This window comes from Pteronotus mesoamericanus, unplaced genomic scaffold (genome assembly GCF_021234165.1).
Source record: "Pteronotus mesoamericanus isolate MK-2021 breed Mesoamerican mustached bat unplaced genomic scaffold, CSHL_Meso_final contig_90, whole genome shotgun sequence".
In the NCBI taxonomy this organism is placed as follows: domain Eukaryota; kingdom Metazoa; phylum Chordata; class Mammalia; order Chiroptera; family Mormoopidae; genus Pteronotus; species Pteronotus mesoamericanus.
This window is the reverse complement of record NW_026555277.1, coordinates 41388434-41634548: the sequence shown is the minus strand read 5'-3', so window position 1 is coordinate 41634548 and position 246115 is coordinate 41388434. Positions and strand designations below refer to the sequence as shown.

The 246115-nt window shown below is 42.5% G+C and overlaps 6 protein-coding genes and 2 pseudogenes across 6 annotated transcripts; 2 read left to right on the top strand and 6 right to left on the bottom strand.

Annotated features, from left to right (window-relative positions):
* Positions 1-7506: 7506 nt before the first annotated feature.
* Positions 7507-22768, bottom strand: LOC129080512 (mas-related G-protein coupled receptor member X2-like). Its single transcript, XM_054586004.1, is given in 4 exon segments — positions 7507-7741; positions 7743-8694; positions 12416-12635; positions 22711-22768. Coding segments are annotated over 3 exon segments (1071 nt in total). The 5' UTR covers positions 12439-12635; positions 22711-22768; the 3' UTR covers positions 7507-7645.
* A 6219-nt stretch (positions 22769-28987) lies between these two features.
* Positions 28988-29866, bottom strand: LOC129080680 (mas-related G-protein coupled receptor member X1-like; annotated as a pseudogene).
* A 3335-nt stretch (positions 29867-33201) lies between these two features.
* On the bottom strand, positions 33202-34254 carry LOC129080756 (mas-related G-protein coupled receptor member X2-like). Its single transcript, XM_054586259.1, has one exon. The coding sequence runs from the start codon at positions 34252-34254 to the stop codon at positions 33202-33204; it is 1053 nt and encodes a 350-aa protein (XP_054442234.1).
* A 26176-nt stretch (positions 34255-60430) lies between these two features.
* On the bottom strand, positions 60431-61438 carry LOC129080755 (mas-related G-protein coupled receptor member X2-like). The gene has a single exon (XM_054586258.1). The coding sequence runs from the start codon at positions 61421-61423 to the stop codon at positions 60431-60433; it is 993 nt and encodes a 330-aa protein (XP_054442233.1). The 5' UTR covers positions 61424-61438.
* Positions 61439-109129: 47691 nt separating this feature from the next.
* Positions 109130-155139, top strand: ZDHHC13 (zinc finger DHHC-type palmitoyltransferase 13). The gene is made up of 17 exons (XM_054586257.1): positions 109130-109184; positions 123458-123603; positions 126340-126462; positions 127704-127781; positions 129009-129153; positions 130548-130612; positions 131982-132144; positions 132424-132549; positions 135632-135765; positions 138791-138891; positions 141432-141556; positions 142381-142443; positions 143146-143239; positions 144127-144210; positions 149970-150127; positions 152327-152424; positions 154765-155139. The coding sequence occupies exons 1-17, from the start codon at positions 109158-109160 to the stop codon at positions 154901-154903; spliced, it is 1869 nt and encodes a 622-aa protein (XP_054442232.1). The 5' UTR covers positions 109130-109157; the 3' UTR covers positions 154904-155139.
* On the top strand, positions 113599-114660 carry LOC129080753 (CD2 antigen cytoplasmic tail-binding protein 2-like; annotated as a pseudogene).
* Positions 155140-162358: 7219 nt separating the features above from the next.
* CSRP3 (cysteine and glycine rich protein 3) lies at positions 162359-181035 on the bottom strand. The gene is made up of 6 exons (XM_054586255.1): positions 181002-181035; positions 171537-171676; positions 167332-167500; positions 165561-165693; positions 164322-164415; positions 162359-162663 (listed from the first exon to the last, which is right to left on the bottom strand). Exons 2-6 carry the CDS (start codon positions 171646-171648, stop codon positions 162587-162589), a joined length of 585 nt encoding a protein of 194 aa, XP_054442230.1. The 5' UTR covers positions 171649-171676; positions 181002-181035; the 3' UTR covers positions 162359-162586.
* A 17505-nt stretch (positions 181036-198540) lies between these two features.
* On the bottom strand, positions 198541-213192 carry E2F8 (E2F transcription factor 8). Its single transcript, XM_054586254.1, has 12 exons — positions 213178-213192; positions 211137-211415; positions 210630-210786; positions 208277-208591; positions 207915-208076; positions 206079-206216; positions 204321-204524; positions 203921-204008; positions 203118-203649; positions 199614-199746; positions 199101-199495; positions 198541-198723 (listed from the first exon to the last, which is right to left on the bottom strand). The coding sequence occupies exons 1-12, from the start codon at positions 213190-213192 to the stop codon at positions 198541-198543; spliced, it is 2601 nt and encodes an 866-aa protein (XP_054442229.1).
* Positions 213193-246115: the final 32923 nt, after the last annotated feature.

Sequence of the window (246115 nt, the reverse complement as noted above, 5' to 3'; positions counted from 1 at the left end):
AACAATAATGGGATTTGGGTCCCTGAGTCTCTGTGTCAGCTCAGATTCTGTACACAACAGCCCTTAAAGTATCTAGGTATTCCCTTTTCCCCAAATACTGGTACTACAGTTACCCAAAATCTGGAGGATTCACTACTATATATATTGTGGTATTTCAGGGTACTTCTCCAAGGGGACTCAGCCTTTCTTTCTTTAAAACAATAAAAATATAGGCTATTTATTTTTAAAACAATTTTTAAAATATTTTATTTGTTGATTTTTAGAGGGGAAGGGAGGGTAGAGGAGAGGGAGAGCAACATCCTGTGTGGTTGCCTCTCACGTGCCTTCTACCGGGGACCTGGCCTGCAACACAGGCACGTGCCCTGACGGGGAGTCCAACCAGTGATCCTTCGGTTCCCAGGCCAGCCTTCAAGTCACTGAGCCACACCAGCCAGGGCTAGTTTTGTTTTGTTTTAAAAGGTTATATTTTGAAACATTTTCAAACTTACAGGAAAGTTGCAAGAATAGTTTGAAGAAATCTTGTCTACCCCTCCCAGGAGTCCGATGCAAATCTCATCAAGAATGTCCTTCATAGCAAAAGGATCCAGTCAAGGACCCCATGTTGTATTTGCGTGTCTTGCCTCTACGGCCTCCTTCAACCTGCAACAGCTCCTCTGTCCTGACTCAGACATTTTTTTGATTACAGGTCAGTCATTTGGTGGAATGACCATCAACATGATGTGCTCAGCATTTCCACAGGGTTAGACCTAGGTTATACATTTCAGCCAGAACACCATGGAAATGGTGCTGTGTCCTTCTCTTTGCTGTATCATGTGGATTTGTCCTGTCGCTGTGGTCTTAATTTGATCAAACTCATGCCCACCATATATTTATGTCTTTGTGGACTCATTGATTCCTATTATTCATTGAGTTATAATTTGGTACTCTCCTTATTTATTTTGATGCTCATATAGTCCCAGTTTTTTACAGCAAGAGTCCTTTTAAGCTGGTTTCTGTGTTTGTTTTACATCTCCACCATTCTCTGAGCACCTCCTTACTTTCTAGAATAATAAGATGTTTTCAGGATCACCTTGTTCTTTTCTTACCCTAGTCCTGAAATCAGCCATTTTTTTAAGTAGTCTTACTTCCTTTAAATGGAGACTGGTATTTAGAAACTATTATTGTTTTTTCGAGCCCCACCCCTATATATCTGTGTGCATATGCATGTACATACAGATAAATGTGAATATTTCTGTATTTATGAATATGTTGAAAACCATTAGCTTACTCTTATACCTGTAATTCCAATTTAACACTAATTCAACAGGATCCACAGCTTTTCCTGTATTTGTTTGTATTTGCCTTTCCCAGCTGGGAGAAATGGGGCTCCCATTATCCTCCCTATATTCAATGATTTGCTGAATCCCCTTGAATAGGACCAATAACCTGACCCCACTAGGCCAGCACTCTGCTTGGACACGCCCCTCCTGCAGGCCCCGTTCCAGCCGCTCTGTGTCGCCCCCCTGCTGTGAAGTCCTTGCATGGGCTCGTCGGCCTCCCTTTCAGCTGATGGGTTCTGGGTCTGAGACCCGGCTCAGGTCTGGAAACTGGGTAAAGCATCTTGACACTCTGTGGAGGTGGCTGACCTCAATCTTCTGCTCATTCATTCTTGATTTCTTTTCATCATTCATCTTAATTGATCCCTTGCATGCCTGTAAATCTTTATTGTCCTGAGGAATACTGTGCTCTATTTTCCATTTTCGCAGAGTCCTCATAGTCGGGACCCCAGGCTGCTGTTGACTTTGCTGCCCATTGTGCTAATTAAGGTCACCCTGGCTCTGATGATTAATTTGGTCCCATCTACCCCAGAATTCTATCATCTCTGTTGAAACCAGGGAGCCCAGCTCTGTAACAGCACCTCTTCCTGCCAGCTCCCGCCTGCAGAGGATACCACCACTGAGTTTCCCAACTGTTTCTTTGCATCTGGGTAGAGGTAGCATCCTCTAGGCTGTTCTGAGGAACAGAGCCTGCACTGAGGATTCCTGTGCAAGTGATTAGTTAATGGAGTGTCCAGCAGAAACCTGTGAGAAAGTGAGGGAAGCCGAAGGGGCGGAGCTAAGCATGGGAATGGTTTCAGGTAAAGTCAAGTTTCATTTTGGTCTTGAGTATCCACTGTATTATGGAGCCTGTCCCATCTTGACGCAAGAAAGCAGGGTTTTTGTAACTTCCCTCTTGGCCAAGCATCTCAGGGTGAGGTGGCTCCATTCACCCAAATACAAGCCTTTGGAGGAGGTTGCAGATTTGAGCCATTATCGGTGCCACCTGGTAGATGGGTAAATGGAATAAAAACAACAAAAGGAGTCTCAGGGGGTCTGGACAGGTCACCAGCAGTGTTTGCTATAACAAGACAGACCTGAACCCTAGTTGACTCTGAATCTTCTTATTTTGTGTCTGAAACCTGAGAGCTGACCATAGCTGGAGAAGGAATCCAAAATATGGTGTCACTTTAAAAATGACCAACAGCTTCTACAAATATACAGTAGAATATTGGCCTTGAAAAAGAATGAAATCTTACCATTCGTGACAGCATGGATGGACTAGAGAGTATTATGTTAAGTGAAATAAATCAGACAGAAGAAGACAAATACCATATAATGTTACATGTATGTGCAATTAAAGAGCAAAATAAATGAATATTTATTTTCTACTCCAAATAAAATAGACTAATAGATATAGAGAACAGACTGATGGTTAGCAGGGCAGGGTGAAGAAGATGAAGGGATGGGAACTACAAATTGGTAGTCACAAAATGGTCCTGGAGATGTAGAGTATAGCATATGGAATATAGTCAATAATATTGTAATAACTATATATGGTGTCAGAGAGGTACTTGAAATATTGAGGGGGCCACTTTGTAAAGTATATAACCTCTATGTTGTGCTCCTGAAACGCATACAAAATAATATTGAATGTACACTGTAACTGAAAAATAAAATAAAATAAATGATCAACAGCTTCAAGTGAATCCTTAGTGCTGCCAGGCAGCTATGGTGCATTCCCTAATCTATTCATCTCTTGTTCTCCTATGACTATTCTATGACTTCCTCTTTCCTTAAGCCTCCGACTCCTCCATCATCCCCACTGTCAACTGATGACCTTAACTGGTACAATGGAAACAATTAGAAGAGAAATTCCTCAAAGCTCCACCTCTATACCTATTACCTACCAATAAGCAACTTTAACCACGTACCTTCTCTTCCTTACTGTTACTGTAGGTGAACTATCGCTCTTCCTACTGTTCACCTCATGCAGTATGAGAGAGGAGAGTTGGAGGGCGAGGCCCACCCAGATGGCACTGTCAGCTCAGCAAGGGCCACTCTTACCCAAGTCTAGGGATGGTACTACCCAGAGCTGGGAGACAGCAAAGGAAGAAATATCTTGGCCACTCTTTCCTGCTGGCACCTCCCATTGGCTGAACCAAGGAAGCCCATAAATTTAGTCAGTAGGAGGTAGTTTTCTGGGGCACGGAGAAAAGCAGAAAAGGGTGGAATATTGATGAGCAACATTGGGCAATAACCAGCACAAGTGGAATCTATATACTGATGATTCCCACATTTTTATCTCCACAAGAGATAAAACCTCTTAATTCCAGACTCATATATCTACTTGCCAATTGTATTAAGTAGTCTGTTGTTACTAACAAATTACCATGGATTTGGGGATTACCATGAATACAGGATTCTGGGGCGTTCTGCCCTGTGCTTAGGGAGGACCCCAGGAGACACAAGGGAAAAGAGGCTTTCCTTCCCGCCCTCCCCCATGTCTCCGCCCCTGTGCGCCTGCAGCCGTCCTCTGACTGCGGGACAAGTATGATCATTCTTCACAGATTTGCTGTGATGCTGAACCTCAGGTTTTCCAGAAGGGGGAGCTGAGAGAATAAGTGTATAGACGAACAAGGGGAGTACAGTGGTTACGGAGAGGATCCTGATTTTTCATTTTACTTCTTAGGGTCACAGGGGTCTCACACATCCGGGTGGACAGGTCCCACAATTTGGCTTAACCCAAATTAAGAGAATTTCCCCACCCCCCCGACAACTGGAGAAAACAATGTCTAATCAACTCAACCTTTCAGATCCTCTGAATTTTACTTACCTTTCCATCCTCAGTTACTATTTCTTGTCTCCTATTTTCGGGCATCATTCTCCCAAACCCCAACCATGGAAGATATGGGGAATGGGAATGGATCCCAGGATCTTGCCACACGGAGTCTGGCTGGAGCCGAGGATTCCTATGAAGGCAGCACTCCACAGAATTTATCTGCCAATTGGTGTTAACCAGAGAGGAAACCTCCACATGGTTCAATGCTTTCTAAGTAGTTCTTGTGCTTTTCTTAAAATCACCCTGTGTCTGCTTGCTTTCCCTGTTGCCATCCCTTGGGGTTGAGAATTGTATCTCAAACTTGGGCACCTCCTAGGATTGTTATGAGCATCAAAAGATAAGAAAAATAGCTGTTAAGAACTGGCTTTGTAAACAAAGGGCTATGTAAAGGTATGAGCTTCTGCTCTCAAATGTCAGCCCTTTCCTGAAGCTGCCCCAAGTTTGCACCTCCACCATCTAGGGCCCTAATGGAGCTCGGCCTCTGTGCTCAGCTAGCTGAGGCAGTGGTCCCTGGCAGCCAACATCTCTGCTCTCAGAAGAATCCCCTCTACTGCTATACCTTGTCCATTTCTGCATCTCTCAAAGGGTCAGTCAGAGTACTTTACCAATATTGATACCCTATACTTATTTATCACCTGTTGACGGGATAGAAATGGTTGTCCACTCGGCAGAATGGGCCATGTGATATCAGCCCAAATTCCAAGCCGGCTCTGAATAACAGAGGACAGGGCAGCATAGGTCTGAACAAAAGCATCACGTATCTGGCACTAGTTTGTGTGGCTGACTGGCCCACAAATCCTCCATTGTTCATGTTCATAACTACGAGCCTTCCCTTTTTGCTGGTGACAGATGCTGCTTTCCTGAAAAGGAATATTGGTTTTTGAGTAAATGATTTGAGAATGCCCCTACACCTGTCTCTCATGACTGGTCCAGTGGGGTCACGTGATCCTAGCAGGACCAATGTGCATGCCCATTGAGATTTTTCTAACTGGAGGTGGCAAAGAAGTTTCCTTTTCACTCTAGGAAACATTAGGGGAGAATGTTGTACCTGCAGTGATCAAGATTGTGAGAGCTACTCCTATCTGCTCCCGGGGGCTCTTTAAAAAAAAATACCATGGCCTTTAATATAATATCGAATGTCAACTGTAATTAAAAATAAAAAAAACTTTAAAAAATCTTTTATTTATTTTAAAATGAGTTGACTGTTTTCTTGTTATTAAGTTGTGAGCTCATATATTCTGGATATATCATTTAATAAATCTATGTTTACAAAATAAACAAAAAAATGCTGTGGCCAATGGAATTTATGTTTCTGAAATAACCTGTTTTGAGGTGGGCTGTAGGCACACCTAGGGGAGAAAATGTGAAGCCTTGTACCTGGCTTAAGTTGCCTGACCTATAGAAGTCACTCTGCTTGCTTCTGGATTTGTCTCAGAGGGAAGTAACCCTCTTTGGGAGGAGGGCATGTTAGGAGGAGCCTCCTATCCAGCCATCTTGCTCTCAATTATATTTCTATATTCTATCAATGAACAATTGGAAAACTAAGTAAGAAATACTGTGTACAATAGTATAACAAAACACAAAATACTAATTTGGCAAAAGGTGTTCAAGATTTATAGAGTAGAAACTACAAAAAGTTGCTGAGAAAAATTAAGGAAGACCTCAATAAATAGCTATATATACCACATTTATGAATTCAAATTCTCTTTATCTTCAAGATGTCAATTATCTGCAAATGAATTAATAGATTCAAAATAATCGTAGTCAAAATTTCATGAGGATTTTGATAGATGTTAGAGAAGTTTTTTCCTAAAACTTGTAGAGAAATGTAAAAAGACTTAGCTAGCTAAAATAATCCTGAAGAAGAAAAACAAAATTAGAGGATATATACAACCCGATAGACTTACCACAAAGCTACAGCCATCATAACAGCGGGTGTCGGTGTACAAATACACCAGAGGCCAGCAAACATTTTGTAAAAGGCTAGATAGAAAATATTTTAGTTTCTGTAATAGCTACTAAACTCTATTGTTCTAGAATGAAAGTAGCCACAGACAATACATAAACAAATGGGCATGGTTATTTCCCAATAAAACTTTATTTAAAAAAACAGGCAGTGAGCTGGATTTAGCCTATAGGCTGACTCCTGGGATAGATTGATAGAACAGATCAGAATGTCCAGAAATATTTCCATGTTTATAAGGATAGTTTATAAGGATAAGGACACAGGAGCTAAATGGCTCAATTGGGGGTGGGGAGATGTTTTTCAACAAGTGTGCTGGACACCTGGACAACTGTATGGGGAAAAAAGGAGATTTGACTCCTACCTCAAACTCTGCACAAAAATGCATTTGACATGGTTCATGCATCTAAAAGTAATTTTGCTCTTTTCTAGAAAGCAAAAATTATAATAGTGTTAGAAGAAAACATTGGAGAATACCTTTGCTTCCTTGGGAGTAGGCAAGGGTTTCCTAGAACGCATAAAGCAATAACCATAAAAGAAAAAAAAATTAGGTTTCATAAAAAGCAAAAACTCCTGCCCATGAAAAGATACTTTCAAAATGAATAGGCAAGTCCCAGACTGGGAAAAAGTATTTGCAATGCATAAATCTGACAAAGGATTTTTATTGAGAATACATGAAGAATTCCAACAAATCAACATAACAAGACTAACAACCCAGTAAAAATGGATAGCAAACCTGAACAGGCACTTCAAAAAAAGATATACAAATGGTCCAACGCACAGGAACAGATGTATCCTCTTTTAGGGGAAAAGTTGGGATGTTTCGGGTATAGGTGTAATACGTACATCATGTTAAGGAGAAGGGTGACTTTGCTTAATTCGCTTTATTTGGAATTATTTATAGTTTAAGGAGGTGTATACGGGTGCAAAGTTGACAAGGGGTAGACTGTGATGTGTTTGAAAGTGTCATCTTGTCAACTTGGCTAGGCTGAACTATGTTTCCTAGAATTCCTTTCCCTTCTGTGTATGCTCCTGGTTAAGGGGCACATCAAGAGACAATTTATACACGACTTGGTGGTTGGAAATGAAGCAGCAGCCATATTGTTTTCATGCACGGAAGGCTCATGCAACGGCACGCTCATCGCCTTGGTGTGAGGCAGCAGATGGGTCCGCAGCTGCTCCGCCTTCCCTTGGATCCTCCTTTAGTGTCTCTGACTCTGGACCAGGTGTGTGTTTAGCTCCATGAGGAAGGCAACCGACTTCTCCTGAAGAACTCTCATAGCATCAAAATGCAGGCACAGAGAGAGACTGACATGAATTCTGGTTGGTTATCCCGGGTTTTAACTCATGCTCCTGGGTCCTCATTTGCCCTGCCGACTTCAGGCTCTAGCATCAGACAAGCAGCAGCCTTGCAAACAGAGACAAGCAGCAGCTCAGCAAACAGAGACAGTTAAACCACATTTGAGTATATATGTATGTACGTATATCATCTCCTTACACTATATAAATGTCTTACATAATTATATATGTAAACTTCTATAAGTATTACTTCTCTGACGGAACCCTGCTTGATGGAGAATCACTACGTGAAACTGCTTCCTGAACTCTCTTTGGTTTCCTGCGGAAGGCTTCCTCCACTTTCTTCCACCTCAGCCATGTCCTCCAGAGCCCTCTGGAGAACCCGCTTGAGGGTCTGCTGCAGCTGCCACTGCTGCCTAAAGGAGCCAACAAAAAAGTAAATGATGGGGTTGGCACTGCTGTTAAGGCCAGACAGGACAAACCCAGTCACTGTCAGAAAGTATGAAAACGTTTTACTGCAAAGTTTCTCAACCCAGTAACACAGAAACCACTTGAAGCCAAAAGGCAGGCCACAGAGGAGGAAGACCAGGACTACCAGCAGGATGACCACATAGAGCCTGGTGGGCTGCAGCCGCCGGGAGCCGCACAGCCTGCTCAGCAGGGCCAGGCTGCACCCAGAGAGGAGCACACATAACAAAATCAGCCAGGCGAAAATGATGAAATCAAATGTCTGACACCAAGTCTGGTCACGATTCCTCATCAGGAAGCCACAGTAGCTTCCTTCCAGGACACTCAGCAGTAGGGACAGGGTCCAGAGCAGGGCACACATGACAGCTGACATGTGCTTCGGGCGGCGGCAGCGGTACCAGATGGGCCACAGGATGGACAGGCAGCGCTCTGTGCTAATGGCACAGAGAAAGCTCAGGCCTGAGATGTAGGCGAAGATGGACACACTGATGAAAAAGTAGGGGATGGATCCGGAGATGGAACAGGAGTGCTTGATGAATGATTGCAGGGAATGCACAATCTGGCAGCAGAGGAAGAGGAAGTCGGCTCCCGCCAGGTTGAGGATGTAGACAGAGAAGGCGTTCCTCTTCATGCGGAATCCCAGGAGCCAGAACACAACAGCATTTCCTGCCAGCCCGACCAGGGCAATGAGGAAGGCCAGCACATTTAGGGCCAGGGTTGCCTTGCCACATTTAGAGGGGGCCTGGTCACTTCCATTCTTTGCTGTGAGTCCAGTCCCCCAGGCTGTGACATCTGTACCTTTGCTCAGAAAATCTGCAGTGGTGACCCTCGGGGGGAAAAGAAAACAAAGAAGATTTGAGCCCCTGGTGTGATCACTGAGTCTCAAAGTCACCATGCCATGCGGCTATTACTGTCCCATGTTACAGGGGAGGGAAACGGAGGCTTGTAGAGGTCAAGACACTTATGGAAAGCCACACAGCCCTGAAGTCCGGGAACCTCGCTTCAAACCAGGTTCTCTCCAACTTGGAGCCGGGGCTCTTTCTATTGCAACACAGGCCGTCTACGGATGTGAGAAAACTCTGTAGTCCCATCATGCCCACCCCTCCTCCAGCTCCCACTCACTGTCCAGAGGTAATGTCATGTCCCCAGAATTTTCTGAAGAAGGAGGTCAAGGTCTGAGAGAATCAGAGAGACCAGAAGAGAGCTATGGACCTAAGTATTACTTCTGTCCTCAACTGGGATCTCCCCCTCAGCTGCATGAAGTCAGAAAGACACAGAGATGACCAGAGTCCACCCTCATGGCTGCTGGGCCCATTCACCACAGAGAAAGGCCATGCTTTAGGGACATGAAAGGAATGCGATTTGCTATGACAGGTGTGAGCATGGCTGGGACAGGTGGGCTCAAAATGGCTCAGTGTGTCAGCTCTGTGAAGACAGAAGCACTTTTTATCCCTAATGCCCTAGCTGTATGTGGCACATAGTGTGTTCTCAAGAGATATTTATTCGATGAAAGAATAAATGAATGAGGAGCATAATGACAATGGAAGATCTGAGTTAAATGTTAAAAAAAAAAAAAGAAAACGCAATTAAAGGTATTAAAACATCCATGTGTAATGGGTGAAGAAAATTTCACTCATCATGATTCTTTTTGTGGAGGGTCTGTGCGTATTTAGAAGAGTTACCTATGTATGCCCAGAAAACTTACCCACTGACAACTGATATGCATTTGAAGTAAGGACTCTACATGGCTTTGCTGAGCACCCGGAGTCATTTTGGTGCTCAAAAGAGAATGAGATTTGGGGCTGGGCTGAGCTGAGTACAGGGGAGCAAGTGAGCGTGAGGCCTGAGTGCCACCGAAAAGAGGCACTTGAAGTTTAGAAATAACTATGGGGGGCTATGAAGTGGGGTGCTGTGGAGCACACAATGGAAACCTACTCTGCTCCTTCTCCCAGGAGATATTTTGTGGGGTTTGCCTGGCTGAGTCAAGCGTTTCTGTGAGAGGCGTCTATGAGGGAAAATGGGACAGTGCAGGACTGTGGATGTAAAGAGAGATGCTCAAGCAAATGCGCAGTGGACCAAGAGAACCAGCTCACCTCTGAGGGCGTAAGAGCAGCTAGTTGGGAGTAAATCAGGTATCATCTCTGTAATCCTCTCAAGGCCCCTTTGGGGCGAGAACTAGTATTATTCCCATTTTACAGAGGATGGAATTGATTCACAAAAAAGATGAGTGTTGTGTTCCTGGTCTCACAGAGTGTGGATGTGAACCCGGCAGGGCTCCCTCAGGGTCTACACTTTTGACCAGCCCCATAGACCCACCACCCCCGTAGTATCGATTACTCCTGGACAGGGAAAAGGCAGAGAAGTAATTCTCAGGTTAAATTCAGGATGGCCGTCAACACTGTCGATTAAAAAAAAACAACAAAAAACAACAACTAACATAATCAAACTCCAGAAATACGGAGAGGAAAAGCAGTGAAATAGGGAAGAAGGAGAGGTGGGCAGACGCCAATTAGGAACAGACAGCAGAATCCAGGAGCCCTTTTCTGCCTCAGAAAGGCAGCCATTGCTCCAAAGTCCAGAGGACTCACATGGACAGGAGGCTTCCACATGGAAAGAAGAGACATCTTCTGGGCACAGGGAAGAATCAAGTACAAAATCATCCATTGTGTGTTCTCTTAGAAGGACAAGCTCCCAGAGCCCTGGTTGGTTAGAAAAGGATGTGGGAGGAAAACTAGGGCCTCTGCTATTCCCACTCAGAAAACTGAACAGTCAGTAAATCCGTTCTCTAGTGTGTCATAGGAGGCATCCTAATCAAACCGGAAACTTCCTAAGGACTGGGTTGAGCCTGTTGTTCACTCTTGCATCTCCAGCATTTTAGCACATGTCCTGTAGAGACCATCTGTTGTAATATCTTCATTCAAAACAGGGAGAAGATGAGGCCTAAAACGTCAAAGGGGTTCTCCTGAGGTCTCACCTTGAAGAGGGCCCTCCCCACCAGTCCTAGTCTCCTGGAGCCCTGCCTCTGGCTTTCCCACTCTTCTCTGCTGCATTGTTCATGATCTCTGAGGAGCTCCCGAAAAATCTTTATATGAACTCAGAATGTGAAGAGCAAACAGGGGGTGCAGAGATTGCCCCTGATGTTCATTCTCCTCATCCTTCACATAATGATTCTGAGAGTTTAAGACCAGAGAAAGGACCCTATTTCCTAACTTCTTGTTACTGCTGGCATCGTGTGACTAGGCACTGGCCAATGGGTGACGAGCAGAAGTGATATACACAATCCCCGGGCCAGGCTTCCTCTTCCCTTCTTTCTCTGTTGAGTGGCTGAATGCTGATGTGTCTGGGGGTCAGGGAGGACCATGAGGATGAGGGCACCTGTCTAGGGATAGGGAGATGCAAGCTGGAAGGAATGCCTTGGAGCCTCCAGTCCAGGTTGAATAAACTTTCTCTCTTGTTTAAGTATTTATTACCACAGGTTGCTATTAGAGGAACAATCTTAGACCCATAAAAGATGTGTTTTTCTTTTAAAACTACATACCAATGGCAAGGCAATTTTTTTTTTATGAATGTGGGTGATTGCTTTTTAAAAGTGAAACTGGAGAAAGAAGGTGCAAACAGAAGGACAAATGAACTGATGGAGATGAGATGAGAAATGATTTGATGATATTGAGAGAGAGGAAAAACCAGGAAGTAAAAAAACTGTAAGGAGGTCAAGGAGCTGTGAGGGATAGTGTACATTTGCTCTGAGGATCTCCTTTTCAACTTCTCTACCCCGTTTGGCATTCCAAGAAGGCGGCTTTTATGTACCTTATCAGTAGGCTGCTGTCCTTGTTCTGGTTAAACTGAGCTGCTAGGAGACTGAAGGGCAGAGAAGGAGAGATCTGGGCTTTTCATCTCTGGGCTCTGTCCCTGCAAAGGCTTCTCTACCACGCTGGTGGTCCTCTACTGTTGCTATGATTACGGCTCTGCTCTCTGTGTGTACTTGCTCCTTCCCTGGTCCCTTTAAGCCTCAGGGTGGGAACAGTGCTCCACTACTGCTTGCCTCAGGTGCTCCACCTGATGCATTGCCACATTCCCTTAAACCTGCTCCGTGGTCCCTCCTGAAAACTCCCCATTTATCCCAGTTTGGGCTGTTTACTCCTGGGACTCTGCCAGATCCACAAGAGAAAAAAAATTGAAAGCAATGAAATCTGGGTTATAGAAGTTTTGCCTTGGGAAGCAATGCTTGCATTTTATCTTGCTCCCTAAATTAATGTGAGTGGGAACTCTCTTTCCATGACAATAGATTTGAATTGTTGGAATGAAGGGCGGGCTATGGGGAGATATATCAGAAGAGAGAAAGGTTCCGGTTGACCCCATCTGCATCCCTGACAGTTGGAACTGCTGCACTCACAGATGCTAGAGGAGAGCTTTGTGTCTCCTGCCTTTCCTGAAGGATGCACCACAGTTCCTGCATGTAGCGCCCAAAGTGGAACCACGCGGATAGAACCTTAGAGCAAAAACTGTAACTGTCTTTGGACCTAAGTCAGTTGTGGATAATATTCTTACCTTTCTTCCATTCTTCTGGTCATAGGTGGAGAGCTGACTTGTGCTGAAGGGGAGAGTCTTTCTGGGGTAGAGTGATGCCAGAAGACACTTCTCTGTGCTCTAAATCAGGAGGCTTGTGCAGGAAATGGAGTGGAAGCTGATGACCAAACAAGGTTATCAAGATACTGGACAGACTTTGTAATTTCCTGTGCAGAGACTGTGGGCCAGGCAGAGGTCAGAGCTGTTTGAGACAAGATCCCTTACCGAGATGTTTCTCATCATTTGCCCCACCCACGTCCACTCACATGTCAGCCACTCCCATGCTACCCCATCTGGTCATTCTCTCGGTAAGTAATCACTGTTGTGAACCTGTAATTGACAACTGTGAGCCTGGGGAGCAATGTCAAGCAATGTAAGTTGGCATTGAGACACTTTAAGACTAAAGATTAAAGTATATCATAGAGTGAAAGTTCACTGTGGCCTAAACCACTTCCTTGTTTGTTTGTTTTAATTCTCACAGCAGTATGCATATATGTGTATAATTTATTCCCAAGTGATGGAGAAATACATACAAGGTAACAGTCTCTCCGAATCTCATTCTCCAGGGCCACCCATTTTTATTTCACTTATTATTATTAGCTCTGAACTCTAAACTTACAATTATATTTTCAATTTATCAGCACTGAGAAGTGGATCAGTTGACTTCCCTTATAAAATGTAAGCAGTTCAGCGTACATAACATATTCTTCTTTCCTCTTCCACTTCATGTAATTTCAAAATTTATTTTTATTTGGTGTAAATATTAAAAATTTGTCTTATCTCCTATGTTTTCCTTTCATGTGCTTCATGCTACAGTCAAATTAAGTTACTTGTTATTTTTTTTAAATGTCATTTGAATTAGAAACTATTTCCCTGGCTGATGTGGCTCTGTGGATTGAGTGCTGGCTTGAGTGCCCAAAGGGTCGCTGGTTCCATTCCCAGTCAGGGCACATGCCTGGGTTGTGGGCCAGGTCCCCAGTAGGGGGTGTGTGAGAGGCAACTACACATTGATGTTTCTCTTCCTCTCTTTCTCCCTCCCTTCCCCTCTCTTTAAAAATAAAATAAATAAAATTTAAAAAAGAGAAACTACTTCAAATATTCAAAAAGTTCTTCAATGGGCTGAATTGTCTCCCCCTAAATCTATATGCTGAAGTCATAGCTTCCAGAATCTCATAAATATGACTATTTGGAGACAGTCTTTGAAGAGATAATTAAGTTAAAATGAGGTAGTTACGGTGGGCATTTATCTAAAAAGACTGGTGTCCTTATAAGAAGAGAAGATTAGGACATAGACACATGCACAGGAGGAGACCATGTAAAGACACATGAAGATACCATCTATAAGCCAAGAAGAGAGGCTTCAAAACATAACAACACTTGATCTCAGGATTCTAGTCTCCAGAACTTGAGAAAATAAATTCCTGTTGTTGAAGCCACCCAGTCTCTGCTACTTTGTTATGGTAGCCCTCGAAAACGAATATAGACCTATGGTGTCCCAGGCATTATTTCAGGCAATGGAATATCAGTGTGAACAATAACCATAAACTAGAGCATGGCCTTTTGGCACTTATCCTTAAAGGTCTGGAAGAGCTTCCTCAGGTGGTAAATACAGACTGAAAAGAAGAGGATGTATGAAGGAGTCTTCATTTGTTAGAAGTCCAGAGGAGGAGTTGGATTCAGAAAGCCATATGTAGGGAAATTGATCAATGAGACATAAGTCTCAGAATCAGACCCAAATGCATATAGGAATTTAGTATATGACAAAATAATGTATGTTAAAGTAGTAGATGCAACATGAACTATTCTGTGACTGGAATTGAGATAACTGGAGGTCATCTAAAATAAAATAAAGTTGAAAACATACTTTATATGTGATGTTAGGATAAATCTATATGTAACCCAAATACTTAAAAATAAATAATGAAAATATACTAGTTCCTGGAGAAACCATAGGGAAATTCTTTTTTTACTCAATGTTGGGAAAGAATTTCAAAGTGTAACATGAAATTCAGGAGGCATTAAAGAAAAAGTTAATAAAGGCAACGACATACAGAATTATTTTTGTATGACATGAACCATCATGTTCAAAAGGTAAAAAACGAGTTGGGAAAATATTGGCAATGCATATCAAATTTCTCCATTTGTAAAACTTCCTGGAAAATGATATTCAAAATCCAACAAGCCAATAAGAAAATGGTTATATACTTCTGGCCAAGATGGAGGGGTAGGTAGATATGCTTTGCCTACTTGCACAACCAAAAGAAGAAGAGCAACAAATTTAAAAACAAAAACAACTAGAACTGTCATAAAATTGAACTGTATGGAAGTCTGACATCCAATGAGTTAAAGAAGAAACAGTCATCCAGACTGGTAGGAGGGGTGGAGATGGGCAGCTGGGGTGGAGAGGATGCGTGGCAAGGTGGCGGTTGGAGGACCAGGCAGGCGAGGCAGCTGGTGGACTGGGCAGGTGAGGTGGTGGCTGGTGGTCCCACATTCACATGTGGATAAACCAAGAGGATCAACTGGGCAGTGAGACAAGCCATGCAACCCAGGGTTCCAGCCCAGGAAAGGAAAGCCTCAAAACCTCTAGCTGTAAAAACCTGTGGGGGTTGCAGCAGTAGGAGAAATTGCTAGTCTCACAGGAGAGTCTGTTGGAGAGACCCACAGAGTCCTGGAACATACACAAGCCCACCCACCCAGGAATGAGCACCAGAAGGGCCCAATTTGCTTGTGGGTAACAGGAGAAGTGACTGAAAGCCAGCCTAGAGCCAATCAAGGGCATTGTTCCCTTTGGGACCACTCCCCCACACATAGCATCACAACCCAGCAATGTGAGTTGCCCTGCCCTGGTGAATACCTAAGTCTCCACCCCTTCCAAAGAAACAGGTGTGCCCAGACAAAGAAATATGGCATAAATGAAAGAACAGATCAAAACTCCAAAAATAGAACCAAGTGATGAAGAGATAGGCAACCTTTCAGATGCATAGTTCAAAACACTGGTAATCAGGATGCTCACAGAACTGGTAGAGTATGGTTCCAAAATAGAGGAAAAAGTGAAGGCTATGCAAAGTGAAATAAAGAAAAATATACAGGGAATGAACAGTGAAGGGAAGGAAACTGGGACTCAAATCAATGATTTGGAGCAGAAGGAAGAAATAAACATTCAACCAGAAAAGAATGAACAAACAAAAATTCAAAAAAAAAAATTAGGAGAGGCTAAGGAACCTCTGGGACAACTTTAAATGTTCCAACATCTGAATCATTGAGGTGCCAGAAGGAGAAGAGGAAGAGCAAGAAACTGAAAACTTATTTCAAAAAATAGTGGAAGAAAACTTACTCAATTTGGCAAAGGAAATAGATAGACTTCAAGGAAGTCAGGGAAGATCAGCGTCTCAAAGAGGTTGGACCCAAGGAAGCACACACCAAGGCACATCATAATTAAATTACCCAAGATTAAAGATAAGGAGAGAATCTTAAAAGCAGCAAGAGAAAAGGAGACAAAGTAGTCTCCTTACCTGCAAAGGAGTTACCATAAGACTATCAGCTGATTTCTCAAAAGAAACCTTAAAGGCAAGACTGGGCTGGAAAGAAGTATTCAAAGTCATGAAAAGTAAAGACCTACAACCAAGTTTACTCTATCCAGCAAAGCTACCATTTAGAATGGAAGGGCAGATAAAGTGCTTCCCAGAGAAGGTAAAGCTAGAGGAGTTCATCATCACCACGCTCTTATCATATGAAATGTTAAAGGGATTTATCTAAGAAAAAAAGATCAAAACTATGAACAGTAAAATGACAACAAACTCACAATCAACAACCGAACCTAAAAAACAAAAACAATCTAAGCAAACAACTAGAACAGGAATAGAATCACAGAAATGGAGATCACATGGAGGATTATCAATGTGGGTAGGAGGAGGATGGGGGAAAAGTTACAGGGAACAAGAAGCATAATTGGTAGGTACAAAATAGACAGGGGGAGGTTAAGAATAGTATAGGAAATGGAGAAGCCAAAGAACTTATATGTATGAGCCCCAGACAGGAACTAAGGGGGTGGGAATGCTGGTGGGAGGGAGGGTGCAGGATGGGGGGAATAAAGGGGAGACAAGAAATGGGACAACTGTAATAGCACAATCAATAAAATATATTAAAAAAAGGGTAAAAAGAAAATGATTTTAGGTAGGTCATAAATCCACAATTTCTCAAAATAAAAATGGCTGTTAAACATATGGAAAAATGTGAAAACAAAGTATTAATAAGATAGATAAAAATTAAAATTAGGCAGACATATTTTACTCACTGAAATGTAAAAGACCAAAAACTTTGGCAATGTACTCTGTTAGAGATGGTGTGGGACAATGCACTTTCACACATTTCTTGTGGGCATGAAGGTTGATTGAGTCCCCAGGGAGGGCTATTTTGTAACGTATACAAACATACAAATTGTCATAACTTTGTATATATATCTCTTGCACATGGAACCTTTAGGATAAATTCCAAGATGAGGAATTATAGGAAGGAAAAGTATGACAATTTGTATGTTTGTATATGTTACAAAATAGCCCTCCCTGGGGGCTCAATCAACCTTCATGCCCACAATTTTACAATTATTACAATTATTTTAATAATTGTAAAATAATTGGCAATAAAAATATTGGTAACGGTCAAAATGACCCTCAATACTGTACAAATTATAGTCCATCCATGCAATGGAATACTGTGTAGCTATATAAAAAGAGGAACAAATCTAATATGGAAGGACCTCCAAGATGTATTAAGTTAATTAAAAAACACAGAGTGCAGAACAATGTGCTTTTGTATGAGACGGAATAAATAAACATTCATATACATTACATGTATAATACATAATATAACATATATAATATATTCCTTTGCATACAAACATATCTATATATGCTTGCCTTAGTATTAAATAATTCTAGAAAGAACCTGAGAAACAAATAACTGTAATAATTGTAATTTTTTTGAGGAGAAGGCATAGGAAAGGGCCTGGAAAGGGAATGACAATATTCTCTTTTTAAAAAAAATTATGTTTTATTGAGTATACTATTACAGTTGTCCTGATTTTTCCCCTTTACTCCCATCAACCCAACAAGCCCACTCCCTCAGGCAATCCCCCCACCATTGTTTATGTTCAAGGGTCTTGTATATAAGTTCTTTGGCTACTCCATTTCCATACTGTACTTTACATCCCCATGGTTATTTTGTAACTACGTATTTGTATTTCTTAATCCCCTCACCTCCTCACCCATTTCCCCCCTCATCTGGCAACCTTCCAGTAACTAACTCTTCTCTTGCTTTTAACAGCCTCTCTCTATTTTTAACCTTTGGCCTTTTAATAATAATGTGTCTTGGAGTGGGCCTCCTTGCATCCATCATAACTGGGACTCTCTCTGCTTCCTGGACTTGCATGTCTACTTCCTTCACCAAATTAGGGAAGTTTCTTTCACTATTTCTTCAGATAGGTTTCCAATTTCTTGCTCTTTCTTTTTTCCTTCTGGCATCCCTCTGAGGCGAATGCTGGACCTCTTAAAATTGTCCCAGAGGCTGTTTATACTATTCTTAATTTTTGGGTTCTTTTTTCTTCTTGTTGTTCTGTGTGGCTGGGTTTTTTTTTTATTTTTTTGTTATTTTTTAATTTAATTTTATTTTTTTGCTTCCTTATGTTCCAAACCATTGATTTGCTTCTTGGCTTCATCCATTCTACTGTTGTTTCCCTGTAAATTGTTCTTTATTTCAATTAGTGTATCCATCATTTCTGACTGGGTCTTTTTTATGCTGGTGGGGTCCTCACTAAGTTCCCTGGTCATCCTTACAGGCAGTATTTCAAACTCTGCATCTGATAGATTGCGTATCTCCATTTTGTTTAGCTCTTTTCCTAAGATTTTAATCTCTTCTTTATTTCAGGCCATGTTTCTTTGGTTCCTTGTCTTGGCAGCCTCCCTGTGTTTGTTTCTATGTATTAGGTAGAGCTGCTTTGAGTCCATGTCTTGGTAGTGTGGTCTTATGCAGTAGGTGTCCTGTAGGGTGCAGTGGCACAGCCTTCCCTGTCACCCAAGCTGGGTACTCAAGGTGCACCCTTTGTGTGGGCAGAGAACACCCTCCTCTTGTAGTTGAGCCTTGGTTACTGTGGGCAGCTCAATGGAAGGGATTTACCCAGGCCAGTCAGCTGCAAGGACTGCTTGTGACCATTGACCACCAACCACTGCCCTCCATGGAGGATCAGCTGTGCAGGGGCTGGATGGTGGTGCTTTGATGTGGTTTATAGCTGTCCACTGGGTGTATTGGCCTGGTGTTTCCTGGGTGGTACAGGCCAAGGTCATCCCCTGCCTGTGTTTTGCCCAGGGGCCACCCTGCCTGAGCTGTAAAGCATCTTGAGATGGCTGCTACTTGTGCAGTACTTGGAGATTCCCAGGTGAAGCCAAGCTGTGAAATCTGGCTGCTACTAGGGCTCACTAAATTCAGCTGATGCTTGTTTGATAAGATTTAGGAGCCAAGATGAGCCATTTTTATGGAAAAGCAGCTTGGGTGGGCCTGTAAGTTGGGTAGGGTAGAACTTCCGTGGATCTCCAAGGTGGGTCACACAGTGTTAGGCAGGATGATGGAGTCTCAAATATGGCACAAGCCTACCGGCTCTGTGGAGTGAGGGCTCAGGAAAGGGACAATGGCCTCTGCTCGCCCAGATGCCAGACACTTCAGTCTCTCTCTGTGTACCACTGGTGCCCTTCAAACTGCCACTCCAGTGCTGGAGCTCAGAGGGAACGAGTCTGAGTAGGTGAGTCCATGCGTGGGTTTCCCAAGAGGAACTGCTTGGGGCTCCAGCACCCTTCTCCACCAACTCAGTCCCCGCTGGTTTTTGCAGCTAGAAGTTGTGGGGACTTATCTTCTTGGCACTGGAATCCTGGGCTTGGGGGCCTGGTGTGGGTCTGGGACTCCTCACCCCTGAGATATCCCTCCTGAATTTTTATCCACATGGGTGTGGGACCAGCCCATTCCACTTCTGCGCCCCTCCTACCAGTCTGGATGGATATGGTTTCTTCAATTCTGTAGTGGTCAGACTTCCATTCAACTTGACTTTGTAGTTGTAAGACTTCTGTTCAAATTGATTTCTGATGCTCCTGAGTGATGGTTGTTCTTTATTTTAGCTGTAATTTTGATGTGGTTGTGTGAAGAGGCGAGCCTTGTCTGCCTATGTTGCCACCTTGACCAGAAGCTGGGAATGACAATTTTCAATGTGTGCATCAAAAGTATTTTTTAAACCTGTGAATGTATTGCATTTTTAAAACAAAGAAAATACATTTAATGATATAACCAAGAAAAGGAAATAGAGATATAAAAAGGTGAGAAAGAAAGAGGGAGGGGCAGGGAGAATGACTGGAGAAAGATACAGACATAGAAGGGGGAGGCCTGGGGGAGGAGAAGGAGGAGAGACACAGATAGATATAGAAATAGAAAAGGGGAAAGGGATTGGAGAGGAGTGGGGATGGGGAGGGAGAGAGAACATGAGCAAGCATGCAAGAGAGAGAGAAAAGAGAGGGAGGGTGGAGAGAGAGCCTGGGAGGTAAGGAAATGAGGATAATGAGTATAGAAAACTCATTTAAGGAGGCTTGCTGTGAAAGAGAGAAATCAAGTTGTGGGTGGAGGGGAATGTAGACTTGGGTGGTGTTTTATGCCAGGACATAGGATAGCGTGTTGTGTATGATGTTGGGATGATCCAATAGGAAATGCAACATTGAAGATGTAGGTGGGAGAGGTAATAATTGTATAAAGTGTTTCTGTGTAGGGGCGGGGTGGAACCTGCACACAGGTGGAAAGGATGGTTTAGGGCAGCAGCATGCAGCTATTTCCTGGTGTGAGGGAAAGGCAGAGAAATGAGCTCAGAGGCAGGTGGAGAGATGGGGACATTCTCAGGAGGGCAACATCTGAGAGTGATAAAAGAGTAAAGAGAGGGTTTCAGGAGAGAGATGGTGTGAAGTGTTTTCCTTGAAGAGTGAGAGAGTAATTATGGAAAAGGTACATGATCACTCAGCTGAGCTAAGTGGATACTTGTGGTTTGAGGACATAAATTGAAAGTGAAACCATTGGATATGATGTGTGTTGTTCTCTAGCTCCCTGGGAACAGGCACGGAGTTAGTGGAGAGTTGGATTCAACCACAACAAAAGATTTGAACAGACATTTCACCAAAGAAAATATATGGAAGGCAAATAAGTACACAAAAGATGATTCATATCCCTAGCTATGAGGGAAATACAGAATTAAAACCATGATGAACTACCATTACACACTTCTTAGGATGGCTACAATTTAAAAATACCAATGATTTCCAAATATTGGCAAGGCTTTAGAAAAACTGGATCTTTCATACATTGCTGGCAGGAAGGTAAAATGGTACAGCTATGCTGGAAAACTTTTTGCATTTTCTTAAAAAGTTGAACATACACTTACCATACAACCCAGCAATCTACACCTGGCACTTATTTTAGAGAATGGCAAACTTACATTCATATGAAAACCTTTATACAAATATTCATAGCAGCTATATTTATAATAATTAAACTGGAAAAAACCCAAATGTCCTTCCACTTGTGAATGAAGATAATGAGTATAGAAAACTCATTTAAGGAGGCTTGCTGTGAAGGAGAGAAATCAAGTTGTAGGTGGAAGGGAATGTAGACTTTGGTGGTGTTTTATGCCAGGACATAGAATAGCGTGTTGTGTATGGTGTTGGGATGATCCAATAGGAAATGCAACATTGAAGATGTAGGTGGGAGAGGTAATAACTGTATAAAGTGTTTCTGTATAATAATTGTAATAAAGTAAAACAAAAGGTGGTATACATCCATACCACGAAATGCAACATAGCAATTTAAAAAATCAGCAACAATCTATTGATATGTGCAACAACCTGGATGGATCTTGAGGTCATTCTGTTAAATGAAAAAACTCAAAATGCTGAATACTATATGATTTCATTTATACAACATTTTGAAATGACAAAATGATAGAGATGAAGAACAGGTAAGTGGTTACCAGGGATTTGGAAGGGGTACAGGTCGGGTATGACTACAAAGAGTTGCCCAAGGGAGTTCTTTTGTGATAAAGAAACAGTTCCATATCTTGAATGTGGCTGTGATTACATGAGTGAATACAAATAGTACAATGTCCTAGAATTATACATAATATAAATGTGTGCATGCAAAAACGGGTGAGATCTGAGGAAGATGTATAGTGTAAACAATTTTATACTGTCCGGGTCAATTTCTTGATTTTGATAATGTTCTATATTTGTGTAAGATGTCACCATTGGCAGAGGCTGGGTGATGGGCATACAGGAACTCTCTGCACTAATTTTGCAACTCCTTCCTGGTTTATAATTAATTCAGAATGGAAAGTTTGTTGGACGACTACCTACATGGATATTGCAGTAATCAAGAATGAGGACAAGGTTTGTGCTGGAGAGCAGTTTGTGAACCAGGCACATAGGCCATGTTTACATAATAGGAATGTTTACATAATAAACATTCACAAAACCACCATTAAAATTAAACATATATTAACATTTTGTTATATTTGCTTCTCGTATGTCTTTAAAAATGAATAAATAAAATTTTACGGACACAAGTAAAGCCTCAATTTTCACTCACTGATCTCTTCAGAGCACCTGAAGTTGATGTGTATTATTCTCTCATAAGTGTAACAAGATGTTAAAAATAGTTTGATCGAAATATCAAGATACTAGCCCTGGCTGGTGTGGCTCAGTGGATTGAGCATCGGCCTGCAAACCAGGGATGCTGGTTTGATTCCCAGTTTAGGGCACATGCCTGGGTTGCGGACCAGATCCCCAGCAGGGTGTGCGTGAGATGCAACCACACATTGATGTTTCTCTCCCTCTCTTCTTCCTTCCTTTCTCCCCTCTAAACATAAATAAATAAAATCTTTTTTAAAAAATGAAGATACAAGAGATACTACATTTCAAAAGAGGTAGGAAATGACATGCAGAATTTAAACACAAGATTTCTGGTAACTGAAATCAAGATAGCAGAGGAGTGACTAGAAGTCACACTGACCTCCTCCTAGGACCAATCTGGAATTACAGCTAAACTGTGGAGAAATCACCTGGAACAAACAGCTGAACAATAGGGAGAGAGGAGCCTTAAAACCTCCGACAGACAGAAGAATCGGCTTTAGCACAACTTAACTGGTACAGAGTGCAGCAGAGACTTGAGAAGGTGGGTGGGACACCCATGGGCAGCAGTACCAGAAGGATATTGAAGCAGCCAGTTGGATCCCTCTGAGAAGCGCGGGGTCTAAACCATTAGCAGGGATCTCCAGCCTACAGCACCAGAGCCCAAAAAGTACACAGATAACAACGTGCTGTGAAAAGCCGCAGGGTTGCTCTCTGCCAGAGACAGGCAGCTGGAGATGCAAAGAGCCTTTTAAAGGGCCAAAACATAAATTTTTATTTGCAGCCACTTACCCTGTGATCTGGCAAAGGCAGGGCAGAGTGGGCTAGAGACACCTGAGGAAAGACTGGGAAAGGAGGCTTTGAGGAGAAAACTGAGAGAGTAGCCAGTGGGATCCTGATGCTGAATCCTCCCTCATACAGCAGCAGCCATCTTGCTCAGGCAGGCCACTCCCCTGAGGGGGCAGCAGCCTGAGAAGACACAATAACCATGCCTGTAGGAGGGACTCTGCCCTCCCCCAGGTGGTGTCTAAGCCAGCCTGCTGAGTGCAGAGTGACTAGATTAACAGCTGAGGGTGACAGCCACGGACAGTAGATTCTGAGAAGTCTCGAACAGACTGCCTAAGGTCAGAGAGGGTCCAAATCTGACATCATCAGAGGCAGATCCAGAAAGAAAAAACAGCAGTCTCCTGCCATAGAAGTTCACACCACAAAGTCAAGAAATCAAGACAGATCAATTTAAGAAGCAAAAGCAAAAAAGAAGAGTCTCATAAATAATGGGAAGACAAAGAAACAACCCCCCCTCCCAAGTCAAAGGGAAAGGAGGAATCCTCAGAAAGAGAGCTAAATGAAATAGAGGCAAGTAAACTCTTAGAAATTGAGTTCAAAACAACAGTTCTAAGGAAGTTCAATGAGCTCAGGGAGCTTAGAGAGAATTACAAAACACTACAGTGAAACAATGAGGAACTTACTGCAAACTATATCAGCATGAAAAAGAACATAGAAACGATCAATAAGAGAGAGTAGGAAATGAAGAATACAATTTCTGAATTGAAGAACACAGTAGAAAGAATAAGATGCAGGCTAGATGAAGTGGAGGATCAAATCAATGAGCTGGAGGATAAGGTAGGAAAAAGCTCCCAGAAAGAGCAAGAAAATGAAAAAAGACTCAAAAGGAATGAAGAGGCATTTAGGGAAATTCAGGACAAACTGAAATGTAATAATATCCATATAATAGGGTTACCAGAAGGAGAAGAAGAGGATGAAGTGTTAAAGAACCTGTTTAAAAAAGTAATGATGGAAAAATTCCCTAATTGGAGGAGAGAAAAAGTCACACAAGTCCAGAAAGCACAGAGGGTCCCATTCAAGAGGAACCCAATGAGGACCACTCCAAGACACATCATAATTAAAATGGCAAATATCAAAGACAAACAGAATCTTAAAGGCAGCAAGGGAGAAACAGGTAGTAACATATAGGAAGCTGTGATACAGCTAGCAGCTGACTTTTCAACAGAAACACTGCAAGTCAGAAGGGAGTGGCAAGAAATATTCCAAGTAATGAAAAGCATAGGCCTGCAACCAAGACTGCTCTACCCAGCAAGGCTCTCCATTAAAATGGAAGGTGAAATAAGGAGTTTCCCAGACAAAAGGCTAAAAGAATACACCTCCACCAAAACAGCATTGCAAGATATGCTAAAGGGACTGCTTTAAGAAAATGAAGAAAGAGTCTGTGAATACCCAGTTCCTTTCATAGCCACAGATAGTTGATAATACCAATATTTTAATACCTATTAATCTGATTGTTACAATGATGTGCTATTTTAATTGTTACTTTATTATTGGTTGAAACTAAACCTGTTTTTGTAGATTTTCTGCTTATTTCTATTGTTTTTAAAAAGCTTTAAATAACTTTTTGGTATTCTTTAACCATTTTTTGATTAAATGTTTGTAGAATTTTTTTCCCTAAAAAAACTATTAACCCATTTTTATATATGTTGCAAATACTTCCCTATTCTATTACTTGTCCTTTAATTTTTTTATATGTATATTACTGTGTAGTCTTAAGTGTTTAATATAATCATATTGTCAATATTTTACCTTATGGTTTCTGGGTTTGAATATTTCCTTCAGGGTAAGAAAAATATTATTTTGTATTTTCTTCTAAAACTCCTTAGATTTTACATATTGATTTTTAATTCACCTCAATATTTTTTGTATAATGTATGAAATAGGTCTCTATATTTGTTTTATTTCAAGTAATAGTGGTCCTTGCACCTTATTTGTTGAATAAGCCTTATTTTCCCAATTGATTTGAACTAGCAGTTTCATCATATATTACATTGTTAGATAATATGTTTATTTCTAGAATGCTCATTTTATTTCATTAATCTACTTGATTATTTCTGTGCTGGTGTCATGTTGTTTTAATTGCTGAGACTTTATTATGCATTTAATTTTTTAAATATTTTATAATGGATTTTGAGATTTAAAAATTAATAAATAAAATCAATCTACATTAAAAAAAAGAAAGAAGGAACTCCTACCTTTTGTGACAACATGGATGGAACTGGAGAATATTATGCTAAGTGAAATAAACCAGCTGGTGAAAAAGAAATTGATCTCACTTATAAGTAGAATCTAACCAACAAAATAAACTAATGAACAAAACAAACCACAGACTGAAAGTGACCAGAGGGGATGGGGAAGGACAATGGTGGAAAGAAGGGGAAGGGATTAGACAAAGAACATGCATGAATGACCCATGAACATGAACAACAGAGTGGGAATTGACTGTGGGAGTGGGGGTGTGGGTGGGATGGGTGGAGGAGGGTGAAGGGGGAAAAATTGAGACAATTGTAATAGAATAAACATGACTTAAAAAGTAAATAAGAAAACTTAAAACAATAATTCTGGCTCACTAGGGGAAGGGGGAAAGATTTGTGATAACTGGTTATCAAGTCTTATGCCATTATCTGTATCATAGCTATAAACAATTAGAGTTGAATTTTTATGTGAGGTGTAAAACATTTAGTTTAATTTAAAGATGAACCATCTCTCCTGCTCCCAAAGTGAACTTTTGCAGGCAAAAAGACTTGAGCTCAGAAGAAGCATTCTTTTGTTTCTCCTTCCCCATGTCCCCTTACCCTTGTCCTTGTTCCATCTGTTCATTGTTTCTAGATGTGGTTTCTGACCCTGTAGTTTTGGACACATCTCAGAGTCAGTATCAGGAGGCCAGGAATTTTCCTTTTTGCTTGTCCTGCTTCAGTGACCTTGCTGACTATGTCTGAACTTGACAGTATTGTAGAGTTGACTCCAACTCATTTTGCAAAACTTACGCCATCCTCTGTGACTTCAAGGCCATGACAGATATAGCTCATTGCTCACCACACTTCAGCCTATGATCCTTCTTAGTGGGAATCTAACAACCATGACCATATATTTAGTGTCATAAGAAATGAAACTTATTTGTATACTGATCACCATTTTCTCTTTTTTTTAATTAAACAAAAAAAAATTAATCCTCATTTGAGAACATTTTTTCATTGCTTTTAGAGAGAGAGAGGAAGAAGGGGGGGGGAGAGATGAAGAAACATTGATATGAGAGAGAAGCATAGATTGGTTGCCTCCTGTACACTCTGACCAGGGACAGAACCTGCAACCTTGGTATGTGCCCTGACCAGGAATTGAACTTCCAAAGTTTCTGTGTACAGGACGACATTCCAACCAACTGAGCCACACCTGGGAAGACTTGATCAATATTTTCTAAACAACCTTTGTACTTTTATTAACAATGCAACTATGAATTGCCTCTTTGCCAATTTTCATTTGTCCAGTTCCTTTTTATCTTTCTTTGTCTGTCTCAAAGTGTTGGTGTGGCTGACCAAAATGACATGGAGCACTTGCTTGGTAAACTGTAGAGACATCAGATGCTAAAGTGGGCAGGGTGGAGACAGGGTTCAAGTTCCAAGTATTTCAAGAAGCCTTTCCTGATCTACTTGCCACGACATACACACTTAGTAATGAGACCTTCTCCCTCTCCACTCCCATCTTTGTGTTTGTATCCTGGAAGGGTTCAGAACCAATTTACCAATATGATAGGCATGTGTAAGGAGATCTCCTCTTCCACACTCTACTGTAAGCTTTTGGAGAATAGGAACCAAATTTCATCTGTTTTTATAACATTGACAATCCGGTGCCCAACATATATTTTACTATCACACAGAAAGAGCATCAGACAACCTCTGTGAATTCCAGATAGCTGCCAAATAGAACTTCAGGTGAGAAAGGTATATGCTTATTATTATAGTCAGATGTAGAGGTATGAACTTCTGAGTCTCCCTGACATGCAACAGAATATACTTCCAGTTTACATCTCTAGTAAAGTCAAACCCCACCACCTTGTTCTGAAAACTGGTACCTGACCACAAATGGCATGCAATTCAGACCAGGATAATCTCATAATCTCACTATCTTCTTGGATTGCCTAGATTGGCCTTGTGATCCAGGATGCTGATGGAGTCAGCATGAGGCTCTAGGTTCCCTGACTCCAGATCCAGTACTCCAAATCTAGCACTGGCAAGTACTGCATTTCTGCTTATTCCAGGATTTCTGGATGCTAAAGTGGGCTGGGTGGAGACAGGGCTTCCTCTGCTGGAACACAGGGCTTGGAGATAAGTAATGGCCAACACCTGCATTCTAAGCACCTGTCGGCACTCTTCTTGAAAAATGTTTTTATGAATTGTGTATTGGTCGATGTCAGAGTGCAGCCAATGTGACGAGGAATGCCACTGACATCAAAATGACCAGTTGCCCAGGTAAATGCTAACAGCCTTTGGTTCAAAAGTGAGACAAAATTTCCCTACAGTGTTCCTCAAAGCAGTTCAATTGAAAGAATCATAAGACTCACAGGACTGAATCACACAAGAACCCTCAGTCTAAGTTGGTGTCATCACATCAAAGCATGCTGCCTGGTGCACAGGCGTCATGCACTGTTTTCCTTCCTTTTTCCACCACCCTGCAGTCCAGCAGAGGAAGCTCTTCCCTACAGCCAAGTTCTATTCCAGCATTTGGAAATGAAGGGGTGCATGTAGAATATAAAACCAGTCAAGTGCTGAACAGGGAAGAACATTGAATCAAGTGTTAGGCCACCTAGTTCTGATGGATATATTTGGGTTAAAAAATTGAAAACTGTAGTTAGTATCATTTTTCATAGCTACCTATAGTGTTGCCTGAGCACTCAGCCTTCATTTGTGAGTTCTCTCTGAATGTAAATGTGTGGGGCATCCTCACTCTCTGTGAAGATAGCCCTCTGGGTTGTCACACATAGTCATAGTGGATGCTCTCCATTTGCCTGCATTCTCTGAGGAATGAGTAACTGGTATCAGAGAAGAGTCCAGAGTTCTGTAATGAACCTAAGTTTCTATCAATGCACTGACATGACTATGAAAGGGTAATATGTTTTCACCCCTGCTCCTTGAGGGGACTGGCCATAAAACTGACTAAAAGTCACAGCCAGAAAAATTAGTACAAAACCTTGAAACTTACAGAGTGTTCCAAAACTATCTGTATGTGAATAAAAATGGTTTCCAAGATTTCTATTTTAAAATTGACACTGACATTGCAATGGCCAAATTGGAATTGATAGGACATTGTTCTAGACTCTATACTGGTCAAGATGAGAACTATAAACCATTCACCATTTCTCAAAGGTAAAGACCATGGTTTTCTTTACTGCAACCCAAGGCCAATTTGTCACCATGTTGTGGACAAATGCCACCAGAGGACTTTTCATAAACCTACTTTCCTGGACTGTTCTCATGCAGGTAAAGACTCTATCTCTAGCGATATCATTTTCCTAAAATCCAGAGAACCCAATGAGATTAGAGGATGGTCAACTAATTTATTCAAGCTTTTTACTTGTAGATTGCCCCCAATCACAGGATTAAACATGAAACCTAAGGGACTATATAGTCTGAAAAAAATAAGGAATTTTTTTTTTCTATTTGATCAGGCAGAAAACGATTCTGAATAAGGGTTGATGGTTTTGAACAGGGATTCTTTCCACTGCAATGAACATTGTAAAGAAAAAGTATTCAATACAGAGATTCATAGGAAGATCACATGACAAATGTATTGGTAATGTCCAGAAAGTAGGAGAGGTATAACTTTCAGACTAATGTTTCTTTTCTGAGAAAACTAGAAAATCCAGATTTAAAATAACCTACTTGAAGATACAGGGAAATAAATGAAGCATTCTGAGGCATGAGGCTGAGAGAAGGCTAGATAATTTGCAAGCCTGGCAGGGCAGCACTGAGTCCCAAAGCCACTTCTGACTGATCAGGGCAGAGGCTCTTCATTGCTGCCTTAATCTGCTCCCCGACATCTCCAGGGGCTCCTGAGGAAGGCTCCCTCCATGCTCATCCACCTCAGGGGTGTCCTACGGAGCCCTCTGGAGAACCAGCCTCAGGGTCTGTCGCCGTTTCCACCATCACTGCCTCCAGGAGCCCACGAAGAAGTAAGTGACAGGGTTGGCACAGCTGTGGACACAGGATAAAAGAATGACAATCAGGTGAAGATGAACGAATGCATGAATATCTTCTTGAAACCAGAATAAGAGGAACCAGTGGATTTCAAAGGGCAGGCTACAGAGGAGGAAGACCAGCACTGTGAGTACGACAGTAACAAAGAGCCTGGTCAACTGCTCTCACGGGGAGCCACACAGCAGCCTGGTCAGCAGGACCAGGCTGGACCCAAACAGAAACACAAATAACAAAATTAGCCAGGCGACAGTGATGCAATCCAATGCTGGACACCAAAAGTGATGTAAATCCCTATTCAGGAGGCCACAGTAGTTCCCTCTGAGGATGCTCAGCAGCAGTGACAGGGCCCAGAGCAGAGTACACATGACAGCTGACATGTGTTTGGGGTGGTGGCAGCGGTACCAGATGGGCCAAAGGATGGACAGACAACACTCTGTGCTTCTTCATCACAGGGACAGCCCCAGTGGGGTGGTTAGCTGGAGCTGCAGTGCACCTAGGCTGAGGTTACCACAGGTGTGTAGCTCTGGGGCCACCTCAGCAGGTCAGGTAGTTGGACAGCTGGTGGCAGCTGAGTGGGTGGGGGGCAACCCGGCATCAGGTGAGCTCTGGTGGGACAGATTAGAACTGGAGTTGGCACGGGCTGAAGTGTAAATTGTCCAGGGCACACAGGTCTTGGGCAAACGTTGTACCATGGCTGGCTACAGCAGGTGTGGGCCAGGGACCTCAGGCATGCTGGGATTGTCTTGCACGTTGGCTAGAGTGTTTAAACTGAGCTCCCAATCACCTGTGCAAGGGGAGTGGGAACATAAACAACGGTTCTCTCTGGTGCCTTAGATCCTGGAGCATGTCAGAACTGCCCACATGTTTAGCAGATACTTTAAGGTTAGTGAGTGTATTTCCTTATTGGGTAGGCTCAGTGCCTTTAAACTGCTGTTTGTTCACTGTGCCCCAGGGCAAGCAATACTACACATGGGCCCCTTGGAAAACCCTGTCCTTCTGCAAGTCCCCATGTCTAGCGTAGGGTTTCCACCTTTACTATGTGGTCCCTCTGTTATTTGTTGTGGAGAAGCCGTTCAACTGGCACTTACTTCTTCAGCAGGAATGGCTCTAGATGGGGCTGCATATTTAGTGTGTGTGTGGGAAGAGGGGAGTTCAGGGTGTTTCTATGCTGCCACCTTAGACCCACTTCAACCTCCAGGCTTTTTCTTTAGCACAGGAATAACACATACAGTTTTACATTGTCATCCCAATGGACATAATAGTGTATCAAATTAATGGTCAAAGTGTTCCTGAACCCTACTATCTGAAATCAATGACTTGCTTCAGTTTTTCTTCAAAATTCTTTTATTAACTATAATTATAGTCTTGAATGACACACTTATATTGTGTTTTTAATTTTTCATTACTATCAATTAATTTCCCATATAAGATGTAAAAAAATTAAGATTGGCTGATAATGATCAGACTGGCAATATATGTAACTGTGATTAATATGTTGAGAAGTTTAATGAGAAATCTGGACAATATGCAAGAGCAGATGGACAATATGAGCAGAAAGATGAAACCTCTAAAATAGCAGAAATGCTAGAAATCAAAACATTATGACCAAAATGAAGAATGCCTTTGAAGAGCTCATCAGCAGACTAGATAGAGGCTTTGTAGACTCAGTGACCCTCAAGATATGTTAATAGGAACTTGACAACTGAAAGGGGAAAAGAATACAATACTGAAAAAACCAGACCAGAATGTTCAAGAGCTTGAGATAATCACAAAATGTGTTACATGCATGTAATGGGAATATCACAGGAGGAAGAAAGAGGACTAGGAAGAGAAGAAATATCTGAAGTAATAATGGATGAGAATTTTCTCATTTATTGAGAAACACCAAACCACAGATTTAGGGAGCTTGAGAACAATAAGAAGGATAAATACAACAAACAAACAAACACGCCTATGTTTTCATTTCATTTTTGGGACAGAGAAATTGTTCTATATGATATTATAATGGCAGACACATGACATTTTGCATTTGTCAAATCCACTGATCTTTGCAACACAAAGAGTGAATGCTAATAGAAAATAGAAACTTCAGTTTATAATAATGTATCCATATGGGAGCATCAATTTAAACAGATGAGCCACATTAATGGAAGATGCTAGTAATAAGAGAAACTGTGTGGGAAATTGAGGATGGGGAAAGGGATTGTATAGAAAACGTTTGTATTTCCTGTGCATTTTTTTCTTTAAATCTAAAAGTGCTCAAAAATATAAAATCTATTAAAATGAATAGGCAAATCTACAAATTGATAAATATTTACAATGCAAATAACTAACAAAGGACTCATTCTCCATATATAAGAGTCCTACAAATAAATAATGAAAAAAGACAACACAATAAAAATGGGAAAACTTAAACAGACACTTCAAAATATCGAAGTAACCTATAGTCTCATGAAAAGATGCTCAATCACTAGTCATTTAAGAAAGGCAAACTGAACCACAGGCAGATACCACTTTGATTCCATCTGAATGAGTAAGAGTCACAGACTGGCAATGCCATGTTTTGGGGGAGAATGTGGGGCAGCTGGAACTTGTGTTTGTTGCTGGCAGGGATGTAAAGCAGCACAACTGCTCAGGAAAAGTATTGGGCAATTTCTCATAGAGTTTATGATATATCTTTGTATGACCCAATGATTTCTTTTCAGGTTGTATATCCAAGAGAAATGAAAATATATGTCCAGAAAAAGACTTGATGAAGTATGTTCACAGCAGCTGTATTCACAATAGCCCAGAATGGGACGCTACCTATGTATCTGTCCAGATAAAGACAACCTGTGGTGCACACGTGCAATGAAATGGTACTCAGATTTGTGAAAGGACAGACAACTGATATATGCAAAGCAATGATATGAGTAAATCCCAGAATACTATTCTGAAAGAAGAAAGGAACAAAAAGTACATTGTTTTTTCCATCTTAACCATATGAAGTCAAAGATCAGGGAAATGAACGTTTGGCGGCAGCAGTAGGAGCAAATGTTGTCTCTGGGGCAGGAGGAATGACTGGGAGGGACATGAGGGAAACTCTCAGAGGTGATGCAACTATCCCTTGATGGGGGTTTGAGTCACATGGGTGTACCCATTGCCAAAATTCACAGAATCATGATCTGCACAGTCACCCCTTTCTTAATTATACCTCGATTAAAAATGTTTAGAGGATTCAACATTTAAACTTAATATATTTATTTATAGAATACGTGACTTAAGAATTTTTCTGTAAGCAGATTAATTGATGCTGAGAGCTCTTTGGATAAAAGGAAAATCTGACCTAGATCCTGTCCCAGGAGAAGAACATGGAGTCAAATAACACCCCTTGCAAACCGGCCATGAGGGATTAGAGAGCATCCGGAGAGGGAGAGTCAGGGCAAGGGCAAAGGACAGGACGAGAGGGAGTGTGTGGGATTCTCAGAGAGCGTGTGAAGGGAAACACGGGTAGACAACATACCTCAGATCTTAAATACGCCCTGACGCTTATTTATCTAGTTATAAGCTAACTTCACACTGCAGAGTTTGAAAATGGTAAACCAATAAACTTAAAGCTGGTGCCTCAAGTCAGGCAAATGGAGATTTAGCACAGACTTGACTTGAAAATCATTGTCTGCTCTTACATTAGTTTATCAGCCAACATTTAATGTGCTAGGGAGCTAGTCTAAGGCCTGCGAAAATGAAGGAAGACCGCTGCATTAGTGCTCAACTGAACTTTAATTCTTTCAATTTATAGAGACAGACTGCAGGGGAGGGGAGTGACCACAGAAATTTGTCAAAAATGTCATTTGCTTGTTGCTTCTATGAGTACACTGGTGAAAGAAATTTAGAGTTTCCTGCACTGCTTTCATCTGGTGCAGGATTATTAGGTTAAGTGTTTTAATTCTGGGGCTAGAGGACAGACATGTTAAGAAAAACTTCCAAACTGATACAGAGAAAGTCATATCTCATATTCACACCTCACTGAGCAAAGCACGACTCTGAATCAGGACGCCAGACTGCTTCCCGACATCTCCAGGGGCTCCTGAGGAAGGCTCCCTCCATGCTCATCCACCTCAGCGGTGTCCTGCAGAGCCTTCTGGAGAACCAGGCTCAGGGTCTGTTGCCGCTTCCACCATCGCTGCCTAAAGGAGCCCACGAAGAAGTAAATGACAGGGTTGGCACAGCTGTTTACACAGGACAGAAGAATGGATATCTGGTAAAGATGAACAAATGCATGAATATCTTCTTGAAACCAGAATAAGAGGAACCAGTGGATGCCATAGGGCAGGCCACAGAGGAGGAAGACCAGCACTGTGAACATGATGGTCACATAGAGCCTTGTGGGCTGCAGTCGCTGGGAGCCACACAGCAGCCTGGTCAACAGGGCCAGGCTGGACCCAGACAGAAGCACAAATAACAAAATTAGCCAGGCTACAGTGATGCAATCCAATGCTGGACACCAAAAGCGATGTAAATCCCTATTCAGGAGGCCACAGTAGTTCCCTTCCAGGATGCTCAGCAACAGAGACAAGGCCCAGAGCAGGACACACATGACAGCTGACATGTGCTTGGGGCGGCGGCAGCGGTACCAGATGGGCCACAGGACAGACAGACAACGCTCTGTGCTGATGATGCTGAGAAAGCTCAGGCCTGTGATGTAGGCAAAGACGGACACAGTGATGAAAAAGTAGGGGATGAATGTGGAGATGGAACCAAGCAACTTGATGAGTTTCTCCAGGGCATGCAAAATACTGCAACAAAGTAAGGTGAAGTCAGCTCCTGCCAGGTTGAGAATGTAGACGGAGAAGGCATTCCTCCTCATGCGGAAGCCCAGGAGCCAGAGCACAATGGTGTTTCCTGCCAGCCCGACCAGGGCAAAGATGATGATCAATAAGTTCAGGATTATGATCTTCATATTGGAAGTTAGAGGATGGGGCTGTTCACCTGCACTTATTGGTGTGAGTTCTGTGCTCCTGGCTGTGACAGATGTATTCATGCTCGGAAACTCTCCACTGGTGCTACTGGAATAGAAACAACACTTGAGCACCAGGTGCATGAGCACCCCACTACTGGGGATCACTGTCTGAGCTAAAGAGGAGGGGGATGGAGCTTTTAGTAGTGGTTAAGACACTGAAGATTTCACAGCCTTGGAGTCCTGGGACCTCAATCAAAGCCAGTTTTCTCTGTTTCTAGATACTGGGTTCTTTCTAGTGCAACACAGATCCTCTACTGATATGGGAATAATCTATGGTCCAAACACCTTCATGCACAGTCCTTGGCCACATCACATCTGCAGGAGGCAGGAGGAGAAATATCTGCACAGGTGCCTGAGATAACAAGAGTCTGATCTCACATTATTCTGCCCTGGGACTGAGATATCCTTTAAAGGGCTGGAAGTTGGAATCCGCAGGCATGACCTCTGGGCTTTATCAGTGACTACAATGTCTATCCCCCAGGATGAAGATCAGGAGTTAGGGCTATAAGTGGAACACATCCTCTTGCTCTGAGGGGTGTTAGTGTGGCCAGGCCTCTTGTGCTAGAGATGGCCGAGTGTGTCATTTTTATGAAGACAGGAAGCACTTTTCTCCTGTTGAGTGGTGGTCCAGCTATGTGTGGGACACAGTTGAAGTCATTCTTATAATTGGTTTCTTTCTGGAGTAGCAAAAATCATAAACATATAAAACTTATCAACCATATTGTATCACCACCTTTTTAAACGTAAACTACATTGAATTCTCAGGACACTTGTGATGATAGTGTGAGATTATTCCAAAGAACTGATATCCAATAGAGGTGCAGACACAAACAGTCCGAGGAGATACAGTGAGATCTTGAGACAATCAGAGAGACAGAGAGAGAAAGACAGAGAGAGAGACAGAGAGAGAGAAGGCGGGGGGAGAGAGAGAGAGAGAGAAAGAGAGAGAGAGAGAGAGAACAAGGAAAACCAAGAGTTAGGAGATGAAGGGAAGAGATGTATTTTTTTCCCATTTGCTACTAAATCTCATTCCGATCTTCTCTACCCTCATCTGAGTGATGGGGTTCCACTCTGTTTGCCTCACTAGTAGGCTTCCTTTCCCTCTGGCTCCTGGCTGCTCTCAGGAAAGAGAGACACTGACAGGTGATGGGAGGACAGGAGGAGGGTGACTAGGGTTGTAACTTTCTTGCTCTCAGCTTTAGGCTGTGAGTTGGCCAAAGTGGTGTTATTTTACCTAACATAGTCCCTATCTGGTGGCTTTTCTTAGAGTCACAGTGGCAACCATAGCTACAGACACAGCCCTTCTTGAGTTTTGGTAATGTAACTTTCCCTTTAACCTTCAGGATGTGCAATGACAACAGCTCTTACTATGATCTATATTGGAGTCCCCTGCATCCCTTATTAATTTCCCTTAGCCTTGCTCACACCTTTATACACAGTCCCTTCACTACACTCTTCTCATTAACCTAATTCATTGAATTGTGCCCTGTAGATTCTCCTGGGACAAATGAGATAGAGGGATACAAAATAAATGATGAAAAACTCCCAAATCTCTGAACAGTAAACTAATCAGTGAAACTCTGAGGTTATTAACAATAATTTAGTTTTGAAAAAAAATGTCAGTGAAACAGAGGGAACCTGGTGGGCCCCGTGCGGATCTCCCGTGGTCTATGATAATAGCACCCAAAGCTTCCCTGAGGGGTCTTCCTGTCTCTGGATTCCTGCTAATGGATCCCATGGCTCCCTGCATCCCCCACCCAGGATGCAATTGTGTCCCTCTGGACTCAGAGGGACAAAACAAAACTGCTATTGGAAGAAGATAGCTCTGAGCCAACTCTTACCTTACTACCACCTTGAAGTTGAAGGGTGAGAGCAGACAAGGGAGAGCTTCCCAGGGAGTGCTGAAAACCAGTGGATGCTCTTCCAGCCCCTGGATTGGAGGTGACTGCAGGAGCAGGAATGAACCCTGAAGACCAGAAGAGGCTTATCAAGATGCTGGACAGCCCCTGTGATTTCCTGCACCAGAGGGGCAGTGGCACATAGATTCAGGAAATGTGAGACAAGGGCCTCACGAGATGTTTCTCAGTTGCCCAACTCCAATGACTTATCTCTTCCTCTCTGCTTCTTACACCTCCTGCTGCCCCTCCCTGTGAGCAATGGCTGTCCTGGAGCCAGCTGCTGTCCACTGTGGTTCTCTGCAGGAAGCCCAGCCACCAGGCAGTGTGTCCTCCATAGTTGAAGAGAAGTTTGCTTAGCATTCAGAGCCCTGAATGGCCTGGCTCATCTGACTTTTTTCATTTACTCACAGATGTACTGTACACACATTAGTTTATTTCAGAGGACACCAGAGTGTGTGAAATGAAATGTAAAGGTTTTCTTAATCTTGTTCACTAGAGCAACTGATGTGTACAATTCCCATTTCTAACTCTTTTCCAAGTCATTTTAGAGCTTAGCATAATAAAACTACATTTCTAGTTTTGATTTGTCAAAATCAACAAATCTGTATATTATGTTTCCTTATAATAGATAAGGAATTTAGCAAACTGCATGCACACTACTCATACATTTCTCTACTCATGTTTGTTAGCTATATTATTTTCAGATGATTTAGGGACAACCAGGATTTTCACCCCTAAACTCTGATGACTTCCTTTCATGTGCCCATGCTGCAGCCAAATTGAATTATATGGCATTTCCTTTAATGACTTAACTATAAAGCATTGAAAACAATCAGAAAAACATATTCACTCATTTCTGCATCTACCCAACTCTTCTGTGTGCCTATGCTGTGCCCAGTACTGCTGCAGGCAGGGAAGATGCAGGGATGAATCTCACAAAGGACTATGCTCCTACATTCCAGATGAGCTCGGTGAGCTCACCCTGGGAGCAAGTGTTGCTGGAGAAGATATTGAATCTCAGCATTAGGGTCTCTGCCCTCTAAACCCCTGTAGAGGAGGAAGACCCAGCCAATGCAGTCATAAGAAGCACCTAATGAAGGAGGGGGTAAAGGAGGAGATAACAGTATCCTGAAACTGAACTGTGATAGTAATTCGAGAAGTTGGCACTAGCCTCTGTCTGACTTCATAGACTGAGTAAGATGAAGAATAAGAATTAGACTCAGGATATGCAATGTAGAGTCATTGCTGATTGTGACAAGGCCAAAAGTGGGTTTAGGAGAGAATGGCAGGTGGTGTGATTGTCTTTCTGGAAAACCCACATGATCAACTGATAATCCCTACAGTGAGAGACAGCTCAGAAAGATGACTGGAAACAAAATTCCTTTACGGAAGTCAATAGCTTTCTTATTTATTAAAAATATTAGAACATAGAGTAAAACAAAACCTCAACCAATTCTGGAGGAAATAGAATGAAATCAGAATTGAGCAACTCTGATAGATATTAGAGGCTATTGTAAAGCAACAGTGAAAAGAACAATCAGGTGCTAACATACAGACAGGCAGAGATATCGATGGAGCTGGGTAGAAAGTCTCAGAAATCAAAATATGTGCATAGGGAACTTAAACTATTGTGAAGGGCCAACTTTAGAGTGGGAGACCTGGAGACGAAATATTTAATAAATGTTATGGGAAGCTGAGAAGCCATCTAGAGTTAAACATATCAAGCATTACACCTCACATCTTCCACCCTGTTAAATTTCAAAGGAGCATATATTTAAATATGAATAAGAAAATCATATAAAATTTAAAGATAATAAGAAAAAAATTTAACCTTGGATTGGAGAAGGTCGTCCATTTTTTAAACAACTAAAAAATTTTTTTGAATTTTTTTGAATTTTTTCAAATATATTTGTCTCTGCCGACCCCCCACCACTTTCCCTTGCCCCCTCCCTCCTTCCCTCCCTCAGCTCTTCCCCTTTGGTTTTGTCCATGAGTCCTTGCTATATGTTCCTTGACTTTTAATTGTATTTTAGAGTGAGGGGAAGGGTGGGATAAAGCAAAGGAGAGAAACATTGATGTGAGAGAGAAACATCGATTGGCTGACTTCAGCCTTCTGCAAGTGCCCCAGTGGGGACAGAGCACAGAGCCTGCAACCCAGGCCTGTGCCCTGACCAGGAATCGAACCGGCAGCCTTTCAATTTGTAGAATGATATACAACCAAGCAGCCATGCCAGTCAGGGCAGGAGAAGGTCTTTCTAACCATGGAACAAAACTCAGAAACTTGTAAGTGAAAATACTGATTTAAACACTATGAAAAATTAAAAAAAAAATATTTTTTTTTTTTTGCGTGGGAAAGGCCCCATTAGCTAGTCAAATAACAAACTGAAAAAATATTTATAATGCATATCTTGGATGAATTAATAATATAATGTGTAGTGTATCTATCTATATCTATATCTGTATCTTCTGGACGTTATTTAAAAAGATCCCTAATAACAAATAAGAAAATGACCATGTTGTATCCTAGGTAATCTATGTTTCTTAAACATGACAAAAAATGCTAAAACATATACATGATGACAAAGGGTAATTGAAACTCAACTTAGATATTTTCCCCTGCAGATTTTCATATCTCCCATAGGCCTCGTACCCTGTGCTTCGGAAGAGCATGAAGAGAGTGGCACTGTCCTGCCATCGGCCGCCCCAAGCAAAACTGTGCCTGAAAGGGAAGCTGCTCACGTGAGACTTTTTCCACAGACCCACACTGGTAAAGATGCTGCCACAGTGCTGCAAGTTTCGTTAGGAGGGTGTAAAATCTTCGTCTCACCAGAAACAGGACTCTAATCTTCCTATTTTTAGAAGATTTCATCAAAAAAATTGGAACAGAGGAGAAACTTCTTTGATACTGCCCAGATACGTGACCAATTCTCTCTTTTATGCCTTTAAGCATGTTAAGCAAGGCAATATTATAATTCTCTACCTGATAATTGCATTGCTAATGCCTATGCATGTTCGATTTTATGACCTTTTTTTTTTATCACTTTGATACAGTGCCTCATTTCTTTGTGTATTTGTGATTTTTGATTGTGAACTGTTTGCTTTTCTCGGGACTTTATTTGTGGGAATTCTTTGAGTCCTAACTTATAGCTGAGTTCCTCCAGACAAGACTTGTGTTTCCTTTTGCTAAATGGATTTCCCGGCATGGCTTTCATCTACCAGGCTGTATCTAGAAAACATAGCTGTCATTTTTAGTTATAAGGAAACCACAGGTTTAATGAATTGGGACAGAGTGTGATACTGACTTGAAGCTACACATTCTCAAGAGAGAATTTTTCTTCATCCACAGCCAAGCTCGATCAAGGAATTTCTTGAAGGGTTTTTTTCCCCCTCAATAGTGATAAAGTCACTAAAGGTTTAGTCTTTTTAGGTCATAACTTCTAATGGAGCACTCCTGTTAGAGTTTTCACCTTCAGGTTGTTCTAAAACTCTATCTTTTGTCCCTGCCAGACCATACAGGGCTTGTACAGGATAAGAAATATGAATCTCCATGGGAAAGCCAAGGGAATCCATAAGAGGAATTTAATAAGGTAGAAACTTGTTCATCTTTGTGCTTCAGAATCGTCCCTGAGGCTGCTAAATAGATAATACAGAGAATACAGATGAAGCTATAAATATCTATGTATACATCTACATAAAAATAATTGCATGGATATTTTGACATATGAACACAAGTATTACAACTATTTATGGTGCTTTGTAATAAGTAGTATATTTTCAATTAGATAATTATTAATCGTGGAAATTGTTAGCTTCAGTTTCTCATCAGCAAAATGTGTTGTGTTTTTAAAAATTATTATTGTTATTGACCTTAGAGAGAGAGTGATGGGGAGAGAGATGGATTTGTTTTTCCAGTTATTTCTGCATTCACTGTTTGATTCTTGTATGTGCCCTAACTAGGGATTGAACCCATAATGTTGACACATTGGGATGAGCTCTAAGCAACTGGGGCCAGAGGTGCATTTTTATTTGTGATGAAACTAAATCTAAGAAATCACTTGTGCCAGGGAGGTTTCTCTCCCTTACTACCTGATCACTCCCCTTGGAGCTGTTTTGTACCAAAGAAAATGGAGACCTCAAATAAGGCTCCCTCTGTGGCTGAACTTGATTCCAGGACGGCTATCAGTGATCAGGTCCTTAATGGTTTCAAAACCTCCCATTTTCATCACTATGATGCACTCATCAGTCTAGGTCTCACTCCAGGGCCCAAACACTTGTGTTATGAATGCTTTCCATTAGGTTTGAGAATGCAGGGCAGGGTCATTCAGAAAGTCCCCATAAAGAACTGCTCTGTCTGTGGAGTGAGTGTGAAGTGCGCATGTGAGAGTGTGTGTGAGTGAGTGTTTATGTGTCTGTGTGCGTAGCAGATTTTACTACCCAACCTTGCACCGATCCATTTTGGGGAGAGTGCTGCTCATCCCTGTGTCTGGGCCTCTTCTCATTCCACTCCATGCGGCCATCAGCAGCCCCTGAAAGTGCAGCAGATGCAATGAAACCAAGAGAAAGAGTCTATCTGAATGATGTTGTTTGATCTCAGGATTCCACTATGCTTGAAGCCAGCTTCCTTTGTTTATTTGTTCACATTTTTCAATTTAAATCCTTATTTATTTTCAATTATATTTGAAATACAATAGTAGTTTCAAGTGTACACACTAGTGATTAGATTATATAACTTGTTAAGTGATCATCCTGCTAATTCAATACCTATCTAACATCATACATAGTTATTAAAATATTCTTGACTATATTCCCTATGAAGCCAGCCTTTTTTGCAGACTCATTTATTTGAAATAATGTTTCATAACTGTTAAAATGAATTTGGGCCTGTCCTTGGCTCACACAGCCACAAGCCTATCCATATGAAAGCATTTATCACATAGCACTTTAAACGTCTCAGGATATATTTCTCTCCCTTTGCTTGGAGGGTGCTTTGATAATAATGAACACGTCTTTGCATCCAGTGCCTGGGAGAGTGCCTGGCCCAATGATCAGCAATTTTTTTTAAGTGCATGCATTTGTATCTTCAAACATGAGTGAGCTAATGAGTGGATAGGTGATGTGGAGAGAAGTGGGGTGGGAAGTCATTCTGGGCAGAGAACTCTTAGATCTTAACTGTGAAAAACCTCTGTCACTAGAGGAGCAAAACAAAATGAACAAAGAATACTCCACAGGGTAAAGTCCACTGTAAACTTGCCCAGCATGTAAGAAGCTCAGCCCTTGAAGGAAATGGAATGCATCTGTAGTGGCCTTGGATGAGTTCTCACTTCCTGTACTATTTGGGAAGCAGTGTGATGAAGGAATGGGGGAGCGGGTCACGGGGACACAGAGGGTCACTGGGGAGTTTGGGAAAGTGGAAGCAGCATATGCTGGGGTTGGGGGTGGGGACAGAATAGTCTCTGGGTTACAGGATCCCTTCTGTAAAAACACCTTTGGGGAGTGGTTTTGCAATCTCTTGTCTCTCCTTGGTCAGGCTGGAAGACAAAGTCTGTGTGATCAGAATGATGGTTGACAGCCTGTGGCCCAGCCACGGGGACTGGAGCAAGTGGACCAAGGTTGGCCTGAGATGGGTGGACGGACGGAGGGAAGAACAGTCAGGGAGAGAAAGAGGAGTCAAGCTGGGGCGAGCCGAGGAAGGCAGGACGTAGGATCACCCTCGTGAGAGCACTGTGCCTCTTATCACCGACTTATGGTCCTCTGCAGTCCTTGCAGAGGATATCATATGGCTTCTCAGGTTCTTGATGACACCAGATAAGGCAGCAACTTCTCTAGGGCTCTCCCTGCTATAGGACCAGAAGTTCACTTCAGAGTCAGGAGCTCCAGGAAAAACCCCTTTTTTCAAGGCAGCTCCGACCTGACTTTCCCCTCGAGTAGAGGAGAAAGAAGGTAAAGACTGATTGAATTATTTTCTTTCCATTCCTTCATTTTTTAGGTAAAGTGCTCTTGTTTAGACAACATCCAGCTCTCAGAGAATCAATGGATCATGGAGACAGGAGTTCTAGGGCTTGTATCCATTGTGTGGTGAGGGAGGCCTGAAGCCATGTTTGAGGATGGAGGAGAATCAGCTCCTTTCTCTCTCTGGTCTTTGCTGTCTTTGTTCTTTCATTCTGTGTCCTTCCATCTGTCATCCATTCTGATCTGCTGTCAGAGAACATGAGCTGTGGTCCTAGAAAGATTCTAAAACTGAAAAGCTTGAAAAACCAATACCGTAATTTTACCTGTTGGAATGTCTTTTTTCTCCAAGTATCATGTAAGTCCATTTAACATGTGTGCGTGTGTGTGTGTGTGTTGTGTGTAATGTCTATTTTGTGCCAGGCACTATTGTAGGCACTGGGGAATAAGGAGTGAACATTACAGACAAAAGTCCCAGTGTCTGTTGAAATTACATTCTGGTGGTTTGTGTAGGGATATTTCATAGAGTTGGTTTGATTGAGTGAAAGTCTAGTTGATAAGTTTTGTTTGATATGATTTTACTCAATTATTACCAAACTCTGTAGTGGAAGGCATGCATCCCTTGGTGTTCTGTTCTTTCTTGAAGCTCTCAGCATTATGCTGACAGATATTAGTTTCTTTCATTCCATCAGTATCTCTACAGAGCTCATAGGTATCAAGATTTTATAGGTGGAGGGAGGCCTTAGTTGCTACATTAGAGATGGAAAATCTGAGAGTCAGCAATGGCACGTGCATGGTCAGGTCACCCACCCGTCAGACACAGAGCAGGAAAACTAAGTGTGGACTCCTCCCCAGTGTGTGCCTTGCCCTTTTCACCACAAAGCATCTCCCTTTGACTCCTTTTCCACTGGGTGATTTTGTTGGGGGTGGGAACTGCACTGATAATCGTCTCACCTCTTTCTGAAAAGGAAATATGTTTCCAGGGGAGGCTGGGGCACAGGCTGAGGCTGACCAGCGGAGACATAGAACCAGCCCTCTGATAGACAGTATGAGCCAAGCTGCTGCTTTGACTGACCATAGAGGACGCATGACCAAGAAGCCTCTCTGTCACTATCGCAGTGCTGGCTCTCTGGCCACACCATTCCCCTTGGATGGGGTTCTCCCTGTGCTCTGTCCGCCTGTGTCTGCATCTTCCTGCCTCTGACTCTCTCTGTTTTTCTCGGCCTTCATCTCCCCTCTGTTCATCTCTGCCTGGCTCTCTTTGTGCTTTTCCTTTTTGTGTCCTTGGTTTTGTATGTCACGCCTATCTTTCTATGCCCCCACTCCCAAGCCTTCATATCACCTTCAACAGTTGGAGGGATTTTTCTCAAGAAAGGCCTTATTTAGACTTCATTTATTTTTAAATAGCTCAGTCTGGGGGGTTCAGATGTGTGTGGGCTTTGTTTATTGTTGTTCCTCCAGTTCTTGTAGATGTAGGGTTGTTAGCTAAAATGTTTCTCTTTTTTAGGTAGGTCTGTATTGCTATGAACATCCCTCTTAGGACTGCCTTTGATGTGTCCCATAGCTTTTGGACTGTTGTGTGTTCATTTTCACTTGTTCCCAGAAACTTTTTAATTTCTTCCTTCATTTCCTTATTGACCCATTCGTTGTTTAATAGCATGCTCTTCAGTCTCCACGAGTTGAAATGTTTTTGAGGTTTTTCCTTGAGGTTGGATTCTAGTTTTAAGCCCCTGAGGTCCAAGAAAATGCTTGATAAGATTTCAATGTTCTTGAATTTGGGGGGTTTGTTTTGTGTCCTCTCATATCTTTTAAAGTGTTCCATGTGCATTTGAAAAGAGTATGTATTTTTCTTCTTTGGGATGAAAGGTTATATATAACCAGTTAAGGTCATTTGATCTAGTGCATCATTCAGTTCCACAATATCCTTGTTGATATTTTGTTTGGAAGATATGTTCATTGTTGACAGAGGATGTTAAAATATCTTACTATAAGTGTGTTTCTGTCTATATCTTTCTTGAAGTCCTCCAAGATTTTCCTTAATATCTGGGTACTCCTATGTTGGGTGCATATATGTTTACAATATTTATGTCTTCTTGATGGATTCTTCCCTTGAGTATTATGAAGTGTCCTTCTGTGTCTCTTTTTATGGTCTTCATTTCGAAGTCTATTTTGTCTGATATAAGTATTGCTACCCTGACTTTTTTTTTCCTGTCCATTTGGTTGGAATAATTTTTTCTAACCCTTTACCTTCAGTCTGTATAGGTCGTTCTTTTCTTCTGAAGTGGGTCTCTTGTAGGCATATGTATGGGTCATGTTTTCTATTCATTCAGCTACCCTATGTCTTTTGATTGGAGCATTTAATCCATTTACATTTAAGGTTATTATTTATAGGTACTTATTCATTTTTTCCCTTTGTACCTGTGTTCCTCTCTTTCTCACTCTTTTTTTTTTCATCTTCTTAAAGCAGTCTCTTTAGCATATCTTGCAGTGCTGGTTTGGTGGAGTGTATTCTTTTAGCCTTCTTTTTTTTCTGGAAAACTCCTTATTTCACCTTCCACTTTAATAGAGTGCCTTGCTGTGTAAAGCAGTCTTGGTTGCAGGCCTTTGCTTTTCATTACTTGGAATATTTCTTGCCATTCCCTGCTGGCTTGTAGTGTTTCTGTTGAGAAGTCAGCTGCCAGCCTTATTGGGGATCCCTTGTATGTTACTTCCTGTTTCTCCCTTGCTGCCTTTAAGATTGTCTCTTTGCCTTTGAATTTTGCCATTTTAATTAGGATGTGTCTTGAAGTGGGCCTCTTTGGATTCCTCTTGATTGGGGCCCTCTGTGCTTCCTGAACTTGTGTGACTTTTTCTCTCCTCCAATTAAGGTAGCTTTCCATCATTAGATTTTCAAACAGAATCTCTATTCCTTGCTCCTCTTCTTCTGGTATCCCTATTACATGGATATTACCACATTTCATGTTGTCCTGCAGTTCCCTTAACCCCTCTTCATTCTTTTTGAGTCTTTTTTCCTTTTCTTGCTCTTTCTGGGAGTTTCTTTCTACCTTAGTCTGCAGCTCACTGATTTGATCCTCTGCTCCACCCAGCCTGCTTTTGATTCCTTCTACTGTGTTCTTCAATTTAGAAATTGTATTCTTCAATTGCTCTCATCTCTTATTGATAGTTTCTATGTCCTTTTTCATGCCGGTGTAGTTCACAATAAGTTCCTTGTAGCTTCCCTGTAGTTTTTTGTAATTCTCCCTGAGCTCATTGAGCTTCCTTAGAACCATTGTTTTAAATTCAATATCTGATAGTTTACTTGCCTCTATTTCATTTAGCACTCATTCTGAGGATTCCTCCTTTCCTTTCAATTGGGGGTTGTTTCTTTGTTTTTCCATTTTGGGGAGACTCTTCTTGCTTCTTAAGTTGATCTGTTTTGACCCCCTGTCTTTGTGGTGTCAAATTCTATGGTAAGAGACCTGTGAGAGTCAGTGGTGCAGTCTCCTTGATCTCCTGAACTTGATGCTCTTGTGATGCCCTTTATGCTATCTCTGTTGGATCTCTGGAAGTAATTCGGTTTTGATTGTTGTTGGGTCATTCTTTGGTGGGTTCTTCCCTCCAGCTGGTTGACTGAAAGTCACTCTACCCACCACGTCTTGTATGCTGTCATGCAGATACTGCCAGAACAAAACCACAAAGCCCAGAAAACAAACCCACACCCGCAAAAAATAACTCCCACCTGCAATCCCACTATCAACAGCAAATGGACCAGACTTACTAAGGGTGTAAAGAAATCAAGACTATTATAAGAGAGGAGGGCAAATTATGAGATGACCTACTGAAAGAAAAATGGTTGTGAGAGGGTAGAGGGAGGAGCACTAGTAAGAGTTGGAAATTGAAGCAATGCAAAGAGAGAAAGTAAAATTTATGTGATAGATAAAAACAGGAATGAAGAGGGCAGAATGGAGTAATAGAAGGGAAGTATATAGTATTAGGTTTAAACAGAAAATAAAATAAAATAAAATAAAATGAGAGAGAGAGAAAAAAAGATAAAGAGAAAAAGTAAATAAATAGGAACCAAATTGAAAAGAAAGATCCACCACAACAATATCAATAACAAATGAGTTCAAATTAATTTAGGTTGGATGGGAATAAGAGCTAAAAAAGAAAGAAAGAAAAGCTTAAGCGATGTCTACAGGAAAGGGAAGTGATTTTGAGATGTTAGAAGGAGAGGGAATACTTAAAGTAAGGAATGAAAACCAGGCTAAGAGAGGGAAAAATTAAAATTTGAGATGAAAAGAAAGTAAAAAAAGGAGAGAAAAAAGGGCAGGATGAAAGAGAAAAAAAAAAGAGAAAGAAAAAAACCAGGCTAAGACAGGACAAAGTTAAAATTTGAGCCCCCCCCCCCAAAAAAAAAGATTGGGAGAGGGAAATGGTAAAATTTGAGATTTGAAATATAAAATTAGTGAAGATGTAGAGATAAAATTGAAAAAATGCAATAACAGCTACTCTATCCACAACCAACGAGCAGAGATTGCTAAAGGTGGAGAAAGAATGTGGGTATTTTAAGAGTGAGAAAATGAACGTGAGATGACTATTGACAAAAAAATTGGCTTTGAGAGTCTGAGTCTGGATGGGGACGAAATAGTAATAGTAGGGAATGGAAACAAGTTGTAGCAAGAGAGAAAACAAAATTTAAAATGAAAATCATAAGAGGAAAGAAGAAGGTAAAATGGGATAAGAGAAGGGAGGGGCAAAAATATGTGAATTGAAATAAACTATAGTATGAAATCTAGTGACTTGATGTGCACAAACTTGATGGACAAGAAAAAATATCACAAATCATGGAGAAGACCACGGTGGATTTTGCCTTGGTAACATCTAGTATTTACCACTGTTTTTTCTCTCTGGATCTGCTTCTGGTGGTGTCAGAAGGTGACCCTGTCTGACCTTAGGCAGCCTGTCTAAGACTTCCAGGGATATACTGTCTGTGGATGACTCCTTCAGTTGTTAATCTAGTCACCCTGCACTCAGCAGTCTGGCTTAAGTACCACAGGGCAGGGCAGAATCCCTCCTGGGGTTGGGGCTATTGTTTCTCCTCAGGCTGCTGCTGGTCAGGAGGAGTGGTCTGCCCAAGCCAAATGGCTGCTGTCATATGGGAGATGACTCAGCTCCAGGATACCCATGTCTACTCTCTCGGTTCTCTCCCCAACGTCTTTGTCTGCAGTCTCTCCTCAAATGTCTCTAGTCCATACTAACACCCACCCCCTGTTTGCTGGAGCCCAGGGTAAGTGGCTGCAAATAAAAATATAGTAAAAAAAAAGTCCTTTAAAGGACTTTGTGTTCCAGCCATCCACCTCTGGCACAGAGCAATCCTGCTGCTTTTTGCCACTGGATGTTATCTGTGTACTTTTCAGGCTCTGATGCTCTAGTTGGGGGATCTCAGCTTAGGGTTTAGACCCCACACTTCTCCGGGGGTTCCAACCAGCTGCTTAATTATATCTCTGGCACTTCAGCTGCTGCCTTGGGCCACCTAGCCAGCCCTCTCACATCTCCAGCACACTCCCTACCAGTCAGGTTGTGCTGAAGCTGATTCTTCCGTCTGGGTAGAAGGTTATATGGCTTCTCTCTCGCTATTATTCAGTTATTTGTTCTGGGTGATTTCTCCACAACTTAGTGGTAATTCCAGGTTGGTCCTGGGAGGAGGTTAGTGTGCCTTCCATTCACTCCTCCACCATCTTGGATGCAGTTTTATTTTTCTTTAATTTTTTTTAAATCACTTTTTTATTTTCATTCCTCCACCATCTTGGATGCAGTTTTTTAATAAAATTTTTTAAATCATTTTTTAATTTTCAATTACAGTTTACATCCATTATTGTATTAGTTTCAGGGGTACACCCAGTGGTTGGACATTACATAAGCAATCATCCTGCTAAATCTCACACTCATCTAACACCATATGTAGTTATTAGGTTTTTTCAGACTATATTCACTATGGTGTTCTTTACATCCCCATGACTATTCTGCAACGACAAATTTGAATTTCTTAATCCCTTCACCTTTCACCCAGCTCCCCCAAACACCTTTCCATCTAGTAACCATCAAACTGTTCTCTGTACCTATGACTTTGTTTCTATTGTGCTTGTTCATTTATTTTATTTTTTAAGTTCAATTGTTGATAGATAAGTATTTATTGTCATTTTGTTGTTCATATTTTTGATCTTCCTGTTCTTGTTCTACTTCTTAAAGAAAACCCTTTAATATTTTATCAGCACTGGTTTGGTTGTGATGAACTCCTTTAGCCTTTTCTTGTCTGGGAAGCTCTTTTTCTGTTCTTTGATTCAAGTGATAGCTTTGTCAGGTAGAGCTACTTTGGCTGTAGGTCCTGGTTTTTCATTGCTTTGGATATTTCTTACCACTCCCTCTGGCCTGCAAACTTTCTTTTGAGACATCAACTGACAATCTTATGGGAGTTCCCTTCTGGGTAACTAACTGCTATTCTCTTGCTGCTTTTAAGATTATCTCTTTGTCTTTAATCTTTGGCATTTTAATTATGCTGTGTCTTGGTGTAGGCCTCTTTGAGTTCATCTTGTTTGGGATTTTTCTGCACTTCCTGGACTTGTATGTCTATTTCCTTCAGGGTCATGACGTTTTTCTTAATTTTTTCTTTCAAATAAGTTTTCAATTTCTTGCTCTCCCTCCTCCTTCTGGCACTCCTGTGATGCCAATGTCGGCACACTTGAAGTTGTCCTAGAGGCTCCTTACACTCTCCTCACTCTTTTGGATTCTTTTTTTCTTCTTGCTCTTCTGATTGGTTATTTTTCTTCCTTGTATTCCAAATGGCTAATTTGAGTCTTGGCTTTGTTCACTCTACTATTGAGTCTCTGTAAATTATTTATTTCAACTATTGTATCCTTTATTTTTGTCTGGTTCTATTTATGATGTTGAGGTCCACACTATGTTCATCAAGCATTTTAATAACCAGTGTTTTGAACTGTGCATTTAGTAGATTGCTTGTCTCCATTATGTTTAGTTCTTTTTCAGGAGTTTTTTTCTATTTTTTTATTTGCTTCATATTTCTTTGTCTCTTCATTTTGGCAGACTCCGTGTGTTTGTTTCTATATATTATGTACAGCTGCTACATCTCCTAGGTATGGTAGAATGGTCTAATGTTAGGTAGGGTCCTGTGGCACAGCTTCCCCTATCACCCATGCTGGGTACTTGAGGTCTGTCCCTGTGTGGGCTGTATACCCTCCTCTTGTAGTTTTGCCTTGATTACTGTTGGCACATCAATGAGAGGACACTACCCAGGCTGATCAGCTGCAAGAACTGTCTGTGACCATTTTGACCACTGAACTCTAACCACCTTGGAGGATCAACTGGACAGAGTTTATTCCCAGAACAGAACCTCCTTCAGCAGGGCTCTGGTGCCCACTGAGTCCACCCCTTGAGTGTGTTGCTTGTGGAGGTAGCTTGGTAGTAGTGCTTCAATGTGGCCTGAAGCTGTCCACTGAGAGCGCTGGCTTTGGGGCCGCCTGGGAGGAGCAGGCTAAGGTCAGCCACCTGGCATAAGCTACAACATGGTCTTCAGATGACTGCTACTTGTAGTGGTCTTAGAGGTGCCCACGAGAAGCCAAACTGTGAACTAAGACATGCTATTGCTTGTGCTGGGACTGGGGCCACTAGTGAGAGTAGAGGCATGGGATTCACTCAGGTCAGATGCTGCTTGTTTAAGAAAATTTATAAAAGTTGAAAGTATGGGCCAAGACAAGCCATTTGTATGGGAAAGCCACCAGAAACAACATGGGTAGGCCCAAAATTTGGTGAGGCCTCAGAGAATCAACAGCATGGGGCAATCAGTGTAAACAAAGTTGATGAAGTCTCACATATGGTGCCCACCTGCTGGCTCTGTTGGGGAGGGCTCAGCAAAGGGATAATGGCCTCTGGCAGCACTTCTGTCTGGGAGAAAACTGCATCTCCAGCTCACACCCTAATGCCAGACAATTCAGTTTCTCTTTCTATGTTACTGGTGCCTTTCAACCTGCTGTCCCAGTTCTGGAACTCAGAGAAAGTGAGTCCAAGAGTGAGTCCAAGTACATCGATGTGTGGGCCATTTAGAAGGAACCGCCTAGGACTCCAGAAGCCTCTCTCTTCTTAAGCCTCTATTTATACTGGCTTTTACAGCCAGAAGTTATGGTGACTTCTTTTCCTAGCACTGGAACCTTGGGCTGCAGGGCCTGGTGTTCATGCTCCTCAAGGAGGAGGGGTCCTTTGAGGTCAAGGTATCCCTGTCCATTTTTATCCACCACATGTGGGTGTGGGACCAACTCATTCCACATCTCTGCCCCTCTTACCAGTCTTGATGTGATTTCTTTTTTAATTTTGTAGCTGTAGGATGTCAATTCAGCTCATTTCCTTGTGGTTCCGAATGATGATTGTTCTGCGGTTTAGTTGTAATTTTGATATGGTTGTATGAGGAAGTGAATACTATGTTACCTATGCTGCCATCTTGACCAGAAGTGACAGTAGGCTTTTAGTAAAGTTTCAGAGATAAAAAGGTATATGCAGATTTTTAACTGCCCACAGGATTGGTGCCCCTACGTTGTGCTGCACAACAGCTAGACAGGGCATATCGCCACTCACCCCTGCCTGGGCAGCAACCACCGTGCCAGGGGTGGGGGTGGGGCGGAAGGAACACACCACAGGGAGCATAGTGCTCCCTGAATCTGAGGGAAACTGTCAGGGGCCAGCTGAGATGGGAGCAGGGCTCTGAATCCCACAGAACCATCCTGGGGTTGTCACGGATGAGGGCAATAAACACAAATTGTCGCAAACAATTCTCTGTTTGCCAGGAGAGCAGACAGGGGCACTTCCCTCTTAGTGCCCATGGCACTAAGAAGAAGCCCATGGCACATCCCTCTAGTGGAGAAGACCCCGTTGCCCTTTGTTCCAAGGCTTTTATTGAAAATCTTATCAGTCGGGCTAGGTAACAGGAATGCATACATTATCTCATTACTTTAGTATGTTAAGTTTCACAGAGAATATATGATGTTTTTAAGAAGACAAGTGACAGGAATACACTGATTTACATGGGTATGAGAGGAGACTAATATCAATAAGAGAGACTAAAGATAAAGGAAAAGTAGACATAAAGGCACTTAAAGATATAGGGTAAGGGGTATAAATAATGTAAATGTCCTTTGCAGCATGAGCTCATGAGCTGGCCAGAGATCTGAGAGAAGAACAAAACACACTTCAGAGAATTTACTTTTAGGCCTGATTTTCCCAGGAACCATCAGATCTGATTTAGGGCTGATTCCTGAACTGTTTCAAGCCTGAGCCAGGTGTGGAGACGGAACCACCAAAAGATAAGGAGACTGCTTTTTGGCTGTAATGAGGACTCCGGCCATGTCCAAGCCAAGCCAAGAGATGTGGGCCTTTTTGCCCTTTCTCTGTGTCTCCCAATTTCTTGTCTGCTGCCTATACCAGTTGATGTCTGGCTTGGTTGCCCCTCCCCCATGGGGTCTTACCCATCATTGACAAGGACCATCACAAGGCAAAGCAGAGAGGCAGGAGCTACACCCCTGCTCAGCGGGACAGGTTATGTCTCCTCAGGAGCCTGTCTTTCCAAGGCCTCTTGATTATTTCCAGCCTTGGGGCCCTCCAGCCTGTTGGCGGGGTTACAGTTCCTGAAACCAGGCAGGGCATTTCCCAACACCCCTAACTCCTGATTTGTTCAAAACTCAACTGTAAATTCCTCTACATACAATACTTTGTGGTGATGGTTACAAGGACATTCTGATGCATATTGACATCTTTCATGTTCTAAGGGGTGTCCAGGGATAGATAGAAGGTTTCTGACGCAGCCACTTTGGACTCCCTGATTGCCCTGACCTTATTATGAGGACTCCATTTGATAACTTTTCACTGGTCTGCAGCCTGGACTTTGCTGAATTGGCTCATTGCCCTCTGTGCTCAGGTGGTAAAGGATGGGCTTCTCAAACTCTGTCCTCCACTGACAGCATCTCTTTTCCCTTTATTTTCTTCTCCATTTAACCATGAACTCTTCGGTGGAAGCTGTTCTCATTGTGCCTCATGTTGTTATCCATGCCACCTTTTTCTCCTATGCTCTTTAATGTTTCAGTTAACACCAATGTTTCCTTATTGATTTTCTGTCTAGATCATCCATCTGTTAATATAAGTGAGACATTTTAATACTCTACTATTATTGTATACTGTCATTTTCTCCCTTTACATTTGTTAATATTTTCTTGACATATTTGGATGCCTCTATGTTAGGTGTGTAAATATTTATGTACATTATATTCTCTTTTTGGACTGACATCATTATCATTATGCAATGTTCTTTGTCTTTTGTTACAGTCTGTGTTTTAAAGTCTGTTTGATCTCATATGAGTATTGCTACTCAAACTTCCTTTTCATTTATATTGCATGAAAATATATTTTTTCTCTCTTCACTTTCAGTCTGTGTATGTGTTTTCATCTGAAATGAATCTGTTATGGGCAGAATATAGATGGGTCTTCTTTCCCCCATTCATTCAGCCACTATATATCTTTGACTGGAACATTTAGTCCACTTACATTTAAAGTAAGTATTGATAAGTATGTATTTATTGTCATTTTGTGCATTGTTTTTTGGCTGTTTTGTAGGTGTTTTTGTTCCTTTCTTCTTCTCTTGGTATTTTCCTTTGTGGTTTAATGTTTATTTTTTTTTACTGTTATGTTTTTTTCTCTTTATATTTTTATGTTATGTTCTTTTCTCCTTATTTTTTGTGTTTATTGTATGTTTTTGGTTTATGTTATGACAATGAAATTTGAATATATTGACATAAATTGACATATAAATATGTCAATTGAAATATATATATGCATTTAAGTTCCAGCACATTCTAAAATCATTACATTTCAACCTCTCCCCATGTTTGATGTTTTTGAGGTCATAGTTCAGATATTTTTGTTTTATGTATCCCCTTACTGCTCATTTTAGTTATCATTGACTTTGTTATTTATGTTTTTTAGCTTTCATACTAGTTCTTTTGGTTTTGATTCACTGCCTTCACTCTATTTTCCTTTACAGTGAGTTTATCTTTCATATGTTGTTTTTATGGTTATGGCCTTTTCTTTTTCGGTTAACAAAGACACTTTGCCATTTCTTTTAAGTATATTTTATTGATTATGCTATTACAGTTGTCCCATTTATTCTTCCCTTTATCCCCCCTGCCTTGTACCCTGCCTCCCTCCAGCATCTCCCCTCCCCTTAGTTTATGTCCGTGGGTCATACATGTAAGTTCTTTGGCTTCTCCATTTCCTATACTATTCTTAACCTCCCCCTGTCTATTTTGTGCCTACCAATTATGCTTTTATTCCCTGTACCTTCCCCCCAGTTCTCCCCTCTCCCTCACCATTGATAACCCTCTGTGTGATCTCCATTTCTGTGATTCTGTTCCTGTTCTAGTTGTTTGCTTAGTTTTTGTTTTCAGGTTCAGTTGTCAGTAGCTGTCAGTTTGTTGTCATTTTACTGTTCATAGCTTTGATTTTCTTTTCTTAAATAAGTCCCTTTAACATTTCACATAGTAAGGGCTTGGTGATGGTGAACTCCTTTAACTTTATCTTTTTTGGGGAAGCACTTTCTCTGACCTTCCATTCTAAATGATGGCTTTTCTGGACAGAATAATCTTGGACGTAGGTCCTTGCTTTTCATCACTTTGAATACTTCATCCCAGCTCCTTCTTGCCTGTAAGTGTTCTTTTGAGAAATCAGCTGATAGTCTTATGGGAACTCCTTTGTAGGTAACTGTCTCTTTTTCTCTTGCTGCTTTAAGATTCTCTCCTTATCTTTAATCATGGGTAATTTAATTATGATGTGTCTCAGTGTATTCCTCTTTGGGACTAAGCTTCCTGGACTGTATATTTATTTCCTTTGCCAGATGGGGGAAGTTTTCTTTCATCATTTTTTTTTCAAGTAAGTTTTCAGTTTCTTGCTCTTCCTCTTCTCCTTCTGGCACCCCTATGATTCAGATGTTGGAACATTTAAAGTTTTCCTAGAGGTTCCTTAGCCTCTCCTCATTTTCTTGAATTCTTGATTCTTCATTCTGTTCTGACTGGATGTTTTTTTCCTTTTGTTCCAAATCATTGATTTGAGTCCTGATTTCCTTCCTTTTACTGTTGGTTCCTTGTATATTTTCCTTTATTTTACTCTGTATAACCTTCACTTTTTCCCCCATTTTGCAACCATACTCAACCATTTCTGTGACTATCCTGATAACCAGTATTTTGAACTTTGCATCTGGTAGGTTGTCTATCTCTTCATCACTTAGTTCTATTTTTGGAGCTTTGATCTGTTCTTTCATTTGACTCATATTTCTTTGTCTTGGTGTACCTGTTACATTGTAAGGGGTGGAGTCTCAGGTATTTGTCAGTGCCTGGCAACCACTTCACTGCTGTTTTGGTGCTGTTTGTGGGGGAGAGATCAGAGAGGAAACAATGCCACTTACTCAGCTCTTGCCCACTTTCCCTCACTTCCCACAAGCTTATTGTGCCCTTTCAAGTGCTAATTCCCAGATGGGTGGGCTTGTGTATGTCCTAGGGTCCCATGAATCTCTCCAATGGACTCTCCTGTGAGATTGGGAGTTTCTCCTGCTGCTGAAACCCCTACAGATATTTACAGCCAGAGATTTTGAAGCTTTCTTTTCCTGTACTGGAACCCTGGAACAATCTGGTTTATCCACATGCAGGTGTGGGACCTCCTGGTCCACCAGCTGCTGCCCCACCCACCAGGTTCTGCAGCTGTCACCTTGGTGCACATCCTCTCTGCCCCTTCTACAGGTCTGAATGAATGCTTCTTCTTAAGCTCCTTGGTTGTTGGACTTCCATACAGTTCGATTTTCTAGCAGTTCTGGTTGTTTTTTGTTTTTAAATTTGTTGTTGCCCTTCTTTTGGTTGTGCAGGGAGGCAAAGTATATCTACCTATGCGTCCATCTTGGCAGGAACCCCCTTTGCTGTTTCTTATGAGGTCAACTTAATGATGATACACTCTAGGTTAGCTTGTCTGTGAAACTCTTTATCTCTCTATCTATCCTGAATGATAATCTGTTGGGTAGTGTATTGTAGGTGGTAAGTATTTTTTTCTTAGCACTTCAAATATATTCTGCCATTTCCTCTTGCACTGAAAATTTTCTGCTGAAAAATCAGCTGATAGATTTATGGGGTTTCCCTTCTATGTGACTTGTTTTCCTCTTGCTGCCTTTACTTTAAGATCTCTTTTCATCTTTAGTTTTGTAATTTTAATTATAAAATGACCTTGTGTGAATCTCTTTGTGTTCCCATTGCTTGAGACTGTCTGTGCTCCCTGGCCCTGGATGACTTTTTCCTTCCTGAAGTTAGGGAAGTTTTTAGCCTTACTTCTTCAAATACATTTTCTTCCCCTTCTCTCTCTCTTCTCCTTCTGGGAATCCTATGATATGGGGAACTTCAACCCGTAAAGTCCCCCAGTTTGCTGTGTATGAAATAATGAGTCATTTCAGACACTGTTTGCCTGTCAAGGAAAGGGGAAGGCAATTCTCTCTAAGGGAGAATGCTCTGAGCTCCATGCTCAATGGCTTTTGTTGCGAGGGTTACAAGTTGGGGATAGGTAGCAGGAATGTGCAGGTAATCTAATTACATCACTAACTTAAGCTTACAGAGAATAGGTGATGTTTAAAGAAGACAGTGGCAGGAACACAATAAATTGCTTGGGTCCAAGATGAACAAATATTATGGCGTGGGGTAGGATTTGGGACAGGGTCCAGGAATTTTGTAAATTTCTTTCCCAGCCTCGAGCTGGTTATCTGGTATAAGATTAACAGAGCTTGAGGGGGAAACAAAACATGCCTCTAGGAGTGTAATTTACTTCCAGGTCTGATTTCCCCCAGGGGCCCTTGGAGTTATTATCGGGTCTTGCCCATCAACCACATTACCAGGGTTCCGGCCAGGTCTTAAGGGTCCTCTCCCAGGCCACAGCTTGCATGGGACTACAGTTCCCGATACCGTTCAAAGCAGCTCCCTACACTATATGTGAGTGAGAGTATGCTTGATGTCTGAGAGGTCCCTTAAACTATCCCAAATTTTTAAATATTCTTTTTGCCGTTCTCATTGGGTGATTTCCACTGTTCTGTCTCCAGATCACTAATCCTAATACAGTTCTTCTATGTCCTCTAATCAGCTGTTGATTCCCTGTGCTGTTGTTTTTACTTCAGTTATTGTATTTTATAGATCTGATTAGCTCTTTCTTATATTTTCTATTACTTTCTTGGAGTTCTCATTGTGTCTTTTATTCTCCTGAGTTTGTTGAGCATTTTTATGATCAATAATATGAACTCTTTCTTAGATAAATTACTTATCTTCATTTCATTAGAAATTTGATTATGAGGTTTCTGTTTTGTTTCTTTCATTTGGAACATATTTATTTGTCTCAATCTATTTGACTTTCTGTGCTTGTTTGAAGTAACTACCTCTCTTGGTCTTGAAAGTGTGGCTTTGTGTAGGAGCAAGCCCTGTGTAGAGTGTGTGTGCCTGTAGTTTTCACAGGCCACCTGGAGCTGGGGTGGGTGTGGGCTGAGGAGTCCCAGGGCATGTGGCCCCAGTAGGGTGGTTAGCTGCAACTAGAGTGTGCCTGGGCTGATGTGACATAAGGTGTGTAGTTCCAGGGCCACCCTAGCTGGGCAACTAGTTGTGCAGCTGGCTGAAGCTAAGTAGATGGCAGACAAACTGGGTTCAGGTATGCTCTGGTGGAGCAGTGTTTGAAATGGAGTGGGCAAAGACTGTGGTTTTCTAGGACACGCGGCTCTGAGGATAACCTGTCACCATGGCCAACTGGAGCTGGTTTGATCCAGAGACCTGGGGCATGCAAGGGCTGACTTGGAGGCTGGCTTGAATGTTTGGCCTAAGACCTCTACCATTCTGTCCAGGAAGAGTGGGAACATAAACAATGATGCTTCGTGGTGCATTAGATCCAGCAACATGCCAGCAGTTGCCCACATTTTTTGGCAGATACTTTAGGGTTAGTGAATGGGTTTCCTTCATGAATATTCTCAGTGCCCTTTAAATTGCAATTTGTTTACTGTGCCCCAGGGCAAGCAAGACTGCACATGGGTCCCTTTGAAAGCACATCCCTTGTAAGTCCCTGTGTCTAGTATAGAATTTCCATCTTTATTAAGTTTATGTATCTTCAACCTTCTCTATGTGGTCCCTCTGTCACTTTTGCACAGAAGCTGTTCAGCTGTTTATTCAGCATTTACTTATTCTTCAGGAGGAATTGCTGCACATTTAGTGTGTTTCTGGGAAGAGGCAAAATTGGGGTGTTCCTATGCTGTCATCTTAGACCAGCCTCATCCTCTACAATTTTTCATTAGCACAGTAATAATGTATGCAGGTAATGTATACAGTAATAATGTACATATTTTCCAGTTGACATAAAATTCTATCAAATTAATGGACAAAGTCTTCCTGAATCCTGTTCTCCAGAAGTACAGCTTGTTTCAGTTTTTCTTCTGAATTCTTTTAATAGCTATTATAGTCTTGACTAATAATCTTACATTCTATTTTAAATTTTCAGTATTGGCAACAAGAACAATTAATTCCCCATATAAGATGTAAGAAATTTAGGATATGGCTAACCATTTGGAATGATCAGACTGGCAATTTATATAACTGTGATTAATATGCTAAGGATTCTGATGGGAAATATGGACAACATACAAGAGCAGATGGACAATATAAGCAGAAAGATGAAAACTCTAAGAAAGCAGAAATGGTAGAAATAAAAACATTATGACAATTGCAGAATGCCTTTGATGAGCTTATCATAAGTTAGATACAGACTTTGTAGGATCATTGAACCTCATGATATGCAAATAGAAGCTTGCTTACTGGAATAAAAAAGATTGAATACAAAAAAAAAACCCCCAAAACCCAACAAACCAAACCCAGAACAGAATGGTCAAGAACTTGGGATAATCACAAAAGATATGACAGATATATAATTCAAATATCATAGGAGGAAGAGAGAAATAGGAAGAGAAGAAATATCTGATGTGATAATGACTGAGAGTTTTCTAAATTATTGACAGTCACCAGACCACAGATCCAGGGAGCTCAGAGAACACCAAGCTACATAAATGCATTTAAAAAAACCCATATCAAGGTATTCAATTAATTTTTGGGACAAAGAGACTATTCTATATGATACTATAATGGTAGATGTATGATATTCTGCATTTGTCAAGTTCATCGAACTATACAACAAAAAGTGAAATGCTAATATAAACTATAAACTTATGTTTTTATAATAATGTGTCCCTGTGGATGGATCAATTTCAATAGATGTGCCTGATTAATGGAAGATGTTAGAAATAAGAGAAACTGTATGGGAAATTGGGGATGGGGAGAGGGAGTGTATAGAAAACCTCCTTACTTTCTTTGCTGTATTTCCTTAAATCTAAAAGTGAACTAAAATATAAAATCTGCTAAAGTGAATAGGTAAGCCAGAAACTGGAATAATATTTACAATACACGTAACTACCCATGGACATATTCAGCATATATAAGAACTCTTACAAATAAATAATGAAAAAAGTCAACACAATAAAAATGGGCAAAAGTTAAACAGACATTTAGAAAAACAGAGCTAACCAATAAGTATGAAAAGATGCTCAATTTCATTAGTTTTTTTTTTATTTTGGAAATGGCAAATTAAAACACAAGGAGATGCCATTTCATGCTCATCAGAATGAGTAAGATGAACAGACCGACAATGGCACATTTGAGGGGAGCGCCTGGAGCAGCTAGAGCTTGCACATGTTGATGGTGGCACTGTGAAATAGCACAAGTACTTTGGAAGAGAGTTTGGCGAGTTCTCGTAGAGTTTATGATACATCCTTGTGTGACGCAATAATTCCTCTTTAGTTTATTCATCCAGAAGAAATAAAGCACGTGTTCATAAAAAGACCCAATTAGGAATGTTCACACCAGCTTCATTCGCAATACTGCAGAATGGAATGCTACCTATGTATCTATCAACATAAAAATAACTTGTAGCATACACATGCAATGAAATGGTACTCAACTTTATAAAAGGGAGAGACTGCTGATACATGGAATGCAATGATATGAGTAAATCCCAAAAATGTTATGCAGAGTGAAAGAAGTTTGGAACAAAAAGTGCATTTTATCATCCTCACCATATGAAGTCAGAGGTCATGCAATTGAACCCTTGGTGACAGACGTAGGAACAAATGCTTTCTCTGGGGCAGAAGGAATGACTGGGAGGAAACTCTCAGAGGTGATGAAACTATATCTTGATTGGGTTTTGACTCACATGGCTGCATTCACTGCCAAAATTCATAGAACTCATGATCTGCACAGTCACCCCTTTCTTAATTATACCTCGATTAAAAATGTTTAGAGGATTCAACATTTAAACTTAATATATTTATTTATAGAATACGTGACTTAAGAATTTTCCTGTAATCAGATTAATAGATGCTGAGAGCTCTTTGGATAAAAGGCAAATCTGACCTAGATCCTGTCCCAGGAGAACATGGAGTCAAATAACACTCCTTGCAAACCGGCCATGAAGGATTAGAGAGCATCCGGAGAGGGAGAGTCAGGGCAAGGGCAAAGGACAGGATGAGAGGGAGTGTGTGGGATTCTCTCAGAGAGCGTGTGAAGGGAAACACGGGTAGACAACATACCTCAGATCTTAAATACACCCTGACGCTTATTTATCTAGTTATAAGCTAACTTCACACTGCAGAGTTTGAAAATGGTAAACCAATAAACTTAAAGCTGGTGCCTGAAGTCAGGCAAATGGAGATTTAGCACAGACTTGACTTGAAAATCATCGTCTGCTCTTTCATTAGTTTGTTTATTCAGCCAACATTTAGTATGTTAGGGAGCTAGTCTAAGGCCTGCGAAAATGAAGGAAGACCGCTGCATTAGTGCTCAACTGAACTTTAATTCTTTCAATTTATAGAGACAGACTGCAGGGGGGGGCGGGGGGAGTGACCACAGACATTTGTCAAAAATGTCATTTGCTTGTTGCTTCTATGAGTACACTGGTGAAAGAAATTTAGAGTTTCCTGCACTGCTTTCATCAGGTGCTGGAGGTGGGATTCTGCAGAGGAGGGAATAGTCCCGCGCTCAGAGTTGGCAAAGCCCCCATGGGGATGGGGCGAGGGCCCTGGGGGAGGCGGTCCTGCAGGCAGTGCTCTCAGTGTTTGCGTAAAGGGACTGTCTTAAACCTCAGGAGCAGGATTATTAGGTTAAATGTATTAATTCGGGGGCTAGAGGACAGACACGTTAAGAAAACCTTCCAAACCAGTGGGGAGAAAGTCATATCTCATATTCACACCTCACTGAGCAAAGCAAGACTCTGAATCAGGATGCCAGACTGCTCCCCGACATCTCCAGGGGCTCCTGAGGAAGGCTCCCTCCATGCTCGTCCACCTCAGGGGTGTCCTGCAGAGCCCTCTGGAGAACCAGCTTCAGGGTCTGTCGCCGTTCCCACCATCGCTGCCTAAAGGAGCCCACGAAGAAGTAAATGACAGGGTTGGCACAGCTGTTGACACAAGACATAAGAACCACAACCAGGTAAAGATGAAATAAGACATCACCATCATTTAGAAACCAGAATAAAAAGAACCAGTAGATGCCAAAGGGCAGGCCACAGAGGAGGAAGACCAGCACTGTGAGCATGACGGTCACACAGAGCCTTGTGGGCTGTAGGCGCTGGGAGCCACACAGCAGTCTGGTCAGCAGGGCCAGGCTGGACCCAGACAGAAGCACAAATAACAAAATTAGCCAGGCTACAGTGATGCAATCCAATGCTGGACACCGATAGTCATGCAAATCCCAGTTCAGGAGGCCACAGCAGTTCCCTTCCAGGATGCTCAGCAACAGGGACAGGGCCCAGAGCAGGGCACACATGACAGCTGACATGTGCCTGGGGCAGCGGCAGTGGTGCCTGATGGGCCACAGGATGGACAGACAACATTCTGCGCTGATGATACTGAGAAAGCTCAGTCCAGAGATGTAGGCAAAGACGGACATAATGAAGAAGAAGTCCACCATGAGGGTTGAGACAGAACACAAGGACATGATGAAATTGTACAGGCAATCCATAATCTGGCAGCAGAGGAAGAGGAAGTCAGCTCCAGCCAGGTTGAGGATGTAGATGGAGAAGGCGTTCCTCCTCATGTGGAAGCCCAGGAGCCAGAGAACAACGGCATTTCCTGCCAGCCCGACCAGGGCAATGATGACGGTTAGGAAGATCAGGATTATGACCTTCATATCGGAAGTTAGTGGATGGGGCTGTTCACCTGCACTTATTGGTGTGAGTTCTGTGCTCCAGGCTGTGAGTGATGGAGTCATGCTCAGAAACCTTCCACTGGTGCCACTGGAACAGAAACAAGATTTGAGCCCCTGGTACGTGAGCAATGAGTCTCATGGCCACCTCGCTACGTGGGAATCACTGTCTGAGCTAAAGAGGAGGGGGATGGAGGCTTGCCAAGATTAAGACCCTGAAGATTCCACAGCCGTGGAGTGCCAGAACCTGGATTCAGACCCAGTTGTCTCTGCCTCCAGATACTGGGCTCTTTCTACTGCGACACTGACCCTCTACTGATATGGGAATAATTTATGGTCCAAACACCTCCGTGCACAGTCCTTGGCCACGTTACATCTCTAGGGGGCAGGAGGAGAAAAATCTGCACAGGTACCTGAGATAACAACAGGAGTCTGATCTCAGCATTATTCTGCCCTGGGACTGAGATATCCTTTAAAGGGTTGGAAGTTGGAAGCTGCAGGCATGACCTCTGGGCTTTATCAGTGACTGCAATGTCCAGCCCCCAGAAGGAGATCAGGAGTTAGGCTTATAAGTGGAACACATCCTCTTGCTCTGAGGGGTGTTAGTTTGGCCAGGCCTCTTGTGCTAGAGATGGCTGAGTGTGTCATCTTTATGAAGACAGGACGCACTTTTCTCCTGTTCGGCGATGTGTCTAGCTAATGTGGGACACATTTTACGTCCCTATTTCAATGGGTTTCTTCCTTGAGTAGTGAAAATCATAAACATAAAATACTTATCAATCACTTTATACTCCCACTTTTTTTTCTAAAAAAAACAAACAAACCCCTAACAACGTACATTTTATTCTCAAGGCATTTATGATGATAGTGAGAAATTATTCCAAAGAAGTGCCACCCAAAAAGGAGGTGCAAAGAGTCAAACAGAGGAGATACAATGAGAAATTGATCCAGTCACACTGAGAGAGACAGCTCAAGGAAAATGAAGTGTCAGGAGACCTTAAGAAGAGATGAATTTTCTTAATCTGCCAACAAATCTCATTTCAACTTTCTCTACTCTTCTCTGAGTCCTGGGAGGATTGGTCTGTCTGCCTCACCACGGGGCTCCCTTTCCCTCTGGCTCCTGACTGCTCTCAGGAAAGGGAGACACTGACAGGTGACTGGAGGGCCGGAGGAAGGGGATTAGGGTTGGAACTCCCTGGCTCTCAGCTTTAGGCTGTGAGTTAGCCAAGGTAGTCCTTACTCTACCTAAGGACATAGTCCCTGTCTGCTGGCTTTCCTTATGATCACAGTGACAAGCACAGCTATAGCCACAGGTCTCCCTGAGTTTTGGTAACTTATCTTTCCCTCTATCCTTCAGGATGTGTAATGACAATAGCTCTTTATTATGACTTGTGATTGTGGCCTTCAGGACACTTTATCAATTTCCCTGAGCCCTGCTCATTCTTTTATACACAGTCCTTTCGTTAAGCTTTTCTCAATAACCTCATTTGGATAATACCCTATGTTTTCTGCTGGGGCAAACCAGACACAAGGATACAAAAAAAAAAAAAATTTAAACACACACACACACACACACACACACACACACACACACACGAAAACAAGCCCATGGAAGAATAAACTAATCTGTGAAATCTGAGGTTATTAACAATAGTTTAGTTTTGAAAACGATGTCAGTGAAGCAGAGGAGACCTGGGTGGCCCTGTCTGGATCTCCTATGGTCTACACTACCAGCACCCAAAGCTTCCCTGAGGGGTCTTACTATCTCTGGATTCTCGCTGATGGACCCTATGGCTGCCTGCATCCCCCACCCAGTGTGCAATTGTGAGCATGTAGACTCAGAGGGACAAAACAAAATAGCCATTGAGAGAAGATAGTTCTGAGCCAACTCTTACCTTACTACCACCTTGAAGTTGAAGGGTGAGAGCAGACAAGGGAGAGCTTCCCAGGGAGTGCTGAAAACCAGAGGATGCTCTTCCAGCCCCTGGATAGGAGGTGCCTGCAAAAGCAGGAATGAGCTCTCGAGACCAGAAGAGTCTTATCAAGATGTTGGTCAGCCCCTGTGCTTTTCTGTACCAGAAGGGCACTAGCAGATGAGATTCTGGAGATTGAGACAACGGCATCACGAGATGTTTCTCATTGCCCCAACTCCAGTGACTTATCTTTTCCTCTCTGCATATTCCCCATTCTGGTCCCCCTCGTGAGAGGAATGGCTGTCCTGGAGCCAGCTGCTGTCCACTGTGGGTCTCTGCAGGAAGCCCCGCCACCAGGCAGGGTGGACTTCCATACCTCAAGAAGAGTGCTTGGCATTCGGGGCTCTGCATGGCCTGGCTCATCTGATCTTCATTTACTCACAGAATGTTGAGCACACGTTAGTATATTTCAGAGGATACTGGAGTGTATGAAATGAAATGTAATGTCTCTCCTAATCTCATTCCCCTATCTCAACCAATGTTTACAGTTCCACTTTTAATTATTTTATGAAACTTTGCCTGAAAAGGGAAGCTGCTCACATGAAGGTCCTGCAGAGAGCCACACTGGTAAGAGGTGCTGACACACACTTGAAGGTAAGTTTGTAGCCATTGAAGTCTTCATCTTGCCAGAAACAGGTCTTTAATTTTTCCATTTTTAGTAATTTTCATAAAAAAATGATGTTATTTTATAGCTTTGCATAATAAATTATATTTCTAGTGTTGATTTATCAGTATCAACAACTCTGTGTTTCCTTATAAAAGATAAGGAATTTAGCACACCACACACACAGCACACACACCTTTCTCTCTCTACTCATGATATTTCTTAGCTAGATTATTTTCAGATGATCTGGGGACAACCACAATTTTCCGTTTTAGCTCTGATAATTTCCTTTCACATGCCCATGCCGCAGCCAAATGGAATTATGTGGCACTTCTTTTAATAACTTAACTATGAAGCATTGAAAACAATCAGAAAAACTCATTTACTCATTTCTGCTTTTCCCAGCTCTTCTCTGTGCCTATGCTGTGTGCCCGGTACTGTTGCAGGCAGTGGAGATGCAGGGATGAATTTCACACAGGACTATGCCTCTACATTCCAGATGAGCTGGGTGAGCTCACCCTGGGAGTGAGTGTTGCTGGAGAAGAGATTGATTCTCAGCATTAGGGCCTCCACCCTCTAGACCCCTGGTAGAAGAGGAAGACCCAGCCAATGCAGTCATAAGAAGCACCTAAGGAAGGAGGGGGTAAAGAAGGAGAGCACGGTATCCTGAAACTGAACTGTGGTAGTAATTTGAGAAGTTGGGAGTGTGCACTAGCCTCAATCTGACTTGAGAGACTGAGTTACATAAGAGTAACTTAGATTCAGGATATGCAATGTAGAGTCATTGCCAATCATGACAGGCATGGATTCAGTGGATGGTGGGGCTGGAAGATTGAATAAGTGGGTTTAGGAGAGAATGGCATGTGGTGTGATTGTCCTTCTGGAAAACCCACACAATCAACTGACAATCACCACAGTGAAAGACAGCTCAGAAAGATGGCTGGGAGCAAAGTTTCTCTATAGAAATCAATAGCTTTTTTACGTATTAAAAATTAGAGCCTATAAAAAAATAGAACCTTAACTACTTCTGAAGAAAATAGAAGGGAGTGAGAATTGAATGTTCTAACAGATATTAGAAGCTATTCTAAAGCAACAGTGAAACAATGAGGTGCTAACATATAAAAAATAGAAAGATCAATGGAGCAGGGTTGAAAGTCTCAGGAATCAAAATAAGTGAATAGGGAGTTCAGTTTATGACGAAGGGTTATTTTATTTTATTTTTAACTTTATTCTTTTTGTTAACACTATTAGATGTCTCCAATTTCTCCCCCTTTGCCCATCCCTGCCGATCTCCCACTCCCTTTTCTCTTTTGATATCACCACACTGTAGTCTGTGTCTATGCGTTATACATATATGTTGTTTGTTTCAACCCTTCACCTTCTTTCATCCAATTCTCCCTTCCCCCTTTACTCTAACAGCTGTCAGTCTGTTCCATGTTCTATGCCTATTTTCCTATTTGTTTATCTGTTCATTAGAGTCTGCATATAAGTGAGATTTTATGGGATTTGTCTTCCTCTGACTGGCTTATTTCACTTAGCATAATAATCTCCAGGTCCATCCATGTTGTTGCAAAAAATAAGATTTTCTTCTTTATATGGCCATCTAGTATTCCATTGTGTAAATGTAATGCAGCTTTTTTTAATCCATTCACCTTCTGATGGGCACTTGGGCTGTTTACATATCTGGCTAATGCTGCTATGACATTGGGGCACATATACTATTTAAAATTTGTGTTTCTGGATTCTTAAGGTATATTCCCAGAAGTAGGGTCTCCGGGTCAAAAGGCAGTTTAATTTTTAATTTTTAATTTTTTAAGGAAACTCCATAACATTTTCCACAGTGACCAAACCAGCCTGCATTCTCACCAACAGTGCACTGTGGTTTAATTTTCTTCACATCCTCGCCAGCACTTGCTGTTTCTTAATTTATTGATGGTAGTCATTCTGGCAGGTGTGAAGTGATATCTCAATGTGGTTTTAATATGCATCTCTCTGATGACTAGTGACACCGAGCATTTTTCATAAGTCTATTGGCCATCCATATGTCCTCTTTGGAGAAGTGTCTATTCAGGTCCTTTGCTCCTTTTTTATTGGCTTGTTTGTCTTTCTTGTCTTGAGTTGTAAAAGTTCTTTATATATTTTGGGAATTGACCACTTAACAGGTGTATCATTGGCAAATATTTTCTCCCATACAGTGATTCTCCCTTGTCATTTTGTTGATGATTTCTTTTGCTGTGCAAAAGCTTTTAGTTTTATGTAGTCCCATTTGTTTACTTTTTACTTCATTTCCTTTTCCTAGGAGACATATTGATAAAAACATTGCTACATGAGGTGTCTGAGTTTTATTGCCTGTGTTTTTTTCTATGATTTTTGTGGTTTTGTGACTTACATTTGTCTTTTATCCATTTTAAGTTTATTCTCGTGTATGGTGTATGTTGGTGGTCTAGTTTCATTTTTTTGCATGTACCTGTCCAATTTTCCACAACCATTTATTTATTCAAGTGATTGCCTTTATTCCATCATATGCTCTTGCCTCCTTTGTCAAATATTAATTGACCATAAAAGAATGGGTTGATCGGTGGCCTCTCCACTCTGTTCCTTTGATCTATGTGTCTGTTTTTATGCCAGTATCAAGCTGTTTTGATTACAGTGGCCTTGTAGTATAATTTGATATTGGGTATTGTGATACCCCCAATTGGTTCTTTTTTCTCAAGATTGCTGAGTCTATTTGAGGTCTATTTTGGTTCCATATAAATTTTTGGAATATTTGTTCTAGATCTGTGAAATGTGCTCTTGGTATTTTAATAGGAATTGCATTAAATCTATAGATTGCTTTGGGTAGTGTGCACATTTTAATGATATTAATTCTTCCAATCCATGAACACTGTACATGCTTTCATTTATATCTTCCTCAGTTTCTTTCTTCAGTGTCCTATAGCTTTCCTAATACAGGTTTTTACCTCCTTGGTTAAATTTATTCCTAGATACCTCATTTTTTTTGTTCCTGCAATAGTAAATGTGATTATTTCTAGTTTCTCTTTCTGATAGTTCATTATTGAGTATCTGAGTATTAATTTTGTACCCTGTTACTTTGCTGAATTCATTTATTAGGTCTAATAGTTTTTTGGTGGATCCTTTAGGGTCTCTATATACAACATCATGTTGTCTGTGAATAATGACAGTTTTACTTACCTCTTTCCAGTTTGGACATCTTTTATTCCTTCATCTTCTCTGATCGCTGTGGCTTGGACTTCCAGTACTATAGTGGACATACCTGTCTTGTTCCTGATCTTAGAGGAAATGCTTTTAGTTTTTGCCCATTGAGTATGATGTTGGCTGTAGGTTTTTCATATATTGCCTTTATTATTTTGATCTATGACCCCTCTATTTCTTCTTTGCTGAGAGTTTTTTTATCATAAATGGGCACTGGATATTATCAAATACTTTTCTTGCATCTATTGATATGATCATGTGATTTTTATCTTTTATTTTCTTTATGTGATGTAGCACATTTATTGATTTATGAATATTGTACCAGCCTTGTATCCCTACGATAAATCCCATTTGATCATGGCACATGCTCTTTTTAATGTATTGCTGTATCCAGTTTGCTAATATTTTTTTAAGATTTTAGCATCGATGCTCATCAGGGATATTTGTCTATAGTTTTCTTTTTTGTGTCTTTACTTAGTTTTGAAATTAGGACAATATTGGTCTTGTAAAAAGAGCTCAGAAGCCCTCCCTCTTCTTGCATTTTTTTGGACTAGTTTGAGAAGTGTTAGTTCTTCTTTGAATAATTGGTAAAATTCACCTGGGAAGCCATCTGGATCTATAGCTTCCCAGTCCAGGACTTTTGGTTGCTTGGAGTTTTTGATTACTGCCTCAGTTTCACCTGAATAGACTGAATTATTGGTCTATTCAGGTGTTATGCTCCTTCTTGATTCATTTTTGGGAGATTGTATGATTCTAGTAATTTATCCATTTTGCCCAGGTTGTCCAATTTCTTGGTATATAGTTGTTCATAGTATTTTTTTACAATCTTTTGTATTTCTGTTGTACCTGTTGTTATTCCCCCTGTTACTGATTTATTAACTTGGGTTCTCTTTTTTCTTGATGAGTCTGGTTAAAGGTTTGTCAGTTTTGCTTATCTTTTCAAATAACCAGCTTCTGAATTCATTGGTTTTTGAATTGTTTTTTTAGTCTCTATGTCATTTTATTCCACTCTGGTCTTGATTGTTTCTTTCCTTCTACTCCCTTTGGGCTTTTTGTTGCTGTTTTTCTGTTTTTGGGTTTTTTTTTTGTTTTTTGTTTTTGTTTTTTTTTAGGTCTAGGGTTAGACTGTTTATTTGGGATTTTTCTATTTTCTTGAGCAAGGCCTATAATGTTATGAACTTCCCTTTCAGGACTGCTTTCGCTGTGTCCCATAGGTTTTGGGTTGTTGTGTGTTTATTTTCATTTGTTTCTGGATACTTTATAATTTCTTTCTTATCATTGATGACCCATTCATTATTGAATAACATACTATTTAGCTTCCATGAATTTGAATAATTTTGAGGTTGTTGTTTTTTTCTTTTTTTACTGAGGTTGATTTCTACTTTCATGCTGTTGTGATCCAAGAAAATGCTTGATATGATTTTAATTTTCTTGAATTTGTTCAGACTTATTTTGTGTTCTACCACATGGTCTATCTTTGAGAATGATCCATGTGCACTTGGGAAGAATGCGTATTCCAATGCTTTGAGATGACATGTTCTGTAATATCAATTAAGTCCATTAAATTTTGTGTTCATTAAAGGTCGCTGTTTCCTTGCTGATTTTTTGTCTGGAAGATCTATTCAATGGTGACAGTGGGGTGTTAAAATCCTGTATAATGACTGTACTGTTGTCTATCTCTTCCTTAAATTTCACCAAGATTTTCTTTATATATTTAGGTGCTCCTACATTGGGTGCATATATGTTTATAAGGGTTATACCCTCTTGTTGGATTGATCCATTTAGCATTATGTAGGGACCTTCTTTGTCTCTTTTGATGGCCTTTGTTTTGAAGTCTGTTTTGTCAGACATAAGTATTGCTATCCCAGCTTTTTTTTTTTTTCCATCTCCATTTGCATGGAGTATTTTTTCTATCCCTTCACTTTCGGCCTGTGTAAATCTTTTGTTCTGATGCAAGTCTCCTGTAAGCAACATATATATGGGTTACGTTTTCTTATCCATTCAGATACCCTGTCTTTATATTGAAGCATTTAATCCATTTACATTTAAAGTTATTATTGATAGGTACTTGTCCATTGCCATTTTATTTTTTTATACCTATATTCCTTTCTCTTCCTGTTACTTCTTCTTAAAGCAGTCCCTTAAACATCTCTTGCAATGCTGGTTTGCTGTTAATGAACTCTTTTAGCCTTTTTTTTTTTTTTAAACCTGGGAAACTCTTTATTTCACCTTCAACTTTAAACAATAGCCTTGCTGGATAGAGTAGTCTTGGTTGCAGTCCTTGTTTTTCATAACCTTGAATACTTCATGCCAATCCCTGTGGCCTGAAGTGTTTCTATTGAGAGGTCAGCTGACAATCTTATTGCAGCGCCCTCATAGGTAACTGATTTTTTCTTTCTTTCTGCCTTTAAGATTCTCTCTTTATCCTTAAACTTTGCCATTTTAATTATGATGAGTTTTGGCATGGGTCTCTTTTGGTTCCTCTTGGTTGAGATTTTCCATGCTTCCCGAACTTGTGTGACTTTTTCCTGTATCATGTTAGGGAAATTTTCTGTCATTTTTTTATTCAAAAACGTTTTCTATACCTTGCTCACTTTCTTCTCCATCTGGTATCCCTATGATGCAAATATTATGTTTCATGTTTTCCCAATGTTCCCTTAAACCACCCTCATTCTTTTTAAATCTTTTTATTTTTGTTGCTCTGATTCGGTGGTGTTTTTTTCCTATCTTGTCTTTCAAATCATGGATTGAATCTTCTGCTTCATCTAATTTACTTGAATTGCTTCTAGTGTATTCTTCATTTCAGATATGGCATTCTTCATTACCAACTGGTTCTTACCCATGGTTTTTATGTCCTTTTGAAAGCTGACGTAGTTCCCACTATGTTTCTTGTAGTTCTCACTAAGTTCCTTTTGCATCTTTATAACCATTACTTTGAACTGTATATCTGATAAATTATTTGCCTCAGTTTCATTTAGCTCTTTTTCTTGGGATTCCTCCTTTCCTTTCATTTGGGTGGCCTTATGTGGTAGGAGTCCTGTGGGACTCAGTGAAAAGTCTCCTTGATGCTTTAGGAATGCCTCTTATGAGGTTTATATGGGCTCTCCTGTTATATTTGGGTCTTCATTATTGTTGGCCTGTTCATTGGTGGGTTCTCCCCTGTGGCTGGCTAACTGTGAGGCTCAACCCTCACCACATCTTGTATGCTGTTGTACAGATGCTGACAGAACAAAACAAAACAACTCCAAAAACAAACCCCACACAAGCAAAAATACCCGCCCAACAACAACAGTAAAATCAATGACAAAAAAAGCAAAGAATAATAAAGGTGGGATGTGGATAAGAATATTACAAGAAAAAAAAGAATAGGAGATGACCAAAAAAGAAAAAGATTATGAGAGGATAGAGGTAGGAGAAACAATAAGAGTAGGGTATAGTAACAGGGAATCCCCACAAAAGATCAAAGAAAGGGAAAATATAAAATTTACAAAATAAAAGGAAGGAAGAAGGCAAAATAAAGTAAGGGAAGGGTAAAATAAGAGATTTTAAAGAAAAAATAGGAAAAAATAAGAAAAAAACTGAAGAAAAAGGAAAAAATGATAAAAAGCTATTCAAAAGGAAAAGATAATGAAATGATGAAAAGGAACGAAACAGAATTCATCTCAGTAGAGGTTAGTGCTTGCCTGCTGGGTTCTCCCTCTGGATATGACTCTGAGGTTGTCTGAAGCTGGTGTAAGCCAAAGTCAGTTGTTGTCCAGTTCTAGCTGTAGGCAGTCTGTTTGAATCTACAAGTGACCCACAATTTGTGGCTGTCTCAGGCTTGGCTGTGTCCAGGATGGATCTTGCTGCTCTGCAAGGCTGGCTTTTTATCAGCAGAGTCCAGGGGTGGGTCAATTAACAACCAAAGGCACCACAGGAACTGCCGCCACCTGCCTCTGCCTGCAGTGCTGTCATTAGCCTTAGTTTAGCCACTGACCCATCTATTTCTCAGGGGGTTTCTGGTGGAATTGGAGGGACGAGGCCCCTGGATCTCCCATGGGAAGTGATGTTCAGACTTCAGAGAAGATGGTGGGTGTGTTCCCTGCCCCTGCTCCACACATCTGAGTCTGTCCCAGATTATTTCCCTGACTTCAGCAAGGTGAAGGCCCTAGTAGGAAAGAAGTGGGGCCTCCGAGTCCAGAGTTTGGGTCTGCCAAGAACAGCGAGGGCGCTCCTAGGCTGTCTCCTAAAGGGGAAGCGCCAGTTGGTTTCCAGGGAAAGTGCATGGAATGGCCATGCCCTAAAGTCCACCTCTAACACCGCTGCTTCTGCCTATGTGGCTCTCTCCTGAGCAGGGATATGAAGAAGGTTAGGGGATAGTGAGAAGGAAAACATTTTTTAAAAAAGATGCAAGGTGGAGTGAGTAGGATTTCACAGGCTATGGCGAGAGGGATTATAGAGGGTGTGGCTAGCAGGATTCCAGAGGGTGGGGCAAGCAGTTTCCCACAGGGTGGGGTAATTGTTTTTCTCTTGGAAGGGGCTTACTCTTCTAAAGAAAAATGGCTGCTGCGTTATGGAGGTATGTCCTAGCACCTGGAACTGGAACTGGAACCGAGCAGCCTTTCCCTGTGTCCTTTCCCTGACACCTCCCACTCCAGACACTCCTCCCACGACTCCAGACTGCACTGTCCTCCATTGGCTCGAGCCCAAGGTGCATGGCTGTGAACATGCCTCTTGTGCATTGGCCTCTAGAAAAAAAGGAAAGAAAAGAAAAAGAAAAAACGTGGCTTGGTCTCTGAGAGGCTCTGTCTCTCTCCAGGAGATAAAACCCTGCAGCCGTTCACCACTGGACGCTGCGTGGGTGGGTGGTCCGGCGCTGTCGTTCTGTGCTTCGCAGCCCAGTTTGGAGTCCAGGCTTTCCCCACTTCAGGGAGGAGCTCCCACAGCCACGACACGCCACAACCTCGGCCTTCTGCTGAGAAAGCAGTGCTGGCCCCTTTTGCATCCCTGCTCTTTCTACACACCTTGAGGTGTTTTCTGTCCATCCTTGGTTAAGTGTTTCCTCTTCAGGTAGTCTTCAGTTGTTTGTTTTTGGTGGATGTTCACCTTTTTATTTTTATTTTCAGTTTATTCTGGGAGGCATTGTGAGACAAATCCTTCCATGCTGCTCTCATATTGCCTCCTGTTTATATTTTTTAAATTTAAATCCTTTTAAAAAATTTCAATTACAATTCACATACTATATTATATTAGTTTCAGGTGTACAATATAGTGATTAGACATTATATACCTAACTAGATGATCATTCCAATAAATCTTGTACCCATCTGACACTGTACATAGGTATTAGAATATTGACTCTATTCCCTGTAAAGAGAGATTCTTTTGCAGATTGTTTAATTTGAACTAAAAATGTTTCATTTCAGTTAAAATTAATTTAATTTGGGCCTGTCCTTAGCTCACACGGCCACAAGCCTATCCACATGAAAGCATTTATCACATAGCACTTTAAACGTCTCAGGATATATTTCTCTCCCTTTGCTTGGAGGGTGCTTTGATAATAATGAACACGTCTTTGCATCCAGTGCCTGGGAGAGTGCCTGGCCCAATGATCAGCAATTTTTTTTAAGTGCATGCATTTGTATCTTCAAACATGAGTGTGTTAATGAGTGGATAGGTGATGTGGAGAGAAGTGGGGTGGGAAGTCATTCTGGGCAGAGAACTCTTAGATCTTAACTGTGAAAAACCTCTGTCACTAGAGGAGCAAAACAAAATGGACAAAGAATACTCCACAGGGTAAAGTCCACTGTAAATTTGCCCAGCATGTAAGAAGCTCAGCCCTTGAAGGAAATGGAATGCATCTGTAGTGGCCTTGGATGAGTTCTCACTTCCTGTACTATTCGGGAAGCAGTGTGATGAAGGAATGGGGGAGCGGGTCACGGGGACACAGAGGGTCACTGGGGAGTTTGGGAAAGTGGAAGCAGCATATGCTGGGGTTGGGGGTGAGGACAGAATAGTCTCTGGGTTATAGGATCCCTTCTGTAAAAACACCTTTGGGGAGTGGTTTTGCAATCTCTTGTCTCTCCTTGGTCAGGCTGGAAGACAAAGTCTGTGTGATCAGAATGATGGTTGACAGCCTGTGGCCCAGCCACGGGGACTGGAGCAAGTGGATCAAGTTTGGCCTGAGATGGGTGGACGGACGGAGGGAAGAACAGTCAGGGAGAGAAAGAGGAGTCAAGCTGGGGCGAGCCGAGGAAGGCAGGACGTAGGATCACCCTCGTGAGAGCACTGTGCCTCTTATCACCGACTTATGGTCCTCTGCAGTCCTTGCAGAGGATATCATATGGCTTCTCAGGTTCTTGATGACACCAGATAAGGCAGCAACTTCTCTAGGGCTCTCCCTGCTACAGGACCAGAAGTTCACTTCAGAGTCAGGAGCCCCAAAGAGAACCATCTGCTTCAAGGCAGCTCTGAGCTGACTTTCCCCTGCAGCAGAGGAGAAGGAAGGTAAAGGCTGACTGAATTCTTTTCTTTCCATTCCTTTGCCTTTTTTGGTCAAAGTGTCCCTGTTTAGACACAGCGCATTTCTCAGAGAGGCAGTGGATCACAGGGACAGGAGTTCTGGGGCTTCTAGCAGCTGTGTGGAGGAGGAAGCCTGTAGCCAGGTTCATCTGAGGGGATGATCCAGCTCCTGTCTCTCTCTGGTCCTTGCTCTCTTTTTCTTTCATTCTGTGTCCTTCTGCGTGTCATCCATTCTGATCTCTCTGGGAACATGAGGTGTGGTCCTGGGAGATTCTAGAACCAAAAATCCTTGAAAATCTAATACTGTAGTTTTCCTGGTTGGAATTTCTTTTCCTTCCAAGTACCACGTAAGTGCCTTTAACCCATATTTATTGAATGTCTACTTTTTACCAGCCCCACTTTAGGCACTGGGGATCAGGAATGGCCGTCAGAAACAAGAATCCCAATGTCTGTTGAAGTTGCATTCTGAGGTTTGTGTAAGCATAGTTCATAGGGTCGGTTTGATTGAGTGAACGTCTGGTTGATATGTCTCCTTTGACATGATGGTACTCAATTATTAGCAAGCTCTTCCATGGAAGACCTATGGCCCTGTACCTTGGTGTTCTGTTCTTTCCTGAAGCTCCCAGCATTGTGCTGACCCGTATTAGTTTCTTTCACTCCATCAGCATCTCTCCAAAGCTCATAGAAGCCCAGATCCTAGAGGTGGAGGGGACCTAATTCACCACATTGCAGGGGGAAAATCTGAATGTCAGTGAGGGTATATGCACGGTCAGGTCACACACGTGTCATACACAGAGCAGGAAACATTAATCTGGGGTCCTCTTTAGTGTATGCCTGGTCCCCTCCCTCTCCACTGGGTGATTTTGTTGGGGGTGGGAACTGCACTGATAATCGTCTCACCTCTTTCTGAAAAGGAAATATGTTTCCAGGGGAGGCTGGGGCACAGGCTGAGGCTGACCAGCGGAGACATAGAACCAGCCCTTTGATAGACAGTACGAGCCAAGCTGCTGCTTTGACTGACCGTAGAAGACGCATGGCCAAGAAGCCTCTCTGTCACTATCGCAGTGCTGGCTCTCTGGCCACACCATTCCCCTTGGATGGGGTTCTCCCTGTGCTCTGTCCGCCTGTGTCTGCATCTTCCTGCCTCTGACTCTCTCTGTTTTTCTCGGCCTTCGTCTCCCCTCTGTTCATCTCTGCCCGGCTCTCTTTGTGCTTTTCCTTTTTGTGTCCTTGGGATTGTATGTCACGCCTATCTTTCTATGCCCCCACTCCCAAGCCTTCATATCACCTTCAACAGTTGGAGGGATTTTTCTCAAGAAAGGGCTCATTTAGACCTCAATTATTTTTAACACCTCAGGATGGGGGGTTCAGATGTGTGTTGGGACCATGAGAGATGCAGGAGGGTCAGGGCTTTAAAGGTCTCTTGATAGTTCCTGCTGGAGCCAGAGCTGGAGACAGCATGAGGCAGTTGCTGAAATTGCTGTCGGCTCCAGGTGTACCTTCAGGACAACATAAACTAACAAACTATAGAGCGTCTACCGTGTGCCATGACCTAGGTGGGAAACTGAACATGTAGGAGTGAAACATCTGGGTGTTTTTTGGTAGCAACAGTGTGAGGGCAAAGAGGAAAAAGATTGGGGAAAGTAGTCCTGCTGACTTTGAAGGAAGAAATCCTTGGAGTTGAGCCAAGGACACCTGTTGGGATCAAGGTTTTATGAGCAAAGTATGTTAGTAAGTCTTATGTTTATAAAACTTCTACACTCTTTGTAAAGATGGGTAGGTACAAGGAAGTTCTGGTGCTTTTTCACATCTTTTGTGTTCTAAGGGATGTTTAGGAATGAATAGAAGGTCCCTGACCATGGACCCAGCCACTGCAGACTCCCTGGCCACGCTGATCCTATTATACGGACCCCTTCTGATAACTTTCCAGGGGTCGCAAGCCTAGGCTTTGCTGACACTGCTCATTGCCCTGCTGTGGTCAGGTGGCAACAGGGCGTGGACTTCTCCAGCTCCATCCTCCAGTGACAACAGCTGCCCTTTTTTGTATTATGTTCTTCATTTAACCATGGCCTCTTGGATGGAGACTGTTCTCATGGTGCCTCATGTTGTCATCCATGCCGCCTGCTTCTCCTGTCCTGTCTGTCGGCAATGAGTGCTGCCTCAGTGTCATCTTTCTTCTCTGGCAACCATGTCACTCATCCCCGGAACTCATGCTGTGTGCTTATCCCCTGCCGGTGGCTCCCTTCAAAGGGGCAGCTCAAATCTACATCTCCTTTGCTTCTGGGCACTCAGAGCCGGAGCTGTGTGTGTGTGTGTGTCCAGCCTCAGCCTGATCATTGAGGAGCAGCACGGCGCCCAGCGGTGGCCATCTGGCCAGCTCCCTATGGTTATCTTGCTCTGTCCTCATCTTACCCCTCAGTGGCCCACCTCTCAGCCTGGTTAGGCCCCTCATAGGATGGATGGATGTTTACTCTAGTGAGAGCCGGATCTTCTGTTTTGGGACCATCTGTCCTGTGTGAACAGCAATTCCCCTCCCCCCACCCATGCTTCCTACTGGCTCTCTTAGGTTGTGAATGCAATATATTGTGATCCAGTGATAGGCTTTATGTGAGATATTAATTTAAAACATAAAGATAAAAAAAAGGCTAAAAGTAAAGGAATGGAGAAAGATTCATCAGATGTACACTAACCAAGAGAGAGATGAAGTAGTTATATTATATTATTATTAGGACACAGAAGTGATTTTTATTATTATAAAATGTTAATTACACTTTATATATTAGTAGGAATATGTTTAAAACATAATTTAAAAAGATATCCATTTATAACATCAAAATGTAATTAAGAATAAATCTATAAAATATGTAGAATCCTATTACAAATTTTTTGAATGACATTAAAGATACCTCGATAATGAAGAGATAACACATGTTCATGCATACAAACTTTTAACATTGTAAAGATATGAATTCTTTTTAATTCCTCCATTGTATATTCCATGCAATTCATATGAAAATCTGAATAGGATTATTTAAATCTTTAATAAGCTGATTTTTAAATGTTAAAAGAAACATCAAAACTAGATAATATGCTTTTGAAAAAGAAGCATAAAGAGGAAGGACCTGTGCTTTATTATGAAGCTGCAGTATTTACCAGTAGATTAGAAAAGATAGCTCAGAAACAGATTCACTCAAACACCAAATTTTGAAATATGGTAGAGCTGGCATGGGAGATAAGTGTGTAAAAAAGGAACCCAAGGAACTGTTGTTGTTGTGGCAGAGGTGATTAGTTTTAGACAAAAAACAAATAAAATGTCTAGTCAAGATCACACTTTAAGTATATGATGCTCAAGAGTACAACCCTTAATTTCTATGCAATGTGGTCAAGAAACTGCTTAACTCTCCTGGGTATCCAATTTTTTACTGCTAAAATAGAAATAACATCTGCCTGTAGTTATTCCTAGGGATGCTGAAGCAGAGAGAAGCAAAGAGCAAGCTTTTAACATGTTGGCTTCTGTAAGTATCACATCAGATGAATACAAAGATGTGACATTTCACATGATGCCACTAGGTGGCAGTCAATGATTATGGTGGGGGATCATGTAACACCGTTGACTGGGGAGAAGGGTGCCCATGGCAATGAAGTTTGAGAAGAGGTCCAATTTAAGGTAGGATAGTGAATGGAACCCCTGTTTTTTTTTCTAGATGGTTATTCATTTTCTAGATGGCAGTGAGGACAGCTATTTCTGCCAGTGCGGGGCACTGTCTATGAAATTAATCTCTGGAATGGTCATTCTCCACCTCAAATCCTAGATTTCACAGGATTGCTAATTAATTTAACTTTACTAACAGTTACATTGCATACCCTCAGTCACCAGCTCCCAGTTTCCTCATTTGTGAAATGGTGATGCCTGCATATAGTGTTGTGAGTCACTCAAAGACTCACTGAGTGCTTAGCACATGGTAAAAATCCTATGATTGGCAAGAACCTGTTCGTCTTCATCATGACCACCTTTACTATCCTATTCCTCTCCCAGACTTCCACAAGTCCTCTGAAGCTTGATCCTGAAATCCAGGACCCCAAGGCCTGTGGGATCTGAAGCTATGTGGCACACGTCAGCCACGTGAGTCTTTGGGGTGGGCGATGGGCTGGATGTAGCTCTTCCAGTGCCACCATGACTGAGAACCCCCGTTTCCACTTCTGCTGTTGGATCACCATTAGAATAGATACTGTGTGGAAACACGCGCTGTAAACTGTGAATCCTTCTGCAGATCACTGTGGTTGGTATAACTCTCTCAGCTCTCACAGGGACACTTGCTGAGGAGCTGAGAGTGAGACTCACGGCCCCGTAGGTCCCAGCAGACAGCAGCTCCTCTCTGCGGCTTTGTGGCTTCAGGGATCCCTAGTGACCGTCCTGTCATTCTCTTCTCCTGGGTTCTTTAAGGCCTGGCTGCTGCCCGGTGAGGCTCACCAGGCTGGTTTTCTCCAGCTTCCTCTGCTAGTGTTTGGCCAGGGCAGGGCAGGGCAGGGAGGGTGTGTGTGAGCACCGCCGTGGCAGGTTGAGGAGCCAAGCAGGAGGGCAGAGGCCCAGGCCTGGCCCTGGGTTTGGCTTCAACCTGCAGCTTCCTGAGGGTTTGCTGGACGCAGGCCTCATTGTGGTTGCTGTCTAGGGGAGGTCTGCGGGGCCTGGGGGCCGACGGGTCCCTATACTACACCAGCTGCTTGTATGGGGCTGGACTTGAGAAAACCAGTGTTGCAGGGTTGGGCTCATGCCCAATCTACAGATAACTGTGCAGCATGGAGTTACCCTCTGGGAGAATGACGGGGAAGGGCTTACCAGAGCACAGTATGTTCCAGAACTGAAGGATCCGTACAGTATCAAACAATCTTCTCCTATGCCTCTCAGATGCTAAGCTGTCCCTGCCTCTAATCCTGTGTGTACACAGGCCTCACGCTCCGTGCTCTTCGCTCCTCTTGGAATCCCCTTTATCCTTTCCACCCAACTGAGTTCCCGTTTGGAATACATCCCAGTCACAGGGGTACTTTCCTCAGTGGTAGCCCCTGTGCTCTATCCTATAGGTTTGAAACAGCACATGCTGCTCTGTCCTGGTTTTTATTTGTCTGTCCTCCTGGTTGGAAACTCCATGAAATCAGGGACCATGTTGTTCATTCATTGGTTCCTTTATCTACTTGTTAATCAAATATTGATTGTGAGCCATTGCCTGGGAGGCTGTTTTGGGTGCTAGAATTTGTGAAGAAAGCCAGGCCTGAAATCCATCTCCTGACCCCTGACCCAGTGTATTCTTTACAGCAGACCTTCTCCCTCCTGCTCCCCTCACCCTGAACCCGGCCCCTGGTTGTACATCAGGGAAGCTGTGCCCAAGGCCCACCTTCCTCTCAGAGCCCCGACAGGTGATACCCTGCAGTCTTTGTGGGTGGGTACAGGGGGCTGGGAGGCACCTCTCTGCCACCTCTGTCTTATTCCTCCACAATATCGGTCAGGTAACAATAGGGACACACGCTTTCCTTTCCCACCTTGGCAGCCTCCTATGGGACCCAGGGAGCAGGCTCACTGGGCCTGGCTGGAGCCATGGTCAGCCACTCCTGGCCATGTGACCTTGGGCAAGTCCCATGAGTTCTGTAAGCCTTCATTTCCTCATTTCTAAAAAGGACATAGCAAGAGCATCTTCTCCCTGAGGTGTGATGAGAATCCTCTGTGATTCTGCTCCTTTGATAAATGGTAGTTCCTGTCCTCCCCGCCCATGCCTGCCGCACAGGCCCGAGGGCTGAAGTCAGCTCCCGTCCATGGCAGATCAGGCCCCAACTCCGCAGACTCAGAGCTAGGAAGCCTGATGTCCCTCCCCTAGTACCACATCCTAGACAGAATAATAATAATAATGATAATAATAACATTATAGTAATAATAGCGCCATTCATCTTTTTGATAGTATTTATTCTGCACCAGGCACTCTCAAAAATATTTTACATTTATTAAATCATAATCTCCACTACAACCATAGGAACTGAGTACCATTCTCATCCCTCTTTTCCAGGGGATGAAATTAGACACAGAGAGGTTAAGAAATTTGCCCAAGACCACACAGCTAATGAGTAGTTGTCAGAAAGCAAGAGATATTCTGTGCAGCTGTGGTATAGTCGGTTGCCACAGCACACAGTGAAATGAAAAGGGTGAGCCTAGGATTTGTGAAGTGGGACATAAAAATGTCCCGCACCTCTAGGAACCTTCCCAGGGTGCCCAGGCACCCTGTGCACCAGACCTCTGCCGACTCATCCTCCCACCAGGCTGTGCTGCGTGGCACCAGAAGGCGATGCATCAATGATCTTGGAGAGGAAAAGGGGGTGGGAATGGGGGCTGTGGGAACAGGGGTAGTTCATGCCGCCTCCTCAGGACACACAAGGCTTCCAGGAATTCTTCCAGATGTCCGGAGCCCATGTGGCACAACCGCTTGCTCTGCTTTGAAGTGAAAACCACGGGGCTCACACATGGCCCTGAAGTGAATCATCAGGTTTTCATTTCCTCGTGGAACTTTTCTCCAACACACTGAACTCTAAGCAACTCCTAAACTGCTTATGACAATTCAAAATGTCATTTTCCTGTAGATCAGAGTAAGGCAGCCAGAGAAATGCCAGGCTGAAGGGCACAGCCCGCTGGACTGTGAGAATCCCGTGGAGGCTCTGGCAGCTGAAGAGTGTCTGCCCATGTGAGGGAGGGAAGGCTCGTCACTGGGGGCGTTAGGCGACGGTCTCTCCAGATGGTCCAAAGCCTGGCAGAGGGCAACTTGCAAGCTTCCTTTGGCTCTGATAGTCTGAGGCATTGTCATTCTCTTGGTCAACCTTGGAAATCTCTGGAAAGGATGACTCAGAGTTAACCATTTTGAGTATTCAGAAGAGTACAGTCCTGGTTATTCTAGTTCCTAGGAGGTATTTGGGAAAGTCTTGATTGGTGAGGAAATTGATGAGTGATTAACGACTCTCAGAGAAGCTTCTTTCCTGCTGTCAGGCCTCACCCAGAGGCCGGTCATGGGGGCCTGGTGTCTTCTACTCACACGGAAGAAGAGAATGTGGCCCAGCTGGTTTCCATCTTGGGTCTCAGCTGGGAAAAAAATTAAAACCGGAAATAAATGGAATCCATTATGTTTACAGTTGAATTGCAAAGGGTTGGTCCCCTAAAATGCCCTTTTCCAACCAAATAATCTGAGCTCAGAGCTATGACTACTCAGAACTGCCCTCTGAAGACAAGTAATGTGTACTGTCCCCTGCCTGCCACGTGTGTTGAGTCAGTCTTCCCAAAGTTCACCAGCCTGGGACTTCAGCCACCTTTTTTATCACACAGAAAATCTTCTAAGCAGTAACAGTAAAAATAAGGATTTACATTTATTCAGAAGATTGCAATCGATAAAGTACTTCCGTGTTCATTCCCATTAGATCCTCAGAAGGCCCCCTGGAAGAGGGGAAGTGGGAAGTGTCACTCCCTTATGCAGATGAGGAACAGGAAACTCGGAAGACTTGTTCAAGACTTGTTCCCCAGCTTAGGGGACTTGAGCAAGGGTACTTGGTTTCTAAGGAGCAGATGCAGGATCTGAATCTAGATTTCTTGATTCCAAATTCAGCAACTGCTATTGACTGCCCTTTTTAGGGGAGATCAGATTAATCTTATAAAAGGAGAAGAGTTTAATTTTCATAACCTTGAAAGCAAAAATGATTCAGTGGATCATCTTAGGCTACAACTGGTCACTGCCCCCTCCATGACTCCTCTCCTGTATCTCAGCAGGAAATTCTGAGGTGGCTTCATTGTGGTTACATTAAAGTTCATGCCTCTTTTCCTGAAGGAAGAAGACAGCGTGCACAGTGGCAGAGAGCATGGGTGTGTCTCGCCTCCTCCTCAGCTGTGTACCCTCGGACAAGTTAGCAAATCCCTGAACCTCTATTTCACATGGCCGACCTCATGAGGATGTGATGACGATAAATGAGCTAAAGTACTGGAGAGCTTAGCACAGTATTCACACATAATAGGTGCCCATTAAGTATAGAGTGAACATAACTATATGAAGCAAAGACTGTAGCTTGGGCACTAGCACTGCCCAGACTCACTCTTGCAGCGTTCATTAGAGCGGCATTGACAGAACACATGTTCTATGCCAGGTGCTTCTGTGCGCATCACTCACTGGCTCTGCCCAGCAACTTTGCAATGCAAGTGTTACTATGCCCATTTTACATACAAGGAGACGAAGCTTACTTGCCAGCTACCGCCTTTCATACATGTCAGGACTAGGATTTGAATTCAGCTGTCTCTTTTCATTTTTTTATCCTCACCTGAGGACTTTTTTTTTTTTTTCATTACTTCTTGAGAGAGAGAGAGGCATTGATTGGCTGCCTCCTATATGCACCCTGACCGGGGGTATCAAATCCACAACCTAGACATGTGCCCTGACCAGGGATTGAACTCACAGCCTTCTGGTTCAAGGGACAATGCTCCAACTGAGCCACACCAGCCAGCTGTCTCTTATTCCAATGTTTTACTGTGCCATAGAAGGTCACCTGTACGTAGAGATTGGAAAGGCTGTGTTATTGATTAGGAGTGGTTACAGGAGCCCCTGAATTGGGGTGTCCAGCGGCTGGACCTTTAGAGTTGCTGCTCTCTCACACTTGTTGTGCAACTTTGAGCCAACCACTTCACCTCTCTGGGCCTCACGGGCTTTATCTGCAAACCCAGGAGGCTAGACAGATCATCTCAAAAATCCTTTCTGACTGTGGCCTGATGCGACGCTCCTCAGATGTCAGCGGTGACTCCAGTACATGATCTTCGAGTGGAGGAAGCATAACAGTGGTCTCTGAAATCTCATGTCAGTTTTGCTGTGTGAACCCATGTGTTTCTGCACAAATTCAGAATCTGCCAGAGGAAAACTCTCTAATTACCCTACAGGGACTAGCCCAGCTAGTAATTACTCCTATTATTTTTAATTGTATTTTATAAGGTGCCTTTCATCCAAGATCTCAAAGGGTTTCTCAAACATTCATTAGTGGAGCCCCACCCCCTCCTGTACGGATATGAAAGACAAAGACTGATTTTAATATAAGAAAGAAGGGCTTGGGGGAGAGAGCAAGGGGCTGAGATCCTGGGAGTTATTTCACCTCTGAGTTCAAAGGAGAGAAGAGCAGACATATGCCAGGGAAATGCTTACCTTTATAAGGAGTTCCAGTGAAGAGCAGACTGATCAGAAAATGTTCTTCCTTTTTAAAAAAGTCAACTTCTGTGCGGAAGTGCTTAGGTGAGGGCCACTCGGTTTGCCTTGCTTCACTCACTTTAGACTTATCCATCAGTTGCCCTTTGAGCTGGTGTCCAGCACACAGGCTGATGCTAGGTGACATGAAAGATGTAAGGGAAGCGAGGGTTTCAGAGTATGCCCACTGCAGAAATGGGCACATTGGTGTTAGCCCAGGAACCTCCCAGGAGAGCCCCGATGGGTGTCTTAAAGGGATGGCCGAAATCAAAGCCAAGATGCTCCAGCTTGTGGCCAGTGGCTGCCCCAACACCTCCCTGGCAGTAGGTGAAGAGAGTGAGTTTGAGTTCACTGCTAAGTCCAGGGACACGATTGACAAATTTTGAGTTGCTAATCATAAGGGCCACTCCTCTCCTTCCTTCCCCACTTCCCTGTACCACAACCAAGCCACTTGGGGTACTGGTACCAGGCTCCTTCCATCCCTGCTCCAGTGAATGAATAAAAGCGATCACTGTGAAGCACGAGGAGGTTCACTCTCCCAGGGCTGGGTGCGGGGCCAGCAGTCTTTCCTGCTGGCCTGTGAGCTCCTGAAGGACAAGACTCTGCCTGCCTCTTTACTACTTTCCCTGGTACAGGTCGGGGCACAGGGTGGTGGGTGCTCTGATGTTTGTTGACTAAAGGACATATCCCGAAGCTGCCACTCTGTTTCTGGTCTTGCAATATGATGTGATATGAGCCATAGAAGGATCCTTTTCCTCCTTAGCTTGGAGATGGCTAGATCTAAGGGAAGCCACAAAGCTCCAATGACTTCGGAAGCCAAAGATGAAAGTCACTGTTAAGCCAGGGGTGAGGATACCAATGTTGTGGTGACTGAGGGCCGCAGGATGAGATGGTGTTGGAAGCAAAGCTCATGTGGTGAGGCAGCAGAGAGGACTGTCCTGGCTGCTGGGAGCAAGGGGGTCCTTAAAGGAAGAAGTCTGAGATAACCTGACTTCTTTGGGAAGGGATCCCAACCATTTCAGTGATGCAGCCTCTAAGGGACAAGTGGCTTGTTTTGGAGATGAGATTTGCACACAAAGCAATTAGAAAACAATGCAAGATTTGTCACTAACTGCATTGGGAGTTTTCTGTGTAGAGAGAGCAGGTCTTATTCATTGTAGTATTTCTTGTTGGGTCTGACAAGAGTCAAGGCACTATTTCTGCTCCAGATATATTTGATGATTAGTCATCTAATGGGTAGCCTGAAAAGGTAAGTGGCCTAGGTCAGAAAAGGGAGGAATCTGGAGACCAAGACATTGGGGAGGGCTTTGAGAAGGAGGAGGAGCCACAGTGTTGCTAATAAATGACCAGTGAGAAGAATAACCCCACCTTGTTAAAGGGCTTTCCCATCATAAGAAGCCTGTGCAGTGAGGACAACCAGGAGAAGAAGCAGAGGTTCCAAGTGGCAAAGAGATTGCCCACGGTTCCCAGAGAGAGGACAGCCTCCCTGCCCTCACTCCCAGTCCATAGGGTTCATTGGAGCTGACATTACCTCTAGATTGTGCGGGAGGGCCCAGCCAATCAGAGTGCTGCACTTTCGTGTCCATCGGATTTGTCCAAGGATGAGCACATGACCCAAGCTGTGCCAATGAGAACTGTCTGGAGAACTTTTCCTAGAACTCCTGGGGAAAAGGACTTTTTCCTTTGGGGTTCCAAAGCTGGATGAATGTAAGCGTGGAACTGCTGGCTGTGAACCTGGCCGCTGGGTAGGGGGAAGACTGTCTAAAGATGAGACTAACACAGAAGAAACCAGAGGTGCTAAGATAAGAATAGACTTTTGTAAACTCTTAATAATTTTTCAATTATATGTCAATACATTTTTTAATTCCTTCTTAAGTCACTTAGATTTAGGTTTCTGTCACTTGTAACTGAAAACATCCAGCTGGTGAGTGATATTGTGAACCAGATCCTGGGTTTCTTCATCCATCATCCATCCACCTATCCATCCATCCAAATACACATACATTTAATGTAGATAGCAGTTGCTCAATGCACATTTTTAAATGAATTAGTGAATGCCTAATTGGCATGACATTTAATGACAAAGGTCTACCTCCATTTAATCCTAGTGGAGATTGGTCGACAAAGAGCAAACCAAGTTCTAAACTCAGAACTTGGACCTCAGTCAAAAACTCAGTCCCCAAGGCAATATTGGGTTTCATCAGAGTCATCAGCCCACAGCCAGACATGATCTGTCCTTTGCCAAATGTGATTCATTTGGCCATGCTGGTGCCGCAGCCCAAATGGGAGGGTCCAGAATGCCATTCACAAGCATGTGGGTTTTCCTGTTGGGGAAGATGCCAATACTGTGAGCTCTGTGGTGACATGAATGTGAATTGCCAAGGAGGACTTATTCCCTTTACGGGTCCTGTTTTGTGCCTTGTACCACGGTAACCACCGTGTAGGCCCATGTAAGAAACATAGAAGCAAGTGCCAGATCTTTCAGGATGACTCTGTAACTCTCATGAGTCAGAGCACATGGAAGTAAATCAATCACCTATCTCAAAATTGTGCTTGTCCAATAAACACTGTGAATCACAGAGCAGAAGGGATGTACGTATCCTAGGGCACATAGAGAATTACAAGGAGAGACTAGATCCAGACTTCTGACTCTGAATCTGATACTTTTCCTACTATGCCTCTTTCCTCCTTGGGCCACATTGCAAAACAGGTGGAATTCGGCTCATTTCCTCTTTCATCAGGGGCTGGTGTTGGGAGTGATGGAATGCTGCTGCACTGGACTGTATTTCAAAGATGTTCTTTACGTTGTCTGCCATCATTAGCTTGTGGGCCACATGGCATCATAAGAATGGATGGACACAGTGGTCATAGACCCAGGGGAAGGGGACCTTAAAAGTCACCTTGCCCAACCCCCTTCTGATGTTTGGATTTCCTCTATAGCACCTGGTGATACACTTGTCAGATTTGCAGGTGGCAGAGAGTGGGGGGAAAAGACCTGTGCTCTTGGTCTCCCCTTTTTCTCCTGACTCCTCCAGGGCATAAACCCATTAATTCCCTCCTCTCTTATTCCCTAAAATCATCTGTGCCTTCCTCCCTCCCTTCTTCCTCTTAAGTAACAAATATTTTGAGTTTCCTCTTAAAGCAAACAAAGTGATAAACAAACAGTGATTCTTCTTTCAATTTTTGCCTCACGCCTAGTGACCTTCTTATCTTTCTTTTTTCTTCCACCAAATTTCTTGACCCACTTACACCTGCTGTCCATACTCCTTCATAAACCATCCACTCCTTGACTTTTGGTAGCCTGACTTCTCTCAAAAGTCACTAATGATCCCTTAATTAGGAATTGTGTTTTTTTTTAAGCCTTCAATTTTCTTGTTTCCTTTGTATTATTTGAGATGTTGATCACCCAGTACTCAATCTCTCTTGGTATGATGTTTTCCAGATTCTCTTTCTTCCCCATGGGGCCTCGCTTCTAATTACAACTCTGTTTTTACTTCCTTGGCTCATTTGTTTTAAGCCTCTTCCCCAGAGACCTGGTTCATCCATTGATGGCTCTGTCCATCTAACACTTAATTGAGTGCAAAGCGCATAGCCAGGAACTGGAGAGGCAGAGATGGATCACATCATCCCTAACCTCAGTGAACTTACTTTCCATTGGTAGAGCCAAATAAATCCATCTCAACACCATGTAATGACCAAATGCTACGCTGGTTACTTCATACATTCAAGGAAATGCAGAACTGAGAGTTGTCAAGGACGTTGGTGATCACCTTGTCTATTTTTCACATTTTATGGAAGAGGAAACCGAGGCATAGAGAGAGGAAGTCAGTTGTCTGTGGTTCCACAGAGAGTTGGCAGCATAGCTAAGAGCAGACCTTAAGTCTCTCCCAATACATCCTTGTTAGAGAATGGCCAGAGAGGACTTCTCTAGTGAAGTATAAAGGTATTGGGATGCAAAAGAGTACTTGGAGTTTGCTCTGATATACAAATACATTTCACAGACTTCTTCCTGCAACCAAAGACCCATCTTTGGAAGCTGTGTTTTCCTTCAAATACTTCATCAAAAGGTCAGATAGCAGAGATCCTAAAATTGGGCTTTTTTACAGAAAGGGAGAGAAGCAATATTTACTGAACACTTCGTATGAGCCATAAAATTGAGTCCCAGAAGTTAAGTGACTTACATCAATTTTGAAGCAAAACCAGGGGTGGAACTCAGGTTTCCTATCCTTAGTTTATTGGTCTTTTCATGAAGCCAAGAGCCATTAGCAGACTGCCTGAGCTGGAATGCTGGGCTGTTGCCTGCCCAGGGCAGAGAGGGAAATGACTGGCTGCAAGCTTGAGTGTGGGAGTCTCCTGCGAACCCCCTGCGTGCCTTCTTCTTTACCCCAAGACAGAGCTGGCATCATGGGCACAGGACTCTGAGCTTAAGGGGCCCCATGTATGGTTTAATGTTGCCATCTTGAAATTCTTAATAATTTGTGAACAAGGGGCCCACAAGATATGTAGTCAGTTCTCCCAGATTATAACTTTTGTTGTTTTCACTCAAAGTACTTCCCAGGTCACTCACTTGAATAATTCGCCCTCTCCCTGTCCTTATCCCCCTAGGGAGGGTTATTGGGAAGGTCTCCTCAGGTGCGCTGGAACTAAGCCAGCTAGTGCTTTTCTGGATTCCCCGGGCCACTTCCTGAAGGGCCTTATCCTCCCCAGACATCATGGAGCTCTGCTCTCCTGGGTCGCCACAGAGTATAGGATTCATCCATCTAGCTTCACCAGACTCAGGAACTAAACTACCCACCACTTGAATAACCCCCTTCTCTGGTTCAGAAGCCCTTGGTGCTTCCTGCCTAGAGCAGAGTCTAGCCTCTATAGCTGAATATATTCCAACCTGCCTTTGCCACATGTCCTCTCAATGTTCACGTATATAGAGTCTCTGTTCTGACCACAGTATCTTTTTTTCTTTTCCTTTGCTAAGCCTACCTTAGATACTCTGTCCTCTATACCTTTCCTTTTGCACCCTCGTGCACCACCTTTTTCTTTTCACCTGTCCTTTGAGGCCTAGCTGCAACCCCATCTCCTCCGTAGAGGGCCTTCTCTGACCACCCACTCTCTGTTCTTTCTCTCAAAAGGCTGCATGGTTCCTGAAGATGGAGCCAGCGCCCCAGCTCTGTTTTCCTCACAAACCCCACCCACTACATTGGTCAGTGAATAGTTGCTGGTGTCTTGGTTCTCAGCAGAAAAAAAGGCAGGAAATCCATGTCCAGCTGAGACTGGGTCATGGGCTCCCAGACCCAGCTTACCTACTGCAGGAGACGTGCCAGTGAGCCCCTTGTCAAACCTGTTTCCCCAGCCCAAGCTCTGGGCCCGGTACTGTCACAGGTCTCGCTAGGGGATGTTGGCTCAGAATGTTCAGGGAAGGGAGGCAACTTTCCCCGACAAGGGCAGAAGTGTGGTGTAGAATGTCCAGGCGTTGGAAGTGGGGCTTACTGTTCTCTGACTGAACAGGCTCTATCCAGGTTTTGGGCACCACATGATTAAATTAAAGACAAGAGGTGGAGGACTACCTGGAGGAGGAGAGATTGGGAACCATGCCAAGTGGGAAGTGATTGTAGGAAGTAGGTATGAGTAAGTTGGAGAAAAGAAAGCTTGAGAGAACTTGACCTGCGTATTTAAAATGGTCCAAGTGCTGCTTGCTGTGAACTAGCAGAGGTGGACTAGTGCTGTGCGTTCCCTCAGGGCCAAAGCTGGACCAAGGCAAGGAAGTCACAGGGAAGCAGGGGTCTGCTCAGGCAGGATTGTCAAATGCGGAAGGGTCACAGGAGGGAGAAATAAGCTAGCTCTTCCTCAGGAGGAGTGTCTACACAACAGTTCCAACCACAACTGGTCCTTCAACTCACTTCTATTTCTCTACGCAGCTCTGTCCCCATTTCTTAAAGGGATATTTAAACCTCATCTTTTCTCCTTAAGCCTCAGATGCATCAACTATTCTCCACAGTCCCCATTCTGGTCCCACCACTCTTGCAATAATTTGCTAACCAACACCCTTGCCAGCCACCTAGATTCCCACCAATCTGTCTCCATGTTGCCAGAGAGATTTCTAAACTATAAGTGTGGATCTGTTACTCTCCTGCTCAGAATCCTCCAGTGGATTCCTGGTGTCCTCATAAGATGGCTGAATTCCTTGGCCATGACTTTCCTTTGGCCACAATTTCCACCTTAACTTTCAAGGCCCTTCGTGGTCTGACCTGTACTCTACTCCTCTCCCTCCACCAGAGGGCAGGGACCACATTTGTTTTGTTTACTGAGTCTTTCATTGCCTAGTTCCTGACATATAGTAGCTGCTCAGTATATGTTTGTTGAATGAAAGATTGTTCTCCTTTGTAAAGAGGCTGTAGGGAGATTGCTGGTTTGGGCCCTTGTCACCTCTGAAACCATGCTTCTATAAGACATGCCTTCCCTGCCCTTAAATGATATGTTATCATGTGCAACAGGAATTTCCAATGTTCACTTCCTGCTTCAAACAGAAATTCACTCTAGACTGTGATGCAAGAGGCCACAGGAGCCTCCTCAGGGATCTAGTATGAACAGAATTTAGTTGCACAATATGACTGCAGGAAAAAAGACTCACTGATGACATGTTTGGTTTCCATAGCATCAAGCTTATGCTAGATACACATGTAGGATGATTACTTTTCTGCAAGGGACTGTTCAGGCACCCAGCACTCTGACTCCCGCAGACCCTGGTGCTCTTCCCTCACTTGACAGAAACAAATGGACAGGACATCAGTAGCCAATAAAATGAACCTTGACCTATACATCTCACACCTTATACAAAAATAAACTAAAAATGGATCAGATTTCTAAATACAAATGTAAAACCATAAAAATTTGGAAGAGAACATAGTAGAAAATCTTCATGATCTAAAATTAGGAAAAGAATTCTTGGACGTGGTACCAAAATCACAATTCATAAAAAAAAAAATTAACTAATTGGACTTTATTAAATTAAAAGTTTTGCTCTGTGAAAAAGTTGGTTAAGAGGATAAAATGATAAATATGGGCTAGGAAAAAAGATTTGCAAATTACATATCTGACAAAAGAGTTGTTTTCAGAATTAAGAACCCTCTAAACTCAACAGCAATAAAACAACCCAATTAGAGAATAGAAAAATATCTACACACTCCACTAAAGAAGATACGCAGATGCCAAACAAATACTTGAAAAGATGATCAACGTCACTAGTTATCAGAGAAATGCAAATTAAAACCACAGTGAGATACCACTATTAGAATGGCTAAAGTAAATATCAATAAAACAAATCCTGGCGAGGATGTGGAGAAACTGGACATCTTATATGTCTTGGTTGACATGTAAAATGGTACAGCCACTCTGGACACCTGTCTGCCTATTTCTTAAAAAGTTAAACATACACTTATTCTATGACTCATGAATCTCAATCCTGGGCATTTATTTCAGAGAAGTGAAAACTTAGGTTTACACAAAATCTTCATAGCACATTTTTCCCACATGAGCTTATTTCACACAAAATATGCCTAGCACATAGTACACCAAAAATGTCCTGTATGCAAGTGTTCATAGCAGCTTTATTTGTAGTAGCTCCAAAGTGGAAACAACCAAGTGTTCTTCGGTGGGCAAGGATTAAACAAATGGTAGCACATCCATACCATGAAACACTACCCAGAAATAAAAGGAATGAATTATTGATACATGCAACAAGTCGGATGTGCCTTAAGGGCATTATGCTAAGTGAAAAAGTGAATCTTAAAAGGTTAGATACTGTATGATTTCATTTATAAAACATTCTCAAATTGAAAAAATTATAGAGGTGGAGAAAAGATAAGTGGTTGCCAAGGTTGGGGAAGCGGGGGAGGGATAGAAGTCTAAGGGGGCAGCACTGGACAGCTGCTTTGTGGTGATGGACAGTTCTGTGCCTTGACTGTGGCAGTGGTCACACGCATCTACATGTACGAAGACATACAAAAAAAAAGTGAGTGCATGTGCAGAAACTGACAAAACTGCATGGAGCATCAGTAATAGATTATATGCACGGAAAATATCACCATGGCAGGGAGCTCAGTGATGGGCACATGGAACCTTTCTATGCTATTTTTGTAACTTCTTGTGTGTCTGTTCATTATTTCAGAATAAAAAGTTTAAAAAAAACAGTGAAAGAGGAGGTGAAGGAACCTCATGCTTATTAAACATCTAGTTTGTGCTAGGTGCTCTTAGTTTGCTCATTAATTTAATGCATTTATTGAATGCCTTCTCTATATCAAGAACTGTGTCCAAGAATAGAAAAATAAACAAACATTTACTGTCGTTTTGATACTTACAGTTTAGCTCAAAAATGTTAAATAACTTGCCTAAGACCACACAGTGGTTAAGTGATGGACTTAAACCTATGGCTCCTGATCTCAAAACCAATGTTGCATCTAGAATTTTTTTTAAGTACCATGTGGCCATTGTATGTTTAGGTGACTGGTTTTGTCACTTAAAAATAAAACTATCTACAAAGCAATTGTATTGGGAGGTGATTATTAATTACATCTCTAGAGGCTAGTTTTGCTGTTACAGGACTTGCTATAGGGTTTCTTTATTTTAAATAGCATTGAGATATTGATAAAGTAATCAGTGTCTCATCCTTTTTGTTTTCATGGACTCGGTAACAGAGAAAGAGGAAGAAAGAAAGTAAAAATAAAAGAAAAGAAAGGTGAATTTCCCCTTTCTCCTCCCAGAAAATTCATTCAGGTGTTCAGTTATTAGTTCTGGGTGCCCCCACAACCTGGCTGGTTGTGGGAGGTGACGGCTTCCCTGTTTTAGCTGCAGGATGGGGGAGTAAGGTAGAAGTGTCCATGAGAGAGGAAATAGAGGTTTCAAGGGGGCAAAGCCTAACTCGGCAGAACTGGGACGGAGGGAGAGGGAAGATGGAGAATTGAGAAGCCCCGGCACCCACCTCTCCCCACGCCCCTGGAGGGAGCAGGAATTCTGGGGGGAGAGGAGGGCTATGGGGCCGCGTGTTGGACTAAACACAACGCACATGGCCCTGGAGCCACACGAAGGCCCAGCAGCCAATTGTGCCTGAGGTGGAGTGATTACCCCCACCAGTGGAGGCACCACCCTGAAACCAATGACACTCACTGGCTTGGCCATCGGCATCTGCATGGTTGTCTGAGGATCTAGGACCCTCCTCAGGATTTCTGGACCATGCAAGTTCTAAATTCATGTAGAGTCACAAGGGACAACAGCAGCCCTCCAAATGACTGAGACCATATCTCCTGGCTCTGCTCACCAGGCAGCAGGTGAGGGCTGAGCAAGATTTGCATTGATTTAGAAAAATGTGAAAAATGATGTACTTTTTTTATTTGAGTCTTCTAGGTTACATTGATTTGTGTGTAAGTATAAATATGGGGGAGAGAGAGAGATGGAAAAGAGGGAGAAAGAGAAAGAGAGAGAGAAGAGGGGAGGAGAGGGAAGGAGAGCAAAGCGGGGGAGGAGAGGAGGGAGAATGTGCCCTCATGCACTTCATGTAGCACTTGCTTTACATGCCAACTCGCGGGAACATGTTGATCAAATTTTAGCACATGCCTCCTGGCATGCCCTCTGGTTTAAATTGGTTTAAAAATCCATGTTAAAGAACTCATACGTGCTAGAGTGAGGATGTGAATCCAGATCTACCTGACTCCAAAGCCTATCACTCGGCATGACAGGGAAGTTAATTTACCAAATCCTGCCCAGAATGAGATTCATTGCTCTTCAGACTCTATCTAACCTCAGAGAGATGCCTGCCATTGTCTCCACAGCAAACTGGAAGGGAAGGTGGAATCCAGCCTTCTCTCTGCTCCTCTGCAGGTCCCCACATTCCAGCCTGACCAATGACTGTTCCTTAAGTCGAGTCCCTGTCCCAGTCATAGCTAGACTATGTGCAATGATGACTTCCATTTGCTTTCATAAGTGGTGCCATACCTTGAGTATTCATTTCAAGAAGAGCTCCAAGTCTTTTCTACTTGAGTTGCCACAAATTCCATCTCCCTACAATGTCCTTGCATAATTAATAATCCTATTTTCAGGGGCAGGACTTCAATTTGTCAGGGTTGGTTTGTTTGTATGTTTGTTTTTTCATGTCTGATTGTCCTAGCCTTTCCAGCACTGAAGCAGAGTGTACTGTAGGAAGGCATTGGAATAAGAACACATTTTTGTTTCCTTTTTTTTTTTTAATGTAAGACTTTGAATAACTTTATTATAATTTTAGATTAGTTATTATGGTCAAAAGTTAATTTTCAACAGATATTTTTATAAGCCAAGAATGAATTATTATTTACAAATTTCTATGGAAAGATTTATATTTATAAAAAATAAAGATTGTGGCTCTATTTATACAGGAGAGTCAAGCCCCTCTTCCTGCAAGGGGACCTCTTGCTAAGCACATGACTTTATCAACTCACTGTGACCTCTGTGAATGAAAGGAACCTGATGTGCTCAGAACTGTTCTCTCTGTTTTGCATCCTGGTTCTGCCCTGGCTCCCTCAGGGTCCCCTCTGCTTGTACCACCTGGGAATGCCTGTCTCTCCTCCCCAGCACCCGCTCTGGCTGAGCCCTTGCACCCTCTTCCCATGGAAATGATGTGTGTTGAGATGTCTCAGTGCTGACATCACCTGAGTTTTAGGATGGGGCAGAACCAAGGAGCCAAACTCACTATTAGGATTTATAAAAACATAATCCAAACAGCTCCAGTCATCAGGGGAAGACAGGCAGGGTTACTCCAGGACACCTCACTATCATCAGCATGTCATTTCCTTAATCCTGAAGTTTCTCTTTCTGTTTTCCTGTCCAAAAATGATGATGACTTTGCAGTATTTTATGATTATGAAAGTAATATACACTCTTACTTTTAAATGTGTAGAAAGCTACAAAGAGGAGAGTAAAAATCAACCCGAATCTCACCATATCCTTCCAGAGGTATCAGTGTACTCTTTCTTTTTCTAGACTTAATGTAGAAGTCTTCTTATATGATAGTATTGAGACCAGTATTTAGTACATTAAGCAAAAAAAGTTGAAATAAGGAATAATAATGATAACAACATATTTTAAATCTTTAATTTTAATAAAATATATCAGTGTTTTAATATAGTCTTTCCTGTCACTGCACTCTGCTGAAGGGAGTTCACCTTTGTCTTTCTTATAGAGACACTGTAATATCGTGTCTCCAAATTCTTGTTTTGGCTTTTTTGAAGTAGAGAGAAAACTAAAAAGCGTTTGTAAAGCAGTCTGAGAGAGAGTCTTGAAATGTTATGAACCTATGTTACCTATTCCAAGTAAAATAGCAATTAAATTCTTCAAAGAATTTCACTTAGTTTTTTTAGGTAGCTTTTGCCTTTCATTCATTTATTTCATTATTTATTTTCAATTTATAGACTATTTAACCACAAAATTACAATAACCAGTAAAGTGGAATAAAGAAGTCAGAGAACTACGTAACGGAATCCTGCACAACACATGAGCTATCTGGTGGGAGCAGACGTGGGTGGGTGCAACTGAGGTTACTAGTTTCCAGTGGCTTCTATAACAAATTAACATAAGCTTGGTGGCTTAAGAAAACAGAAATTTATTCTCTCATAGTTCTGGAGGCCAGAAATTCAAAATCAGTATCACTAGGCCGATACCAAGGTGTGGGCAAAGCTCCCTCCAGAGGCTCTAGAAAAAAATTAATTCCTTGTCATTTCCAACTTCTGGTGGCCACCAGCATTCCTTGACATCTCCAAATCTCTCTCTTCTTTATCTTTGTATCACCTTCTGCTCTGTGTGTTTGAAATCTTTCTCTGCCTTCCTCTTATAAGTGTACGCATGATTGCATTTAGGGCCCAGGCAGATAATCCAGAATAATCTCCCCACCTTGAGATTCTTAACTTAGTCACATCTGTAAAGATTCCTCCCCCGCTTCGCCATATAAGGTACCATTCACAGATTCTAGGCATTAGGACACAGGTATCTTTTGGAGGGCCACTTTCTCCCTGCCACACTGAGCAATTACACTGTGCCATTTCTTAGTGCTGTGCTCAACGAGCAATGCCTGCCCTGAGCCAGGAGAGGACTGGTGGCAGCCCCGCTGCTGAGTTACAGGACTCATGTTCCTCATTCCCAGCCCAAAGTTTCTTCCTACTGCACGTTGCTCACAGACGGCTTGTGGGAAGAGATGCAGGTATGCGGGCACAAGTAGGAAATCAGCAACGAAGGCTTGAAAATAACTCCGCTAAGCATGTAAATCTTGTGCGAGTGTTTCCTTGGCTCACAATAGCCATCTGGTATGTGTCAGCCTGAAGTCAGAACTATACACTTTCCAGGTATCGAAGCACCACCAGCTCTGTCTGTTCAAATTATATGAACACTTCAAGGACTATTGAAAATGCACCTGGAAGACTAGGAAGTCTTCCTTGATATGACAGGAGGTGCTCCTTCCTGACTCCTATGCATTTTGTTACATGCATTTGAAGGCTCCCTTAGATAGGGACAGGAACGAGTCACCCCCATTTCCACAGAGGTTTCATGGGCTCTTACCAAAAAGGCTTTAAGTGAATTCCCTAAACCCCCACTCCAAGATTTCAAAGTGTCTCCTCTTTTCCTTCCCACTTTTGAAGTCAGAAGACTACTCCTCAGCATTTCAGCAATCTCTTTGGATGACAGCCTTAGCTGGGCTGCTTCTACCGGGATCTGGTTCTAGGTTTGGTTCTGCTATGGACCAGCACTGTGACCTTGACAGTCTCTGAGGCTCAGCTGTTCCTCTATAAAATGGGAAAGGGGTTGAACACCTGCCTTCTCTGCCTCTCTGCGTTGTTGGCAATGACAGAGAAGACAGATCTGGTTGCCTATAGACTGGTTCAGTTCCCAGTTCATTCACATTCTAGCTGCATGACCTTGGGGAAGCTGCTAAGCCTTGCTCAGCCAATGTTTTTCACCTGTAAAATGGGAATACTAATGCCTACCTTCCAGGACTGTGAATAGGAATAATACACGCATAATGCTTAGGACAGTAGTGGATCTCTAGTAAGTGCTCAGTATATGTTAGTAAGAGTTGTTATCCTTTTTTTAAAAAAAACTGCATTAGTGAAAGAACTGGAATTGTCACACTGGAGGAGGTACAGCTAGGCAAGACGGAGGCAGCTGGGACCACACAGGGAACCATGGAGTAGGCAGGTCTAGGAAGGGGTGGTCTTGCAGTCTGAAGTTCAAGATCAGGCAGGTTGTGTTGGAATAATACTAACAATAATAATTGGCACACATGAGGGAATTGTCCTAAGTAAAACTGTTTAACTCCTGAGCAATCCTGTTGGTAAGGTATTATTATCTTCCTTTAACAGATGAAGCAAAAGAGGTTCAAAGATATCATATGACTTGCTGAGGTCACATAGAAGATCAGTGTTTTAGACACAGGTCCATCTGTTATTATAGCCCTCGCTGTGACCTGCAAGGTAAAAATGACATGTGTAAGGGGCCTAGCCATGCTGGGCACAGAACCGGTGTTTGACACTTGTGATTCCTCTGTCCCTAGGGGGAAGAGCAAGAGCATTGCTGGTACCATCCTGGGCAAAGCCGCGCCTGACCTCAGGAGGAGAACCTCGGCGGGGTGGGGAGTGGATGTTCCACAGAATGGACAGGAGTGAACATTTAAAAAATAAGATCCTCTGACCCTTTTGAGCTAGAGAGGAAATTCAAAGTGAAGCCATTTGAATTTATCTGGAATTAGCTATATTTAAAAACCCTTGCTGAGAATAAAAACCTCCAAGTGTCCCATATTCAAAGTTGAAAGCCAGCCCTTCCCCACACCCCCAGTGCTGATTGAGAGGAACCAGGCACGCAGAACCAGCTTCACCCCCTCTCCTGCCATCACCAGCCCCTAACTTAGGCAAGATGAGAGGAGGCTTAGGAATAAGGATAGGGCTGGCTTTTGGAGAATGAGTGTTTGAAAAGAGAAGTTATCCCCATTTGCTCACCTTCACGTGGGGAAGTGGGCAGGGCTCTTGACTGGTTTCTGTCTCTGCAGAAGAGTCCTCATTTTATTGGCTGGGAATGCATTTGGGTGCAAGTAACAGAAAATATGACCCGAAGAGCCTTGAGCTGGTGGTTGCTATATTAGTTCATATGGGGCATGGTCAACAATGCCATCAATCATACAGGCTATTTCTTTTTGTTCCACCATCCATGTGTTGGTTTTTGTCCTCTAGCTTGTCACTTTATAGTTGCAAAAATATTTTTTCACTTCCATGTTTTCTAGTGTCCACGGCAGGAGGAAGGGGGAAGAGCAAAGGACACTCTCCTCACAGGTGTGGCCTTTGGCCCCTGCTTCATCAGTCAGAGCTGGATCACTTGCCTGCCCTAAAACCCATCATTGGCCAAGGGGCAAGAGAGTACCAGCTTTGATGAATCAAGATTCATCTCTTATACCTAGAACAGGGGTCTATCCTCCTGATAACATGGGATCTCTGCCCCACTACCTGTGGAAAGTACGGAAAGGGAGGAGGAAGGCTAGTGGACAGTATGTGTTCCACCTTGAGAGACTCGATAGCAATTTTGGTGTCCCCAAAAAGGGGACACTGACCCCCCATTCCCTGACTGGACACTTGACAGGTCCCAGTCTCACTTGCCTGCCCCAGTACCATCAAATTTGGACAAGACGACACTGGAGAGAGCTGGCTGGGCAGGCAGAAAGGGGGCACTCCCTGGACTTCTGGATTATTGAGAAAGGAGGGCAAGGACTCTCACCCATGCCAAGTACCTAAGGGGCAGGGACCAAAGGGGATAGATGACATTGGGACAGTGGGCTTGTTGGGACCATCACTGATGCAGCAAAGAGCCATCCAGGGCATGCAGCATAAATTGAGGCTGCACAAAGATGTTACAGTTTGTGGAGGAAGAAGCAATTTTAAAAGGCTCCACCCTCTGTGTCCTCTGGCACAGTTTCACATCATTTTCTTCAATGCCTTTCCCTCACATTTTTAACAACCATCATGTTGACACAGCACCTTTGTATTCAGGGAGCACCTATCTCTCTTCCTGTTTCCCTCGCCCTCCACTCCAGTCTCCAGCTACTTCAGGACCCAGCCTGATGGGAATTGAGAACATGGGTAATGTCATTATTAAGTACCCCAACCGCAGTAGCAAGCAAGGGCTTGTTCTTAGAAGTTAACAAGACCCAGGTTATAAACACGGAAGTCCAAGGTCAGCTCCTTCCCTGCTGAGGGTCAGGCTGCAACAAGTCTAGCTGTATGTAATGCAGAGCAGACTGAGATGATAATGCTATTTTATAGAAGAAGAAACTGAGGCTCAGATAGGTTAAATGACTTGCCTAGAGGTCATAGAATCTGTAAGTGACAGAGCTACCTACCATGCCCAGGTCTTTTGGGGTCTCATCCCTGGCTCTCTCTGCCACACCATGCTGCCCCAAGATTCTGGGAAAGGAAGAGGCGGTCCCTCTCCCCTCTCCACCTTGCCCCAGCATTTTCTGTCTCTAATGGATTTACCACTCTTCAGCTCATTTAGCATCTCTGTGGGGAAGCTTCAGCTGACTCTTCAAACCTTTTCCTCCCAAGAGTCCTTATTGCTCACCAGGAACCTAAGGAAAAGGAAGCAGCCATGAGGCCAATAGAAAAATTTGGGAGTTACATACTGGAGGTATATAAATTGGTAAACATTTTCTGGAGAGTTGGTAGCAATGTATATCAAAAGTCTTAATAATAGAGGTATGCTTTGATTCAGCAATTCCTCCAAAAATTTTTCCTGAGGAAATAAAAAAAAGTATAAAAATACAACAAAATGCAAAAAAAGAAAAAAGAAAAAGAAAAAAGAAAAATAAAGCAAAGTCTAAAAGATTCTAGTAAAAGATTAAGATAAAAATATCCATATAATGCAATACCATGCAATCAAAGTGATGATGTCAGTCTATATTCATTGTTATGTAAATAAACATGATGAACAAAAAAATAGGCCATATGTATAGTAGGTATGGTATGATCTCATCTTTTGTAAATATATGGTATTGTGTGGTGTGTGTGTGTGTGTATGTTTCCATACAGTGTGAACTCTTCTAACTGATATCCAGCCACTTAGCTGACTCACCAGTTGAACCAGACCTCCCCTTCCACCTGGAAAACCTCCCAGCCGGTGCTCGAGCCCACTGAAATTTCCAGAGGGAAGGCCAGGGGCCTTTGTAAGTATTAATTTTCCTCTCTTCACAATCTATTGAGCTCTGAAAAAAATACACATACACATATATATAACAAATAATACATGTTCCATCTATATTATTTCATTGCCAATAAGAAAGATCTCCATTATGAGTAGAAATATTTAAAGCAGAGTCTAATGTCTAGAAAGACCATGCGTAGATGTTTACTATACAGGGATGCTTATTCTACATGGATGCTAATTAAGAATTAATGAGTCTGCTCCATTTCCCACAAGAACATTATTTGTCTCATGTTTTCTTCAGTCCATCTTCAGCAGTGCATAGATATGATAACAGGGTTTTGAAAAAAATGTGACCCCTTCGTTCTAAGGAAATGTTTGTCTCTACATAGTTTTTGTTTTGTTTTGAAGGTGCTAGGGCTGCAATTTTTCCTCCTGTGGGAAGATGCTGATAAAGAAACAGAAGTTCAGCCTGCCATAAAATTAGTATACAGGCAGAGTTAGTATCCAAGGCCAGCCAACTGAAAGCAATAAATCATGTCATCTCGGCGCATTGCTCATGGAGCCTAAATTAGAAAAAAAAATCCATTATGAGAAATGAAATTCTTAATAATGAAATCTCATTCATGGATGGAAGTGCGTTGGGTGGTTATGAAATATGACTCGGGAGACATTTGGAATGTTAATATCTGAGGATTCAGAAGATGGATGTCACAGATAATCACAATGCAAATATTAAATTGTGAGTCACTGTGCCACTTATTTTTTCTTAATATTCTACACATGCCACACACAGGGGAAAACACCTGCTGCAAGAAGATGCAGAAGACATGGAGCGATCAGAAAAATTATTGTCAAAAGATTTCCACCAGGCTGGACCTCCCTGGTGGCCGACCTGTAGTTCCGGGTGCTCTGCTTGGGCGGAAGGCCCCGTCCGTCTCATTTCACAGACGAGGAGCCTGAGGCTGGAGGACCTAAGTTCAGGGGTCTACGGCATGTTAATGTGTGGCAGAAACCTTACTCCTAGGCCTCTGCCCCTTCCCATGGCCATGGTGCCTCCCAGGACAAACACTGCTCACCTTGTCAAAGCCACTGCCTCACCTCCTGCCTGCCTTATGCACTTGCTGAATCAAGGTAATGTTTAACAGGCATTTACTGGCAGGGATTAAGAACCTGGCCATTTCATACTTGGCTAGGTAAGAAAAAAGTACTGTTTAGAGCACATTGATCTGGCTCATTAGACCCGACTCCAGTTACCCTTGGGAATCAAGGTTCACGTTGTGTTTGGGCACCAGAAAACCTGGGAATGAGCGAGACTTCAGTAGCCTTTCAGTTGGGCCATGGCTTAACTGAACTGTGGCCTAACTTTACCTCTGATCACTGCTGTCTTTCTATGCAGAAACTCTAGAGGAACCCCACTGGAGCTGATGCATCGTGCACCTTAACTACCGCCCAACACTACCAAACTCCTCCATCCTGAGCAAATGCAATATTTTATCTAGCAAGGGGGCGAGTATCCTCTTTTTGAGACTGGGTAACTTAGTTACTGCAAAGTCTCGGAAAAAAAAATGGAATACTACTTCCTCAGTGTGATAAACCCTGGGGAGACATAGCCAATGAAATCCATGCCAGCTGGGTACAGAGAAACTGCTTAGGAAGAATGTCCTGAAGTCAAATCAGCAGTTGAGGTGTACCTCAGAAAGTTGTCAGCATACTGTTGTCCATTGTCCCCTCTGCACTTTGGGCCCTGGTGGCAGGCCTGGTGATGATGGGTATTTATAGCAGAGGGTCTCTACCCTGCAGCAGCTCCACACTCCCCAACACATGGTCAAACAGTAGATGAAGAATAAAGAGCCCTAGTAACATTTATTCATTGATTCATTCACCTAACCAATCCTTTTGGAAATTTTCCTTTCTCCTGGCCTATGTTTTCAGGTGGAGGGAGGTTAAAGTAACACTTCTGGTTTCTCTCTGTTCCTCCCCTTCCTTTTCCCTCCCCCAACTCAAAGGGAGGAGGAGCGACTTGTTTAACAAGAGTTGGGAACCAAGCTTTGCACACTCAGCTCAGGCTATTGTTCTTCCCTTTGGGGTCTGCCTGCCTTTGAGAAGCGCCCCATCTGCTCTACTCCAAGTGCCCAGACACTCCAACGCTTGCAGTGCTCCAGGACCACCAGGAATTGTGATGGGGTAAGTCTCTCAGTAAGGGGGCGATGTATTAGAAGCCCAGTGGCTAGCAGACCTAAACCCCTTTCTCTCATATTAGTTTTTGCTACTAAGAAAGTTGAAATTTTTATCTCTGTGTGTCTGACTTCTGTGTATGTCTCTCATAATTTGTTCTGAACTCAGGTGAAGGAAAAAAAGGCATAATTTCTTGTCCCAAACAAATCCAAAAAACAATTAAGCACCTGCTTTGTGTATTCAACTGTGCAGGACACTGACCCTTGACTCAGAGTCACAAACTGAAGGCAGAGGTGGACGAGTAAATAGGTGGTTACAATACAGTGAGACAAGCGCCATGCCGGAGTACTGCGGGTGCAGAGGTGGCAGCCCTAGGGTCATGGGAGGCTTTGCACAGAAGAATTTTCTTCTTCTTCTTACTCCTCCTCCCCCAGCCTTCCTCTTGCTTCTTCCTCTCTCTCCCCCCTCTTACTAAAACCTCCTGACTATCATTTACTAGACACTGTCTTAGGTGTTATGGGAGTTGACTCTGGATTCCTATGACCCCTTCCCCCCGTCTCAGTGGGACCTGGGCCAAGGTTTGTGAAATAAGTGAAGTCTATATTTTCTCACTTCCTGATGCTTTCTTCTCCCAACCACCCAGTAACCCAATTCCCTGCACTGTCTCCTGATTGTCCAAAGTCCCTCATGATCCCACCCTACCCTGTCCTCTCCCTAGAGGAAGTGCCTCTAATCTCAGAATTACCTTTAGTTCATGTCTGCCTACTCCCAAATCAAAACTGTTGTTTTCTCAGGACCACACAGACAGATGCACCAGGTTTAAACTAATGCTCCTCAGTGTCCTTAGTCTATGTTGTGGGTTGTATTGTCCTCTCAAAAGTTGTGTTGAAGTCCTAATCCCTGGTACCTGTGAATGTGATCTTACTTGAAAATGGGGTCTTTGAAGATGTAATCGACTTAAGATGAGAACATATTGGATCGGGGTGAGCCCTAATCCAATGACTGTCTTTATAAGAAGAGGGAGCTTTCCAACAGAGAGACGCACAGGGAGGACACCGTGAAGGAGGCAGAGGATGGAGTGATGTGTCCACAAACCAAGGAACAACAAGGGTTGCCATCAAATACCAGATGCTAGGAGGAGGCAAGGAAGGATCCTTCCCCAGAGGCTTCAGAGAGAGTGTGGCCCTGCCAACACCTTCTTTTAGGATCTCTAGCCTGCAGAACTGTGAGAGAATAAACTCCTGTTCTTTTAAGTCACATAGTTAGATATGTTGTTATGGTGGCCCTAGGAAACATACATCCTGCTGTATGTGTTTACTTGTAACGACAAATGAATCTCTGATTCATGGCATTTCAGGATGATGTAGGTCCCCTTATCTGTGAATTGTCCCCACCTGCAGTCCCTTGGTGATAATGGCAAAATCAAGCTACTCCATCACAGGTGACTGGTCAGGGTAGATAAGTGAGTAGGGCCATCTATGCCATTAAATAATGGCAACCCAGTGGACTCCCTCTTTCAATAGTCTGAATGAAGAGGCCCAGAAACACTGACAAGCAGTGGGTACTGGGCCTTTAAAATCTTATGGAGTCAAGGCTGGAGTCAATGTCATGGGCAAGCAGAAGTTGTGAGGAAGCAGAAACCACGAGTAAGCAGAAGGCCTCACATTGCAGAGAGAACAGAACAGATGTGCAGAGGCATAGGGACAAGAGAGAGAAAATAGTGACCATGGCTACCTTGGTTTTTGAGGGTGTCTCATTGCTCAACCCCAGTCCCACAAAGAACTTTAGCAGGCAGTAGGGAGCCACAGAAGGTTGAAAGGAGCGGCAGAATTTCAATCTATCATTTTATTCAATGTTCTGCCTCTTCTGCCATTGCAACTGCTGCCATTACGGACCATACACCTCCAGGGTAGTCAGATTCATTAGGAACTCAGTTACCTTGGGAATGACCTCCACGTCTTCAGCTTGGGAAATCCAGATCTTGCCTGGATTTGCCATCTATCCAGGGCACAGTGTGGATTTCTTTCATTTAGAAACTGAGGACACAGTTAAGCAGTTTCGCCTCCCATGGACCTTTCTTTGGTATTCTTGGACAGCTTGCACCACAGCGAGCCAGGACGGCCAGTTATCACAGACATCACTCTATCACTATAATTGGAACCAACAGGCTTAGTAACTAGTGGCAGATTTAACCAGTGTCTTATCCTCTGGTGATGGCAAAGCAGAGGGGCATCAGCACAAATAATTTAGTGTGAAGAGCAGGGTGATGGTGGAAAGAGGAGAACAATAATTCTTTTTAAATGTCACAAATCATGTCCTCGATGAAATTTGGAATAAATTTTGGCCAGTGGAACCTTAGTCATTATATTTCCTATAAGGTCATGAATATCCCAGAGTTGGGTCCTGATCAAGGTTAAAGCTGAGTTTCCCTAATATTTTTTAGTTTTTCTCAGTTGCCTTTGTACCTAGTAATATTTATACAGCACTAATTGTATCCACATTAGATGCATTCATTCATTTAATCCTTACAACTATTACTTTATGAAGTAGGTTCTATTGCTATTCCCATTTTACAGATAAGAGCCAGGAGGCTTAAAGTGGAAAGGTCTCTTGTTAAGAATACTCAGAAAGTGAACTTCGAAGACTCATGTCCCAGCTTGATTCCCTTAAGTAGGTAGGAATCTGAAAATACCTTTGAAAAAATACCTGCATGAAATTTTGAAAGGCCTTGAACCTGTAGCTGGTTCCTAGGCCCTGAATTTAATTCTTGTCAATGACTATTGGGAAAGAAGGCCACAGCCTTGTCACACAGGAGACAGTCCTGCCCTGGTCATCAGATATTCTGGGCCTGGGCTCTTCCACTGTCCAGCCTGATGCCCTGGGGCAACTGCCGAAGCTTCCCTGAACCACAGTCTATAAAGTGAGATGCCAATCCATGCTCTGCTTACTTCACAAAGATGTTATGAATCTCAATCTAAATGAAGTGAAAGTGTTTTTGCAAACTGTATAGAACCACAGATGGGATTCTTTAACTCAAGTCAACATTTTTTTGAGCACTTAACCTGGGCTGGGAAATGTGCCAGGCACTAAGGATATAAATAAAAATGAATACCATAGGGTTGTTTATTCATTCAACAACTGAATATTGAGTGGTTCCATAGGTCAGGTACCGGCTGTGCATTGGGAATTAATCTGTGTCTGAGACAGAGGGGGATATTCTGTGCTAATGGTATATAAAGAAGATAGATATTCAAAACATGAATTCAGTCATTCTTTTATGGTGCTGTTAGAAGAATCACAGGTGCTATCGGAGCACTTGCCAGGGGTCCTAACCTGGTCTAGGAGTCTAGGAAGGCTTTGCTGAGGAAGTAATAGTTAAGTGTCTTATAGAAGCATAGAGGGCAGGGGGAGATGAATATGTAAACTAATAAATTCAGAGCTATATTAGATGGACACAGAAGGTAGAGAGGGTAGTCTTGGATACCTATATTAGAGCCAAGGTAGATTTATTACCTAGTCTGGAGTGTTGCTGTCACAATGTGGACACATCCAGAAAATGTCCATAGGAGTTGGTATCTAACTATGTGACTCCAAATAAGTAACTAAGACACAAAATAGCAGCCAGCAAAAAAGTAGTAGGAATACTTCTTGCTTTACCTTCCCTCTCCCTCTCCTTCTGCCTCACCCCACTGCCTCACACACCCTTGAGAATCTGATTAATCTGGTAAGTAAACTACAAGGAGGTGTACACCATGATCTTTGTACCCAGACCATATTAACTGTGGTTCCTAAACTATCCCATTACCAGATCCTGGTGATTCGTATATAAAATGAAGGGAAAGACTCACTTCCACTTTGTAACTGTGAAGCTTTTTGTAGATCATAGATAAGAGATGGTGCAAGACTTCCAAGCAATCTCTGACCTGTCCTGCAACCCCTAGCCATGAGAGTCTGTGAGGGTGGTTATAGTTAGAAAGCTGAGGCTGCCCGAGGGCTGGTGGGATAGCAACAAGGTAGGTCAGAAGTGTTGTCCTAATCCTATCTTCACTGCTAACTGGTAGGGTGATCTTGGACAAGTCACTTCCCTCTTTGAGCCTGTTTCCCCACTTATAAATAGAGGAAATCAGAAACATCCTTTTGAACTAGTGTTATGAATTACGAAAAGGATTCTGTACCCTACCATACCCTTCCAGGCTAATGTGGGCCCCTGTGTTATGTTCTTGGTACTTTTCCTTGTCAGCACTTATCATTGTCTCTATTTCTTCTATTTAAAACAAAAACAAAAACAAAAAACCTACCTATTTGTCAGTATTTGCCCTCCCCAAAAGACTTGAACTCCAAAAAGATTGTACTTACATGTTTTTGCCTGTGCCTGGTACATAGTAGGAGCCCAATAAACATTTGCTACCTAAAGGGTTCCCAGCGAGCGCCCCTCCACTTATCCCAGCCCCAGCCCTGCTGGCTTGGTACCAGAGAGGATGGGGCTTCCTAACCTGTGTCTGTGAAAAGCTCTGTGCTGACAGATGTGTGGGTTTGTTTTTTGTTTTTTGCATTTTTTTACATTGCAAATGGTCATTTTGGTGCCAATGTTGACATAATTATAACCAAAGCCCTTGTTTCATTAAAACGTCCCTGTTCTTTCCAGGGCTGTGGAAGAAACAAGACTGGAATCAAAAGTTCAGTCAAAATGAAGGTGGTTGCTGCCCATAGTGTGATAGTGGGGGTTAGCAAACCCTAACGTGGAAATTTCTTTTTCAAAGCCAAGAATTGTTCAGCACTGTGGTCAGTGCTTCTTAGAGTAATTTACGGAGCTGGACCACCTTTGATGTCCTTTTGTAAACCACTACTTTAGCTGTATTCATTCGTTTGTTCGGACAGCACTTTTAGGTTTTAGCACAAGCCAGATCTTGTGCAAAGCATGGTGAGGGACCTCGAGATGGATGTGTGCCAGGAGACCAGGGCCAAGTAGAGGAAAGAGGATCTACCCAAAAACGACAGGGCTGACTCTAAGAGGTCAGTATTTGTGTTTGTTTAATTAAAGTTCATCACTTGCTGCTAGACAGTAACCCCAGGAAGTCAGTGAGTAGGTGTTTTTGTCTTGCTCCATATTGAATCCCAAGTGCTGAATGGTGCTTGGTACATAGTAGGAACTCAATCTCATACATTTGCAGAATGAAAGAAATAGTGACATTGAAAAGAGATGAAGAATGTAGTACTGTGGGGACTGGAGAGGTAGAGCTTCATCTGAGCTGGGAAATCACATGACTGAAGCTGAGAGGGACTGTCCAGGTTAATGTTTTTGCTGCTACTCTCAGTCCCATTTTACAAATGAGGAAACTATCACAGAAAGAAAAAGTGATTGGCCCAGGGTCACATAGTATTACCAAAATTCATATCAACATATGAATTTTACTCCTCCAAATTCATATGTTGAAACCTTAACAGCCAGTACTTCAGAATGTGACTGTATTCCGAAGTAGGCTCTTTAAAGAGATAAGTTCAAATGAGGTCATATGGGAGGGTCCTAATCCATTATAACTTGTCTCCTTATTAGAAGAGGAGATTAGAATACAAATGCCATGCATGGAGGGAAGACAAGTGAAGACACAGGGGAAAGATCTGCAAGCCAAGGAGAGAAGCCTCAGAAGAAACCACCCTGCGGATGCCATGATACTCGACTTCCGGATTCCAGAATTGTGAGAAAATAAATTTCTGTCGTAAGCCACCCAGTCTGCAGTACTTTGTTATGACAGCCCTAACAGACATATACATACAGGAAGTGAGGGCAAAGTTAGGACAGGAAGCCAGGTCTGCTCAATCTCCACCCTGAGCTCTTTGCATGGCACTATTCAGCTGGTCCAATCAGTGCTCTCCCCAACACTTGCTACCGATGGGGTCGATGACAGTGATGATAAAAGCTAACCCATATATAGTGCCTATCATATACCAGGCACTCTTCTAAGTATAGATGAGGAAACTGAAAGACAAACAGATTGAGCAACTTGCCCAAGAACGTACAGCTACTCAGTGCTGGACCTGGGATTCTGGCCCATTCGGTCTTCTCCAGGAACATGGTTCACTTACCATGCTATTCTAGTGATATGTCTACAAGCCAAAGACATTTTCAAAGATGAGAGATAATCATGGCACTTCAGGCCTCACTGGGTTTGCTTTCGTATAGCCATTAGTTCTGCATACACTTATCCCAATCTGAAGTAGCTCAGTGGAAGCATAAAACAAGCAGAGGGAAGTGTTAAGATTTATTTGTTCCAGAAACTCCTGATGTGTTAGACTATCAATGCAGAAGCATTGAAATAGCAGATTTGAAGCCTCCCTCAAGTTCAAAAACATCTTTTAATTCAGTCCCTGAAACTGAACAACCAAACCACTTCAGTCAAAGCACTTTGCCATAGGAGAACTGGATTTGAACCTTCTTCCCACCACTTACCAGCTGAGTGACTTGGGGTTTATGATATCAGTCTGAACCTTAGTTTGTTTGTTTTTTTCTGGGAGATGGGAAAAATAACACATATCTTACAGATTAGACACAGTGTATGTAAAAACACTGTCACAGGTGCTAATGCACAGGAAGTGATCAATAAACAGAGCTCTTATTAGCTAAGCAAGATGGCCATCCCCAAAGGCTCTCTCCTGTGTGATGCCTTGCCCTATGTCTCATCCTAACCTGTCCAACTTAATTATCTTGCTCCTCTGGCTCTCCAAGGAAGTTGCTTACACTTCTATTTGTCACTCAATTTGTCCTTCCTTATATCACAGAAGGTGATGACACACCTATCCATTCACCTATCCACTCAACAAAATTGTGCTGAGCGTTTTCCATGTCCCTGTGCTGTGCTGGGCACTGCGAGTTCAGAGAGGGATGTGATGTGGTTCCCAACCTCAAGGGGGTTGATGGGCTTTTGGGGCAACTCATGGTTGGTGTGTCCAATAGGCAGGAGTGCTGTAATAATAAATTAACAATTTTATTTTATTATAGCACTTATCATGGGAAAAAAACATCACTTTGCTAGATTTCCAAACACATAGTATGATTTAGTATTAATTTTATAGACTAAGGGAATCATGATGTTTTCAGTTATTCTACAATTTAACTTCTAAAGGTCTTAATCTGAGTCAGCTTGACAATAGACATATTAAGGAATCACTAAGTGTTATCGCTGGGTTAGAAAAGATTCCGTTTTCTGGGGACTCAGTAGGAGAGCCCCACTCCACTGGAGCTCCCCAAGGGCAGGGACCAAGCCTTATCCTGTCTTCATAGCTGTCCTTTGAGCTGAACAGAATTTAGATGCTAGCTCCTTCAGTGCATACCTGAAAGGGGCGAGAAGAGGGCAGGTGGGGGGTCTCTTGCCTAATCCTCTAGTCTGAGCTGTGGAACTTATTATTTTCTCTTTTGTAAGAAGAAAATAGACCCCCTCCCTCCAACCTCCGACGGTGGAATTTACTCTCCGAAGATCGGAGAAGCGGAGAGTGGCAAACGTTTTAATAGTTAACATTTGTTGACTCCTTATTAGATGTCAGACATTGGCTGGGGGAGGGGGGCTTTACAGGGTGGAGCGTGAAGGTCGGGAGGACACCTACCTAGGCAAGCAATGCAGTCTAGACCAGAGGCTGGAACTGGACCGCGGGGACGGGCTGGGGGCGGGGCTTCCGCCTGCCAGCCTCCCGGGAGGCGAGAAAATCCCGCCCCCGGCCGACCGGAGAGCAGGGATTGGCTTTCCCGAGGCCGATTGATGGTAAAGGCGCGAGCGGAGGCTGCGGCAAAGGCTGGGCCGGGAGCAGGAAGTGGGGTACGGTCAACTGGAAGCGGGCTGGGGAGCGGGGTGGAGAGCTGGCTGCCTCCCTCGCTCAGCTGAGTTGCCACCGTCACTGGGGAGATGGAGGGGCCGGGTCTGGGCTCGCAGGTGAGTGTGGCCGGCGCCGCCTGTCCTGGGAGCCTGGAGAGAGGTGGCGGCTGTAGGGAAACGAGGGCGTGGGTTGATGAAGCTCCCAGAGGGGCCTCCGGAGGCGGCGGAGCCTTGGGCGGGGTAGGGGGAAGCCTGGAAACACCGGGAGTAATGCTGGGAATTCTCTCTGAGGCGACCGGGAAGGAGAGGCCAGGGCAGAGGATTGAGTGCCGTCTCCAACCTTCCTGTCTCTTTCCGCGGGCCAGGGCACCTCCAGGGACCGGTACCCTCTTGTGCCTGGCAGGGACCGCTGTGAAGCCTGGGAAGGAAGGATAGCCGTTCCTGGGAGAGGTGTCAGGTGACACACCTGAGCTGGACCAGCCCGTCTTGACCTTGGGTTGGAGTCTGTGCGATTCTGTAGATTACTTGTTCGCTGGAGGTGCCTGGGCACCCACCCGCCTTTGCCCCACCTAGCCGTGTTTTTAGCGCATGTTCCCACACCCTTGCTTACTCCTTGGAAGAATTCAGTCTGGTTAGGCTGGAGAAAGGGGGGCAGGAGGTGCAGTGACAGCTATCCGCAAAAACCCAAAAGACTCTATTCTGTGGGGGAGGTATTACCACAAGCCAGATGCAATTCCAAAGAACAGAACAGGCTAGTGTTGGGGGCGGGGCGGGGGGGGGATTACAGAAGGTACGTGTTAGCTACAGCAGAACGAGACTTTTGTCTTTTTCTTTTTTAATGGCTCTTTCCCAATGCTTAGAGTGGCATATTGTAGCTGTTCACTTAATATTTACTGAATAAATGAAGAATATCCAGATTCGGCCTTTTAGTGAGTGTTTAGGATGTGCCATATGCTTTTATATGTATTATTTTATTCCAGAATTGAAACATCCTTAAGGAGATGGCATTATCCCTATATACAGATGAGAAAACTGAAGCTGTCTCCAGCTGGGGTGAGCTAGGCAGTAGATTTTCTGTTGCTAGTGGGATTCAAGCAGTTTGAGATGATTGGATCACTTGGCTTCTAAAAATGCCTTTCCAATCTTGAGAGTGTTTCTCATGCTCTCCCTTCCCCTTCCTCCTTTCAACAGTCTGATGTAGCTTTAAGTGAGGAACAAGACATGTGGGCAGTTGTCAAGGCATTCTTATTAGCTGTTCTTGGATTTTGACAGAAAAAAAAAAGAGATTTGCAAGCTGACTGGATTTTACAAAAGGGTGTAGAATCCTCCAATGGGAATTACGTCTCATTTTTTTTTTCCCTCAGAGTTTCAAGGAAAAGTTGGTAGGAGTAATTATCATCTTAATTACTGCCACTCATGTACAAAAACCTTTAAGTGCTCAAAGTTTACTCCCTCATGCTGATGGGAAAACAGCCCTGCCCCTAGTTCCATGACAGATGAAGGGAGAGAATGATTCAGAGGTTAAAAATAATGGGGCAAGGTGGAGACATTATTGTTGTTAATAACAATTGCTATTACAATAATAGCATAAAGATCTTACCTATATATGGTGCTCTACAGTTTGCAAAAATATTTTACCATTCGTGCTCCTCACAGTGACCCTGTGAGGTGGGAGGGATTATTATTCTAGTTCTAGAGATTAGACCAGAGGCTCAAAAAATGCTGTTAAAAGTCTAATGGGTGCTAAGTAACAGAGCCAAGACTTCATTCATTCTACTAGGGGTTAGGCAATTACAGTTGCTGGAGATAAATCAGTGAACAAAACAGACAAAAACATTCCTGTTCTAGTTAATTTTGGTCCTTCTGGTTCCAACTTCAGAGATAATGGGTTTTTGCCAGAATTTGCCAATACAGGTGTACTTGTTTTATTGTATTTCCCTTTATTGTGCTTTGTAGATACTGTGTTTTTATAAATTGAAGGTAAGACCCTCCACCAGCAAAAAGATTATGACTCATTGAAGGCTTAGGTGATGGTTAGCATTAGTTAGCAATAAAGAATTTTTAAGTGAAGGTATGTACATTGTTAAGACATAGCCCTGGCTGGTGTGGCTTAGTGGACTGAGCGCCAGCTTGTGAACCAAAAGGTTGCCAGTTTGATTACCAGTGTAGGGACACATGCCTGGGTTGCAGGCCAGGTCTCCAACAAGGGGCGTGCGAAATGCAACCACACATCAATGTTTCTCTCCCTTTCTTTCTCCCTCCCTTGCCCTCTGTAAAAATAAATAAATAAATCTTTTTTAAAAAAAGACATAATGTTATTGCACGCTTAATAGACTACAGTATAGTGTAAACATACCGTTTACAAAAAAAATCATCACTTGCTTTATTGAGGTATTCACTTTATTGCTGTGGTCTGGAACTGAACTCCCGGTATCTGCAAGGTATGACCGTACCATCTGGTTCCCAGTTTCCTCTCTGACCTCATTTTTTAGTACTTTCTTTTTGAAAAAAGATTTTATTTATTTTTAGAGAGAGGGGAAGGGAGGGAGAAAAAGAGGGAGAAAAACATTGATGTGTGAGAGAAACATCGATGGGTTGGTTGCCTTTTGCATGACGCCAGCTGTGGACCTGGCTGGAAACCCAGGCCTGTGCCCTGACTGGGAATGGAACCAGTGACCCTTAGGACCGCAGGGGCGATACCCAGCCCACTGAGCTGTACCAGTCAGGGCTTTATTACTTTCTTGCATGCTCAGTCAACCCCAGCCATACTGGCCTCTAGGTCTTTGTACTTACTATTTTCTCTGTCTGGAATACTCTTTCCTCATATACCCACATGGTTTATTTCCCCACCTCTTTAAGGTCTTGACACAAATGTCACCTCAGTGTGGCAAGCCCTCCTCATTATCACCACTACCAGCAACATTCCCTAGTCCCCTTCCTTGCTTTATATTTCTTCTCAGCATGTAACACCATTTAACATACTCCTTTGTCTTGTTTGTTCTTTTTCCTTCACTGAATTAAGGCCTATGAGGATGGTGATGTTTATCTGTTTTGTTCACTGCTGTGTGCCTAGTACTGGTGGGTGTGCTGTAAATAATTGTCCAATGAATGAACTTGGAAGCTGAACTCTGGTGCTTCTGTTAATATCTTGGGAAATGTTAAAGGTTATCCATCAGCTCTGTCTTTCTCTCTGTTTTATTTGATAACCTTGCAGAACAGTGACCCTCATCAGAGCTTGAATGTGATTCTGTAGATTTTGGTTTTCTTTTAAATTAATGCCCGTTGTAACTTTAAAAGTATTTACTTACTATTTAGAAAAATACTAATTTGATTACTAATCAAATTAAAAGTACTAATGAGATATCATGAAAAATACATGATCCCTTATATCTTGGAGATGTTTCTCTTATCTATTGCTGTGTAACAAGCCACCCTAAAACAGTGGCGTGAACCAGCTATTGCCATACTCATGGACTGTGTGTCAGAAATTTGGACAGGGCATAGCAGGGATGGTTTGTTTTTGCTCCACCATATCTGGGGCCTCCACTCAAAAGACTCGTAAACTGGGATGATTCAATACCGAGGGCTGGTATCAGCTGGTGTTGTCTTCATTCACGTGTCTGGCAGTTGATGCTGACTTTCTGTAGGCCCAGTAGACCTTCATGTGGCCTGGGCCTCTGCACAGCAAGGTGGCTGAGTTCCAAGAGTGAGCATCTTGAGAGAGAAAGAGAAAGCTGCTTGTTTCTGAGGTCCGGGCCTGCAAACTAGCAGAGTATCACGTCTGCAGTATTTACTAGCAAAGCACCACAGAGCTCATATTTGAGAGGAAGGACATAGACCCTCTCCTCTTGGTGGAGAAGTGTCTAAGAAGTTGGGAGCTTTGCTATAAAAATCACCACAAATGTATCCATAGCTCTCATGTAATTTTCACAATATCCTGTTATCCTCTGTGTAGATTATTCAGCTATCTTCATGTCTCTTCCTTGATATTCCTTTTTTTGGCGGGGGGGAAGGGGGTGGACCTTATCTGTTGTGTTTACTGCCATATTCCTGTGTCTAGAACAGTGCCTGTCACATAGTAGGCATTTAGTAAATACCTGATGAATGACTGAATGGACCGTAGTAGGAGTCGTGTCTCCTTCATCTTTAACCCTAGTTACCCAGTACTGTGATTGGTACGTAGTAGGTGTTCTTGACTTTTCCCTGAATGAAAGGTTAATGAAAACTCAGGAGTTTGCCGACATCCTGAGAATTTGCTTAGTCTATTGTTACCTTATTAACATTGTAGGCAGCCATGTAACAGTTAAGCTTCCACTGCCAAAAAAGGGTGTGTGTTTATGCAGTGAAGTCTTTACCAGTGCACATTTCATTAATGACTCTTGCAACAGTTCCTCTTAGAACCATGCAACGTGGAGTTGGAAGGAACTTTATAGCTATATTGAGTTGCTTCTTCCATTTTACAAATGTAGAAACTGAAGCCAAAAATAGGGTAGTTAGCCATTTATAGCTTACCCTGGGTTCTTAGCTCAGTTTGGGGAGACCCTCTGTCCAGTCATGCTAAAGAGGAAAGTGACCTTCCAAAGCACAGGAAGTGAGGATGATGAGGATGAAATCAGTGTCCCCAAGAAGAGGCTGGTGGACCCTGTGGCTGGGGCAGGAGGTCCTGGAAGCCATTTCTAAAGCAAACACACTGGACAAACACTGTTTCAAAGGACAGTGATGATGATGAGGAGGACGAGGGGTCCAGCAAATGTGGCATCCTGGCCTCAGAGGATGTGGAAGGTCAGGAAGAAGCCATACTCCTCAGTGAGGGAGGTGTGTGGATCACACCCTTCAACCTACAGGAAGAGATGGGAGAAGGCCACTGCGATGCTGATGGCAGCTACTTCCTGAACTGGGATGCTCAGATCCGAGACAGCTGGCTGGACAGCATTGACTGGGCGAAGATCAGGGAGCAGCCACCTGGTCAGCGCTCACCTGAGTGGACTCAGAGGCGGGTCAGACTCAGAGGAGGAGGACAGCAGGAGTCAGACACCGATGGGGGCCCAAGCCCTCCTCGAGGGCCTTCTGGAGCTTCTGTTGCCGAGAGAGATGTGGCTGGGGCACTTAGGCATCTGGCCCCCAGACAAAGCGGGTAGCGAGGGGCCTGGATGGCCCATTTCCCCCAGCACTTGGACGGGCTGTCTGGGTTAGCCAACCAGATGGTGGCTCGGGGCAACCTTGGCGTTTATCAGGAGAGAAGAGAATGGTTGGCCATGGAGCTGAAGGGGCTGGGGTGCCCGACCTGGGGACACCCTGACCCCATCCTTGTCTGGACATGTTTGCTGAGGAGGTGGCAGAGGGAGAGCTGGAGACCCCAACCCCCGGCCAGAGATGAGAGGCAGGGTTGCCAGGAGATGGTCTGGTGGCCATAATGTGGGAATGGAAGTGGGAGAGCTCGGGAAAGTGAGCTGTATGGGCCCTTCACCAGCACCCAGGTGCGGAAGAGGCTGAATGAAGCCTTCTTGCCTGATGGTGTTTATTGACGGAAGCTGAATCCCCTGGTGGACAGTTCTACAACTCCAAAAATATTGACCTTGATCTCTACACTTGAGCCTCCTGAGGACCAATTTGGAGGCTGCTTCTTTCCTGGACTCTGGAGGGAGCCCCAGCTGCCTCAGGCAATGAGGATATTGAAGGCCACTTTTCAGTCAATTTTTCTTTCCCAAGAAAAGCCTTTTGTTGTGTATTAGGTCCTTGGCTGTGCTGATGACCAGAAGCTAGGGACCTCCATAGCGCCATGGGGAAAAAAATAGGGTAGATAATTAGCCACCGTCATACAGCCAACGTGAAATCTGAGACTTTGGCCTTGTTCACATTTCAAAATGGTAAGAATGAAACAACTAGAGAATACCATAAAAATATTTTTTTGATAACTGGGGAGTAACTTGTAAGAAGGATTTAGTATGAAGAGATAAACTTTGCTTTAATCTTTGGGATGAAAAGGTATGGTTGTTTTCCTTAAACATCTTTATGGGACCATCTCCATCCCCAGTCAAAGTCAGCCTCCCCCAAAGCAGGTCATCTCCTTACTCATCTGTAGCTCTCGTGGAAAATTTTGGGAAGGAGCAAATCTTTGGGCTCTAAACCTTTTTGATCATGCACTCCTGTCAGGAAAACAATTTTGAGCTTGCACCCCCTAGAGTAAAACCCTACTATAATGTGAAAAGTAGGATCCAAAGTTTTCATTTTTGTCAAATATTATGTATTATGAGCTGAATGGAATGATGAATGGAGCCTGCACTGCAAGCTGCCTGGGAGCTCAGAGCTCCAGCTGCACGTCCAGGCCCTACAGGCTCTGACTGCACTTTATTGAGTGACGGTGGATAAACTAACTTCCGCACTGATGGGGGTGAATCTCTGTTATGCGGTTGGCTGGAACTTAAAAAGTTCAGCATCCCTCTGTTTGATGTACAGATGTTAAGTAATAACTCAATATATACGTACTCATGGTAAGGTTTTGAATTAAAGATATAAATTGGCTTCAAATCAGTCTTTTTGATAATTTTAATACTTTTGGAGGGAAGCTGGCCTTTTATTAGATTGGGTTGTTTGTTTTGCCTTTGTGTGACTAATGATGAGTACCTGACAGGGAGAGACGTGTCAGCTCTGCCATGTTCTTGTTTACATGTGCTTATGCTGTTATTATGATCTCAATTCATGGTTTCTTTGTAGTTTCGCTCACTTGCTCATTTTGGGAGGGCAGCTTAGTTAAAATTAGATGATGTAACTTGAAAATTACTTAACCTGGTGTATACTGCAGCACGCTGATGGCCTGTCCCCCTGTCCACCCCTCTGGGTTGTGAAGCTTTTGCTGTACCCCAGCTTCCTTGTCCATAGACTGCTTGATACACAGATCAAGTGAGGCTGCCAACAATAAATTAGTAAAACTTAAAACCAAATTTATAAATTTTTTGGCTTTCCCTTTAAAAAAGAAATCAAAGGCATTGTAGTGGAGTAGAAGCTTTGACATCTTTTCCCATTACCTAATGGGTCACTGCATATGCAGAGTACACTTGCCTCACTTTGGAGGTCATTGACTCTGAAAGCAGGCTTTGAGTTTATATAGTCATGTTTAGGTTTTACTCTGATCTTGATTTAGGCAAAAAAGAAAAAAAGACATGAACAGAACTCCTCTTCTCTAGTCTCTAACCGCCCCCCACCCCCAGCTTTTTTGCCATTTAATCACATATTGTCTTCTGTTATCACTTACTCTGTCTCAGACTTATCTGCCCTATTAGACTTAAACCCCTGGAGGATAGATGCCCACACCTTCTCTGCTCCTAGCATAATGCTTTGCACATCATAAGCACACAGTAACTAATTGCTGAATAAATAAATGCTCTTAATTGTGTATATTCTTTACATTGAAATGTGTAATCCTTGTGACTTTCTACGTGAAAAATGAAGCTGATGTCCTTAATGACTTATTAGAGGCAACAAATTTGTATCTGTGGAATGAGTGAATTTACTGTGATGAAAAACCTGTATATAAACAGTTATTCTTTCTAACATACAAATGGAAAAAGATACACTAGAAAAACAGTAGACTGTGAAAAGGCAGCCCACCAAAGAGAAAATGAGAGCCAATCAATCAGTATAACAAACAAACTCAGATTTAGCAACTAGGGGCATGCAAATGAAAAACAAGATGACATTTTTTAGCTATCAGATTGGCAAGAGTGTAAAAGGACTGATTAATACAGCCCTGGCTGGGTAGTTCAGTTGGTTAGGTCATCCTCCCAATACACCAAGGTTGTGGGTTTGATTCCAGGTCAGAGCACATGCAAGAATCAACCAATGAATGCATAAATAAGTGGAACAACAAATCAATATTCTCTCTTTCTTTCTCAAATCAACAAATAAGAAAAGAATTTTAAAAAATAAGAAGACTGATAATATTCAGTTATGGGTAGGTTTGTAGGGAGAGGGACAACACATATTTGATGTTGAGAGTGTGAATTGGGGTACGTAGTTGGTCAGTATCTATTTATATTTAAAAATGCATATATTTTTTCACCCAACAGTCCTACTTTGGGGAATCAGTCCTATAGAATGTACAGACGTTAATTATGGGATTATTCATAGAAGTGAAGACTGAAATCAGCCTACATCCCTAAGGATAGGGAAATGGTTGAGTAAATTATACTAGATTTCTACAGTGGAATCACACTCAACTCTTACTGACTTGCAGAGCCGTATATGATACATTGTTAGGTAGACAAGCAAGTTGAATGCAATTCATTGTAACCTTGTTTTTTCCTAAAATGTGAGAATATGATAAAAAACCTATATGTATATATACTTTATGTGTAATGTTATGTATGTTAGAGTATATACACAATGAGGAAGGATACACCAAACTGTTAAAAATAGCATCTTTGGTAGTGTAAGATTTGAAGGGAAAGTCTATTCACTTTTGTATTGCTAGCTCTTTAAAATGAATGTGAATCATAATTTTAAAAATGAGGTTTCACATAAAAAGTAGACTAATTTCTCTTTCATTTTTAGCTACATCTGCTATCTATTACCTCTCCAGAAATTCTGAGCATACTTCAACTCTTTACTTACCCCTTGTCTTCTTCTGATTGGATATAATTATAATTACTATGATATGATATGATATGATATGATATGATGAAAAGGATTCTAAAGTAATATTCTTATTTATGTCTTAATCTAACAATCTATATGTTTATTTTTAGCTGTGTGAGAGTGTAAAATAAGAGCATCAAGTACTAAGGTTGAACTTACCAGATAAATCAAAATTTAGGTAGTCAAAAGAGTGTTTGTTGTTCTGGTTGTAGGTAAGATAGAGTCAGCAGGCTCCACCCTGTCTGTCCCACTGAATGTACTGGGCAGAAAGCAACTAGCAGCTATCTACGGACTCTGAAAAATAAAGTGTAGCTGGTAGATTAGGGGAAAGGAGAAGAGTTAAAACAAAACAAAACACTGAACTAGGAGGTAATTTACCTTTTTTTTTCCATCTTGAACCCCTTCCTTTCCCTTCCTTTGCTTCCTGCCTGAACTTGGACGCTGGAGGTGAACATCAACGTAGATGTAGAATGAGAGTACTGCAGGAGAAGACCTCTAATTCAGTTTCAAAGAGGAAGAAAGCTCTCTTGGTAGCATAGGCACCTGAAAATCTGAGGGAGAACTTCTCTAAACAGAGGAGTTGTGGTCTGAAGACAGTTGTTCTTAGATGTGACATCAAAAGCATGATCCATAACATAACAAAAAGATGATAGACTGGACTTCATCAAAATTAAAAATTTTTGCTCTATAAGAGACTTTTACGAAATAGGAAGATAAGATACTGGGAGAGAATATTTGCAATCACATATCTGACAGGACTTTTGTCTAACAGGGTGTCCAACCTTTTGACATCTCTGGGCAACACTGGAAGAAGAGTTGTCTTGGGCCACACATTAAATACACAAATACTAATGAAAACAGATGAGCAGAAAAAAAATGGTTTTAAGTAAATTTATGATTTTATGTTGGACCATATTCATAGCCATCTGGGGCCACATGTGGCTTGCAGGCCGCAGGTTAGACACCCCTGACAAAATATATGATATAAAGAGCTTTCAAAACTGTAAGAAAATGAACAGCTCAATTAAAAAAAAAAAGGTAAAAGGCTTTAAAAATTCACCAAAGAAGACACACATATGGCAAATAAGCACATGAAAGATGTTCAGCTTCATTAGCCATTGGCCGACATGCAAATTAAAACCATGATTAGATACTACTACACATCTACAGTACCAACCATATTAAGTGCCAGAGAGGATGCAAAGCCATTGGAACTCTCATGTTGCTCGTGGCCACTCTGGAAAATAGTTTGGCAATTTCTTATAAATTTAACATACACTTAACAGATGGTCAAGCAATCTCGCCATTAGAGAAACAAAAACATATGTTCACACGGAAGCACATACATGAATGTTTATAACAGATCTATTTATGATTGCCAAAAGTTAGACACTTTTTTTGAATGGATAGACTGTGATACAATCATGTGATGGAATACTGTACAGCCAGGAAGGAACTATTAATAACATGCAACAACTTCTATGAATCTGAAAAGCATTATACTGAGTGAAAGAAGCCAGTCTTAGAAGATTATATACTGCATAATTCCAGTAGATGACATTCTGGGAAAGATAAAACTGGTGATGAAGAATGTATCAGTAGTTGCCAGGAGGTGTGGAGAGGGTATGATGACAAAGGAATATCCCAAGAGAGTTTTTTGAAGTTTTGGAACTGGTCTGTCCTGACTGGGGTGGTGGTTACACAACTCTATACATGTGTTAAAAGTTATAGAACTATATACCAAAAAGTCAGCTTTACTCTAAGTTAACTTAAATTTTAAAAGAAGCATTTGTATCTTCAGAGTAACCTGTTGAGGGGTGGTAATGGACTTATTTCAGTAAAAGTGTCATTTTGTAAACCCTTTTTGGACTCCTGCAGAATTGACAGACACATTACATCAAGTATCTTTAGTTTTCTATTTTTAATGGGTATTCATCCTTGCAGGTTTTTTTTTTTTTTTTTTAATGAAACAGTGAAATTTATTCAGAGAGACAGGTCTGGTGAATGAGATGGGTAAAAGCTAGGCAACAGCCATGGTAAAGTACAAGGCAGGGTTACACAATAAGCCAGTTTTGATTCCTAGAAATGGTTTGCTAGATATTTGATGTGAACCTTCACCTGCATGCAACGAAAAATGTGAGATATAGTACAAAATCACTTTAAGTATTTAAAAATCACTTTTGATGCCATTGTAAATTTTTAAAAAAGATTTCTTAGGGTCTATGTGTATAATTATTTATTAGCAAATAAAACTTGCTTTGCTTTGTTTCTTATCTGAGTGCATTTTATTTCTTTTCCTCACCCTATTACTGTCTTGGACTTCAGTACATTGTTGATTAGAAGTGGTGGTTGGTAGCAGGCACGGTTGCTTTGTTCTCACTCTTTAAAGCATTCAGTCTTTCACCATTAAGTGTGTGGTAGCTGTAGATTCCTTATAAATAAATGGTTTTTATCAAGTTGAGAAAATTCCCTTCTTTTCCTAGTGTTCCAAGAGGTTTTGGTTTTTTTTTTGTTTGTTTGTTTTAAAATCATAGATGGGTGTTGAATTTTGTCACATGCTTTATTTTACTGAAATGAGTATTTTTTCCTTTATTCTGTTAATATAGTAAATTTCATTAATTTATTTTGAAATGTTGCTTTGTTGTAATATATATTGCCCTTTTATATAGTACTGGATACAATTTGCTATTATTTTGTTTAGGCTCTTTCCATATGTTAGTGAGGAATATTGGGTCTGTAGTTTTCCTTACCTGTTATATGTGTTGGTTTTAGTATTGGGAAAATGATGCCTCCTAAAATGAGCTGAAAAGCATTCCCTCTATTTTCTGAAGTAGTTGGTATCATTTCTTCAGTAAGTATTGTGATAGAGTTTTCCAGTTAAAAGTTGTGTGGGCCTTGAGTTGTTTTGTTTTTTTAATGGGAAGTTTTTAAATTATCAATTCAATTTCTTTTATAGAGACAGTGCTACTCATTTCTTTTAAAGTCCATTTAGATAACTTGCGTCTTTTGAAGTATTTGTGTATTTCATCTAGGTTGCTGAATTTATTGACATAAATATGTTCACAGTATTCCCTTAATAGTATTTTAGTGTGTGTAGAATCTTATACTGATGTTCCCTTTTTTAAAACTTGTGTTTGTGATTGACGTCTTCTGTTTTCTTGATCATTCTGAGAAGTTTACCGGTTTTACTGATTTATTCTTTCCCCAAAAACTAGTTTTTGGTTTCAATGATTTTCTGTGTAGTTTTTCTTTTTACATTCATGAATTTCTTCTATCTTTGTTGTTTCCTTCATTCTCTTTACTTTGGGTTCAATTTTCTTTCTCTAGATTTTTTTTTAAATCCTCATCCAAAGATATGTTTATTAATTTTTTTTTTAAGAGAGAGGAAGGGAGAGAAAAAGAAACATCAATGTGAGGAACAAACATCAATTGGTTATCTCCCTTATGGGCCCAACTGGGGATCAAACCCGCAACCTTTTTGATGTATGAGACAACGCTCCAACTGCCTGAGCCACTGGCCAGGACCCCTCTAGATTTTTAAGCTGAAAGCTTAGATCATTTATTTTACACTCTTCTTTTTTTCCTTTTATAAGTATTTAAAGCTAAAAATTCAGTTTAAAAACTATTTAGGTAGCATCCTGCACATTTTGATGTTTTCATTTTCATTCAATTCAAAATATTTTCTAATTTTTCTTTGTTTACTTTTATGACCTATGTGTTATTTAGAAATGTATTGCTTGGTTTCCCAATATTTAAGAATATCTCATATCCTTTGGTTATTGCTTTTTAATTTAATTACATTGTGAACAGAGAACATACTCTGTGAATTCAAACCACTTGTTTGTTTTATGGCCCAATATGTTGTTTATTATGGTGTGTATTCCATGTGTACTTGAAAAAAAATCTATTATTAGTGGAGTTTTATAAGAATGATAATGAGATCAAGTTGATAGATAGTGTTCTTTAAATCTTCTCTATCCTTTTTTGATTCCTATCCTTTCTATCCAATACGGTTTTCTGTTAACTTGTTCTGTCAGTTACTGAAAGAAGTATTGAATTATCCAACTATAATTGTGAGTCTTTCTGTTTTTCTTTTCAGTTCCATCAGTTTTTGCTTCATGAATTTTAAAGTTCATTTTGGGTGCATGCACATTTTTTATTATGTCTTGATGGCCTCCTTAATATTATGAAATGTCCTTCCTCATCTCTGGTAATATTTATTGTACTCGTATCTACTTTGTCTCATATAATTATAGTTACTACATTCTTTATGCTTAATGTTTTTGCATGGCATATCTTTTTCTATACTTTTAATATACACACACCCATGCACACTTATATTTAAAGTGGGTTTATTGTAGACAGCACACAGTTATGGGGGTTTTTTAATCCAATTTAACAATATCCTTTTCTAAAAAAAACTATTCACAGGTATAAAGAGATCATCTTTTATGTCATTCTTTTTCTTCTTTGTCGTTTGTTCATTTTTTCTGCTTGCTTTTTTTTAGTGATGAGTGTCTTTTAAGTATTTTGTCTCTGCTATTTGCTTATTACTTATACTTCTTTGTTTTATTTATTTAGAAGTTGCTCTTGGGTTAACACTATGCAGTTTAACTTGTCACTTTCTACCTGCATATACTATTAAAGCATCTCTTAAAACAGTATAATTTCATTTCTCTACTATCATAAGGAAATTTAAAAATGAGAAAAAGTCTGTTATGTTTACCCACATAATTACACATATTTATCCACGTAGTTCTGACACTCTATTCCTTTGTATTGGTTCCATCTGGTATTTTTTAATTGAATTTATTGGGTTGACATTGGTTCACAAAACCATACAGTTTTCAACCATACAACTCAATAAAACATCATCTGCACACTGCATCGCGTGCCCATTGCCCAAAGCAAAGTAGGACGCAGGCCCATTGCACCAAGCAAAGTAGGACTAACTTCCTTTATCATTTCTTGTAGGATAAGTTTGCTGGCAATTTTCTTAACTTTTGTTGTCTGCAAAAGTATGTATTTCACCCCCATTTTTGCTGGTGTTTCCAGGCTTACAGTATTTACCTTCAGCTCTTTAAAACTATTGTGATTTTGTCTTTTGTCTTGCACTTACTGATGAGAAGTCTGAATTCATTCTTATCTTTCTTTTTTTAATATAATGTGTCTTTTTTCTTAGGCTGCTCTTAAGATTATCTCTTTATTTTTGTTTTTTAGTGATTTGATTATGATATGCCTTGGTATAAGAATTCTTTTTAGCTTCTAGGAGCTGTGGGTATATAATTTTCACCAAATTTGGAAGACTTTTGGCTATTTAGTCATATACTTAAAAATATGTCTCTCTCATCTCCTGGGACTCATGTTATAAATATTCAAGAGCTTGATTATTGGGGGATGCCTTTAGGGTGTGTTTGCCACAACTCCCAGAGCGGGGGCCTGGTGACCTTCCTACCTGCAATGTCAACAGCCGTGACTTTCCATTTTCTACAAATATCAAGATCTCTTTGTGCCTTTGCAGATAAGTTTTGCTTTATGACAAAACATATATATAATTTAGAATTTTCTAATATTAAACATCTAATCCTAGTAAAGAGAATTAAGATGGACATCTTCCTTTGGATACAACTCTAAGTCTCAAAAAAATTCTAATCTAATAACATAGAGATTGTTGATAGTAGTAAATTCTTCATTATGTAATTGAATGTGACATTAATTCTCTTCCTGTGCTTTGTCCAATGACTCCTACTCTCCAGTGCAGGAATCACAGCCACGGCCCCCACCCTTCAGGATTTGGTCGACTTGGAGTCTGTGTACATGAAAACAAAGAAAGTGCCAAGGCGAAAGAAGCTCTTCCTCTTATAGAGGACTCTAGTAACTGTGATATTGTAAAAGCTACTCAGTAAGTCTTCCCAGTTCTTTGTTTTATCCTTATGTTCTGTTGAATTATAATATGTATGTGCAGTTCATGATACTCCAGTGTATAACCAACTCACTTCATATTCCCGTGCTAGTGTGCTTGTCCTACCAGCTTCAGACCGCTTAACACAGTGCACTTTAACTGTTTATTCCTAGTCTCTTCCATTAGATTGCAAGCAGCTTCTTAGCAAAGCATGTCTTTTTCATCTTTGTGGCCCCCGTGCGTTTGCACCATTCCTGTCTTATATTAGGTGCCCAGTAAATGTTTGCTGAGGGAACGAATAACTTTAAGTGACACCAAAACTGAGTTTGGAATACAAATCTGAATCTTTTAAAATGTACTGCAACCTAAATATGTAGGTGGGAAGGAAAAATATCAGTGCACACATTTATGGATGATTTAAACATTTATTTATGGAGTACTGCGTACCTATTATGTTGGGTACACTAGAAGAAAGTCAATAAAGTAGAAATAGATTTTCTAACAACTTGAAACAGAGTGGGTTGTTTCACTTGCACCAAAAATGAATATATGTTTTGAAAGTTTCCCCTTAAGATCTCCAGATGTATATGCGTAAAATCATTTCCAACGTTTTTACCCTTATGAATTTCATTGATTATTAACAGCCACCCACCTCTTGCCATTAAACGTATTTTGAAATATTTTGTCTATCAAGCTACATTGATTCATAATCCATTTTATTTTTTACATTTATTTCTTTTTTTAATTTTTCACATACATTTGTCTCCATCTACCCACTACCACTTTCACCTGCCCTCCCGCCACAACCTCCCCCCCAATATAATCCATTTTCTTAATAATCAAATATAAATCTGACCATCAGAGTATCTAATCAGCATGAAAGGAACTAATGTCACCCCACTAACTAGATACAGTTTCTGTCAAAAGCAAAGAAGGTTGGTGACAAATTAGCCTGTTCGGCCTTCACGTAGACTAATGTATTATTTATGTCAGTTAAAAAATAATCGACAGTTACTTAGGTATTGTAATTATTAATTTATGTGAATTCTAGGGGCTTTGGGAACCACTACACTAGGTGAATATCGTTTGATATTGTTTATATTATTATATTTATGTGAAGATGAGTGTTAAGGCAAATATTTGCTTTAATTAGAATGGAAACATTTAAATGTTTCTCTGCTATTGGTAAAGTTCTATAAGATAATTGTGAAAAATCTGGCTACACTCACTGGGAATCAAAAATTTACATTTTATATCTTTCTTAAAATTTCCTATAAGGTCTTAGATCTTCTTAAATGGTTGTGGGAACATCTTTAGATAGATGTGTGTATGTGTTTTCTAAACCACCAAACCCTCATTAATATATTCTATTATATTTCTCACATAAAGGGAGTATTTTCCAGTAAAATGTTAAAGTTGGCTTTTAAAAGATGAAAAATATAAATATATGTATCATTATCAATAATTTACTCTTATTAATATTTTCATTTAGCATTGTCAGACAGTTATCTCTATCCTAAGAATGCTATAAAGACAGACAGATAGGGACACACACATCTTTTGGTGAGACAGAAATGATTTAATTTTACAGCACAGGAAACACATTTCTATGATTTGGTTTGATTTTGACCCTTGAGGGCCTATGGAAGATTTCAGGTCCCTAAATAGAAATGTTTCAAAGAAAGTGCTAAGTAGTTTGTATTGAAAAGAAATACTGCTAATGAATTATTTTAAAAGTAATTGTAGCATTAGATAGAGGTGTTTCTCTCCTGTTTCTCATTCTGATAGTCAATTAAATAACTCTCTTAAATATTTCCTGAGTCCACCCCTCCTTTTCCCTTCCTATTGCCTCTCTTGTTTTAGGCTCTCATTGCTTCTTACCTGTATTTATGACAAAAGCCTGTAAACTGATCTCTTACTCTCTGCCTCACCCTCTTCAGATTAGTTTTTGTGCTGCCGGCTAATGTGATCTTTCTTAAAACTGAGGGTCTTAGTTCTTTCCCCTTTAAAACTTTCATTGGTTTCCCTTTGAATGATAGATGAAGTATAAACTGCAAAGCATGGCATAGAAGGCCCATTCAGTCTTTGCCTATCTTTTCTAGCCTCATCTCTTGCCCTTCTCTTTGTTATGCTTTACCCTTCCTCAGTGTTAAATTGCTTATATTTCTCTGAACATCTATGCGGTTTCCCATCTCTGATTTTTGTACATGCTATATACCCTGTGCCTGAAATGCTGTCCCTTCGGCCTGTAAAACATAATTCATATACCATATTTCATTCCCTTCAGGACAGCTAATCATTTCTTCCTTTGTTATTCCTTATGTTTATATTTTATTATTGAATTTATCCCATTCCAAGTTTTAGTCTCTTCCCTAATTATGAGGTTATTGCATGGGTGTGGTTTGATTCAAGGATGAAATTATAGTCAAGAATCAGTACCATCCATTCCTGGCATGTAGTGGAAGGCCAGATGAAATTTATTGAAGGAGGGCAAATGTGAATGTTCAAGTTTATTAAGCAAATCAAATTCAACTCCAAATAGATTAATCTCATCAGTTGATAAACCAGGTTTACTTTCGTTGTGTGGCTTTACAATACGCCTCGTTGTGTATATTTTTGTTAATGCATTTCTCTGTTGACTGAAAGATTGGATAAAGACATGGTAAAAGGAAGACACTTTGATATTTGAAATTATTTTTAATGGTATCAATTATGTCCTTTTCTTTCTTATTTGAGATACGGGATTTTTGAACGATGTAAAGAGTTGGTAGAAGCAGGATATGATGTCAGGCAACCAGACAGAGAAAATGTGTCGCTTCTTCATTGGGCTGCTATCAACAACAGGCTGGATCTTGTAAAGTAAGATGGGATATATGTGTATTAATTGTGTATTTATACTTCTAGACCTCTCCTTCTTTCATCTTTTTCTTCAACTGCACCTATGAATGTTGAACAATTTGTGGTCCTTTATTGTAAACGAATACCTGAATCTTTGTGCCATATGCATCATTTATCAGGGTGTTGAAAAGGACCTTGACTGTCCTCCAGTCTAGGATTGTCATTGGCCCAGAAAGGAAATAGGCAATGAAACTGAACATTTTTTGGTATAAAATAAAAGTGTAAGATAAACTTTATCAGGATAGAACAGAGAGATTCATGTAGTTTAGATGAAATATTGAAATATTTTACATTGTAATAATACCATTAGGAATGTTGGGTAGGGGAATAATTTAACCTTTTTAGAAACTAAATATGTAGTATATTTTTAAGTAGGCATGTATGGGATTGTGGAAAATATTTTTTCTTTATAAAGCACTACTGCCTACTCATTGTTTTTGTTTCGTTGTTTTATACCTTAGCATGTAAAATGTATGTGTGTATATGAATTATATATATTTTGTGTTATACATATTTTAATCTTTGAGGTTTAACAAAATAAAAATATACTAAAGTTTAAAATAAACATGCATACCCATAGGCAAACCTCTTTGTGAAAATAAACTGGTGTATTGTTTCAATATGACTTAGAAATAATGAGACTAAGTCCTCTAAACCACAGAAGAAAATAAGTCTCTTTACCTTAGAGATTCACTTAATACAGTGTATCATATGTGTGCACCTTAAATGGAGAGCAGCACACTCAAAATGTCTAACTTTTCTGGAAGGATTTTGAATTAATTTTTCACTACTTTTAGAATTTATTTCCATATAAGAAATTCTAATTTTAAACTGTTTAAAGTGACATGATTTCTTGCAAGTTAAGTCTGTGTGATTCCAAACCTTTTGAATATAAACTGTTTCAAGAGTATCGTGGTAATTAGAATATGCAGAGTAGTTATCATGTGCTTGGTATGTACGTTTTAATGGAATGCTCATGACAGCAGGAGTGGTTACTTATATGCTGTGAATATTTCACTGGGGATCTGCTTGAGGCTGTCGTGCGAATCTTTCAGACTTCTGTGTATCTGAGTGTTTTAGGCGGGTTCCTATTATAATTTCTGTTTTCCTATACATTTATTACTAAGAAAAGTTAATGTGTTCTTTCTCAGTATGAATTTTAAATTATAAATCTTATTTTTATCTATGTCTGTTTTGAACAGGTATTATATTTCAAAAGGTGCTGTGGTCGATCAGTTGGGTGGAGATTTAAATTCAACTCCTCTTCACTGGGCCATCAGGTAAAGGCCGCCTGTACACTGAAATTCCTATTCAAAGTCAAGCGATTTAAGATTATTTTCTGAACAATAACAATCAGCATTTTCGGAGACAATTTCCTGTGATAATGAAAGTGTTCTATTCTGTGCTATCTAATATGGTAGCCACTACTTATATGTGAAATGTGAGATGGGGCTAATGTAAGTAAAGATTTGAATTTTAAATTACATTTAATTTTCATTAATTTGAATTTAAATAGCCACATGTATGGTTAGTATCCACCGTATTGGGAACTGCAGTTACAGACCATTCGAAAGGCTTCCTTTCCGGTTTTTCCCCCTTCACTAACTAAATAAATGAATGGATGAATGAATGAATAAATAAATGCAGCTTTAAAGTGTTTCCAGAGACAGAACTTAAGACTTCACTATGATGCTCAGACTCAAATGTGTGTCTTATACTTCTGTTTTAATCAAAATAAATATCTATTATATTTGATCACCTGAGTAAAAGCGATAGTTCAGTGAACTATAAACTCAAATCAGTTCTTTTCTCTGGTATGTATTAGCCATCTGAAGCTAAAGTTAATAAGTGCCTTTCTTGATACTTAACAATTTCTTTATTTTTCATTTTAAATCCATTCTCTGTGGTTGATGGCGTGACATGAACCTGAAACTAAAATGACTAATTGTTTATTTAAGACAAGGAATTGAATATTTTCTCCATAGCCAAGAATTTTGAAGAATCTAGGGTTAACTCATTCCTTTTAAGCCACTGAGATACAGTGCCTTATGTGGAAAATGAGCCACGTTCATGTGTGCTAATCCTAGTTCCTAAGAATAATATTATTAAAGTATACCTGCAGTCTGAATGTTATATTGCAGCATATCTGGCTCGTGATTAATTTAAAGTAGCAGCAGTGAGGTCTAAGTGGTCTTAAAGTTTACGTTTTTAGCATTAGTCATGTAAAATTATTATTTGTACAGGGTGGCAATATAAGGTTTAAGGTACATTAGGAGGTTATTAAGGTTATTACCTGCACTCAAGGAGGACTGTCCACGTCTAAGTTTGGAGAATCTAAATAAAAGACATTTACAGACTCTCCAGGGTTTTTAAAATCTTATTGTTAGGAAATACTTTTTATATCTAACTAAATCCTTCATATCTTAGGGATATCAATTTCTCCCTGAATTTATTTTATTTTTCTGCATGCCATAGAATACAGTGTAATTATTACTCTCTATTTACAGACAAGGACATTTACCTATGGTCATATTATTACTACAGTATGGCGCAGACCCCGCTCTCATTGATGGAGAAGGATTCAGCAGCATCCACCTAGCAGTGTTATTTCAACACATGCCCATTATAGCGTATCTCATCTCAAAGGGACAGGTATATTTTGAAACATATCTTATACTCCAGCTATGGCAGGTTTGAAGAGATTGGGAAGATGGTTAGTAGTCTGTTCTCATTTTTAAAGTAGAAGTTACAGATATCCAGATATTCAAATATTAGCCTCAGTAAGTCTGGTATTGAATACTCCCCTCTGGCTTTGTTGGAGCGTAAAGGATAGGTCATTTAACTCAGTAACATATAATAGATATTTCTGAAACTTGTAAGCCTGTAATAGTTTTTCTTAAGACCCTAGTAATTTGCAGAGATTTTCAAAAACATGACTTCAAAGCCTGTATTTTTTTATCTGGTTGAATGTAGAAATGGTAGTCAGATCACTGAATTAACCTATCATTGCTTTCATTGTTTGAATCTAAATGGGAGACCAATTTGAATGTATGCTTCTTATTGTTCTCTAAAGTAATTCCGTGAAAAATGACTTGCTTTAAGAAGCATCCATTTATGGCACAGGTTAAATTATAGGTTATTGGCAGTGGGAGTTTCACTCTCAGCTATATTTGTCTGGGATATGCTTTCTCATAGCAAAGTAGTTTATGTATTAGCAGACCCACCTGTAACAGGCATGGAAACATGTTTGCACAAATGCTGTTGGAATGATTGTGTTCTCTTTAAATAAGCACTTTCTCTCAGACTCAGCCAACTACTGTAGAATAATTATAACCTTCTGGGGCTCACTGTGGAAAGATGTTCGAGGGGGAATCCTTTCTGCTTCTCTTTGAGTTCCTTACCATGTTGTATTCCTCCAGGGCCCATAAGAATCTTCAATAACTGAAATTCTTTTTTCGGCTTTGTTGGAACCATTATTGTATACCTTGAGTCTGAGCCCATTTTATGAAAAGGACATATGATTTCCTTTTTTAAAAAAATATAACAATAGAAAATAAATTTTCATGTGTTACCTTTTAAAATAGATGATAAATCGAAAAAATATAGTGAGTTGCTTCAGAAGATAGGGAGTTTATTATTCCTGGAAATGGTATTAAGTAGAAACTGGATGAGTTTGTGTAAGATGAGAGTATGAATTAATGTCTCAGTTAAGATCATAACTAGATGACTTCTAAGGTCACTACTCCTAAAGTCTCTTACATTTGATGGTGATTATCATTTTTCTCTCTTTCTTAGCTCTCTTCCATTCACATTATATAACACTTTAAATCATATATTCAGATATTCCCTGTAAAAAATTTTTAAAAATCAATGGATTTTTATATTATGGCTGTGAAGCAGAACATTCTTTTATTCTAATGATATTTGAACCCTCCTTGTAGACACAATGATAGTGTTAATACATTAAAGAGATACATCCATTAAGAGAAGAAAGAGAATTTTGACCTGGTCTGCAGTTAAGTTTATTGACTCTTCTTTTTGAACAGAGTGTGAATATGACAGATTTGAATGGGCAGACACCTCTCATGTTATCAGCTCACAAAATACTTGGGTGAGTGAGTTCAGTTGAATTAGCTTATTCTGATTCTTGGTTCTGACAGTTTCTTTTTGTGTGTATAATTTGAAGTATCTTAATCTTTATAAAATGATACTACATTCTGAAGAATAAAATAAGATTTTCCACCCTATGACTGTGACATGGACTTTTTATGTAGTTTTATTTAGAAAACCACCATTGAAATAAACTTCCCCTTTTCTTACAGCTTATGGAAAAAGTTAGAAAACTACTGTAAGGAAATAATTTTCTTACAAAACAGGTAGAGATTTCATAGCATGTACTTACTTATTAACATGACTTACATTTCTTAATTTGCATTGAAAAAGGCAAGTTTAAATGTTCTTATAACGTTTAAATCTAGATGATAAATCTGCTTTCCAGAAAACAGTCGATGTTGAGGTTCTCTGACATTGCTGGCTACTCTGAAAATATTAATTATAACCCACCTATGAAAATAGTTTATCTGTTCACATCAAGCACTTGCATATTTAAGTTTTTCTGTGCATTGTGTTTAATGACTACCATATAGTCCAACTTCTGATTTTCTTCTCTTCAAATATATGCAGTAGTTTTCCCTTTATCTGTTTGTTTCCAATGTTATGCTCAATTTCTGATTCTGCTTTTAGTTTGGATTTCTCTCCTAGGAACTGAGTTAGTTCTGATGCCATTTCCTCCTCATTCATGGAGTGGTGGGTTAGGGGTAGAATTTTATTAGAAAGCACTTTGTCTTCTTTGCTGATAACTCTGAAGTCAGGTATAGTGCGTAAAGATCTTGCTAGAATAAGTAAAGTAGATTATTAAAAGACTTTCAAGTAGTCATGAAGGAAGGGAAGGTATTGATGATAAAGCAAAAATATTTTGTTGAATTTGGCCTTCTAGTCCATAATTTTCTAAGATAAACACGTATTTTAGGGCATTATTTATACGTGCTTTATTTAATAATGAATTAAAGGGAGAATGTGAAGTTACCTTTGGGTTTATCTCCTCAAATGTAATATTTTACAGTTTTTAATTAGATAAATAACAGAGAATTTAATATTAGCCACAGTTAAATGTACAATTTAAAAGAAAATGTTAACCTATAGAACAATGTGAGAGTAAAACAAAACAAGAGCAGTAGTGATGTGAAAACTGTTACCCACATAGTAGACTGTCATATAATATGTATCTTTGAGGGCAGCGGGGAGTGTGCATCTCTCCTGTTAGCATCACAATAGAACTCTGCACAAAGAAGTTCCTCAGTTTTCAGAATACCTACTGATTTGTTCATTGATATAGTAGTTTAAAAGATTGATTATTTACATTTATCCTTCAAATCATTCCTCTCGCTCATACCCCGTGGTATTTTATTATTTTGAAACAGGCCAGAACCAACTGGATTTCTTTTAAAGTTTAATCCTTCTCTCAATGTAGTGGATAAAATACACCAAAACACCCCACTTCACTGGGCAGTGGCAGCAGGAAATGTTACTGCAGTTGATAAACTTTTGGAAGCTGGTTCTAGCCTGGATATCCGAAATGCTAAGGTATGACCAGGTATTTATCTCCCTTAGTTTACTATAACTTCAGTTGGAGGATTGATATATTAACATAAAGGTAAGCTGTATGTATGACTTAAGACCATTGGATAGCTGTAAACAGTAATAGCTGGCTACCCCCAGAATAAATATGTTTAGTCTGTGATTCTGGTGAGTTTTTTAAAAAAAAGTCTAGTATCCATACTATATCAAAAATGTAATTGAATTTCTTTCTTTCTTTCTTTCTTTCTTTCTTTCTTTCTTTCTTTCTTTCTTTCTTTCTTTCAGGGAGAAACACCTCTTGAGATGGCTCTACAAAATAAAAATCAGCTCATTATTCACATGCTAAAAACAGAAGCCAAAATGAGAGCTAACAAAAAGTTCACACTTTGGAGGTGGCTGCAGAAATGCGAGGTATTTTCATATGGGCCCTAGTCTATAAGAACTGTTTTGTTTATTTCCTTTTGTTTTGTAAGGCATCCGGAAACTAGAGAATGCTACATTTCTTCTGATTATATCTCTCACACACATTCCGTAACCCAAAGTTGGAAATTTGACACTTTCATTGGCAATTCACTGTTGTCCTCAACTAGATGGCTCTAAATAAGATGACGTGTTACCTTGTGAACATACATCATGGTGTACTTCCACATTTATTTAATCAGTGAATTGAAATGCAAATGGTTTTGATGTTTTGGAAGCAAATGGAAAGATAGTTTGTTGCAAGAAACTTTATGGAAACTTTTGTTAAAGAACTTGTTCCTTATTAACATCTTTTTCAAAAAGAAAATAGTAACATTCCAAAATGTTTTGTTAGAATCATGAGGAGTTAGATTTTTAAACTAGCGATGTTGCAACAAACTTCAAGCAATGATGTCACTTCATAAAGGAAAAATAATCTGAAATTTCAAGAGATGAAATCCACATTTTATTCCTTTTTTTATAATTTGGCAATTCTTTTGAGTGGTGCTCTTCTAAACTTAAAAGTGAACTGAATAATAGAAAAACAAAGTTCAACTTGTTCTTATAAATGTCCAGCAATACTAAGTCATAGAAGTGAACATACTTCAAATTGTTAAAATGGGATTTTGAATTGATTCCTCTGGTTTTAATGGACTATATGGTAGATAGCATCATCTTATCTAAAAATAATTAGGAACTATACTTTCAGAATGATTCTAAATCAGTAGACACCAGATTTCTATGGAGAGGGTCATGAATGCTATACCTGTTTTGCCGTTAGATATTTAGAGGGAGAGAGAAAGAAATAATGGTTACTCTTCAATCTCCTTTGCCAGTTCTTCTGCTTCTCCCTGACCCCATATGGTAGGATGTCCTGGATTTTGTCCTTGGACTTCTTTTATATGTATTCATTCCCTTAGTGATTTCATGCACTTCCATGGATTTAAATGCCGCCTACATATTGATAACTCCCTAAGTCGTTGCTAGTTTAGACCTTGCCAGACTTGTATCTCCCAGTTACCTGCGCGACTCATCCAGTTCAGTGTCTGATAGGCATCTCCATTATAACACACTCAGAACGGAACTCCTGATGTTCTCCACACTCCACCAAACTATTCCACCCATAGCCTCCCACGTCTCAGCACGGGGGACTCCGGCTTTCCGGTTGCCTGTGTGTTTTCTCAGTCACAGCGTGCATCTAGGCCATTAAATAACATTTTAGCTAGTTCTTCCCTGAGTATATATGCAGAAACTAGCCCCTTCTTACCAGCCCACCAATGGCATTTTGGTCCAGCCACCATCATCTTCCATGTGACTTACTGTAGTTGTCTGACATCTCCCTGCTCCCACTCACCTCTAGTCTGTTCTCAGCAGAGCATCCAGGTGAATCGTTTAAAATGTGAGAGCCTATCATTCATCTACTCAGAATTCTATGTCTGCCGCCTTCTCCCAGAATAAAAGCCGAAGTCCTTACAATGGTTTACGGGGTCCTGTTGGTCCAGCTTTTTATATACTATAAAGTTCACTAGTACATTTGACTGTCTTCCCCTACTAGAATTTAAGCTTCAAGAGAGAAAGACCTGAAATTCATTGATGTTTCCCCAGTGCCTAGAACAGTGCCTGCACATATACAGCGTGGGGCAAAAGTAGGTTTACGGTGTGAGTGCATGAAACAAGAGTTTATTCTTGTATTTTTATTTATTTATTATTGCATTATTTTCCATGGAAACAACTGTATACCTACTTTTGCCCCATCTGGTATATGCACTGGAATAACTGTTGAATGAGTGAATAGTGTGACTTGTCTCTGAACGTTATAACTGGGGTTGAAATTTTGAGATGCATATTTAATTTGTGTTCTGAAATTACATTGCTGTAGATTCTAAGTTTACCTTTTACAAAAGAATCTAAATGTGCTCATTTTGTGTTCTGCAATCTGAGTTGGAAGTATTTTAAAGAGCTGGTGTCATGTGAAATATGGCTCAGAGAAGTAAAAATCGAAGACGATAGGGCAGGATATCATCTCTCACTTTGCTGTTGAAAAAGCCCCGCTTGCTTCCAAGGTCATGCGTGTGTCGCGGTTAATGGGCTGCGGTGTGGAACTGTGGTGCCCACCTCCCATGCCGGCAGTCACACTGTCGGTTCATAGGCTTTAGTCCTTCTTTACTTTGCCAGGACGTGTTTTCATCTTTGGCATCTATGTGACTGACACCAAGAGCTACTCCCTTCTTGAAATCCTCCTCCCTGGCTTCTGTGGAGCCTTTCTTTCTCCTGGTTCTCACGCTGCCTTTCTGATCACGCTGGCCACTCTTTCTCAGCTACCTCTGAGGACTTAGCTTTTGCTCCTTAAATTGGTGTTGGCCAAGATTCTGCCTTTTTGTATCTGCCCACAGTCCTTGGGATGTTGTTCATTTATAGCTTTACCTCCTATATGCTGATGAATTCCAAGTTTCCTCCTGAGTGGTAGGCCTGCTTTTCTGACTGCCTCCAGGGAATCCTGTAGATGTCCGTAGGCATCTAACATTCCCCATGCGCTACACTACAGGCATCTTTTCTGTGAACTTGTTCCTTCTAACCTTCTTTATTAGGGGATGGCACCATCTGGGGCCCAGACTGGAACTCTTATGCTGTCCTCATTAAATCTTGGGTGTATTGATTTTGGGGTGGCCTGTTTTTCATGCCTTATGCTTTCTGGCATATACTACTATTTGAAAGAAATTATTTTTTTTTTAAATGCCGGCTATCGTTAACACTCTTCTAAACAACCACCATTTCTTAGAGGGAAGGAAAGCAAAACGAAGGATGTGTCAGCAACATTTTAGAAAATGTAAGACTTGTAAAAGATTGGTACCAGATTTGTAATTTTCCAAACTTCAAATTTATCAGTCAGAAATTTTGAAGGAAAACTTTGTGTTCTGCTGTTGTATTACTTGTTATTATATGTTTAGGAAGTAGTTCTTCTAATGAACTAATTATTATTAGATACTTCAGAGGTAAAATCCATACAATTCTAAAATTCTGAATCTCTTAATAGCTCTTCCTGCTGATGACGCTTTCTGTGATTACCATGTGGGCTGTTGGATCCATATTGGACTTCAATTCAGATTCTTGGCTTTTAAAAGGATGTCTTCTAGTAACATTGTTTTTTCTGACATCTTTGTTTCCAAGGTGTGTATATTAGTGTTTGCAAGGCTGATTATTGCATTCTAATTTGATTGCTTATTTCTGTTGTTGATGAGCTGGAATCACAGATTTTCTATTGAGCTGTGTTACTTATCACATAGAAACATACTCAGGGTTGGTGGGAGGGAAGGGCTTTCGTAGCATATGATTGGACTGAAAGCTAATTGATCAACCCAATGATTTAATGGAATGGACAATTAGTGGAAAATAAATATCCTAGCTTACTTTTTGAAATGTTAATTTTGATGAATAATGGGGAGATCTTTGTAACTAATTTGCATCTTGAAGCATTTTTGCTCATTTTTCAGAAATTTTGCTCTTTCCTCTTTTAAATCTAAATTCATTTTAAGCTAGTTATTTTTGTTCTTAATGTTATTTAGTTGAAACAACCTGATTAAATCATGGGAGATTATAAATAGCAATATGGTATGATTCTATTTTTAGGAAAATATTTATACATGGTTACATATAGTCATTGATTAAGAGTCAGATTGCCTGGATTCAAGTCAAGCTTTACCATATAGCAGGCAACCTTGAACAACGTGCTTTACCTTTCATTGCTTCAGTTTCCTTGTGCATAAAATGAGGGTAATAATTTTAACCGTGCTCACCTCATGGTTAATACGCATACAATGGTTAGAACGATGGCTGAGACAATACTTAATAATCTTGTCATGCCCCAATCTCTTCTTCCCTTTCCCAGTAAAAGGGCATCTAGTTCCTCACGCGAATTATGGGTGTCATCCTTGGATTACTGTCTTCCTCGATTCTTCTCCTCACTTCCCACACCCAGCTCATTACCAAGTCCTTGCTCGGCCTCCAGTGGGCCTGCTCTCTCCATCTCCGCAGTGGCACCCCCGACCCAACCTGCTAACTGGCCTCTGGACTCCAGCCCCTGGCCCCTTCCAGGTCATCCCCACTTAGCAATCAAGGCAGTCTTTTAAAAAGGCAAATCAGTTTGTGTCTTTTTCCGCTGCTTAAACCCTCCAGCAGGTTCTCCGTATACACAGAATAAAATCCAAACTCCTTGTCTAGCAGGTGTTATGTGATTTATTCCTTTCCCTCTGACTTCATCTCTTTCCTCCTTGTTCTCCAACTTTCTTTCTGTTTCTCGAACACATCAAGCTCATCCTACCCAGGCCCTTGATTTGCACTCGTGTCTTTGTATGACATATTCTGATTGTTGCACGGCTGCAGATATCACATTCAGGCCTGAGTTCCAATACCACCTCCTTAGTGAGGCCTTCCCTGACTCCCTGATTTGGTGTCTTTGTAGCACTTAATCACTTTCCTGGAATGTAAGGCCAATACAAGCAGGACACTTCTCTCCTGAATGAAAGAAAACTGTAATGATGATCCATAGAAAAATACCTAAAAGGAAATAGTGTTGCTCCGTTAGGATGTGATTATGAGATTCCTGTGCCCTCCTTATGCTTGCCAACGTTTTCTGGAATAAGCATGTGCATACTTTATTCATAAGAAAAAACAAAGTATTAGAGGACTACCATTTGGTCTCTCAAGAGCAGGGCAGTTGGCTGGAAATGAATAAGAATTTAAATGTAAAATAAAAGCTCAAATTTCTGAAAAATAGCAAAGTGTCTAGATTGCCTGCTACACAGACGCTTGTGACTTAGAGATAGTCATTCATTTCCCACTAATTGGATTGGCTCAGTCTCCAAAAAAATTTTAATCCAAATCATTAGGTATCATAATCATTACTCCCCCTCCCCAACCCCAGAAAGATAGCAAGGGCAGTATTTACTAACCTTGGATAGGGGCATTTGAGATTTTGTTTATTATAGTAAAAGCCTACATTATAAAAAAATATATATGAAAGCTTTCATTTTTGATGACTTTGAGTTGAGGGCGTGACATACGAGGGTTGGCATATGGTCACAATTCAAATGGGAGACACATGAATATAGCACCTTTATCTATGCTGCTTTTACTTCTCCCACACTCCTCTGTAGAGTCCCAATATCATGGAGTTAAGCAGCTGAAAACTTCTACCATTGTTAGGCTCCGGGGCAGTTGCTTATTGATAAGGCTGCTACGTGACCCCTGTCAGAAGTAGACAGTCTCTTACAAATGAGGTAGTTCACTCTACTACTTAATTAGTTCCAACACATTTTTGCTGCAAAATCTCAGACAGGTCATACCCTGGAGGTTACACGGGCTCTATATGGCCTATTCTGGTGGCATATTGGGTTTGGGGTTTTAATTCTTCTCAAATATATTATCATAATATGCTAATGATCTTGATAGCTTACCTTTTTCATGCCCATCATCAACTCTTGGTTTTCCCTGATACAAATTTTAAAATAGATCCAGGTAAACTATATTCATGCATAGATTTACTGTATGAAGTACTTAATATGACAGACAGATTTTTTTCTTTTAAAACTATGATATTACCATTTGAGTACATCATTTGTGGATTTCCAGGCTCCTTGTTACTCAAGTGTGAGAGGGTTAGGGTTCTGACGACCAGTGCCACTTTTAGCCTTTCTGTACCTTCTTAGGTCCAGGGCCTGCTTCCCAAGCTGGTTGTGGGATTTAAAGGTTTAAGTCTGTGTGCATCTGAGTGTTTCAAAAATAGCACTATCCTCTAGGAGAAATCTATATAGATGTGAAGGTGAATCTCCAAGTATTTAAAGTTTTGCATTTTGGAGTATTTGAACATATATGATATGTCCCCCCAAAAGAAATACAAATATGATATGTCTCAATGGAAATAAGAAAGATTCATTGAAAATATAAAGTGATTGGGAATGAAGTAATGTATAAATTAGCTGTAAGAACTAGAACATTGACTTGAGAGTCCTTGTACTTCAGTTTTTCTCATGTGGAAAGTGGTACATAGTAAGCATCAGCAAGTGAAAGCTGTTGTTAGTATTTAAGGGAATCATTTTTATTACTATTTTTATTATTTAAGGGAATTTAGAACTAAAATTAATATGAGCCATACTTGTTTCCACTAATACCTTGTGTTTATCCTTTTTTCTTTTAGGTTCTTGGTCGGGTATAAGAGCCTTGTATACTTACCAATGGTCTTTCTGCTAAGTTCCATTTTTTGGATGTTTGTAACTTGGTTCATCTCATTCTTTCCTCATATCCTTCAAGCTTAAATTTAAATGCCTCTTTGTTTTTTAAAAACAGTAATACCATTGTTAGAAATTTAGATATTAGAAGCGATCCAGGGAATGCAATTCACATTTGTATTTATTTCATGATTTTGGTTGAAGATGTTTAAGGTTGAAAATCTGCTCAACTTTGGAAATAATCTCAAAGCACACAATGGAAATGGTAGGTGTCTGGTATTTATTACTCATTGGAAGGACATGGTATAATGAAATATTGTTTCACCTGGATCCATAAAAATTTCTTGTATTGCCTTGAGTTTCTCTTACATGTCAGATGGTTCTTCTAACTTGGTCAGCAGTTATAGTTTATTAATAAATCTTATGGGTACCAAGCTGGCCTACATGGGAGGGATTTGGGGGAAATATGCCGTGTGCGATTCTCAGTCCACAGTAAAAATATTGATAAATTTACATTGCTGCCCAAAACATACGTGAAACAAATATTTCAGAAAATAGACTCCTAATGTGTGCTTTCTGTTTTACTTTATCCTGTTGTATTTCTTTTTTTTAAAAAAATGCTGGTTACTACCCACCTCATTCTTTTGTGGCCTCCCAATGGTTGGCAGCCGTGGTTTAAAACAAAACTCCCCTAAGGAGTAGGATGGTCGCTGGGAGAGCAGGGCTCAGGCCAAGGCCGGCTTGGGGCTGTGCCGCGCTTTTAAGCTGGCCAAGTTGGCCACGCAGAAGCGAGGAGAGGGGTTACTCCTTAGTTTATATCTATAGCTCCTAGAAGGAGGGAAACATTTTCTCCAATTTTTGATCTTCCCACCTCTTTCCGGGGTCTTTTTTCACGTTCCATGGACTCTAGAAAGCCGTTACAAACTTGTTTTCCTTACACGTAGGAGAAGAAGGAATATGGTGGATAGAAATGTACCCTTAAGCATTTCACTATGTGAGATGAAAATAATTAAATTTACAAGTAACCATGAGCACATAAAGTAACAGCACAATATACCTCAAAATCATCTGTGCAGGTGCCAAGGCTGGTAAATTTGAGGGTATTGACCTGAAACCGAGAAGGGACGGCTGATGTTTTTGTTTACCAACCCATGTGGCAGTGGAGTAAATACAGTTTTAAAAATGTGTTTCTTGATGAATTTTTAAAATGTGAGCTACCCACATTATTTCAAATATTGCACAAAAAATGATATAGTTATTATATTGAATTATTTCAAATGTACAGAATCAATATTAACAACACTAAGTCCACTGTAGTTTGAAAACCTCCATTGCAGAACTTAAAGTATTCATTATTTGTGAAGATGCCGTTACATCAGGAGAATTGATTTCCACAGCTAGATGGAATCTTAAGATGTTGGAGTTGACAAGATGGGATACTTTACTCATACGTACAGCATAAAGCCATTTGATCCAGCACCCTTATGAGCCTGTTACTGGTGAGGGAATGTCAGTCAGTAGGTGGCACACTTCGCCATCGGATTCCGTGTTTTTCCAGCCAAATGTTAAATGCTGTTTGAACAGCCCTGGCTATGAACTGCAGTGCTACCCTGAACCAGATGTGGTTGTGCTGATTTTCGTGAGTTAGAGCAGATTCTGGCTACAGATCTGGGGTGAGGTCTGAAGTTATGCCTCTCTACAAGCTTCCAGGTGAAGCCATTGCTGTGTGTCCTTGGACCACACTTTGAACAGCAAGGGTCTAGAGTCTTATTTAATGGCTACCTTTTCTACTCTCAAGTTTGGCACCAGGCATCTTAGCAACACCTTGGAAGGCAAATATAGTTACTGTGTCAATCATGATTTAAATTGGGCAAGGAAGATTTGTTTATTATTGTATATTGGTTTATTACTGCACAAAATTTTACTGGAGCAAAATTTAACTTTTTAAACAAAGAATTTGTACCAGTTCAAAAACATTTCAAAGTGGGAGCCATTTATCCATAAAACACGTTTTATCTCACTTTATAACACCTGCCTTTCCCAAATAGTATTTGATTTATAATCACTTTGCACGAAGAGTAATTTCTTTTGTTTCTAAATTAACTCAGCCTAAATCAGTTACAATTAGGTATTATGCAGTAGGAAATTTTTGCAAACATTTATCTAATATATAAAAAAATATTTTTCATCAGAATCTCTGAACCAAATGGCTTGGGTTTAGTTTTTTTTATGATTTTGTTAGAATGAGAGAAAATATTTTTCTGGATGCTCTCAGGAGAACCACATTATACCATTAGAGGTTAATTTATTTGGATCTTGAATGTTTTTTAGTCTTCAGGATGTTCTTCATATATTGCAACTCTTCCTATCAATATTTCATGTGAGTTTCAACTTTTGAGGAGGGATTAATTTGTCAACTATGACCAAATTTTCATAGGATTAGAACAGAGAATGGGGCTAGGTTTGTGAGCAAGGATGTGTTAGATAAGGGAAGGTAAGGATAGAATGCAGAGGAGAGAGATTCTTAGGTACCAGTGATGAAATTTGCTTACATCATAATTATTGCTATTCTTAAGGGAAGGCTGATATGTTCCTTAACCTGGCATTAACATCTAGCAGCCACTCCTTTCTATTTTGCTTTTATTCTCAGCATAATAGGCTTCCTCTACTTTTTCTACAAAACTTGGGCAACAGATCCAGGCTTCACTAAGGCTTCTGAAGAAGAAAGGAAAACGGTGAGCTTTCTTTGTAATGTTACTTTTTTTTTTTAACAGTGGGGTATGTAAACTTCAGAAGATCATAGCCATGTTGGTTTTTGCCCTGAATGCATCTCTAGTGCCTGGCACCTAATAGATGCAACATAAGTATGGAATGAATAAATCATCAAAATGAGATTTTCCCGCTGTCATAGTTTGTCATTTGCTTATATGAAAGTTTTAAAAAAATATTTTAAATTTCTGTTATAGTAATACCTCACCAAAACTTTTTCATATGTAATTTCTGTTAGCAGATATGGTCTTCTACTTTATAGTAGATACTTAGATAATGATCATAGAGCTTAAATTCCGTCCACCTAATACATGGAGTAGGCAGGAGCCGGGGGAGTCTCCCTCCTTACTGACTGAAGAGATGCCCCTTCTCTTCCTCAGCTGTGAAGTGGGCAGTTGACATGGCATTGCTCGTGAATGTTTTCAGATTGGGGAAAGTGTCATCTTTGTTACCTAAGGCCAGTGGTCCTCAAAGACAGCCCTCGGTACTTATAATGATCAGTTCTTTTGTATACTTAAAGTTTTTGTTTCTTTTTAAGAGTGTCTGTGTTTGTTTTTCTCTGGCAGATTATACCTGGGAGATCATTGCTATTGATGGAGAAAAGGGGATATAATTTTTGTGCATTCTAATCTATTGGCTATGGTTGAGGCACAGAATGATTTGTTGGCAAGCCTTACAAATTGCTTTTTAGCTACCTCAGTTCAGAGAGAGCTGTGATTATGGAATATAGCCATGCATTTTGCATGCCCCTGTATAGCACAAACGTAAGGTCAAACTCCATGTCTTTCAGAACATCATCACCCTCGCAGAGACTGGCTGTCTGGACCTCAGGACATTTTGTGCATCATGTCTTGTGAGTGAGTCTTTTCTTTATAATTTTTTTCCCATTGTAAAAGCAAATTCTTGGTTACATTGCCCATGTAAGCATTTATTAAATCTTCATGGTATATTTATTCACATTTGTTTCTACTAGGCTCTAATTTTGCATTACTGTCAGAATAATTTTCTGTCTTGAACATCTGGGAGAATGATACTTATGATCTTTCGAAGTTGCCCCTGATTAAAAATCTCTTCGTATGTTTTGTTTCCTTTTTCCTGCCACGAAGCAAATGTCAGAACTAACTTGGAGTCAGAGGCTCATGATTGGCCCTAGGAACCACTTAGTAAACTTCTCATTTTGCAGTTATGGAATCATGGCCTACAGGGAGGAAGTAACTTTCCCTAAAAGATTGACAGAGCCAGAAATGTAACTCACGTTTCTTTTTTCTTAGTCTGATGCTCATTGTGCTACTTGGCACTGCCTTATTTCCCTTTAGATAGTGTCAATAGGCTCTGGAATTCCAATCTTCTTTAGTGATGGCTTCAACAAAATAGACGTAGAGAAGTAAATACTGTGTTAATAAGCCATTCCAGAGCCTCTTTGTGAATTGATGGTCTAGTATTTAGGATTGTTTGTGCCAGTATTTTTATGACTTAAGAATAATATTTTGTGTGTGATTTGCTACCACTTTGTGACACTGATTTATGCTTGGGTCTCTCTTAATTGCCAACTTAGGTAAGGAAGCCATTAAGGTCACTCCATTGCCCTGTGTGCAACTCCTGTGTTGCTCGGTATGATCAACACTGCCTGTGGACTGGACGCTGCATAGGTGACAGACTGAATTTTTCAATTACCTCTATGAAGTTAAGCTTATATTTGGCTGTATGTGTAACTCCTAGAAGAAGCGGAAGGAAAACCATTTTGTTGCTCTTCCTTATCAGAGAATCATCTCTATGGTATAACACTTTGGAAGGCTGATTTTTGGTGTTAATAATGATATAATTTTATAGTATTTTAGCTTTTATAATGTACTCTCATATATTGTATCCTACTCAATCATCAGATACCACTCCTATGAGGTTGCTATTGTTATCTCCATTTTAGAGTTGAAAACATAAAAGGTAAAAAAATTATTTGCTTGAAATCACTTTAGCAGTATCAGTCTTCTAATCCAAATACCATGTTTTGTGTCTTGTCCCTTGTTTACATTCTCCACTTGCCTTCTTCAAGGCTCAGGTAGGAGCTAGAACCAGAGACGGCAGAGACCTGGGGATTGCCTTCTGCCCAGGGAATATTTCTTGTCCTGATCTGCAGCCCTGGGTTTTCCATCACAGTAAAAGCCAGGAGTTTATTGTTAGGAACTATGCTCACGGGTCTTCAGGAGAAGATATGCTTTTATGATCTTGATGAGCAAAATGCTGCCTTAGCTCAGTTAGGTTTCCTTGGTACATTTTGATATTCTTTACTTTTCCTAGAGAACAGCTGAAATAACTTCTTTTAAATATGTAATGAATAACTATTAGTTCAGTTAACATGGACAACTGACCAGGACATATCAGAGCTGTTTGGTTTTGGTGTAATGATATTTAAAAGCAAAGCAACATCTTATTTCTTTACTTTGGTGAAGACTTAGAGCAGGAAAGTGGTTAATAAGGTCTTAATCTGGAAAATCATTGTAAGCAATTATTAACTATGTTGATTTTCTTTTTGATGTAGGTTTTGGCAACCATCGCTATTACATATTCTTCTTAATTTTCCTTTCCATTGTGTGTAACTGGATTATGTATGAATCTTTCATGTGTAAGTACAGATTTTTCTTACAGTAAGCTCATGCACCCACACCCACATAGACTTTTCCTTGAAAGCTCTTTCATATCACATTCTGGCAGGGCAGCTATAACCTATACCCCTAATAAATGTGAAACGGATGCCTGTAAACTCTGAGCATTGGAAAGCGGCAAGAAATGCCAGAAGAGGTTCGTTGTCAGTACCTTTGAAGGAATTTACTCTAAAATGCCCTTGATAAATTAGAAGAGTACTCAGAACTACAGAATCATTTAAGGCAAGTGCAAATTTATTCCCCAGTGAAAGGAGGAAAAATCAGCTGCTCAGGTGCGAAGCAAGAGATGTGATAAGTAATAAAACGGGGATGCGGGGGAGGTGGGTGGTGGAGAGGTTGGGGGAGTCGGACGGTCACCACAGTAATTAAGGAACAAAACTGAAAGCGCATGTTCTTTGATAAATCTCAGGTCACAACTGATGGAAAAAATTGTAACAGTCATTAAAAGCCTGGAAATCATAACTTGGAAGAAAATATTCGCTCACTTAATCTGCATCCCTGAGAAAACAACTTTTTAGTAACAGTATAAAGGCCACCTCTAGGGGACTCATGTAGGTCGTGACATCTAACTGTTCCAAGGTGATTCAAAGAACAGGGTTTAAATGGAAGTGAGAAGGATATTGGTCGCTGCAAAGAACTGCATGACTGTGCTCTTGAAACCTTGGACTAGGTTACCTAACTGGAAAAACCTATAGTGCTTGTAGTTAACTTGGACTTTGTTTAACAATTATTTATTTATTTTGAATACTTTGGGAGAATTTGGCTCTAGAGGCAGAGAGGCTTCACTGCTGATCTGCTTCCAGCCTTCCTCCTGTCATATTTACGCTCAAGTCTTGTATTTTGCCAGTGAAATACTAATTTGCTGCTTGAGCAAAAATCTGGAGTGTTACAAGAAGATGTTAGGAAAGTTTTTTTCCTCCGTTTTTTCCCTTTTTCCTTTATCATCCCAAACTCCACCCTTCCTCACCCCTCCCACCCTGCCTTTCTGGCTTTCCTTAGTTTAAATTTTGTTTGGTTTTTGAAAGATAATCCCTTCTACACTGTCCCCCAGCTTCCCAGCTTCCCTCCCCAGAGACATCCAGTATTACAAGTTTTGTTTGGTTTGGGGTTTCATTTTTAGCCATTGTCAATACGTACGTGAAATGGTTTCTTTTTTTCCCTGCTGTAGGCATGGAGGGGGCTTTCGTTACCTTGCCAGCCCCTTTCCCACCCAACACCTTGGGTGTCTGATCACTAGGGAATGCCTTTGTGGCTCAGTATAACTGTCGCCATCTCAAGTAGATCTCATAGTCAGAAGGTTGTGTTCCCTGATCTCATTCCTTGTCAAAGTCCATCAGTAATCCTGAACATTGGGATTTAAAACCTCTTATTAGGTCCTGTGGTGAAAGAAAGAAAATGACTTTTGGATAGTGCTTCTTTCTGTTGAAAGAGCTGCCCTTTGAAGGCCTGACATTAAAGCATATTCCTGGAAAACCTTTTTAAGCTGGCCCGTGGACCAGCTTGTGCCTTGGACTTGATCCTGGGAAAAAGGAGCCAGATTTTACACCACTCTTGTCTCTCCCCCCTTGTCTCTCTCTACTAAAAATAGTCCCCTTTGTCTGGTGCCTATGTCCAGCATAAGACTGTATTGATAAGGACAGAAGTGATTTTCCATCACATTCATTCTTTCCAAGTTGCTTTCTTATTATATGCTTTGGTTCTTCCCTCCTCTTTGTCTGTATTCTCTGGCTCCAAACCAATTTTTATATTATGTTTTTTCTTAGTAACAGTCCCACCTTTACATTCCTTTACAATTGTGTTGACTAGCTGAACATATTTTATTACTTTATCCAATTTATATTTTGACAACTTTTTTTGTACAGTGAATGAGGACATTGGGTCATTTATCATTATTTCACAGATAGGAAAAATGAACTTTAAAAATAAAAGTGCCCCGTTTTTCTCATGAGTCCTCACTGTCATCCCCCCTTCTCTGTGTAACGATGAACTCTCCTGTTGCTGTTGCCCTGCTGTGCGCCCTCCCCCCGTGGCATCCAGTTGCAGCTACTTCTGCTTCTGTACCCATTTCATCTCGTGAGGTCTTTTTTTCAGGATGGACAGTAAGTAACTGAAAGTTCCCCATCATACAGGTTACAGGGAGAAAGATCTTACATCGTTGCTAGAAAGAACATTGTAACTGTCAGAGCTATCTAAAGACGAAAGGGATTGATTTGGAACAACAGGAGTTCCCTGTCATTAGCCAATGACTACCTTTGAAGAATGTATCAGTACATAGTGAAGGGTTGTATTGTATAAGATAATACATATGGCCATTTACAGCCGTATTTTTTATATTAAATCTGAAATCAGTTCTACGGAAACTTCAATTTGAGGTCGTGCTGTGTTAGCAGAAAAGTTCCCAGAAGAGAACAGAAGAAATCCATAAGGGGAAAGAAAGTAGATAGTCTTTCCTACTCAGCTGTTTTCTCTGCCCACTGTTAGGAATTACATTCTTTTACGTCCATACCAGGTGCTTGGAATGTGCCTTTCTTTGGGGTCCTGATGATAAGCTCTAAAGAGTGTAATCTGCCTTGTTACCTTGATTGCTACTCTGTGATGATTGCTGTTAGGATGCTTCTGGCATATATTCATGAAAGAATGCTGGGAATTAAATGATACTCAAAAAAAAAAATAGATAGTTGGGACAAAAATGGACAGACAGTTGATAGTAAAGTCATGGACTCATTTTCTTCCTATCCCAGGAACTCTTAAGTATTGCTTTGGAAAAATGTCTAAAACTACTTAGCAGCTTGTCAGAGGCATTTATGAAATCCCACGGTACAAATCTACAGAATTCTCATTTCAAAAACAATTTGCCCTTTATGAACAGTCATGGCACCTGTAAAAGTCATTGGCTTTATATAACCTTGAAGGTCTGTTCCCTTGTTTCTCCAGCTTCCTAGGTATACTCACCTTACTGTTGCTTTTAGTTAGCTGCATGGGTTAGGGGTCAACATCGTGAAGGCCATAGTGAAGTCCTCTCTTTTAATTGGCATATAAATAGGTTCTCCTGGGGAGAAACTGAGCTGCAATCATATGAATCTTGCTCTGTATTCTTTTCCTGGGGTTCCTTTCTTATGAATTCCCTCACCTGGCCTTTCTCCCACTGCAGAGTGAATTATGATGCCAGTGCAGGAGTACACTCAGTAACTGCGTGCTCTTAACTTGTGTTCCAGCGGTATCTAGGTGCTTATAGGATTTCTTGTGCCCACAGCAATGGCATGTTGATCTGAATCCTTAATAAGAGTTTATATTTAGTTCTCTGATAGGCCCATATCTTGCTGTAGCATGGATAGGACAGAGAATTTTCCAGGATAAATATTTATTAAATATAATCATTCTCAGTTGTCAAGTCATTGAAGAATTAACTTCTCTGGCCAGTGCATTATGCTGAATATACTGATTTTAGCTGTGGTTTTATGGACCTTTTTACCCTTTTACTCTTTCACTGCCAACTACTAATGCAATGTTATCATAGCCTTAATTAACAGTAAGGTACAATTTTTTAAGTATATTTTATTGATTATGCTATTACAGTTGTCCCAATTTTTCCCCCTTTGCTCCCCTCCACTCAGTAACCCCTTCCTTCTAGCAAGCCTCCCTCTTAATTCATGTCCATGGATCTTGCATATAAGTTCTTTTGCTTCTCTTTTTCCTATGCTGTTCTTAACATCCCCTTGTCTATTTTGATACTACCAATTATGTTCCTTAATCCCTGCACCATTTCCCCCATTTTCCCCCTTCCCCCTCCCAGCTGATAACCCTCCAAATGATCTCCATACCTATGATTCTATTCCTGTTCTGGTGGTTTGCTTAGTTTTTGTTTGTTTTTTTAGGTTCAGTTGTTGATAGTTGTGAATTCGTTGCCTTTTTAATGTTCATGGCTTTGAACTTCTTTTTCTTAAATAAGCCCCCTTAACATTTCCTGTAATAATGGCTTGGTGATCATGAACTCCTTTAGCTTTACCTTGTCTGGGAAGCACTTTATCTGCCCTTCCATTCTATATGATAACTTTGCTGGATAGAGTAATCTAGTTTGTAGGTCCTTCCTTTTCATGACTTTAAATACTTCTTGCCAGTCCCTTCTTGCCTGCAAAGTTTCTTTTGATAAATCAGCTGATAGTCTTATGGGAACTCCTTTGTAAGTAACTCTCTGCTTTTCTCTTGCTGCTTTTAAGATTCTCTCTTTACCTTTAACCTTTGATGTGTCTTAGTGTGGTCCTCTTTGGGTCCAACTTGTTTGGGATTCTCTGCTTCCTGGACTTGTATGTCTATTTCTTTCACCAAATTAAGGAAGTTTTCTTTCACTATGTTTTCAGATAAGTTTTCAATTTCTTGCTCTTCGTCTTCTCCTTCTGGCATCCCTATGATTCAGATGTTGACAAGTTTGGAGATGTCCCAGAGATTCCTGAGCCTATGCTCATTTTTTTGCATTCTTACTTCTTTCTGTTCTGATTGAATGTTTATATCTTCCTTATGCTCCAAATCATTGCTTTGAGTCTTGGCTTCCTTCCCTTCTCTGTTGGTTTCCTATGGATTTTTCTTTATTGCACTTAGTGTAACCTTCATTTCTTCCTTACTTTTTTTGCCATACTCAAGGAGTTCTTTGAGCATCCTGATTACCAGTGTTTTGAACTCTTGCATCTGATAGCTTGGCTATCTTTGTTTCACTTAGTTCTTTTTCCAGGGTTTTGTTCTGTTCTTTCATTTGGGCCATGTTTCTTTGTCTCCTCAATGTGGCAGCCTCCCTGTGTTTGTTACTGTATATTAGATAGAGCTGTTTTTACTCCCTGTGTTAATAACATGGCCTATGTAGAAGAGGCACCTGGAAATTGCGTAGAATAGAGTCTTAGATACTTTCCAGGGTGGGGGAACCCACTTCACTGCTTTGTGGCTGTGTGAGGAGGGCTCAGAGAGGGGACAATGCTGCTGCCTGGCTTCCGGATGTTTTACCTGGCACTCGCCCTGTTTCCAGTCACTTCACCCCCTTCCTGTATGTGACTGGTGCCCTTCCAGCTGCTGCCCTGGTGGCAAATCCTGGAGTGGGGGGGTTTACATGCATTCTAAGACCACGTGGGCCCTTTAAGTGGCAAGAATCCAGCAGTTTCTTCCACCACCCTAACCCCCACTGGTTTTTATAGCCAGGAGTAACAGGGATCTACTTTCCTGGTGCTGGAACCCTGGCCTGTGGGGTCTGGCCTGGAGCCCCCAAGGTATCCCTCCTGATTTTCATCCAACACACATGAATGTGGGACTGTCCATTCTGCTGCGGCTGCCGCCTCTCCGCCCATCTCCACAACTCTGCCCCTCCTACCCATCTAGATGAATGTGGCTTCTTTAAATCCTTGGTTGTTGGATTTCCATACAGCTCAATTTTCTGACAGTTCTGGGTGTTATTAGTTTTGAGATCTGGTTGTAGTTCTTTCTATTGTTACATGGGGAGGTGAAGTGTGTCTATGTACGCTGCCATCTTGACTGGAAGTCCAAGGTACAATTTTTTTCATTTTTATTGTTGAGCTGGCATTTGGGAGATAAAATCTTAAAGTTGGGTTCTGACCTATGCCATCATATCTTCCATTCTCTTTTCCCTAAATAGAACTGCAGCGATTTTATCTTCCTGCATAATGATTATTGGTATGTTACCTTTTTGAATAATGGGTTCCTCTTTGTGTGTTCACAGATTGGTCAAATCATTGTGCCGCAACATTCAGAGAAGATGGACTATGGACCTACCTCAATCAGATTGTGGCTTGTTCTCCTTGGGTTTTATATATCTTCATGCTAGCAGTTTTCCATTTCTCATGGTCAACATTTTTATTATTAAATCAGCTCTTTCAGGTATTTATTTCTCATAACCTGTACTAAGGTAGAAAGACTCTAATTTCAAATCAGTAAAGTTCATTTCTAATTCCACCTCTGTTACTTTCTCTGTGAGTCTAGGCATGTCATTTCAGTCTTGAATTTCAGTTTCCTTGTCTGTAAAATAGGGATAATAATGCCTGTTTACTCTCACTGAAGGGTTTAAAGGTTAGAAGAATATATTGTTTGCGTTGGCCGTAGGAGTTATCTAATCCAACCTCTTTATTTTGCAGAGGTACAGAGGTGAATTGAATTGTTCAAGGTCACCCAATGAGTGGGAAAGTCAGAATATGTAACTTAGGTCTTCCAACAGTCCCATTTAAGGGCTTTTTCCATCATACAGTTAAGTTATGTAGTATGTGAAAGCATGGTATAAACTGTAAAGCATTATGCAAGTGTAAAGTGATTTTTTTCCCTCAGTTTTTTCAACCTGTTTGTTATCCTTGTTATTATGCAGTACGTAAGTGGATAGAAGTGGGGAAGAAATATAAAACACATCATTAACCAATGGACATGGTAATTGCACTTTCAGAGAAGGTCATGGCCAAACCTTCTTAGGAAGTTCAGCTCCGTGGCAATAGTCACATTCAGCTTTCTGTGATGTTTCTGTCCCTTTCCTGTGGACTGCCGTCCCCTGGGAGCAGAACCTAACTCTCATTGTTGCTATGGCCTGCCATATGGAATGGGCAACCATGATCTGTCTGCACCGCTTCCTGCAAGGCTTCAGATAATTAGGGCATTACTCAACAAAAGCAAAGTATATTCCACTTTTATGGGGAAGTAATCAATTCTATAATAATAATAATAATAATAATAATAAAGAAAATTTCTAAAAAGGAAAAATATCCCTTAATCCCTTAAAAAAAGGGAAAATGCTAAGAAAAGGAGTTAAGTTAATAATATTGACAGAACTGAGGTTTCTGAAATTTCATCAGTTCCTATCCCTGTGGTATCTGTAGACTTGAGCAGTAAGAATGAATATTAGCATCAGTGATTACTAGTAGTGATTACTATCATTTATAATGCCTAATATTTATATATGCTTTACATATTCCAAAGCACTTTGTTTCCTCACAAACATTTGAGATGTAGACTGTGCCAGTGTGACATCTCCTCCATTTTATGGATGAGGAAACTAAGCCTAGGAGTGGTTGAGTGCCTCGCCTATGGCCATAGAGCCAGTAAGAGCAGGTAGATGTAGAACCTAACACTTGAGACATCAATTCTTACTCTCTTCCTTCCTCTGTGGACTCTTAGAACAAGTACAAGTATATGAGGCAATAATGTTCTTAATTTTTAAGAGAAACGTTAATGATTTGTTTATATTTTTTAAGGCAGGAAAATTGACTCAGAGAGAGTTTTAGATAATTTTCAGATACAGAAATTCAGAGCGAAGTTGTTTTCTTAATAACAAAACAACTCGGCCTTTATTTCCTGGGTGCTCTGGTGAGCCCTGGTTTTGACTGCAGCCAGTCAAACTGAGCTGCGGTCCCAGTTCTGCTGCTTTCGAAGCTGTGTGGCCTCGGACCAGTTACTTCACCTCCAAAAGCTTCTGCACTGGGTATTTTAAATATGTTATTTCCAGTTCTTAAACAATCTAATGAAGATGATAATCTCTGTTTTAAAGATAAGGAACTTTATGTTTGTGTTATTTTGAGGGTTAAATGAGATAACTCAGTAAATAGTAGTGTTTTAAATGACATGGGAGTTTTTAAGTTATCTTAATTCTTATGTGGATTTTGCTTCAGATTATTAACTTTTTCATTTGGCTATTTTCAAAGAGGTACCAAGAAGAATACATAAGTTGAGATAATTGCACTGATACTTACCTTATATTATTTTATTTGTCTAAAACTTGCATGCTGAATTTATTGAGAATCTAAACATGGCCATAAGCCATGGCTTGAATTACTAAAGTAATTATTTTATGACCCTTATTAAGTCAATGTGTTGTGCTTTCTTGGAGGTTAATAAAATAAAACAAAACAAAAAAAAAATGCACAGCTACTAGATTTACGTAGGAGAGTTTACTTAGAGCTGCCGAATCTTCACCCTCACCTCATCCTTGGTTAGAAGGCTGGTGATATCGTTTTGGGGAGAGTACTGCATGTTTTCCAGTGTCCCACGATGCACTGCTACGAGTGATGTAGCCTTGATGTATCTACTACCCTTTTTCAGATTGCTTTCCTGGGCCTGACCTCCCATGAGAGAACCAGCCTGCTGAAGCAGAGCAGGCATATGAAACAGCCGTTGTCCCTCCGGAGGACACCATACAAGTAAGTGAGATCTGTTCTTTCCACTGAGTCCTGTGGAAGATGCTGGCCACGCCACTGGTTGTCCAGCGCGGGGCCACCACCCTTGGCCTTGCTGCTGTCCTCTAACTTGCTCTCTGGTAGAGTTGACCTTGTTTCTTGGAAGCCTCAGTGACAGGAGGCGAGTGGTAAGGTCATGAGCCCCAAGGTGGTAAGAATTTGGGACTTAGTCTACTGGACTCAGCACAAATAATAAGTGATTTTGACGTTTTGCCAAGATGGGGATTCTCTGCAGTCAAGCCACATGGTCACAAGGTTGCATATTGCTGGCATGAAGTCAATGTGAGATAATTAAGCACGTGGCTGAGAAAGCCAGCCACAAGGCTCTCTGTAGAAAGCGTTAGATTGTGAGCTTTGCCAAGATTTTCAACCTGCCTCTCTCTGTCACCAGTAATTATTTTAGGCCTATGTCTGATGTGCCCACCTGTGTCAGGGAGAAGCTAGTTTCTCAGGTTCCGGGTATGTTCTTCATAGAGCGTTGGTCGCATAAAACCTGTCCTCAGTTGAAAGTGAGTGTGTTTGTAGGAAGGTCGTCATGTTAACGATATTAACGATCAGGCTTTGGAGCTTATCTCCCTGCCACATACACCAGGGTCTTGGAGGCTGGCAGTGCTGCCGAGGCGACCCAGAGTCCTCCAGGGATTTGAGCGCTCACTGGGTATCTCATGAGCAGTCTATTTTAAAGCACATTTGTGGTACGAGGTGAAACTATTAGGTTGTTAGACAAGGAAATCAGAGACTGGAATGTGACTCTAATACGTGTTCAGAGAGGAAAGAAAATGACCTAACTGGGAAGCAGTGGCTAAAGTGATGGAGAGTGGAGAGTAGTGTTAAATTTGTCATGACCGTTTCTAACTGGCAGTGATAATAACTAAGTCCCTGTCTCAGTGCCTTAACCAGAGGAATGAATATTTACTGAAGTATGGAAGCTGTTGTGGGAGAGGTGGAATTTTAAGCTGAGCCTTGAAAGTTGTGGGGTGCGCATGATGGAGGTTGAAGGAATGGCCTGCCACGCCCTGGGGAAGGGTCTCATAAAGGGGCAGAGGTGCGAGCTGGGTGTGCTTGGGAGTAGCTGCTAATGGCAGCCTAAGCTGGAGGAACTAACGGTAAGGCCTGTAAGCCATTTGGAATCTAGCTTCCAAATCCTGCCCAAACCAAAGGGCTGCCTTGTTTGTCCTCCCGAGTGACTGTTACTCACTGACTGGGCCCTCTGAATTCCCAGCGTGTCTCTCCACTTCCACCCGTCCATTCCGCGTAGTCAGCCCTCTTCCCAGGAAGCTGCCTTCCGAGCAGCGATGGGATGTTCCCGACCACAGTCCTGTCACTGAACAGCAGCAGGGCACTGTCCTCCTCATGCACAGATGTATTCGATGTGGGTAGGGTGTTGGATTGGGCTTGAAACGAGACATTTGCACAAAATCCATGTTCCTCGGAATTGGAATAGACAGTATTCAGGAACTAATGGAGAAAAAGTGAGGCTGCAGACTGCTGCAGGCAGGAGGGCGCCCAAGGGGAAGCAGGCCCTGACCCGGCCTGAGAACGGGCAGGACTTAAAAGGGGGAGGGGGCTACCTGCTGTAAGGGTGGTGGCCTGTGAGTTCCAAGGCAGAAGAATGGCCCACACAGTTATGATCACGGGAAAAATAGAGCCAGAGTAGCTGCAGGAGGAGGTTTATAAAGACAGTTTGGGGAGCTAACACCTGGGGAGCCTGGGGGCTTCGTTGTGTAGGCAGGGCCTGGAATACAGAGGTGAGGGATTGGATTTGAGCTTCTGGGCAGAGGGGTGTATTTAAAGGGTTTCGACTGGAAAGGGAAGGGCTGTGACACATCAGAGTTTTGGAGGACCAGACGATCTCCAGTGTGTAAGGGCAACTGAAGGAGTCGAGATGGACGTCGTTTAGAGGGCTGCAGGGCAGGGTTAGAAATAACACACCACGGTACCTGTCTTTGTTTCTGGCCTGTCTGGCCTTTGAGGTAATAAAGTCTGAATTAGGAGAGTGGGGATGGAAAGAAAGAAGCCTGTTGATGGCAGTGGCCATTCCAGTGAGTGGAAGAGCCAAAGGGGAGTTATTTAGTTGCCGGCAGAAGCCAGGGACTCTCAAAAGGAGAGATTCAGTTCCACAAGTGGAACTGGGCTTTATTTTTAAGGTCCCATGAGCCCAGTACGTAATTCCCCTCTGGATTCCTGTAGGATCTTCAAAGGATATTGTATATTGTAGAATCGCAGTGAATGTTTACAGTGTGAGTATTTGTCAAGGGCTGCACAGGAAATGTATTGAGACGTGTTCCCCTCCTTTCTTGGCAGCCTTGGGTTCACACAGAACCTCGCAGATTTCTTTCAGTGTGGCTGCTTCGGCTTGGTGAAGCCCTCTGCTATAGACTGGACATCACAATACACCATGGTTTTTCACCCGGCTAAGGAGAAGGTTCTTCGCTCCGTATGAAGCAAAGCAACCCAAAGCCCTCCGACTTGTTTGTGTTTATATTCACACCCTGGTGTAAAGATGAAGATTTAGAGTTCACCAAAGCCCAAAGGAAAACACAGGTGGTTTTGAAAGCCATTTGGTGAAAACAGAAGTTCTTGATAAAGGCATTATTCTTTTTTAGATTTAGCAAGAGCAGTCTTGGCAAACATCTAAAAAATAACTTTTATATTTTTTACAAATGCAAGTTACTTTTGGGGGGGAAATATTCATTAATTATGGATAAAATGTGGTATTTTCAGATACGTTATTGGCTGTTTCAAAATAGTACTGTTCTTTAAACTTGTAATTTTTGATAAATTATTTGTCTTTGTTTTATCTATAAATATGTAAAAAATATTTAAATGATATACTGTTTTGCTTTCACACTTAATAAAATTTTTTTTTGTAGTTCTGTAGTTTCTGAGACTTAACATTTCTAGAATCTTAAATCGAGGAAAGGTATGTGTGTGTGTGTGTGTGTGTCTGTGTGTGTGTGTGTGTGTGTGTGTGTGAGAAACTGATTCATGATTCCAATCATGAGTTCAGAGCACTGTTAAGATCAATAAGCAGGATTTAATTTAGTTTTCCATCTTACTGAGAAAATTGAGCCTAAGTCTTGAAGATTAATTATTATTTTTACTTAGTACCCCTGAAAATATTAGACTGCTGTGATTATAATTGCTAATTTCCCTTGTTCTGGAGGAAATGCAAACTGAACTTTAACTCTTGGATATGGGGACACACACACAACATGACCCCCGCCCCCCGCCACACACGCATGCCGCCTTGCGCATGTCACTTTCCTGATGAAAAACCCTTCATAACGTTCCCATGCTCTTGGGGTAAAACGTAAGAGGCCCTGAGGAACAGAGCCTTGTTTTGTTTACCAGTCTCACTCTGGACCAAGCTTTGTACTCTAACCATGTTCGACAGATGAGGAAATTAAAATCTAAAGAAGTTTGTATCTTCTCCAGGTCACGTAACTGCAGAGTGGAGTGGGTAGTTCTCTAGAGTCCTAATCACCTAGAATACTGACATGTTTGTGTTCAGTAACTGTTGAATCAATGCCGGATGCGACCTGATCAGAATTGGGTTTGAAGACTGATTTTCAATTGTGGGGCAGAATGACTTTTTCAAGCTATGACCTTTCTCCCTGCCTCATTTAGATATCTAATATATACCTTAAACTTCACACGTCCAAAATTGAAGCTGAACTTCTGAATTCTACCCTACCCTCACACACACACACACAAACACACACACACACACACAGATTTTAAAAATAGATAACAAATAGATTAAAACATAATACATTTTAAAGTAAATAAAAAGTGAACAACCCTGTTCCCTACACACAGTCTTCTCCATATCTTAATCAGAAACTCTGTCCTTTCACTTACCCAGGCCAAAACCTTAGTATCTTTTCATGAATCGCCTTTTTTCTCATAATATCCAAGATTCATTTCTTTGTCAAATCCTATTGGCTGTCTGTCTCTAAAATATATCCAGCATTGAATGCTTTTGGCCACCACTGCCGCTATAGGTGCGAGTTACCATCACCTCTGGTTTGTGCTTTGCATCCATTTTCTTGTTTGGTCTCCTTCCACCCTCACCTGGCTCTAAGGAATCGAAGTGATCCTTGTAAAAGACACGTTGAATCAGGTCACTCCTCAGCGCAGAACCCTCTTCCCCTTGCTCCTCGTTTTACCTGGAGAAGAGCCGAAGCCCTGACCTCGGCCTGTAGGGCCCTTGGGGATCTAACTGCTTCTGCCTCCCCCTTGCTGATCCCACACGCCTGCCAGGCATGCTTTTGTCTCAGGCCTTTGCCTTCCTGTTCTGCGTGCCTGGAATCCTGCCCCTGTATCATCTGTAGGGGGAAGTGCCTTCCTCCCCAGCTTATTTTAGATGAGGCTTCTCGATGAGGCCTGTGCTCACCAACATTTTATAAGTTGTAACGTCCTCCTGTTGGACTCTTCTTCCTCTTTACCCTCCTCTCTCTTTTTTTTTTTCCTGTAGCACTTACCACCTTCTAACATTATATAATTTATTATGTCTACTGTATACTGTCTCCCTCTCCAATCCTTATAAGGCCCACAGGGCAGCTTGGTTTTGTTCACTGATGTATCCCATGACTTAGAATATTGCCTAGCACATAGTATGTGTTCGATAAATATTTGAGTTAATCTCTGGAATAAGTTTGTTGAATGTATTGAAGGATTTTTAAGCAGGACATGATGTGAGAGTTGTATTTGAAGACTTATCCTCAACTGTGGGTGGGGCAGATGGACTTTTTCAAGTTACACCTTCTTTTCCTCTCTCACTGACCCCTACCAAGTAAGCATTGTCACCTTGTGGTCCATAGACAACTTACATTAGAATCACATGCTGGGGCGGGGCGGGGTAGGGTGGGGTGGGGCACCCAGGATCATGGGTTCCAAGTTGAAATTCCTCATCTCAGACCTTCCAAATCAATGCCTGAGAAGTGAATTCTGGGATCCAAATTTTCTTCAGGTTCCCCATGTAATTCTTACGTGTACATGCTATAGTTGAGAATCATTTTTACTTAGGTGGAGTCTTACCTCCACCATTCTATTTTTGGCTTTTTTCAAAGGTACAGAGTGTAAAGTTAAAAGAAAAAAGTTTGAGAATCAGTGTTTTATAGCTGGACATCTTGGATTTGAATGCTGGATCTACCAGTTACAAGCTACTTTTGCTCTTTGGGCAAATGACTTCACTTTCTAGTGCCTCAGTTTCCTCATTTGTATTATGTGAGTAATAGTATATAAATGTTAATACATATAAAGTACTTAGAATTATAACTGGCACATAGTAAGAATTCAATACAGGCTGGCTATTCAGAAATTTCTAGAGAATCAGAGAGAGAGAAGCTAATGGTAGGGAAATGTGCCAAATTCACCCTTCTGTCTTCTGCATTGTGTGTTCTGGGGCCAGGATTCTGAAAACTACTATCTCCTTGCCAGCTGACTTTCTGTTACGTTCTGCCAGTAGACTGGAAGAGGGGAGGGAGTTACCCCATGGCACATGGTGGCTATTCCTCTCAGTGTTGTTCCCACAGTGGCCCTTCACCCTGATGGTGACAGTTAGAATCAGTGCCTAGCGTTTTCCCCAGAGCAGCCCCATTATGCCCCCTTAGAAGCACCAGCCGTAACCAGGCAGAGCTTTCTCCTCAGAGGTCTGATTCCTAGTCCCTGGGAGACCTCTCCTCGGGGCATCCAAGTTAGGATACCCCCATCTGTCCTCTGGCTCCCCACCTCAGACGTGGTAACTGCTTCCTGCACTATTTCTGTGGTAAGTCAGCGTGTTCTTTACATTTCTAAAAATATTAGCAGCTGTTTAGCCAACTCCCTCTATTATTTTCTCTCTGTAAAAAAACAAACTAGTGTGGTTTTTGTTTTTCTGACTGGACCCTGACAGATAGAGAATGTTAGAGATACACTTTTAGTAATGGCCTAGGCAAGACGTAATGAAGGCACAGAAGAAATCCAGCAGGCCCAGGTTAATGATTGAATGTCAGGGAAGAGGAGGAGGAATCAAAGACGACTTTGAGGAACCGAAGCCTGTGACGGAGAGAAGGAAATCTGTGTGGAGAGACTAAGTGATGAGATTGGTGGTTGGGGCCTATCTGAGGTACTTGCAAGCTATCCAATGGAAAAGTCTAGAAGGCAGCTGGAAAGAGTCCAGTGTTGCCTGCCACCTGCACAGATGGATGAGATTGTCACGGGAGAGAGGTAGAAAAATGAGATGCAAATCAAAAGGGGAGTTGCCTTCCTGAAATGAAAACATCAATTTGAAAAAGAGACCAAAGATGACAATCAGTACAAATAGGAAAAAGTGTGAGAGGCCTGGCCGGGCGGCTCAGATGGTTGGAGGGCAGTCCCATGCACCAAAAGTTTGCTGGTTTGATTCCCAGTCTGCGCAAATGTAAGGCAACCAATCAGCGTTTCTCTCCCTCTATCTCTCTGAAATCAATTAAACACATCCTCAGGTGAGCATTAAAGAAAAGTGTGAGAGAGAGGAAAAGAGAGGAACATGAGTTGATGGAATATGGATTTGGGGAACTGGAGAAGGAGGAACTGGGAGGAGGCTGGGTAAGAGGATAACCAAGAAAGTACAGTGGGATTCAAGGAGAAGAATTAATTTCAAAGAGGAAGCAGTCAGTGGTCCGGAGCAAAGGGGAGGTGAGAAGAACAATTGAAGAGAGACCGGAGGGTTTGTGATTAGGAGGTGGGGTGGGGTGGCGGCGAGGAGGGGACTCGGATGCCGAGGCTGAGATCCTAAGGAGTAAGTGGACGCTAGTCTTACATACTGTTTGGCTCTGAAAGGAGATGAGAAGGCCAGAGCTTGATGGTGAATAGAAAGGTTTTATTTTTGTTTTGTTTTAAAGCTAAGACAAACCCAGTCATGTTTTTTGGGGCCAGAGGAATGTGACTGTTAGGCTATGTAACTTCATTTCTTTTCCCAAATATCTGTATAGTCACATAGGAGATAACGCATTTAAATCATTTTCACAAATATTGGACAAAATTTTGATTTAAATGGACTGGGTGGACACTAAATAGTGAGAAGTGGAATATCTCAGCTGTAACACGTCCAATGTTTGAGATGTGTGCTAGTCTAGGGAGTTAGTGCTGTAATACACATGCCCTACACCGCAGTGGCTTAACACAACATAAGGTGTATTTCTCCTTTTATGTTAACCCATTTCGCTTTTAGCAGGTGCTCTTCCATGCAGGGACCCAAGCTCCTTCCCAGCCTGGTGGCGCCACCATTTCCTAGGGCCTCAGTGTCCGCTGGGCCTTCTGTATCTATGGATGTGGAGAGAATGGAGACTCTACCAGAGGTCCTGGAGGTCCGACCTCTGTTGGCCAACGGAGTCCCGTGTCCCAGCCTCTGGTCAGGGAGCATGGCAGACGCGGTGGAGCAGTGCACCCGAAGCAGAGGAGGAACATGGAGACTGCTGAAGCGCATTAAGTTTCTTTGTTTGTTTGTTTTCATCCCCAAGCTCCATCACTCCACTAGGTAATTGTCTTCTTGGAAATTCTTGCAGAATTTGCATTTAGTCCTGCCAACACTCTCTTTTACTTCTTTCACTTGACAAATGGTTGTTAAGTGCCTCCTATTTGTTGAACACTGTGAAAGCAAGCGTGCTGCATTCTAACAAGGAGGCAGGTGGGAATTCAAAATTTCAGTGCAATGCGTGCTATGTTATTATGCACTGGCTGTGGGAACACAGAGGTGGATTAGTCCTCAGGTAGTTCGGTGAAGATTTGGCAGAGGAAATGCCCTTCGACCAGTGACTTGAGTTCACCAGGCTAAGGAGTTGGATGAGAGGGTGAAGATGGGATTCCATCTTCCAGACATTTCCAGGCAAAAAAAAAAAAAAAAATAGCATTGGCAAAAGCATGATGGCATGAGGGTATTTGGCATATTTGGAAAGCTTCAAGTCTTTGAGTGTAGGCGGAGCTTATATAGAAGGGATTGTCTAAAACTCAGTTGAAGGGATAAGTTCAAGTCTAATTTTTAAAAGTCCTTATGTGACATGCTGTTATGGGCCAAATTGTATCCCTTCCCCAAAATTTGTATGTGGAAGTCCTAATTCCTAGGACCTCAGAATGTGACTGTGTTTGGAGATCAGGTCTTCACAGAAGCAATTAGATTAAAATGAGGTCATTCAAGTGTTCCCTAATCCAACACGGCTGGTGTCCTTAGAAGAAAAAACTATTAGGACACCCAGACACACAGAGACAACTATGGGAGGACACAGGGAGGAGGTGGTCAAGTACAAGCCCAGGAGAAGGGCCTCAGAAGGAACCAGCTCTGCTGACACCTAGATCTCAGACTTCTAGCTGCTGGAACTGTGAAAATGTCATTTCTGTTGTGTAAGCCACACAGTCCATGGCACTTTGTTACAGAAGCCCTAGCAGACTAGTATATGAGTGCAGACGAAAGAGTAAGAACGGAGGGGGTGCGTTCTAGAAGTGTTTGGAGTCAGAATCAGGGAGGTTTGGGGAGTGAGGCAAGGAAGGGTGAAGGAGAGAACAAAGCTGAGGGTGACAAGCTTTTAGCTTCAGTCTCCCAGGTAGATGGCTGGTGGGGCTAGGAACTGAAATGCCACAGAGGAGAAGGCTGCATTGTCTGGTAGGCATGTCCCACGTGCGTCTTACCCCTTTGCAAGCCTGCAAGTCTCCAGTGCAGCAGATTTCTTTCCGAAGAGCCAGGGTAGTATATGCTTTCGAAGTCAGTGCAGGTTAAAGGGACCTGGGGTTTAGTTAATTCAGTTAGTCACCGGTATTAATTATTCAATTGACAATGATGAGATCTCTTATAAAGCTCTGATTAAAAAAAAGTTAACAAATTAAAAATACATTGTCCTATGCTTCTGTCCCCAGAGAATGTAAAAAGGTACACCTTCAGGCTGTTTTGGTGGAACCCAGCGGCTGAATCACCCCAGTGGGGGTTGCTGGATAAGGAAAGCTTATGTCTACATTTTTCTCCTTGAAAGTGGAATGGGGCACAACCTTTGCTAGCTGTTTTTTTTTTCCTTTCTTTCTTTCTGAGCCAGTCTTTTAATGCCAATCCAATAGAGAAAATGATCAGGTGTAATAGCATTTTGAACATCAAAAAATAAAATAGATAAATAAGGAATAAAGTCAGTGCAGGGCCTGCCTTGACCACGACAGCGTGTAAGCAGCCCTGAATAAATGCTCATTTTAAAGAAAGCAGGCTCGGGCCTTGGGGGCCAGAAAAGCCCGCGGTTTAATGGACTGCTTCATAATTTTTATCAATAAATTTTAATTTGTTTCCATTTACTTGAAATAATTCAGAATTGCACAGTGCGGGGAGAAGAGCTGTGCGGGTTAAAAGTGGAGGCCGGAGAGAACACACACTTGAGCCACGGAGAACTTGCTGGGACGGCAGGCAGAGATTTTTAATCTGCTGCATTTCATTTGCCAGCCTGGCAATTTGATGTAAGGGAAGTTTTAAGAAAATTGCTAAACGCTTGGGAATTGTTCCAGAATAAAAGAAAATCATCCTCATATCATTTACGACACAAGTCAATGCCGCATTTCAGTGCCTTTTCTGAGTTTTCACAAAATGTGTAACATTGCAAAGCCTGTGATAGGACAAAAGGATCTACTCTTCAGCAGTTTTGTTAGTTTTGATTTTCCTTTTCAAGTTTGCTATCATGTTGTCTCTTTCCATAGGACCCCCGTTTTTCCCAGTGCTCAGCTGACAGATTCTGAAAGATTGATTCCCTTTGTCTCCTCTTCCTCACCCCTTCCCCAGTTGACACCAAAATTTATTATATTCTTTGCAGCCAGTTTTTCAAACTACCTCTCTATTTTTGAAAACTTCCCTCTGTTTGAAAGAAAAGGTCCAGACATGCAAAGTACCAATAAAGCATTTATTGCCTTTCCCATCCCAGGTATCATAAATAATAAAACACTTGTTACAGATTAAACTCTTAATAATTTTCTTCCAAAGGTCTCGTCTAACTTTGGGTAAGGCCTATCATCACTTCTGAAGAGAAATATTGTCCAACTACCAACAAGAGGATGTTTGGGGACAGGTGTCCATCGGAGCAGGACGACTTGGAAAAGTGTTTTAGACTGATGAAAGATCTGAGAATCGGTATACTTTTCACTCTTTCTTTTCCACTTGTTGCGTGAGTCCACCAAACCCAATACCTGTAGGGCCAAAATTTTTGGCATAGCAAACTGTGAATGAAAACAGGAAAGGGGAGAGAGAATGGGTTGGTTAGCACCATTATTTCAGTTCCTTCTGCCTGCATACAGTTCCTTGACCTGTGAGAAGCATCCTTTTGATAAATGTATTTATAAGATAATTTGTAAGTAAATCGAACACTTTATTTTAGTATAAAAGTAGTTTACAGTCATACTTCAGTACTAGTCAACTTCAAAACTCATAAGACCCTGTACTTGTTGCATTTTAATGAGATAAAAGTATTTCAGTGCTCAGCGCTTGCTCAGGACTTGTCGTACTTGCTAGGACTTGTGTGAGTCACGACCCCACCCCTCATGAGAAAATACTTCATCATTTTGTACTCATCGGTTTCGGCACTGATCACAAGTTCCAGAATGAACTAACAGCAAGTACTGAGGTACCCTATTGTACTTCTTTGCACCTCACTGTGTTCACAGACATTTTCTCATTTGAGTTGACATAATCTGGCTCCTGATTGGCTGCCCAGCCTTGTGCCCCAATGCCTCTCGCCTCTCCAGGCACATAGAACGATGACCCAACTTCAGGGCCTCTGCACTCACTGCTTCCTGTTCCTGGAATCCCCCTTCCCCAGCCCACGTTCATCCTTCAAGGCCCAGAGGAAGCTTGTCCTCTAAGAAGTCTTCCCTAACACCCCAAGCCGATCACTTGCCTCTTCATACGCTACTGCATCATGTACACTCTGCTACTAGAGCTTTTTTTCACTTGGAAATGCAATTACTGGTCCACATATGGAAGTCCCTGTTGCTTATAGCAACAGTGTCGGGGTTTATGGCCTCTAGGTGCAGAGGACACTCTCGTGTCTTCTATTGGCAGGAGAAGTCAACCATTGTGTCTCCCTCATCATGGGAAAAGCTTTGGCGATCTACAGTCTTGATTAGTAATGTCCTTCCCCTGGCCCCCCCTCAGTGTTCCTCACCCCACCTGGAGATCTTGAGATGCCACCATTAAGTGAAGGAGTAGGAGGACCCCACTGAGAAACAATAGGCCTAGGAGAGGCTCTGAGGTTGAGGATGCATTGCCTCCTCTTTTTTGTAGCATCAGGGAAGAGCTACTACGGTTCTGCCATCTCTCCACGAGACAAAGGGATCACGGAGGCAGCTAGGGGCAGGGCTGCGAAGACCAGAAGGAAAACCTACTTGTCGGTTCTTTCTCTATTAGTAAAGGGATGTGCAACATCAGCAACAGTAGCATCAGGAAGGAAAGAGGGAGAGAGCAATGGAGGGAGGGAGGAAGGAAGCATATGTCTTGAATTCAAGAGCCAGACTGAGTTCCTACCCCTAGTCACTACTATCTGCCACTCAGATGAACAGAGGCCTTTGGGTTTTCAGAAGAAAATGTGATGCTGTTTGTCCAAGCCTGTGGTCTCTTCCAGAAGCTGAATCAGAACACTGCTTCCTCCTCATCTTCTCTCCCTCCAGGCACCCAACTGCCCCGAACCCCTGAGCATTTGCAAACATCATCCTGCCGCATGCTCCGATGGAGACTTCTTTTCCTTGGGTAAGAGCCCAAACCATGCTTGGGCTGAGTACCCGTGCCTCCTGGCAGGCACAGGCCCCTCCACATGGACACAGCTTCTCCTAAGGACCCTCCTCAGGTAAAACATCTCCAGAGAGTCTCCAGAACCACTCACCTTTGCAATAAAGTTCCCCATCTTTGTCAGTGACGTTCGTGGACTCTAGACTCTTCCCACAGATGGCACAGCGAAAACAGGTCTTGTGCCAAGGCTGAGGGGCACAGGAGAATAGGAAGTTACCTATATAGCATGGTGGGCAGCAGCGTATTCTATTTCCATGTTTGCTACCCCGACCAACCGCGTATGAAGAAGTGCCACTGTCTTATCAATTCATGTACCTAATCGGCCCCCAGAATAATTTCTCCAGGGAGCTGAAGATAATGAGATGCTATGGAATTTGGCCAGCAATTCTCAGAACCCCTAAAAATAAACTTATCAGCATGATTTCCATATGTATTCCTTCAGAACAGACTAGAAGACCAAGGTACAAACTGGAGAGGGAAGCTGGGACGTGGGACAGTGGGTAACATTTACACTGAATATAAATTTAAAGAAGAAAAAATGAGAATGAGGCAGTTATCCAGGTAGCTCACCCCCATTTTAATTATGTATTTCCAGGAGAAAAGAACGCAAGGCTTGGATCATCCAGAAGATCGCCTGCCTTCTGCACATCTGCCTGTCTACTGGGCCCAGCCCAGGGGTTCTCATGTGTCTTGGGGTGGACGCTGTCCTGACATTTGAAGTCAGTCCCACTCTCCGTGGCCCTGCGTGCCTCATTCAGTGTAAGCAGGATTTTTTTTCTCTTTTCATCAGGCCCAAATCCTTTGGTGAATACCCTGGCTTCAGGCCTGAAACGGGAGCTTGTGGAGCAAGTGTGCATTACTGTCGCAGACGTTTGAGGACTCTGCCAATTGCCAGGACATCTGTGAGCAGCTTCTTGCTGCTGTGAAGGGTTTGCTCTATCCACCAGCAGTGATGTCAGTGGCAGATTGAGTTATGTAGTGGTGACACCTTTCTGGAAGGCTCTCAGGTCTGACACCTTTCTGAAAGGACTGTGGACTCCGAAGGACAGGGGGCCTTGTGCATCTTTATCTCCAAAGTTTTTACTGGGTGCCTTAGAGCGAGTGGGCCAAGGCTTGTTGCATCAAATCACCAGTTCTAGTTTCAAGGGCACTGCAGACGACAGTCACAGCCCGGCAAAGTGAGTGAGGATGGGTAGCTCCTAAGGTGGTCCCTCGGAGCTAAAGAAATGAAGGGGCTTGGCTCCTACCGCTAGTCCCTGCTTCCTTCTCTCATCCTCCCAGCCGATCCAGTGGAGATAAGCAACTCCCATTCGGCTCACATAGAAGCCCTTACCTTGCCGCCTCCCATCACCTTCTCAGCAGCATAGACTGACTTTCCACACCGAGGGCACTTCTCTGACTCTCCAAACTTTGCAGTGAACTTGGAAGGGTTGCTGGTGGTGGCTGAACGTGCTGGCTTTGGGGATCTGATAGAAAGAGACAAACGAATGGAAACGATAGGCCTCCCTTGGCAGACGGCGCTAGCTGTGTGACCTTAAGTGTGCCTCAGAAGCCTCATCTGGAAAATGGGGAGAGTCATGGTCCCTTCCTCCCAGAGCTGGTGAGAGGGATAAATGAGGTGATGTGAGTGAAACATTTAAAACAGTCCCTGCCTGGCATGTAGTAAGGTTTAAACCTTTCCTTCCTATGTAAAGCACTAGCGTTCCATGTATGTTAGCTTGTGTTATTGTCATTGTTATCATTGCTGTGACTGTTAGGTTTTTCTGTACCATGTTGTAATCCACTGGCCTGCTTTCTGAAATGAGTTTTGAAAATATTACAGGGCAAGATGAGATCTTGACAGCTGATACTAAACAAGTCATGAGCTGATGCATTCCTTGTCCCCATGTGAGCAATGTTTGAGGTAGAGGCACAGTAACAACCCCTGTGTTTCCACATCTTTTGGTGTTTTCTTGCTCACTTATTGCTCGAGTCTCACCCTAACCTCTAAAGTAGGCCAGGCTAGTTGGAGAAAAGTGAGGGTGGGAGGCACAGCTGCCCAAGGTCAAGTAGCTCATAGCCGGTGGAGCCGCAATGAAACCGAGCTCTCCAGACTCTAGTCTGTCTTTGTGCAGAGTTATAAGAAAGCCCTAACACAAGAGAGTGAGCTTTGGGCAGTGCACAGTGGAGACTGCAGTTGGTATCGTCTTCTTTAAACAGAGTATTCAGTTGGGATTGAGTAGTGAGAAAAATTAAAATGACTTATCATACAACCTTGCACTTTTCCAGGCCCCACTGTGGGCTCCCCTCTTTGGGAGGGACCAGAGGACGCTGTAGATGGCCTACTGCTCTGCGGAGCAGGCCCTTGCTGGGACACTGCCCCCACTGGGCGGGGCCTTTCTGCCCAGTCCCACTGCAGCGCCAGGCCCGGACACCAGCCGGCCAGACAGCAGCTGCAGGTGAGTGGCCGTCAGTCTACACTCAGTTCCGGGCTGGAATTCACCGTGATCATCACGGCTGGCAGGGCAGCCTGGTAAATGGAGGAGGCACGGTGTGGTCGCCCAGCTTCCCCCGGATAATGCTGGGGGAAACCTTGGCGCTGTATTGGCAACAGGAGGCCGGGGAGACCCACAGAACAGTTACGAAGGACTGTTTACTCCTGAGACATACAGCCCATCCCCACAGAACCACTCCCCCTGTGGACAGTAGTCCTTTTACAACCCAAGGGAAGAAGTCCTTTAGTGGCAAGCACAAAGCAAACGGCCATTGCGTCCCTGCCATATTTATGTAATTTACACAGAAAAGCCCAAAGGGAAGAGAAGAGACTCCATGGAGTTTCACAAAGGTCAAACTATGGAACATCTGTACTTTCTGTGTTTTCTCTTGACATGCAAACCAAGGGCCATGGTATAAAAGTAATTGCTCTTTAGAAAGGCAGATAATTTAAAGGAAGGCTTTGGAGGGATAACACATTGTTAAAACTTGATCAGACTGAATATTCCTATTGTTGGCAGGTCAACAATAAAGTCCATTCTTCCACTTCCAGGAAACATTACTATGGGAACAGAATGAACTGCCCCGATAACGGGCTGTGCGAGGCTGGGAGAAGCGGCGCAGTGACTCACTCTTGGAACTGGAGGCCCAGGTGCTCGCCCGTGTCCGTGCTGAGGCAGCCGGCGCCTTGTCCGAACCCAATCCCCTTGGGGCCGTATCTGCGCCCATAGCAGCTCTTACAGTAGATCTCCGACTCGTGAGCTGCGACTGTGGTGCTGTCCAGAGCCTTCCTGCAGGCCACTGCCAAAGAAAAGAAGGTCAGGAGGTTGGGGTGACGTTTCTCCCCACTTCCTTGCCCCTCCAATGCCATGCTCAGGGTCAAGGGGCCCTTGGCCAAGAACACAACTTTGATTCCTGACCAGTACATCTATCTGCCCTGGGTTGTAGATTCCAAGGCAGTCCTCTTTCCACAGATGAGGAAACTGGGGCACAGAGAGGGTAAGTAACATGTTCAGTGATACCCAGCTAGTAAGAGGTGGAACTGGAACCAGGCGTGTGTCTTGGACCACCTAAGAATATTGTCTCTGAATCAGAAGAACCTGAATTCCCAAGAGACTCGCCCTAAATGACACCAGGGAAGCGTGTGTGTGTGTGTGTGTGTGTGTGTGTGTGTGTGTGTGTGGCCGGGGCGGGGGCAGGAAGGGTAGGGGTAAGGAGCTGAGGCAGGAGAGGAATGTATTTTTTTCCTCAATCATATCAAAATCAAGATCGAGCATTTTCTCTACTTAACATGACCTTTGAAGGGCACTGCACTATTCGAGGAGAAAGTTACCACTGAGGCTACTCTTGATCCTGTCCCGGAAGCCAGGAGGTGGTGAGCGGGGTAGACTTGCCTCAGAGACCCTTAGGCTGATATTGGCTCAAACCCCCCTGTCAGTGCATGTTACCTAATACAGAGTGTCCTCCATAGTGTAAAGTGTGCGAGGCAAGCCCCCATACTTAAAAATAGAAGATGTGTAAAATTATTTTGCCAATTTGAAAGAAACACTTCTAAGGATGTAAATGAACGTGTCAAATCCCTCCTTATAATATTTAATGTAATAATATAAATCATATATTGATTTGGAGATGTTATTTTTTTTTCCTAATCTCACACAAATTCAGGAAACAATTGTATCCAAATTCTTTCTCTGCATCCTCAGCATCACCAGAGTGTCCTTCTGAGACAGCTGGCCGGGCGCCAGAGCAGCTCATCGCCACTCGTCGCAGCCTGTTGGCACCTGAGTAGGAAGCTGTCACCCAGAAATTGTACCTTAATCAGAAGTTCCTATTAACATAATATTAGGGAAACTTTGAAAAAAAGTGTAGGATTTCTACAACATAATAACTTGCAGAATTGCTTTGTAACAATAACCCTTCAAGGTTGTTCATGATGATGCTCTGGGCTTATTACAGTGAGGTTGCAGCCCTGGGAATAAGAATACACATGCATTCAATTTATTTGCCTCCTTTTTTAAATTTTAACCAGTACCATCAAATGACCTCTATAAGCAATTCAGCATTAAATGAGTTTGTTTCAGGCTCATATGCCTTCCTCAAATGGTATTTTTATTTTAAAAAATAAAGTAATTGGATATGAGAGTGGGAGTAGATGATGAGAATGTACATGAGGGAGGACTGGCCAGAGCGTGATGGCTGTGTGGCTGGGGAAACAGGCGTATGGAAGTGCATGAAACAATTATGTCAGTGTTACAGGTATTAAAAATTCTGTAACATTTTTTAAATAAATGAATAATAAAGTAATTGAGAGACTGTCTTACAGCATGGGAGATTTTGTAAGGCCTTGAAAACCAGAGCAACTCTTTTCATGAGGAATAATTTGGGGGGGAGGAATTCTTTATACCTGGACATATAAGGTATGCATGTATCTGCCCTTCTTGTTGTTCTCAGTTACCAATCTTCAGAACAATTTTTCAAATATGTATTGATGTTCTAGATTCTGAGTTCCTTAAGGGCAAGATTTTTATCTTACTATCCCCAGAACATAGCATGGAGTCTGGCCCAGAAGTAGTCTTCTGTAAACATTTGTCGAATGAATGAATGGATAGGTGGATGTGTGGATGGGTGGATGGATGCACATGTGAATGAAGATCAGTGTCCACAATTATACAACAGAACCCTGCATGGCCATGACTGGCCTGAGAGCCTTGGACTCCTACTCCAGGGCTCATTCTTGTCACTCCAGGACTGCTTGTGCCCCATCCTGTCCTGGCCAATTCGATAGCAGCTCCCAGACCCTGACCAGCTCCCATACTTGGGCCCAGTGGAGCTGTGCTGTCCAACACTGTAACATGCGCCTGCCACATAAAGTCCACACGATGAACACCGTGTTCAAGTACTCAATACAAACAAAATAAGAATATAAAATATTTTGTTAATAATATGTATATTGATTGCATATTAAAATGATAATTTTCTATATATTAGGTTAAGTAAAATATTTTAAAATTACTTTCACCTCTTTCTTTGTACCTTTTAAAAATATGGTTACTAGAAAATTTAAATTTGCGTAAGTGGCTTGCATTATATTTCTTCTGGACATGCTGGTAAGGAGGATGAAGATTTGTCTAGAAGTTAGGCAAACACAGTTGCGGGGGAGGCTTAGGTAAACTGTGGCTCCCTGAACCCTGTTTCCCAGAGTTATAGGGTCACCTGTGGATAGGCAAGTCTTGTGATGATAATATAAAAAGTGTGCTTGCTCCTCTCTAGGGTCTTTCTGTCCACACTTTAGAAACGTACATTGCTCACATCCCCATCCCATCTAGGAGTTCTAAGGAAAGCGTCAAAGGGTTAAAGGAATGCAACACCATACGCTCAACCCCCTTTTGCCATGCCTCCATCTTCCTGCTGACTCGGGGAGACAAGAAAGACACCCCTTAGACCATGGAGAACTTCACTACCATTTTCTGTTCCCACTCAGGTATCAAGGTCGATCAAAGGAGAATAAAGGTCCAGAAGGCTGGATTTCCCTATCAAGAACTCCAGTTTTCTTCTTGTAACCACCCATGTGGCAGGGATAACTATCTTGACATTTTATACATGGGGAAATGGAGGCTGGACGGAGACATGACCTGCCCAAGGTCTCACAGTCTATGGCATAATAGAGACACAAAGCCTAGTCATTTTTACTCCAATTCCCAGGTTCTTGCCAATATTCCTCAACATCAGTATCCAAAACATCAGTAAATCAGCCAACCCAATCACTGAGAGCAGTATTTTCCCCTGTTCTTCAATATTTATGTTTTCTGTGGGAGGTAAGGGATAAGGGAAATGCCTGCAGCAGAGAAGTGTTAACTCTTCCTGGCAGCTTAAGGATGAAGTGTCTCCTGCCTTGACAGATGGAGCCCAACCCTTGAGGTTCTGTTTGAAACAGTTTGGGGCAGTGTGACTGTGATGCCTAGTGGTCACCAGGCTGGGGCATGGAGGTGGGGCAGGGGACTCTGGGAAGGGGCTCTGCCAAATGTCCAGTAAAGCTAATTCTTAAGGCAGATCTACTGGAGGGCAGCAAAAAAGGTAAGTGGCCAAAATAGGCTCTTCTCCCAAAATGGAGCTGGCTACTAAGAAATTCCAGAATGCACTCAAAGAGACTAGACTGGGAGTCTGAAGATACAGGTTCTATTCCTGGCTCAGCTACAGATGCTTGAGGCCTGGGCTCAAAGGTGAAAAATAATTTGTCGAAAGTCACATGGTTTGGGCAGACCCAGACTCCCAGGTGAACCACAATGTCTTAAAATGGCCCCAGCTTTAGCATTTGTGAATCTGTGTCTGGCAGGTGATGGTAAACATTCCCTTTGTCAAGTGACTGGTACCCAGGCCCTGAACTCCTTCATTTCCTGACTTATAAACAGAATTGGCAATATTTCCCTGTCTGACACAGGTTCTTTGGAAAAAGCCAGTTGCAGCTGACTTCAATGACAGCTGGCCAGTGGGAGAGACACTGAGAGCCAAATCCATCCTGGTTCCAGATAAGTAATGGTGTGTTTCTCTGCCAAGTCACACTGTGTAAATGTTGCCACCAGGTTCAAGTTTTCACCACCAAGAGCAGTGGTGGCCCAGCTTTTTCTGACTTTGAGCTGCAGAGAGATGGCCTTGGAGCTAGGCAAGTAGTTGGAGAACCACTTGCTAAGCTGGGACCCACCAATCCTCAGGTGATGCTGATGCCACTGGTCCTGGGACCAGTCTGAGAACCACTGACAGATAGGCATCTGGGGCTAAAGGTGAACTTTCAAATGCCCTCTGGATGCTAAGGAGCCTTCATGGTGTGCACCCAACTCACTGCAGTGGAAGCAGGTCTTGTGGAAACTCCTTCCATTGCACTGGATCTCTTCCGCATGGTAGACTGTCTTTTCGCAGGCTCCGCATTTTGCTCCTCCACCCCAGTTCGGCATCTTGAAGACTTTCTGACCAAGGTCAAGTCTAACAGGATATAAAGCAAATACCACAAATTAAGGTGACCTCAGCAGTGAACCAATTCCTGGTCGTGCAGTGGTATGAAGACCTGGATCCTGCCCCAGCTCGTTTGGTCTTTCTTTCTTTCGTTCGTTCATTCATTCATTCATTCATTCATTCATCCATTCATCCATTCCTTCATCAGAAAATACTATGTGCAAGTTGCTAGTCCTTGAATAAGGCTCTGGGCAAGTCACTTTACTACTTGGGGACTCAGCTTCCTCTTCTATTAAATTTCAAAAGCCCCTACCCCTATGGACCTCATAGGGTTCTTGGAAGGGATGGATGAGCTAATTTTTTAAAAATATTTTATTTATTTACTTTTAGAGAGAGGGGAAGGGAGGGAGAGAAACATCAATATGTGCTAGACTCTTACACTCCCTTATTGGGAACCTGGCCCGCAACCCAGGTATGTGCCCTGACTGGAGATTGAACCAGCGACCCTTTGGTTCACAGTCTGGCACTCAGTCCACTGAGCCACACCGACCACGGCAGATGAGCTAATTTGTATGTAAAATTATTTACAAATATTAAGTATTATTATTTCTTTCCACCTAAAGTTTTAAAAACTATTCCATCAGGGTGACAATAACCTATTAAAATGGTCTTCTTATCTAGTTCAGTGCTTCTCAATGTACCTTGGATCTTGCTAATAACATGAAGGTTCTGCTTTGGTAGACATGAAGAGAGGCAGGAAATTCTGCATTTCTAACAGACTCCAGTCAGTGCTAATGTTACTAGTAGTGGACCACCCTTTGGGCAGCAAAGCCTTAGCTAATATTGCTGATAAAAATATAGAGTATACAAAATATTCTCTTCATGTTTATTCCTTCTATTCATTAATTCCTTTTTTAAGACATATCATTGCCCAGGCAAAGAGCTATACTGGCACTACTCTAGGTCAGTGGTCTGGAAACCTGCTTTCTGCTTTCGGGGCTGCCCACAGCTTACTGTATGCATTGACATGAACTGTGTAGCTTCTCTTACCTCTGTATTCCCAGCTATACTATAAAATGTCATTCTTTTCCTTGCTTCCTCACAGTGCTGTTTAGAGGACCAAATGATGTGAGGTGCAGGAAGGTGCTGGACAGAGCTCACAGTGCCTGGTGTGATCACGGGAACCAGGTGGTGATGCTGTGTGTCTCCGCACACCTTTGAGCACATTCTGCTGGAAGGAGCTGCTGATGCCCACAGCCCTGGCCCATCATTGTCTCCTCACTAGAGAGTTAATTTTAAGAGATACTAGAAAAGGAGGAACACCAAAAACAAGTTTTCTCCTTCTTTCTGTGTCTGTGTGTAAGTATGAATCCAGTTTTCAGTTTCCCCAGAGCAAAACTAAAACAAGTCATCAATACTCAGTGAAATTTCTGCAATCCTTCCAGGCCCCCTGGTGGGGGGGACTCAATTTTCACTGGGATCCTTTGGTTTCTAAGAAACCTAGTGTGTCATCTTGTCATTGACACCAAGCACAGTCAGGTCATTCCAAGTGGCTGCTTCTGACCTTCTTTTTCCCTTCTGGGAAGCTATTCACCTTCTTATAATAGTTGACGATTACCACTAAGCCCTCCTGGACACTGGTCAGGAATGTGTATCCCAGCCTCGCAACTAAGACAGGTTTTGCTAAGAAACAGAAGGTAAACAGCAAACAGACCACTGAACCTGACACTAGGACCAAAGGGAACATCCCTGTCTAACTGTCCCTGCAAGGAGCTTCCCGCATTTACAAAAACAGTGTGAAGTTAGCCAGGAACATCCTATTCTTCCTCTCACAGGAGCAGGCTCTTTTAATTCAGTAAAATTTTAGAAAATAACTTTTTTTAACAGAAACATGTAGCGTTTCTATTTCTATAGTGAAGTTGCGTATTATTATAGTGGAAATGAGTAATGGATTTTGAGTTGAAATCCTTGAGATCAAGTCTATATTCATGCATTCATTCATCCATTAATTCATTCATTCACCATGCATTTGCTACCTAGCTATCATATGTGAAGCACTGTACCAGGTACTGCTGAGGGATCAAGGGGAGGAGAACATAAAAATGAGTGGTTTGTGTCTTCTAGAATTGAGAAGCTCACATTCCACTGAGGGAAATAGGCAGGAACCAGAATACCCTGTACCAGAAAAGAGTCTTGTGAAAAGTGCACGCAAACTCAATGGAGGGAATGGCTACCCACATTTACATTGGAGATGAAAGCAGTGAGTTGTTTGGAGGAGCGCAAAAAAGGGCATATCCAAATGGGGTTTTGAAGGATGACTAAGAGTTCACCAGCTAGAGAAAAATGGGAAGAACACTTCAGGCAGAGAAAAGAACATGCAAAAACACAGAGAGGCCTTAATATCCTCTAAAGGAAACCAAAATTGTTTAATTTTTTTACTCCATTAAAATTTTTAGGGCTTTTAGGATTGAAATAGATTTTGAAGATTGACCAACCCCCTCATTTACAAACAAGGTGAGGCATTAGCAAGCATTCAGGAGTATTTTCTTAGCTTACTCCCTTTTCCAGGAGCCACCTTTCTCTGATTAAAGATGATATACTCTCCAGAAAAGAATAGAATCACCTAATTGTACTTACATTCATCTTGATCCAGAGTTTCAACATAATGTAAAATAGAGGAGAAATGTAATGTATATCCAGGAATGTGACAGTGACACTTGTGAAATTAATGATGTGAAAATTTTCATGAAAACCACACTAGGTCAAATCTCTCATTTCAGATCTCCAGTGGAGATTTCATGGGCTTGTCCTGAAAGTTAACGGGAGAGAGCTATGCCTCTTGGGTGCATGTGTATTCAGCAGCTGCCTACACATGATACTTTTCAAAGTGAGGATAAGATTATATATAATAACTTCTTCACAAAGTCACATATCCTAGCACAGGTTTTTAACAACGATCATAAATATCTGACATATATATCAGGACTTGAAACACAAAATAGAAATCTGTAACCATTCTGTTAAACAGGTGCTCAGTTCCATTTCCAAAGATGGAATTGTAGCTGTAGAGGCCAAACATAGAAGATATCTCTGACTTTTCCTTCCAATGCTCAAAGGCCAAAAGGCAAAGGGTGTTGTTGTAAAGCATCCTGAATTGGAAGACACAGGTTCTCACCTTGGCCTTGTGACCTTGAACTTGGGTGAAATAAAGCGATAGTACAATCTACTGTACTTTCCCCACAGGACCATTGTGAAAGTCATGGAAATGTGATGGCATTTAAAGCAGTAGGGTAGCCCCCCATTTATCTTCTGGGGATGTGTTCTAAGAGCCCCAAAGGATATCTGAAACCATGCATAGCAGTGAACCCTATATACAGTTTCACTTAAAGGAAGCACGGTCTGGCTATACATCCATGCCTTTCACTTAAAGGAAGGCCTTTACGGCTTCTCCTTGGCGTACCTGATTTGTCAGCGTCACTACTCTGCACTTTGGGGCCATTATCATGTAAAATAAGGGCGACTTGAACACAACCACTGGGGTACCATAACATTTGATCTGAAAGCCAACTCAGTGGCTAAGTGGAAAACAGGCGGGGAGCATATATCGCGTGAATATGAGATTCACGAACTGAGTGAGATTCACATCCTGCGTGAGACCTCGCGAGATTTCGTCACGCTACTCAGAGCTGTGCGATTATATTATACTACTCAGAGCGGCATGCATTTAAAAACTTAAGAATTGTTTACTCCGGGAATTTTTCTTTTAATATTTTTGGACCAAGACTGACCGCCCCTAATCAAAACCGCAGAATACAGAAGCACGGGTAAGGGCGATTTTATTGATAAGCTATGTAAAGGGCCGGCATTATTACTTCCTTTCTATCAGGGTATTCAGATAGTACGAATTTGCTCAGTAAGTCGCTATGATTTGAAAGCACATTTAAGTCCTGGCTTACATACATAACCTTTTTAGCCTCCTGCATTGCTTTGGAATTCCTGTGTCTCAACACTCCCCTAGCCAGACCCACAATGTGAGTTTACCCTGGCAAGATACCAAGGGATGGGTCATTTGTTTATCAGCGTTGCCTGGCACTGGGGAGTATCATTGAAGGTGGGATGCCAAATATAGGCTTGCCTGTCACTCAGCACCATTTGTCCCCTGGGTCACAATCTCCATCACATTTTCTGGGCCAGCTTGGGAGATGGCTGCATTATCACAGATGAAGTCGTTGCTCAGGATTGAAATGAAGGACAGCCTGAGATTTATGAGACAGAAGGCAGGGCCCTGCTACATTAGCTAGGGAGAGGGTGGACGCCAGACTCTTGGGTACCCAGGTCCCAGGGACAGATGACTTGTACAGACTTCCTAACGAATAATGCTGTGGAAGAGATCATACTGGGCATGTGCTGTAGTGGGGGCTGGGAAAACACTGGATGAAATGTAGACTGGAGTCTTAGATCTGTCTTGCCTCTTTGAAGCTGTATGATATGGGAAAATTGTTCAAGCTCTCTGAACTTCAGTACCCTCCCTAAAATGGGCGTTAATAGTCCCATCTGTTTCACTATCGCTGGCAGGATTGTAGCAGGACAGCTATACGTCAAACCACTTTGTAAACTGTAGAGTATTATAAAATGTAAGTGCTCATTAGCTCTGTAATAACTCGAAGCTGTCATGCATCGATGTGAATTTTTACAAGAAAAACCAACTGTGTGTCATAGGCTTATTCTTTCAAACCCAACACTTTGTTTCTTTTGTTTTTAAACTACCAGCTGTGGAACTGAAAGATGACGCGGTAGAGAAAAGTGGGTGAGGGACATAAAACGGGCACTGAGTGGTTCAGTTTCTTCTTTGTCCATTAATGTACCCGGGTTGAAAACCTAGGCCCTGACCAAGCAGAGACCTCAGCGAAAATGCCGTTTTGAGTTCAGTGTTGGTTCCTTTAGTCGTCCTTTTAGGTGCCTGATCATCCTATCGCAAGCTAACTTGCCTCCACTGGCTGATACAAAGATTTTGCATCATAGAAACTTATCTCTGGAATCTAAGTGATATTATAATTATTATTAATATAATACTATTATTATTGGAGCTGATATGTGCCTGGAGACCAGCCCTTGGGCCAGATATTGTGTCATATCTCATTTAGTCTTCACAGCAACACTTCCAGGTAGATAATATTACAAAATTTACTTTAGAGATGGGTAAATGCAGTCTGAGGGAAATTACATTGCCCAAGGTCACGTGGCTAATTGAAATTTGGGTCTCTCTGACTCCAAAGATGTGTTCTTACATTAACTACTACTTACTGTTAACTATGCATCAGTGGCTTTATATAAAGTGTCTTTAATATAACAGCCCTGCAGGCTAATTGTGTTATCCTCATTTTGCAGATTAATAAAACTGAGACTCAGAGCTTAAGTGACTTGTCAGAAGTCACACAGCTAGTTAGTAGCAGAGCTGCAATCCAAACCCCAGTTAAGCTGGTTCTGTGTCCCATATCTCTGCTTACAACACACTAGAGAGGGGACAAGGCTCAGCTTCCACCAGCTGATGGGAATTAGGATCTGATCATCACCTCTCAGTGGGACAGAGTACTCGTGGGTGGGAGTAACAGGGAGTCTAAATTCGATTGAAGAAAATAAAGGACTTTCTAAGAGTCAGTGCTATTCAAACATGGCGAGGGCTTCTTTGAGGCTGAAGAGATGTTCTCTCTCACTATGGATTTTACCTAGACTGGGATGGGTACCCAAGTGCTGCGATGTAGTAAAGCCCCTTCAAGGGTCCTTCAAGCCCTGAGACAGATTTAGAGATCTGAGCAGTGACTGGAGCCTCACTTTGCAGAAATGCTGCCCAATTGCATCCCCTCTCAAACACTGCCTTTTCGCTTTTCTCCTCACCCAGGTGAGGAGGGTGATGTTGCATAGAGGAAAAACAAGGGCTTTGGAGAGGACCAGGCCAGAGTTCCGAAAACACTATCTGTGGGACCTCGGACAAATTCCTCAACGTCTCTGAGCCCAGGGTCCTCATGCATGTAAAGATAAAATGAGAAGTCTTCTCTTAGAAGCTTGTTTGCAGGTTAAATAAAATAATAATAGCAGAGATGCTATGTATAAATCCTTAATACATAGCAGATGTTTAATAATTTGTATATTATTATTATTATACCTCTAATTTTTAAATCCATTTTCTTAAAACAAGCAAATTTCTTCTCGCTTCAGCTCCATGGCCCTTCTGGTTCAAACTATGAACCAATTCTGCTTCTCAGCCTTCTGAGTGTACTGCCCCCAGGAACAGATGCAGCCGGGCCAGGGAGAGAGTCAGCCCCTTTGCGGGGGCCCAGGGTGCCTGGTGCCAGAGACTGCATATCAGGCAAGGTCCTAAGCCTGTGCCCTGGGACAGCCACTTCCTTGCTTTGGAAGCTCTGGTGCCTAACACCAGCGGACCTCCCTGGTGACCTGTGCTTTGAAGGGAAGCAGCAAACCTGGCAGAATCCCTCCCTCTGGCCCAGGGGGATAGTACCCTTTGGCTCCCATGTGTACGACACTAAAGGTCGATAGCTTCCTCCTAAACTTCTGAACAGATACATACATGAAGTCTCCCGTGAAAAGGCCCTTTCACAAAGCCTGGGAAGCGTAGGTCACTTGTTCCCAGCACAGAAATAAACCCAAGTGTCGGCTGGCATCCCTTTAAAACTTAGACACAGAAGACACGCCTGCTCATTACACTTAGGCTGTAATGCCCGGGTCATGTTACATCTTTTCTGAAATTATCTCTGAAGTACGGCCAGCGTTTACTCTCAGAAACTCACTTTGTTCTGTTTTGATCTTTGTAATTTGTTTTCAAAGACCATGTCGCACTGGCTCTGCCACTTTCTAGCCATGTGACCCTGAGTAATTCCTTTGCTCCCTTAAACTTTTGTTTCTTCCTCTGAAGAATAACTTCTTCCAGGACTCTTTGTGACAGTTAAGTAAACTAATATTGTTCTGCACTCACAGTAAACAGGGCAATAAACAACCAACAAATCATGATCAACCCTTTCCCAAGATGAGGACCTTATTGAGGCTTAGGAAAATTTCGCATCCTCCATGGCCCTTAAGACAACCATGGCCTTCCTGCTCGTCTTCACTGCACTGAATAACTACTTTTTCATGGTGAAGGCATCACATTTCCCTTTGGCCATGAAGCTGCGCCCTGGATACAGTATTCCCAGATATCTGAGTGGTACATGTGTAGTCGGAAATCTGCCTGCCTTAGGAGTTGTATTTCCTGTGTATTACATTCCTAGTCTGGGTCCTTTTGTAAAAGAAATTTATCTTCTAACTCCGGGTCAGCGTGTCATTTACTCTGACCTCTGACTTTTGTCGTAACACGTGTACTTAGCGGGAAATCCTCCTGCAGCCCATCAGGTTTGGCCCTGTGCCTTTTCTCAAAGGCTTCACAAATTCGTATAGCTTCACTAAGCTTTGCGGTGTACTTTGCTATACCCTATCTAATTTGATTTTCACAAATCCCTTTGGGATAGATGGCCTCACCTTAATTTTACTGCTCAGAAAATGGAAACCCAGAGAAGTGATGTTCAGGCCCACCCTCCTTTTCCCTAATGAATGGCTTGTGCATGAGGGCTGCACCTGTCTGCCTGGACTGGACAGGACAGCAAACCCTAGGGGTCAGCTGCCCTCCCTGCCACAGCCAGGGCCCATTTTAATGACCAATTTGATCAGAAGGGAATCAAAGCCAAGCCAGAGGTGTCCTTACATTTCCTGGGTCATAAAGCGGTTTTACATACATTGTGATGAATTGGATGTATCCAACATTGAGATTCAGCCCCAAAAGTAAACTGAGGACACAGGCTTTCCCCATTTCCCTGCCCTTCCTGCTGTTCGCGCCCCCCCTTTCCTGCGGTAGTGCTACTTCTACCACCCCAGCCCCGACACAGGACGTGGTCAATGCAAGCTCATTAAATTGCATTGAATTGCACTGTAGAGAGACAAGGCTTCTCCTAAATTGGTTCACCATCTTCTCCCTCTTGGGGGAGTCACTGCCCCGGCTCAGGGGTGGAAACAGAAATTGGAGATGGCGGCTTTGTCCTTTGGGTAGCATTTCCACTCAGACATTGCTTAAAACCGTTCTCATTCTCAGTCACACTCATGCCTGTCATTCACTGGAATGGGAAGAAAGGAAGCGGGGGTGGGGGGGGAGGGAGGGAGGGAGAGGGAGGAAAAGAAGAACGATGGGAAGAGAGAGAGAAAGAAAGGAAAGGAATGGAAAGAAAAAAAAAGAGAAAAGGAAAGGAAAGGAAAAAAGTCCTTGACTAAAGCCTAGAGGAAACACTCGGAATCAGCCCCTCACCCCTGGCTAGGAATTATCCTACTAAATAGAGCTCCTAATGGATTTTCAACATAGTCATGTCTTTTTCACATACTGTTTTGGTTAATATAAAAGGTTTAAAAGCAAGTTTGTTGCTAAACATCCTTGGGATATAAAGCCTGTTTTAAACCAACAAGTGTTGCCCTGGTTGGTGTGGCTCAGTGGATTGAGTGCCAGCCCGTGAACCAAAGGGTCGCCAGTTTGATTCCCAGTCAGGACACATGCCTGGGTTGTAGGCCAGGTCCCCAACTGCAGATGTACAAGAGGCAACTACACATTAATGTTTCTCTCCCTCTCTTTCTTCCTCTCTTCCCCTCTCTGGAAATAAATATATAAAATCTTAAAAAAAGAAAAAAAGCAAAAAAAAAAAAAAAAAGAAAGAAAGAAAACACCAAGTGTCACTATTTCCTGTGTGCAAGACAGGATATGGTGAAGTATAAAAATCTGTCATTCACTTACACCTTTGGAATAGCACAATTCCTTGTGTTTTGAGCATTGGAAAGCTGGCTTGTGCTGCATTATATCTATTATACCACTTTCTAACTGTATGTTGCCTTATAGTTGAGAAAAATGTCACCACATCCATACTGATCCTCACAGAGGAGACCAAGACCCTCAGGGCAGGAACTTCTCAAAGTCACACATCCATTCATCCATTCTGACTAGAATTCAGGTCTTTTGACTAGGACAATAGGAAACATGATTCAACCGCGAAAATAGTTTTGGACCAAAAATAATACCTTACTCATTTGTCTGTGAGGTTCTCTTAAGCCCCGAAATACTGACCACCCTTTTAAGGAATTTTCTAAACAACTGTTAGGTCTACACCAGAGTCGAGCATAACTGGAGTCTCCTTACACAGACCCAGAGTGGTTGCTGGTGCTTGGGTCATGAAACACATCCTTACTCTGTGGGACCTTTCACAGTCCCAACCAGCCACCAAAACAGCACCCCACGCTCCAGCCCAAACGCTTGTTTTTCCCCACGTACCTGCCTGTGTGGTCTCTGTCAGCTCAACTGAGCTGGGGGGGCTATCGTCCTCTTTAAATATATGGAGGCTGTCACCAGCCTTGGCCTGCAGAGCGAAGGCGGGAGGGAGGCTGAGGGGAGAGGGGGAATGAGACATGAGTAACACAACTGCTATCAGAGGCTGAAAATAGCCTGTGACCAAAGTCCTGAGTTTTGTTCCCCCGACGCCAGCTGTGGGGCCCTTGGAGAACAATATATTTTGGGTTCTGTTTTAATTGCCAATCACCTATGGCACCAAGGGATCAATTTATGGAGTGTGAATTTCTGATTGAGTGATGGGACCAGGAACAAGAACAAACAAAGGAGGATTTTATGTCTCAAATCATTTTGTCCAGGCTCCTACTCCCCTGACCTTTCTGTAAATCAATGCAAGGTACCTGCAAATGAATCATGAGCCATATCTGGGAGCCCTCTTGAACTCCAAGGCACAGATCAGTACACTCGTGAAGAGAACTCAGAGCTAAAAATAAGAGTGATGGGTGTCTGAAACGATACTTAGATAAGCTCTTCAAAGAAGCTTGGGGAAGAAAGGTCAGTAATCATCAAGTTCCTATCACTCCATGGCCCACCATCCTATGAAAAAAAGTTTTCTCTCAAAAGTTTTGAGTTAATTTGCTCATCATCATTTTCTATGTAAGAATGTAACATGACAGTGCATCATATTTATGACCAGTCTTCCTAAGTCTCTGTAAAGCCACATTCTCTTTGGAGGTCTAATTTCTTTTTGCCCGGTATGCACATATTTTGGCTTTGATCAAGCTTCAAGGACTCATATGAATTATAGAATTTGATAGCTGACAAGAAGTTCAGAGATTTAATAGACTAATTCTTCATGTTATGGCTGAGGTAACTGAGGCACCTAATGTGCTCAAGGGCAAACAATGAGCCACTGGCAGGTTCCAGATGGAAATTCAGGTTATTTGTCTCAGGTGAGGTACTTTCCCCTAGTGTCGACCTGGACAGATGTAGAAAGCACCTAATTGAGAAGTGTATAAAATCCAGCCTTCAAATAAGCCATATTAGCCCTTTAGTTACACCCCCCCACACACACACACACAAATTGGTTGAGTGATAGACTATTTCACTGTAAAAAAAAAAAGTGTTCATTTCACAAATATGAATATAGCACAACCTATGAGATATCCTTGGTCTATGTTTTCATGCAAAAGTCTGTTCAACATAGAAATAGGGAAGTGGGGAGTATCCAGAATGTTAAAGTTAAAAGGGAACTTAGAAGTCTCCTAGAATAGCAGATTTAAAATTTTGTGGGATTTGTTATATAAAGCAGATAGAAGAGGGAGTTCCCTGCTTTAAGTAAATAGGTGATCTAATAGACCAATTCACATAGCTTTTTCCCAAAGTGGCTTCTAAGTTACTTCTTTGGAACAAAATTTAAAAGTCATAAATGTATCCCACCACTTTTATTTTATAGATATAGGTATTAAGGTCCAAGAATGGATTTGACTTCCTTAAGGGGAGATGTGGTGTATGTAGTAGAATTATTTCTGGAGCCAGAAAATCTGGGTTTGACTACAATGTCTCTGACTCTTAAAAAAGTGTTTTCTAATTATACAACACAGGAATACATTTTTATTTTGAAAGACTAAACAATAAGGATGTGTTTAGGGTAAAATGTAAAAGTTTCCACTTACAATTCTACTGTCCTTCCCAGAGTTAGTAACTGACAGTATTTTGGGTTTTACTGAATTGAATCATCTTTTTAAAGGAGATTTTAGTACATTCACATTTATTATGATTTTGGATATATATGGAATTATTTCTTTCATCTAACTTTGTTCTATTTTTATAATATTCTTTCTTTTCTGGCCTTTTAATAATAGTTAATATTGTGCCGTGTTTTTCTCTTATGAATTAGAAATGATCCTCTTCCTCTAATTTAAAAACTAATACTATATATATATTTACATATATATATATATATATTCTTTTATTGACATCTAGATTTAATTAGTAGCTGTACTGTTTCTCCTGGGGATAAGAAACTTATAAGAACCTTGGCATACTTTTGCCATCACCACATTGCCCTCTTCCTTCACCTTGACCTTGGAATTACACACCTGCCCACCCTCCCACCCCGCCACCCCTGTGTGCAGTCATCTGTGATTTTACTTTCAGGTTGTAATTAATTTTGTTCATTGTGCATCAGTGGTTGTTTGAACTGCTTTCTTCTTCGTTCAACTATTGTTCCTTGTATATTTTTTGTATCTTACATTTCAGATTTTCTGAAAGAAAGAGAGTGAGAATGAGAATGCACTCTCGATGAATTTACTGAAAGAGTCTGCTGTAAATGAGCTTTCTTACATAATTCAAAAGGTCTTTCTACTAGTTTGCTAGAATTGCTGTAACAAGCACCATACACTAGGTGGCTTAAACAGCAAAAATTTATTTGCTCACAATTCTGGTGCCTGGAAGTCCAAGATCAAGGTGTCAGCAGTGTTGGTTTTTTTCTGAGGCCTCTCTCTGTGGCTTGTTAATGGCCATATTCTCCACATGTTATCAGAAGGTCTTTCCCTGTGTGTGTCTGTGTCTTAGTCACCTCTTCTTATACAGACACCAGTCATGTTGGGTTATAGCCTGCTCACATGACCTCATTTTACTTTTAAAGGACTATCTTCAAATACGGTCACATTCTGAGGTACTAGGGGTTACGATTTCAGCATATGAATTTAGGGAGACACAGTTCAGCCTACAACAGTCTTAATTTTGCCTTACACTTGAATGCTAGTTCTGTAGTCTCTGGAGTTCTTCTGTCCAATATAGCAGCCAGTAGTTCCATGTCATTATTTACACTGGAATTATTTAAAATTAAATAAATTAAAAACTCAGTTCCTTAGCCACAGAAGCCATATTCCAGGTTCTTAATATCCACCCTTGGCTGGTGCCTGTCCCTTGAACAGCATAGTGATGGCATGTTTCCATTATTGTAGAAATCCTCTTGGACAGCACTGCTCTAAGTCCTCTTCATCTGAAAAGTGAAGCCGATCCTTTTTGGATTCTCTGAAGAACAGATAATATTGAGCATGTGTTAGATCCATAGCACGGAGCTCAGTCAATGCTTGCTGAATGCTGACTCAGCAGTAAGGGAATGGTAATACTGGGACCAGAACCCACACTTCCTGTCCCATTGTCCCCCTGGGACAACCATAAATGAGTAAGCCATAGAGAAATACAGGACATGAAGATCAGGCAAGAGAGCACGGTGGGACGCTGATGGCAGTCTTAAACATGTGCCTTAAAACATTACGTTTACACCCCGAATCAGAATAAACATTATTCTATTTAATCCTCATAAAAACTTTGTTAAGAAAGTATTATAATAGTGGTTGCCTGCATGAGAAATGAAATAAATGCAGCTCAGGAAGGCTAAGTAACTTCTCCAAGGCCACACAGTGAGTCAACAGTGAGTCGATGACACCATCAGGCCTCGAATCCACTGCCTTCTCTTCATTCCCTTAAAATAACTAAAAACTTGTAAGTTATTTGGAAACACAGATCACCAAGGTGACAGAAAAAGCTAAACCCAGGTTGAACTCCAAACCCCTTCTACAACCGTGGTTCCCAAAATTGTTTGATCACGGTCCCCTAAGTAAACATTTTTTGAGCAATATACATGCATACACACATATGTGTACATGTGTGCATGTGTGTGCATAATTATAAATTATAAAAATTACTGTAGCATTATATACATTATGAAACATACACAGAACTATATACCAAAAATATAAAAATCAACGTAGTAAAAGTTCTAAAATACAGTTTTGCATGCTCCTTCAAGTGCTGGGTCCCTTAAGCTCTGGAAATCACTGCTGTGCACCACGCCATACACAGAAGGAATAGGCTGCAGAACTCAGAGGCCTGGAAATCTCAGCTTCCATCTCATCCAAACCACTCGAAAAGAAGCATGATTGCATCTAAATGTATTCAGTATCAGCCACATTCTTATAGTTACCAGGGCTTTTCAGTACTTCTCTGTACCAGTAGTGTGACATTTGTCATTGGTTCTATTTCAAAGAATTAATTTAAAACTATAATTCAAAGGGTGCTCCTGGCCATGTTCCCTTCCATGAAAGACAGAGAAATGGGCAAAGCAACACTTAAAGGTATCACATGGTTATTTCTCCCAAGAGATAAAAATAAATAATGTCATCTTCACTGAAATGAAATGAGACTTGAAGAAACAAATAGTTGATTTACTTGTATCATCTGGATTTTTTTATTGTTCTCCCTGTTTCGGTGACTATTCATCACTTGCTGATTATAGTGATATCAGGGTTCTTTACATAATGCTTTCAGCTTAAAAGTACTGCCATGTGTTTCTCTCTCGCGTATGATCTCTTTCTCTGTTCCTCTGTGTCTGTCTCTGCCTTTTTGTCAAGCAGTGGGAGGATATAGGTATTAATGTCTCCTTTTTACAGATAAAGAACCTCACTTGAGAGGTTAGGTCACACAGCTAGTAAACAGTGAAGTCCGGAATTGAACCAATATCTGCTCCAGAGCCAATGCTCTGAGGGAAATGCTAAGGATCTGGTCAGCGTTAGGCAGTTGGGAGAGAGCCACTGCAGGTCTGAGTGCCTTCATGGCCAAAGTACCAACTCAACTTCATCTTGCACTGAAGGGTTAGCAGAGCTTTATATCAGTGGTTCCATGGTTCAGTAAGGGCTGTTCCTACATTTGTTATTCAGCCAGTGCAAAGCCTCTAGGACAAGCCCAGAGCTATACAAACCTCTGACATGTGCTAGGCCAGCAAGTTGACAAATGCACATCAACTCACAGAGGTTCAGAAGTGGATCAGTGAAATTGTTTTCTTAGAGGATATTTCCTTGGGTTGAGAGAGCCCTTGACTGTTCACCTGTGTCAGCAACAGATACTTAAACGACATTTGGATTCCAGCCCTTCTCTTTAGCCCTGCTCTTACTGCTCTGGTTGAAATGTCTGAAAGGCATTTTCTGAAGCCTCCCAAGCAGTTCTCCCCTTCTCTCCCTATGCCTCACACTCTACCAAGTCCTCTTTTGAAACAGAGATCTGATGATGGCACCCTTCAGCTTGAAGAGCTCCGTTGACACCCCGTTACTATGAGATCATGTTAAAAATCTTTGACATGGCATTCAAGTTTCTTCATCTTGCCTCAGATTAACTTTCCAACTCTTTCTCCCACCACCCCACTCCCCCTTATCCTATCTTTCAGCCTCTCCAGTCTAATCACTGTTCTCTAAAAATAGCGAGCAATTTCATGCCTCTCTGCTTTGCTCATGATCCATCCTCTGCCTGGAATGTCCTTCACCTCCTTAACCTGCCCCCTCTGGTGGAATCTTCTTCATCTTTCCCTAAGCAGCTCATATGCCGCCGCTTCTGTGCACACCTTCACCCCCACCCCCACCAGGATGTGCCACTCTCTGCGCCAGGCCCCCGAACACTTCCCTCTGTCTTGTCAACACAAGAAACTCTCGCTGGTGGTTTACCTGTTATTTTGACTCATGAGATGGTGGGCCGTTAGGGAGTGCCTTGTTAATCTTTGTGTCCTTGGAGTTGACACCTCCTAAGCATTTGAAAATTTGGGGTTGAATTTATTCATATAAGTGAGTAGTTTTGAAAAGTCTTGAAAAGACTACATTCCTAACAGATCTGAGATAAACAGCAAGAGAGAGGGCACACATTGAGCAAGAAGAAATTATTTATTTGAGCATATAGTCACCCCATGTAAACTGCTAAAGTAAGAATTGGATGAGTTTTTAGAATACATGGAACACTTTCATTGGCTTTCCCAAAGCTCTGTGCTGTGCCTAAAGTGGGAACAGCACCGGGATGGGAGGGCCTACTGTTATGGGTTTCTGGTCTCAGCTCTGTTATTACCTTAGCTGCCTGCCCTTCGACAAGTCAGCTCCCCTTTCTAATTCTTTATTTATAAATGTTCATGATGGGTACAATGACTTTTACGGTGTCTTCTACTTCTAAAATTTGATGATTCTTCTGTTCTAGTTAGAAAAACTAAGTCTTAATTTCCCCTTTAGTGTGATGATCCCTTAGTAATAACAGCAGTTTGTGTTTTATATTCTGAGTTTTGACAAATGTATAATTATACGTATCTATAATCATAGTAATAACAGCAGTTTGTGTTTTATATTCTGAGTTTTGACAAATGTATAATTATATGTATCCATAATCATAGTATCATACAGAATGGTTTCAATGTCCTCAAAATCCTCTGTGCTTTGTCTATTCACCCCTCCTTCCTCCCAGCCTCTGAAAAACTGATCTTTTTATAGTATCCATAGTTTTACCTTTTCCAGAATGTCAGTAGGTAGCTTTTTCTAATTGGCTTCTTTCACTTAGTAATATGCATTTGAGGTTCTTCATTTCTTTTTAATAGCTTGATAGTTTATTTCTTTTTAGTGCTGAATAATCCATTGTCTGGACATATCACAGTTTAGTTAGCCATCTAAATTGACTATGAAGACATCTTGGTTGCTTCCAAGCTTTGGCAATTAGGAGTAAAGCTCTGATAAACAACTCTGTACAAGTTTTTGTGTGAATATAAGTTTCTATCTGCTTTGGGTAGATACCAAGGCATGTGATTGCTGGATTGTATGGTAACAGTATGTTTAGTTTTGTAAGAAACCACTATGTTGTCTTTCAAAGTGGCTGTACCATTTTGCATTCCCACCAGCAAGGAATGAGAATTCCAGTTGTTCCACATTCTTGACAGCTAAATGTGTGTAATGTTATCTTGTTTTAATTTTCAGTTTCCTAATGACATATATATTGAACATCTTTTCATATGTTATTTGCTGTCTGTATATCTTCTTTGGCGAGGTGTCCAGGTATTTTGCCCATTTTTTATCAAATTGTTTATTTTCTTGTTGAGTTTTTAGATTTCTTTGTATATTTTGATAACAGTCCTTTATCAGATGTCTTTTACAAATAATTTCTCCCAGTTGGTGGTTTACCTTCTCATTCTTTTGTCAGTGTCTTTTGCAGGACTGTTCTCATTTTTTAAAAGACTTTATTTACTTATTTTTAGACAAAAGGGAAGGGAGGGAGAAAGAGAGGGAGAGAAACATCAACATTTCGTTGCCTCTCCCATTCCCCCTATTGGGGGCCTGGCCCACAACCCAGGCATGTGCCCCATCTAGGAATCAGACCAACGACCCTTTGGTTTGCAGGCCAGTGCTCAGTCCACTGAGCCACACCAGCCAGGGCTGTTCTTTTTGTTTTTAATAGACTAATTCAAGCAAAAGTCCACTTTTGAGTCACTTTAGCAGAAATTACACTTATCCAAAAATGTCTTTCTAGTGTTTAGAAATAAGCTTTATTTTATTTGTGTTTCCTTGACCTAGGAATTAATAGAAATTGAACTTAGAAAAATCACCTGTGGTCAAATCTGAGCTATAATTTCTAATGTGTTTTTTCAAATATTCATTGAGCGGATGTCTAGGGTTGGCAGACTTCAATCCAATTTCTTAACCCAGCTTTTGCTACATCTGAAGTCATAGACCAAGGGATGCCAACTAATGTTCCATAAACCAACAGGAGGTAAAATTTATTTCTTCCTGAGTATACACACTGTGATGGCAATGTCTGTCCACTGGAATGTGAACTACATAGATGGTAAGATGCTTTGTGAGTAAGAAACAATTTCCTGAGAGGATTAGCTGGAACCTAAGAAAGGTCTCTTGTTTACTGGAAGATGGGAAGAATTTGCCTCATGAGTATTTGAGAGAAAGTGGTCCACATAGTAAGGAGCTCTAGTAACAGAATGCCACAGTGCTGGAGGGTGGCCAAGTGTATGGTGTGACAACTATTGATATTTTTATAGATGTAGATCCTTTTATAGATCCCAAATATGGTACTGGTAGTTGTGTTATAGTTGTTGTTGACCTATTTGGTGATGTTTCAATATCTGAATTTCTTCTAGCGAGTTCTCCTCAAATGCTAAGATTTGAACGTGTTACAAAAACTCTCAGAGGCTATAGAGCCAGTGCAGTTAGACCACAAAACTTGGTATCCCTGAGACCCTGTAATATTTTTAATCTGCAAAGGAAAATTGTATTATGCATTCTCTCCTGCATATGTGAAGACAGATGTCATGGGACTGTTTTCAATAAACAAAAATTTTTCCTTATAGATTCCATGCTAATTGAAAATTAAGTATCACATTTTATTCCGGAAATTGGGAAGAGATATTGACAATGAAGATCATATTCTGGGAAATGATGAATCTTAAAAGCATACCATGTGAGCAATAGCCCAGGGAACTACATACATTTACTCAGAGAAAAATTGGTGATGGTGGGAATATGAAAACGTGTGTGAATCTCCCAATATCTGATGAATTGTCATATATATAGGAGGAAGAAAATTGGTTCCAAGGAAGGGAAAACCTAAGACCAATGAGGGTAGATGCTGCAGACAGGCTGATATTGTTTCAGTGTGGAAGAAAATCTTTGAGCTATCTAATAACATAGGGAATCCTTTTTCACTTTGTGCCAATAATAGAAAATGACAGAATTTTTAGAGCTCACTGTGGAAAAGAGTAGTCCAATGACTCCTGGCTGCCTGAGGGCTGTGATGTTTAATATCTTGGAAATCTGTAACCCATTCACAGCATCAGGAAGCTCTGTATTAGTAGTATCAGTGGTTTCTGAAAAGATTAATTCCTCTTCATAGGAAACCTTCCAGCAGAGTTTGGAAATAATCCAGATGGGTTGCTATAATGGTAATTAATTTTTTAAATTTATGTACTTTTTATATACAGTTTTATGAATTCTGAGAAATGCATGGGCTCACATAACTACCACCACAATTAAGGTACAGAAAAGTTTCCACCATTTTCTCCAAATTATTTTGTATTTACCCTTTGTAGTCAAATCCCCCCCAGTCCCGAACCACTGTTAACCACTGACCTGTACTCTAAACCCATAGTTTTGCCTTTTCCAGAATGGTATACAAAAGGAATCACACAGTATCCAGCTTTTTGAACCAACTTTCTTTCACTTAGCAAAATGTATTGAGATTCATCCACGTTGTTGACTCACCCATGGTTTGTTGCTTTTTATTGCTGACTTATGTTCCATTGTCTAGATCTATCACAGTGTCCATCCATTCACCACTTTAAGAATATCGGAGGGACTTCTAGTTTCCATTTTGGCATGTAAGGAGTTTGGAGGCCCTCACTCCATTCTAACAAGTAAAAACTGAACAAACTGAAAATCAACAACTTGTCTTAGATCCATCAGAAAATTGAGATCACAAGACAAACTGCTGCCCCCTAAATTGGAGAGACAAACAGGTGGATACAGGGAATCACAATTTAGGAGCAGAAATCCACAAGTATAAAACTCTGTGGGAACCAGTACTGGTTTTCTTTACACAGCACATCGTGTTAGCTGCAGCCTGACTTAAAACATGGCAAGGATGTTAGAATTATCAGTACAGGAATTTAAAACAACTATGGTTAATATGCTAAAAGCTTTAACAGAAAAAGTAGACAATTGCAATAACAGAAATGCTAGAAATAAAAGATACTGTAACAGAAACAATGACTTTGATGGATTCCTTAGTAGTCTGCACACAACTGAGGAAAGAATTAGTGAGTCTGAGATATGTCAATAGAAATGTCAGAAACTGAAAAGCAAAGAGAAAAAAGACAGAAAAAAGTGGAGTAGGATATACCAGAACTGTGGGACAACTAAAAACACCGGAATATACACATAATGGGAATATTAGAAGGAGAACATAAAAGGAAGAGAAGAAATCTTTGAAGCAATATTGACTGAGAATTTCCCAAAATTCATGCAGACACCAAACCCCAGATCTAGGAAGTGCTGAAAACACTGAGCAGGTGTGTCTGCCCCACACCCGCTCCGCTCAGGTGTTGATCTGTTACTGGGCAGTGGTTTATATCATCGTTTGGTTCTCTAAGGCTTTTCCATTCTTTTTTGAGTCTGATTTGTGCATGCTCAGAGGTGAGTCTGACACTGTGTTCATACAGAATTAAGGGATTTCCTTCTGCAGCTTTCTCATCCTGGGAATTACCCCAGTGCTTTCTGTCTCCCAGGGGTAGTTTTTCCCTGCCCTCTGGCTAGAAAGCCAGTGTTTCAGAATTTTAGCCCATGAGTTTACCCATAACTCTGAGCACGCAGGGTGCCATTAGGGCAACTCAAAAGAAAAAAGAGAGAGAAAGAAATAGGAATCCTTCCCACACTCTTCAAACCATTGAGATGCTTGTCACCAATTTCTGCCAAACTGATGGCTTGTCTCGGGGTTTTAGGTGCCCACTGCTGCTGTCATCATGAGAGTGAACTGTCAGAAGCAGGGCTAGTGTTAAGGAGGGAAAAAGAATAAAAATAGAAAACTTGAAGGTATTCTCCATACTCTTCAGCGTCAGGGGCCTATTTTCTTGATCCTCTAGCTAGAAAAGGGGGTTTCTTTCAGATCCTTTGCTGTCTAAACCTGTAGCACAGTTCCAAGACTTAGCCCACGCGCACAGATAACAGCCAACAGCAAAGGAAAGGAGGGAGGGAGGGAGGGAGGGAAAGAGAAAGAGAAAGAAAAGAAAGAGAGAGAGAGGGAGGAGGGCCAAGTGAGTTCACTGCCACACCAGTTGTTCACGTTTTGACTTCTCAATCGGTTTGTTCCTGTTTTCTTTTCAGAGTCCTCAACTAGCCGCTTTTGCTTTTGTGTTCTGTCCAGAGGTTTTAGTAATAATCAATGGGAGAGATGAGCTGTGATATGCTTATTCTGTCTTGATTAGCACCAGAAGTTTTGTAATGACAGCTTAAATACTGGATGATGTTTCTTTCAGATCATTATTTTCAGACCTAGCAACAAATTCGAATTAACTGAGAAACTTAAAAAATATAGAATCCAGGGGCCCACCCCGGGCTCATCTCTGAGGATGGGACCCCAAGAATCTGTAGAAGGTGCTCTGTGTTTCACATACAGCCAACCTGGCTCTGGCTTGGGGACCCATAGTTAGGGCTTGTGCTGAAAGTGTGGGAACCCCTGGTTGATAGGCTCTCCAAGGCCCTTTCTGACCCTGAGTTCCCCAGGCTCTGTAATATTCAGAATATTCCGCTCATAAAGCAGCTCGTTAAGGGAGGTGCCAGTCTATTCCCTTCTTTCAAGTCTTTACCTGAAGCTCTATATCACATAGGTCTAAAGCAGACACAACAGCAGCAACGAAATAAATATATTTACAGAATTGGTAGGAAAAGTAATGTAGCAGAGCAACAACAACAAAAAGAACTAGTAGGAAAAATCAAGATATTAAAACCAACAGGAGAATGAATGGATTCACAACCTGTAAGATGAATTTTGTGGAAATTACAACTTCTTGCAATAAGAACAGCAGTAGATTCTAAATCTGCTTTATGTGGTGTTAGCCAGGAGGAATGCCACATATGCTCGAGTGTGAGGATTAGTGGTTTCATTAAAAGCTTCCTTTCCTCCCTAGTATTAGCCCTTTCCATATATTTGACAAAATTCTTTTGGTCCAGTGCAGTTTCTGCTTATGTGTTAGGAATTATTAGTGAGTTTAAATTTACTTTTCACAAAAATTTATTTCTAAGGGACCTCAGAAATTACTTGAGCTCACTTCTATGATAACAGAAGAAGTAACCAGCCCTGAGCACTTAAGTGCCTTATTCAGAGGGTCAGAGCTAGGACGAGCAGCCAGACTTGGACTCCCAGGCCATGCATCTTGTATCTGAGCTGAGCCAGGTGGGATCTTGGATGCAGAGTCTCCTGTCCTGGTAACTGATCTGGGTCACGTAGCTCTAGTGGGTAGTGGCTAAGTTCCATACAATGCATTTGTGAAGTACACTTTGACCTAAAGATGATTTAGCTTCTGGATTTGCCGCTATAAAAATACTGGCCACAAAAATGGCCCACAGTTTATAGAGTGCCACCTTGGTGGCACATCCTATTCTCTGGGCGCTGGGAAGCAGACAGCCCTTGTTCACCTCTGGAACCGGCAACCCCCTCCCCCCATGTCTTCTCAAATGTGCCACGCGGTATGGTATAGTCAGGGTTTAATCAAGGGAGCAGAACCGTGATGAGTTAGGGAAGTGGGAAAGGGTGAGTCGGAGAATCAGAGCTGCCACCAACCAGTCAGCCTTGAAAGGCTCAAAAAGTCAAACCTTTCTCTTTTGGCTAACTCCAACAGGCAACCATACATAGACGGCTGTTTTTTCAGTGAAAGTTTGTTCTGGCTTTAACGATTTGACAGTATAGATCATTATAGGTAGTAAGCCTGAAATAGAAACAGCTGTCATGCCTTGGGAATAAGGCTCCTGAAGCTCTGTTCTTGTTAGTCATGAACAATCTGGAATCAGCCCGTTTCACCCCAGTTTCAAAGCATGTGATAGCTTTAGAGGGATGAAGTTCTGGAGTGGCGGTGTGGAATCAGCAAGGACTGGCTTTGCACAAATACTGTGTACCTGGGACACGCTCCTTCTGCTTTAGAAAAAACAGGGCCAATAGTAACCGCCTCAGAATATTATTTTGAAGTAGGCAAAATGGTAGATAGTCAATAAAAATTATTCACATCTCAAGTCCCACTCTTCCCCCTAATATGTCTAGGACGTGTCCTGTTTCTCGGAGTATCTCTATGTAGAAATGCTCTTCGTGTTATCGAAATGTTGGATTTTGATCATGAATACAGGCATATAATTTATATGCAGCATTTCTGGTGTTTCATGAGGTCCCAGATTCCCAGGATCAACAAGTTTGGATTCATGTGGACAGTTAGAAAGACCACTGACTGGCAAGGGAAGCACCCGAGAGGAAGCTCATTGCTTTAGCCCCGCGGGAGAGAAGCAGAGCCCTCCTTCCGACTTGAAATGGTGGAGAAAAGCGAGGTGGCGGCATCAGTTCCCCCGGAATCCTGCAGTTTTCCTGGGTCAGAAGACAGAGCCTCATCATGAATGTAGGGTAGAGGGAAGTTGAAGCTGATGTCAAAAGTTGGAGACAGAGAACCATGAGAACTTGAAAAGTATAGTTTCTGGAGTGATTCATTTTAGGAGGATAAGACCTACATATTTAATAGCTGCCAAGGGCATTACTCTATCATAGATGGCCTAAGTTGTCTGTTGAATTTGAATTTAACAAAATAGTGCTCATGAGTTTCTTCAGCATGAATAAAAAGTTAAATTATATTCAAAGTACTCTTTGTTTAAGAATATGGGGAGCTATTTTATCACTTTAGAAAGATTCTAATCAATAGTAACTAAAATAAAAATGTTTTCATTCAGGATAAACTTCCAGAAGATTCAAACGCAGAGGATCTTTTATTATCCAAAATAGGATAATAGGCATTGTTTTGCATTGCACAGTGATGAGCACATGGTAATAATTGAATAAATATTTTAAAAATAGAATTCAGTATATACAGGACAAATCAGACTCTGAGCATAACTCATGGAATATAGAAGATTCTCTGGTAGCCTTTCAAAAAGGCAGTTAATTACCTGACTGTTGGAAGACACTGATAATATATTCCCTACCTATATTTTTCTACAAAATGTTAAGAATCATGACATTCTTAACCCTTGATAAGAATCAAGGGTTAAGTCTGCCCTTAATTACTTATCTGTTTGTGCAAGTGATTGACCTGAATGCACTCAAATAGGAAATTGAGATGTAAAACCACTTTTTTTAAAAGTTAAGTAAAAAGTTGACACTTTTTTTAACATACAATAATGGCACTTTTCCTTCCAGCTTATCTCTTATTTTAGGACCTCAAGATTTGAAAGCTACCAGGTGGTGATAAATACTGTGGAGAATCTATAGTCAACGCAGGGTAGTCTTCTATAGTATTAATAGGATTGCTCAGACAGCTTATCTGCTTAAGTTTTGGAAATCTCTTCATCTTTTATCTGCAGTAACACTAATCACTTGAAAAGGACAAGGCTGAGGAAACTTGTTTTAAAGCTGGGCTTAATTTTTTTTTTTTTTTGCATCAAATTCTATTGCTCTAGTTTCCTGGATTCCTTGTCTCTCTCTCTCTCTCTCTCTCTTTGAACTACTTCCCTTTCAGGTATTTTAAATGACACTTTATGTTCATTTGAACGTAGGTGACTTGCTCGCATTTTCTGATGGGATAAGCATTTCTCAAGGCTTTCTGCTTACTCTGGCTGGATTTTACCAGAGCCCGGGAACGGAGAACTGACTGGTGTGGGAATTGGGAAGCCTTGGCTCTGGATTTCCCTCTGGTTTGTAAGAGTCCTTTGGTTAAGACGCTCAGGAATGATTGGCAACTTTAAGCAAAGGAAACTTATTGGAAGGATAGCAAAGGCCCACAGAATCGGTGGAGCACTGAAAATCAGGTTTGAACATGGGCGGGTACAAAGGCCGTTCCAGAAGCTGGGAAGCAGGAACCCCAGCGACAAATTTGCAGCAGAACCAAAACGGTGAGGTCATTGCTGAAATGAAACATCAGATTCCAGGGAGGTTGGCCTAGTCTGGATGACATGCCCACCCTGGCTATAGATATGGGTGGGACCTCCAGTTACAGCCTACTGGGCTCCATCCAGTGATTCCTTAAGAGGAAATCAGAAGGCAGTTCAAAAACAGAAATTGCGTGCTGGGCAGGTAACTTTGTCCACTACTGTGCTATCTGGCATCTTTAAAGTTGCTCTAGTTTTAAAAATGGGCAGTGTTTCTTTCATGAAAACCTTTGGGGATACCACATCCCCATGATGTTTGCATCTATGAATGCCTATAAAACCAATGAACAATAAGACAAACTGGAAGAAGAGAGTTATGAGCACTAGTTTAGTTGTCCCACTGGTGATAATTGTTATCACTCTATAAACGTGGTTGCATTCGTTCTCCATGGCTGCGTAACAGTATTACCACAAACTTAGCATCGTAAAACAACACAAATTTATTATCTCACAGTTCCCAAGGGTCAGGAGTCCGGGGACAGCTTAGCTGGGTTCTCTGCTTAGGATCTCATCAGGCTGCAATAAAGGCGTCAGTTAGGATTGTGGTCTCATCTGAGGCCCAGTTGGAGGAAGAACCACTTGCATGTTCACTCAAGCTGTTGGCAGAATTCAGTTCCTTGTGGTTCTAGGTAGGACTGAGGATTTCAGTTTCTTGCTGCTTGTTGGCTACAGGTCACCCTCAGCTTCAAGAGGCTGCATACAGTTCCTTGCTGTGTTGGGCTCCCCAACGCGGCCACTTGGATTCCTCAAAGCTAGCAAGGAAGAGACTCCAGCAAAACAGGCCCTACAATCTTATGTAAGCACATAATTGTGTACATATAATCACACACATTGGTTAGAAGGAAATCTTAGGCCCCACATATACTTAAGGGGAGGGGGGTCACACGGAGGCATGAATACCAGGAGGTGGGATTTAGGGGCAAATCCACGAATCTGTCAGAGCTGCAGAACTGAATGGGACAGTCCCCAGAGCTGCCTTGAAATCTAACATTACCTCTTTCTGTGCATCTGACTTTGCTAAACCTCAGTCCTGGGGAGGTATTTCATGTGGAGACCTGATGAGGGGCCTCAGCTCCAATCTCTCTAGCTCAGCTCTGGGGGAGGGAGAGATGTACGGAGCTTCACCTCCTGAGCTACCATGATTGTCTTTCTAGTTGATGTTTCCCTTTATCTGTGTACAGTTGAACCTAGTGGACTCCACTGAACTGTATCTTTTGTCCATATTTACCACTTGATAAATTTTTGTTATTACATAGAAATTCTTTGTTTACTCACGTGTACATATCTTACCTATACACAGGTAGGCAAAAGTAGGTTCACATTGTGAGAACATGACACATGGGGTTTATTCTTGTATTATTATTTATTTGTATTACAACTGTAAACCTACTTTTGCCCATGCCTTGCATTATAAATAAGCACCTAAAGGCAGGAACCATTCACATGTCCTTCAAGTAGTGTAAAAGGCAGAGGTACTTTGGAATAGCTCATATTGGTTCTCTAGTGGTGTGAAGGAAGAGGGGGTCTCCAGGTTAATGTGAAAATCTCCTCTCTTAGCTGTACTTGGTTATGCAAACAAAACATGTATATTTATGTATATTTGAAGGGACAGCCTTACAAATGCTCAGATTACCCTGAAACAATGGGCTTGGTTCTACCAGAGCTGCTAGGCTTGCATTTCTTGGCACGTGGGTAGTGGATAGAGGGCCAATTGGCACGGTTGAGTCAATGCATATACTAGCAATGTAACTGGACTTTTTAATTTCTGAGAGCCTCAGTGACCTCATAGTTCTAGCCCATAGAGGTAATGCCTCTAGAATGAATAGCACAGTTCCTAGCATATAGTAAACATATAGGAAATAGATATGATGAATCACCTTTAAGACACTGACCAGGGAGGGCACATGTCAATTCTCAAGGTACAATTCATCCCATAACAAAGAGGAGTCAAGGAGATACACACTTATCACATTGGAGCTCGTGTCTTCTCTTAGAGCTCATGGGGTTTAGTGTAGTTTCCAGAGGGTGGGGGGAATCAGAGACTTTACTGCTGCTTTCCCATTCCTGGGGCTGGGCCATTTGGAAAGTGTGGTAAGAGGACTGTGTCTGGGGCCCGTCCTCTGTAGGCAACAGGAGGCCTGGGGCAGATGCTGGTGGTGCCAGGGCAGGGTAGGGAGCAACCCAGCTCCTCCTTTCACGGCTAGTCTCCCAGGGTATGACGGAGAGCACACGGAACTTAGCTGCGTGACCTTGGGCAAGCAACAGAGACTCAAAGCCATTTTCACTGCTGTAAAAATGGGCCATATGGAAGATCAAAAGGGAGGCAGAATGTAGGAACATTTTGTAAATGGTGCATGTCTAAGGGAACCCAGGATGTATTCTCCATACCAAGAATTTGCCTTGGAGTTTAGTTAGACAAATTTTCATTTTCTCCAAACAGTGCCCTCACTGGCCAAATAAAAATGTTAAATACATTTTTAAAAAGTTTTAATTTCAACAATTTATGATCAAAAATACATTTCATAAATAATTTTTCCATAGACTTGATTGAGGATTGTTGCAAACTTTACAAAAAGACATACTGCAAAAAAAAAAAAGATTAAAATTATAAAAAATATAGCTATAGCCCCATTTAAAAATACATTATACATCACAGCCTTTTCTTTGTGCAAAGTTTAAGAGAACGCTGTGTTATGCATCACATATTCATTCAGAGACGTAAACTTTAATATAGTTACTTTGCATAATGGTATAGTGGAGGCACAGGTGAAATTATTCAGTCTTTCTCCCTAGAAGCTAATATACCTTAGATTCAATATTTTACTTTTATTTTTTAGGACTGATGGATAAATTTAGTTTAACACAAATATATATCTGTGTGTGTGTGTGTGAAAACAATTGTTTGTTTTGAAATTAAGTAAATCCCCAACATATTTACAGTATTTTCAGAGAGTATGTCTGTCAAACCAGTCTGAGTACATCTTCTCTATTAAGCAACTCTTTAGAAAAGTAAATGAAGCCAAATTTGTCAATTAATGGACATCCTCTGTTGAGACTTCCAGTTTTCGCTGTGGGACAAAGAGAGATCCTACGGAGGTTTTATTAGCACCATCAAAATCCATGCAGGATGAGCCCATCGATTTCATTGGTCCACCTGGGGTACGGAAGAAACTTTCGGCCACTAATTGTGACCCTTTGGGTGTTACTGGAACAGGCTGATTGGAAAGAGAGGAATGGAGAAAAAGAAGTCAAACCCACAGACAGGTATGCTCTAGCAGCCTTAGAAGACTGGACTGGAAGAACAGGTCACATATGGGAGCCCAGCATAACTTTGAAATCAGCTAGGTAAGCTTGCATGAGTTTTACATTCTCAGCTATTCTTTGTTAAGGTGAGAAAAAAGCTCCTGGGAACTCAATAATATGGATTCCTTGCACCCTCGTCCCAGGTTTGGAGAGCAGATAGGCCTTCAATATCCTCATGTTCCCATCCTTTCCCTCTTTAAAGAAGAAAAGCAAGATCGTCTCCCATGATGATGACATTTGAGACTTAATAATCTAAGGAAAAAAATAAGTTAAATGAAAGTTCCCTCACCTGTTGTGCCCCTGTCACAGCAATGGATTGTCCATTCAGTTGGTTCTGGCCCAGGACTGGAGAGTCATACCTGGTGGCCCGTCCTTGCTGAGAGCCTGCATTTTCTGGTATGATACTAACAGCCTCTATTCTTGGAGACATGGGGACAGTTCCGGACCCAGGGCTGGCAGACACCTGCACACTGGGGGAGATGAGTCCCAAGTGCTGCAGGGTGAAGTTTACAATGGCTGAGCTTGGGTTCTGGACGGGGACAGGGTGGCTCGAAGAGATAGCCGAGCTGTTCCCCACAGGTACGGCCGCCACAGAAGTTGGTGAGACCATTAGCTTCAGAGGCGTTACATGAAAAGAGGGAAAATTAACAGCAGTGAGTTCAGATGATGTCACTGGAATAACACCTGGAAATAAAAGGGAGGGAAATATCTTAAAAAACACAGGCATTTGTCTGAGAAGCTTACCAGGCTTAAGTGAACTTGAGACTGACCCACGTTTGAATGGCGTCTTACATACACTCACCTGCGATTGGGGAGCTGTAGATCCTGTGGTTTGGGGAAAGTGTACCTGAGTTTTCTTTACTATGCAAAATGGACTCTGCCCCCAGGGATGAGCACTGGGTGAGAGGGATTAGGTATCCTGATGGGAACAAGGTCTAGAAAACAAGGAGGAAGGGTTTATTTTACACACAAATACCAGAAGAAAAATGGCATGTGCCTCTTCGGGACTAATGCACCTTGGTGGTTGTCTCATTAGACTAATGCCTCCAAACTATACCCGCTGCGGGCAGGCCCCTTCCCTCCCATTCCAACACTTGTCCTGAGTAGCACAAACCATGTGTTTCTTCAGTGCCCTCTGTGGTCTTAGGAAATGTCCTAAGACCGCCATGGAGCCTGCTCAGAGTAGGAGTCGCCCAGCACACCCACTTCACACTGACCTCCTGTCAGACTGCGTGGTAGGACGTGGTGCTCACTGTCAGAACCAGGTTAATGCCGCTGGACACCACAATGGCACTGCAATGTTACTATCGATTGTTCTTGAATCACATAGAAGGGTGGTTCCCAAAGAGCATTCTGAGGGACACTAGTTCCATGGGGTGCAAGCAGGCACTGCTTGAATCCTGCTCAAACATGTTTGGGAAATGCTGAATTCCACAAAGGAAAATGGTATTTAAATTAGAGAATTTCTAAGGTCTTTAATAATGGCATGCACTGTAAATGTCCAAGGGGGAATATCCAGCATGTAGCACTTCGCAGGATACCCGGCAACTACATTTTTGATAGTATTGGAATTCAAGGAACACATTTTAGGAAATGTTGATTTAGAGAAGGGGGTTGCCAAACCACGGGCCAATATGCAGGCTTCTGTCTGTTTTTGTAAATATAACTGCACTGGAACACAGCCATGCCCATTTATTTATGTATTGTCTATAGCTGCTTTCTATTTGTTTTTCACAATGGCAGAGTTGAATAGGTACAACGGAGAACATATGGTCCACAAAGCCAAAAGTATTTACTCTCTGGTCCTCTACAGAAAGATGTTTACAGGCCCCTGACTTAGAACAAAGGAGTTATACAACCACAGATTTGTTTCTAATACTTCAGGTTCTAATGATACCAAGCAAACACATTTATACACATTAAAGGGCATAGCACCAGAATTCAAAAACTACAGATTAAAAAAGAGAACTGAATAATTTATATTAGTGGACCCAACTATCATAGAACAAAAGCTTTAGGCAATAAAGTTATAGATCAAATGGAAACGACCAGAATGCTGGGTTGTGTGTGTATCCTCTCTTTGCCTGCTAGATCCATGTATTTTACCAAAAAGAGAAAGTGATGGGTGGCTGAACTGCCAGAAAAGTCTGCATCAGCCTCACCATGAGCAGGACTGGCAAGAGCTAAATGCAGCTCTTGTAAACAAGGGGCCCTCCTTTTATCTTCCTCCAGATCTTTCTTCTGGACATTGTTAAAACAACAGTCTACATGACATTGTTAAAACAACAGTCTACACTTTGATCTAGCTGTTAATATGTCCTGTCTTTTCCCTGGGAACCAGTAAATTCAGAATCCACAATGCTGAAAGTGTACCACAAACTTTAAATTTTGTTTCTTAGATGCTTAGCACTGTTCATAATCTTTACTGGAGGGTTCCTTGAAAGGTGCAGGAATAGAAATTTTTAAGGAGTGAATTTAGGGGTGTTACAAATCCTCTTTCTTATTGTTAATCCTACTTCTTTGCCATACAAGTTACTCTGGTTGATGGTTTAATTCAATTCTTCAGCAAAACCTGTAGTACTCTAATAATAATTATTTTTCAGTTTTCTACAAAATACATTCATCACAATATCTTTTAACCTATAATGACAATTTCTTTTCTTTTTTTTAATTGAGAACTGTTATATTAACAGGATGGATGAATTTGGCATGTCTCAACCTGCATGTTATCTCCTCTAGGCTACATTAGCCCCCTTCCATCCTTTTCCACATCCTATTTGATTTTCTCTATAGTTCTTATTATTCACTAACTGATGTGTTTTGTTTGTACACTGTCTTCTCTCCGCCCTACTACCTGTAGCTTCTCAGTAAATGTTCACTGAATGAATTAACATAAAAATTAACACACTTTCTTTGTTCTGCTCATTTCATGCTAAAAAGAAATGGTTGAACTGAAGTCACACAGATGAAAAAAGAAGGAGGGGGCGTGGAAAATCTATCCACTGAAAACTCTAATCCTGGATATCTAAGTGAGCAGCAGGAGACGTTATTAAATTACCCCACTGGCGCGAAGAGATTATGGACCTTCCAGAAAATCCAATCAGTCTAAAGCCTTATATTTCCCCACCTAGCATGGATATTAAATGCAAAATGATAATATACTAAGATAGATATTTTGAATGGTTACCATGAGGTCATCCTAAGGGAAGACTTGACAAACTCTAAAGCCTCCTTAATAACAACAGCTACAGACAATACCCTTCATCGTATATGGTGCCTTAAAAAGATTTCCAACCCCTCTGTATATCACCATGTAAGAAGTTCACCTAGCTTCACAAAAACTGTAATATGGCCCTGGGGCAAGTACTCAAAAGCAACCATCACCAAAGGCAGGTGCTGGGTGTGATTTGGTCCAGGGCACAGTGCTTTAAACCCCATAGATGATCAGGAAAAACTGGTGGAACAAATTCTTCAGAGATGTGGGAAAACAAGATATAGATAAACAAAATAACTTCAGTTAACAGCAGGGATGAAAAAAGAGATTAACTTCTGCTTCCACATTGAGTGGTATTCATTCAGTGATCATGTCTTTCATATATAATTGTCCTAAGAGAGGAAAATGAGATAATATATGTAAAAGTGCTTAATCCTTCTGACATCTGATGTGTGGGTAGGCATCCAATAAATGTTAATTCCTTCTTGATAAATTCCATCTAGGAAAAAAATTATCTGGAATATCACACTCCCTAGAAACCAGTGTGTTGTGTCAAATATACCTACAATTTGCCAGATAAGATTTTTCTATTTACTCAAAATAGAAATTTTGGTTTAAATATTAGAAAGTAAAAAGAGGGGGTAGAATTTATCTTCTAGGCAACAGATGCCAGTTATGTGACATCAAACAAACCTTAGGTAATGACTCAGAAAGCCCAAGTCACCGGAACCTTATGTATCCATCCATTCACTTGAGGTTACATCTGCTTGTAAATTATTTAAGACTTTCATGACAGGTGTTTGCATTCCAGTGTGTGGTAGAGAAATGGACTTAAGGACAACCACCCGTGGTGATTTAAAAGGAGAGCAAATAATCCCTTCCTCCAAAGGTTAAAAATGTCCCTGCTGTCATCCCAGCTGGCCCGCCGGGATTAGCTGTCCGGGGGGCCTTGTTTGGATTATGGATGCTAAAAAAACAGTTCCTTGTCTTTCGAAGGCCTTCTCTTTGCACTGGTTAATTTCACAAGCCAAAAGATCCCCCTCTAATCAGTTGGGGAGTTCTAAAGCTTATATAGTACAAAGGTGTACTTACTGTGGGAACATTTTCATGTCCTTTTAGGTCCTCTTTCAATTTCTTTTTGGAACCACTGTCCTCGACTATGCTTGCCCTCTTTGAGCCTCTTTCTGCAGCAGGTTCTCTGTCTCGGTTCTGGGTTCCTTGTCTCTCCGGCACTGGCAACAGGTTTCCAGGCCTGGTGGAGGTACTGGGCTTTTCTGCATCGTTGGCTGCTTTCTCGGTAGTGGCATCTGGGTAGTCTTCTGATCTTGTAGCTTTAGAATAGGGGGTGGGGCAGACTGTTGGGCTCAGGCCTTGGGGCGGCGTCATAGTTTGGGCTTGGGCAGGCTGCAAGTAGATGGCATAGGATGGGCCCGAAGGAGCTTGAGGTAGGATCATGGGCACTGCTGATGACAGTGGGTTGGGGATCAGAGGGACCACCCCCAGGGGCTGGAGAAGGGCCGGTGCCGTCAGCTCCAGCTCAGCATTCACTGGGGAGTCCAGGGGGGCCATTGGTTTGCAGTGCCCAGATCTTGCCAGCTGTAATTTTGCTTTCTTTCTGGGTTCACTGAAAGACAAGATTTAAAACAAGACATTTTCTAAAATGTTCTGAAATAAATACATTTTCTCTAAAACATTCTACCACTTTATACCATCCCAGATTGAAGCCTCACTATTATGAAACGAGCAGATAGTCTCTGCAATAATTGCACAGGAGTTAAAGAAAAGATTATCTCACCAGTTTCCAAGGTTAGTGCCTGTTCTTACATAAAATAAGTAATCCTAATGATGCAACTAACAGTAATTCATCCTGTTACTAAAGAGCATTGCCAACCTACCTTGACTGCTCTTCTAACTGCATTTTGCATATAGCTGCGAGCTGAGCCATTTTACTTGGGAAGGGCGCAGAACTCTGAGAACTCTCAGCTGGGAAAATAGAAAGAAAAGGGGGGAGGCATTGGTCAAAGCCAAAGAAGAAATGCTCGCGCAGATGACGCATCACTGAAGGCCAAGGAACAGAAAACATGCACCTTCCCAAAATCGCATAGCAATTAAACAGAAACCCCCACAAACTACTTTTTATCCTTTAATTCATACATAAGTTAGGCTTCAAGTGGCGTTAGGCATATGGATATGGAAGCAATTCTCTAACAAGTCCCATTGGAAGCAAGTAAGCTGAAAAAAATCAGAAAAAAAGGAATTCTTCCGAGCAGAGCCCTAATGTGACTGAAAACACACCTTTGTTGGTCTTGACAGGGCTACTGGGAGCCGAATTTATCTTTCTCCGATCACTTTCTATGCTTTTTACCAGTTTGATAAGAGATGGGTGTCGAGTAAAGTTCGGCTTCCCATGTGTCGAAAAGAGGTTTTTGGCACAGTTCTCCTTTGAGGGCTGCCTTACTTCGAGGTCTGAGGGGGAGAAGGGAATGACGGGGCTGAGACCTGAAGGAGAAAAGCGCAGGCCATTAGAACACGGGTGACTCGTCTTCCCTGTGGGATGTAAGGTCCCAGCATAGTTCTGACTGATTTTAGGAGCGATGTGGCAACAGTTGCAGAGTGCCAGTTATATGCCAGACACTGTTTTAAGGACTTCTATATATACAAAACCTTGTTTACCCCATTAAATGAATCCTGAGACAAAATTTCACATTTAGCATTTCTAAAACCCACCGTAACTTGTAACTAGTGGCGTGCTATCGTGTTATTGTCAGTGCTTTTTTTTTCTTATTGATATATATTAAATTGTGCGTCTTGTAATCAGTGGAGTCTTAATCTGATGAAATATGGTGACCCTCACTGCTATGGACTGAATATTTGTGTCCTCCCCAAAATTCACATGTTGAAACCTAATGCCCAATATAATATTAGCACCTTTGGGAGGTGCTAAGGTCATGAGCGCAAAGCCTTCATGATTAAGCCAACAGATTAGACCCCACAGAGCTCCCCTTCTTCCAAGTGAGGGTACAACAAAAAGAAGGCTGTCTAGAACGCAGGCGCAACCAGACACTGCATATACAGATCTTGGACTTCCTAGCCTCCAAAACTGTGAGAAACAAATTTCTGTTGTTTATAAGCCACTCGGTCTATGGTATTCTGTGACAGCAGCCTCAACACACTGAGATACTCCCACCACCTCTACTAGAGAGGTACTTCTCAGGAAATGCACCCCCATTTCAGAGACATTAACCAACTGAATCACAGGCTCTCGGCTGGTAGAAAGTGGGCCTGGGATACAAATTCCATCAGTGTGGCCGCAGCGCCTGCGCTCCAAATCCCTGTGCCAAAGGACCTCTCTGAGATTACATCCCAAATCACAATATCCTCATAGAGGCCCCATGGTTCTTCCTGTTTTCCAGGTGAGGAAACCCGACCTTGGATAAGTAACGTGCCCAAGTCCACACAGCTAGTAAGTGGCAGAGCTGAGACTGGAAGCTAAGTCTCCATCTGCCTTCATGGCCCATGTTCTCGCCACTTTCCAGCACTTCTGTGTGGGAGCTTTGGTGGAATGCAAAATGCCAGAATCCCGGAGTTGAGAGGGAGACTAGAATATTGATACTGGAATGAATTCATTTCATATTCTCAATGTACATAGGCTATGTTATGGTCACTGAGAAGCATAATAATGACAGCATTAGTATCTTATGTTTTGTGATGCTTTCAACTTTTGCAAATCCTTTCCCATACAGATTCTACCTCCTGGACACCTTATGGGAGGTGGTTATGGGCCTTGGGTTGCTGATGGAGCCGGTAGCCAGACCTTCCTTGTTGGCACTCATCTTTGTCTTTTCAATCACTTGTATGTATTTCGATCACATACACACACACACACACACACACACACACACGCGTGTATTATATATATATATATACACATATATGTATATATATATAGTTCCTCCATGTGGGAGTGTGGTTAGGAAAGGGAAAGGAGAATGTCTCTAAATATGTATTAATTCAAAACAATGAAGCAAAGAATTTAAGAAAACAAATACATACCACTGGGATTAGGACTGATTTCTGGGCCTGTCCATTTAAAAGCTGGTTTTCGACCTCTTTCTTCGGTAACATGAACTTTCTTGATAAGATCCAGGCTACTCAGAACATTAGCTATATCATACAACCTCCTAATTTTTGCTGGGGGAAGAAAAAGTTTACATACTGGTTAATGGAATAATGAAAGATCAAAGGACTCTGCTTCATAAGGACTTCATATATTCAAAGAGCCATCCTAACCATCAATGTCAGACCGAAAAAATGTGACTCTTTTAGAGTTATACTAGTGATACTGCTATAATTAAAACAAAAAAAATAGTTTTAAATATTAGAAAGACTCAGTTACTGCTGCTACTAAATTGTGAAATGACAAAAGCACATGTTGGAAAAGGAAAAATGACTTAATGAGATAACCCTATCAGGAGCTATGTTACAGATTTCTTGACAAAAGTCACTATTGCTAGGCGTGTTCTCATGAGGATTCAGAAGAGCTTTATTAACAAAAGAAATAAAGAATCAATGATCAATGTATTGCTTTCCTGCTTGTGATATTTTATAACAGTAAGATTGATTTACTATCATAAGCATGGACAGTTCCACAGACCATCAACATTTGTAAATTGTTAATGCTGTCCTTATGTAATATGCAAAGCAGAGATTTATTAATTCTACAGATCTTAGATACCTTAAAAAATTTTGTTAGAAAGTCTGCTTTTACTTCCAGCTTGATAGTACAAAATTATAAAATGAGCCCCTTCTTCATAGCCATGCCAGAAGGTTCTGAATTCCCCAGGGATTTAGCAAATCACACAGCTGCAGTTCCTGGAATGGATTCCAAGCTGTGACTAACCAGGGACACGGGGAGCCGAAAACTGTCTGGTGACTCAGAAAGCAGGCCGCCCATCAGTAGTATCAGGACGTGTTTTCTGAAATTGTAGCTCTCCCAAGCCAATTGCCGGCATTATTGTTTTTCTCCCTACTTATTTCTGTCTTGATAAAGACACTGTCAACCTGGGGATGTCTGAATGTATTTTCGTAGGACTAGAACAGCTCTTGGGGGATGGGAAGGGGTCTGTGTGGCAGCTCCCAGGTGTTCCCACAGCCTCTGCTGTTGCCTGAAGTGGCTCTTCCTCACCACACAGCTGGGTCCCCAAAGTGTCGCATGTTCAGGCTAGCCTCATTCCCTACTTGGAGCTTTGCTAACGCCTCCAGGAGCGAGGGTGTGCAGCAGACCCCTCCCCTCCTACTGAACACTTTTTCCTATACCTTCTCTCTACCTACATCTCTCTGTGGAGGTTCCTGTAAAGTCTCTTTTAGGGGCGAGGGTAGACTTCTGCATCAGGAATCCAATCTGTGATCCCATTTGAGCAAATATTCTGGCTAAAACCATTCTTTCAAACTGAGAAAACAACTGTGCTGCAGGTGACTTCTGGTGACAATTTTAGAAGAGTTATTTGTACTCTCACATATGAGAGAGAGTAGAAAGCGAAGAAACCAGGGTTCCAGTCCTACTTTACAATGTCCTGCTCATTTAGACTTCAGGCAACTGCAGCTTATATATTAGTAAAATAAACACAATGTTACAGCATTGAATGAGGTAACTTTTAAGAAACTGTTTATAGGTCAAAGTGTCAGACAAGTAAGAGAAGTTACATACATGTGTTTGACCCCTACCCATTAGTTAAAGCAGTACGATCATGGCTGCTGGGGAGAAGTGAAGACACAAAAGCATGATTAGAGAAGACTTGTTCATATAGTGAATGCATTTGGAAATCAGTTTATAACTGAGATTTTACCGTTTAAGAATAGGTCCAAAAGTCCGTAAGTCATGACACTTACTTTTAAATTTGCTTTTATCCAAATCTTCCACATGGTCCTCCCCAATTAATATCTTGGCAGCGATTTCGAGGCTTACTATCTGAGGCGTTGACACCAAAAACAGCATCACAAATTTCTGGCTCATCACTCTTAAAGACTTGTCTTTGCGGCTGTTTACAGAAGCTTTGGAGAAGGATGAGGATTAATGAATTAAAATTCATCAAGGGACAAGTGACTTCTAAAGTAACAAGGCTAAAAATATTACCACCTGATCATACAGTTGACAGCTGCAGCATTTGAACGTTAAAGGCAGCAGTAGCTTTAAAGCAGTGTTCCCTAAGGAACCTTTTCCTTAGACCTCAGTTTCCAATACCATCTCTCACCTGCCCGAAATTCTACTCCAGGGAGTTCGACAAAACACATGTCTGGGTGGCCATTTTGGTCAGCATTCGCTTTGATGATGTGATCCTCTATACTGTAACTCTTACTGAAGTCAAACTCTTGTTCATATTCTCTCTTCTTGATCATCATAATCTGCTCAGCATATTTGTTTTCCTCCCCGACGCTTTTCAAAGTCCCAAGGGTTTTGTTGAGATTATGTCGTCCATGCCAAGTATACCTGTTTTTGGCAAGGCGGCTCACCATGTGTAAACTCTCTAGGACATTCACGATATCGTAAATGCGTCGACGCTCAACATCTACAAAGAATGAACAACTGTATGTTACTAGGATCAGAGTTTGTAATGTGTATAGAATTGAATAACTTTTTCTTCCATGGCTTATTTGTCAGTAGGTGCTGGATGACACAACTTTACTCACACTCAACAAAGGTGAGGATGAGAAAGATACGTTCCTGTTCTCAAAGGGTACAAATTAATTAAGATGAATTAGAGGTGCCATTTATTGAGGATCTACTATGGGCCATACGGCTTTAAAAAATTTCTAGCCTAAACTTGTGAGGTGGGTATTTCCTGAACACTTCTGATGGCACATAGAGGCTCGGACTGGCTAACTGGCTCACCCCAGGGCACGGAGCCAGGTAAGTGGCAAAACGAAGTCTTTCATACTCTCCATCTCATGCTTTACAACTTGTTTATTATGTTACTCCCCAACACACACACACATGGCTGTCATATGATAGGTACAAGGTGCTGAGGTTTCTTGCTGTTCCTGGAAACTGCCAGACATGCCTTTGCCCAAAGGCCTTTGTGCCGGGTTATTCCTTCTGCTTGGAATCTCTCTCCCAGCTGTCCTCATGGCTCTCCACCTCAGTTCTTTCAAGTCCTTGCTCAGATGTCACCTTCTCAAACTGAGGCCTGACCTGACCACTCAATTAAAAGAAGGAACAAACCGACAGTAACCAGAGGGGAGGGGGAAGGGAGATAGCGGGGAAAGAAGAAAGGGTCATCAAGGACCATGTACAAAGGACCCATGGACAAAGCCAAAGGGTAGGGTTTAGGGTAGGAGGTGGGGGAGTAGGGCGGGGTTATGTGCGGGGGAAATGGAGACAACTGTACTTGAGCAACAATAAAAAAGAAAAAAATTAAAAAATTACAAAGCACATCCCTAGAGCTCTTGACCGATCTTCCTTTACTCTGGTCTACATTTTCTTTTTTAAAAGATTTTATTTATTTTTTCTTAAAGAGAGAGGATGGGAGGGAGAGATATATCAATGTGTGGTTGCCTCTTGCACACCCCTCACTGGGGACCTGGCCCGCAACCCAGGCATGTGCCCTGACTGGAAATCAAACCAGTGACCTTTTGGTTCGCAGGCCAGTGCTCAGTCCACACCAGCCAGGGCTACATTTTCTTTTTTTCCATAGCATGTATTACCTTTTAACATATGTTATAATTACTTACTATGCCATTTACATATTACCTAATGTCCCCACTAGAATGTAGATTCCACAGCACAGGCATTTTTCCTTTTTGTTAATTGATGTTATCATGAACTGCTACAATGTTGCCTGGCACATAGTAGGTGATCAAAATACCTGCTGAATTACAAAGTACATCCTACATAGCTACAATGAAGTGTATGCGGATAGATGAATCTCAATTGTATATTGTTAAAATTAAGTAAAGTTGACATTTATAAATGTATTAGAAGGGCAAAACTTTATGGCATAATAGATACAAACTAAAATATCTTGTATATCTCTTCACAGTTTTAGATACTTTCATGACTGCAAAGGTAAGCCAAATTTGTCATAGGCCTCTTTTTATTTATAAGGAGATTTGAATCTATAAAGAGAGGAATTAAAAGAGGCAGGGGGACACAGTAATCTTGCCAAACACTCAGAAAATGTACTGGTCCTCAGAATAGTGCTGAGTGGCAGGGAGCCCTAAGGCCTTGCTCCCACACAGAAGCTGATGATCCGTCATAAACTACGCAGATACCAATCCACAGACTGGCTCTTCAGCCAGAGCCAGGAGAGAAGGTCCAAGTTGTAGCTGTTATGAAACAAGTCGTAAAACAATGATGCCTTCCTTTAAAGCTGCAGAGCTTTTGAAATGCCCTCAGAAGCAATCTCCATTGTGATTTTTTTGCTTGTTTTAACTCACTGAAATTGGAAACTATATGCCTTTCTTCTTAAATTAATAGTGCTTTAGAGATTTATAGTTCCTTGTGGCCTTCTTTGTGTCATTACAGATGGCTGGATGAGTGTGGGTCTGAAGGAGTGAGTCCACGTCATTTAACTATTAACCATTGTAGTAAGCTGTTTGCATACTTACTGAGTTCCTCAGCCACTTCGTCAAGACAGATGTCATTATTCACGGCAGGGTTGGGATAGTTAGGATATCGTGCTAAGAATTTATGACACAACAATCCTAAACTTTTCTCTTTTCGACTTGGTTGGGATTTCTCATATTCGTCTCCTGATAAGTGTTCCTACAAAAGAAGAGGTAAACAATGTCTCATTCTGAAATAAAGTTTGACAGATTTATTAGGGGCCTCTGCACTCTATGACTAACACTGGTGTGAGTGCTTCACTTCAACAGCTGCAAAATTGGGGGGATAAAAAGGTGGGGAGCCAGTGTAAACTGCTTGGCAGATCTCAAAGGGAAGCTTGAACTGAAAGTAAGCCAAAGGTTCAGAATTCCATGCTATATTGGACAGGGTCCAAGCCTTTCTGGGGCTTTGAAGGAGGCTAATAGTCTGTGACTGGCAATGCTTTATGTTGCTGGCATTCAGCTACTCTTCTTCTCCCCCCAGATCCCTCCAGTCCTCTGCAAACCTACGTGTAAACAGTCTTTGGGCTCTGGTAATCCATTTCTGTTGTCAAACAGCCCCCTTTTCTGATCTCTGTTGCGGATCTCGGGGCTCACAGCACTGATAAGCATTTTCAGGTTGGCTGTTGGTGTCCAGGGTTCTCCCTGGGAGGTTTCCTTGGGCTTGGTGGGTGTGGTTAAAGGGCCAAAGTCAGGCTGGATCTCTGTCAACACTATATTTGCTGCAGTGGATTCTTTCAGAGGTGTTTTCATCTGTCCCCTTTTATGCGGCTCAGAAAAGAGATTTTCCTGGTTTAAAACAATAATTAAATTCACTGTAAAACAGGATTAATCAGATAGTCTTTGACTCTAGAAATTATACAATAAATCGAATATTGCTAAGGAAAAGAATGCCTCATGAGGTTGTAGAGTTGATTATTTTAGTCACTATATTGATACCTGTCCACTCTAAAAGTTAAATTTTCCAATTTTTAATTACACAACAAAGCATGGACCTAATTTTTTCATCTTCTGTTTCACGGATTAAAAAAATTCAAAACTTAAAATTTAACTTTTTATGTTGAAATAATTTTAGCTTTAGAGAAAAATTGCAAAGATAGCATAGAGTTTCCATATACCTTTCACTCAGTTTCCCCTAACAGAAGCGATAACTTTAAATGATCCCAAACTTTTAGGGGTTACTTTCACTCATGAAACTATAGTGAGTAAAGGCTTCCATAGCAGAAGCCCTGTCCCATCCATCCGTGTATCCATCTAGCACAATGGCTTGCATGCAGTAGGTGCTCAATAAAACACCATTGATGTATAAGAGTCAGACAGCCCTGGAGGCAAGGGTGAGGGCTAGAAGGTGGTCAAATTTATTGGCAAATTCCACTAGGAAGCAAAATCCAGAGTGCCAAAGAGTAGAATTTCTGACTAGAAAAGGCTGCTCCTTGATTCTGTACCCCTTGACATTACAGATGGAGAAGTAAAATTAGTTACTCAAAGTCACAAAGCTACTTCCTGGCAGGGCGGGAAGGCCGGGTGTGGTGCAGCAGGCAGAACTGCCACTGAGACATAAGAGGGTAAATTGACAGTAGTTACTAAATAAGACTAATGGAGACCATGTTTCTTCTTTTGGCCACTGGGGACTTCACACATCCTTCCGGTCTATTTTAAAGAAAATGCTTGGAATGACAATCAAGTGAAAGAATACAGAGATACACTAATTGCTCAATGACTTTAGAAACAAAGATGGATGGGACTATTTTGTATGCCTGTGACTCCTCAAGATTTATTGAGTACTTTTCCATTTGTATTTTCACCAAATTCTAGTCCTATTCTGCACAGGACTTCAGCCCTCAATCCAAGATACACTTCCTTGGAAGTCAGTGTGAGTCATCCAATGGGAAACCCTCCTAAGCATGTGCACCCGAGAGGTGCTGACCCAAGCATGGGGTTTTTCTAAAGGCTGCTGTCTTTCACCTCAAGCTATCAAAGTAACAGACAGCAATTCTCTTATTTGACAAATGTGTAAAGCTTTTAGGAAACTTGCATATTTCCTTCTTTTTTTGTGTGTTAACCTAGCAGTAGTTGACCAGCAGTCAAGACACACCTCGCCTGACAATTTTTTTTTGCAATTTTACAAAAATGTTTTTCTCTCAATGTTTGCAACCCTCATGGTTAAAGAAGCTGGTGATTTGGTAGAAAATTATCTTAAAAAGAAATCCAATCTCCAATCATGTCAAATGCTCTTTCTGAATTCCTTTTGTTCAAGAATTCTCAGGAATACCATAATGAAACTAACAAATTTTATTATTGTTAAAAGTAACTTTCTGATTTCTTTGAGACTTCCACCAAATCTTTCATTAAAAATTAGAAAGATTACTTTATCTCTGGCAACTCTCTCCCTCTTCAAAAATTAAATTTCCCTGCCTTCTGGGTTTCTACAGAAGCTAACTAGAAAGGGATGCAGCATTAATAAGATACTGGATATTTTAAAATTAGGAGTTAAATCAGGATGATATTGCATTTAAAACTGCAAGGATGAATATTGAAGTTAAAAAGATACCTTTTCGTTCTCCATCCTGTAAATTTCTCATACATTTAGAGTTTCTTAAAAAGTAAAAAATCTGACGTTCCTCCCAATATCCTGATGGTTCAAGTAGTCCAATCAATTCTATTAAAAAGTTTAATATCCTTAAGGGAAAAAGGAAATAGAAAATTAAAGAAAAACAAAAGCAGGAGATCCGTTGAAAATTCCTTCATGGACAGAACAGACTACTGAAACAAAGACTAACGAAAACTGAAAAACTGCATTTCCATTTTATTCCAGACCAGAGATAGCCGCTCTGGGCAGGAAACTAAATCAAACGGCAGTAGATTCTTTCAGCAAACCGATCCGCTACCATGAGACTTAAAGCAACCCACATAAATTCCAGTGACAGCCCTTTTTCACCTTTAGAGAAGTCAGGCCATTCTCAGGACCCCACCGAACGGACTGTAGTAAGCACAGCACCCACCGAAGTCACAGATCAGGACTTAGACTGAGCTCTCGAGCGGGCTGAACTGACACGACCCTTAAGTATCTGGATGAAAGTGCATTTAGATGCCTGTATTTTCCCCCTGACACACACGTGCATAGGGCTCAGCAGTAAAGTCTTGGGAAATAGCTTGATAGGAAACTTTCAAATTTCAGTCCTTAAACTCCAAAAGTACTCTGGGTATGTAAAGAACGCCTTATGATTCAGGGATTTAATAAAGACCTCCTTAAAGTTGCAAAGCGCTATGTGCTTGCCATTTGGTTAGCCAGCTCACGCCACGATGTTGGACCCCATCCTGAAACACCGACTGCCATTGCACAGTAAGGCAACCAGGTGCGGTCCAGCTGGCGCCACACACTCAGCGCGCAGCGCACTTCCCCTCCGCCTGGTCAATTACCCCTCCCCCCAGGCTCAGTCCGCGCTGCCCGCCAGGCGGTTTCCGGACAGCATCCTCGCGGTTTCTAGGGCAACGGTTTCTGACCAATCAGAGAGCCGGCAGCAGGCATGCGATTGGTTGGCGCTGCCGGGGCGGGTCCGGGCCTTCCGCCTTCGATTTAAAAATTTGGCGCGGAAAGCCGGACCGTGGCCGGCACCGCCCCTTAGCTGCGCGGAGCTAGAGCGCGGGCAAACCCGCGCCCGGAACCACTGCATCCTCGCCCCTCCCCCTCGCTCGCCCCCTCCCCTCTGCGCGGGAGCTCAGCTCCTCCCTCCACGGCCCCCGGCGGAGCGAGAGGCGGGAAACGGCCGCTGCTGCTGCCGCAGCCTTCCCGAGCTCTTTCCCGGTGCTGGGTCGGCCGGGTGCCACTTCCCTCTGCGTCCCGCTGACCTGTCAGTTCACCTCACAGTTGGAGCGGGCGGAATCTGAGCGGGGACTTCTTGGCACCTCTTCCCCGCTCAGGCTCTGGAGCCCGCGAGTCGGGCCTTCAGTCGGTCCTTACGCCGCGCCGAGGTGGGTGCCAGAGGGAAACGCCGGGACCGGGACTGGCTGGCCGGCGGGAGGGAACAGGGAGCGTGACCGTCCAGGAGCAGTCAAGCCCCCGATTTGAAATTAACCCGCTCCCCGCGCGAGCCGATCCCGCGGCCGGGGCGGGCCGCTCCCCTCCCCCACGCCCACTCTTCCCAGCCCGGACAGCGCGCGCCAATCCGAGCCTCCAGACCCGAACCCGCCGCGAATCACCGTGCAGGCGCCGCCCTCCGGTCCCGCCTCTGAGATGGTGTTGGGGGAAAAGTTCAGCAACTTCCCCCACTTTTTTTTAATTTGCAAGCACCCCCTCCTCTTGCTCAAATTTGGGGAATGAAGTTTGGCCCTCCCGGGGCACGCACGCGGGCTGGGACGCGGGCGCTCTGCGATCCCCAGCAGAGCCCCAAATCCATTCACCTGCTCACCAGACCCCAGCCAGAACCATTCCCCCTTCTATCCCTGGCATGAATTCCTTTGCTGTCCACTGTCTGCCCCATGGCTTCTAGAAGAAATTGGTGTGGATAGGGAAAGGTTTGGCCAACTGGTGACCAAAATCGATGGGCGCAGGGTCTTCTCTGAGACGTGGGAACTCAGGTGTGTGAAGACGAGGATTAAAGTTGAACACCCGCCAAGCTTTTCCGGGTGCCCACCGTTCCCTCTCCTGGTCTCCCACTCGCTTCCCCGTTTCCCTCCCTGTGGTCTTCCCTCGCTTTCTCTCTTTTTCCTGTTTCCGAGCCTCTGGCAGCTTCAGCATGAAATATTATAGAGTCCTAGATTAATATTAGGATTGGGAGACGCTGTAGCCCAACACGCTTCGTTTTTCAGACGGGGAAACCGAAGCCTGGCTGGTAGCGCTACCTCGCCTGTACCTGGATTGTTTCGTCCTCGTTGGCTTGCTCCTCTGTCATCTGCCTTTTCCGGGGATCTGTGTTGGAGTTGCGGGACCGCATATATTGCCCAACCGCACCTAGAACAGGGCGCACATCTATCGACTGTTTGGTTTGAGCGTTTCCTCCTCTTTTGTAATCTCGCGTCTCTAAACTACAGCAAACCCAGAGCTACGGATCCCATAATCCCATCTCAAACTTACGTGTCAATGAATCACCCTTGCTGATTTGCTGCGCGGGACATTTTACATTCCCGGATACGATATAAGGGCTGGAATAGTGTGATACCGAGGCTGCGGTCGCTGTGCTGCAGCGACCGGCCGCAGGCCCAGGGGTCCGGGTGACAAGCAGCGGCTCTTCCCCCGGCGAAACTCGACTTCAGGGCGCGCAGAGTGACCGCGCCTAACGGTGTCTCTGTCCTCCCCTCGCTGCCAGCTGGGTGCGGTCTGTCCCGGCATTAGGCAAGTGTTGCTCAAGGAAGGGTTTGGACCTGAAAACTGGCTCTTGGTGTGATACCTGTAACTCTCAGATTTAAAATAAAGCGAGGGTCACGGGGCTGGGCCCCTCCACCGACAGCACTGAGCCGCGGTTCTTATTGAGCCCCCGTACACCTTTCCTGGAGCTAGGTGCCGTTATGAATACATCAACAAAAGGTGGGCAGCTGGTGCTTTACAGATTGTTGTGTTGCCTCTCCTCCCTCCTGCACCTATAGGAGTGCTGCTGTTTAGCTCTGCCCCGCCTACCTTAAGTTTTTACAGCCCAGGGGGCCTCTTAAAGGGACTTTTTTCTGAAGCAGCCGATCTGTTCAGAGGTGGTGACTGCTGCCGTGCTCACATCTGCGGTCTATGGGGCCATTCATGCCCCAGGTGTCTGAGTGCCAAATACTTGCAGGGCAGATAGTGCAAGGAGCAGCCATCTCTGGTGACACTGCTCAGATGGCATCTCATTTAATACTCAGCACAGGTGTTAACCGTGGGTAATGATCCAGAAAGAGAAGCAGAGCCTTTTTAAGTAAAAACCCAAGGTCTTAGGGTGAGAGGCAATGCTGGGATTTTAGGTTAAGTGTTTATTCCTAAGTGGTTTTTATTGAAAAGCCATGTTTTTCACGGTGCTCATCCTTACTTCTTTTGCAGGGTAGTTGTGCCCATTTTATAGAGAAGAAAAACTGAGACACAAAAATGATTTCAATGATGGCCAAGTTAGCTATAGAGTATCTAATCCAGGTCTACCTATTCCCAGTTCATATATCCCCTTCCACTGCCTCTGAAAGTTCCTATAAAGGCAATGTTGGTGACATCTTACACCATCCCTTAACCCTCAAACCCCTCTCCCAACGTAACAAAATATAAAAAAATTGTGATATGTAATTCTTATTTTAATGACAATTGTCATGTCTTATTGAAGCATGTGAAATTATAATCCAAATCCCTGACTATGATGAAAAGTGGCTCTATTAAGAGCGAAGTGACATAGTCTTGAAACCTTAACCCTTTCGGCTAAAGGTAATGAAAACAACAAACAAGCTGAAAGAATTCCACTCAACACTATTTAGTGTGTTGATTTGAAATTCAGCATGAGTGTAAGAGAAAGATATAAATCTATTGAAAACTTTTATGTTTACTATCCAGCCAAGAAAGAAGGATGAGGGGAGAGGTGGAAAATCGTTTTTTCTTATTTTCCCATCAACCATGTTTTCCAGCTATTAGTTATATAATCTAAGAAATATTCATGCGTTTGTTTCTGGTCTTTCGTTCATCATGTTGTATAATGTTTGTGTCAACGAAGCTAGACCAGTTTTTCAACTGTGTGCTGCCACCGTTATGGCTTGTACACCTTAGAGAGCTGAGACGTTACATAACACATTCAGCACTAAATAATGAAAGGATATCAGAGGTGAAGGGGAAGGCGGGCATCATCTGAGGGGTCTAGGTTTAAAGGTAACTGTCAGGATTTCAAAATCATGTCCATTTTCATCATCACCAGAGCCTCACACAGGGTGTGTGAAAAGATCAAGCCCTCCTCCCAATGACTGACAGAGGGGCTGAGGGGCTAAGGAAGGAGTTGCTCTAGCCAGTGGGCTCCTACACCTTTCCTTCTTGCTCTCTTGTCCTCCCGCCCCCAAGTGCTTCTATCACTAGCTGTCTTTCCTGACCCAGCGGGGCAATGTGGGCTTGTACAGTTTCTGTAGCACATGTAAGCACAGTCACCACAAAACAGCTGCCTAGAGCTTTAAATTGCACAAATCTCCATGTGCTGGGTTAGATCACAGCTGTCCGCAACTGTACCTTTCCCCTAGTTGGTTACTTTGCTCAAAAATGATTTGTAGTGGGTCCAGTCAGGGCAGAGTTTAAAGAGGATGAGTATGACAAGGATGCAGGAGATGGGGGTGCCGGCAGCGGGCTCGTGCTGACTGTGGGGCTGGCTTGGTCAGAGCCTGCTGACGGCTGCAGCTGGCCTATGTGTCAAGTCCCTCCAACTCTCCTGTGACTTCCTGTGAGGAACTCCACTCAACTGCTGAGACCTGAATGGGTATTTGCAGCCCAGAACGCAACTGCAGCAGTAACAGTGGCTGCCATTAATTGAGTAATTACCTTATCTAAATTTTGAAAATGCTTTGGAGATAATAGAACACAAAATACTGAGAACCATTTTATAAAATTGGAGTCTGAGTTCTGTCCTCACTGTCTTACTGCATCATCTGACCTTAAAATTGTCATAGGGCTGAAGATCCTGTAGGCTTAGCACTTGTCAGTGGACTGGAAGAACCCATTTTTTCAGGTTCCAGAATATTAAAAAGTATACATACAGGGAATGGGGGCATGAAAAATTCCCAGCCAATGCTGGAATCCCATAACCTCCCTGATCAGTGACTGCTAGCCTGTGGTTGAAATCTGGTACTGAAGTGAAACTGTGCTGACCTCCTTCAGGCAACCCTGTATGTGCGGCTGTACAGACACCCCTCCTACATCACTGTGAGCTCTTGGAGGGCAGGGAGAGGAACTTTCTTATTTCTCTTCCCTTCCCGCGCCCCCTCCCACCTCAGTGCCCAGCTGGGTGCCTGACCCAGACCAAGGGTTTGATGTTACTTGATTGAGTAAAGTCCTAGTCTTGAGTGCCGTATTACCAAGCTCAGCAGATAACTTGTCTTTTAACTTCTTTATTTTCAGGGCCAAGTTCAATGCCTGGCCCATACTTTGTGCTCTATAATGTCAAAAAAAAAAAAAAAAAAAAAAAAAAGGTGATCTCATAATTACCATCCCTTTAAAAATGTCTTTACTTTAGCTAAGTTCTATTTCTAACCCCCTTTACTCATGACTATTTTATCTATTCATTCACTATAACATAGTATCCTGATGCCTACTCCTGAATTAGATGCTTGGTAAATACAGATGAGTCAAAGAGGCAAAGTCCTTACTCTTTTGGAATTTATAGTCAATCAGTAGAACACTGTCTGGCACAAAATGTTAACTGCTATTATTATTACTATTATCATCTTATTTTTTCCCTGTAAATATGAGACTTCTTTAGCACTCAATTTAGCAAAATACTTTTTTTCTGTGTTCTATCTCTTTAGTAATTTTTTTTTTTAGTTTTCTATAATTATTTCCCCCCCCTAAGCACCCAACTTTCCTTCTTTCCTTCTTTCAGCCCGTGTGTATGGGTTACTTGCTTTGAGCCTAGGGACTGTGCTGCGCACCAGCTACAGGACGTGGCGGCTGCCCTTGGATCACAGCGACAAGGCCAGACTTTCACTTACTACCTTTCTTTCTCTATTTCTTCTCCAGGGACATAGACTTCATTTGGACAAATTGTCTACTTCTCTGAGTCTTTCAAACTGCTTCTTCAGAGTCACTGAAGGCAGTCTGGTTTCTCCTAGAATGATCACCAAAGTCAGCTGAAGTGGGTTGATCAAACCTCAGCCAGGTCTCCACTGGAGTTGGGAGGCAGGAAGATAGAACAGTCTCCTGATCGGCCAAGTCAGGCTGGGGTGGGGGCATTTCCCCGCAGGGTTACGGACAATCACCAAAGCTTCTGATAAGCTACTTCTTCCTCAAACAGGTTTCTTCTAACTCCTTGGCACTTGTTAACTTCCCTTAAAGTCATGGTTTCTAGGATCTGGTTTGACCTAATATACATCACGACACCAGATAAAAAAAGTATTATGGTAGTTAGGAAGTGATGGGGAGAGAGAGGAAAGCAGGAAGGGAGGGAGGGAGGGAGGAAGGAAAGGAGAAAGAAAGAAAGAAAGAAACCTCCCTTAATTGCCTTCCAAATGTGCCTGACCAGCGGTCAAACCCGAAAGCTTTGGGTGCTCAGTGCAATGCTCCAACCGGTAGCCACCTGGCCAGTGCTCTCTACATGTGCTTTTTAAGTAGTGCTAAGGTTTGTTACATATCCAGTCTTTAAAGTAAAAACCTATAATTGTTTTCAAGTTAGTTTGAGTCATATGAAACGACATTACTTTTTTATTAAAAAGAGAAAAATATTTGTTAACTGCCATTTTTAGATGCTGGTTATCTTGGCATCATTGTGAGAATAATGTCATATCTGTCATGTCAGAGATGGTTGCTTCTTAGAAAAACTTGGGGTCTAGAAATAGAGAGCCATCTTCTAGTCAATTATCTTTCGTGATAGAGGATAAGATGTGGATAAAAGTTCGGATTTTGGATTGAGATAGACCTTGGACAAAAGCTCACCTCATCATTACAGCTGTGTGACCTTAGGCAAATTACTTAACCTCTCTGAGCTTTACTTTCTCCTTCTCACTAAAATGGGGATCAAAATAACCGCCTTGAAAGGTTTTGAGGAGGAGATGAGATAAGTGGATATAAAGTGCATAGTATAATGTTAGCGCATTATGGTAAGTACTCAGTAATAATTATTATGTATTATCATAATCCAGATGAATCGGTTATTCATTTTTTAATTTTTTTTCCTGTTTTTTATCGCTCTGGAGAAAGAAATTCCCAGTTGCCAGATTGTTTGGCCAGGAAATTGTCCCTCCTGACCCACTGAGTCTTAACCCTCCGCCGCGTTCTCCTACCTCCCGCCACCCCTGCCGCAGTCCTGGTCGTGCTCCATGCTTAGCTGTGGGAGAAAATGTGTGGTGTCTTTGGAAGCCTTACAACTAGAGGCCTGCTTTATCTCTCTTTTTTTAGGACTTAGTATATAGAAATGCTTGAGAAAGATGCATTGAAGAGGAAAAATAGTCTAAGATAGCACACACTTATCTCTTAGTAGAATTAGTAAGTGCATCATAATTTAAGGTTTCTCTGTCTAGTTTATTGGCTCTATTAGTACACATTGCCTTTCCTGTTCTTTGTTCTTTGGTCTCTGCTCCCAGCACGCAAACATCTTAATTGCTTTAAGCACAGGCCTGGGCATAGAATTGGATTCAGTTAATACTTGCCAACTGGCTCAGAATTCAAGGACGCTGGCTTTAGTCCTGGCTGTGGCACCTGTTAGATCTGTGATCTAGGATGAGCCACCTACCTCTCTGGGCCTCAGTTTTACCTTCTGTGAAAAGCTGCTAATGCCTGTGGCAAATACTTCATTGATGGTGTGGACCAATGGGGGCAACGGATGCCAAAAAAAAAATTGTTTGAAAACATTAATTGCTATTTGATTATAAGGCGATAGCTTAATTATTATGATAAGATCTCTTCCCAGCTTATTGATTTCCACAGTAGAAACTGTCGTGTGCTATGTGATCTTAGAGAAGTCATTCAACTCCTCTGAGCTACAGTTGTCTCCCCTGTGATATGGCGGAACAGGCTTGGTTACTTGAATGTCCCAACCTTGTATAACTTTACGGTGATACTGAGTTCCCCTTGGAAACTGGGAAAAAGCACAGGCTTTGAAGTTTGACGGACTGGGGTCAATCTCCTGCTTCCCAGCCTGTTGTCTTTTTGTCTTTCTGGACACATAAAAGTTTGTCTCAGAGGATTCAGGTATTTTTTTAAATTAACAGCATTTTGGCTGAGGGGTAACTTTTCCTGCAGTAAGACATGAGCTGTGAGCAGAACTCTGCAGTGATGACAAATGGATCAGGTCAAGATTCAGGTCTCTAATTTTGAAACTCCAGTGGCCCATTTGATTTGCTTTTGCGGGTTGCACTTTTGTTGCCTAAATATCAATGCTTCAAAAGCTGGGATGGTTTATTGGTCTCCCTGATGCTGGGTCTGCTGCTCTCAAGGTGTGGCTTAAGCATTTCAGACCTGCCTGCTGCATACAACCCCCTCTGCCCACCCCGCCCCAGCTGTGTCAACAGGTCTTTGAGGTTCACACACACCGCCTGACTGGTCAGCAGCCCCTGGGATCATCTCCACCGCCTTTGTCACAGGAAATCCAGAAAGGCATGTGGGAAGTTGGCATTGCTTGAGAGGTGAGAAGAAAAATGATGGGGTCCTTGAAGAAAATATGGGAGAAATGTACCCAAATTCATGATCCAATTCCATCAGTAGGATCTGGGATTGTTTCTCATGGCTCTCTCTCCTTCTGGCTCAAATCAATAGAGTGAGCTGGTTGGTCTTTAAATGGACTCAAATATGTGCCAACCAGTGCTTCCGTGGGGCTTCCCATAGTGGCCGTATGTTGGTGACGCAGGTGGTTCTACAAGAACTGGAAAGAGCTTCTGAATCACCAAAACATGAATAAACCATGTTCAGGAGAATGTGAGTGCAGATATTTTACTTTCTTTCTTTCTTTTCTTTCTTTCTTTCTTTCTTTCTTTCTTTCTTTCTTTCTTTCTTTCTTTCTTTCTTTCTTTCTTTCTTTCTTTCTTTCTTTCCCTTCCTTCCTTCCTTCCTTCCTTCCTTCCTTCCTTCCTTCCTTCCTTCCTTCCTTCCTTCCTTCCTTCCTTCCTTCCTTTCTCTCTCTCTCTCTCTCTCTCTCTTTCTTTCTTTCTTTCTTTCTTTCTTTCTTTCTTTCTTTCTTTCTTTCTTCGGTGTTTTCTATTTGGGGGTATTGTTGTTTCTCCGCCCACCCCCTGCCCCAGCATTTACCGAGAGCTCCCTTTGAGGCAGCCATTTTGCAGGTGCTTTACATTATTTTCACTGTTCTCTCATTTAATCTTTACCGCATCCCTGAGAAGTATGTTGTTTTTATTCCTGTTTTGCAAATGGGGAAAGCTCTGGGAGGTCAAAACGGGCTGAGGGTAACACACCTAGCAAATAGCATAGCAGGGACCCCTTGCTGTCTGATGCTCAAGCTCACGTTCAGAACTTCTACTCTACGCTGTCTACTGGTAGGGCTATGTTTGGATAGTGTGCTGAGTAACTAGGAATCAGAATCTTTAATTGACTAGCAAGCCACTGCACATTTCTCTTTGTCACTGTCTTGTCAGTTTGTCCTTCCACTCTCCCTTACATTTCTTTTCCTTTTTACCACTGAACACTTGGACCATTGCAATAGCCTCCCTGTACACAGTCACCAGTCTTGTCCTTTTTCCTCCTTTCTGCTTCCCCTGTCAGATTGAGCTTCCTTTCACACTGTTTTGTCCTGAAATGTTTCACTTAAAATGGACTCTCTCTGACTCACAGGATAAAGTCAGTGCTCAGGGCTTGACATCCAAACCCCCCTCCCCTCCCCGCCCTTCTCCTCGCCAGCCATGATTGACCTCGGATCTCCTTTCCAGCCTTCCCCATCTCTTCCCACAATCACTTGATGCTGCCTTGGATTTTCTTACTTCAGCATCTTTGTCCATGAGGTATCCTCTGCCTAGAATGTTACACATCTTTCTACCCAGCCTCCCCTCTGTTAAAATTTCATCCTATTCTAGCTGAAGTGGCCTGTCTTCAATGACGTTTTCTCTAGTTGCTTTGCACAAATGATGCCCCCTCAAACATCTATAACACTTAAACAGTGCATCTCACACGTTGCTTCACTACAGTTGTTTGTGTCAGTATTTCCTCCCTAACCCTAACATGAGAGTGGAACCTGTGTGTGTGTGTGTGCGCGCGCGTGCACCCAGCCCCCACTGTGGTCATTCTCATCAGCCTAGTACCATGCACATAGTGGACCCTTACTTGATTGGTGAATGGACTAATAAACATAGAAAACCAAACAGCAATGATTAAGTCTTATTGAGAGTTTACTATGTGCTAGACAGTGTCCTTTGTGCTTTTGTATGTAATAATTTCTTTAATCCTTACAACCATTCCAAGAGGTAGGTGATATTGTTGTCCCCATGACAGGGATGAGGAAACCAGGGCACAGTGAGTTGAACTAACTTGTCAAGGAAATAGCATCGGGCCCAGGATCCAAGCAGCCTGCCTCCAGAACCGAGGTTTTCACTGTGGCTACCTCTCCAGGACTCTTTTTACTTTCCCATGGAAGGCTAATAGGTGACCTCAAATAAGAGCTATTCATGGGTTTATAGATTTAGCATTTGCAGCAGGTTCAGGAGAGCTTGAGAATGGCTAGGACCCAGTATTTCTTCTCTAAGCCAGAACACAAAGCCTTCCCTGCTTTGGCAGTGTGCATTGAGCAAATTGGTGAGCCAACACAACCAGCCCCAAGGGCTGGGGTTCCCCTGGTGATAGGTACTATGTAAAAATAAAGCATGTTTTCCATGTCCTATGAAATGTGGTAACTTCATTACACAGTAGTCAGACTATGGGCCTGGGACGCCTCTAACACTCCACTTTAGGCGTGAGGTGATTGCTTAGTTAATAATCCTAATTGGCCTAGCGCATAAACCCTACATCTATTACTCCCACCTCATAATTAACTTTTATATTTTCCTTAACTTTACAACTCAATCTGTGTACCAGAGTAACTGAAAACCTATATTTATCTAATTTAGCAAGCATTTGCATGTGCAGCAATTAGACTCACATGTTGTGTGATCAGCGTCCTTTGCTAATTGCATAATTCTTCTGCATTTAATCGTCAGATGGCATCCTTCGTTTTTATTTTTATTTTTTGTCTATGTGGTTTGCTGCTGGTTATGAGCAGCGTGTGCAATATCAGGCTGAGGCACCTGCAGTCACAGAACCAAAGACATTCTAGAGTTGAAGGAACTGCTTTCCTTTTTTACAGGTCAAGGAAGTGAAGGGACTCGCCTATCCAAATGACTAACTATTAAGAGTACATGGAAGGATGAATGCATCTGCAAAGACTATCTCCGAAACCATTCCATTGCAGAAGTTCCATGAATAATTCAGGCCAACCTTGACAATATGGAGCTTGAGTCTGGACTCAAGATTAGGCTGGGCCTAAAAGAAATCAGGTTCTGGGCAAGGAAGAATCTTAGGATATTCCAAAGCTGTAACCCTTAGCCATTGTCTACCAACTTCGGGCTGCTTATTTCCAGCAGATGCTTCCTTATAAAGAAGGCTGGCAGAACTCTTCCCTTCCTTCCACTTCTTTTTGCAAAATTCTTTATTCTATAAAGCTAGATTAGAAAAGAATGGAAGGTTCCTCCAAGAATTAGGGGTTAGCATGGAAAGAATCAGACTGTTAAGAGCTAAATAGGACCTCAAAGATCTGCTCTATGCACCTTGTTTTATAATGAAGGCCAGAGGGCCATATCTAAAGTCACAGAGTTGGTTGTTCGCAGATCTGGGACTTGAGTCTATGTCTTTTCTTGCAGTCCAGGTTTTACTCATTGTAGTGCTCTGCTAATGAGACCAAGAAGACAAGGTGTATTTTGACTCCTTGCACTCCCTCCCTCCCTTGGCACCTTTACATAGTGCCTGAAAGTACTAAACCAGGGGTGTAGGGATGCGGAGGCTCAGACCTTGATCTTGGCTGGGATGAAGGGGCTAGGGAAGGGCTTCACCCACATGAAGAAGGTACCTGCTCCCCATTGTGGAGATTTTGAACTCAGGATTTCAGAGCCCTTCACAGTCCTGGCCCTTGGTAGGAACTCCACTGATATTTGCTGCATGAATGTGTGTCCTGGCAAGGGGGTGAAGGTGAGGTGGGGAGGTTAGGCAGATAAGAGCAGGCCAGCTGTTGCCACCTGCAGTTTCTTTGCGTGGAAGGCAGAGGAAATCATGAGAGATCTGCCTAGGAAGAAAGAGCTTGTCATTAATGGGAAAGCACTAAGGATTATCAGGGCTGGAAGATACAGTCCAGTGGTTTGCTCAGAAAGAAGAGGAGAATGGCTATTGGCCTCTGCCACATCTCCGGAACTGGGGAACAGTCCGACTGCTGCTGACAGCGTTAGGAACGCCCTGCTCTCTGAACCCACGGCAGCCAGGGCAGACCTCTACAATGGCGCTGGCCGCCCTCTGTCAGATACGCCCTCTGTGTCTCCTGGCTCCTGACATAGTATCTAGGGAATAGTAGGTGCTCAGTAAATGTATATTGAATGAATGAAAGGGTGGATTGTACACTGTTGAAATGTGTGGTTGTAATCAGGTCAGCAGGGAGAGAACAAATGGAATGGCCAAAGTAGCATTAAAATATTTTAATTGCCTATAAAGATGGACCAGAAGGATAAGATTAAAGTTACCTAGTGCAGATGTGACACAAAGTCTACATTTAGTTTAAAAAAAAAAAAGATTGCCCAAAGAGTGGGTGATACTTCAAGGGGTACAGTCCATATTTTTTAAAAAGCCAGGAGGGGGTAGGTGTCAGTGGGCTATAAGCTCAGTGTGAAATAAGATTGTGATGCAGCTGCTCTGATGGGCTGGATTCCATAAGTAGAAGCCAGGTCCAGATCAATGCAGGTGACAGTCCTGTAGTTTTTGAACTTGCTCAGGTCACAGCTGGGACATGATGTTCATTTGGGGTTCTATTAATAGCCACACCTTAACTTGGGCCCAGTGCTTTAGTTTACAAAGTGTTTTCCCAGGCATTATCTCATTACAGTGCCCTAATAAAATGGTTTATATACTGGCAAGGGCAAGCCGACTTGCTTAAGGTCACTTAGCTGGCGAATGGCAGAGCCCAGCCTTCTGACCCCTAGGCTGTATTTCTGCTGCATCATGCCCCTGCTGTGCAGCAAGGCCACAGCACGACTCTTGTCAAGTGCTGTCCGCAGTGGACACGCTCAGATGGGCACCTCACCATCAGGCAGCCTGACAGCAATGCCTCCGAAACCACTCTTCCTAACTTGAGGGCTTTGACAGGCCACCTCACACCCATAAGCACAGTGACCCTCATCTGTTTCAAAACTGACAACAGAAAAACAACACATGTCACCTCACCTCTGAGTGAACCCAGGAAAGGACAAATCTCTCTGCTCAGATCCTCAGGTCCTTTGGAAAGGACTTGTGAGCTGGGCCGTAAAGGAGGAAGAGGAAATGGGAAAAGCTAACATCTGTCAGGTGCTTATTAAGTGTCTGGCTCAAGACATTTCACATTTATTTGTTTCCTGTTCCTAGCACAGTACTTGTCTCAGCAGTCTCGCTGCTCAACCTGCTCTCCACTTGGCCCCTCTCCTCCTTAGCATTTGGTTGTCCTAATCATCCCTCGCATGCACCTGGTCTCCCCTAGTGGTTATCTTCCCCGCTTTTCAAAAAAAGCCTGTGAAGAGAGGAAAAATTGCATGATCTCACTTACATGTGGGATCTAAAAAAGTCAAATACATAGGAGCAGAGTGTAGAACAGTGGGGAGGTGAGGGAAATGGGGAGATGTTGGCCTAAGGATACAAAGTTGCAATTGTTAGGATGAATGAGTCTAGAGATCTAATGTACACCGTGATGGCTACTCCTAACACTTTATTGAGTAGTGGTAATATGCTAAGAGCAGAATTTCAGTGTTCTTATCATAAAAGGTAAACTGCGAGGAGATAATATATACATTATCTTGACCAGTAATTACACACACACACACACACACACACACACACACACACACACGAAGGTCTGTCCAGAAAGTACCTAGCCATGTAATTAGAAAAATGGAGACTTTATTGAAGAAGATATAGGATACAAGAAACATTGTAGATAGGACAATGATGCCTTGGTCCACTTCAGAGTAGGCACTTTGGGACTTCATACAGTTCTTATAATTACCATCAGCTTCCCTGTTGCTTTTTTTTCTGAATCTCATCAATGGCCTGAAATCTCTTCCCTTTCAAAGGTGATTTTAGTTTTGGGAAAAGTCAGAAGTTGCAGGGTGCCAAATTTGGGCTGTAGGGGGGCTGAGTCGCTGGCATGATTTGATGTTTCACCAAAAAACTCTGCACAAGACATGATGCATGAGCAGTCCTGTTTTCGTGACGAAGCTGCCAATCACCAGTTGCCCATAGCTGTGGCCTTCTGAATCACCCGAATACTTTCCACAGAGGAGTGTTCAAGCTGACCTCAAAATTTGATGCGGGTTTGTTGCTCTCCTCTTTCAGTCATATTGAATGCAATGGCCACACAGTACACATGCTCCCTCAGTTGTGTCTACTGCCCCACTGACTAGTACAGTGAAGTCGTCACTGTTCATGCATGTGCATTCCAGTCCACTCTCCTTGGCTGCCAGGTTACATCGATGTCATGCAAACCACTCTTGTTATGTTAACAATAGTTGAACTTTTTCCAGACAGACTATCTATATAATCATCTTTTTAAAAAACAACAAGAACAAAATAGAGATGGGTAGGACAGAGATTATTTCCTCATTTCACACAAGAATGACACAAGAACACCCTTCCATCCTTTTGTCTACTTATCCATCCATCCTTTCATTTCTTCATTCAAAGACTTTTTATTACTTTACCTAGGTGCTAGGGTCTGTGTAATTCACTAGGGAAGGAGAGATGTCTGGGAAGCTCTTGAGAGATAGAAACTCATATAACAAAGGAGGTATATTTGCACTTTATGTAGGAATGCCATGCTCTTAGATGGGGTGATGGGATGTCATTGCAGACCATGACCAGTAGGTGGTGCTCTGGATCCCAAGGCGTCTGCCCTTTTCAGCCTTCACTCCAAGCTTTAATTTTATATTCATTACTGTACTTAAAATCAAATTTTGTAATATCATTGAAAGGCTGTATTCAATTTGATTTTAATCCCATTTATTTGCCTTTAATTGTACAATGCTCTTCTAAAAGTGGTCAAATTAAATCTAGTTGAATCAGGGCTTTCTGGGTAAGCAAAAGACATGTCTAGGAAATTCAGACTCCTAAATAAATTAGCCTCTCCAGTGGTTGGTACTGGGTTCTGGATTCCCTTCGTAGGAAATTCTCATGAAAAGCTAACACTATTGGGAAAAGATCTGAAAGTTGCACTTCAATATTTTAGTAATGATATCTCCCAGGGTTTTTTTAAATGCTTGCCTGCACTTTATTCATTTTTCACAATGAGCATGTATTAATTTTATTGTTTGTATTTACTTTTTCACTCAAGTATAACCTATAAGTGGAAAAGTATGCAAATCTTAAGTAAACAGCTTGGATTTACAAATTTATACCCATCTGTAACCCAGATTAAAATATATATTACCAAAACCCCCAAATTCCCTCATGTCCCTTCCCAGAAAGCCCTCCGTCCTCCTTCACTGCCCCTTAGGAACCACTAGTCTATCACCATAGATTACTTTTGCCTAGTTTTGAACTTCACATAAATGGACTCATACAGGATATTGTCTTTTATGAACTCTTGTTATTTTTAAGTTGATGTGTTTAAATACATAAACACTGACCAGTCTATTCTGTTGTGTGTGTGGCAGAAGTCTGCTCTTTTTCATTGGTGAATAGTATTCCGTTATGAATATATTGCAGGTATATATTTTTATGAATGATAAAAATTACTAAAAATGATTAAACACAGGCATGGAAACTGCGTCCTTGTTGAAGGCCAAGGAGACATTTCAACTGCAACATAACCCTCGGGGTACCTGCAGTCAGACGGCAGCAGCGGCTTCACACAAGCACAGGGTCTTTGAGAGAGGGCAAGGAGTGAACTGCTTACTGAACATCGGATGAAGCAAGTTCTGGCTCTCGCTCGTATGTGCCCTCGGGACAAGTCCCTTAAGTCACTGATCCTCAGTTTCCTTGTCTGTATAATGCATAGTGGTACCAGGCTGAGAGGGGAAAAACCCCACAACATCCAGTTAAGGTGTGACAGAAACTAGTCAGACATGGGGAGAGGGGCAGGAGATAAGTCTGAGTGGGAGAAGAGACGGACTTCCTGGCTATCCCCAGAGCTGTGGGTTCAGCACAAACTAGAGAAGGGCTTAGTCCTTGGTGGCAGCTTTCTCCCTGAGGACAGTCTTGCATCTGTGAGGGGAGAGAAGCCTGAGCCTGGCTTTGTGATCCTGTCCCCAGATCCAAGCGGGGGAACTTCATCTATCCTTGCTGCTGTTCTCAGCCTGAAACACACAGTGGTTCTTACCAGTCAAGCCCCTACTGTGGGGCTCAGAGGGATCTTCAACTGAAATCGGACCAGTTCAAAAAGCGCTTGTGAAATCAAGTCTAGATTTGTGTCACCTGTCCCTTTTAATGTACATGGGCATTTTGTGTTCTTAATAGATACAGCTCATCTTAACTTTTTGAGAACTCTATCTGCAAATCCGCCTACTTGCCAAAATGCATTTGTAGCCTCCAGATCAATTCTCACTGGGCTTTCAGGTCATCACTCTCACATGTGCAGCGTGGAAAGCGTTGAGTCTCCTGTTATGCTGCCTCTACTTGCCTCTCTTCCCTTGTAGAATTAACTCTCTCCTTCACCTCCCCTTCTGATCTTGTGTAAGTCAAGCTCAGAGCGGCTAACACGTTCTCATAACATAATCCGTACCCTTTGGCAAGGTCGGACATCACTTTGCTGTTTGACACTTGCGGACTGAATGCCCTGATTACATTTCTGGCTCAGTATTAAGTGATAAGTGTGGTATTAAGATTTAGACTTCTTGCTTTCTCTCCAAGTCATGGCTGTTCAGTTGTCACAAGCCTCCCCGTAGAATCTGAAATGAACTTTATTTGCTCGTGTGGCCACCTTCCAAACAGTAGTTCTATGAGAATAGCCTCCTTAGCTCTGTAGCCATCACCTAGCTTGTCCCAGGGCCTTGGCTTATCAGGGGAAGCAGGATTCTGTGCAGTGTCAACAGTCCTTTTTTCGCTCTGTTTTTCTCATTGTCTGGTTAATGCTCTTGCCCCATGGCCAGTGTCAGCTTTTCTGCCTACCAATTTCTGGGAGAATTTACTGCAAAAATTGAGTCTTTGTGGGGACAGGTGGTGTGGGTGACCTGAAACATTCTAAAAAACAAGGCTACTTTCAATTCAAAGCCTCAGTTACATCGACATATTCCTTGTCAGGTAACTTCCTCCTTTGCAAATACCCTGCCCACTGGTGGACCATTTGAGCAGCTGCCTGAGCCAGCCCACAGGATTGATTCCTCTTCCACTATCTGTGGAAACTGTCTTCTTTATTATTTTTAACGTGGTTCCTCTTAATGACCACTTTGAACATGCTTTGCTCTTCAACTGGAATACCTCCTTCCTATCGTTCATTTAATAGATGCGTGCCATTTGTTGTTCTGCATGCTGGGGATGTAGCAGGGAAGAAGATCAAGTTCCCACCCTCATGGTGCTGATGTCCTTGGTGGGGGTGTGTGTGTGTGTGTGTGTACGCACGCGCGCGCGCATGCTTGGGTAGAAATGAACATAGCAAGTGTCAGGTAGCTGGTGAGCTTCTCATCTTTCAAGGTCTAGACTAGGGGCCACGCCTCCTTGATTTCCCAGGCCTGCACTGCTGCTTCAATCCTTTGTCCTTGTCGTGTTCCATATATACGTCTGACCATAGCTCTTGACATGCTACATTGTAATGTATTTCTCTACAGGCTTGTTTCTTACATGATTGTGAGCTTCATGAGATCAGAGACTAAGTTGCATCTTTAATTTCCCAGCATTAGAGAGAGGGTCTGGCACAGTAGGAAGTTGAATAAATGTTTGTTGAATGAATGAATGAATGAGTGAATGAATGAATGAGTGAATGACTGGAGCAATGTGTGGATGCTCCCTCTGCGTGTCTGGGTAAACTGTTTATTCTCGTGGCAGTTTTAGCCAAATCTGAACATTATCTGTCAAATTAATCCTGACTTACAAACATACTGGAAAAGCAGAGTATGATGAATGCCACTTGCTCAGCCAAACTCCATTGCAAAAGGTCAGGGAACCCCAAATGTAACAGACTCCAAACCCAAATGAGGGCAAACAAGCCTCCTGAGTGCAGCCTAAACGGAACCCACGTATCTGCCATCTGTTGGGATTTCCAACTGAAATAAAGTTGTCTCCTTCCCGCCCTTCATGCTAACTTTCTCTTGGTAAACTACTTAAACAGGAATCTAACATATATTTAATTCTAGAAAAAAATAAGGGGTTAGGAAATACTTTCAACTCTGCCTAAGCCAAGACTTCATTTCATTGACACCCTGCCCTCCTGGGAGTCTGGTTATCTTACAGGTTCAATGATGCCTCAGTGGACAAATGCCCGTAGCTACAGAGGTGGGCAAGATCATGTCCTCATTTTCAGAGGGCAAACCTGAAACCAACAGCTCTTGTCCCTGATACTAGTTTTGGCATCACTAGGTAAGGGTGGCTAACGCCTTGCCATCTCAAACTTCCTCATCCACAGGGAATTTTAGTTGCCTCCAGGACACATTCAGAGCCACCATCTCAGTCTGTCCCAACAATGACCTTTTGAGCTGGGCGAGCCCAGGGTATTACCTCCATTTCGAGATGAAGAAATGGAGGCCAGAGGAGAATGAATGACTCGCCCACGTTCATGCACACACACTTGCCCGAGAGTACAGACAGGATTCACACTTTATTTTTTGGGTGTTCCAAGTTCATTTTTCTTATATCTGTGACTCAGCTTTGTCCTCTGCATGGTGGCCACTGGGCACCTGGAACAGCCAGCCTGTTGCTCACTGGCATTCACAGAATGTAGTTCCCCCCACAATTTTATCTTCCCCAAATGAATTTGTACTTCAAATTAAAGAAGCTGTTCAATGAGGTCTATTTTATACTGTGTCATCAACTCTCCACTTTCCCTCCTTTCCACTGTCAATGCAAGAAAACCCTTGGCTCTATAAATCCTGGCGTGGGGGCAGGGCGCGGCAGCGGTGTGATGAGTGCCGGCCACCCCGAGGGTGCCGCTCTCTCTGGCAGAGGCCCGGGCAGGGAGGCCAGTGCCACTCTCACCCGCCCCGCACCTGCAGTTGCTGCTGGCTTTCCCTGCACGTGTCCTGTGGACCAGGGACAATGGAGAATTGTCTATTACTCTGGCAGGAGGATGGACACGCCTCTAGTGGATTGTTTTTTGAGAAGGCAGACTGCAAAGCAAGCCGTAGGCCAGGGTGTCCCAGCCGCTGAGGGGGGCGCTTCACCCACAGGGGCGGGGACAGATGGGTCATTGAAGCCCCAGGCTGGTGGCAGCTGAACTCACTGGAAGCCCTCTCAGTGTGCATGGCTGAGTGGCACTCCTGTGGGCTGAGAGGAGGCCCAGAGGTGGAAGGCTGTCTGCGCCCCAGCTCCTCCCTGGAAAACCCGCAGGAACCTGGCAGTGACAGAAAGTCACGGTATAATGGAGGTGGAAAGGTCATTAGCCCATTCCTTCCTGTCGTTCCTGAGTGTCCACTGGTGGTCTGAGATGATCTTGGAAGTCACATGGAGAAATACAGAGTTTTACATTTAATAGTCATACATTTTAATGCCTTCTGTTTATGGCAAGTCACATAGGTTTTCAGCTGATGGCCATGATACAAAGTTTTCAAAAAATAAATTGGCATAAAAAAGTGAATTGGTTTAAAGACAAATATTAAGACAAATAGCAACTCTGATAGTAAGGGGATGGACTCTGAAGCCAGCCGGTCCGAGTGGCAGTTCCAGCTGTGGGACGATGGGCAAGCGCTTCACTGCTGCAGGTTCCTCACCTGTAAAGACAGGGCCCGCTTCGCAGGGCTGCCTCAATGGTGAAATGAGTCAATATATACAAAGCCCTTAGAACATTCCCCAGCTCCTGTTAGACCCAATATAAGTAACTGTTAGATAAAATTAAGGGAATTGAAGGTGGAAGGGATGTATAAGGCTACAGTCATGAGGGTAGTTCCAGTTTAACTAAAGGACGTAAGATGTCTTGGCTTCCGCTGCCCTTCCTGTGACAGACGGGGAGCCTGGAGGCCCACAGCGCAGAAGGGAAGTGTCCAGAGCTGTAAGCTGACCTGGAATGGTCACCTGGCTTGCTGTCTACTGCCAGGCAGCAGGGGAGCCACTCCCTTGGAGAAAGGCAGTTTGTTCCATGGGCCACTCCACAAAATGGCAAACAGCCTTCGAGAGAGGCATGGGCGTTTCCCCAGAGGAGCCCTAGTCAACCCGGCCCCACCGGATGGCTGCATTCCCCCACGGCTCCCCGAGCGCCGAGCACAGCTTTAACGCAGTGCTGTCTGAGTAAGCTCCTGTAGGCCAGGGTCAGGCCCGTCTAGTTCACTGACGGAGCCTCAGGGCCTGCACAGAGCCTGGCCCAGACGACCCTCTAAACAAACATGCGATGCCTGACCGAATGAGTGTGTAAACGAACGATTTTCCATCGTTGTCATTGCATAGATCAGCTGATCACCTGGGCAGAGGATGAAAGTGTGCTCAAGGGCCCTCTTGCCTGTCTGTGTATGTCCGTACGTTTGTGTGTCTGTCTGTGAGGCTCTTAAAGCAAGTGCCTGGAGGAGGTCTCCCAGCACACTGGATTTTAGCCAAAAGGCCAAGAAGTGATGGGAGGTCCCCTAGTATTGTACTGGATGTGTCAGACAGTAAACCATGCCCTACACATGTCGCACATGTTCCCTGTGACCTCTGGGGTCTCGAAGGTCAGAATTTCCTAGAGTGCTGAGAAGCAGGTCAGGAAAGTCCGAAGGCAGGAATGGAGGTGAGGCAGCTCTGGGGCCCAGCACCTAAGGGAGGAATGTGTTTATGAAGACTCTCAGCTGCAACAGCGAGGTTCCATAGGCAGGGTCAGGCTTTAATGATTATCATCCTCTTGGCACAAACAACTGACAAACTGCAGTTTACCTGAGGCACTGTCACAGAGCAGTTACTTCAGTTGCCATTTAGAGACAAGGCAGCCCAGAGAGGTTAACGAATATGTGCAGGGCCTCACAGCTACTAGATGGCAAAGCTGGACTAGAACCACCTCCTCCAGTCCCACATCTGGTATTGTTTCTACTGAACCGGGCTGCCTGCTGGTTGTGTTCATCTGGCTAACCAACATGGGGCATGGGGCTCCGTCCCCCACCCTCAGGATTGTTTGCTGATGAGACAGTGACGAAATGAACAGTGGAAATGAGAGACAACTAGAGACCTTGGGGAGGGGACAGTAGGAAGGGTGTCAGGGGGCCTATAAGAGGAAGAAAGGACTACAAGTCTATGAAGACAGATGGCCTCTTTTGAGACTATGTGGTCAGCTAGGCCAGGCGTCAGCTAAAGCCTCCCCTTGCTTTTAATTAATCAGAAAATTTCTGATTAGTTTCCTAAGTACTCACAATAAATCCAGAGCCCTCCCAATTTTCTTCTAGACACTGGGTGAACTGGCTGCCCATTTTCTTTTCTCTGTCACTCTGCATCCCCTCCAGGGCTGGCTATATTGTTTTTTTTTTTGTTTGTTTTGTTTTTGCCATTTTTAGAACGTTCCAGCATGCTTGGGCCTCCGGGCCTTTGCAGGTGCCATTATCTCTGCCTGGAATGCCTTTCCCCCAGGCTCTCTGAAGTTCACCTCAAAGGTCACCGCCGTAGAGTGGCCCTCTTCACGTCCTTACCCCTTCTCCTGCTTTCTTTGTCTTCATAACACTCCTTAGTATTGTATCATGTATTTCTATCTGTCTGTGGGGAGTTTTGTTCATTGCTGGCTGCTCAGTGCCTTGCCCAATGACTGGTGTATATTTGGTACAAATTGACTATATTTGTTGAAGGAATTAATGCATCTTGAACATTTCACCTTCCTGTGCCACGCTCCCAGGAGCAGTGATCCTGGCCTAGGTCGCTGGTACCCGCAAGGCCTCATGACTGGTACTGTTTTACATTCACTGGGACCCTAGGGGAGAGGAGGCCTGTTTGGCAAGAGACGGCCTCATCCCCAAAAGCCCCCACCAAAATCAGTCTGGGAGGCAGAGTCCTGCTGGGCAGGGCCGGAGGGGAGCACCCTGAGGCTGGACTGCGGACCCAAGGGCCAGGGCAGGTGAGGGTGGGAAGGGCTGGGCAATGTCAGGACTGAGCAAGGCAGGGTCAGAGAGAGGGTCTGGGCTTGAGGGCGGCCAGGAGGGGAAGCAGCTGTGAGGAGCCAACTGGAAGGGAAGCTGGGTAGTCGGCATGTCTGGAATGATAACGGGGTGGCAGTCATGTGGCTCCTTATAGGCATTGGCACCTTACGGCTCCCCAGCTGGCACTGGCTAGGCCTGAAGGGTCCATGCCTGGCAGAAACAATGGCAATAACAACATTGAAATATGTCAAGGACCTTCATATCTATTATAACAAGCATGCGCAGTACATTCATTCATTCAGTCAGTCAACAAACACTGAGCCCTTATTAAGAACCAGGAATTGTAGTTGTTGCCTTAGTAATGTACAGCAAATTTGTACATTTACAGGGGTAATGCTCCTTCAACTAAATAAATTTCTTATTTACTGGCATATATCATTTGCTTTGTCATCAGTGCTAAGACTAGTTAGTGCTTGTCAGGTAGTCGATGCTCAATTAATATTTTTGAATTTCTGGAAGAGGTAAATCAGTTTCGTCATTGAAAAAACAAGGATGTAACCTAGAAAAATCAGATTTGGAAGTCTGGCCCCAGGAAGCTTCCATTCTTGAGACTCTGGTCTAAAGCAGAGGCTCTAAGACTGTGGGGTTTCACAGACTGGGAAATTTTTTTTTTTTTAATCCTCATGGGTACTTTATTCAGATGGCCAGTGATCTGAAGAGATTGTGGTTTTGCACTCTAACAGACCACCTTAAATTCCATTTTAAACAGACTGGGAAATTTCTAAACTAAAAATGCCAAAAAAAAATATATTAGAGGGACAAGGTCAAAAGTTGCCAGCTTTTCATTTTTCTAAGTAAGAAGATGGTGAATGATGTTGCCAATGAGCCTTATTGCACAAAGGGACATTTAACGCTCCAACTGTGTGAAGAATGATCCCAGAATTTTAAAAAATTGGGGTACATTTTGGCTCTGTGGAAAAAATCACTATGTTTTTCTTAGATTTTTCATTTCTGAGGATTGCCGAAAACTTCACTAATCAACAGTGAAGGTACAAGTCAGGGCTCAGGTGGGCATCTAGGAGAATCTGGCTTGAAAGAACCAATCATTTAAGTTCCTGCCTCTCCCTTTATCTCGTTCTCTGGTTCTTCTTTCGACATCTTCCTTTCTCTTCTGCTTCGTATGGATACGCAGAGGCACATTTCAAAGCTCCACAGAGAAGTGTGCTATGTATCAGAGTTGGATTTCAGGTGGAGAAGAAAGGCCATTTCTCCTATTCCAGACACCAAACCCGTAACTCTGAAAAGAAAAGAAGGAGGGGCCTTTTCAGGGATGAAGAATCTCTCCCACTGACCCTCTTTATTATATTCTCAGTATTCGGTTATGATTCCTATTAATCACATGTAATAAACCTCCCAATTATTAAATTATACGGACATGCATTCCCTCAGCCAAACAATTATTTACTAAAATAAATTAACATATAGAAAAGCCTCTGTTTTATGAAGGCTGAAACTTAGCATAATGAGTTTATCAGGCTTACAAGAAGACCAGACAGCCTTTTCTTTTGGGTGAAATAAATACACTGATTACAGCGAAGCTCATCCGTGCAGGCATCGTGCCATTTACTATTTTTTTTAATAAACACAGCTCGAGTTGTTTATCTGTTTTCAGTATAATTTAGTGATGCTCCCCTTCACAATTAACAGCCATGGTAGGGGTGGGGATGGAGAGGGGAGAACATGTTCTTACCAGCCTCCAAGTCCCCCAAGTTGTTCACTTGGGGACTTCTTTGTGATTTAATAGGACTGCCAGTCAGCAGGCCTGTGTTCACAATATACTTGTCACCAGGAAAGGCTTCTCCAGGACACAAGCCTTAGCAGGGAGGGGAGCTAATCACAGGGAAACAATTATGCAAATATAAACTCTCTGAAGCCCCCTGCCATAACCTGGCCAGAGAATAAAGGTCTGCCTTCCACCCCTTTCTCTACTGGGCAGCAAGCCCTCTTGCCACATGTCTTCCAGAGAAATCCCCAAGTCATTAAGCATCTTCAAAATGGCCCCATGGGCACGTTTGGGAAATAGGATTTATTGGTCATTATGCCTGAAAACTCATTTTTCATGGTACCCACTAAGCTACTCAGTCTCCTAAATTATTTTAGCTAGTGGTTTAGGTACTGTATTGTGTTAACCAAGAGACATTCAGATCATTCATTCATTCATTCATTCAACGAGCAGGTAGTCTGTAGTCCAGTACTGGGAGCTCATGGAGCTTACAGTTTATCTTGTTCGTTCATTTAAAAATATATATTGAACACTGACCGTGTGTCAGGCACTGGGGTAGCAGGGTGAACAAGGCAGAGAAGGCTCCTGCTGTCACGGAGCTTGCCTCCAGGGTGGGTGGGTGGAGGGGTGTGGCAGCCGGGACCCCTGATAGTCACAGCCTTGTTTAATTGCAAGCTCTCGAGTGTGGCCTGGACCTAGTGACTCACTTCTTCTAAGAAATAGAATACAGCCAAAGTGATGGGTTTCGCTTCTGGTTAGGCGACAAAAGAGAGTGGCTCAAACTTGCTCGCTCTCTCTCTTGCCCTCTTGCTCACTCTGATGAAGCAAGCTGCCACCTATGAGGGGCTCTGGGGAGAGACCTGTGTGGCAAGGGACTGAGGGCGGCCTCTGTCTAACAGCTCCTGAGAAACTGAGGCCTCAAGCCAACCTGCCAGCGACCATATGAGTGAGCCAGGAAGCTGGTCCTCCCCGTTGGGCCTTGAGGACACGGCAGCGCCCCCCCAACACCCTGACCGCAGGCTGTGACACTCGGAGCGGGAGGGCCAGCCTGCTGCCCCTGGGCTCCTGACCCACAGAAATCACAAGATAGTAACTGTTGTTTTTAAGCCACTAACTTTTGGGACAATTGGTTAAGGATAATAATATGGGAGGAGATTGAAACCTAATAAGTGAAGGAGGAAGACAGCTGGTGATGAGGCAGTGCAGAGCGCCGATGAAGAGTGGCAGGTGCTGGTGAGAATTGGTATCTCAGGGTGTGGTAGATCCTGAAGGTCCTTTGGCCCAGTGCCCTAGGTGAAGCTCCAGTGTACTTCGCACGTCCCTTCCATGGGGCACCCAGCTTGAGTCAAATACTTCCGGTGATAGGAAAGTTACATCTTCGGGTGTGAGAAATATTTGCTGCTGGACCAAAACCTGCATCCTTTTGGTTTATCTCCCTCGTCCTGGTTCTTCCCTGTTGGGCTACACACCCACTCAGGCCATTTGAATCCCTGTCTCCCAGACAATTGTGCAGACCTCCCCTGTTTGCCCTCTGATTCCTTGATCTGGCTTTTCTTTCCTTCCTGGACTCCTGTCTTCATCTGTTTTGATACTGCAGTTGGCCTTTATGATTTGACTTTCTTTCAAACTCCCCTTCTTATACCCCTTGGGTCTCTCTCCACAGCCTCTGCTTGCTCCGGTGGGGATTGGCATCACTGTTGCTTTAGTTAGAATTGCTGCAGCCCTGGAGTTGGTTAACTGACCCCAAGTATGCCATGCCAGACCTGTCCTCCATAGCGAGCCCTTCTGTTAGCTGAAAGCGGCTCATCTCCCGGCTAAGCAAGCCTCGCTCCCCGGCACTCCAGCTGCTCCCCAGTGGCTCCCTCCTCTTTCCCTCCTCCACCAGCCTCAATTATCACCGCTGCAGATGACTCCCGAGAGGACAAGAGGACGGCTCCTGCCTAGCCAGCTACCTGCTGGGCATTTTCCTTTGATGATTCTTCCCGTCTCTCCAGCTTAGCACGCCTCTCCTAGTGTGCCTCCTTGCAACTGTTGTCCACACTGGGCCCATGCCCCTTCCAGGTGGCATCCTCTTTCCTGCACTATCTGCTGGGCCCAGGCCTCCTTTGCCTTCTGGTATCCTGGGCTGTAGACGCAGGGGCATCCTGACTCTTTCATACCACCTTCCATACCAAAGCTATCATCCTCTGGGCTGCCGATTTTTAATTCCCAGGCCCCATCTTTTGTGTGACTAGAAAAGCATAGATGTGATTGATAAGTGTTTTTTCTTTTTTCCTGGAAGAATTTCTTTTTATGTTTTTAAATAATTTTCAATTACAGTTTACTTTCAATATTATTCTCTATTAGTTTCAGGTGTACAGCATAGTGGTTATGAGGCAGGAGATGGTCAGAAAGGAGGAAACTCCAGAGGTGCCCCAGGGCTAAGATAAAGAACATGGATAAAGAGCGGAGACCCTGTTCTAAGACTCGTAGTTCCTGCATCTAGAAAAGCATTTAATCCTAGTGAATCAGGAATGCACCTGCATAGAAGATGCTACCTGACCCCTGCTTCATTTAATAGCATTATAATAAATTAGCATTGTGGGACCCCCTTCCCAGTAGCCTATCAAGAAAATCATGGGAGACCCACCCTAAAGAAAAAAAAGCCCTCTGGCCCCTGAGTTCAGGGCTGCTGCTTTTAGGCTCTGCTCTCCTCTGTTCTTCTCTGCTCTGCTCTTCTCAGAGTTGGCCTGCTCCCATGTTCTGTGTGGCTTAATAAATCTGCTTTCTCTCACTTTCTGCTATAAACTCTGTGTGTTCGGTTCAATTTTTTGTCTGCAAACACCAAGAACCTGGTTACCTGTGCCCACCTGTGAGAGTTAGACAATCATGTACTTTACAGAGTAGTCCCCTGATATTTCAAGTACCCATCACAGGGCCTCTTTCATGCGTTCCTTCCTTTTGCCACCCTGAGGCCAGGTTCTCCACTCACTCCTGTCCTCCAAAGAATTTATTACATGGGACAGTGCTGGACATGGGGGGTGCATTGATAGGCAAAGCAGACCTGGCATTGTCCTCTTGGAACTTACATTGTAGTGTGTTTGTCTATTTATTCGAATGTTTATTGAGCACCTACCATGTTGACTGTCTAGTTGACCCAGTTGCTCTAGCTTAGTTGTGCTGAGGGGCCAGTTTCCAGTACACAGCCGGACAGTATGCTTTGATAATTGGTGGCAGTAAATGAGAAGGATTGTCTAGAAAGTCAAGCGCACTTTCATTCTTTTCCTCGAGGAGCATGATTCGGAGTGTCTCTGGGCTGAAGCCTTTTCTGGACATCTGTCGGACTCTCAGAAGCGCTGTGGTGATGTCTCAGGAAGGACTGGGAGAGCTGGCCCCAGGGGTGGCCTCTACATTCTTCTGATACTGCGAGTTCCCTTATCCCAGCCCATCTCCTTCCCATCGCCTGTGGCGAATCCACTTCAAACACTTGCGTCACCATCAGAGGCAGCCTGGCCGTTGGGGATGGGGTGTCCTTGCTGCTGAGTAGGGAGCTGAGATAAGCAGGCAGGATGCCAGAGATCTGTGTGCCGACAGCTACCTGTGGGGCCTCAGGGCAGGACTCCAGGCCCGAAGGAGGGAGGGGCAGTGGAGACTGACCTGCCGCTACTGCAGGCTGCGGGGTGGGTGTGTACTCACCCCAGAGGCCAAGTAAGGTAACACAGTATCAGGATTTATTTAGAAGAGGCAGATTTTAGGAATCCCAGAGCCTTTAGCTCCAGCTTGTTGGTATCCTAGACTAGTGATTTGATTTCCCTGAGTGACATGTATTTCCTCATCTTAAATGGCCAGTACTAGTGGTACCAACATCAGAGGATTATTGGATGTGAACAGAAATTAATGTGATAAGGGCAAGATGACTTAAGAGGAGCAGCCTAGCCAGAGACCCCCTCCCAGGTTAACTGTTAATCATTGCTTATCTGCTTCTGTAGCCCGTTTTCACATCCCTTCCCCCACCTGGGAAGCCCATCCGTTTCCCGCCGGAATGCTAGGGCTTATAAACCCCTATCTAACCCCGATTCGGGGCTCAGAATTTGGAGACTGCCTCCTCTGAGCCCGCGCGTGTGAATAAAGGCTTACTCCGTTCCCTGAATCGTGTCTTGAGTCTGGCTTTCCGTAACATTTGGTTCCCTGACCGGGAAACGACTCACACGAGCAGGCCGTTTGCCTCCGGTGAAGACGGCTGGGGTCGGCCGGGTGAGCCCGGACTCCAGAGGGAAGCACGTGCCCCGGTGATTTCGGGTCCCGAGGGGCTGGGCTCCCCTTGGCCCCGACCTCGGGCCGTTCCATAACCCGGGCACTCGGGGAGCGGACCCAAGCCTACCTGAAGGCGCCAGATTGGTAAGTGCCCCGAGGACCAGACCCGAATCAGACCCACCTATAAGTGGTGGAAGGAGAGGCTGATCACCTCTCAGGCCAACCGGCCTCTGGCACGGTTTCCCTGTCGGGAGGGAAAGTGTTAACCTCTGTGTGATTGAGTGAGTGACTGACTGTGTGGCTCCACAAGCCAGCGGTGTTCCCCCGAGCCTACGGAGTCTGAGTGAGCCCTAACCTGCGGGTCCTCGGTCTGTCATACGGCATAACGGCTGGGAAGCTAACCCGGACTCTACTCGGGCAGCCTTAGCTAAGACAGACCCAAGTCCCTCGCGAGAGGAGAGGCCAGGCGGGCGAAAGTGAAAGTATCCCTGCTGCCCCCGTTTGCGCCGTTTCGGGAGGGATCATGGCGGGCAGACAGTCTACTGTCTTAGATTGCATGTTAAGGAATTTCAACCGGTTCCGGGGCCAGCAGCCCGATATGGATCCGGGGCAATTAGAAATTTTCTGTTCCGCTGAGTGGCCCACGTTCGGGATAGGCTGGCCTCCTGAAGGAACCCTTGACCTAGACATAATTAGGGCTGTCCATCTCATAGTCACAGGAAGTCCAGGACACCCAAACCAATTCCTCTACGTAGAAAAGTGGCAGGAGCTAGCGCAAGAGATGCCCGACTGGCTCCGGAAGTGTGCGGGGGTCAAACCTCGTCACCTAGGCGTTAAGGGAGGGCGAGCCAGGGGAGCCCGGAACTGTTGCTCCCGATCAAAGGAAAGGGATGTAACCCGCAAGTTGCCAAACCAGTGGCGAGACCCCCCTATCTATCAAGGCCCGCCAGAGGAAGACCCCCTGGTGCAGCCTCCCCCTTACCCAGCTAGGAACTTGGGAGGTCAGGCAGAGGCGCCTGAAACACCACCCCCTTCAGTCTCGCCCCCGCAGCCCGAGGCAACAGCGCCCCCAGAATCTCCTATCGCCTCCCGCTTAAGACACCACCAGTCCCTCCAGATGCCACTGCGGGAGACCCAGGGCCCGCCACGAACGGGGCCTGATGGGACCTTATACCCGGGACCGGTCGTGTTTTACTATCAGCCCTTTACCACGACTGACCTCTTGAACTGGAAATACCACACACCCTCATATTCGGAGAAGCCCCAGGCACTCGTAGACCTAATGGAGTCCATTATGCAAACTCACCGGCCAACGTGGTACGATTGCCGCCAATTGCTCCTAACCCATTTTAATACGGAAGAGAGGCGCAGAGTCTTCCAGGAGGCCCAGAGATATCTAGAAGCCAACGCTCCAGTGGGCACAATAGACCCAGCCCAGTACGCTCGGGTGGCAGCCCCAGAGACCCAACCTGACTGGGATCACAACACCGAACAGGGAAGAGCAGCCCTGGACCGGTACAGGGAAGCCATCCTCCAGGGGGTCAGAGCTGGGGCCAGAAAACCGACCAATATGTCAAAGGTGGCCAGTGTTGTCCAACGGCCAGATGAATGTCCCGGGGACTTCTTAGAAAGGCTCCTAGAGGCCTACCGGATATACACCCCCTTCAACCCAGAAAGCCCAGATACACGGCTAATGGTAAACACTGCTTTTGTCTCCCAATCGGCCCCTGACATCCGCAAAAAGCTCCAGAAGCTAGAGGGCTTTGCAGGCATGAACATCAGTCAGCTGGTTGAGGTAGCAAATAAAGTCTACAATAACCGGGAGGAGGCCGCTGAGAAGGCAGCCCAGAAAATATTAGAGAAAAAGGCCGCACTGCTAGCAGCCGCCCTCAGTCAGCCGGCAGCAAAAGGCAAAGGGGGACCGAAAGACCAGAAAGGGCACGCCAAGGTAGAGAGAGACCAATGTGCCTATTGTAAGGAAAGAGGACATTGGAAAAGAGAATGCCCGCACCGGAAAAAGAAGGCTGGTCCGGCGCCCTCTGAGCCGGCGCCCACCATCCTTAGCCTGGCGGGCCTAGACTCAGAATGAGGAAGACCGGGCTCCCTGAATCTAGGCCCCCATGAGCCCATGGTCGAAGTAATTGTTGGGGGCCAGACTCTCTCTTTCTTGGTAGATACCGGGGCAGAGCACTCGGTCGTCACCACCCCTGTAGCTCCCCCATCCGGACGAGAAGTCACCATCGTAGGGGCCACTGGTCAGCCAAGTAGCCCAAAACGCTTCTGCCAGGCCCGAATTGTTGATCTGGGAGGCCACCGGATTAGACATGAGTTCTTATACCTACCTGAATGCCCTGTCCCACTGTTAGGGCGAGACCTCTTATCGAAGCTGGGAGCTCGACTCACCCTCCAGCAGTCAGGGGAGGCCTCGCTGCAAGTGGACGGCCCTAGGCTCATGGCCCTCATTTTGCCACGAGAGGAAGAATACCAGTTGTATTCTGGGGAATCTGGTGACCATGGCCCCAGACCTGAGGCTAGAGACAACCTGCTGCAGGAATTTCCCACGGTCTGGGCCGAGGACAATCCCCCTGGACTAGCCAGAAACCAGGTCCCAGTAATAACTGAACTCAAACCGGGGGTTAAACCGTGCCGCCAGCGACAGTACCCTATCTCAAGGGAGGCCCGCCTAGGAATATCGGAGGTCATCCGAAAGCACCTCCAAGAGGGTGTATTGGTCCCCTGTCAATCAACGTGGAATACCCCGCTCCTGCCAATCAAGAAACCTGATGGAACAGGGTACCGTCCAGTGCAGGACCTCTGGGTGGTAAACGAAGCTGTCGTCACACTGCACCCGGTAGTCCCGAACCCATACACCCTACTGAGCCGACTCCTGCCAACCGCCGCCTGGTACACATGCCTAGATTTAAAGGACGCCTTCTTCTGCATCCCGGTAGCTCCAGCCAGCCAACCTATCTTTGCCTTTGAATGGGAAGACCCGCATACAGCGGTAGAGACACAGTTGACATGGACCCGGTTGCCACAGGGATTTAAGAACTCCCCCACGTTATTCGGCGAAGCGCTAGCCCGGGACCTGCAATCTTTCTCAGACGAGGGAAAGGATTTAACTCTACTCCAATATGTTGATGACCTTCTCTTAGCTGCCCCCGACCAGAGCCGATGCCTAGAGGGGACAAGAGCGCTCCTAAAACTGCTAACCCAACAAGGGTACCGAGTCTCACGGAAAAAGGCACAAATCTGCCAACAAGAAGTCAAATATTTAGGGTTCCTAATTTCCCAAGGCAAAAGATCCCTAAATACAGACTGGAAAATGGTCATTACCCGCTTCCCAGCCCCGAGCGGACGAAGACAATTACGTGAGTTCCTGGGAGCAGCCGGCTTTTGCAGAATTTGGATCCCGGGGTTCGCAGCCAGAGCAAGGCCACTCTACCAGGCCCTGCGTGGGCCAGACACCTTACCCCTGGCATGGGGAAAAGAACAGGAACAGGCCTTTGCTCAAATAAAGGACCTCCTTAGTAAAGCCCCAGCTCTGGGCCTACCAGACCCCAGCTGGCCCTTCTATCTACACGTGCATGAGAAGGACAAGGTTGCTCTGGGGGTCTTAACCCAATCAGCCGGACCTTGGGAGCGCCCAGTGGCTTACCTGTCTAAGCAACTGGATAACGTTGCGGCCGGGTGGCCCCCTTGCTTGAGGGCAGTTGCAGCCGCGGTATCCCTGCTACAAGAAGCGGACAAATTAACTTTGGGGCAGGAGACCACTCTATTCGTTCCCCATAGCATCCATAGCCTCCTGGCAGGACAGGGGCACCGATGGCTGTCCAACCCCAGACTGACACAATATCAGGGCATACTCCAAGAGAATCCTCGGGTCCAGGTAAAGACTGTAAAAAGATTAAACCCTGCAACCTTCCTGCCGACCGAACTAGGGGACCCAGACCACTGCTGCCTAGAGGTTACTGAGGAGGTCTATGCCAGCCGACCGGACCTGCGGGACCAGCCTCTGCCCAGTGCTGACGTGACCTATTTCACAGATGGCAGCAGTTATATGAGAGAAGGGGTCCGAGTGGCAGGGTACGCAGTAACCACGCTTGACCAGGTGGTAGAAGCCAAAGCCTTGCCCTCTGGATGGTCGGCCCAGAGAGCGGAACTCTGGGCCTTAATAAGAGCACTGGAGTTGGCCCGGGACCGGAGAGTCAATATCTACACTGACTCCAAGTACGCCTATGCCACCCTGCACATCCACGGGGCCATCTACCGAGAACGCGGGCTGCTGACAGCAGAAGGAAAGGAAATTAAAAACAAGACAGGAATCCTGCGTCTCCTCGAAGCAGTTTGGGCCCCAACTGCGGTGTCCGTCATCCACTGCAAAGGCCATTCCAAACAAGACACCATACCAGCCCGTGGGAACCAGAAGGTGGACTCGACAGCAAAGGCTGCCGCAGTATGTGGTGAGATG

What these genes read in the sequence shown, in the direction of transcription:
- ZDHHC13 (XM_054586257.1), top strand. Translation starts at nt 109,158, where the DNA reads ATGGAGGGGCCGGGTCTGGGCTCGCAG. An exon ending in CATTTTGTGCATCATGTCTT is followed by an intron (nt 142,444 to 143,145) that starts GTGAGTGAGTCT and finishes TTGCCAACTTAG; the next exon opens with GTAAGGAAGCCATTAAGGTC. An exon ending in CTCCGGAGGACACCATACAA is followed by an intron (nt 152,425 to 154,764) that starts GTAAGTGAGATC and finishes CTTTCTTGGCAG; the next exon opens with CCTTGGGTTCACACAGAACC.
- E2F8 (XM_054586254.1), bottom strand. An exon ending in AGCCCAAAGACTGTTTACAC is followed by an intron (nt 210,787 to 211,136) that starts GTAGGTTTGCAG and finishes CTTCTTTTGTAG; the next exon opens with GAACACTTATCAGGAGACGA. An exon ending in CTACAGCTCCCCAATCGCAG is followed by an intron (nt 199,496 to 199,613) that starts GTGAGTGTATGT and finishes TTTTATTTCCAG; the next exon opens with GTGTTATTCCAGTGACATCA.
- LOC129080756 (XM_054586259.1), bottom strand. Translation starts at nt 34,254, where the DNA reads ATGCACCTGGTGCTCAAGTGTTGTTTCTATTCCAGTAGCACCAGTGGA.
- CSRP3 (XM_054586255.1), bottom strand. Translation starts at nt 171,648, where the DNA reads ATGCCGAACTGGGGTGGAGGAGCAAAATGCGGAGCCTGCGAAAAGACA. An exon ending in CAAGACCTGCTTCCACTGCA is followed by an intron (nt 167,501 to 171,536) that starts GTGAGTTGGGTG and finishes TTTCTTTGGCAG; the next exon opens with TGGCCTGCAGGAAGGCTCTG. An exon ending in TGGGGAACTTTATTGCAAAG is followed by an intron (nt 162,664 to 164,321) that starts GTGAGTGGTTCT and finishes TTTCATTCACAG; the next exon opens with TTTGCTATGCCAAAAATTTT.
- LOC129080755 (XM_054586258.1), bottom strand. Translation starts at nt 61,423, where the DNA reads ATGACTCCATCACTCACAGCCTGGAGCACAGAACTCACACCAATAAGT.